This window comes from Girardinichthys multiradiatus, chromosome 19 (genome assembly GCF_021462225.1).
Source record: "Girardinichthys multiradiatus isolate DD_20200921_A chromosome 19, DD_fGirMul_XY1, whole genome shotgun sequence".
Lineage (NCBI taxonomy): Eukaryota > Metazoa > Chordata > Actinopteri > Cyprinodontiformes > Goodeidae > Girardinichthys > Girardinichthys multiradiatus.
In genome coordinates, this window is record NC_061811.1 from 1,190,476 (window position 1) to 1,426,929 (window position 236,454).

Sequence of the window (236,454 nt, forward strand, 5' to 3'; positions counted from 1 at the left end):
TAACTCAGCATCAGACAAGACATTGATCCTCTTACCTGTCTACCCCCCAGCAGATGAGCATTTCTATAAAAACACCAGAGATGTGTATCATGTATTGGTATTTGACAAATGCTGTTGTTTCATCAATTTATAAATCAGGGATATTCAGGAGACTTACCATCAACATGTGTCTCTTTGCACTGGGGACAAACAATGCAACAATTGTTAGATTAGGGGCAAAAGCTATACAACATTATAGAACCCGGGCATCACTGCCATTACTAAGGTAATGTGCCACACTTTAGTCTCTTAAATGAACATGACATGGTGGATATATTGTGTGTAATGCACCTCTGAACCTGGGCTTACCGTGAAAGAATCAAGTTCTGCACAATCTGTTTGAAAGAAAACACAAATTAGACACAACATCAATATGTATTTTAATCTAGCAGTGGTACTGGGCTTTTCTGAAGGAATTTGTCAGCAAAGCATTCTCCACACATACCTGGGAAGGTCTCCTGTAGTGATTCCAAGCTAGCTCTCACGTCCATTGAAATGCCCAGTGGCAGGAATTCCAGGCTTTCCATTAGACCAGTGACTCTGAAAAGAAAAACACAGTAATTATTGGGACTAGTATGGAACCATACTTTGATGTGGATCAAACCCAAAGACTCAGATTCCTGTCTTACATAGCTTCGTAGGATTCACAACTGATGTTACTGGGTATCACCCGCAGGCTGTCAGGATGGAGGCTTGCTATGACAGGAACCAAATAGACCTGGAACCACAGCTCATAGTCTTCTACTTCAAAGGAGACAAATTTAGGAGCGAGGCCGTTCAAAGTCAGGTTTAAGATGGTCTCTCGTACAGCCGCATTTAGGATGAAGGTTGTGTTTGTCTGCAAACAAAAGAATGCAAATTGTAGCTCAGGAGGAGTTTAAACATTGAAAAATCACAGTTGCCTGACATTGACCAAATAACTTGCTGTTTTTAACATTTAATCAACCTCTCCTGACCAAGAGCTATCAGTTTTTGTTGGTAAAAATCTTTCTTTTCTCTTTTAGTTTTTCCTTCTAAAATCAAATTTTTGTCATTGGTTAGATGAGAAACGTGAGGTCATATTGAAAGCTTTACCTGTTTTCCTAATTTTGAAAATTCCTGGAAAAATTGTGTGAGTTGCTCATTATCCCCTGACATTGTCACGTTGGTGATGACTGCTCTGACGAAGTCGACATCCTCCAAAGCACCACTTTCTGGATCCAGTATTAGCTCTGCTTTCTGTCGTGGTGAGAGCTTTTCCAACACGTCTGTCTGTGGCAACACCAATGTATGTTGAATTAGTTCACAAAACCATGAAGAATAACCTTTTACACTTTTCTGCTTGTGCCTCTCATTTCTTCTGTAAAAGATAAGTTCTGTTCAGGTGTAAAAGTTAACTTACTGCAGAAAAGTTGCTGTTAATGTGTTTAAGCTCCTCAAGTGTTGCAAATACCAAAAAACTCTGAAAGTTTTTCTCCACCCAGTCTTCATTTCCCTTCGCAGTGTGCGTGCATCCAGGTTCTATTTGAATGGAGATAATGAGGTCATTAAAAACCTCACCCCACACTGATAGATGCAATAGTAAACTGGTATTTTATCAGAATTTCTGTTGTAATCCTTTTCAACAGCATTGTACCATGCACAATTTTATTACTGTTTATGTTTTTTGAGCAAAATTAGGCTACTCTTCATCAGTTCTTCGTTAGTATATATAATTTTTCTTACCTGCTACGTTCTGCCTGGTCAGATACACCTGAATGAAGTGACTGTAGATTTGTTTCTTTTCCATTGTCTGAGAGGTGTCAAGTCCTTCACTTAGAGACTTCACCCTAAAACATTCATTTGTTATATAAATCATATATGTGTATATATTTCCATACAATATTCTTTCTCTTACATTCAGTGAAGTTATTTCATGGTTTTGTTTCATACTCAGGTTTATTTTCCTTTACAATTTAACACTATACTAATGCTAGTAAAGATCTAGGGAAACTTTAAGCCAAGCCATTTCTGCTTGATTTGAAACAGTCTTCTGGTTGCCCATATGGACAACCATGGACAAATCTTGTTTCCAAATGAAGTGAGGATGTTGTTTAAAACATAAATAACAACAGAACACAATAATCTTCAAATCCTGTTCAGCCATTCTGCAGCTGAATCCACCACAAAGACAAGATCTTTAATGTTCAAACTGATAAACTTTATTGTTTTTTTAAATTTTCACTCATTTTGAGTTTGATGTTTGCAGCACATTCCAACAAAGCTGGACATGATCCACAAAAGACTGGGAATGTTGAGGAATACTGTTTGGATCACTCCAGAGGTGAACAGGTTAACTGGAAACAGGTGAGAGTCATGAATGGGTATAAAAGCATCCCTGAAAGGTCCAGTGTCTTACGAGCAAGGATGGTATGAGGTTCATCACTTTGTGAATGACTGTGTGAGGAAATAGTCCAACAGTTTAAGAACAACATTCCTCAATATACAATAGCAAGGCATTTAAGGAATTCATCACCTACAGTCCATAGTATCATCCAAAGATTCAGAGAATCTGGAGAAATCTTTGCAGCAAGGAGGAAAACCAACATTAAATGGTGGTGACCTTTGACCCGCGTCAGAAGGCGCTGCATTAAAGACCGACATCACTCTGTACCGGACATCACCACGTGGGCTCAGGAACACTTCAGAACCATTGTCAGGTAACACAGTTCATCGCTACATCTACAAATTAAACTCTACCATGCAAAGACAAAGCCATGCATCAACAACACCCAGAACCGGCACCGGTTTCACTGGAACTGATCTCATCTGAGATGGACTGACCCAAAGTGGAAACGTTTGCTGTGGTCTGAGTCCACATTTCAGATTATTTCTGGACATCATGGTCGTCGTGTCCTCTGGACCAAAGAGGACATCATGGACGTCGTGTCCTCTGGACCAAAGAGGACATCATGGTCGTCGTGTCCTCTGGACCAAAGAGGACATCATGGACGTCGTGTCCTCTGGACCAAGGAGTAAAATGACTATCTGGATTATTATCGGCGCAAAGTTCTAAAGCTGGAATCTGTGAAGGTATGGGTTTGTGTTGATGCCTATGACATGAGTAACTGGCACATCTGTGAAGACACCATTAATGCTGAAAGGTACATACAAGGTTTTTGAGCAACAGCTGCTGCCATCCAAACAACGTCTTCTTCAGGGACATCCCTGCTTATTTCAGCCAGACGACACCAAGCTACGTTCTCCACGTTCCAACAGCGTGACTTAATAGTAAAAGAGTTCTGGTACCAGACTGGCTTGCCTGCAGTCCAGACCTGGCTCTCATTGAAAATGTGTGGAACATTATGAAGCGCAAACTATGACAACAGAGACCCCGGACTGTTGAGCAACTGAAGTTGTTCATCAAGCAAGAATGAGAAAGAATTCCACCTACAAAGCTTCAACAATTGGTGTTCAGAAAACAGCAAAGCCTCTATTTTGAAAAAGTAAGTTTCATGTGATGTTGACCAAACCATGCTGAAGATGTTTTGCACTGCTTGTACAGAGACTGCTCTCACATTTGGTACCATCTGCTGTGCAGGGCACAAACTGAAAAAATATTCACCACAGTCAGTGAGATGCTTGCTTTCTGTTGGATTACACAGAGCAAATCTTCGTAACTTTCATTCCTCCTTTAAACTGCTGGTATCACTCCCCAGCCCTTTCAGAAAGTGGGACCAAACAGCCCTTCATACCAAAAGCAATCCGACTCTCAGGCTAAATTTGTTTTAAATGTCCCATTATTTTCTGCTCAGCAGGTCTGAACGTTAAATGTATTCAGGCTTCTCTTACAGTGATGTTTTAATTAAATGTTGAAGTATTACTATATTATCAAATCTCTGAGTACATCCAACACAATACTGTTCACTGAATCTATCAGCCCTTGTTCTGGATGTCGAATCTATTTTCTGTTCTTTACAACAACAACAATATTTTTACACTTTCCTCCCTCATGTGTTGTTCCTGTTTATGTGGAAATGTTAATAATCAACAATAAACCCAAGAGGTTTAGCATGGCTTCGGTGAACATCTTCCCTGTGTACAGCCATTTGTTTCTGCCAGGGCCTGAAATAAATGTATCTTTTTCAAAAACTAGATCTTTGGGCCCGTGGTTTCTTTTTAGTGATGAAAAAAAAAACATAGATACAGATAATCTTCCAAAGTTTCGGCTAGATTTACAGGAGCAATTTACTACAGCCGTAGTTGTTGCACTTACAGTTCTTGAAAGGAGCTACAGCTGAAGTTCTTGTTGCCAAGCTGGATCAGGAAACTTTCAGTGACAAAAGGCAACAGGAAAGTCATCTTCAGGGAGAACCACAGCCTGATGAATGTTGGGTCATTGTAGTTTTCCACCTTTAGGCTGTCCAAGATTCCAATTTGTTCCAAAACATTGTAGCCAGATTCATTGGTGCCCTATTATAAAATAAAGGTGATATTTGATGCAGGCAAGAAATGTTTTTATTATGAAGAAAATGTCACAAACTCTTTGGGACACATTTCCACCAAATTACTTTGTTCAGGATTACACAGATATGTGTAACATTACATTAAGAAAGAATATATTAACTCATCACCAGGTCTGAAAGGACTTTTATAGACGACTCGACAATCCGTCTGATGTTTCGTTCCACTTCCATGAACGAGGCCTCTGATAGGTTTGTGTTTTCCCTTCTTTTACAGGATAGCTCCCCTACCAATGAGTCCACTGCTGCAAATATCTGCAAATGAGAAAGGGCAGAAGTATGGAAAGTGTTAATGTTACCAGGTGAACACAAGAGGGAGTCAGTTATCAACAGTTAGTGAGGTGGATGCCTACGCTGCGACTGGTGTCCTGTAAGTTTACTCCTTGGCATGATTCCTGGGAAACGGGGCTCGGAGTGGAACAAGTGCTTCAGGAACAAAACAACAACAGGTTCTACAGTTTAGTGATATAACTTAAATAAATTTCCTGGTTAATAGAAGCATTGAGGGGGACTGACCTGTTTTCAGGTGTCAGCAAACCTGGACCTGTAAATGCATTAAAACTGCATTAGTAGGATTGTTATATTCTATTTTTGTTTGCTGCTAAAAGAGTTTCACTTTAATTTTTAAAGATAATTTTGTTCGTACCTCGTGTTGTGTTGCCCTGTGAAAAGAATTACCATAACAGATATTAATTCAGCAAATTGTAATGTTTTTAGGTGGCAAAAAACATGGCAAAGACTTACGTTTGCAGAGGCCAGAGATGGGACAAATACTGCAGAAACCAAAAAATATTCATAAGCAATCTTCCTTTTTACAAACACAATTGATTATCTATATTGGTTAAATTATGGGCCACACTCACCAATCCCAATAGCTGAGAGGAGCAGAACTTGTGAGAAAGTTCTTGGCCCACCCATTGTGGGTTGATGAAGCTCCGCTTATCCTTGTTCTCCTTAGTTCACTTAACCGACATTTCAAAGTAAGATTAAAAGTCTGAAATCTTAAGATGGTAAAATACATTGTTTAGAATATGTGTTTTTAATTCTACTAACAATCTTTTATTTTACTCAAAAACAATAAAAGCTTCAATAAAAACAAATTCAGCTTATCAAACAGAATTTCTTTTTCTCTCATGATAAAGGAAAATATGCATTTTCCTTTTTTCTTTCAACTACATCTTTGTGCCTAAAAATCAGTGATGTTACTAATATTCATTAATGATATTCATTCATTTCTGCTGCCAGAATTATAGGAGCAACACAGTAAAATCTAAACATTTAAAAAGATCTCCAGATTCGCCTGTTTTCTAAAAACCTTGCAAAACAAATTAAATAAGAACATTTGAGTGCATGATGGTTGCACATGGCAGTGATTTTTATGTTAGTGTTTCGAGCAAATAAATAGATCAGCACTGTGAGCTCACCTGTCTATCTCCTTTGCTCCACTTGAAGAAATGAGGACCCAACCTGAAAGGTGCAGTAAGGCCTTCACTGAGTGGAGAAATCCAATTAACAGGCGGAACCAAGGCATGCACACTAAGCCCAACATGTTCTGTTGGATTCCATTTGGATGAAATCATTTCAGAGCCATAGCCTGTCAATCAGCCTTTGTTTTGTGTTTTTTGATCTGTCATTATTGACAGCTTGATTTTACAAAACTATTCTTTGATGTTTTTAGATCTGGACACATGCTGCTATGGCATAAAATACATGGTTGCCTCCAAATTAACACACTGAATCATGAAGAAGCTGCTATTTTCCTTCCCACAGTATAGACTTGCCATATTTAGTAGGTTTCTAAAGGCCACTGTTGGAAATGGATAGTTAACAGATAGGTTCATTTTTTAGGTTCATATTCTGTGAGGAATCACACTCATTGTGATGCAGTCTGGTGAAATTAGTCCCTTCATAAGTCAAATGAAGCAGGTTTGTCAAAGAGGAAAGGAGCATGAAAGAAACAAGAAGACTCTGGTTCTATCTCGGAGAAAGTCTTAATTTGTCAAGCAGACTTATATAACTTCATTCTTAATTAGCTTAAAAAACTCAAGATGATGACTTTCATGTTGTGCTTTCAAATCCTTCATGTTTAATGTTCATATATGCAAAACTAACTAACTTTGAGGCTGATAGACGTCATCCAAGGAGGTCCGATAAACATTTGGAGCTTTCATAAGTATTTTGTTCTCAAATGTTTTAGATCTATAAATAAACTGTTGTGAAAAGTTCAGTAACTGATGCACCGTGCTCTGTTTGCTGAAGGTATTTAATAATTACTCAGACTAAATGTAACCCTGCCTCCTCAGCAGCGCTGAGAAATTTGGCTCCAGGTAACATTTGATCAGGAATCTGTGCAGCAACTTGGTGCTAAGGTTCAGCATTTTACAGAAAGATCATTGCCAGCAACAAGTCATTTTACAGGCCAGCAGCAGCTAACATCATTAGAAAATAGCCAAGAGGTTCCTCAGAACCACAACACAAATAAATGAACAAGTAAAGCTTGTGTTTCTCTCTTCAATGAAAAATATGTAAAAACGTAATATTGTCTCCAAAAGTTTCAGCTCTGTGCCACCATTAATTTGCTAACATCTGGTTGTTATATGAAGTCAAAACTGTGACCCACATGAAAATGAAAAACAAAATTCACATAACCAGTGGCCAGTAACCTAACCTGCCAGTCAATAATGTGGAAACATTAGTCAGCCACACCTATTCTGGACCCGTGTGACTTTCTTTGACACACCCAGAACAATAAAGAACAAAAGGAATATTTCTAACAAACACAGAGGCCATAATGACAATAAAGACTTTTGAGATAAAAGCAAAATAATAGCAGAACCAATAAAATTCAACATAATGAAATTAAGACATGGACATTAAAACAGAAATAAAAAATAACATGAGATCCACATAAAACCAGCAACCCACTAAGTATCAAAAGCCACGGAGAAAAGATGTGTTTTTAAAGAGATTTAGAAATGGCTACGGAGGACACCTGCCCTATGCACAGAGTTTAGGACCAGCTACAGCCAAGGCCCGGTTCTCGGTCCTGAAAAGCTATGCATCACATACAGGTCCTTCTCAAAATATTAGCATATTGTGATAAAGTTCATTATTTTCCATAATGTCATGATGAAAATTTAACATTCATATATTTTAGATTCATTGCACACTAACTGAAATATTTCAGGTCTTTTATTGTCTTAATACGGATGATTTTGGCATACAGCTCATGAAAACCCAAAATTCCTATCTCACAAAATTAGCATATTTCATCCGACCAATAAAAGAAAAGTGTTTTTAATACAAAAAACGTCAACCTTCAAATAATCATGTACAGTTATGCACTCAATACTTGGTCGGGAATCCTTTTGCAGAAATGACTGCTTCAATGCGGCGTGGCATGGAGGCAATCAGCCTGTGGCACTGCTGAGGTCTTATGGAGGCCCAGGATGCTTCGATAGCGGCCTTTAGCTCATCCAGAGTGTTGGGTCTTGAGTCTCTCAACGTTCTCTTCACAATATCCCACAGATTCTCTATGGGGTTCAGGTCAGGAGAGTTGGCAGGCCAATTGAGCACAGTGATACCATGGTCAGTAAACCATTTACCAGTGGTTTTGGCACTGTGAGCAGGTGTCAGGTCGTGCTGAAAAATGAAATCTTCATCTCCATAAAGCTTTTCAGCAGATGGAAGCATGAAGTGCTCCAAAATCTCCTGATAGCTAGCTGCATTGACCCTGCCCTTGATAAAACACAGTGGACCAACACCAGCAGCTGACACGGCACCCCAGACCATCACTGACTGTGGGTACTTGACACTGGACTTCTGGCATTTTGGCATTTCTTTCTCCCCAGTCTTCCTCCAGACTCTGGCACCTTGATTTCCGAATGACATGCAGAATTTGCTTTCATCCGAAAAAAGTACTTTGGACCACTGAGCAACAGTCCTGAGAAGGACCTGTATACCTTTATAGGCCTTCATCTGGTTTAAGTTTTTTAAGGTTTTTTTCTGACTAAAAGCGCAGATTCACTTTCTGGCTGAAATTGTAAAATGCTTGGTTTGAGATAATCTGATTTAAAACTTAATATGTAACCTAATTACAACATATATTGCAACTATAAAATTCAAAACAAGCATGCTTTATTTTCTAAGAGCAACTTTGAACATTTAAGATATTAGACCTTTTTTATTTATTCACTGTTATATAATTTGTATTACATATAATGACTCCCTTACATGCTCTCTAAAGGAGCTACATAGAAGAACAACAAAAACAGTTTAGAAAAACAACATTAAAGACATGAATTACCTTAAAAGCTACATTTAAACTTTGCATAAAATGAAAGAAAAAGTAAAATGTAAACATTAACAAATTAAAAGCTAAGAAATAAAAGCAGTCTTTGATCTTAATGGGTAAGCTACAGTAATCTAATATTATCTATATTGATTTGCATCTTTGTCATTAAATACCACTACAGTCTTACTTAACACTGTGTTGAGGTTTTCAAATAGCAACTTGAATTTATTGTTACAATGACCAAAGTAGCATTGCCTGTGCTGATTTCCATCTTATGTTTAACATATAATACCTAAACGGGATTTTAGAAATTGTTGAAATGGTGAGAAAGGCTAAGTGTGTCTCCGTCTGGAGACTTACTGCCTACAGTGAACGCCATTTCGTTCCAGTCTAATTTAAGCAAGACCTCTGCAGTGCTGCTATCCATAGGACTGGACTTCGTTATTAACGAAAAAATGAAACATTCAAAATGCTGCAGGAGAATAGTCTCATAACAAAGCTGCATGCTTTATTATCTATTCATTCTATTCAGTTTATTTATACAGCACCAATTCACAACACATGTTGTCTCAAGACACTTTACAAAGTTAATTTAATAGAATCAAACAGATTTCAAGTCGGTTTCATAAATTCCATTTAATCCTATCAAACAATGCAGTCAGGTTCAGTTTATTCTTCAAATTGGTTAAAGAGTTTCTAGGTAAGGAAACCCAGCAGATTGCATCAAATCATTGACTTGCAGAAGAGTTCAGTGTTATTCAGCAGCTGTTACATTTCTAGTCCCAATGAGCCACAATAAATCAGAGACAGACACCAAAACCCTTTAGCAAGATCCTAGTGGTAGAGAAAAACAAATTACGTCAATGACAGGAATTAGTTTTAAATTTCTTATGTTTTCAGTATTTAAAACACTTTAAATTGTTGTGTAGTTGAAATGTGCTATTCAAATAAACTTGCCTTGCCAAATAGTTACCTATGCTGTGCAGAGAGGTTTTTATTTGATTTGATTTTAATGCACTACATCATTTCTAATAAAACATCTTAGAAGTGACTGAAAATTTGGTCAGATTTCATCATTTGACAACAACAAATCAACTATCTGAATACTACTTTCATGATACTTGATAATAAAAATATATAGCTTTTTTTACTCTGTTATTTCCAACTAGATAATCTATTGTTTGACCTGAAGGCACAATGGAGGTAAAACAGTCATAAAAAGCAACATTCACACTGGCGACTGATGGGCCAGACCCATTTTAATTATGTTCTGGGGTCCTTGACCTGAGGGGTCCATGTGGTTCAGCCCTGACGGGTAACAATACTCCCATTGATACGCAGGTGAAACAGCAGGTATCCTCATACAAAGAAACTACCTGCATATGAAGGGAGGAGCCACAGATGTTCTCATGCTCATTTCTGGAAAATGTTCTTCAGTACTTTTTCACAATTTATCTTTTCCCTTCCAAGAATTATCTGAATAAATTCAGATCTTTACTTCAAAGCAATCAGAAGTGATGCCCAAGAACTCCAGTGGTTGTAATTATCTTGGTATCATCAACAGGTCAGAACTATGAAGACCATAATATTTGTTTGTTATTTCATTATAAAGGCAGAAAACCAACCCAGCAATCAATCCTGGGGTGATAGACATGTTAAAGCCCAAAAAGGATTTTATCCAAACAAAGTTTAAGTACTGGTGCCAGTCAGATATCTGACCACACCTGTCCCAGAATAAACCAGGTGTGTCTCAGTATTTCACCTGTGCTGTTCAAACATAAAAGGGTCAATCAGATAACTCAACACATGTTGTGTTGTCAGCATATTGAGAAGATGTAGAATAAAGAAGCACAACTACAGTTACTAGGATACAGAAGAAAAAGAAGAGTGAAAAGCAAAAGCATGAGCGATAAAACTAACACCCAAACTACAAGATTATTTAAAGAAATGCAGCTGGAGAGTTCTTTTTAAAGACCTATTTAAAATGTATGGGATTACCCTTAATGTAATTACTTATCCATTAACCACGCAGCCTAAAAACAAGGCGACAAGTTTAATTTTAAATTAAAACAAGGCACAGACTAGAAAAAAAAGTAGAGAATAAATTAAGGTTTAAATATTTTCATAAATGTTAGTGGAAATAGATTATTATGGATTGTCCTGTAAGACCCTAAGTCAGCCGATTTACTCAATAGTTCTGGGTCCGTAATGGATGGATATGTATCAGTACTGAGGTGGTGTCGCACTGAAGCAACTCAAATCCATAACTGCTGAAGCATCTGTCTGCATAATGACACCGTGCAGAACTGCTGGTGTTCTGCTTGGGACTCAGCCTACAGCTGCGTCTGTGTCATAATTACTTGTTTATTTGCATTTGACATGATCACACAGGGCGGATTTTAATGCCATGTGTCGATGATTATTGTAAGCCTTGGCTGCTTACATCTGAATCAGCCATGACATGTACACACTGAGGTGTTAAAAGGGATTTATTGTCTTCCAGCCTTATCCATTCTAAAACCAGACTGAGCTGCTGTTTGTAGTAACAATGCTTTTTAAAAGGTGATGACAGAGCGATACACTCAACATACACTCACCAATCCTACCTCAGAGATATCCATGCAGTTATTAAGATAAAATAAGATGTTCTTATTAGATGCAGCTGCTCTGAAGCTGGAGACCTTATAAAGTAAAATAGAATAGGAATATCCCTTAATGTCCCACAGTGGGGAAATGTATCAGCAGCAGAGGGAAAATCAAAATGGAAGCATGCAGATTCACACCTAGGAAAAAAAAATAAGAAAAAAGAATACGAGACTGTACAGTAATGGAAAAAATACTGTAGAGTTACAGGGGTTGGACAATGAAACAGAAACACCTGTCATTTTAGTGTGGGAGGTTTCATGGCTAAATTGGACCAGCCTGGTAGCCAGTCTTCATTGATTGCACATTGCACCAGTAAGAGCAGAGAGTGAAGGTTCAATTAGCAGGGTAAGAGCACAGTTTTGCTCAAAATATTGAAATGCACACAACATTATGGGTGACATACCAGAGTTCAAAAGAGGACAAATTGTTGGTGCACGTCTTGCTGGCGCATCTGTGACCAAGACAGCAAGTCTTTGTGATGTATCAAGAGCCACGGTATCCAGGGTAATGTCAGCATACCACCAAGAAGGACAAACCACATCCAACAGGATTAACTGTGGACGCAAGAGGAAGCTGTCTGAAAGGGATGTTCGGGTGCTAACCCGGATTGTATCCAAAAAACATAAAACCACGGCTGACCAAATCACGGCAGAATTAAATGTGCACCTCAACTCTCCTGTTTCCACCAGAACTGTCCGTCAGGAGCTCCACAGGGTCAATATACACGGCCGGGCTGCTATAGCCAAACCTTTGGTCACTCATGCCAATGCCAACCGTCGGTTTCAATGGTGCAAGGAGCACAAATCTTGGGCTGTGGACAATGTGAAACATGTATTGTTCTCTGATGAGTCCACCTTTACTGTTTTCCCCACATCCAGGAGAGTTACGGTGTGGAGAAGCCCCAAAGAAGCGTACCACCCAGACTGTTGCATGCCCAGAGTGAAGCATGGGGGTGGATCAGTGATGGTTTGGGCTGCCATATCATGGCATTCCCTTGGCCCAATACTTGTGCTAGATGGGCGCGTCACTGCCAAGGACTACCGAACCATTCTTGAGGACCATGTGCATCCAATGGTTCAAACATTGTATCCTGAAGGCGGTGCCGTGTATCAGGATGACAATGCACCAATACACACAGCAAGACTGGTGAAAGATTGGTTTGATGAACATGAAAGTGAAGTTGAACATCTCCCATGGCCTGCACAGTCACCAGATCTAAATATTATTGAGCCACTTTGGGGTGTTTTGGAGGAGCGAGTCAGGAAACGTTTTCCTCCACCAGTATCACGTAGTGACCTGGCCACTATCCTGCAAAAAGAATGGCTTAAAATCCCTCTGACCACTGTGCAGGACTTGTATATGTCATTCCCAAGATGAATTGACGCTGTATTGGCTGCAAAAGGAGGCCCTACACCATACTAATAAATTATTGTGGTCTAAAACCAGGTGTTTCAGTTTCATTGTTCAATCCCTGTACTAATATACTCAGATTTAACTAAATGTAAACTGAGTAGGACGATTTACAAATCTTCAAGATGTACTTGTATAATTGTGGATAAAAATGTAGATATACAAAACAACAACAGCTCCTGCAGCGTAAAACAAAAAGAGCAGAATCTGAACGGTTGTTTGAACTCTGAAATATTTCATCTTTCATGTTTCCATGTTTATGAACCTATATCAATGAGAAGCTGTGTTTTGTAGCGCTGCGGACACAAGAGCCAGGCCAATTGTTACTGTTTTATGTCTTTTATAATAACGTTTTATTAGGGCGTCTCTTCTGACACACTCTGAGCCCATCCCTTAAGTTGCCTGGCCCATGTTCCTCAGAGCAGAATAATTCAAACTTTTTTATCACCGTGACTTAAACAGCAACCCTCTCTGCTTTGTGGGTTAGTTTTGATGTAATTAGTTTTGTTTAATAGGATTTTTATGTTCTAGATTTTAATTTAGTTTTTACAGTATTGCAAACATTATCTAGAATGCTGATTCATCTAAACTGATCATTATGTTGGGAAAAATGTTATGCTTCATCATTTACTGAATCAATTTAATCAAATCATTCCTTCAATAACTGGAACTGAATTCTGTACTTACTAATAGGTTCCCTGCACTCATGGGGAGTTGAACACTGGGATATTTATCAGAGATGTGCAGAATTTGTCTTCCAGGCTGAAATCTTGTCTGAGTAAAATGGCATCTGTGGGAAATATTTGCTTTTAAAGGTCTTGAATCAATTAAATTCAAAAATACTTAATCCTTAGAGCTGTAATAAAACCTGTACGTAGACAAAATTAGCCAAGAAAGATGATGCTGATTCTGGTTCTGATGTAGACAACGAGCTCATTTAGATTTTAGCTGAAACATTTAGGTGATTATCAGAAGAAAATTGAAAACAGCTCCTTCTTTCCTTCTCCAGTTTTACAGTCGACGCCCAGGCCTGAAACTGGCTCCACGACATTTTAACTTTTTGTTTTACTCCTTGGATTTCAGACATGTCATTTTATTTAGGACACTTAATCTTTGTCACACCTTGTAAGTAATGCACAATCAACATTTTTAGGTGTTGCTGTAGGAGCCGAAGTAGATTGGCAACCAGTGGTGTAACAAAACAAGTTTTAGTATTTTCAGGAGAAACAAGAAGCAACATGTTGACAACAGTGAGGAAACGGTGGATAAGGGGGGAACAAGCTAATTATGTGGCCTATTTCTGCAGCAGTAAACCAGGTATTTTGGTGAGTGTAACCTCCATCTCACTGACAATATTTTCTGGGCCGTGCTTTAATCTGCTTGTTTTCAATTTCTGTGCTCAAAATGTCGTTGCAATTCCCTATAAAGACCAAGTGGTACATTTAACTGTGCATTTTCATTCCTTTAAAAAGAAAAAAGCTAGTCCCTATTGCATATATTTGCCATAAAATCTTAGAAGGTACGCAGGGGACATGAAACTGAAGTGTTTGTGACAAATCCACCTGTTTGTTCTCTGTTTTTTCTTTCTGTCACTAATTTGTTAAGCATCCATCACATGCCTAGCAACATTCATGGAGTTGTAAAATTACTCATCATATTTTAGGCTACGCCCTAACCGCGGACTAGTATTTCAAAGTTTTCTGGGAAACCGTATTGTTTTCTGTGTATAAAGTTAAAGAGAGGACATCTTACTCAGTTATAAAACATGTAAAGTGGCATCAGGTGATCGGCCAACTAGCATATGATCAAACCTGTGCTCTGCAGGACACGGCTCAAGAATCATTTATTGGGTCTTTCTACCAAAATGGTTTAGTTACAAATGAAAGGGCCAAAGCTCAATTTTAACTGGTTCTATTAAATCACCACTTAGATCGAGTGTTTTTACTACAACCAGGCAGCCAGCTTGTTGTCACATCATCATGTATGTTTCAGTCGATCTTTGTTCCCCCTCTGTTGTACTTCAAGGTCCTGTAGAGGATCACAGTTATCTGCATAACACAATATCGAGGCAACTGTGGCTCAGTAGGAAGAGTAGTCGTCTTGCAATCGGAAGGTTGTGGGTTTGATTCCAGCTTCCTCCTGCTGTATGTCGGTGTGCCCCTGGGCAAGGCACTTAACCTCAAGTTGTCTACCGATCTGCGTATCGGTGTATGAATGTGTGAGCGTTAGTGAGTGTGATTGGGTGAATGTGGCTCTAGTGTAAAGTGCTTTGAGTGGTCTCTATGACTGGAAAGGCGCTATATAAAATTCAGTCCATTTACCATTTGCATAATGCCAGTTTCACTCTGCTTGAGTCTCCACTTCAATGTGACAAAGAAGGGACTGGTGCCGATCCAGTACAAGAGCCGGTGGAGCCCACCAAGGTCCATGGTTGGAGACAGTCCTGTTTAGCACCAATCTAAAACAGAGGCGCAATCACATGATTTAATGAAGGCCATTCCAGATAAGAAAGTGTTGGAAAAATGTATAAAAATTATCATGGCTTAGTTTAAACAAGGATTATGTTTTAAGTTCTACTCTAGTTAAGATGATTCCTGCGATTGGTTTTAGTGTGGGCAAAGGGTTTGTGGAAAGTTAAGGAATGTGGTCTGGAGTGGATCACTCTCTGGACATGATATGCTCATATCATGCATAAAAAATGCCCTCGAGGCAAATGCTTTACTTGAGATTCGTAACTGGGTCACAAAACATAATATTGATCTACCCACCTGCTCGGTTAGCAGTTGGCAGAACTGGGCAATGTATGCTGAAAAGGTGGTCAGTGGAAAGAAAAAACAACCCTCTACTGATACCTTCTATGCGGAAGAAGACATATTTTATGCAGGACCAGTCAGTAGGGAGAGGTGTAGAATGAGAGGAATTTACGGAGTAAATGGAGACCTTAGGGGGCGTGGACGGAGGCAAGTGAGAGGGAGAGATGATAGAAGAGATGATGTATGCTGGGTTTGTGGGCAGCATGGTCATCAAGAATGACTGGATAAAGGAGAACAGAATGTTGTTAAAGAAGGAAAAGGGGAAGTTGATGAGAACAAGGAGATGATAGACATTGCAGCAGCATACATGGATAATCTGAGATCCTCTCCAAATGCAACTGTATATGTCAGTCTACATGAAATAATAATTTCATCTACTGCAATGTTTAATGATCTGATTGAATATGTGAACACTTCTCCAGACTGGACGGACCCAAAAGACAACACCTTCAAGGTGGACCCCACAAACACCACCTTATTGTTCCTTTGTGGATAAAAAAGAATTGAAGCATTTAAAACAGACCCAGTGGAAACAAAAAGGGGTTATGAGAAAACAATGTGCATTTTAAAAATATAAAAATAAAATTATGTAAGGGAATTTTTGAAAATGAAATTGCTCTGATAGAGAAGTATAGGGTAAGAACGCTGTCAAAAACAATGTTTATGTAAAGACGGAAATATGTGCATATTAGTCAATAGTTGTGCATAAGTAAAATCCAAAAGAGGTATTGTATATTTTCTCTATAAGAATACAAAATAAAATGTTACAGCTTCAAGAAATTACAAACACAAAGTTCAAGTTTACAGTTGTGGTTTATTCTTTATGAATACAATATGCTATAACAGTTTGTGAATACGATTTCTTTTCTTTGAGGATACGAATCTACATCAGCGACTTGGCGTCACGTGATCTCAGGCTCAGGATATAGTGGGTGGAGTTATACAACAATGTACAGTAGGTGGCGCTATGCACCTCTGAATTTGTTGCGAACCGCCAGCAGAAGAAGAAGAAGAAGAAGCAGCAGCACTAGCGCCAAGATGACGGACCAATAAACTACGGTACAAAGCCAGGTAATGTTAAAAAGTTTATATATGTCTAAATGTCGTTAATATATGCTGTTGGTCCGTTATGTAAAGTTATGTAAAAATTAGGGTATATGTGCATGATAATAATTAAAGCCTATAAGACAGTACCATAATTATTAGGTCAATTTATATGGTGAAACAAATGTTTGGACTTTTTCCAGTCAGGTTCAGAATGATCAAATTAGATTTAAAATTTAACACAAGATGAAATGCACCTTAACAGAATTACTGGACAGAATTACTATTCCTGAAATTGAGAAAACTTGAGTTAATTGAAATAAATATAAAGTGGAATTAAAAAGGGAAGAGCTATAGATGACTGAAACTGTATAGGTGTGTTTATAAAACTGGGTAAGACAAACTAAGATTATAAGACATACAGGGGTTGGACAATGAAAGTGAAACACCTGGTTTTAGACCACAATAATTTATTAGTATGGTGTAGGACTTCCTTTTGCAGTCAATACAGCATCAATTTGTCTCGGGAATGACATATACAAGTCCTGCACAGTGGTCAGAGGGATTTTAAGCCATTCTTCTTGCAGGATAGTGGCCAGGTCACTACGTGATACTGGTGGAGGAAAACGTTTCCTGACTCGCTCCTCCAAAACACCCCAAAGTGGCTCAATAATATTTAGATCTGGTGACTGTGCAGGCCATGGGAGATGTTCAACTTCACTTTCATGTTCATCAGACCAATCTTTCACCAGTCTTGCTGTGTGTATTGGTGCATTGTCATCCTGATACACGGCACCGCCTTCAGGATACAATGTTTGAACCATTGGATGCACATGGTCCTCAAGAATGGTTCGGTAGTCCTTGGCAGTGACGCGCCCATCTAGCACAAGTATTGGGCCAAGGGAATGCCATGATATGGCAGCCCAAACCATCACTGATCCACCCCCATGCTTCACTCTGGGCATGCAACAGTCTGGGTGGTACGCTTCTTTGGGGCTTCTCCACACCGTAACTCTCCTGGATGTGGAGAAAACAGTAAAGGTGGACTCATCAGAGAACAATACATGTTTCACATTGTCCACAGCCCAAGATTTGCGCTCCTTGCACCATTGAAACCGACGTTTGGCATTGGCATGAGTGACCAAAGGTTTAGCTATAGCAGCCCGGCCGTGTATATTGACCCTGTGGAGCTTCCTCTTGCATCCACAGTTAATCCTGTTGGATGTGGTTGGTCCTTCTTGGTGGTATGCTGACATTACCCTGGATACCGTGGCTCTTGATACATCACAAAGACTTGCTGTCTTGGTCACAGATGCGCCAGCAAGACGTGCACCAACAATTTGTCCTCTTTTGAACTCTGGTATGTCACCCATAATGTTGTGTGCATTTCAATATTTTGAGTAAAACTGTGCTCTTACCCTGCTAATTGAACCTTCACTCTCTGCTCTTACTGGTGCAATGTGCAATCAATGAAGACTGGCTACCAGGCTGGTCCAATTTAGCCATGACACCTCCCACACTAAAATGACAGCTGTTTCCGTTTCATTGTCCAACCCCTGTAACTCTACAGTATTTTTTCCATTACTGTACAGTCTCGTATTCTTTTTTCTTATTTTTTTTTCCTAGGTGTGAATCTGCATGCTTCCATTTTGATTTTCCCTCTGCTGCTGATACATTTCCCCACTGTGGGACATTAAGGGATATTCCTATTCTATTTTACTTTATAAGGTCTCCAGCTTCAGAGCAGCTGCATCTAATAAGAACATCTTATTTTATCTTAATAACTGCATGGATATCTCTGAGGTAGGATTGGTGAGTGTATGTTGAGTGTATCGCTCTGTCATCACCTTTTAAAAAGCATTGTTACTACAAACAGCAGCTCAGTCTGGTTTTAGAATGGATAAGGCTGGAAGAAACATTTGCAGGAAAGATCCAATTAAATATTATTTAACCTTGTCTATCATGACACCATACAGGATTTATTAACATCTTGGACGGCACATATTATGTATGGAAAGAAATACAAATAAAGGTATAATTGGTGGCATAATGGAAAAATGCAGAGTTATTACTGAAATTATTAGATGCTGTGCTGTTACCAGCTAAATTAGCTGAGTGTAAATGTGAAGGGATTACTAGATGCCCTGAAGGAAAGCATATATTACCTAAATCAATGTTCCACTGAATTGTAAATATGAGCCATGTGCAGAGCCATGTCTCAACAGGAGGGCAGTGAACAACAATTTACTACATATGGATTTAAAACTCACTAAAAACTTACAAAAGTTTTTTTTGTGCATCTTGTTTGATATGGACCCCCAAGGAAATCTTTCCTTGCAAAGGACCAGATGCTATAACAGTGGCAAAAAGGACTATGTACATTTGGAATTCCAACAAGGATTTATAGTGATAATTGCACACATTTTGTTAACAAAGTCATACAAGAACTTGGTAAATGTTTCAAGATTGACCTGAAAACCCATTTTTAACATTCATGTAGACGCTGAAAGTGATAGCCTAAATATAGCGTTTAATGCTATCTTAGACTCAATTGGCTTTGCTCAAAACATTAACAAACCTACCCACCTTTGTCTTCATTCTCTGGACCTTGTGCTGACATATGGCATTGAGTGTAAAGACATAACAATATTCTCTCATAACCCTGTCCTGTCTGACGATTTCTTAATAACCTTTGAGTTTAATTTAACCGAGTACTTCACACCTGAAAGAAAATTTCATTATAGTAGATCATTATCAGGCGATGCTGTAACAACCTTTAAATAATCTGTTCCACTTTTAATTTCCTCATTATCACAGAAAAGCACAGTGGAGGGCAATAATTTTGTTTCTTCCCCTTCACAAATTGATTCTCTTGTTCATAGTGTTACTTCACTGCGTGATGCATTAGACAGTGCAGCCCCCTTTGAAAAAGAAGGTAATTATTCATAGGAGGCTAGCTCCCTGGTTTAATTTAGATCTGCGTACTTTAAAGCACAATGTTAGAAAATTGGAGAGAAAATGGCGCTCTACACACCTAGAGGATTCCTACTTAATCTGGAAAAATAGCCTACTGTTGTATAAAAAGACGCTTCGCCAAGCTAAAACAGCTTATTTCTCATCATTAATAGAAGAGAACAAGAATAATCCTAGGTTTCTCTTTAGTGCAGTTGCTAAAATTTAAAAATTACAGACCTATATCCAATCTTCCATTCTTATCTAAAATTATTGAGAAAATTGTTGCTAATAAAATGTGTGAACATTTACACAGCAATGACTTGTTTGAAGAGTTTCAGTCAGGTTTCAGAGCTCATCATAGCACTGAAACAGCTCTGCTGAAAGTCACTAATGATATTCTTATGGCCTCAGATAATGGACTTGTGTCTGTTCTGGTTCTGTTAGATCTCAGTGCTGCATTTGATCCAGTCGACCATAATATTCTCTTAGAAAGGCTGGCATATGCTGTAGGGATCAGGGGAACATCGCTAGGCTGGTTTAAATCTTATCTGTCTGACAGATTCCAGTTTGTTCATGTAAATGATAAATCATCTTTAAACTCCAGGGTTAATTGTGGAGTACCACAGGGTTCAGTACTTGGGCCAATTCTCTTTACTATATATATGCTTCCAATAGGTCAAATTATCAGGCAGCATAGGATACATTTTCACTGTTACGCTGATGATACTCAGCTTTACTTATCCATAAATCCTGATGAGCCCAACCAGTTAGATAGACTACAAGCATGTCTTGAAGACATAAAAACTTGGATGACTTTAAATTTTCTGCTTCTAAATTCAGACAAGACAGAAGTTGTCGTCTTTGGACCGGAGTCTTTAAAAAAGATACTGCTTAGTCAATCACTTAACCTGGATGGCATTAAATTGACCTCTGTTGAGGTAGGAAAACTTTACTGGCCGTCCGTTAACTCTTACATTCTTACATTACTCCTCACCTCTCCCCGACTCTTTTTATTTGGCACCCAAAGGACAATCCTCAGTCAGAGATCAGTTGTACGTTTCCACAAGTTTATTAAAACCAATCTGAATTCAGAGAGGAGACATCACACTTACACTGGTAAACGTCTGTGTTGTCTCACTGGGGGTGCGCCACATTACATTTTATACCCCACGCTGCTATGCAGTACACATACACAATCATTCTGTCTGTGGATGTCTCCCCAGCAACAGTGTCAAAGAAACAGAGATATATTTAATCATTTAATTAAAGAATTGTTTCCCACACGTCTTCAGGAATCTTCAGTGAGAGGAGTTACCATGCCTCCCTAATACACTGCCAGCTTCTCACGATACAGACAGAAAACACCTCCAAGCTTTAACCTTGAATAATAAACACTCATTGTGTAAAAACTGAGGCTACTGTTAAGGTTTTTTTTCTAACGATCAAAAGCATAACTAAAAACTCCTAATAATAATCAATCTATAAGCAGCAAATCCCAAATATATCTTAGCTTTAGCTACTAATGATAAGGCATTTATATTTCCACACCTCCAGTAATAAAGTAAAAAACCATGGTGTTAACTTTGACTAGGACATGTCATTTAAATCCCATATTAAACAGGTTTCTAGGATTTCCTTCTTTCATCTCCGGAACATTGCCAGAATTAGAAATATCCTATCCAGGAGTGACGCTGAAAAACTAGTCCATGCATTTGTTACTTCAAGGCTGGACTATTGTAATTCTTTACTATCAGGATGTCCACAAAATGCAGTTAAAAGCCTTCAGCTGATTCAAAATGCTGCAGCAAGAGTTCTGATGAAAATTAAAAAGAGAGATCATATTTCTCCTATTTTAGCTTAAAACCTTTTGAAATAATACCTTATTATATCCCTGATTTCCAAAAAGACCTAAAAGGTCCACAACAAGAGGCAACGTTAGCAGATTACATGATGAAGGCATTACAGTTTAGAGACATACAAAATGTTAATAATCTGCCAAATTATGTTTCTGAACCCTGCAGGTTCCTAGTGATGTGAAAGAAGGTGACTGGGTGCTGATTAAGACCTCTGAGAAGATAACGTGGTCTGATCCAAAGTGGGAGGGTCCATTCCAAGCGTCATTGACAACTCCTACCGCTGTGAAAATTCAAAGCACACAGGTGAGCCTGTCAGTCCTTTCACCCACAGAATAGGAAATGATTGAAGCCTGACAACAACGGGGTTGTCCCCATCTAGAGGAGGCTTCGTCTCAATGTCAGTTGAAGAAACCAACGATCTTTCCTAGCCTTAGGGGTGAGAGAAAGACTGATAGGTAAATCTAAAGGAACGATGTTGTTGAAACATTTAATTTTGTTTATCATGTGTGTCCTGATTATGTTAATAATATGGCAGACATTTCCACAATCTCATAATCTCCAGAAATTAAAGAGGTGGATAAATGAAGATTTTTCATGGAATGTTTATACAAGATATAAATTACTTGTTTGAGACTAACAGCTGGTACCAATATGAAAAAATTGTAACCAAGTCCAGAAACATTTCTGGTTGTTATGTATGTACTGAACTTCCTATCTCTTCCAACCAGCCCAGGTTAACAGCTAAACCAGTAACAGTGCCAAGAGATGAGTGTTTATCAAAAACAGCGTTTTTTTTAAGTCACACAAAAAAGAATTACTTTTGTTTGTCACAGAAACTCTTTAAGGAAGATCCCGGACGAGCCCCCACTTATGTTACGACCCGGCTCAGCCAGGGGTGAAGGAGGGGAAGTAACATAAAGAAAATGGAGATATGGGAAGTCTAATGAATGTTGTTTATTTGTAATGTTTAACGTAACAGACACATATGCAAAAGAATGCACCACTAACATGAGGCAACAAACCAAACAGCATGTAGCACAAAAGAAAAGAACCCAAAATAAATCACTCAAGGTTTTCTTGGTGATTTGGCAATTAGCTAACATGGAACCAAAACAGTCAAAACTCACACAAAGGAGATCAAACCCTAGGTTTGATACCTATTTAACAAGTCTAGCTAGTAACAAGCTAGCCAGCTCTAACCAAGTCGCCAGACAGGTTAAACAGTAACCAATAGCTTAACCACAACCAACAAATACCACCACTAGCAAAGCTTCACAAACACTTGAGGCGAGCTGCTCAGATTAAATCACAGCCGTGCTTTGGTGACAGGTGTAGAGAGTTTATATAGGCCGGACTCTGTGATGATTGGTGGCACATTTGTGGAAGCAGACGATAGACAGTCCACAGGATATCCCGGCGACGTCCAGCAGGAGGAATACTGAGCGTCCAGGAAGATCCGCCTCCACCAGCAACCAGCAAGAAGAACACAAAAGGGGGAATCCCACCGGGAGGTAGTCCTGCGCAGCCAAGCTGCTGGAAACGAAGGAGCAGGGTTTTCTCCTCTTCAGCGGAGCACATCAGCAGCCTGTACATAAGGTTATAACAACAAAAACACCCCTACGACCACTGGTCGTAACAGAGGTGTATGCATAAAGCTTTTTGGAAGTGTATACATGAATGTGATATTAAACTGATCAATAATAAACAGGAGGGAATTGTTGGAAAAATGTATAAAAATTATCATTGTTTAGTTTAAACAAGGTTTATGTTTTAAGTTCTACTCTAGTGAAGATGATTTATGTGATTGGTTTTAGTATGGGCAAAGGGTTTGTGGAAAGTTAAGGAATGTGGTCTGGAGTGGATCACTTACTGGACATGATATGCTTATACCATATATGGGAATGATCACTCTTCTAAGTTAAAATCTCTGTAAGAATTGGCTGAACCGATTCCCGCTTTTTGCTTGTAGGAATGTGAGTTGTAAATAAAAGGCTGGTGCAAGGATGTATTCCTTTGTGAGAAGAAAGTTGCTGTTCTGCAGTGGACTGTCTCTCCTTGCAAATCAAACTTACGTGGTTCACCTTGTGTCTTATTTTACACTGGTCTGTATTTATCAGCTTTCTAACTCTAACAGAAAGCAACCACAGCTATAAGACCTAAACATGAGGGAAACAACATGGTTGCAAGTTGTGCACCCCCTCTATCTAAAAATGTCAATTTTGGTTCAGTTCTGCCATTCAGTCTTTTGAGCTCAAATCTGTCACCATTTTGCTCATTTGGATTTTTAGCTACTGTCAGTTTGAAGATAGGTTGCAAAGGAATCAGTTGGGAGAAGAGGACAGGACTACAGCAATGTTACAAAAACTGAGGATTTGTAGCAGGAAACGGGTCAAAGTAGCAGCAAAGAAACCGAACAGCAACACTGGAGGAGCTGCAAGACCTTTCGCTAAGTATTGGTTGTGTTCTACATGGGACCAATAACTCCTGTACCCTCCATAAATCTGGACTGAGGACTAGGGTTACAAGACAAAATCATGTCTTTCTAAGGAAACATTCAGGTCTGGCTACGATCACTCAAAACCTTGTGGGTTAATACGTTCTGGTTGAGTTGAACCTAACCAGGACTTCACAGTTCCTAAAGCTGGCGTTGGCACAAAAACAACCCGGCTCATCACTAAAAGCCACAGTGTAAAACGGGTTTGTCAAAATCATAATCTGGAAGTTCTTGTCTTCAGATGAAACTGGGATTTATGTCAAAGTAGATGAGTTATGAATAAGTTATGAATAAATCCCAATATCAGCCAGTTCTGACCCAAAACCTCAAGTGTCTGCTAGAAAGCAAAAGATGAAGATAGATTTCAGTGTTCTGTATCACAGTTAGAAGAATGAATACAAAAGCATTCACCTGCAGAAATTTAAAGTTTCAGAACAACCGAGCCAGAGTCCAGAACTAAATCTGTGGGATAAACCTGAAAAGTGCAGCAGACAAAAGACATTCCTCCCAGTCTGATTGGCCAGATGTTACCAGTATCATACAGGATTTCTACCTAAAAAGACTGAAATTCCTTGACAGGTGCATCAACATCACTTGAGAATCATTTAAGTAATTTCCACTACCATTATATAATAATAATTCTATGAGTGATCAGCTGTCAGTTGTTGGTATGAAGCAAAATCATGTCAAATACTCGTACTCATATTCGTACTCATTGTCTTCCGCTTCATCCGGGACCGGGTCGAGGGGCCAGCAGACTCAGTAGAGACACTTATACGTGCCTCTCCCCCAGACACCTCCTCCAGCTCCTCCCAAGGCGTTCCCAGGCCAGCCGAGAGACATAGTCCCTCCAGCGAGTCCTGGGCCGTCCACTGGGCCTCCTCCTGGTGGGACGTACCTGGAACACCTCCAGAAGGAGCCGTCCAGGAGACATCCGGTATAGATGCCCGAGCCACCTCAACTGGCTCCTCTCGATGTGGAGGAGCAGCGGCTCTACTCAAAGCTCCTCCCGGGCACGGAGTAGACCCGCTAAAACATTAAGCAAATGTTTTAGGTCCTCTAATAGAAAGGTCAAGGTTGGGATTACAGTGTATATAAAGCACATTTCCAACAAATAAAGTAAAAATACAACTAAATATAGAAATATGTAGAAATATAGAAGGATACAGGGACAGAAAGTTACCAAAACAATATTAAACAGGTTACAGGACATATGACAAACAGATGAAGTTCTTTTGATATCTGAATGTCAGGTAATTTTAGCCCAGCTCAACTGTGAAAACAAATAAGGCGTTGATGTGAAAGTGTTCCTAAGGTGTCATGACTCATTTCTGGATCGGCCTCATTCTCAACAACCTGGACATTTTCCATTAAAAACCAGGGCTTTAACAGACTGATGGATGTTTTAGTTAGATTACAACCCATCTCATCAGACCCAACTTCAAAATATAATCATTTAATATTAATACATGCCTAAACAAGCAGGTTCATGCATTCTGCATGTACTGCAGAAAATCACCTGAATGAAAAAGAACAGTGGGATTCTCTTTCAATTAACCTTTACGTCTGGATCTAGTGCATTTATGCAGGATGATAACTGCTTAACTGAGCTGTATACCTACAGTATAGCAATTAACTCAAATGTTACGCTTCATTTTTAAAAATTCTGTCTAAATTCTGAACAGCAAGGTTTGTCAACCATTTCCATGCTAACAGTTCTTCACTTTCTCTGTAAACATGGTGTTTAAAATGTTCTCTTCCTTGCTCTTTGTCTTGTATCTGCTGTAAATCTGCTGAATCTTATCTGGAATCTAAAGGGATTTAAGGGATTAAGTTGTGCTTAAGAAAATAAGAGTCCATTCTTACTCATGCTTTTTAACGTCTGCCATTAATTTAATTTTTAATCTTTAATATTATAACGAGGGAAAAACAAACTTTTTTGACCACATTTACATGATTTATTCTCCTTGGTAGCTGTTGAATTTGATTTAACTGCCTAAACTTTCTGTTTAAAGATGACTTTGGTTCATTTATTTTGTTAAAATGTTTTTGTTTTTAATGAATTAAAGGTTTCAGGCGCTGAATGTGAAAGGGTTAAATGTTGTATTTCTTTCTTCATAAGCAGATGAAGCAGTACTGCATTTAATTTAAACATTTCTGTTTTCTGCTGACTGTGCTCCTAAATTGGCAATGAGATATAGAAATAGTGACACCCACTGGACAAAAGTGAAATTATTCTTTAAGTTGCAACTGCTTCACAGTTGAAATAATTTTGTTAAACTGCTCAATTTCTGCAGTTTATGAAATAATTTTTAAAATGAAAATATCTCAATACATGGATTCAAGTGAGAGAAATTAAACAGCTTATTTGAGGGATTTTTGATTGTGGTGAACATTTTTCTCAGCAACTCTCTTTGTTCTCAGAGTTGCATCATGTTTTTTCACTTTGACTGAATTTATCTGCAGGCAGTAAGGTTTTAATCCACTAGAAATTTAAAGAATATAAACTTTTCAACATTGCGGAGTTCTCCAGTGTTTACTGAACCCTCAAAGCAGCTTTAGAATAAAAAAAAAAAAAATAAATGTTACATGTTTTCTCTTGTTTCAAACATTTTCAGAGCTATTTTAAAGGTTTCTTTTTGTTGTTTTGGGGGAAATCTGCAGCAGATTTTGTAGACACAACAGAAATAGATTCAATAAAATAGTGATTTAAATGAAATAGATCGTCATAAAATCTTAATAAAACGAAATTTAGGATGTTTGGAAACTAATAAGTACCTAGGGAAAAAATACAGATGATAAAGAAAATGGGAAGGGTACATGAAAACACATTTTTGGTGTTGTGCCAGACCCCGAAAGGGTTCTGGGAAAATCCAGACATACTGTGTACTGGGTCATAGATGAAGGACATTCTGTTTAATTCACTTGCACTACCTTATCTTACTTACTGTGTGGAAGACTGTCCAACAAACCCACAATCGTCATACGTATTACAAAAAGAGCATTAAGGGTTGTACATAATGTGTGAAAGAGTCCAATGTTTTAGTAAGATTTTATAGTTTAATAAAATTAGTCACATTTACGTGTTTTTAGGCAAGACTGCAATGAAGTTTTAGAGCCTGTTTAATAGGAGTTAAACAGTTTATGAAAGGTCATTGAATGCAGCATTCCTATCTGTATGTGTAGCAACACAAAGCTCTGTAGAACCACAGGCAAGGATCACCAGTTCAAAACTGGGTGATAATTAAGGATTTAAGCTAACATGAGACAATAAGCACTGATATAAAACATAACCATCATCATATGAGCTCAAAATGTAAGCCTTTTACCATAATTTGTTTACAATTATTAGAAAACTAAGAGAAATGATTCTGCTATCATGAGATTAAAAGTTTTGTCATTTGTTCAAGAAAAAGAAAGAAATACAAGACAAACATATCATAAACATTTATAGCGAATAGTTTTGGCCACTCTCAACTTCCATAGTAATATATTTGTAATTTGGCATTACACTTCAAATTAAACCAGACAGTACAACAGAAATTTTTCTAGTGTTATTTCTGTCTAAAAAATAGTTTGCCTTCGCCCAAAGCAGCATTTATTATCCCAGATCCCATCCTATTAAACATATCTGTTATTAAGCAGCAGTTCAAAATTACATTTATAGTTTAACTACAAGGAAAATAGAAATAAAATTGGTCACATCAGAAATACAGATGGCCTACAGTAAAGATCTATGGCTGAAAACGTAAACCAGCAGGTGTTGAGGGATTAGTTTAGGCCCGTCGCTGCAGTATTTGTAGCACAGCTGTCAGCAGAGCAGCCAGAAATGCGGACGGCTTTGGAAACTCTGTCGCACCGCTTGTAGCTGAAAATCAAACACACATAAAAGTGAATTACACCAAATGCCACTGTGTTATTATTGACTTCATCCAGCAAAAGATGAACACAACTGTGAGGGTTCACAAATTTTTCCCTCCAATAAGTCAATCCATGACATTTTGTGATTTAGCTTAATCACTTTACCCTGTATTGGAGGTATAGTGGTCGGGTTGGTCCTGTTACTAATCAACCCAATCCCCAGAGTGTCCAGGTCAGACTGCAGCTGCAGATTCACCCAGGTCCGAACCACCATGTCATTCTCAAACAACTTCAGATCGCGGAGCTGGTCACCCATGAGACCTTGCACGTTTTTCACCGTCAAATTCTGTGAGTTCGCAGAAAAGAAAAACAAAGAATATTTCTGTTTCTAGAAGATTTCTTTCATTCAAGCCACAATAAAAGAAACACATACAATGGGTACCTTCTGGCACTTAACAGTATAAAACCTCTGTCATGTTTCAGAAAGTAATAACACCCCATCCACACTGGATGAAGACCCCACAATGACATCTAAAAGTCTGTTTAAATCTGGTGTTTTTTTAAATTCATCTTACTGTTTGTGGTTTAGTGGGTTTTGATGTACGTAGCAAAGTCATAGTGGTTTACTATTACTGCAGTGGCAGAGTGTCAGGGTCCAGGATGGAGTGTGGGGAAGGTGGTTGCAGTGTATCGGTTATATGGGGTCCGTAGGTGCTGGTGTTGCTTGGTTGTTGAGATGTTCATGAAGGAGAACACATGCTAGCTTTATGCGTAAGCTGTGATCCATGGCGCTGCATCAGTGCCAAATGCTTTGGGTCCTGTACCTCTCCTTATACAAGCAAAAGGATCTAAGTGTGCTCGCCATAGAGCTGCAACAACCAATCCATGTTCTTCTTGTACCGAAGAATAACCTCCTGTGCATCAGGGCCACCGCTGGAGGAAGGAAGTGGTGTGGATGTAGCTAAAGTTCTGCACAATGAAGCCTTCGCCTGCATCTTCATGTACTGTTAAAAATATTTGCTAATTACTGAAATGTCGCCCTCACTGGGAAACGTCCATGATTTCTCCTCAACAGGAAGGCTGGAAATGATAGCAGAGGGCCACAAACTGCCCAAATACAAAGGGAAGTTGGTATCAGTACATAGGTGGCACTGTCTGATTTGATAGCTTATAGCATGCTGGCAAAATCTGACAGAGTAGTGGCAGACATACTGTGGCCGCGGGAGGGGGGCCAGCGGCAATGTGCTGCTGACTATCAGAGCATGGTGAGGGTGAAGAGGAGAACATTGCAGGAAGAAACCTATTTTATACCATGTTTGACTTCATGCTGCAGGTGGATTCCAAACGTTGCAGCTGTCCAGACAAAGTCCTGCAGCAGGGTCTTTCTGGACTTGGGACAGGCTGAGGAGATGATTCAAAATTTGGTCGAGGTGTGTTGGAGCAGCAGCTGACATTTGTCATAGATAACGTTGGTCTTAGAGATTATAACACGACCTACGTCCATATTGACTAGGGCCTTACAATGGACAGTATTTGTTTTAAATAATAATGGGCTATCAAGGAGAAAGGACAGGAAGCTGCTAAGATTATCTAAAATATCAACAATCTTCTCCAGCAGTCAGCGTTCTCAGGCTCGGCCTATAGCCTAACACACAGATCAATTAGTTAATGTTAACATTGTCCCAGATTTTCAAATATTGACAAAAAAGAACAACCAAGCTTCCCTTACCTTGATCACATCAAGTTGCAGACTCCTGAACACATCTACATCCATGTTGATGTTCTGTACTGACAATATTACCACATCATGCAGGGGGGCTCCACCTATCAGAGGGTACAAAATCCAGAAATCTGGAAATCAGGAAAACGATCTTTGTTTGGCAAAGAAATAATTTAAAGGATGGTTAGTGTGAATTCCTACCCAGATAGGACTTCATCAAGTTGTAATAGTCAACGAAACTGGCCCGATATATAAGGAAGGCAGTAGAACTGATATTGTACAGCACCTTCTTCTGCTCAAGTGAACATGATGCCACATTTAGAAGTTGGGCGTTTCTGACAGCATAAGAGAGAGGAGTGGCAGAGGGTTATAAAGGCAGCAAGTCTTTCATTGTGCAGTTGGGTTTCAGCAGCCAGCTGCACTTACTGGATACTAATTGGACTTATGTTCTTCAGTGTGCTGGTATCTAACGAGCACAGGTTGGAGCCAATAATTGTTAGCTCAAATGGGCCCAGAGTTTTCTCCGAAGTCTTCAGATATTTTTCAATGATTTCTTTGCTCTAAAAACATTCAAAAAGACACGTGAACACATATATGTTATAGGATTACATCCAAACTTTGCAAATGATCAAAATCATTTTAATAGAACCTTTGCTTTCTCCCAGCTTCCATCTTCAGTTCTCAAAAGAGCTGACAGGGTGTCAACTTTGGAGATGCGCCACTTAAAGATGTCCTCCAGTGTTGCAACACGAGACACTGAACCAAGCACCTGGACGACCTGCTCAGGAACCTCTGATGGATATACCTGAAAGAACAGAGAAGGTGCACTAATGATTTGTCAAGATGGTGCCAGCATGTGCGGCAGGCCATCTGTTTTTAATTAGCTGGCATAATGCTCTTCTGGTGGTGTTCCGGTAAGTATTAGGACTCTCCTGAGGTCCTCTGAAGGAAACGTCTGATCTTGGAGGAGTTAATTTTCTTCTTTGTACTGGATCCAGCCTGTTGTTCCTGGAGCAGTGGTGGACCGGGCTCACCTGACGGTGGCAATTCCTCTGAACTCCTCCATCTGACAGTTTTCCCAGCTTGGAGGTTCAGCTTGTGGAGATAAAATGTGAATCTCCGCTGCTCTACGTCGTGATCTAACGGTCAGCCAAATATAATAGTGACTTTCTTCAGGACTTTGCCGATTTCTTGTCAGAGATTTCAGATTTTGATTGTTTGCCATCATAACATTCATGTGTGTTGTTCAGACCACGTCGCTAATGAAAAGACTTTTTGAACTTGATCAGCTCTTTTAATTTGAATCAATTAGTATGTGGTACAACACATGCAAAGGGACACACCCTGGACTTGCTTTTAACTTTTGGTTTCCATGGAGATGTGAAGGAAATTATTGATTCTGGTATTTCTGATGGAATTTGGGCTGTTTTAATTCTGCTGCCTTTGACTCAGTGGATTATGACATTTTATTATCATGTTTGGAGCAGTCTGTTGGTGTGAAGGACACAGCAATTAAATGGTTTGGGTCCTACCTGTCTAATAGGAGTTTTTCTGTCCAACTAGGACAGTTTTCTTTCACAGATGTCCCACTTATTTTCTCTGTATTCGGTTCCACTGGGGTCCATTTAAAAAAGTATATACTGGTCCTTCTCAAAATATTAGCATATTGTGATAAAGTTCATTATTTTCTATAATGTCATGATGAAAATTTAACATTCATATATTTTAGATTCATTGCACACTAACTGAAATATTTCAGGTCTTTTATTGTCTTAATACGGATGATTTTGGCATACAGCTCATGAAAACCCAAAATTCCTATCTCACAAAATTAGCATATCATTAAAAGGGTCTCTAAACGAGCTATGAACCTAATCATCTGAATCAACGAGTTAACTCTAAACACCTGCAAAAGATTCCTGAGGCCTTTAAAACTCCCAGCCTGGTTCATCACTCAAAACCCCAATCATGGGTAAGACTGCCAACCTGACTGCTGTCCAGAAGGCCACTATTGACACCCTCAAGCAAGAGGGTAAGACACAGAAAGACATTTCTGAATGAATAGGCTGTTCCCAGAGTGCTGTATCAAGGCACCTCAATGGGAAGTCTGTGGGAAGGAAAAAGTGTGGCAGAAAACGCTGCACAACGAGAAGAGGTGACCGGACCCTGAGGAAGATTGTGGAGAAGGGCCGATTCTAGACCTTGGGGGACCTGCGGAAGCAGTGGACTGAGTCTGGAGTAGAAACATCCAGAGCCACCGTACACAGGCGTGTGCAGGAAATGGGCTACAGGTGCCGCAATCCCCAGGTCAAGCCACTTTTGAACCAGAAACAGCGGCAGAAGCGCCTGACCTGGGCTACAGAGAAGCAGCACTGGACTGTTGCTCAGTGGTCCAAAGTACTTTTTTCGGATGAAAACAAATTCTGCATGTCATTCAGAAATCAAGGTGCCAGAGTCTGGAGGAAGACTGGGGAGAAGGAAATGCCAAAATGCCAGAAGTCCAGTGTCAAGTACCCACAGTCAGTGATGGTCTGGGGTGCCGTGTCAGCTGCTGGTGTTGGTCCACTGTGTTTTATCAAGGGCAGGGTCAATGCAGCTAGCTATCATTAGATTTTGGAGCACTTCATGCTTCCATCTGCTGAAAAGCTTTATGGAGATGAAGATTTCATTTTTCAGCACCACCTGGCACCTGCTCACAGTGCCAAAACCACTGGTAAATGGTTTACTGACCATGGTATCACTGTGCTCAATTGGCCTGCCAACTCTCCTGACCTGAACCCCATAGAGAATCTGTGGGATATTGTGAAGAGAACGTTGAGAGACTCAAGACCCAACACTCTGGATGAGCTAAAGGCCGCTATCGAAGCATCCTGGGCCTCCATAAGACCTCAGCAATGCCACAGGCTGATTGCCTCCATGCCACGCCGCATTGAAGCAGTCATTTCTGCCAAAGGATTCCCGACCAAGTATTGAGTGCATAACTGTACATGATTATTTGAAGGTTGACGTTTTTTGTATTAAAAACACTTTTCTTTTATTGGTCGGATGAAATATGCTAATTTTGTGAGATAGGAATTTTGGGTTTTCATGAGCTGTATGCCAAAATCATCCGTATTAAGACAATAAAAGACCTGAAATATTTCAGTTAGTGTGCAATGAATCTAAAATATATGAATGTTAAATTTTCATCATGACATTATGGAAAATAATGAACTTTATCACAATATGCTAATATTTTGAGAAGGACCTGTATAATGTGTCATGTCATTGTTATGCAGATGCCATCCTGATTTATTTACCTTTAAAGTCCGGTGTATAGGGAATTTGCAGGAGTTTTCACAGGATGTTAAAACATGGATGGAGCTGAACTTTCTCTGCTTAAATGAAAATAAAACAGAGGTCATTGGGTTTATGTAAACTGACCTGCTGACTGAATACAGCAGTGCTGTCAGCTCCTTGAACTCTTTGGACTGTCCTTTCATTAGGAATCTTGGGGTTATTTTTGATACTAACTGTAAATTTGACAGACAGGTCAGTGCAGTAGTCCAGTCTAGTTTTTATCATTTGAGGCTAATTAGCAAAGTAAAGCCGTATCTTCCTCGTGATGCCATTGAAAGGGTCATTCATTCTGTTATCTTTCCTGGACTGGACTACTGCAACTTCCTTTATGGTGGTGTAGACCAGTCTCTCCTCCACCATCTCTTGCTGGTCCAAAATTCAGCTGCCTGCCTGTTAGCGGGGATAACAATTTGCGCAACTTGTGACTGGGGGGACTGAGACTTTTTAGCTGCACCTCCACCTCTTTTTGTCAGCCCTGCCAGAAATCTTAATGAATTTAATTTTCTTTTAAAAACTCATATTTTACACTGGCCTTCAACACTAAAGAGTTACAGTTAGAAGATAGTCCTTGTACTGTCTTCTATTTTTTTTATTATTTCACTTTTAAGCTGTCAGTTAAAGATGCTGCCCTACATTTGTACTCCTCAGTTAAAAATCTGCACCTACCAGGCTGAGCTTCTTCAGAATGATCTTCTGGAATCCCTCATCGTCCACTTTCTCGCAGATAGCATTGAGGTTATCTTTCAGAACAGGACTGTCCAAGCAGAGGTCAAACTGTGTTTCATCGTAGCCAAAGGGGAAGGCAGGGTCACTGATTATCACCTGGGTGATGATGCCTTCAGTGCATCCTGAGGAAAGTTAGAGAGCTGGTGAAAGCGCTGCCAAAGGTCAGAATGTAAAGGTCATTTGTTTTCGTCTTAGATCAAATAATAATTTGCTTCGCATAAAAATAGCACACACATTTCTATAATTCACTTAAACTTTAAGGGTCCGCTAATAATTTGTTCCAATGCACGTTTCCACTTTTTGTCACTTGAAGCTGCTGTTTTTTAATAAACTGTCTCCAGTTTCATCAGCTGATTTTTTTTTACCTGCTGCTCTTTTAGCCGCCATGGGGATGATCTGTCTAAACAGGTTCTTGAGCTTAATCTTCTGTGTTTTTAATTTTCTCAAGTTGGGCATGAAGGTCTTGAGAAAGATTCTCTTGGATTTCTGCAAAATCAGGAAAAAAAGCACAAAGTAACTATTTATTCCAAGTTTAAATTCAACAAACATTTCCAAAAACTAAAGTGAAATAAAAATACAAACAGTTTGAAACTGGCCCCAGATGTTTCTGGTTAAGTGTAGAGGAAGCAACCCGAGGTTTTCCAGAGTTCGCTCATTCCAGGATGTGATGGGTCTGTAAACACAAGATTTTCTCTTTCTGCTGTTTCCATGAAGCAGTACTTGGTGGAACAGCAGGAAAAAGTAATACCCACAAAAATTATGTAAATAAAATTAAAAAACAAATAATTAATAAATAAATAAGACATGTTTGGGTTTTTCCGTTCTATATTGTGTACAGGACAACAATTTACAATAAGCTCCAAGTTGATCTCCCAGAGGAACTGGTTGTCTCTAACTTGTTGCTGAACTTGGCACCAACCCGATTTTGGAAGTGCGTGTGGTTGTCCAGCACAGTCAACCGAAATAATCAATATCTAACTAGTTGGTACCAGAATTCGAGTTATCTGGCTGGATCTGCCACTATATACAGGGGTTGGACAATGAAACTGAAACACCTGTTATTTTAGTGTGGGAGGTTTCATGGCTAAATTGGACCAGCCTGGTAGCCAGTCTTCATTGATTGCACATTGCACCAGTAAGAGCAGAGTGTGAAGGTTCAATTAGCAGGGTAAGAGCACAGTTTTGCTCAAAATATTGAAATGCACACAACATTATGTGTGACATACCGGAGTTCAAAAGAGGACAAATTGTTGGTGCACGTCTTGCTGGCGCATCTGTGACCAAGACAGCAAGTCTTTGTGATGTATCAAGAGCCACGGTATCCAGGGTAATGTCAGCATACCACCAAGAAGGACGAACCACATCCAACAGGATTAACTGTGGACGCAAGAGGAAGCTGTCTGAAAGGGATGTTCGGGTGCTAACCCGGATTGTATCCAAAAAACATAAAACCACGGCTGCCCAAATCACGGCAGAATTAAATGTGCACCTCAACTCTCCTGTTTCCACCAGAACTGTCCGTCAGGAGCTCCACAGGGTCAATATACACGGCCGGGCTGCTATAGCCAAACCTTTGGTCACTCATGCCAATGCCAAACGTCGGTTTCAATGGTGCAAGGAGGGCAAATCTTGGGCTGTGGACAATGTGAAACATGTATTGTTCTCTGATGAGTCCACCTTTACTGTTTTCCCCACATCCAGGAGAGTTACGGTGTGGAGAAGCCCCAAAGAAGCGTACCACCCAGACTGTTGCATGCCCAGAGTGAAGCATGGGGGTGGATCAGTGATGGTTTGGGCTGCCATATCATGGCATTCCCTTGGCCCAATACTTGTGCTAGATGGGCGCGTCACTGCCAAGGACTACCGAACCATTCTTGAGGACCATGTGCATCCAATGGTTCAAACATTGTATCCTGAAGGCGGTGCCGTGTATCAGGATGACAATGCACCAATACACCCAGCAAGACTGGTGAAAGATTGGTTTGATGAATATGAAAGTGAAGTTGAACATCTCCCATGGCCTGTACAGTCACCAGATCTAAATATTATTGAGCCACTTTGGGGTGTTTTGGAGGAGCGAGTCAGGAAACGTTTTCCTCCACCAGTATCACGTAGTGACCTGGCCACTATCCTGCAAGAAGAATGGCTTAAAATCCCTCTGACCACTGTGCAGGACTTGTATATGTCATTCCCAAGACGTATTGATGCTGTATTGGCCACAAAAGGAGGCCATACACCATACTAATAAATTATTGTGGTCTAAAACCCGGTGTTTCACTTTCATTGTCCAACACCTGTATGTGTACTCATCGTTCTGTACTCATCTGAATTTGCCACTGAATATTTTTAGTATTACAGGGACATCAGACACTCCATAATGTTCTTTCCTGGAAGGAAAATGTGATGTTATTTCTAATGTTCGTATTACTTTATTTTCATACCCGTATACTGTGTTCTCAGATAGCAGCAGCTTCTCGATAGCGACCACTTGGCTGTCAGAAAGGTCTTTGCAGGCTTTAAGTTTTTCCAGAATGTGAGGATCTGAGTTCTCTATGTATGATCTGTCCAGAGTACAGACCATGTTCCCCAAAACCTCCACAACATTTTTGCTCAGGCCTGAGCGGGTTACACCCTAAAAATATGAAATCAAAGAACAAAATGCAAGACTTCACCTGCTTTTCAAATTCTAATGAATCTTGTAAATACCTGGACATTGCTTTGCTGCATTACAGCAGTCACCTAAACTCATGCTTTATGTAAGTGTCACCTACCAGACAGGTTAGGGCTTCAGCGAACAGCAGTGGACCTTTGCTCAAAATGCTGGAGGCCACAGAAAAGTCTGCAGCTCCCAGGGCAGAAAAATATGACCTGCAATTCTCCTTCTGGATGTTTTGGGTGCTAAAATAAATGAGTAGAACAAACGTTTACATCACATCATAATGTGCAAAATGATTATAAAGTGACTCACTTAAAGAAGAGAAGCATGTCTGAAGGATAATCTACAAAGTTCTGAGTTAGGGAGTTGCGGACCAGGTTGTACATGCAGGTCAGCTGTGGGTAATAAGATCAGAAGGAGATTATTATACAGGATAAATGCTCATATCAATCGAAGAGACTGAAAACCATTTATATGTTTTACCTGTGATTCTTTCAGCAACACCTTAGAAAAGGCTAGTCCTGGCCTAACAGCACGGATCAACCGCGTTATCTTGTCTGGTGTCATTTTCTGCACCGATGTACATGTAAAGCCTTGCAGCACAAATGAAGAAAGCCTGTTCATAGAAAAGATTGCAATAGATCATTAGCAGTCTAATCAGTGATGTAAAAAGAAGAATGTTGCTGGACCTCTAGACTTACAGCTCAATTTCAAATGTTGATGCAGCCAAATTCTTAAAAATTAAGACAGCCTAAAGGAGCAAGAAATGAAAGCATTCAGTCCAAAACTCACACCTCTGACACAACTAAACTCAGATTAAAATTGAAATATATTGTTAGTTTTATCACCCTCTGCCAGCCATTCATCCTGACCTGATCTAGCGTCCATCTCTTTGCATTGATGACTTTCATGTCCACAAGCCCCTCGGGAAATGCCAGCAGGGAAGGTGGAATCTCAAAGGCAGCGAAATCAGGGACATTCAGGAGCAGCTTTGTTGGATCTTTGGTCACAGAAATTATCTGAAGGATTCAACACATTTCAATGTGACTGATATTGAAATGTATATTTATTTGCAAAGTAGGCTGGTGACAAACTGAAAAGGGTGTTAAACCACTACCGGGTAAACTCTGTTCACATCTCTTACAAACAACTCTGTTCTGTGGATGTTCTGATGTACAAGGGTCGGACAATGAAACTGAAACACCTGGTTTTAGACCACAATAATTTATTAGTATGGTGTAGGGCCTCCTTTTGCGGCCAATACAGCATCAGTTCATCTTGGGAATGACATATACAAGTCCTGCACAGTGGTCAGAGGGATTTTAAACCATTCTTCTTGCAGGATAGTGGCCAGGTCACTACGTGATACTGGTGGAGGAAAAAGTTTCCTGACTCGCTCCTCCAAAACACCCCAAAGTGGCTCAATAATATTTAGATCTGGTGACTGTGCAGGCCATGGGAGATGTTCAACTTCACTTTCATGTTCATCAAACCAATCTTTCACCAGTCTTGCTGTGTGTATTGGTGCATTGTCATCCTGATACACGGCACCGCCTTCAGGATACAATGTTTGAACCATTGGATGCACATGGTCCTCAAGAATGGTTCGGTAGTCCTTGGCAGTGACGCGTCCATCTAGCACAAGTATTGGGCCAAGGGAATGCCATGATATGGCAGCCCAAACCATCACTGATCCACCCCCATGCTTCACTCTGGGCATGTAACAGTCTGGGTGGTACGCTTCTTTGGGGCTTCTCCACACCGTAACTCTCCCGGATGTGGGGAAAACAGTAAAGGTGGACTCATCAGAGAACAATACATGTTTCACATTGTCCACAGCCCAAGATTTGTGCTCCTTGCACCATTGAAACCAACGTTTGGCATTGGCATGAGTGACCAAAGGTTTGGCTATAGCAGCCCGGCCGTGTATATTGACCCTGTGGAGCTCCTGACGGACAGTTCTGGTGGAAACAGGAGAGTTGAGGTGCACATTTAATTCTGCCGTAATTTGAGCAGCCGTGGTTTGATGTTTTTTGGATACAATCCGGGTTAGCACCCGAACATCCCTTTCAGACAGCTTCCTCTTGCGTCCACAGTTAATCCTGTTGGATGTGGTTCGTCCTTCTTGGTGGTATGCTGACATTACCCTGGATACCGTGGCTCTTGATACATCACAAAGACTTGCTGTCTTGGTCACAGATGCACCAGCAAGACGTGCACCAACAATTTGTCCTCTTTTGAACTCTGGTATGTCACCCATAATGTTGTGTGCATTTCAATATTTTGAGTAAAACTGTGCTCTTACCCTGCTAATTGAACCTTCACACTCTGCTCTTACTGGTGCAATGTGCAATCAATGAAGACTGGCTACCAGGCTGGTCCAATTTAGCCATGCAACCTCCCACACTAAAATAACAGGTGTTTCAGTTTCATTGTCCAACCCCTGTATTTACTGCATGATCACATGTTGCCTACATTGATATGAACCAGGTTTGATTTCTATCAACCTTACAGCTTATATAATATGTCTTTAAGGGAAGTTAGGGAACAATCCCATTCACATACTTTTCTACCCTATTCTATCCAGTAGCACAATTAAAATAGTGTCAAAGAATATTTTCATTTTGTTTCATCATCTTGTTCTCATGTTCTGACTTTGTTTTGGAAAGAATAAAATTAGACTGACAAAATGTAATCAGCAAAAGTTCCTGTTGAATAAACTGGATCATCTACAGCTAAATTTAAAGCAAAGCGAGCGTCCTTATTCCTGAAATGTGGTTTAAATTGCAACCTCACAGGTAGAGCAAATAGTCCTGAAAATCTTATAGTGAACTTTGTACCTTATTGATGAGGGTCAGCTGGATGATCTTGGGGGCTAACAGCATGTTGGTAATAAAATCAACGCTTGTGGAGAGGCTGAGCAGATCAAGACCTTCGATTTTATCGAGGAGCTCTGAAGCAAGTCCAGTAATAAGCGTACCGAGGGATTTCAGGTCAGCCGCAGTGCTGATCTGACAAATCAATAAAACACATATCAATAAACTTAAGGTTTCATTTAAACTGGAAATAAATGTCTGACAATATTCTTGCCCTAAAGTCTGAGGTGAGCAATCTTTCAATGATGGTGCGAGCCTGGTCCTGGGTCCAGTCAGTCACTGAGCTTAGGGTGGACAATGCAGAAAGCAACACTGATGAGGGCACCGAGATGATCTGACTGATAGACAGGCCTGAACAAGCATTCCCCAGCTTTGTAAATATCTCCAGGGTTACAGTCTTGATGTTTGATGCCAGAGTAGCAGCGATCTGGTGAAGGAGTTTAAAGTGTTTAGACAAAAAAAGATTTAAAAAATCAAACTGGAGACTAAATGGCTCAACAATCGAATATAAAGATTTAATTTAATGTGATTTAATGCATTTAATTAAATTTAATGAATTATTTTATTTTTATAGGGCTGCACGGTGACGCAGTTGGTAGCACTGTTGCCTTGCAGCAAGAAGGTCCTGAATTTGATTCCTAGCCAGGGGTCTTTCTGCATGGAGTTTGCATGTTCTCCCCGTGCATGCGTGGGTTCTCACCGGGTACTCCGGCTTCCTTCCACAGTCCAAAAACATGCCTGTTAGGTTAATTGGTCACTCTAAATTGCCCTTAGGTGTGTGAATGAGTGTGTGCATGGTTGTTTGTGTGTTGCCCTGCGATGAACTGGCGACCTGTCCAGGGTGTACCCCACCTCTCGCCCATAGACTGCTGGAGTTAGGCACCAGCTCCCCCATGACCCACTATGGAAGAAGCGGTAGAAAATGACTGACTGACTGACTTATTTTATTTTATTTTATTTTAGTTCAATTGAGAATAAGAAGGTTTGGAGGAAGGACAATTTTACTTATGGCTTCACCTTACAGACTTTTAATGACAAATGCAAATTTAAATAATAATGAAATATTAAATAGAATGAAAAACAAGGAATACAAGAACACATTTCCTCAACATTTTCTTGTCATCTCGACATTCTGGCTTTGAACAGGAAAACATTTCGATATCTTTGGATCTCTGCTGGGTTCAACAGGGCTTTTTGGCCTCCAGGACATTTGAGTTTTCTCTCTGCTAGATCTGGCCTCAGCTTTAAGCTTCCTGCATGCAGCCAACATATCTGCTTTCTGTCACCAATGACCAGTTTTACTGGTACCAGCCCAAGATCCAATGAAACTATCATTCTTAATTATTCAAACCACAACTATTTTCAGCATTGATTAAAATAGTGTGAAACAACAAATGTCTCAGTGAAAATTGTACATTGGTACCTCAGGGTTTTTTGTTCCGTTGCAGAAGAGGCCGAGCCGGTCCAAAATGATAACAGTATCATTTTCGTTCAGAGAAGAATATGACAGGCTTGGGACGTCCGAGAAGCATAGAAAAATGCCTGGCAACCTAAATGAGAAAGTGCAGAAAAAGACTTAGCTTCACTGTAAACATGCACGGCTGTGGTAGGTTGTGTTCTAACAGGTGAACTTCTCACCTGACAGGACTGAAGGTCGGGTTGAATGTAAAGATCTGCTCAATGTAGTAGCTAGTCACGTTAGCCGGGATGGCTATGTTGCTGAAAAGGTCCAGATTGAATTCATCCTCCAGGAAAACTTTAATCTTTAAGAAAAGAAACACAAGAGGAAGAAAATTGCATATTACAGATTTACAGCATTAAAATTTAAGAAAGTTACTTATTACTGTTGCTTGTTTATATTATGCATTCATTTATACATCAAACATTATAACTACATTTCAAATCTTCCAGAAATGGTTTCTGTGTTTGGTAATGCTTAAAGAACGGTGATATTCCAAAACCCGACATGAATACCTGGGAGGTGGAGACAAAGCTGGTGAGATCATCCAGAGTGATAAACATCACAAAGCTGCCGATGTAGTTGGAAAACCAGGAGGTAGAGTTCAGTTCTGGATCACTGGAATTGTAGCATTTGGCTCCAGAACCTCAGAACAAAGCAGACATTCAGATTTTACTCTCACTGTGAACACAGAGCATTCAGTCTTTGTTCTTTAAGATCTGAAAACACAAAGACTTTTTTAAACGCAACAGATTATTAGACATCCATGGTTGGGTGGACTATAAATCAAAAACCTCACCAGCTCTCAGGTAGCTCCTGATGGTGCTGTACACATCTTCCCGTCCAAACTCAGAACTGTTGTACGTGAAGTTTTTTCCCAGGAAAGACACCCTGTGGACCAGGAAGTAAATAGAGCTCTCTTGTACTTTCATGTGCTCCTCAGTTAATCTCATGACAAACTGACAAACAGACTTACAGTTTCTCGAAAGCTAGACATGAGGCGTTCTGCACTGCAGTGGAGCTGATGAGGTCCTTGGTGAGGAATTGAAAATAATTCCTTAATCGTCGGTCAAACCAGAAATTCATCTCCAATCTTCTGTTGCTGCTCAGAGCCAAAGGCCACACACAGGGGAGGATGATCCTCTTCACATCATCTGGGACGTCCTCCTGCAGGTGTCATATTCACGCATTCACACACTACTTACAAACACACGCTTCTCACTTTATTGCACGTGTAGGACGATGTTGAGAAGGAGAACTTACAGTTTCAAGGAAGGCAGCAGTGTTGTTGTAGATGCTGAAGATGTAACAGATATCTGAACCGTTACGGATTGCTCCAGGTTCACTGAGAAACTGACGCAGCTCTGAGGTGTTGAAGCTGTTTAGAAGCTGAAGAACAGAAACATGATGTTGCTGACAGCATAGAACTGCAAGTTCAGCTACAGATGTAGACATGAATTTTCTCTGCTCCAGTCTTTATCATCTGTTTCTGGGATGTTTTTATGAATTTCTTCACCTCTGACTTGCGTGTTGGTGGCAGAAGACTGATGAATGTAGACACATCTGGAAAGCCAAAGCTGAGGAAGCTGCTTCTCAGAAAGATGTAGAAGCTTCTACCATCAAAACACTTTAGCAGCGTTGGACCTGTTTTACAGATAAATGTGGTCAACATTAAATCAGAATACAATTTAAAAAATACAAATTCAGACCAATGTACAGAAAAATATACATTTTATTTTACGCAGATGTCACCGAAAAAAGAATGAAACCAAAATATAGGCCTTTTGTCTCATCAACCGCACTTCTCCGTGTGAGAATATCTCCTCTTGCCTGTTAAAAAATTCTAAATTTTATAATTTTGCAAAACAATACATAGAAATATCTCTAGTCAGTGGCAGCAGATGGTCGTTCCCACTGAGCCAGGTTCTGGTTCTGTTGCTACATGCTGCTCATCATTAGTTTTTAATGATAGGATCTAACCGTAACGTCATTCACTTGTGTTTCATTTTAATGTTTTTACGGAACACAAGAAATTTGTGTTAAAACTGCTAAATTACAGAACCAAAAAGTCTTCAGTGGTGTAGATCTCCATTTGTTGTACAGGAAATGTCATCATAAAAGCAGGCTCACAATTATTCATACCCTTGGCAGATTTGGAATCTTTTGAACTGATCAACAAGCTTTTTATAACTGGCAGAAATATTAATGTTTTGAGGAAGCCCAGCCAGTCGTGAATAGAATCTCATAGGCAATGTGTAATGGGAATCTAAAGATCAGGGTGATGGTAAGGAAGCCAACCAACCTCAAAGATGTGGACCTCAACACCAAAGATAAATCATCAGAAGACCAGAGGAAACATGTAAAAAGCTGCTCAGCAATTAGAAGAAGGGTTTGATTACTTTAATGCCAAAAGAGAAATGTCCTTTGGTCATTGAGAAGAAGATAAATAGTTTCTGAATTAAACAGATACGTTTTTTTTCACATTGTTTTATTATGTTTAGAGAGCTGCCTTTTTCATTTTCTATCAGAAACCTAACATATTCATGCCGAGGCATGAATATGTTTTTCAAACCTTGAAGGATGCGGATGATATTTTTATAGATCTCGATTTTTGTGTTGTTGCTGAAGGTCGTCTGTAGGGAGTCAAGCAGTTTGATCCTAAACAAAAAGACAAACATAAAAATGAAACTTTACAAAATAAAACTGTAGTCTTTTCATTCGAACCAAAAACTGTGCAGAAATTCTCACATCTCTTGGGTGATGTTACATCTTCTTTCTTCCCCTATTGAGGCCAATGAGGTCACGAAACTCGGAGAAAGGTCGATAAGTAGAGGCCTTAGTCGGACCTTCAGCCACAGCAGGAGCTCTTCATCGCTAACAGCTGTAAGACCTCCTCGGCCAAAAACTGCCTGCAGGAAGCCTGACTTTATCTCCTGCGTGTAGTTGGTGGACTGAGCCTTAGGAGAAATGTTACTTATTTTAAAGAACAGGTGGAAATTTAAAATGGCATTGGTATTGGTTATTTAGTACTGATTATATGAAAATAAAAGCAATCTGTGCAGAAGAATTCATTTCAATATATACAACTTGTTTTGCTTTATTGTCTCCATACATTTTTAAAACTTTAAACAGAGTATGATCATATTTAGTTTTGTCAAAAAGTCCCTGTGAGTGGCAGCATAGCTACTGATGCAGGATATGCCATGCAGAACTCCCCTCTGGTTATGATATACAAACAGAATAACATGAAATTGAGCAATTTTACTGTTTTTTGCATGAATTAAATCCTCCTGCAGGCTGTATTTCATATATCAGGGACTGTTAAAAACCCATTTATTCATGATTACTCCTTACTACGTATGCAGACATGATCGTATGTGCAGGTGTTACTAAGCATATCATGTGACCATGTAGTTACCATCATGTCCCTAAAATACATTTCTGCTGCTATCTGGTTCTGAAAGACTGGACAGTTGTCTACAGGCGGCCTGCTTTAAAACTCCCTGAAAACTCGTCAGCACATTGAACTTGTGCTGGGATGTAGAATTTAAATCTAGTTTTCTGACCGGTGGACAAAAGTTTAACTAAGGTGGCATCCAAACAATGGTGCTGGACACCTGAAATCTGATGGTACTAACCCTTATATCTGAAACATCTCTTAGAAGGACTATTGGGTTACGATTAGAATATATAGTTTATGGATATAAGTGTAAAAAATGTTGGTCTGTTGTGTTGTGGAGCTCTATATAAAAAGATGTGTTTGAACACGTTTGCCATCATGTAGACATATGCATATAGGAGTCTGATTTCCCATATGTTTATTGTAGGTATGTTTACCTTGATTTCTTCTACGAGCAAGTCAAAGAAATGACTGAAGTTAGAAGCATTGATGAATGTCATGATTTTGATCACATCTTGCGTCCCGTTCAGTTGTGAGGGGATTGCTGCAAGTTGCCTCAGCTGAGTGAAAAAAAGAAGATCTGCAACCTCCACCTACAAAAGACATGCACACGTAAAAAGTATTTTCTCCCTCACATTCTTACATGTTTCTGATCATCAAACAAATTATAATACCACACAAAGATACCCTGAATAAATACAAAAATCTGCCTTAAAAGAATGATTTTATTTATTTAGGGGAAAACGTCTGTCCCGACCAATTTGATTCTGTGTGAAAAAGTGCATCACCCACTTTCTTAATCCTGCATTAACCTTGTTTAACATGTTTTGGAAACCTGGGCTTAATTTCACTAGCCACACCTAGGCCTGTTTAGCACTAAAATAGAACATGTATGACGTGTATTTATCAAGACCAAAACCACTGCTGACCAAAAAGAACACAAGGGCCCGTCTCACATTTAGCAAAAATATCCCCAAAGACTATTTTCTGGATTAAGGAGACAGAAGTGGAACATTTTTGAAGGTGTTGGTCCCATTACATCTGGTGTAAAACTAACACAGCATTTCAAAACATCATGCCTACAGTCAAACATGCTGGAGGTAGTTTGATGGTCTGGGCTGCTTTGCTACCTCAGGACCGGGACAAGTTGCTGTGATCCATGGGATCGTGAATTCTGCTTTTTGGCAGAAAATCCTGAAGGAAAATGTCCGACCATCAGTTTGTGACCCTAAACTCAAGCTCACTTGGGTTCTCCTGCAGGACAATGATCCAAAGCACATCAGCGGGTTCATCTCTGATTGGCTTAAAAAGAAACTAAAATGAAGAATTTGGAGTGGCCTAGTCAAAGTTTTAAATCTGATGCTTAAATCTGATTGAAATACTGTGGCCTGATCTTGAACATGTCGTTCATGCTGGAAAACCCCCCAAGACTTAAATCAATTCATCAAAGCAGAGTGGGTCAGAATGCCTCCACAGTGATGTTAAAAACTCAGTACCAGTTATCACAAACACTGGATGGCAGCTGCTGCTGCCGCCAAGGGAGGAACAGCCAGTTATCAGGTTTAGGGGGTAATTACTTTTTCTCACTGGGTTGGGTTGGTTTGCAGAGATTGTTCACCTTAATTTAAAACAACTTTTTTGTATTTACTCAGGTTATCTTTGTGTGTTGGATGATCTGAAACTATAAAGTGGGACAGGACATGTGAAGGAATCTTTGTGGGGGGTAAATACTTTTTAACATCTCTGTAAATGTTAAATATTTCACATTGAAAGAGATGATATGTCAGAGATGACTGCTCATCCATGAGTTAAACACCTAATGTTTTATTCATGTTTGGTTGGACAGTTCATTTTTTTCTGTGGAATAACAAACAATGTATGCCTCATCTTGTACATACCCAATGTTAGCCTGCATCATTACCACAATCATTCCAAATCAAGTTTATTTAGGGACCAGGATACAAGACTCACTCCTTTAAAGTTGATGTTGAAGGCCAGAAAATCCTTGAACGAGGCTTGGAAGCGAAACTGTCTAAAATTGACTTCCAGCCAGCGTCTGTCATCAGTTACACTTCCAGACTCGACACATGAGAGGCCTAGAAATCAAATGATCCAAGGTTTAGATACAAAAACGAAACAAAAAGGGATTTGAGGAATTTCAGAGCCATTTACTGTGATGACGTTGAGGTTACCTGAGGAGAGCTGTCCTTTGAGATAGTCCAGAGCAAATTTAAAGACAAGCTGATTCTGTTCTCCTGAGAGCCGACTGATTATGTTGTCAAACCCTTTGACACTAACAAGGAAAAGTCTCTATCACTAAAGTGAGTATACATCTTTAACTTTCAGAAATTCACTTGCATTTCCAATGAAATTCATAGTGTCTATGGTTTTGGTACAACCTTTATGTTCTTCTGTTATCAGACACGCAAAGTAACAAACAACATGTTTGATGGCAGAACTTCAGTCTTTGTCAGAGGTGTCACTAGATGGTAAGTGACAAGTTCAAATCAGCTGCTGTTCACAGAGGAGGTATCAGCCTGTAAAGCCAATTCGATATATTGAAAGGCTGACACCGCCCCCTGCTGACAGCTTGTCACTGAAGAATCACTCCAGGTGTGGGAAAGCATGAAAGCCCCCTCGTCCCGGTGCTCTGTGAAATTCTGTTTCCCTAAAATAATCTGTTCCCCGTGTCACACCGCATGGTGGAAACGTCCTTTTATCTATATGTGGTATTTCAGAATTGAAAATAAGTGGATGTGGCAAAAAAATTAAGTAACTGGGAGGTGTCCTGCACCAAGGGTGTTGTACGTTTATTTAGAGATTTGTCTGCTGTCAACTGTTCATGTACTGTTGTAATGTGGCTTCAGCTGGGGTCCAGGGGAATAAATATAAAAACGTTGTGTAATATAAATATTTCATCTTTGCTGCAATTGCTGAAATTTAATGTTTTTGAGTTCTTTTACTAGTTGTTTAGATTTTTCACATTATTGGTCTGTTTAACCAAGGGGTTCAAAAATGTCTCCTAGGGGTTTAGAAAGATCCAATAATGTGTTCTTTGGATCGTAACGAGGCTCTGTGTTTGTGTATTTTGGGTGTGATGTAGATCTGGGGGTTGGTGCTGGTGGTTGGCATAAGATGGTTGTATGTCTGTTACATTATTTTATTATCATTCAGTAGCAATTTCAATAGCGTCTTGAGTTTTTTTCTTCTTTGCTTCTGTTGGATCCTTTGTCAGGACCTTGTATGTATTTTCATCCTGTAGCATGTCCTTTAATTGTTTTTCATACTTTTCTGTATCTGGTTCATCCTTTATATGCCGAGAGAATTATGATGTCAGTGTTTTCTTTTGTAGTGTATGAATTTCCTCTGCTTCTTTTTTGATTGTATTTTGGATTCGCAGTTTGGAAGTCGCGAGGATACCTGCTGTTTCGTTCGATAGTGCTGCTTTTTCTCCTTGATCCTGTATTTTTCACGTGCCAACTGCATGGGTAAAATTAAACCCTCCTGCGGGTTTTTTTAGTTTAGCCTGGGTGACAGCACAATGCATTCGGCTTTGATTTGACTATTTTTGCACAAATTGGAAATCTATTTTGTTATGTAATTTCGTTTTTGCATTTTGTTGTCCCTCTTGGCCATTTGATTTCTTAATTTTATGACTTGTCTCTTTTTATTTGTATGTAGTCACAGTCATAGATGTTGTTTAAGTGTTCTTGGAGTGTTTTCTCCATCTCCTTGTTTAAGTGGACCAATGCCTGAATTCCTCCAGTTAGTGTTGTAGTTGTGCAACCAGGCTATTAATTCTGTTTGCTGTGCATTGGATGCGTTCTTTGACCAGAGCCATTCCTACTCTTTTAATAATCCGCTTTTTGTTGTTGGTTCGGATCAGATTCTTTATGTTGAGGCTGGTTGGTGTAATTCCTTCATCCCAGCAGCAGAGTGCCCGTTTTAACATGTATCTCTAGCTGGTGAAGCTGTTTGATTGTAAATTCTCCAAAACTTTAGCATATTATTCCAATGAAATTCATACCATCTAGTGACACAATTGACGAAGACAGATTTTCAGCCGTCAAAACATGTCAGGTATGGTTTGTCAACTTTGGGTGTCTCATGAAAAAAAAAAACTAAAGGTTCACTTGCATTTTTTACTCACATCTCTTGATAAGAGCTACAGGTGATGTTTCTTGGAATGATCTCGAAGGTTTTTAAGTCGGCACTTGGGAGGAGGAGAGGAAGGTAAACCTGGAACCATAGCTTGAATCCTTCAGCATTCAGAAGGTAGAATTTGGGTACAAGTGAAGTTAGTGTCAAATTCAGGAGGATGTCACGCACATTGATGCGGAGAGCAGTCAGGTTTTGCTGCATTAAAAAGTAAACATCTGTCAAAAGAGGATTTAGAGAGTAAAGTAGGCAAAGATGATTAGAAGAAATACTAACCTTCGCAGCACCAGCCACAAATGAATTATAGAAAGAGTTGAGTTTTTCTAAAGATGACGACGCAGTTAGTGTTGTGAAGACAAGTACCACAAGAGTTTCATTAGACAAGTTGTTGGATTCAAGAAGGAATTCAGCTTTTTGTTCTGGAGAACAGGATTCTGATATGCACATCTGAAACTGATTTATCTGAAGAGAAAAACACCATAAATTTTAGTTTTAAACAACATCAATCTGCAGTTCAGGCTGTAATGGCAGGTTTAGTTCCACCTGTTGCTCTGAACCGCTGCCGTTTGTGCAGGATAACTCAGCCACCAGCGTGTCGACTGCTGCAGAAATCTGCAGAAAGGACAAGCAGCAGCAGGAGAGGTTAGTCCTGGCAGCTGAACACAAGGGTGCACCATTTATTAATAAGACTTAGCAGAGATTGGTGAAGACTTACAGCCTGGCTGGCATTTTGTAAATTTCCACCTTTGCAAGGTCCTTGGTGTGTTTTAAATAAACAAAGAGAAGAGTTTCATTTAGTTGTGTTTTTTTTTTTTTTTTTTGGAGCTGTTAGTTTGATTAAAGATGATTTTCCTACCGCTTGTTGTGTTGGTCTGCAAAAAGTTTGAATACACAAAATTTATAAAATTTACTTTTTTTTTTTGGCAGATATTTAATTAGTAAAGAAAAGAAGACTTACAACTGCTGAGGCCAGTGATGACATACATACTGAGGGAGGTTACAGAAAAATATGTGTTTTAGTTTAAAACAAATGATTCTCCTCCAGGGGAGGAATTAATGGCCCTCCCATACATTTTGGTGTCAACTTACCAGTCCCAACAGCAAAAAGAAGGAGAACTTCTACTGAAGTTCTGGAGCAGCCCATTTCTATAATCCAGCTCCTCTCACCTTCAGGCTCTTTGATTTGATTGGAGGTTTGCACCAATGAAAACAGTTATAGTTCAGACAGAGTGATGATACCAAGTCAAGTAAATAAATAAAAGCAGGGTTTTTTTCTCACCCTCTACACTCTCCTTTTTGTCATAAAGAAATCAAAGATTTAGCAACCAAGACTCATTTTGAACAAGATGTCCAAACCTGTTAGCACAACAAAATATGTATATTCTGTTTAAAACAAAAACTCTTAAAATGACTGAGTTTAACACACACAGTTGGAAATTCAAAAACTATCCAATTTTTCTGAACTTCAAATATTCTCTAACTAATGGAAAACATAATAAAACAAAGAGTAAAAGCACAGTAAGATGCACTCACCTGTCTGTTCTTCCTCTGAGGGAGGAGATGAGGAAAAGTAAAGTGAAAATAGCATTTAAAGGATGAAAGAGCTGGAATCTGAACAAACTGGTTGGAGAAAACAACACGATGCTTTCCTCAGAAATACCAATGAACCTATAAACATATAACAAGTTTAGCAAAATTCCCTGTTGATGTCAGTCTTATTTTTATGATTAGATCAATGCTACAGAGAACATAAAGCAGATTGGGGAGCTGTCATCGGTTCACCTGGTTGGATGCAGGCTTCTTCATTCTACATGTCAGTTTTCTTCAGCAGGACGCTGAAGCTGCTCTGATCTCAGTCATCAACTTAGAAAATCAGTTGTCGCTAAAAGTGCACAGAAACATCTTGCACATCTGACATTTACAAGTTCTTGATTCTATCGACATGGCTCCTGTTGAAGAACCTCTTTAAAGAGGCCTTCTGCACGTTCGTTTATTCATCGTAACCTGGAGGAATTCACAACACATTATAATAAATCACACGGAGACAGCTGTATGTAATTCAAAGTACCTGGACCAGGGGAAGCTCTCATGTGATCAGGACACACACCGAGACGACTTCGGAGCTTCTCACTGGGCACATTGCTTTTATTAAAACACACATTAAAATGGGCAGCGCCCTGTTTACAGTTTTTTCTCACATGTAGTCACGTACACACGTAGGAAGCCCTGAAAGTCAAGAGAAGGATCTCAACCACTGTTAGAGTGTAAATTGAATCCCAGGAGATGTAAATCTTATTCATGAAACCTTTAATTGTATTGAGAAGTAAAATCTAATTTTAAAGTGTTCCCTGACTGAGCCGGGCAGAAGCTCCGTAGCTCCAGGAATAAAAGTAAAAAGCCTGCTACACAAATAATTTCATACATACAGACATTGAAAAAAGGATTCATTTCAGACTTCTGTCTGGCATCAGTCTGTCTGCTATTGTTCTTTAGAGGCCTGCTGCGGCCGGCAGTGTTAAGTACATTTGTAACATGCACAAATGTTCCTTCTCTCCAGATCACTATAACCACATATTTATGATGTCACTTCATCAACTCAGGGTCTTTGAGACTAATGGAGCCACGTTTATGGTTTCATATTCATATTTCACTGCTGACACCAATTATTCCCTTCTCTGTGCACACACACCTGCAGGGAGAAGATGCTCTTTTGCTCACTGAGGTCCAAGTTTTGTTGAACATTTTAAAAAAGATGAGTCCACCTGTTTGCTGTTGATGTGAGTCAAACCGTTGGTTGTTGGTGATGTGTGTGCTCATTGGGAATTTTAATTAATGGTAAGTGAAGCTGGCAGCAGTAATAAGCATGTTTTGTGAGGTATATTATGCATTACTACATCTTTTCATCGTAGTTATTATATTCAATTTCTGTTACAATATGGACAAACTGTTCACTACTGTCAATATGACATTTAATGTTCTAAGTAAGGGTTGAACTGCCATTTGTGTTGAAATATTTTCTCTTGGTTATGTTATGTTTGGAAAGTAAGCATATTGTACTTTTGTTTTGGTTCTTTGGATCAGGCAAGTTGTCTTCATGGAAGACAGACCTGGGTTCACACTGAAGCTATGATAATCCTCTTTAACTCCATGTAAACATGTTAGAATTGTTTAGAAGTAGTCTGTAGTAATTGTAAGGGGATGTGTAGAAAACTGTGTTAATGTGACATGAGAGTGGACACAACCAGACTACCATTGAATAGTAATAAAGGTGTTTAATCAGGACACTTGAACTACAAGAAAATGGTTTAGCAAGATACTGGTCAGTATTTCTGTCTGTTCAGGGAAACATCTGGAAGCTGCCATCCCAGAGACACTGGCCGTTAAGGGACCCCTGTTTTCTTTGTGCGCTGGACTCAGAGACACGTAGAAATTGTGTGGAGACCCTGAACCAGAACAAATACGATGGCAGAACAGTAAATTTGCTAAGGACTGACCATGAAGACATGGAATTGTTTAAAGGACAGAGACTGAGTCATATTAAAACGCAGCAAGACTTAATTGATGTTTGCCATATTCCTGTTATAACTTCAGTTTTTGTCCTGGATGGATCTTTGGATGTTATTATCTGTAGGGATATTCTGAATCATTTAAATCTGTTTATGCACACTGATAGAATGGGAGCATCCATTTTTGTGATACTTGGCTCCAGAGTTTCAACATGATCAATGTTCTCTGTTGCATGTGTATTTTGGTAATAGGAATGATGGATCAGGACATGATTGGCATTAAAGGTCATTAAAATAGATTGTATTGGTACTTATTAGATTTAGTACAGGGATCTCGCTGTCAGATTGGCAGAGAATGGGATTTCTCTGAGGGCTCCAGTTTTTATGCCCCACCTTTTAAGAGGAGTGGGTTTTTTCGACTGGAAGGACCTAAGCTAACATAAGGGTCCCCTCCGACGGCTCATAGATTGTGGGTCAGAAGGACATGGACACTTGTCCAGGATGGGTGTTAACTAGCTGTGTGGCCAGAGAAGGCACTTTGGGAGAGCTGTAGAGTAGCTGAATTTGGTCTAATTAGTGAATAGGTTTAGTTTATCCTAGTCTAACACATTTAAAATAAGGCGTGCATAGGAACTATAAATAGGATCTTAATTAATTAGTTGAACCCTAAAATCAATAACCTATAACAGGAGCAATATTTCATTTACTCTGAGTACACCATATGCATTCAAATGTAGTCACCTGTTACATACAAATATTGTATACATATTTCAACCTCGAAAGACTCACAAAGAGAAGACAGGGATGCAATTAGAAAAGTTTATTAGTGAATGTTTATATCTTTGGCGCTCGGACCCCAGTGGAAGACGTGAAATCTGAGAATGACATGTGCTTGAATGAACATCTTAGGGTTAGATTTAAAGACATAGAATTAGTCTCAGATACTTGAGAAACCAGGAGGCGGTCATGGGAACTCCTTCAGGGGTGAGAAGAGAGGCAAGCTGGATGGGTTGAGTTTATGGCGTTTAAGAGCAAATTTAAACATGGCACAAAAGGGGCAGAATTGGCCATCTAAGCGTACAATGAAAATGTTGCAGGGACCTTTGCCTTCAGAATGTTTGAGATGAATTTTAAAGTGGTCAGAATAAAACTTAAGATCAGAAATTGATAGGTCTTTAGCAGGGTCGAAAGAATTAGAAAGGGTAGTGAATTCACCTAATCTGAGGAAGCCATAAAAAGCAAGAAGCCAGGCACTGGAAAGGAGAAATTTTAGGTAGGGAGAAATAGGGCCGGAGCGAAGGGTTGTGAGAAGAGTTTTTAAAATTGGTAGAGTGATGGGTCTTCGAGAATCAGGATGAGTAAGACTGTGTTTAGCAATGCCTTTAAGAAGAGGTTTTATAGAATGGTTTGCAAAAAGACTTGGAGTGGGATCAGTGAAGGAGTCTTTAGAGAAGAAATTAATACCAGCCAATAAACTCCTAATGTAGGGGAGTTTAAATTGGCGACATTCAAAGCAATAAGTTATGAAAGCTAAAATGGTAGGAATGCGGACAGGGGATAGAGGAGTACTATGGGCAAGGCAGAATTTTGAAAATGTTTGCCATGCAAAAGAATAAGACCTAAAGGTGGAGGGAGCTAAACCTGATTTGCGATAATGATTGGCTGATTGAAGAAGTGGGAGAAGAGAGGGGCTTAATCGAGCTTCAGATCTTCGAAGGGTGGAATTGGAGTTGGAGAAACATTGGCTGAAGGGCAGAGGCGGCGTAAAACCTGAAATTTGGAACAAGAAAGAGCATCGGCAAGTGTGTTAGAATGGCCTGGAACATGACGGGCAGAGATGATAAAATTATGAGAAACAGCTTGCCAGGTGATGCGGCGGAGGTAAGGCATGATGGATTTTGAGGAGGAGCGACCTTTATTAATTGCTTTGACCACTGCTACATTATCACAAAGAGCAGTGATATGTTTTCTTTTCCAAAGATGGCCCCACAGGCGGTAAGCGATGGTTATGGGGATAATTTCGTAGAAAGCTGAAGATTCAGCTTGGGGAAAAGAGGGCGGCCATACACCTGCAAACCATGCGCCCTGAAAAATCCCCCAAAACCCACAGATGGCACTGCGTCGGTGAAAAACTGAATAGAATCAGCTGAAAGACGACATCATCATAAAAGAAAGATATGCCATTCCAGTTTTGAAGAAGAGAGAACCAGAAAGCTAGATCGGAATGGCAGCCTTCATCTAAAGAAATCAGATCGAACAGAGAGGGGACGGAACTAGTTAAGTCCAGCAGACGTGAGATGAAAGAACGACCTTGGGGAATAATATGCAAAATTAAGGTGGCAAAATTGGCAAAATTAAGGTGACCTAAAAGGGACAACGGTTAACGTTTAGACACTACAGAGGAAGAAAGTAAGGACTGAGAGACCTCTCTAATGCGGGACAGCTTATCTTCAGGCAGGGAGGCAACCAAAGAATCAGAGTCAAGGGTAATGATGAAGAACTCAAGCTTTTTGGCTAGGCCCGCTGTCTTTTCCAAGGACAGGGGCACGCCAACTTGCTGAAACAGCTCCTGTAGTTTTTGAAGGGAGGGGCCAGGGGAGCGTTTGGGGGGGTCGATAAGGAGGAAGTCATTGAGGAGGTGGAGAACGGAAGGAAGCTTATAAACGTTAAGCAGAATCCAGCACAGAGCCTCAGACAACTTGTTGAACAGACAAGGGCTACTCCTGCAGCCGAAAGTGAGTCTGACAGCAAAATAGAAACAATGGTCCCATTTTACTCCGAGGAGGTGCCACTGGGAGGGGTGTACGGGCATGATTTTGAAAGCATCCTTAATATCAGCCTTAGAGAGCCAGTCGCCACGCCCCACAGTTTTTATAAGCAAGATGGCGTGATCAACTGTCGAATAAAACAGAGACAAAGGGGGCTTGGGGATAATCAAATTAATGCTGGGATGGGGACCGGAGTGTGGCGCAGAAAGATCAATAGTGAGTCGCTTCTTCCCGGAATACTTCCTGGTGGCGATTCCCAAGGGACTAATATGGAAAGGAGAAAAGGGGGGTGATTTAAACGGGTCCATCATGTAGCCTTTAGAAACTTCTTTTTTTAAGAGTTGAGCTACGACCTAAAGTTTGCAGAGAGCTGACTGCAGATTAGTGCAGACAAACGAGGACGTAGGGAGAAGAGGGACACCTATGAAAAAACCCTGAGAAAGACCAGTAATTAGAAAGTCAACAAAGGAACTATCCGGATGAGACTGAAGGAGGGCGGCTAATTCTGGGATAATGACTGGGGTGGAGAGGATGTTAGAGATCAGTGCCTGGATCCACGACGGGTCCTGTTGAAAGACGAGCGGCGGGGGAAAAAAGACTTGGGGTGAGCATTTTTGCAGAAGCTTCAGATGTGAAGGAAAGGACATCGGATAAAAGAACAAACGCCTTCGTTAAAATTGTTACAAATAGGAGCGTTATTATAGACATGAATTTGTCTCCCTCGGCGATCGAGAGAATGGGGAGCCGAAGAAGGAAGAGAATGGGTGGATGAACCGGAGGAGAAGGGGAGTGTAGGGCAGAAAGAACTCTGTTGGCCAACTGAGCCACAGGAAAAACATGGAGAAGCTTGGGTAAGCATGATTAAAATTTCTGTGTCAAGAATAGACCAATCGAGATGAACTCCAAACTGAGCGAGGATAGATGCCGCTTTAGCTGAAAAAGATTTATGATATTGATAGAACAGAGAACGGCCATATTTAAGGTAGATATCAGTAATGAGGACCAGATAAGTATCCAGCTCAGTTCTGCGGTCTGGATATAAAGAACAAATAACGTCTCTATAAATGCCGAATGCGGCCACGAACTCGGCAAAAGAGAGATCTTTGGACAGGCGGGGGTCAGCAGATTTAAGAACTGCTGTAAAATCTTCTGAGGAGGCGACATGGTGGTCAACTTCAGGGGACGGAAGAATCAGGGAAACCAAATTAATGTATTGACCCTGGAGGATTTTTGAGTGGAGCCTGGGCGACACATTAGAAAATATAGGGACGTAAGGCCTACCTAAATACACAGGGAGGGGTGGAGAGGAAAAAGAAGAAAAAATTTAAATAAAAATAAATTAAAGAAAGGAGTATGAATGAGCAACATGAGGGGAGAGAAGAGAAAAATGGAAAAAATACGTCTCACCTAAAGCAGAGCCCTGCTGGGCGTTTGCGAGGGTGAATGCCAGTGGGAGGGGCCGAGTAGCAGACTGAGTGTCGGGCTGAGCAGGGGGAAGGGGGAGCGCTGACGAGGCAGGTATTGCAGAAAAGTCTTTAAAGTGTTGGGTAAGGGACGTAATAGATCGTTGAAGTGAGTCCATGGATGCTATGAACGAATCTGGGATACCCGGCGTAGATGAGGAAGCTTGAGGTACTGGGGGCTCTAGAAGAGGAGCGACTGACATTGAAGACGGAGCGGGCAGAGAGGCAGCTGAAGCCACCGGGCGGCCTCTGCGGCGCTTTGCCAGAGGGTTGGCAGTTTTCCTGAGGCGTTTACCTGAGGAAGTGAACGGTGGAGGTGGTTCAGAAGGAGAACCGCAAGGTAGGAGCTCGACGAGCTGAGCAAGCTGAGATGTGTCCAAGTCGGAACCAGGAGAAATTCCGCTCGCCCTGAGTTGGGATGAAGGGGAAGGATCAACACGAGAAGAATCAAGGCGAGTGCTACTTCGTGGAGAAACAGGTGGAGGAGGGCAAGTGCCCGGCAAGAGGCCTTGCGGGGACTCGAAGTCATCGGACTCGAAGTCAGACATTGTTAGGGTTTTTAATACTTTTATATTGTTTATCACTTGTGTCTGCTCTAAGTGCTTTCGTCCCCCACATGCCATAGACAAAGAGATAAGAGAGAAGGGTGAGTTATGCTATTATCAGCAACATCTAGGGACTGGCACCAATCCTCACTCCTTTCTCTCTGTTTAAGATCAAGACACATGAACCCTAACCTTTCTGATCCCACACACACACACACACACCCTGAATGTTTGTTGAACTATGTGTGAACCAGCATGTATAAATAAAGAGGGGTGTTAATGCTTTGTAGATTTGCACTGCAAAGTGTGAGCTGCCCTTGCTGCAAGTACATCTGACTCTGTGTCGTTCCTTACCTCTGAGTTGACTAAATAATACCTAACAGACATGATACTGATTTTTAAAGTTCAGCTGAAGAACAGAGGGTTCCATGGACGAAGATCTTTTAAAGTGGAGTCTTGAAGGATGATTGGCCGGGGAGAAATGCGGACTTGACGCTGATTGGTGGAGCATGCCGCATGGAGGAGTAATCAGACGAAGCTGGAGGTAATGATGAGTTTCCATGTTGAATTTTCATTTAAAACTCCATAACATAAAATCTTTCTCAGACCATAATTAGTTTCACAGTTAATGAAACTAAAGGGGAGATGTGTAGAAGCTATTTATTTTGTTAAATTGTGTTCTTAGCCTGAGAGAGCATGCTCTTGCCAAAAGTCCCATGTTAAACTTTGTCTGGCCTAAAATGGAGAGACAGCCGTCCAAAAAGCTTGGACAAGGCGGGAGTGGAAATATTAATTTCATTTGTGTTGCAGATTTTAGTGATTCTGCAACTTGACCTTTGTCTTCCGTTTATACGGGACCAGGGCAGCAGTCTCAGCAGAGACACCAAGTTGGACTTGGAGATGTTGAGCAGCAAGTTGTTCAGTGTGCACCACGCTAGCAGGTGCTCTACCTTGTCCCTATAGGAGGACTTTTTCCCCCAGAGATGAGGTGAGCGGAGGTGCAGTCGTAGGTGTAGAGGACGTAGAGCAGGGGGTCAATACACAACACTGTGGAGAGCCGGTTCTGAGGCTGAGTCCTGAAGATGTATGTCGACACATTCAGACCTCTCCATAGTTGAACCATCCACAGTTTCAAAGATTCAAACTGGATTCAAACAGTCCGTCCATCCGTCCGTCCGCACAGTTCTGCTTCTCCAAGATGGGGTCATGGGGCACCCGGGGAGCATCCTGATCAGATGCTTAAATCACCCCAACTGATTCCTTTCCATGAAACTGAGCTCCCCCAGAGATTTCCAAACAAGACACCCCCCTCTTCACGACTATGCCTTCCATTAATAAGATCCTGTCCATTAACACCATAAGCAGGATCGGTGGCATAGGGGGTGTGTTTGTTTTGGACATTCTACCCCTTGCACAGAAGTCCAACAATTAAACACCACTTGGGTTCAGATCAGGGAGGCCATTCTTCACAATCACACCCTCCAGGTAACATCATTGTCACCCACATGGGCATTGAAGTCCCCCAGGAGCACCACTGAATACCCAGATTGCACACCTTCCAGGACACCATTGAGGGACTCTAAGAAGGCTGGGTAATCTGAACTGCTGCATAAGCAAAGACAACAGTCAGAGCCTTCCCTTAACCTTCCCTTATGCAACTTGAAGTCGCACAGAAGCGACGCTCTGGCTCATCGGGGAAAACTCCTAAAAAGAGGCACTCAGCCAGTGGCTTGTGAGTATCCCCACCCCCACCGAACACCTCTCTCTTGTTAAATCCAGAAAAGTTCACATTTTTACTAACTTTGATGGCAAACACTGTCTCATACCGACAAGGTTTGTCTGTAAGCAACAAGAGGGTTGCTTGTTATTTATAATAAATAGCCTCAGCTCTCTGGAACACAGAAACAGGTTTTTCTCAATAGGCCGTATCCTTCATTGTTTAGCTTTAGGCATGTTTTTCAGGTCTTCCCAATGACAATTAACCTCACAGGATGATAAAGATCTTTCCTTGCTTCACTGTGAGGGTGGCGTTCTGAAGTAATAGCTGCCAAACAGTTCCAGTCTTGTCTGAATTGAGCAGCCCCTTTGGGAGTTTCTAAACCATCCTGATGAACCTAAAGTGTGTAGACACTTCAATTTGGTTTGTAAAGCAGAATACTGTCAAAGTGAAGGTTTGGCAATTAAAAAATTCACATTTGTAAAAGATTACTAAACTGTTCCACACAAATATTGCCAATATTATTGTTTTGTTACAGAAAATACAGCTTTTGTTGATTAATATTAATATAAATTTGAATTAATTAAATATTCTTTATTTTTGAGAGCAAAGTGTACCGAGGTCAAATTGCTTGTTTCTCTGTACAAACTTGGCAATAAATTGATTCTGATCTTTTGACTCTGATTCTGATGAATGAGTGGAGAACAAAAGTCAAAACTACAAAATCTCTGAAAGAGGATCATATAAAAAAGCTCAGTTTAAATCAGAAAAATCACACAGACACAGAAAGCCCTTGTAGCAGTATGTTTTTATCCTTTTGGTTTTAATATGAAACATTTCTGGATCTGCAGCATTGTTAACAAATCAGGGGAGGTTATGTGAAAACAAACAAAGAACTGATTCATTTTGTGTTCCTCTGACATGTTAGAGAAACTACCTGTGGTTTTCTTCTCCACAGTGATGACATCCATGCTTCTAACTATTCTCTCTGAGCTCTGACCCAAACAAAAACGCTAAACATTTCCAAACATTAAAATGCAAACAAACAGATTCCTGTGTTTCATTAATAAACAATGATAAAGCTAAAATAGAAGTGTGAAAAATTAAGTACACTCCAAAAAATATAAAACCAAAGAATTTAAAGGTAGTACTTTCTTTTTAACATCATAGCTGATTGTTGCAGTTAAATATTTACATCAACTTGTCACTGATATAAGTGACATCTTAGTTTTGAGCTTTTAATTTTTCCAAGATTGAAAGATTTTACAACATAAAACTGTATGGATTTTTAAAAACATGAAGAGGGGGAAAAGGTTTGCATTTATTGTGGCTTTTTCTGGATCCCCAAGAGATGAAGCTCATCAACACAGCCTCAAATCTGTGCATACATTCAGGTAAATCTGTGCTTAAGGTTCTAGTATGTCCTAAGTTGACATGGCCAAAGTTAGGCATCTGAGTGCAGCTGGTAGGTTTCTAGCAAAAACAAAATGGTGCATTTGACAGCATTCATTAGATTCACTAATATTTAGAACAATCAGAAAGTCAAGGAAATTCTAAGAAGAGCCGTTTTTACTGTCATTTCTAAACAACTGTGGATCCAAGATACAGGTCATTGGGGTGTATCATCATTTTGCCAGGATCTGGAAAATTATCCAAGCTCCTCTCCTAAAACAAATGGAAATTAGTTAGGATCTTCAAGAATAATCTAGGAACCATCAAGGCTCTAGTCTCACATGAATGGGAACACCAGTGCCAGTGTTTAACATCACTAAGGACTGAGAAGACCAACTTTAAGCTAGACAGAAACCCACAGCTGCCCACATGGACAAGCCAAACGTCTTCTGGAGAAAGATTTGATGATCAGACAAGACAAAGACTGAGCTGCTTGGACACAATGGCAAGAAGAATGTTTGGAGGAGTCCAAAAAAACGTTCAACCCTAGAAACAAGGCATCAAGGTTCATGTATGGTGGTGGTCGCATCATGCTGTGGGGCTGTTTCACCTTGAATCAATACCTAGGTGGTTGGAACCTGGATACAAGATGTTCTATTTGGAAAAGTATCCTAAATTAACATCCAAGTTTGTTCGGAATGATGGGCATTACAGTTCTGAAAATACCTTACCAAAGCCCAAATATCAACCCTATTAACAATCTGTGGACCATGTTTAAAACATTACTTCTATCTGTGGAGAAACGTGGTCAAATATATAACTAGAATGATGCCAGAAGCTGCTAGATGTCAACAAAAAGCCTGTTAGCAAGGTATCACTTCCTATGGAACATTTCTACAAATATAATTTCTACAAATTATGTAGATGCATAGATACATATTATCTTATCACTGTTACTATCAAATACTTGGTAGTTTCTCTTCTACCTGTGCCCTAAAATTCATACAGATATGTTCCATTTGTTCATATTTATGATGCAGAATCAAATGTTTCCTATCATTTGTGATCAGACCATCTATTACCAGTTCAACAGGTTGAGTGTTTACTCAGTAAAAGTCTTTGTGATCTTTGCCAAAACATTTGAAGCATTTTTCTGTTGCAAAGCTACACAATTAATGACTTAATAATGAAATGAAACCACCCAAAATAAATCAGTCATTAAACATGACATCAATTAAACATCTTTATCTGTATTAAAAGAGTCGTTAAACTATAAATGAAAATCCGTGTTTATCATCTTCAGATACAAGTTGCTTAGTAACAGCTTGAAAATAAGCAAAGAAGAGTCTAACATGAACTTTTGTCTGCTGTAAATGCTGTTCAACTTTAAGGTTTCAAAAAGATTATTTTTCTTCAAATAACTCAATAGTTGGTGCCGTTAATCAATATCTCTCTGGGCTTTCTGAAATTCTTTTAAAGAAATTCTGTCTTTACTGGATCCCATTGCTTTATTGCACAGCTGATCATTTCACACTGAATTACAGATTGGAAAAGTGGGCCGGATTGTTGTGCTAAAGTAGTTTAGATCCTATCTGGCAGACCGAAACAGCTTTGTATCATTTGGTAATTAGAAATCTGATCAGTTTTATTGAACTTCTACATATCAGTACTTCCTCTAACTCAGAAAAGACTGAATTACTTGATTTTGGTCCCAAAAACACAAGGTTAGAAACCAGAATTTAACTAACCTCTAGGAGGCTAAACACTATGAAACAAACAGCAACCCTAGGTGTTATCACGGACTCAAACCTAAACTTTAACAACCAAATGAAATCTATCAATAAATCAGCCAACTAAGGCTTCAAACAGCTGCATCTAACCCTGAACACCAGAAAATAGATCACATTACATCAATGTTTGACTCACTGGACTGCCCATCTGTTTGTTAAAGGATAGAACTGAAACTCCAGTTGGTTTATATAGTACTGGATGGTCTTGGGTCTAATTATATTTTACAGTTGCTGGTCAGGTAGGAAGCTGCATAAATAGTAATGTTTTCACTCTGATGTAGGTCGTTAGTCTCCACACATCTCAGGTTTTCAGACTGTTTGTTCCAGAGCCAAGAAGCATAGAAACTAGATGCTGCCTCCACATGTTTGGTTCTGGTACTGGGGACACCGATGGCCTGCAGGGTCTAAATAGTTCCTTTGTCAGGACTCCTTTGGATGACCTGTATAGACACCACTACAATAACTAAACTTCCCCTGTGTTGTCTTGGGCTGCTTTTACATCATTTTCTGTCTGTTCTGTTTACCTGAACATTCTAGAACATTGTGCTTCAAAAACAACAAAGCTTTCAGGCAGGATCTGAGAGATACATCCTGTTTTAGTTAATTATCTACTGTCCTGTTTGATAACAGATCTTTGGGAATCAACTTGTTGAAGCCAGAATACTGCATCTTTGGGATTTTTCAGAAATCACCTGAAGAAATGGGAACAAACTGCATTCCTGTGACAGGCTGCTGTTAACAAAGATCCTAAAGATCGATTCTAAAATCTGTTCTTAGGGGTCTTTCTATGTGTGAATGATTTAAAGGTCAGAGTTAAGAGGCTTAACAAACAAACACTGTTCCCTAACATTAGATACAAAAATCTATGAGGCGATTCAGAAAGCCTGGAAAACTATTAATCAAAACCACTTTAACAAATTGCCTAGTCTGACCGCTTAGGAAGAAAATAGAAATAAATGAAGGATGACTCAAGACCTTTGCACAATACTATACATATCACTGAAAGCTGTTGCACTATTTAGAAGTACCTGTCTGTTTGGGTTATAATTAATCAACAGATTAGACTGAATTTCAGGTCTGAGCAAAATGACATTTTTTTCTTCTGACCAGCAGATGGCAGTAAGTCAACATTCAAAGTTACCAGCAGTACTGCATCTAGAGAGCATACATTACACACTGAGTGAGTAGAGCAAAGTCTGTGATGAATGAGATCTAAGGTGTTCATTTCAGTTCTTTATTCACTAATCGTAAAACATTCATCATCAGGAAGAAGAATCAGTCGCTTCTACCCTGACACCACTGAAGAGCCCGTCTACGTCATGACTATTAACTTACCTGTGCACTGAGGGGGTTCATGTTTCCACCGATTTCCTTCACAAACTATTTCAGCTGCGCCCTTTAATTTGAAACCATGGTAACAGGAGTACAGAGCAGTCAGTTTACCCGATTTGGAGGAAAATATAAAATCTCCATTCTTTATGCGTTTTGGAGAGCCACACAGTTGTAGGTCTGAAATGGGAAAGTAAAAGTTTTTTACTTAAGTATGTGTTCTGCCACTGAAGCTAGAAGTGATTCATTTCTTTAAGAATTTAAAAAATCACCGTGGCTTTTCTCCTCTCTCCAAGCATCCAGACTCATAGATGGTAGATCACTGCAGTGAACATAACCTGCAGGATACTGACCAAACCTGAGGGAATCTTTAGGGATTTCCTGTATGTCTGTGTTGTCACAAATGATCTGAGAGAGAGAAGATTTTAAAAGCTCCTCCTTCTGTTGTTTTGTAAAAACACCTTCGGCTTCCCACCAAAACCTAAAGAACAAAATCAGAAAATATTAAAATGTTTACCCGAGGCCTTCTTTTCAGTTAAGTACAAAAGCACAAAAGTTTTCATACCTATCACCATCACGGAGAAACTTCATTTGCTTTCCGATCAGACAAGCAAATAGCGGACCAGTTCTCGAACCAGGCAGGAAGTTCTCTACAAGTCCTCCGAGCCACACATCGATGTTGTTAGGATGTTTGTATAAATGAAGTATCTTCTCAGCAACCCTGCGATCTCTCACAACTTCTGCGAGATCATCCACTGTTGTAACACGTTCCAATCCACAGAATTCCCGCCACTTGTTGTATCCTGAAAAGTAATTTGAGCATCATGTCATCTGTTTGAATTTCATTTAAAAATCTGTTCAGTCTAAAATAGCTGTGTTTAACTTGGGCAGACACAGATAATTTTGTGTCATTTGGCAGTGAACAAACATCACATGTGAGGTTCCTCAGGGTTGTGTTCCTGCACCTGTGTGTCTAGTACCAGTAAGAGTTAGTAGAGCAGAGAGACCGTGTTGATGACTGAGATGTAAGAAGTTCTTTGAGCTAGGATGGAGAATTGCTTTGATGAGTAAGCAGACACCTTGTATTCAATCCGGAACAATACAGGGAACCAATGGAGTGACTGAAGGATTGGGGTTATGTGTTCATGTTTCCTTTGTTTCATTAGGATCCGGGCTGCAGTGTTCTGTATGTACTGAAGGTTTTAAATATATTTCATTGGTGCTCTATAGGGAAGTGCATTGTAGTAATCCATTCTTGAAGAGATGAAAGCATGGACTAGTTTCTCTGCATCGGGTAAAGACAGCAATGGACGAAGCTTAGAGATGTTTTTGAGATGGTAGAAGGTGGTCTTGCAGAGGTGTTTAATGTGTGCTTCAAATATAAGTTAGGGGTAAAATCTAACAGAGGTTTGTAACTGTAGATGTAAGGGGGGTGGTCTGGCCAGAGATGACTGAATCTGATGAGACGTAGCAACTAGCATAGCTTCTGTTTCGTAGGTATTTAGTTGGAAGAAACGTGGAGTTCATCCAGCCTTTTACCTCCTCAAGACAAGCTGTGAGAGTGGAGACTAATGATAGTGAAGTTGCAACTGTGTGTCGTCTACATAACAGTGAAATGAAATTCTGTGATAAGAGATGATAGGACCAAGGGGAAGTATGTAATGAGTGAAGAGATTGAGGCCCAGGACTGAGCCTTGGAGAACCCACACAGTCTCCTGTGTGAGTCCATGACCTCCCTTCCCCAATGGAGACATACTCTACTCGCTCAGCGAGATAGGAGATTAACAAGCACATCAATTATTTCAGAAAAAAAATATCAAATAAAAGACCTGGCTGGCTGGAGGACAAGGAGAAGAGGAGAGAGAGTTCCAGGAAGTGGTGGATCTTAAAACTCTTCTAGAGACACTGGCCAGCTGTCTCCACTTCCAATCAGCACCCTTTAGGAGGTCTGCAAAAGCAAACATGCTAGCAACCCAGAGGACAGGCCTTGGGCCGTAACCGATGTGACACCTAAATCCATCTCAGAGTTACTATGTAGGAGGGCAGCTTCGAAGAAAGCAACGTGTTTCAATAAAGAGAGTCGGATGAATGGTAAAGGTCAAATGCGGTTGTTCATGAAAGTTTAGAATTTGTTTGAAGAAATGAATACAAATCTAAATCCAACCGTTTTAAAAGCAAAATCATATTTTTTGTAAAAAAAAAAAAAAGAAATTAGAACCACCAATAATGGATGTTAAAATTCAGACATTTTACTTTGTGAAAATATTTTTTTATTTTCAAACTTATGCCAACAGAGTTTTTTAAGGAAGTTGGCACAGATTCCACAGAAGGCTAAAAAACTTGGACAACTAATTAGATTTGTTGAAAATTTACCCAATTAGGTTGGTGACAGCAAGCAGTTAGATATAAAGGGGGTACCAGAGAGTTAGGGGTTTCACCTGTAAAGAATGGCAAGAGCTCGTCACTATGTACTGACACTTATTGTTCTTAGATTACTATGCAGAGTAAATCAGATTACTTAAACAGTTTTAATGGCTGAAACTGTTTACCTGATTAGAAAAAATAATTTTGGTAAATTTTACTAGGGAAAAGTTAAATGATCAGCTCAGTTGACACCGTAGAGGTGTCCAGATGAAGTCCTCCATCATTCTAATCAGTGGACTGATTGCTATAGTTGGAATCCGTGTCTTCGTCTAGCAATGTTGAGTCCAAAGAAAAGCATACAGACATCCTGGCTTTGCATCAAAATGTCCTCACAAGGACCTGGATCAAGAAATATAAAATTGCTGCTTCTTTTAAAAATAACTGTCTGCATTCAAGCCTTTTATTTCTACTGGTTTAAAGCCCAGGTTTTTTATTTTCACTTCAGTGGTTTTCACACAGTTCTCCCTGGAGCTGTTAAAAGCTTTTCACATACATGACTTGTAAAACCATCAGGTTTCCCGTTTAACTACACGAAACTACTTCTAGTTATATGGCATCAATTTGACTGAATTCAGAGAGGCTTCCAAAGAGATGAAGAGAAGGAAAATTAACAAATTCAAGCTGCAATATTGAGAAGGGGTTACCTTCAATGTTGATATTTTTAAAGATGTAAAAACAATGATTCAAGCTCAGGGTTTTCTACTTAAGGTATTAAGAACACTTCTTCCATGTGGTAAATAAAAGTGGCATAACCTTTCTTGGATTTGTACACCGAGAAGGCTGTTCTGAATGGCCTGATGGCTCCCAATGCTTCAGAAAGCACAGGTAAATTGTATAGGCTCCGTTGACTCATTTATGAATAGAAAATATCTATATTTTAGCTTGTTAAATGAACCAGTGCAGGTTATCATTGCTCATAAAGAAGAAGAATGATTTCAAACACATCTTCTCATCTTTTACAGCAGTCAGTCCGATAATTGGAAATTATTAATCTGGAAAATCTAAAAGCTTTTTCCTTCCTTTCCTTACCACAGAGAACTTAATGAGCTAATTACATCTATTAGAAAGATTGGATTAGAACCAGCTCTTACCAGTATCATTTGATTTTTTTTTTCTGTGTTTGATTTTCTGTATCATTGTAATGTTTTTCCTCGTGTACAGCGCTTTGAGTGCCTTGTTGCTGAAAGCGCTACATAAATACACTTGATTTTTTGCATGTTAGATTTTCCAGATTCATTCATAATGCAGTCTTGTTTGTTATGATTTGGGGGTGTTTGGTTTTTGATTTTGGGATTTTTCTCTGATTCTGATTATGTTCTCCAAGTTGCTGTATTTTGGGTCTTGTGTCTGATTATTTTTTTCTATATGGTGCTTTAGTTCATTTCTTAGGTTTAATTTCTTATGATTCTTCTATTCCGTTTATAGTGAATTTCAGTTTATGTTCTGCTTTATCTGTAAGATGTTCCTTAGGTTTGACTGTCCTATTCCTGTTTAGCTCCAGCTATGTCTTGTTTCTACTCCCCTGTCACAGTCAGCTTGCAATAAGCTTCATTTGGTCCGCCTGCGCTTTGTCAATGAGTATCCTTACATCACCTGCATGATGCCCCCATATATACTCCTCATTTCTGTTTGGTCCTTGCTGGTTTATTCATCTCTGCTGCTCTGCTTTACACAACTGTCTTTGCCAAGCCAGTTTCATGTCTAAGCTTTTATGTCTCTGCTCCACGTTTTTCCCCCACCTCCTGCTTGCCAGTAAGGTTTTGTTTATTTATTAAACCTTTATATTTTCACCAATCTGCTCCTGCCTGTCTGCATTTGGGTCCACGCCAAGAGCCATTCATGACATAATTACAGGTTTACTGAACAGAAATAGGCCAACATCAATATAATCTGGTAAATGCATCCCTGTAAAACCGGTTTATTATTGAGTAGTCATTGACAGAATAAATTCTGAAGGAATAAAAAGTCAGATTTTGCTTTCTGTGGAAACATCCTGACCTGGGAGTCCATGGTCTCGTCCCCTCTGCAGGTTCAGTGAAGCCAGATCCATGTGCTGTTGGGAATCCAGAACAAGCAGTATCTCAGTTACCTCCTCCGCTAACAGGGTGTTTGGACCAGCAGCTGGTGCTGCTGTCCCAATCATACCCCTAATTGTTGGTTCAATGCCACCTGCACACAGAAACATGATCACAATCAGAATGAACTCTGCAGCATTTACTCCGTTCCTTGCTTCAAAACCAAAGAACATTCAAATTAATAAAAACAACATTGACAAATCAACCACTCTGTAGATTAGTGCATGTCACAGGGGGGTTTAGGGTTGGACCAAAGTGCAGACAAGAGCTTGGCAGAAGCATATTGAATAATCTTCAGCTTTATTCGAAGGTATCCAAAACGTAACATAAATCACTGCAGGAATTAACCAGAGTCAAAGTTCAAAAACTTACATCTGCAAGCTCTGCAGGAACATGGAACACATGGCAGTCAAGGGTAGAGACCCGAGTTGAGAAACGAAGAACCAGCAAAGAGCAATGAAAGAAAACCAACTAATATACTGAGGGAGAACAAAGGCAGGTAATCAAAGGAACTAAGAGCAGGTGAGACAAGGAGGCAGGAAGGCAGAGGGAGCAGGTGAACCCAATAAAACTAAAGCATGAGGAAAAGGACTAATGACAAGACAGTGAGCAGGCCTAAAAAGAAACTATAAACTAAGATAAAATAAAACATAGAATCAAGAATAAACATGAACTAAAGCGTACTGAGAAACTGGGGGTAACACAACTACCTAAGAACTAAGGACTTAGCAAAAAGAAACCATAAAGAAACCCTGACTACAAAAGTAAACAAACCTAAACCAATACTGATAGAACCAACTGAAAAAGAGGCAGAGGAAGCGAGGAGAAGAATAAATGTAAACAATAACAAAAGCTAACCTATAAAGGAGGGACTGGAGAATAAGGACAAACTAGAGAAAAAAAGCTAAGAGGGACAAAAAATGTAAAGGGGACTAAAACTGAGTAATAAATAACTAAAAGAGGAAAACTAATGACAAGGGGAGTAACAGAAAAGAAACTAATAAATAGGAGAGTACAAAGGAATCAATATAAAACAAACATGAACATAAAACGAGAGTAAAGCTAAGGAACCAGAGGACTATAATAATAATAATAATAATAATGAAACCAAACTAAGTACACAAATAGGAAAGAAACACCAAGGGAACTAGGGGCAAGAGGAGAACACACTGGGAGGCAAATGGAAACCAGAACAGTCAGAAAACAGAAAGCTATAAACATGAATACATAACCACAAACAAAGTCCATAATGTCACTTCCTGACAGTGCATCAACCAAATTAAAAAAGGAAAACAGCTTCTTCTCAGTAAGACCTGCTTTTACTGGATTGAGTGTTGATAATAAAAGCAGATTATGTTTTACAATTTGCCTTGTTGGTGTCAAAACTAATTTATTAAAGCAATACAATGAATGGACTGTGGGGGTTGAGGCCTGGTTTGTCATAAAACTAATAATAAATTGATGGTCTATCAGTGTTATGATTCTGGTACATCTGATCTACCCTGTCTCCCTGGCTGCAATCAGCAGATTAGATGCACCTGGTGGCTGCTGCAGTGTAGTGCAATCTGTGGAAAGCCAAGCACCCGTGTCTTCCCTGATATATACTGACTCTGACAAGCAGACGGTGCCAGATTTTTGAAAGCCATCGTGTGAGTAGATATCCAGCGTTCCTTCCTGTCTGATCTTGACCTTGCCTTGCTTTTTGGATTTTTGCCTCTGCCTGCTCCCTGTCAGACTGTTTGGATTTTGGTTTTGACCTTGTTTCCTGCATCTGGTTTATGCCTCTGCCTGCCCCTTGACTGACGTCTTTTGTTCCGATCATCGACCCTGTTTCTGTCCTCGAATTATTGAGCCAGCCTTGCCCTCGGATTATTCAGCCTGGAGTCACTTCTTACCTGAGCTGTGGAGATCACGGCCTGCCGCCTACTGAGGTTTCCCCTCTGGGTTTCAAGTTCCACTCAAGACAAAAGCAGGTTAGTGACTTTTCTGATCCCTGGAAAATCTGGAGAGACTACAAGTCACTAATCCCTCTTTCTGCCTCAGTGATTCCTGGAAGCTGTGTGGAGTTTTTCCTGAGTGACATTTTCCTGTGGCTGAATAAACCTTTTAAACTTTCAGTACTGTGTCTGGCTGAATCTTGGGTCTGCCTTTTTCTGATTCGTAATAGAAAAATCTGGCCAAAAATGGACCCATCGCCAGCACAACAGTGGCGTACCCACGTTGATGAGACCTTTTCCTGGTTGGGTTCCGGCTTGGAGGAAATAATTTCCACATTACGTTCTGGTAATCTTGTCTTCGAGCCGCCACCATCACAAAGGGAGCCGCGCCTATCTCCGCCTGAGATGTTCAGGGGAGATTCAGACCAGTGTTGAGCTTTTCTAACTCAGTGTGAAATTCATTTTGAGCTTCAGCCGTCATCCTTTCCCACTGAACGTTCCAAGATGGCGTTTGTTACATCTCTGCTGGCAGGAAAGGCGAAACAGTGGGGAACTGCTGAATGGCATAACAGGTCTGCATCTTGTGATCTTTATGAAACTTTTTCCAAGGAACTCATTCGAGTTTTTGACCCGGTCATTCCAAGTCGTGAGGCCGCAAGAGGCTTACTGTCCCTCAAACAGGGTGATCAGTCTGTCTCGTCCTATATAATTGACTTTCATTTGTTGGCTGCAGAGAGCCGTTGGAATGAGGCAGCACAAATGGATGCATTCATGAAAGGATTAAACGCAGACATCAAGGATGAGCTAGCGACCGTGACTATCCTTCTTCCCTGAAACAACTCGAGGATTTGGCTGCTCGCATTGATGTTCGGCTGGCAGAGAGAAGGAGGGAGAAGCGACATGAGAAGGGTCGCTCATCATTAACTCAGGTTTCTGTACACCGGTATGAGAGAAGGAGTCGGTCACCTCTCACTGAGGAAAATGATAATTGTGAGCCCATGCAATTGGGCAGAACCAAGATTACCCCTGAGGAGAAAGATCGTCGGAGAAGATTCAAGCTCTGTTTTTATTGTGGAGAGAAGGCACATTTAGCACTCAGGTGTCCACTAAAAGGACAGGCTCAGCAGAGGAAGGGAGGTCTCTACTGAGCCGAAGTCAACTATCTGCCTCCTCCTTCTTGTTTCCTGCCCATTTTCAAACCTCTTCTTTGTCTCTCCAGGGGGCCGTGTTTATTGATTCAGGAGCTGATACTGAATTCATGGACGAAACATTTGCAAATAAGAACGGCATAAAACTTATTCTGTCAGCTGACACAAGAAACGTGCTAGCTTTGGATGGTCACAGCATGAACAATTCACATCTCAGGATGGAGGAGATTACCTTAACAGTTGGAGGTAATCATCAAGAAAAAGTAACTTTCATGATCATTAATTCACCTGAACTTCCTGTAGTCCTAGGGGCCTCCTGGTTGCAGAAACACAACCCTCACATCGACTGGAAGAAAAAAGAAGTTCTGGGTTGGTCTGAGTCATGTTCAGCTGACTGCCTTTTGTCTGCTGCTACGGAGGTCAGTGTGGAGAATGAGGTTGAGGAAACCTATCCAGATTTATCCAAGGTACCGCAAGAATACCATGATTTATAGGAAGTATTTAATAAGATCAAGGCCACAGTTCTGCCACCCCATAGACCGTATGATTGTGCTATTGATTTGCTTCCTGGCACATCACCCCCTAAAGGCAGAATCTATTATTTGTCTGGTCCAGAGCACAGGGCCATGAAGAGTTATGTTGATGAGGCATTAAAGGCAGGGCACATTCAACCCTCTTCCTCTCCTGCAGGTGCTGGTTTCTTTTTTGTTGGGAAGAAGGATGGTTCGTTGAGACCATGCATTGATTATAGAGGCCTTAATGAGATAACAGTTAAAAATAGATATCTGATCATATCCCTGGATAGATATTTTCTAAGCTGGATCTAAGGAATGCATATCATCTGGTCTGAATCAGAGAAGGAGATGAGTGGAAAACGGCTTTCAACACACCTACGGGCCATTATGAATACAAGGTCATGCCATTTGGACTTACTAATGCTCCTGCAGTTTTTCAGTCATTGGTCAATGACGTTCTAAGAGACATGGTGGGTCAATTCGTATTTGTTTATCTTGATGACATACTGAAATATTCTCAAGATCTGGAAAACAACAGAAAACATGTCAGAGCTGTTCTCCTGCGTCTTCTCCAAAACCATTTGTTTGTCACGGCAGAGAAATGTGAGTTTCTCATAACTACCACTTCCTTTTTAGGCTTCATCATTTCCCCAGATCAAGTGCTTGTCGATCCCTCCAAGGTTAAGGCCGTATTGGAATGGCCTGTTCCAACTGATCGCAAGCAGCTTCAAAGATTTCTGGGCTTCGCAAACTTTTATAGGAGGTTTATCAGAAATTACAGCCTGGTTGCTACTCCCCTGAACGCTCTTACCTCTTCCAAGGTGAAATTTGTGTGGAATAAGGATGCAGAGAAGGCCTTCAATAGGTTAAAGGAACTCTTCACGTCAGCTCCAGTGTTACAGTCTCCTGACCCAGAGAGACAGTTTATTGTGGAGGTGGATGCCTCAAGCACTGGGGTCGGAGCCGTATTAAGCCAAAGAGGTGAGGATGATCGTGTTCACCCATGTGCCATCTTTTCAAGGACTCTGTCACAGGCTGAGCGGAATTACGACGTGGGAGACAGAGAGTTGCTGGCCGTCAAGTTGGCTTTGACAGTGTGGAGATATTGGTTGGAGGGGACTAAGGAGCCGTTTATGGTGTGGACTGACCATAAGAACTTGGAGTACCTGAAATCAGCAAAACGGCTAAACCACAGACAGGCTAGGTGGGCTTTGTTTTTTGGTTGTTTTAATTTCTCCCTATCTTACAGGCCAGGGAGTAAAAATAGCAAACCTGACGCCCTATCCCGAATTCAAGAGCCCGCAGAATCTCAGTCTGCAGGTGAAGAGGAGTTTATCCTTCCTGAACCTGTCAGGCTGTCTGTGTCCCGAGTTGAGGTGGAAAGGGAGGTCCAGGAGGCCATTAGGGATCTGCCTATCCCACCATCATGTCCACCGGAACGCTGTTTTGTTCCTGAACGCCTTGTGCCAAAGGTACTGGAGTCTTGTCATTGCTCTCGTCTCATTTGTCATCCTGGAATCAGCAGAACGATCCAGACAGTTCAAACTCAGTTTTGGTGGCCATCGCTGGTTAAGGATGTCAAAGACTTTGTTTCTACATGCACTCAATGTTGTCAAGCCAAGACTTCTCGTCGTCCTCCTGTGGGGTTGTTGCACCCATTGCCTATTCCCCCTCGCCCATGGTCACACATTGCGATGGATTTTGTGACAGGTTTACCGGTTTCAAATGGTCACTCTGTACTACTAACCATAATTGACAGATTTTCAAAAATGGTTAATCTGGTGCCCCTGGAGAAGCTTCCATCTGTTAAGGGGATGGGTGAGATATTGACCAGAGAAGTTTTTAGGCTCCATGGAATTCCAAATGACATTGTTTCCGATAGAGGACCCCAGTTTGTGTCACGTTTTTGGAAGGAGTTTTGTTCTTTGTTGGGAATTTCTGTTAGTCTCTCTTCAGGGTTTCATCCTCAGTCTGATGGCCAAACCGAGAGAGCCAACCAAGAAGTAGAAACCAAACTTCGTATTTTATGTGAGTCAGATACAACCAAGTGGTCACAAAATTTGCCCTGGATTGAATACGCCATGAACTCTCTGCAGTCAAATGCCACTGGTTTGTTCCCTTTTCATGTTGTGTTTGGTTTCCAGCCACCCACGTTTTCGGTTCAGGAGAGAGAGGCTATTGTTCTGTCCGTCCAAGCGGCTGCCCTAAGGTGCCAAAGAATATGGAGAAAGGCTAGGAGGTCGATGATCAGAATGTCACTCGTTCAGTCAAGAACGGCCAACCGGAAATGGACCCCTGCCCCTAAGTACCAGGTGTGGCAGAAATTTTGGCTCTCCGCCAAGGACCTCCCATAAAGGGTAGAATCCCGGAAATTGGCACCCCAATTTGTTGGACCTTTCCCAATCTCCAAGATCATCAACCCTGTCGCTGTACAGCTGAGATCACCCAACTCCATGAAGATTCACCCCACGTTCCACGTTTCTCAGGTCAAGCCCTTCATGGGGCCCCGACTTGGGCCACAAATCTGGTCTAAATGAAAGTGTCGCAAGAATAAAACTGTTGTTGAAAGAAAGCTGTACCCTGAACACACCATCCCCATATGGTGGTGGCAGCATCATCCTGTGGGAATATTTTATGCAGCAGGAACAGGGAAGCTGGTCAGAGTTGATAGGAGGATGGATGGAGCTAAATCCAGAACAATCCTGGAAGAAAACCTGTTAGAGGCTGGAAAAGACCTGAGACTGCGGTGGAGGTTCACCTTCCAAAAGGACAACACCCCTAAACATACAGCCAGGGATACAATGGATTGTAGAGCTCTAGCTGTGGAGCTCTAGCTAGAAAACCCCCCGCCCCCAGAGACCAAAGTGTACCGGAGTCAAATTCCTTGTTTGTATGTACAAACTTAACAAAGCTGATTCTGATTCTGACCTTTAGAGCTACAGTGGTTTAGATATGCAGATCATGATGATCCAAACTATGTCAGTGTGCATGGGTCCAACATCACAGATGTATAACCATAACCTCCACCTTAAACATCCATGCTCAAAAAACCCTGATACTCTGCCAGCATGATGTGATCCATGTTCAAAGCTGTCCAATGGCTTTTACACCCAATATATCCTCAACAATAAGACCTTTTAAAAAGACCACCCAATTTATGTATTCCAAATTATTCCAACTTATGAAATACAAACTCCTATACAGGATAAAAAATTAAAAAAATTATGGATGTTAGTCAAAATACATTATATTTTTTTCTCTTCATTAATGTGGTTTAAATATTTGTTATTATAATTTATTATTATATTTGTTTATATATTTATTTCTGTTTATCTGTATGTTTTGATTTTTTTATTATTTATTTTTACTATTTTTATTTATTTATGCTATTTGTACATGAGTTTACTTTCAGAACATCACCATTTAAAAACTTTTATCAAGCAGTGCTTCACCAATATTGTTTATTTCGGGGGTGGGAAGCTGCTGACCTCGACTGAGGACATTATCGGGCGGTGGAAGGAGTACTTTGAGGATCTCCTCAATCCTGCCATCACGCATTCCTTGGTGGAAACAGAGGCTGGGGACTTGGGGTTGGACTCTTTCATCACCCAGGCTGAAGTCACCGAGGTGGTTAAAAAGCTCCGCGGTGGCAAGGCTTCGGGGGTGGATGAGATCCGCCCTGAGTACCTCAAGTCTCTGGATGTTGTAGGGCTGTCATGGTTGACACGCCTCTTCAACACTGCGTGCCGGTCAGGGAAAATGCCTCTGGACTGGCAGACTGGGGTGGTGGTCCCCCTTCATAAGAAGGGGGTCCGGAGGGTGTGTTCCAACTACAGGGGGATCACACTCCTCAGCCTCCCTGGTAAGGCCTACGCCAGGGTATTGGAGAGGAGAATCCGGCCGATAGTCGAACCTCGGCTTCAGGAGGAGCAGTGTGGTTTTCGTCCTGGCCGTGGAACACTGGACCAGCTCTATACCCTCTACAGGGTACTTGGGGGTTCATGGGAGTTTTCCCAACTGGTTCACATGTGTTTTGTGGACCTGGAGAAAGCATTCGACTGGTTCCCTTGTGATGTCCTGTGGGGGGTGCTCCAGGAGTATGGAATCGGGGGCCCTTTACTAGGGGCCATCCGGTCTCTGTACAAGCGGAGCAGGAGTTTGGTTCGCATTGGCGGCACTAAGTCGGACCTGTTCCCGGTGCATGTTGGACTCCGGCAGGGCTGCCCTTTGTCACCGGTCCTGTTCATAACTTTTACGGACAGGATTTCTAGACACAGCCAAGGGTTGGAGGGGGTCCGGTTTGGGGACCAGTGGATTTTGTCTCTTCTTTTTGCAGATGACGTGGTCCTGCTGGCCCCCTCTAGCCAAGACCTACAGCATACGCTGGGGCAGTTCGCAGCCGAGTGTGAAGCGGCTGGGATGAAGATCAGCTCCTCCAAGTCAGAGGCCATGGTAATCGACCGGAAAAGGGCGGCTTGTCCTCTTCAGGTTGGAGGGGAGTTCCTGCCTCAAGTGGAAGAGTTCAAGTATCTCGGGGTCTTGTTCACGAGTGAGGTAGGAATGGAGTGGGAGATCGACAGACGAATCGGTGCGGCAGCCGCAGTAATGGGGGCACTATGCCGGTCCGTTGTGGTGAAGAGAGAGCTGAGCCGAAAAGCAAAGCTCTCAATTTACCGGTCGTTCTACGTTCCTACCCTCACCTATGGCCATGAACTTTGGGTCATGACCGAAAGAACAAGATCCCGGATACAAGCGGCTGAAATGAGCTTCCCCCGTAGGGTGGCCGGGCACTCCCTTAGAGATAGGGTGAGGAGCTCGGCCATCCGGGAGGAGCTCGGAGTAGAGCCGCTGCTCCTCCACACCGAGAGGAGCCAGTTGAGGTGGCTCGGGCATCTATACCGGATGCCTCCTGGACGCCTTCCTTGGGAGGAACAGCTGGACCTTCTGAGGATCACAGCCTGATCAACTGGACCTTCTGAGGATCAAAGCCTGAACAACCGGACCTTCTGAGAATCACAGCCTGATCGACAGGACCGTCTGAGGTTCAAAGGTTGAACAACCGGACCTTCTGAGGCACGTCCCACCGGGAGGAGGCCCAGGGGACGACCCAGGACACGCTGGAGGGACTATGTCTCTCGGCTGGCCTGGGAACTCCTTGGGCTCCCCCCGGAGGAGCTGGAGGAGGTGTCTGGGGACAGGGACGTTTGGGCGTCTCTGCTGAGTCTGCTGCCCCCACGACCCGGTCCCGGATAAGAACAAGACGACGAATGAGTATTTATTTCTGTTTATCTGTATGTTTAGATATTTATTATTATTTATTTTTATTATTTTTATTTATTTATGCTATTTGTACATGAGATTACTTTCAGAACATCACAATTTAAAAACTTTTATCAAATTCTTAACACCATCGAGTCAAAATGGACACCAGTTTCTTTTCTTTTGAATGACACCTATTTCAACCAAATCTGTCAACTTATTGTCTCTCCAGATACAACAAAATTCCTCTCATAAAATTAGAGTTGTAATTGTTCATTTACCATTATTGGCTGACTTTTTTAGGTAAAGAAGGGAGAACATCTTTTCAGAGAAGGAGCGAACTACACCGGACTTGTATTGTTTGCCGATTGAGAGGAGAATGACCAGAAGGACAGCATTTTAGATTCCCCATTTAGTGGAAACTTTTATGTACGGCTGTGCTTTGTTTATATGTTGTTTAGCTGGGAAATATCAGTTTAAAGTAAGGAAAATAATATGTGTTTGAGCACCCTAGACGGATTGAATAGATGTGAAGTATTACAAGAGTTTTAGTTTGCTGTTTGTATGTTGAAGGATTCAAAGCCTGAACAACCGGACCTTCTGAGAATCACAGCCTGATCAACTGGACCTTCTGAGGATCACAGCCTGATCAACTGGACCTTCTGAGGATCACAGCCTGAACAGCTGGACCTTCTGAGGATCACAGCCTGATCAACTGGACCTTCTGAGGATCAAAGCCTGAACAACCGGACCTTCTGAGAATCACAGCCTGATCAACAGGACCGTCTGAGGTTCAAAGGTTGAACAACCGGACCTTCTGAGAATCACAGCCTGATCAACTGGACCTTCTGAGAATCACAATCTGATCAACCAGACCTTCTGAGGATCACAGCCTGATCAACTAGAACTTCTGAGGATCAAAGCGTGAACAACTGGACCTTCTGAGGATCACATCCTGATCAACTGGACCATCTGAGGTTCAAAGGCTGAACAACTGGACCTTCTGAGGATCACAGCCTGATCAACTGGACCTTCTAAGGTTCAAAGGCTGAACAACCGGACGTTCTGAGGATCACAGCCTGATCAACTGGACCTTCTGAGGATCACAGCCTGATCAACTGGACCTTCTGAGAATCACAGCCTGATTAACTGGACCTACTAAGAATCACAGACTGAACAACTGGACCTTCTGAGGATCACACCATGATCAACTGGAACCTCTGACGTTCAAAGGTTGAACAACCGGACCTTCTGAGAATCACAGCCTGATCAACTGGACCTTTTGAGAATCACAGCCTGATCAACTGGAACCTATGAGGATCAAAACCTGAACAACTGGACCTACTGAGGATCACAGCTTGATCAACCGTACCTTCTGAGGATCACAGCCAGATCAACTGGACCTTCTAAGGATCACAGCCTGATCAACTGGACCTTCTAAGGATCACAGCCTGATCAACTAGAACTTCTAAGGATCAAAGCCTGAACAACTGAACCTTCTGAGGATCACAGCCTGATCAACTGGACCTTCTGAGGTTCAAATGCTGAACAACTGGACCTTCTGAGGATCACAGCCTGATCAACTGGACCTTCTGAGGTTCAAAGGCTGAACAACCGGACGTTCTGAGGATCACAGCCTGATCAACTGGACCTTCTGCGAATCACAGCCTGATTAACTGGACCTCCTAAGAATCACAGACTGAACAACTGGACCTTCTGAGGATCAAAGCCTGATCAACTGGACCTTCTGAGGATCAAAGCCTGAACAACCTGACCTTCTGAGAATCACAGCCTGATCAACTGGAACCTATGAGGATCAAAACCTGAACAACTGGACCTACTGAGGATCACAGCTTGATCAACCGGACCTTCTGAGGATCACAGCCAGATCAACTGGACCTTCTAAGGATCACAGCCTGATCAACTTGACCTTCTGAGGATCACAGCCTGATCAACTGGAACCTATGAGGATCAAAACCTGAACAACTGGACCTTCTGAGGATCACAGCCTGATCAACTGGACCTTCTGAGGTTCAAATGCTGAACAACTGGACCTTCTGAGGATCACAACCTGATCAACTGGACCTTCTAAGGATCACAGCCTGATCAACTGGACCTTCTGGGAATCACCGCCTGATTAACTGGACCTTCTTAGAATCACAGCCTGAACAGCTGGACCTTCTGAGGATAACATCCTGATCAACTGGACCTTCTGAGGTTCAAACGCTGAACCACCGGACCTTCTGAGGATCACAGCCTGATCAACTAGAACTTCTAAGGATCAAAGCCTGAACAACTGAACCTTCTGAGGATCACAGCCTGATCAACTGGACCTTCTGAGGTTCAAATGCCGAACAACTGGACCTTCTGAGGATCACAGCCTGATCAACTGGACCTTCTGAGGTTCAAAGGCTGAACAACCGGACATTCTTAGGATCACACCCTGATCAACTGGACCTTCTGCGAATCACAGCCTGATTAACTGGACCTCCTAAGAATCACAGACTGAACAACTGGACCTTCTGAGGATCAAAGCCTGATCAACTGGACCTTCTGAGGATCACAGCCTGATCAAATGGACCTTCTGAGAATCACAGCCTGATCAATCGGACCCTCTGAGGACCACAGCCTGATCAACTGGACCTTCTAAGGATCACAGCATGATCAACTGGACCTTCTGCGAATCACAGCCTGATTAACTGGACCTTCTGCGAATCACAGCCTGAATAACCGGACTTTCTGAGAATCACAGCCTGATCAACTGGACCTTCTGAGGTTCAAAGGCTGAACAACCGAACCTTCTGAGGATCACAGCCTGATCAACTGGACCTTCTAAGTATCACAGCCTGATCAACTGGACCTTCTGAGAATCACAGCCTGATCAACTGGACCTTCTGAGGTTCAAAGGCTGAACAACCGAACCTTCTGAGGATCACAGCCTGATCAACTGGACCTTCTGAGGATCAAAGCCTGAACAACCGGACCTTCTGAGGTTCAAAGGCGTAACAACTGGACCTTTTGAGAATCACAGCCTGGACCTTTGGCACAATTATCTGTTTTTATTTGACAAATGGCTAAAAATGTTTAATTTCTTATTTATTTCCGACCTACAGTTCTTCTTTCTTGTGTTGATTTTGTTCTGTTTTTATAATCACTTTGTTTTATGCTCAGTCTGAGGCTGGGATGCCTTTAATTAGACGTATTGTGGGATATTTAGGAAAAAAAGGGTCCCACCTTTTCTTCTTTGTTGGTTGTCAGCAACACGTGTTTGCAATTGGTTTGATAATCAGTTCACGCTACCCCGCTGGCTCGGAAAATTCAAACATGCTTGTTTGATTGCAACTGAGGCCAGATCGAGTCGGTTCCCCTCACACACTTGAAAAACACTGCTGAAAGTCCAGCGGATCTAAATACTACTATTTTCCCTTTCTTCTTGTGGTTTTCCAAAGTGTTTTCAGGGTTGCTTTCATAAGAACGCACTGACCTTCTTTAACTATCCTCCAAGGACTGAAGAAAGACTTGTGGAGTCTCAGGTGGGGAAAGTGCTCATGTTCCTGGAAGCTCTCGTTTAGCCTGCTGAGGATTGGAGATATGGTGCCGTGACCAAACCTGAACGCAGCAGTGGCAAACACATTGGAGGCTGAGGCATCCACAGTCGGATCATATCCCCCGTAGGGTCCAATGTAATCTTCAAACGACTGCAGACCAATTATTTTTGGGACATAATCTCTCATTGTTATTATCTGAAAGTCAAAAAAGGAAAACAAGGCATAAAAAAAACAGAACCTAAGTTATCAAAGTGATTAAAGTTTTAATTAAAAACTTAACATTTTGGTTAGTAGAACATATTCTAAAAAAATACCAACTGCTTCTCAACATGTGGAGAGTGTTGATGACATTAAAACAATTAAGATAACTACAGACAGACAGAACATGTATCTGCATCCAGTGTGAAGATTGCTAAAAATTATAAATCAGGTTTAATTCGGTCCAAATGATTAGAAGAGCTGACTCTTTAACACCCTGAGGGGTAAAAGGCCCCAGATCACTCGCTCTGACTGGGCTGAGCCTGGAGGACTGCTGAGAACTTTCATGGGTTAGGGTTCCATCTCTGACAACCAATAGTACCGCTTTTTAAGCTCCAGACAACGGACACATCTAGTCTTGATTATTGTTAGTCACTTCTGTTTGGTTTGTCTGAAAAGTCAATCAATAAATTGGTTCAAAGTCACCCGTCCAGATATCTTCCTGAACCTCCTCCTTCAGTCATATCACTTATTCTGCCGCAACCATATTAGTTCCTCCCCACCTTCAAAGCAACAAATATCCTCGGAATCTCCCCGAGCTCTTTCACACCTCCATACCCAGCAGTACTCTCAGGTCCTCCTCGATCCATCTCACCAACCTCCTGCTCACCTGTCCACCTGAGAGTTTTAGGATCTTCAAGTTGCTCCTGGAGCGAGATCACTGAATGATCATGTTCATTATGTTATTATGTTCTTTCCATCTTGACTGGATGATCGTGACTTTGATTGTCCTAAAACATTTCTGGCTAATATTAAGAATCAAAGTTTTACTAAAGTTTGTATTACAGCCAGAAAATTCCCATTATTGAGATGTTTTGAAATATCTTCCACCAACATCAGATGAAGTAAACATTTACGTAGATGCAGGAGACTCTCATTGCCCCCCTGTTCTAAAACCAAACCACAACCATATCGCCTCTGCACCTCAGTGAGAACAATGGCTTCCACATTGAGTCTCTTATTGAAACAGCTTCTGACCTTTCCATTTGTTTGTTCTTCTGTGCTGAGATGTTTTCAGGTGGCCGCCCACTGACAGGCTGCTGAAAATAAAGCTGTTCTACTTGCCTGTTCTCCCTGGGTTCTCTCACAGACCCTACTTAGAAGATGGAAAATTGGTGATAACTCAAGAAAAAAACATGCAGATGTTTCTTTAAAGACAAGGAAATGTAACCTTTCTGCTGTTCAAGAAGATATTTCCACATTTATTACAGTTATTTGTGTGTTTTCTCCTTATTAGAGACCAGTGTGAGATGATGTGGGCTGTTCTAGGACAACATTGTTGCCTCCTCTTCTTAAAACAGACAAATATAAATTTAGTTGCTTTTAGATGATGTGTGAGACATGGTGTAGGTGAGCTACAATCTGTGACCTGCATCCAACAAACATCCAGTTACCATGACGAGTTTCCATCCAAACATGGCAGGTTTAAAAACTTTTAATGATTTATTTGACTTTCAGGTTGAAACGATTAAACAACATAGAGCTGCAATATGTTTTAAAAACAGGCCCAATAGGTCCTATGAAACAACTGCCTGCTTAGTTGCAAAATCATTTATATGTCTGGCATAAATATACAGACAGCAAAAACCCTTGTTTCTGAGTTGCACTGTAGCAAATTGCATCATCAAACACTTTTTACAGTCATGTTTCATTTCCTGTCCACAATACTCCATGCTGTTTTTAGGTTTTAATTACTGCTTTTCTTATTGAACACATTAAAGTAGAGCTTTCACAGAAACTTGTCCAGAATAATTCAGAGTGAAACAGGATTCTTTCTAGCAGTCACCCTGTTAGAGCTTGTTTGTGTAAACAGATGCTGGAGCATTCAGAAGAACGTGTTTAGGTTCAACCATATGGAGTGAAAAGCCCAATAGAGCTGACAGCTGCTGTAAGCTGAAGAAGGGATAACTGGGTAACAGTTTACCGTACTGGATAAACAGACACTGCAGCACTGATATCCAGAAGTGGTGCATAAAAGCATGCAGAAAAAACATTAAAGTGATTTTATTTGTTCTAGAGTAAAAGGTTTCATCACTACATTGGATCTTCTTCTGACCCCCGAGTCGTTACAGTTTATAACAGCTCCCAGTAATCACTTGGGAAACGTGGAATAATTGGGATGTCAGTAACAGAGTTTTGGAGACCTGTGTGACAAATCAAATATCTGCAGAGAAACAGCTGAGGTGGATGGCTTGGCTGGTTTACTGGTACATCTGCAGGGGAAAGGATGATGCAAATAAATAAAATTGCTCAGTAACACAAGGAGCGGACCACAACGTGGACTTATTGGGGAAAAAGCAAGGAAGCAAAATCTGATTTTGTATAAATTAAGGTTGGTTGCACAAATATATATTAAAGTTCAAGAAGACACGTAGTCCTAACCTGGAGTCATTTCTCATAAACTGTAAACCATTTTATTCACAGAGGGAGTTCTCCTCGCCTGTACTGGTTGGTGCTTACATGCCACCTCAAGACTCAACTTCAAATGCTGAAAAACAACTGGATGAGCTGACAACAGATGTGGAGAAAAAATATCCAGACTCTCTCATCATTATTCTTGGAGATTTTAACAGTGCCAAACATCTCCAATGAACTTCCCAAATACAGACAGCACCTTAAGTGTCCCACCAGGATGTTGGAACCACAGCCATGGGGACAACATGAATGGCCAGTATGAGCTCTTCTGGAACTTTCAAAATAAATCGCATTAACCTACTTACAGCACAGCCAGGAAAAGGGGTAACAGCGGACTTCCCATGACGTTGCTGTCCGAATAAAACACCGCTTTTGCAGAGATCCTGTCTCTTCCATACGGGTCCCCAGAGGAAATGGATGGAGGGACACAGCGCGCTAATGTCTCTTTGCTGGCAAACAGACATAACTCTTCAAACTGGATCCAAGAGTGTCATACGATCACACAATCACATGCACTAAGTTAAGTAGGAATGAATTGTTGTTTGTGTATCTGGTATTCATTCATGAACGGGATAATTAAGGTACAAGCGTTGCTTGACTTTCTCTCTGAGGTCGACAAAAGCAAACTGTTCCAGAGAGTTCCCAGCAGAGACCCTGTTTCTACGACGCCGAGTGGAGCAGTTTTCCCGGTCTGAAGGAAGGACAACGGGACCACATCACCGTGCTTACAGCAGTAACGTACAGTTTGGCCGGCCAACAGAACGAGCCCCCCCACCCCACGGCTACGGAAGTTAGCTGCATCCAACCCTTTGTTCACTGTGGATGTTTTCTTCAAACTTCGTCTCCCGGACAACATTCCTCAGCACGGTTCATATAAGAGGTTAGGTAATTTAGAATTAAATAATCTAAAAATGTTTTCGTTTTATGAAGTTTGGTTTTGTTTGTGTTGAAACTCAGCTATCTTAGTGCTAGCAGATTATCTGTTCAGCACATATGCTCAGTTTGTGTTCTGTGTTTGTTTGTTTGTTTTTTTAAAGTTAGAACAAACTTTATTTAAAGGGTGATTTTAAACACAGAAGATCGACCACAACACGCTGTCTGCGCTTATGCATTTTAACCCTTTTATTAATGATATTTTAAAGGTATGTGTTTGATTCTGATGATAAGCTATAAGCTTCTTTTGTTAGCTTCAACCGCTAACAGCTAAGAACACATGCTTGACTGCTAAAGATCATTTACCCAAAAAGGTTGTTGGTTTTCAATACAGTAAAATATTACTTCCCTAAATATTATTTTAATATACTTGCTAACTAAGTAAACACCATTAAGCCCCATTTCTCCAAAAAGATTTGGTTTTTTTTCAAATAATATTTCTTTAAATATTATTTTAATAAATAAAGGCAGCTAATTAAACACTTTTGAGAATTGGTCATCCAGAAGGTTAGTTTTATTTAGCAGATCATTCTTTAAAATATTATTTTATTAATTCAATTCAATTCAGTTTATTTATATAGCGCCAATTCACAACACATGTCGTCTCAAGGTTCTTCACAACAGTCAGGTTCATACATTCCTATTAATCGTAACCATTGAACAGTTCAGTCAGATTCAGTTATTTATTCAAATTGGATAAAAAGTTTTTCTATTTAAGGAAACCCAGCAGATTGCATCCAGTCAGTGACTTGCAGCATTCACTCCTCCTGGATGAGCGCTGTCTGCGCTTATGCATTTTAACCCTTGTATTAATGGTATTTTAAAGGTATGTGTTTGATTCTGATGATAAGTGTTGGGACCCAGAGCCATGGATACAACATTAAACTCCGGTACGGACTTTTCTGGCACTTTCAAAATAAAGTGCATTAACCTTCTTCTGGCACAGCCAGGAAACAGGATAACTGCGGACTTCCTGTGACGCCACTACCCACATAAAAGCACAGCTGTTGCTACATCCGCCCTCTTCCACATGGCCTTCGACAGGGACCGGATAGGGGAGACAAGCGCGCTGATCTCTCTTTGCTGGCAAACAGACATAAACTCTTCAACTGGATCCAAGGATGTCATACGATCATCGATCATATGCAAAGATAAGTACGAATGAAATACTGTCTGTGTATCCGGTATTTTCATTCATGAACGGGGAAATTAAGGTGTAAGAGTTGCTGACTTTCTCTCTGAGGCCTGCAGAAGCAAACTGTCCCAGAGAAGTTCCCTACAGAGAAGCAGTCTCTATGAAGCCAAGAATCTGTGGAAAGAGCTGAAGACTGCTGTTCATGAACGCTCTCCATCCAACCTCACTGAGCTCCAGCTGTTTTTCAAGGAAGAATGGACAAGAATTTCAGTCTCTCGATGTGCAAAACTGATAGAGACATACCCCAAGCGACTTGCAGCTGTAATTGCAGCAAAGGGTGGCGCTACAAAGTATTAACACAAGGGGGCTGAATAATATCGCACACCCCACTTTTCAGTTTTTTATTTGTTAAAAAGGTTTGACACATCCAATAAATTTCATTCCACTTCACGATTGTGTCCCACTTGTTGTTGATTCTTCACAAAATTTTTTTATTTTATATCTTTATGTTTGAAGCCTGAAATGTGGCAAGAGGTTGAAAAGTTGAAGGGGGCCGAGTACTTTCACAAGGCACTGTAGGATCTCAGAGGAAGACGTAAACAATGCCTGAAAACAAGGAAGTTCTCAGGACCTGATAATGTCTCCCCATTATCCCTGAGAGTCTGCGTCGACCTACAGTCCCCATCTTTCACCGAGATCTTCAACAAGTCACAGGAGCTGTGAGGTTTCCTCCTGTTTCAAATGCTCCACCATCATCCCAGAACCCCAGAAACCCACTATTCTAGGATTAAATGACTACAGGCCTGTCGCCCTGATGTCTGTGGTCATGAAATCCTTTGAGCTTCTGGTGTTGAAGCACCTGAAAGACATCACAGGCCCCCTGCTGGACCCCCTGCAGTTTGCCCACCGGGCAAACAGGTCGGCAGATGATGCCGTCAACTTGGGACTACACTTCATCCTGCAACACCTTGACCACCCAGGAACATACGCCAGGATCCCGTTTACGGACTTCAGCTCAGCTTTCAACACTATCAACCCAGACATCCTCCACCTGAAGCTCATCCAGCTCAAAGTGCCAGCCTCCACCTGTCAGTGGAGCAACAGCTTCCTGAAAGACTGGCAGCAGCAGGTGAGACTGGGGAGTATCTTCTCCTGCAGAAGAACCATCAGCACCGGCACCCCCCAGGCATGTGTTCTCTCTCTACTTCTCCCTCTACACAAATGACTGCACCTCAGCAGACTCGTTTGTGAAACTCTCGAACTTTACAGATGACACAACCGTTATTGGACTGATCGAGGACAGTGATGATTCTGCATACAGACAGGAGGTGGATCGGCTGGTACGCTGGTGTGGTCAGAACCAACCTGGAACTATCTAGATGATGGTGGACTTTCACAGAACACCACCCCCTCATCCCCCTTCACCATCCTCAACAACACTGTATCTACTGTGGACCACTTCCGGTTCCTGGGAACCACTATTTCTTGAGACCTGAGATGGTCTTCACACATAGACAAGAAGAAGTCCCACCAGAGACTGAACTTCCTGAGGCAACTCAGGATACAAACCTTCCAGGAAATACAACCTTCCACAGGAGCTGCTGGTCATCTTCTCCACTGCCATCATTCAGTCTGTCCTGTCTTCATCCATCTCAGTGTGGTTTGGTTCATCCACAAAACAGGACAGGTCCAGACTGCAATGAATAATCAGGTCTGCATAGAGAATTATCAGGGCTGACCTTCCCTCTATCCAGGACTTATACAGGTCTAGGATCAGGAAAAGGGCTGCTAAAATGTCTGCCAACTTCAAACATTCTGCACATAAACTGTTTAGGCTTTTACCTTCAGGTGGCGCTACAGAGCACCGTCTGCTAAAACCAGCCGCTACAGTTTCTTCCCCCAGGCTGTTTCTCTGATGAACACTTGACAGTCAGAGCTCCAGAACAACACCATGCATACTTGGACTGATCTCACGTTATATTCTACTGTAAAGTAACTGTGTATAAATGTACATTAAAAAATATATTTTCTATTTATTATACTGGAGTTCCTTGTTTGTCTGTACAAACCTGGCAATGTAGCTGATTCTGATTCTGATGAAGCGTGCAGTCCTGTCTCCATCTAGCAACATTATAAACACCAAAAACACTGAACTGAGCTGCATTTTTATTATTTCTGGCCCCTTTTTCTTTGAAACACTTGATAAGACTCCGCCTCCTCACAGCCTGGTCTGACCAGATAGTCCCTCACTTCAACATATCTTCCAGATTTTTGCTAAAGTGCGTTAATCCTCTACCTGTCTTTTATGCTTCATCCCTAAAAATAATACAGAGAACTCCCACACATTAGCTCCCCTCTTTATGAAATCTCTCTCCATCATTCTGCTGGTATCTCATGAAGAAAAGAAGCTGCTGATTCTCTGCTGTGCCCACATGTCCCAAAGGTTAAATACTATTGAATAATTTTTCCCTTTCCCATATATCATTTTGCATCCTTGCAGTGAAATCACTCATCATCTTTACTGGATTAAATTAACCATTTGCATGAAATGAAATATTTTGTCATATTTGCCATGCATTTAAGCACACAACATTTTTACTCCATCAGTATAACCCAGTCTGCAGCTGTAAGGAGTCTGCAGGCACTGAGTTTAATCAAAAACCTCTGACAGACACCTACCTCCAGATTATTTTGGTTCATTTTAAATTTCATGCAAGCAACATAATTTAAAAATAGTCCATGATACATATTCATTAAAGACTGATTAGTTTTAGACAAGCTTGTTCCTGAACACTTTCACTCTCACAACATCGCAGAAAAACATCAGCCTGGTTTTAGATCTATCCACAATACAGAAACGGCAATACTGGCGATTTCTAACAAGATAGGTGCAAAAGAAGCGCAGCTTGATCTAAATTAAGTTTAACAAATTGCATAAGAAATAATTTTTACTGAGTTCTTCATCAGATGCTTTCATGAATTAAAACTTTATATGTAACTATTTCAATAACTTGAAAATGAATGTTCTGTAAGTCAGACCAATTTTCAAATCTTTGCTACCATTTAAGAACATCAAAATCTCTATGAGGTTTAGATCTGACACTTAGACTTTATCTTCATCTTGAATTACTAAGAAAAAAGTCAGTTCATTTAACCTGCTGCAGAAAGAGTCAAAGGACTTGACATGGTTCATTGTTTGACCTTTGCGGCTGCTTTATGATGCTCTTTTCATGGTTAATTGAAAGCAGCAGCTTCGTCTCAGCTAATACAGAATGTCAGGTTGCAAGGTTTTCTGTTCAATGATTCATTTATCTTTTGTTACAGCAGTGCCTAATTTAGGTCATCTCAAGCGAATAACACTGAAACATTAAACAGAATGGAGCTACATCATCAGAAGTCAAGTCAGACAGAGTCTGAAAAACCCAAACAACATCTGTACAGTGCCTGCAGATATAAACTGACAACAAAGATGGAGTGGTGAAAACAATGTTGAATGTGGTTATATGACTCTACTGTAATAATTACAGCATCAGATCAGAGTTCCACTAGTGCGGACTTGGCTCGACTCTACCTGGTTTGTAGGTACTCTATTAGGTACTGGGGTTTCAAGCCAGCCAAGTCAAACTGAAAATGGCAAATGGACTGAACTTCTATAGCGCTTTTCCAGTCAAACAAGACCGCTCAAAGCACTTTACACTAGAGCCACATTCACCCAATCATACTCACTAACGCTCACACATTCATACACCGATACACAGATCAGTAGGCAACTTGAGGTTAAGTGCCTTGCCCATTGACATATGGCAGGAGGAAGCTGGAATCGAACCCACAACCTTCTGATTGCAAGACGACTACTCCTCCTACTGAGCCACAGTCGCCTTTGTGACATCAGAAGACTGCTGGTCACTGGTTGGCGACAAGGGTGGCATCACTGGTTGACTCATGGGAACATCTCTATTACAACGATCAACATACAGCTACTGAGCGTATTCTGAGCTCACTGAAATCAGACCTTCAGAAAATAGTTTTTCTACAAAGTCAAATCTGTCATTCCACTTAGGTTAAATGCACTTATTTTATCTCTTAAACTGATTGGTTATAATACGTTTGTTTTTGGGTTTTTTGACGTAGAACGTAAGTTACTATGTTTTCCAATGGTGTGTACATGAACTGTAAAAGATCAAAGCGTGGTGTTGGACACTAGCTTCAGCTGTCACATACCTGGTGCAGGGCTCCAATGATCTTGCGAGTTTCTTGGTAGACAACCATGGGGCTCCAGTGGTCATTTATGAACTTCAGAATCTCCCCAATTCGATTGTGCTCCCTCAGCCACAGTGTATGCAAAGCAATCAGAGTGAGATCCTCATTGACCCGACTGTCTCCAGCCCGGAAACACTCCACTCTCTCTCCCTGGGGATCTGTGCGGCAGGCTGATGGTGTTTTAGCTACGAAGGGAAGATAAGGTCTTCCGTGTGGGTCCTTGAATTGGTCGTTGATGGCAAGTTTTCCATTGAGGCCAGAGAGGTCACGAAGGGTGCTCTGGAGTTGTGGAGTGTGGCCGTAGACGAGAGAAGCATCAATGTATGATGTGATGGCATTCAGCTGTTGTCGCTGCAGAGCTTGCTGTATGTCAGACCCAGACCTGATGTAGCAGTCCGGTGAGGAGCGGTGAAAAGGCATGCAGTGTGAATCCTCAGTCTGTGAGCAAGACAGAAATCACAATTAAAACAGATTAGTCAGCCTATCAACATGATTTGTTGTTTTACATTAATCTACAAATGTTTTATTGTTCTGGCCTTAATATTAAGGAGCCACATTTACAATATAGTTATAAAACAGTCAGAATAGATGAGTTCAGAAGCAAAAGAAAAACTTTGTCCAGACCTTCTAAATTGCACACAAAAATGGCAGGTAGGTTAGCATGAATGAATGCTTCCAGGTGTGAGGAAGGTGCTGTTGATCTACCTGCTATACACTGGATGAAGACCAGATGTTAGAATATAATGAAGAACATGGATACTTTTCACAGGATCAGGAGCACATTGGGAATGCAGTGATAAGCCATATTTGGTCTGCTCCAGAACCAGACCACAGTTCTTCCACGCTACATAGTCTGTGCCTCCATTGAGTCCAACTGAGCACTGATATCTAACCGTACATTTTTGAACCAAAAACAATTATTTCTGTCCTTTGCATTAAGCTGGAGAAAATTTTGACCAATCATTGATATTATGGACCCACTCAGTGACTTTAGTGGAATGTGGTCATGTAGTGACACCGTAATGTAAGCTTGGGTGTCATCAGGGTACTTGTAGTAAGAGACATTGCAGAACTCCTTTCTCTGAGCTAAGGGTAGCCTTGAGGAACCCCACGTGATCTGTGTTTCTCAGATGTAGAAATGACACAAATATTTCTATGACAAAAGACCACATCTGTTGGGGGGGGGGGGGGTTGTAGTGTTCAGGATCCTATAGTGTAGACATGGAGAGGAGGGTGTCTGGTTTGGAAACTTTTGCTTGTTGCAGATCATGTGGTTCTGTTGTTGTCTACAGGCCGTGACTTTCAGCAGGCATTGGAGCGGTTCACCATTTAGTGTAAAGCGGCAGGGATAGCAGTCTGTTTGAGTTCTGTCGGTGTCGGTTCTTTCTGCACTGCCATGCTCTTAAGTTGCTATTATTTCTGTTCATTTCAGGTTGATTAGATGAATTATTCATTCTTGTTTTTAGACTCTTAGATTCCTGTGTTAGATGTTTTAGTTTCCTTGTGGATCTGTTCCTCCCTGTTTATGTTCTTTAGTTAGTTTATTTGCTCACTTGGATATTTTGTTGTTCCCCTGAAGGCCTTGTTCATCTGTGTTAATCAACATACCTCCATCAGTTCCCTTGCATTCCTGGTCACCAGCTGCCTCATATTCCCTGCGATTAGTTCCCTAGGTTTATTGTTCAATTCTCCTCCTTACCTCTATATTTATTCTCTCTGGTTTTCTGTTTTCACTACAGTAAAGTAGAGCTGCTGCTCCTCTGATATGAAATGATTCAATGAAGGAGGTTAACAGTTGATTAGGATGTCACCTGGGTGCTACCTTTGGTGGATATCCAGTTTTGTCTCACTGGAAAAGGTTCGTAGTGCAGACCCAAAATATACTGGAGGGATTTTATATCCTTTCTGGCATGAGACTCCTATGGGACCCCCCAGAATGAGCTGAAGAGGGTCGCTAGGAAGGGGTATGTATGGGTTACCATCCTGGATCTGTCACCACGACTCCAAACAGAAGACAACAGAGGAATGGAAATGATGCAAAGTAGTTCTTCCAAGTAGGATTTGAACATATTAGGCATAGCACCAGACTTTTCCATTCTACGAATCACCATGTTAAAATCAACTGTGTTCAACAAGTTTTAGATGCATCGCTGTTAAGATGTAAAAGATTTAAAACCTTTACTAATGTAGTTTCTGTGATTTGGATAAAAATCCTGGAAATAAATAAACAGATTTCTTTACTAAAATAAGAGTAAAGTTGTTAATTATCTGCCTTTTCACTGATAATTTGCAGAACAGGTTAGATATGGGCTTAGAATATAATTTTATTTAGGAATCAAGAATGGGCTTCTTTGACAGAGGTTTGATCTTGACAGTCTTTGGATACTTCAGGAGCAACAAAGGTCAGACATTGTTTAATAAACTTGTAGGCACTTTTGGGAAGCTGCATGCTAGCATGTGCTAGGAGAGTCATTTCACAGGCAAATAACAGGATTTGATGAGCACTTTCATTGTAACAGGGCTATGATTGTCCGATGAGACAATTATAGATGAGAGCCATGTCCTTAAGGTCAGCGGAGAGCATAGTGGGGTCTTCATTCAGTGAGAAGGTTTGACATGGTGAAGTGGACATCTGGGAGGCTTTGGTCCAAGTGTGGGCACAATGCCAAATATCTTATGGTAAGCACCTTCTTTCACTTTCAAAGCATATTATATGACATGTTCAAGCTGATGTCTCCTTGGTATTAGTTCAGAATACATGCTTCTATCACAAACCTTTAATAGGACAGCTTTAAAGCTATAAATTGATTGGATCATGTGGAGACTGATAGAAAGTGAGCTTCATCACTGCCAGCCCAGAGACAGGGACCATTGCCTCCCCTGGGATTCAAAAAGCACTAAAACAGATTCAGCAGCATAATCTTACTGAAAAATGCATGATTTGAGTACATTTATCTAGTGGGGGAAATTGTTCATTATTGGCACCTCTAAGGTCTGTGCAAGGCATTTAACTTCAAGTTGCCTACTGATCTGCATATCATGTATGAATGTGCGTGTTTGTGATTGGGTGAATGTGGCTCTAGTGTAAAGTGCTTTGAGTGGTCAGTATGACTGGAAAAGTCCTAAATAGGTTCAGTCCATTTATTGTAATGATTCTTAACAAATCTTCACCAAGGCAGCCAAGAGGTGTGGAGGGTTGATTGATGCATTGATGCAATAATTCCATCCAATAAGAAAGTGAATTAAAATGTTTTGGATTTTTTTCTGTGCTCTGGTACCTGAATGGGGAAGCAAGGAAGCACGTTTTCACACGACTTCTGGCAGTCCACATCCGTCCAGAAAGCAGCGCTGCTGATGCTTTGGGGTGTGAAGGTTACATCATGATCAATGTACTGTCCCCAGTCCACCAGCAGCTGAGAGTAGTCATCATCTGTCCATTTACAGGAGCTCCTTATTATTTCCCTGCTGACGCTCCGAGGCTGTGGACAGAATTTCCATGTTTGTTATGAAGGACAGGAAGTCTGGACTTATGTGTATTAAATGAACACTGAAAGAAAATCCGGAACGAGTTTTTCTTTCATCCTTCAACTAAAGCTAAAAATAGATAAACAGCTAAAGCTCCACAGAGGGGTTGTGCTTGTTCTAATTTCTGCAACAAAATTAATTGGCTGCTGATTACCCTGAGTTCAACTACTTACTCCACCTCAGTCAATAAAAAGCGGAACAGAGCAGATCAAAGGTGACTGACTGTCTGAAACACTAATATGGCCCCTATATGTGGAGGTTAACTGTAGGCTGGATACAACTGATTTATATTTCATAAGTTACTACCTCTCTCTGTAATGAACTCAGAAATCAGGACTGAAATTCCATGTGAGGATAAGAACAGGTCCAAATACTGTTTGGAAGAAATGAATGTTTATCCAAATAAGTGGAAAGCAACTTGTCTTAAGATGAGCAAATAATGTTCTGCATGCTGAAGCACAAACTGATGTACATGAATGTAGCATCCATCTGTGGACCTTATCTGCCTTAAAGCAGGTTGGAAAATTAAATGAAAAGCTCTGTGCTGACTTGCAGGGTCAGCTCACTTTATTCCTACTGTAATTTCTACTGGCCGGGTTCAGATTACCGGGGGAAGTTGGAATCCATTATGGAGCCATTCTCGGTTCCAGCCCTTGGGTTCCCCCTCTCCATCTTCATATTCAGCTGGAAGCCATCTGACCAAGGCGGTGTTGGCTGATCCCCAGCCAGGATTTTGTCTAAAAAGAAAGAAATCATGAAGTGAATATATATAAATCTCTGCTGAGCTTTAAATCGCCATATAGTTATCATAAAATATTCAAAACTTTATTTATGTTCAATGAAAATTTTACTTAATGTCTATGTTAATTCCGACATCTTCATCTGAATTCACTGCTGACTTCATCTGTACTGATCGCTGATCTGTCATTGGAAACCTTCTACACTGGGTGACTCACAGCTGACAGTTAATATAGTCCACGGGTCATAGCAATTCTGTGGATTTCTCTACTTCCACACGGAAACCTGCTGCAGATGCATTACAACTGCAGCAGGTTTCCACATGGAAGTAGAGAAATCCACGGGTCAAGATCTCTGCAAGTCTGCTCCCTTGGAGGAAAAGGAATCCCACAGTTGGATTAGATCAGGATGCTTCATTGTTGACATCACACAGGACTCCAAGAAGCACTCAGCCTTTCTTCTCTAGATGTTTCTAAAGAGCTGCAGGAAGATTCATTAGAGAAAATAATTTTTCTCAAGTTGCTGTTGTCCATCTTGTTCTTCCTACAGACGTTCTCTCTGTCCTTGATGTCCTCAAGGTGCTTACAGATTCACTCGCACCCACCTGCTGACAGTGCTGAATGAGGTCTGCACTGGTGGCATCATGCTCATGATGAGACAGCTCTGGATCTAGCTGGACCATCTAGGACATCCTGAAAGGCTTTGTCTCTGCAGCTGTCCCTTTCAGCTCCGGGTTCTTGATGGTCGAGACAAATGTTCTTTCAGCTACAATACTTTCAGCAGCAGTTATGTTCACATGAGGCCGTTTTGAGTCTGAATTATGATGTTGTAGTTTGCTTTGAAGGCAAGCATCACTAGAACATGTAGACAATGATTTCAAGCATCTCTGCTCTCCAGAACACACAGTTCTAGCCCTTGGGTTCAGGACAGAAGGACAATAACAGTGTGTGTGTGTGACACATTTAAATCAGCATGTAGATTTCTACATGCTCTTCATTTTAAAAACAGTTCTACATATTTAGATTTCACAATTGTATTTTTCTTTGTTGTTCATGTTTTAACATGAAGTTTTATTTTCTTTAAATGTATATTTTTTAAAACTATATTTCACTATAATTTCAATAATATCTAAAAAAATGTTTCTTCTGATACTGAAAGAGACGTAAATCATCAAATTAATGTTTGCTTCTTCATCAAAATATTTACGCAAGACAACCTGAACTTTTTGGCTTGCATGTAAAACAGTAACACTGTGCAACACAATGAACACAGCACCCCCACAGTGAAACATGGTGGAGGAAGCATCATGTTGTGGAGAATGTTTCTCTTCAGAAGGAACAGGGAAGCTGGTCAGAATTGAGCTGAATCCAGGAAGAAAACTTATTTGCTATTATTTCAGCTTTTAGCGTTATGTTTTTTTCTCTGTTTTTTCTCCATCTAGAAGCTACACCTGGCCTGACTCTGTGTTTAGCTGTGGTACCTTCCTGGAGGGGGGCATCGGCTGAGCTGCTGCTGCCAACAACTTAATGCTCACCCTCTACCAATGACCCACATAGCCCTGTCTTTCAGTGTTCAACCCTTTCTCTCTCCTAGACATAGTTACTGGCTGAGCTTCTACTGTAACTAACTCTATGTTCTCTCTTTCATCCTCTAGACTTGAAAACTGGTTTAGAGTTAATCTGCTTACCTGTCTTTCTCTCCTAGATGAAGCCTCTAAAGGAGCTACTACCATTAATGTGTTACTTTTCCTTCCCATAGAAATACTCTTGGATCAGTGCTTCTTTGTTCTCTTTGTGTCTCTGCTCTGTTCTCTCAAACCCCCAGTCGGTCGTGGCAGATGGCCGCTCACACTGAGCCTGGTTCTGGTTCTGCTGGAGGTTTCTTCCTGTTAAAAGGGAGTTTTTCCTCTCCACTGTCGCTACATGCATGCTCAGTATGAGGGATTGCTGCAAAGTCAACGCCAGTGACTGTCCACTGTCTCTACATGCTCATCCAGGAGGAGTGAATGCTGCAAGTCACTGACTGGATGCAATCTGCTGGGTTTCCTTAGATAGAAAAACATTTTAACCAATTTGAATAAATAACTGAATCTGACTGAACTGTTCAATGGTTACGATTAATTGGAATGTATGAACCTGACTGGGAATCTGTTAGCTTGTTGAATTGACTGTAAAGTATCTTGAGACGACGTGTTGTGAATAGGCGCTATATAAATAAAGCTGAATAGAGGCTGCAGAGGACTTGAGACTGAGGTGGAAATTCACCTTCTAGCAGGACAACCATCGTAAATGTACTGACTTGTACTGACTTGTAATGACTCGTTCTGCACTTCAACACATATTCTGAAGGATAGATCTTGTGTCACTGCTTTAGGTCCTCTGTTAACATAAAAAGTGAAGCTGGGAAATTATTTCAAAAGCACACATGAGAGCTCACTTTTACTGAGTTTCAGTTTATATTTTGACTCAATAATTATTATTTTTCTTTAATTTAAGAAAAGAAATTCTCCTATTCTGGAACATGAACATATCTTATGTAGAAAGTATTTTCCATGATACCCTGCAGTGTGGCAGTTTACCTGTTGTTGCAAACTCCTGATATTGTGCGATATTTGCTGTGATGACTCCCTTCACAGACGGCTGGATTTGTTTCACTTGGACACTGAGACAGCTCTGCAAGCAGCTCCACGTTTTCCCATGACAACAACTCTGATGCAAGCATAGAATCAAATCAACACAAGACCAAACCAATGCATCTTAATGGTGGCATAAGACCTTTACATTGTTTCTAAATGAATTTTATGGCATAAATTAGATGCTTATATTATAAAGATGCAGATTAGAAATGTGTCTGCAGCTGCACCCAATAAACAAAAACAGACCTACCTGATGCTGTGAAATTCCTTTTATATTTCTGCTTTGCTCTGTTTTTCAGGACTTGCAGGGCAGTGTGAAAAACCTCCCCTGCTCGGGAAATCTCCTGAGACCCAGACTCTGTTTGAAAATGAAACCTGAAGCCATGCCTGGAGTGTGGTGGTGTTCTCCATCTATGCACAGAAATTGGTGGATTTAATCCGTTGTTTTGTTTTTTCTGTATTGGAGAGGCTGTATTTTACCTAACAGATCAAAAGGTTTATCTCTAGTTTATCTCAGAGTAAAGTACCTTTGTTTAGAGTGATGTAAGGTGTTGTCGACCATTTGAAGGCTTTCTTGAAGAGATGAGATAAGCAATTCTTTGAAGGATGACGCTAAAAAAAGTGACAAAACACAACCATTGTTTTATCAGAACTTCAGATGGACCGGAGAGCAAACGTTTTTAATTCCTTTAAGTGATATGAACCAATTGGTTAGTCATTAAATCATTAACTATAATCCATGTTTTACACCCAGAAACACTGCACTCATGGACCTTCATAGTAATCAGTGACTCAAACACAATGACTGATAACAGAATGAATCTATGGCCAAACAAACTGATTAGGCACAAAAAGCTAGCAAAGAAACTGATTCGGTGCCTTGCAAACGCATTCATTCACTCACATTTGACCTGAGGGCAGCCTTGAACACCATCTGTCACTCCATCCTTCTCAATAGGCTATCAACCATTGGCATATCTCACACTCCATTAGACTGGCTCACATCTTACCTCTCTGACCGTACTCAGTTCATCCAACTCAACTCCTTTAAAATCCACCCCTTCCCCTTCAGGTATGCCACAGGGCTCTGTCGTGGTCCCCTCCTCTTCCTTATCTACCCCATATTTTCCCTTGGAAATATTCTCTGCAAATTTACCTTTTTCACTCACCATTAAACATTCGTCCACTCTTCCACTTATCTCCCTCACTGATTGAATTTCTGAAAGAAAAACCTGGTTCACCCTAAACGTCCTTCAATTAAACCGTAGCTAAACTGAGGCTCTCCTCATTGGCACCATAACCACCTTAACCAAAGCCAGCACCTTTTCTCTGATTATTGATAACTCCACTGTCTCACCCTCCACCCACATTATTAACATCACCAGGTCAGCCTGCTATGAAACATCAAACACCTCCGCCCCTCCTTTACCCCTCACCCTGCTGCCATCCTTGTCCACAGTCTCATCACTTCCAGTCCTGATTATTGTAGTTCTCTCCTCTTAAGTCTTCCTCATAAATCTCTCTATTAGCTTCAACTCGTCCAGAATTCAGCTGCCTGCATCATAACTCGAATCTCCTCGTTCCACGACATCACTCGTGTCCTTCAGCAGCTTTACTGGCTCGTATCCAATTCAAAATCCTCCTGTTAAGATTTAAGGCCATTCATAACTTCCATATTTTTTTGTTTTATTTGTTCATTATTTTTAAATTAGGACAGTGCACATATTAGATTTAAGCAGCAATGTAAATACAGTGCCCAGCGAAAAAAATTGGCCCCCTTTAACTGGTCAACCTCTTGCCACATTTCAGGCTTCAAACATAAAAATATAAAATTCTAATTTTTTGTGAAGAATCAACAACAAGTTGGACACAATCATGAAGTGGAATGAAATTTATTGGATGTGTCAAACATTTTTTTTGTCTCTATCAGTTTTCACATCGAGAGACTGAAATTCTTCCCATTCTTCCTTGAAAAACAGCTCGAGGTCAGTGAGGTTGGATGGAGAGCGTTCATGAACATCAGTCTTCAGCTCTTTCCACAGATTCTCGAATGGATTCAGGTCTGGACTTTGACTTGGCCATTCCAACACCTGGATACGTTTTTTTGTGAACCATTCGATTGTAGATTTGGGTTTATGTTTTGGATCATTGTCTTGTTGGAAGATAAATCTCCGTCCCAGTCTCAAGTCTCTTGCAGACTCCAACAGGTTTTCTTCCAGAATGGTCCTGTATTTGGTTCCATCCATCTTCCCATCAATTTTGACCATCTTCCCTGTCCCTGCTGATGAAAAGCAGGCCCAAACCATGATGCTGCCACCACCATGTTTGACAGCGGGGATGGTGTGTTCAGGGTGATGAGCTGTGTTGCTTTTACACCAAACATATGGTTTTGCATTGTGGCCAAACAGTTTGATTTTGGTTTCATCTGACCAGAGCACCTTCTTCCACATGTTTGGTGTGTCTCCCAGGTGGCTTGTGGCAAACTTTAAACAAGACTTTTTCTGGATATCTTTGAGAAATGGCTTTCTTCTTGCCACTCTTCCATAAAGGCCAGATTTGTGCAGTGTACGACTGATTGTTGTCCTATGGACAGACTCTCCCACCTCAGCTGTAGATCTCTGCAGTTCATCCAGAGTGATCATGGGCCTCTTGGCTGCATCTCTGATCAGTCTTCTCCTTGTTTGAGATGAAAGTTTAGAGGGACGGCCGGGTCTTGGTAGATTTGCAGTGGTCTGATACTCCTTCCATTTCAATATGATTGCTTGCACAGTTCTCCTTGGGATGTTTAAAGCTTGGGAAATCTTTTTGTATCCAAATCCAGCTTTAAACTTCTCCACAACAGTATCTCGGACCTGCCTGGTGTGTTCCTTGGTCTTCATGATGCTCTCTGCGCTTTGAACAGAACCCTGAGACTATTACAGAGCAGGTGCATTTACAGGTTCTTCTCAAAATATTAGCATATTGTGATAAAGTTAATTATTTTCCATAATGTCATGATGAAAATTTAACATTCATATATTTTAGATTCATTGCACACTAACTGAAATATTTCAGGTCTTTTATTGTCTTAATACGGATGATTGTGGCATACAGCTCATGAAAACCCAAAATTCCTATCTCACAAAATTAGCATATTTCATCCGACCAATAAAAGAAAAGTGTTTTTAATACAAAAAACGTCAACCTTCAAATAATCATATACAGTTATGCACTCAATACTTGGTCGGGAATCCTTTTGCAGAAATGACTGCTTCAATGCGGCGTGGCATGGAGGCAATCAGCCTGTGGCACTGCTGAGGTCTTATGGAAGCCCAGGATGCTTCGATAGCGGCCTTTAGCTCATCCAGAGTGTTGGGTCTTGAGTCTCTCAACGTTCTCTTCACAATATCCCACAGATTCTCTATGGGGTTCAGGTCAGGAGAGTTGGCAGGCCAATTGAGCACAGTGATACCATGGTCAGTAAACCATTTACCAGTGGTTTTGGCACTGTGAGCAGGTGCCAGGTCGTGCTGAAACATGAAATCTTCATCTCCATAAAGCTTTTCAGCAGATGGAAGCATGAAGTGCTCCAAAATCTCCTGATAGCTAGCTGCATTGACCCTGCCCTTGATAAAACACAGTGGACCAACACCAGCAGCTGACACGGCACCCCAGACCATCACTGACTGTGGGTACTTGACACTGGACTTCTGGCATTTTGGCATTTCCTTCTCCCCAGTCTTCCTCCAGACTCTGGCACCTTGATTTCCGAATGACATGCAGAATTTGCTTTCATCCGAAAAAAGTACTTTGGACCACTGAGCAACAGTCCAGTGCTGCTTCTCTGTAGCCCAGGTCAGGTGCTTCTGCCGCTGTTTCTGGTTCAAACGTGGCTTGACCTGGGGAATGCGGCACCTGTAGCCCATTTCCCCCAAGGTCTGGAATCGGCCCTTCTCCACAATCTTCCTCAGGGTCCGGTCACCTCTTCTCGTTGTGCAGCGTTTTCTGACACACTTTTTCCTTCCCACAGACTTCCCACTGAGGTGCCTTGATACAGCACTCTGGGAACAGCCTATTCGTTCAGAAATGTCTTTCTGTGTCTTACCCTCTTGCTTGAGGGTGTCAATAGTGGCCTTCTGGACAGCAGTCAGGTCGGCAGTCTTACCCATGATTGGGGTTTTGAGTGATGAACCAGGCTGGGAGTTTTAAAGGCCTCAGGAATCTTTTGCAGGTGTTTAGAGTTAACTCGTTGATTCAGATGATTAGGTTCATAGCTCGTTTAGAGACCCTTTTAATGATATGCTAATTGTGTGAGATAGGAATTTTGGGTTTTCATGAGCTGTATGCCAAAATCATCCGTATTAAGACAATAAAAGACCTGAAATATTTCAGTTAGTGTGCAATGAATCTAAAATATATGAATGTTAAATTTTCATCATGACATTATGGTAAATAATGAACTTTATCACAATATGCTAATTTTTTGAGAAGGACCTGTATACGGAGACTTGATTACACACAGGTGGATTCTATTTATCATCATCAGTCATTTGGGACAACATTGGATCATTCAGAGATCCTCACTGAACTTCTGGAGTGAGTTTGCTGCACTGAAAGTAAAGGAGCTGAATAATATTGCACGCCACACTTTTCAGTTTTTTATTTGTTAAAAACGTTTGACACATCCAATAAATTTCATTCCACTTCACGATTGTGTCCCACTTGTTGATTCTTCACAAAAAATTAGAATTTTATATCTTTATATTTGAAGCCTGAAATGTGGCAAAAGGTTAAAAAGATCAAGGGGCTCGAATACTTTCATAAGGCCCTGTATGTACCGCTAATGTACGCCACCATCTGGCCAAATTTAGTCCTGCGCCGTTGCATGTTGCAGTCTTCTCTGGTCAGCGCTCTAGCGTTTATTCTACCATTTGTTTTTTAATTTATAAAATCTATTAAATGAGCAGGAGAAAGTACATTTAATATGTTGAAAACAAGGCAGGCATGCATGAATATCTGATGACTATCAAAGTCCAAGATGTTTACTAGATGTATTTACTAGAAATGTTGCAATAGTGTTACTGTAAAGGTTTTTTGTCAAGAATGTTCATTGTTTTCTTGAAGAGAGACATTAAGGGTTTCAGGGTGACTTTTGAAGTGTGAGACCATGTAATATGGCAATAACTGATATGGCTGAATATGATAGCATGCATATAAACCTGTGCTGCTTCTGAAGTCAGAGACGGTCTTATATATTTGAAGTCTGACAAAATTAACTTAATTATATGTGAAATTCTTTTGACATGCTGCTTGAAATTGAAATTGGAATCAAAAACTATTTGATATTTGATATTTAAACTGTTCAACCACATCTAATCTCTCTCCATTAACTAACACAGACGATTGCTCGCCCTCCACTCACTGCCAAGAGAAAAACACACAGACTGTTTTTTTTTATGTTAAGAAATAGGCAAGAGTCATGGAGCCAGTGAGACACAGGTACCATGGCAATAGAAAGAACTGCGGCAGCTTCACTTTTTGTTTTGCATGAACATACAACGCTGTGTCATCAGCCTATAATTGTATTTTACAGTTTTACAGACATTGGGTAAATCATCAACATAATGGCTGAATAAAATTGGTCCCAGTATTGAGCCTTGTAGGACTCCAGCTTAGCATGTAAGAAATAATCATTTTCTATTTAACCTGCATGTTTTCTGTAAGACAGGTATGATTTCATCCAGGAGAGGGCACTATTAGAGAAATTAAAATGGGTTAATTTAGCTAGCAGAACTTTATGATTGATGGTATCAAAAGCACGTTTCAGGTCAAGGAATATGGCGTGAACAAAGCTGCCCTGATCTAGCTGGTGTTTTAGATTTTCTAGAAGGTAACAAGTGGCAGAATCTGTGGAATGATGTTTCCTCAAACCAAACTGCATAGGATTGAGGAAACCTGGACAATTATTTAGATGTTCTGTTAGTTGTGCAAAAGTCCATTTCTCTGCCATTTTTAAGATAATTGTCAAAATACATATAGGACAATAGTTTTCTGGTTTTGTTTTGTCTCCTGTCTTTAATTCTGGGGTAACTCTGGCTATCCTATTTTGCAGTCGTGGGGGCCCATGTGGTAGACTGGATAGTAGCAGTGTTGGCCCAGAGAGTTGTTGAATCCAGATTAGCTGTGGCCTATCCAGGTAATTAGAGTCTAGGGAAAGCCCAGAATTTACTTCGATATTACCCGCCAAAAGCAGCAAGGCTAAAAGCTCCTAGAAAGAAAATCTTAAAGTGCTAGATTGTTCATTTTTACCTGGGGGCAGCCTAGCATGGCCATAATCCAACAGTCTTGTGAATAAAAGATGTTGACTCTGTTTGGCTGAATAGAGGACTAGATTATCCCTTGTTGTGGGCTTGTCAAACTCAGAATAAGGTAGAAAGATTCAAAATCAATAAACAAACTAGAATCCGAGGTCTTTTTTTGGAGTACTTTTGTGGCAAACACAAGATTTGTCAAGCAGTGTGTCTGCACCTCGGCAGCCATCTTATTGAACATCATTAAAGCAGCTTTTAGTCTAGTTCTCGACTTCTTGACATTAACCACCATCAGTGGTTAACATTTTAGAAAGTGTCTGACCTTCTTCATGTTTCCATTTCCTCTCGCTCCCTTAGATCCTACTGTCTGTGCCCTCTGCCCATCTCACCCCATTCATCAGCATTCAGGCGCTCTGCTCGCCATATCTGGAATTCATCAAACTCTCAACTCAGAAACATCGATTCATTCCCCCATTTCAAATCACAACTCGAAACACATCTGTTTATGACTGCCTATTCCACATGATGGCTATTGTTCTGTCTACTTTAGTGATTTTGTTTATTTTCATTGTTGCTTCTTTTTAATGATTTTGTATTATGTTTCAGTGTCCTTGAGTGCCATGAAAGATGCTTTCGAATAAAACGTATTATTATTATTATTATACAACAGACTCCTTCTGGGTTCCAAACTGTTTTTGTCAGTGAGAGGCAGAGGGATAATGAGGCTAGAGCTTGCTTTACCACAAGGTAAACACAGCATTAGAGAGTAGAAGTAGGACCTCACAGACATGCTCTGCTGTCTGCTTTATATTGTGGTGGAAGGGTTCTGGGGCAGAAAGTTGAATCTGAACCTTCCTAAAGTTGCTGACTGTCATGGACCTTTGCTCAGTTCAGCTCAACCCAGGTTCACAGAACATTAAAGCAGCTCTAAAAAGCTCTCAGGAGCTTTGATAGATCGTGCTGGATCTCAGTCTTCCAACAAACCATGCAGCTTCAGTGTTTGGGTTGGATTCAATCTCTTGAATTGTTGAAATGACAATAAACAAGATTAAATGTTTAACATTTGAAATTTTAAAGCATTAACTAAGTTTTTTTACAGGGACTCAAACAATTGAATCCTACCTTTTAATACAAAAAAGATACATTTTAAATGAATCCTACTCTGAAGCAATAATGTTTTTTTTGTTTTCTTGCTTCATTGTCTTGGTCCTTCTAATCAATAATTCAGCTTTGTTTTACTTTAACAAGATGTTTTAACAACAAAATATATTTACTCACAGTTAAAAGTTGAGTTGTCCGCAGAAGGAAACCCCGGTGGAACATTGCAGACCAACATTACAAGGAAAAATAAATGCAAAGATTTCATTTTTATGACCACTCTGCAGACTGTGTAACCCAGACTGTCAGGTAAGAGTGCTGCACTGTGGAGTGGCTCTTTATATACGAGACATTAAGCAAGGAGCCCAGTGGGAAGGTGAAGTGAAGTACATCACAGCAGGTTGACCTAAGAGGTTCTCCATCTCAGATGACTGATTTGACTTTTTTTGGTTTTTACATCTGGTTTAAACTTTCAGAGGAGACATTTTATGAGACCTTACCTTTAGGTGTAGTATAATTAGGATCAATTGGAACATATGTACTTGAAATCTCTATGGTTCAACTGAATTGACTTTGTACGTGTTGTGAATTGGCGCTATATAAATAAACCTATGATCCATCTTCACAAGAAGGGGGACCACAGTGTGAATTCCAACTAAAGGGAGATCCCACTCCTAAGCCTCCCTGGGAAGGTCTACAGGTCCTTCTCAAAATATTAGCATATTGTGATAAAGTTCATTATTTTCCATAATGTCATGATGAAAATTTAACATTCATATATTTTAGATTCATTGCACACTAACTGAAATAGTTCAAGTCTTTTATTGTCTTAATACGGATGATTTTGGCATACAGCTCATGAAAACCCAAAATTCCTATCTCACAAAATTAGCATATCATTAAAAGGGTCTCTAAACGAGCTATGAACCTAATCATCTGAATCAACGAGTTAACTCTAAACACCTGCAAAAGATTCCTGAGGCCTTTAAAACTCCCAGCCTGGTTCATCACTCAAAACCCCAATCATGGGTAAGACTGCCGACCTGACTGCTGTCCAGAAGGCCACTATTGACACCCTCAAGCAAGAGGGTAAGACACAGAAATAAATTTCTGAACGAATAGGCTGTTCCCAGAGTGCTGTATCAAGGCACCTCAGTGGGAAGTCTGTGGGAAGGAAAAAGTGTGGCAGAAAACGCTGCACAACGAGAAGAGGTGACCGGACCCTGAGGAAGATTGTGGAGAAGGGCCGATTCCAGACCTTGGGGGACCTGCGGAAGCAGTGGACTGAGTCTGGAGTAGAAACATCCAGAGCCACCGTGCACAGGCATGTGCAGGAAATGAGCTACAGGTGCCGCATTCCCCAGGTCAAGCCACTTTTGAACCAGAAACAGCGGCAGAAGCGCCTGACCTGGGCTACAGAGAAGCAGCACTGGACTGTTGCTCAGTGGTCCAAAGTACTTTTTTCGGATGAAAGCAAATTCTGCATGTCATTCGGAAATCAAGGTGCCAGAGTCTGGAGGAAGACTGGGGAGAAGGAAATGCCAAAATGCCAGAAGTCCAGTGTCAAGTACCCACAGTCAGTGATGGTCTGGGGTGCCGTGTCAGCTGCTGGTGTTGGTCCACTGTGTTTTATCAAGGGCAGGGTCAATGCAGCTAGCTATCAGGAGATTTTGGAGCACTTCATGCTTCCATCTGCTGAAAAGCTTTATGGAGATGAAGATTTCATGTTTCAGCATGACCTGGCACCTGCTCACAGTGCCAAAACCACTGGTAAATGGTTTACTGACCATGGTATCACTGTGCTCAATTGGCCTGCCAACTCTCCTGACCTGAACCCCATAGAGAATCTGTGGGATATTGTGAAGAGAACGTTGAGAGACTCAAGACCCAACACTCTGGATGAGCTAAAGGCCGCTATCGAAGCATCCTGGGCCTCCATAAGACCTCAGCAGTGCCACAGGCTGATTGCCTCCATGCCACGCCGCATTGAAGCAGTCATTTCTGCAAAAGGATTCCCGACCAAGTATTGAGTGCATAACTGTACATGATTATTTGAAGGTTGACGTTTTTTGTATTAAAAACACTTTTCTTTTATTGGTCGGATGAAATATGCTAATTTTGTGAGATAGGAATTTTGGGTTTTCATGAGCTGTATGCCAAAATCATCCGTATTAAGACAATAAAAGACCTGAAATATTTCAGTTAGTGTGCAATGAATCTAAAATATATGAATGTTAAATTTTCATCATGACATTATGGAAAATAATTAACTTTATCACAATATGCTAATTTTTTGAGAAGAACCTGTATGCCAGGATGTTGAAGAGGAGAGTTTTGCCTATAGTCAAACCTCGGCTTCAGGAGGAGCAGTGTGGCTTGGAATACTGGACCAGCTCTACACCCTCTACAGGGTGGTTGAGAGTTCATGAGAGTTTGCCCAACCGGTATACATGTGCTTTGTGGAGCAGAAGAAGGAATTCAACCATGTCCCTCATGGTGCCCTGTGGGGAGCACTCCAGGAGTACGGAGTCAGGGGTCCTTTATTATGGGCCATCTGAACTCTGTACAAGCAGAGAAAGAGTTTGGTTTGCATCGCCAGTGTTAAGTAGGACACAGTTTAGCCTATTCTTTTGGGTTGGGTAACTAACCAAACCAACAACCCAATTTGATTCGGTAAAATGTGACCAAGCACTTAACTTCTAACCAAGGTTATTTTTACCCCGGCAGTTTTTAGTGTGTGTTAAAAGAGAGTTGATGTAATCCAACTGGGGGGTTATAAAAGCATGGATTACATGCCTAGAAAGAAGAAGTTCAATCTTAGAGCACCATCTAAGATGAAAAAATGCTGATTTTCCCACAGCATTAACGTGGTCATTAAACCTAAGAGAAGTTCTATTTTAACAACTAGGTTAGTCATGGGGATGAGGGTGGAGAGATCAGCACAGGGGGAACTGGTGGAACAAGTGGACCGAATACAAGTCAAGAAGGTGCAGAAGTGAGTTTCAGACTTGATGAAGAAATAGATTTGACAGTGGTCAGCATAAAAATAGAACAAAATCCCTTATTTACCTGAATCACGCAGGATATCTGATCTAGAAAGACCTGAAACACCTGATCTCATGCATGCATGATCTTAGGTAGGGATACAAGTCAGCAGAATGTAACCTGAAGACCAGGGAGCAGCCCGATGATTCTTCTAAGAACATGAAATCATTGGAAGTCTCTCCTTTGTGTGTAAACCATCTCGTGTTATCAATATCTGCTCCATCTACATCAGAGACACCAGTTGTCCTTGTGATTATTTTGTTGCAGGGTTGTGATGTACTCATACATGTAGAAATAAGAGCTGCAACAGTCAGGCTTAAAACCCTGTTAAGAGCTTCGACTGCTGCTCCTCAGAAAATACCTGGAGTTCCTGAACATTCATTGGTTCCACTTCTTTCAAAATTCACTTGAAGGTCAAAACTGATGTGCTGAAAACAGTACAGAGTGTTATAGAAGTTATTTAATGGGTTTGTGGATTTGTATAATCCTCTAATGGAGGAAAGGGACACTGTGTCGGTTACCTTGGAGACATCTCATCACAGATACTTGAGTTCGCTCCAAATTTCCACCCTCTGAAAGTCATGGCTCATGGCTGGTTGAGCAGAGGACTTGAAATTCATGCTTGGCATGATGTTGATTCAATCTCATGATGCTTTGTGACTTCAGCAGCAAGCCTAAGATCCTCTCCAGCTTTCCTGTCACGGTGGCTGCTTTATCTTTAAACACAAAACAGTTTTGAGTCCAAACGCCTCGGCGAATATTTCTCAGGCTGGTGCTGGAGCAACAAGCGCTGTTTCTGTGGATTTTAGTGATGTGAAACTCGTCCAATTCAGGAGATACTAACTAAATGTGAGGATCTCTTCAAATATAGTCTGCAAAGGTTACATGAAGACGCAACCAAATACCATCCACTCAGCATTTAATCTTCCCAGTGACCTGCCTCTTTCACCATTCATTTCTCTACAGAGCTGCAGTTTTATGATGTCTTCTGCAAAAAAATGAATGTTAAAATGGGGGTTTTACAGAATTTCCTTTCTTTTTCGACACCTAATATTATTTGTCCATATATACCAATAATCTGCCAGTACAACTGAAGCTCAGCAATGACAACTATGATGAAAGTGTTTGACAGATATTCGACCATTATTGTAAGGAACTTCTAGTTCTGTAAGATTCATGGACCTACCTGGAAAACAAACGTCTGTAAAGGTCAGGAAGGAATTTTAATTAACAGATGGTGGACTGTCAGGAAACGTATACACCCTGAGGTAGTCAGAACCATGGATGGGTTCTCTGTGGGTACTCCAGCTTCCTCCCACAGTCCAAAACATGACTAAAGTCAGTTGGTCTCTAAAATTGCCCTTAGGTGCGTGCACGCATGGTTGTCTGCCCTGTGTGCTTCCATGTAGTACTGTAATGGACAGAACACAATTTCCAGGGTGTACTGCAACTCCTGCCCGATGACTGCTGAAGATAGGCACCAGCCCTCCGGCAACCCTGCAAGGATAAGCTGGTTTAGATAAGAGTAGCAAACACATGTCAAACAGAGGACAGACTGGATCTTTAACTCCAACAGCCCTTTTAATGTGATTGTGCCAACTTTAACTTTACCTGCAACCCTGAACACATCATCATGGTCAACTGGGCTCAGAGTTTGCTTGGTTAGTTCAATAGTTCAGGCAGTAGTGTTTTTATTTCTAAAGGCAAACTACAGTTTTAATCCAGATATCTTACATAAACCCCAACATCAGGAGTTTTCTGAGAGCTCTGCAAACTAACTGCAACCACAGCGGTCAGAGTAAAGCCGTGATTCCAGTACTGAAACATAAGTCTAGAACTGATCCTAACTGGCAGTCAGGATATCATGACGGTTCACAAATCAACTGGTTTTTCTGCTTCAGTTTGGATTAAAACCAACCAGTCAGAACAAAAGTGGACTTTCAATCCCCAAAACTGCTAAAGATGAACCTGGATCATTTCTCCAAACTGATAAACTCAAACTGACGTCAAACAATTGATCCTTTTTAAAATGTTCTACTTTTTCTGTGATCTTTGTTCTTTTACAGTCATTTTTAATGTTAAACTGAAAATATTTACTGCAGCGGTTAGGCTTTATCAGGATGTTGCAATAATAAAAAAATAGACTCATTAAAAATGATGGGTAGCAGAAATAACACTGAAAAAAGAAAAAGACAATTTTTTTTCAGTGATGTAAATTACAGGCTTGAAGTCTTCTTCAGTGCAACATGATGTTGTATCCGTTTGCTTCCTACTGGGAGAACGTGTGTCGGACAAGTTCTCTACAGAATATTAAAGCTGTGATCTATGAAAAGTAATAATAAGATTAAAGTTTTAAAGACAACAACATCTGGTAAAGACCCAACACAAAACACTGATGGTTAAAATGTTCTACTTCATATTCAGGATGAACTAAAACATTAACTTACAAACACACAGTAGGGTCATCATCATGTAAAAGCACATTTTAAGCAATTTATTTATTTTAGAAACTTACATTGTTATTCTTAGGATAAAATCCAGACATGCTGTTTTTTTTCCATACTTATCTAGACCTGGAAAACATCATACATTTTATACAATTCATGAAACCAGCATTTAACAATAGTTAAAGTGTCTAAACGTAGATAATTATTAGTTTGCAGTTTGACAAAGAAAACCCATGATAGAAAAACACTGAAAAATAACAGAGGAGACAGACATTTGTTTGGAAGCATGAGAGTGGTACAATCATGATTTGGGATATAAGCAATACAATTATACTGGAAAAAAAGAAAATGTAGCATAAAGTTGTTTGAGATGGAATTGCCTCAAGAAGAGTTTTTAAAGCAAAAATAAAGTGAAAGTTGTGGAGTGGCAAACCAAAGAGCTTCATTATGTTTTCAGCCACAAATAAAATATTAATGTCAGTAATAAGCAAAACAGCAACAAGTTAAAGCTGTAATACTGTTTGTATAATTGGTTTTGCGAGCATTTTCTTTACTGAAACAGCAGAAAATATGATTTTTTAGTGAACCCATAATTGTTAATTATGCAATCAAAACATCCACTGAATGAGAAAACTTTTCAAAAATAGCTTGATATTCTGTACTGAAATGTCTCTGCTAGATGGAACAAAGTGAAAAGTTTAAGTCTGCTTTGCAAAGAGAAATGAGAACAAAGCTAAACAATGAATCCGACTAAGTGAAGAAGACCAGACACAAAGATGAGGAGAGAAACTGTCACTCAGCTCAACTAATTAGACTGCAGCTCGGTGAGATGTGTTCCATATTTTCAGTTTTACTAAACATAAAACAGAAAGCACAGGAAGCGATGAAAGAGACGGATTTTCCTTTTCTGTAACAGGCAGATGTGAATATGAAGAAATGAAAATGTAGACATTTTGGCACAAATGTGGCCTCCCATGTGGTTCTGATGCATCATCTGAGTGTTCTGTTGTTGAAATGGGTCCATCTGGTGCAGATTAGCAGGATCTCTACACAAATTCTTCATTTCCAGAATTTTAGACAGCAACATAAATGTGTTTTGACTGTGTTTGTAATTTGTTAGATTGTATTACATGTCTGCTGTAAGCTGAGGAAGAATTAAACACATTTAAAAAGTTTGGAGAAACCCAATAGTATTGCTCTTGTTGTCGCTCTGAGCTGCTGGATATCAACTTGTGGACCAGATCCTGTATGATGCTGAGCTTTTCTGGTCTTCTCAGAGTTTAGAGTCGAACCCAGTTCGTTGCTTTCTGGTTCTGTGTGGTTCAGATCTGAGGAGTTTCCTGATAATATTATACAATCTATGCAGCAGTATAATTAATGACCTAATTAGCACATAATATCTCTACATTTTGAAATGAATGCATTAAATTTACTTCATGTTTGTACTGGGAATTCAGTTCAGAACAGAACTTTGAACATAAATAAACTCAGCTTACAACTAGTTAGGTTGTTACTTGAAAACAGAACCAACAGAGCTTGTGAGCTTTTCCTCCGTCAGGCTGGAAAATCCACAGATTATCTCCAAACGGTTCCTGGATTGTGGGAATAAGCCTGATCCCTTTATGGGTGCTCTCAGGTTTTCTTCACCAGATTCCATCAGACTGACGACTCAACACTGAACATAATTTGTACCAGTTTCCTGGTCTCCATCTTCTTGCAGAATTTCAGTCTGTCTTTGAGCTTTTGTCTTGGATTGAAGTTGCTTCTTTGCTTCTCTTTTTGTCATAACGAGCAGATGCCCCCACACCCACCTGCTGCCAATTTCAAACAAGCTCTACACTGGTGGCAACATGATTTTGTTAAGCTCCTCTAATGACGAGACAGCCCTGATTCTTGTTGGACACTCTTGGACGCAGTAATACGATTGTTGGTCATAAAATAAACTTTTTTGAGCTAATAAAGTGCAATGAAGTATTCTGTATCTAAATGCCCTACAAAACAATTTTAAAACCTAAATCTAAATCATCACTTTTAAAAGTGTAAAATCTTGTTGACTCTGCAGGCTGTGATATTTGGAGTCATGTTGTGAAACGAATGGCAGCGAAGCACCATATGTTACGCTAGCTCTCCTGTCCTGTCAAATCCGGCAGGCGTTTCCTGTTACAGCTCTGTATGGGAGTTTTAGTTTTGTAACATAACTAAAATCATTTTTTAATATTAAGTAATTATTACAATGTAACTATTTAACAGTAATAACCTGCAAGCAGATGTTAAAAAACGGAGTAAATTGTTAATAAAAATATAAACATTAGGTAACAACTGGTAACTAAGGCTGTGGAATAGTCTCCCTCTACAGCTTCATTTACTTGACTCTGTGGACTCATTAAAAAGCAATTAGAAACTTTCCTGTTTAAACAGGCTTTCTGTTCAGTGTTTACTTTATTATATGCTCTATTGTGCCTTATTGTATCCGATTTATGGCACTTAATTGTTATTTTTTTGGTTTTCTGTACAGTATTTTGTGATGGTTTTATCTGAGAAAGTGACTTAACAAATAAACTTTACTTAATTACTAACTATGAAAAATATTACAGTGTAATTACCAAGCAAGAAACTGGGGACTGCTTTACATTTAGGTAATCTTGTATAATACTTAACTAGAAATAATGCAGAAAAGTGCTGAAATAGCTGTTTCAGAACTATAAATACTTACCTTCATGTTCAAAATTGGATAAAAACCATCTATTTGTGCGGAATCTACCTTTACAGTCTTTTACCAAGATTTGTTTTACAGACGTTTATAGAAAAATAGCCACGACAACACAAGCATATCTGGAGGTCAATTACAGATTCAAGAGACTTTCTAAGTGTTCATATAATGTCCAGGGAAGCTTTGACTGCACATAAAGTGAGGGTCCATGGAGGCTACCTTGGCAGCAATGAAAGAGTGAATACAGTGGAGGACTGCTGTCAGATTTGCAAACTCCAGTTCCTGAGAGAAAAGCAAAGAAGAAGAAAAAGCATCAGTTAATAAATATTGTTCAGGATCCAACAGTTAAAAGAAAAATCTGCTTATGTTGCAATTTTTTATTTTTTTACTTCAACAAACCTGTTAATTGATACAAAAAAAAACATTTTAGTATTTCCAACTATTATCATCTAATTTCATGAGAGGTTCCTGAATCATTTACACTATTGGTTAGAATTGATGTCAAAGCAGTAATTAGTCTAAAACGTGTTTGAAAGCATCTTTATTACTGATTGGGGGACAGAAAACACATATTCTTACCTTCGTCTCTATTTGATTGCTCTCAGCATTCTTAAACAGAAGTTTTACCCTGGTTTTCCCATCATCAGAGGAGCCTTTCAGTTGAGAGAACTTGTATCTCCACAGAACAGTCTGGAAAGGTTGAGAAGGATTTTAAAACAAAAGGACTCAGATTTCAATAATGATCACATTTAAAAAGAAGATTTTACCACTGAGGAAACAAGATGAGAAGAACTGGGAAAATCCGGACTCAGTGTTGTGGCATCCTTACAGCGACGCCACAACACCATACCAGAACCAGTGTGTGAAACGTGCACCAAAAGAGCAACGTCGGCTCGGACAAAAGGACAAGAATTGTATAATGTAATAGTTACCTTTGAAGCAACGTCTGAGCAGGTGAACCCTGATCCAAAATCCACGGTGAAGCTCAGCACACTGCCTTGGCTGCTGCACATGTAGCGTTTAGACTGAGAAGAAGACAATTGATCTCCATTAACAAGTTTCTCTAACAGCTATGATGATCAAAAAGCACTCTGCTTGTTTCTCTGAAGCACATTTTAGGGAGCTCCACACACTGACCGATCAACCTGTTGCAGCAAAGCTAAAGATCAACTCCAAGTAGAAAAAGGAAAATGTTTTATCAGAAAATGGAACACAGTAGGACCTAATTTAACCTAGCATTCAACTACAAGAACTTTTCTCCACGTTAATTCAAACGGTCCATGTAGAACCACACACCTAGTCAGAACAAACTCTTATTCCTGCAGGGGGCAACCTGGGATCTCCAGAAACAACTGATCTAAGTGGTTTTGTCTGAATCCCTGCCAATAAAGTTAAGGGTCGTCTAATATGAAACATTTCTGTAGAAATAAAAAATTAAAAATTATGAACTTTTAACTTTAAATCTTGATTAAAAACACGAGAAACTTTGAATGTGAAGGTGTCTTTTTATTCACTGGTATGGTTACTGGTTTGCCTGTAAAATGAGACCATAGCTCTTGTTCACTTTTGACTGGTTGATCAGTCCCCCACGATGACTCCTCCCCTGGAAGCACAGACTCTTAGTGAACTGAGTCCAGAGACACAGAAAACGCCTCAAGCTGCATCCAGGAGGTTTTGCCTGACTGGGTCAGACTACACCTTTTGAGATCCAGTTATGTTCATTGTGTTAGGTCCGTTAATTTTTGTACAGGGGCTCAGCACCACCTATTCTTTTTTTATGCATCTCTTCTTTAGTATCTAACAAGGTTATGTAGGTGATCCCAAGTGGGAAACTTCCAGTAATCTGAAGCCAAGTGCCAGAACAGACCAGTACCGGCAGTCAGTCTCAGTGTGACCTTGGCAGGCAGTACTGCGTTGGAGCAGAAACCCAACCATCAGTTGATCCAGCTAAGAGAGAGGTGGAGGAACCAATACAAGCAGGTTCCATGAAAGTTCAACAGCCCATATCCGATGCAGTAATGCTCTCTGTTGTGGCAGTTCTGGTGCTGAAAGCCTGTTTTAGTTTTCCCTCTTCAGACTGAACTCAGAACTCAGAATTAGGCCATAAAACTATTCTCTTTAGGCTTTAGAGAGACGAATAACCCCTTCCTAAAATATTTACTTTCAAATAAGTTTAGATAATATTTTTAACATTTATTCTTGAATCATATAGCCTCTCCGTTTCGTCAGACATACTGCAGTTCCTCTTTTTCTCAGCCTCTTTCAATTTAAATTAGTTTTTTTTTCGTCAACTATGAGTCTAGAAAATCACATTGTGTTATTTTTAAGTAATTAATTTGCATTTATTGCATAAGTATATGATCCCCTAACAACCAGTAAGAATCCCAGCTCTCTCAGGCCTGTTAGTTCTTCTTTAAGAAGCCCTCCTGTTCTCCACTCATTACCTGGATTAACTGCACCTGTTTGAACTCATTATCTGTATAAAAGACGCCTGTCCAAACACACTCCAACCTCTTCACCATGACCAAGACCAGAGAGCTGTGGAAGAACATCAGGGATAAAATAGTAGACCTGCACAAGGCTGGGAAGGGCTACAGGAAAATAGCAAAGCAGCTTAGTGAGAAGGTAACAACCATTGATGCAATTAAAGAAAATGGAAGAAGTTCAAGATGATGGTGAATTTCCCTCGGTCTGGGGCTCCATGCAAGATCTCACCTCGTGGGGCATCAATGATCATGAAGAAGGTGAGGGATCAGCCCAGAACTACACGGCAGGACCTGGTCAATGACCTGAAGAGAGCTGGGACCACAGTCTCAAAGAAAACCATCAGTAACACACTACGCCGTCATGGATTAAAATCCTGCAGCGCTGCAAGGTCTCCCTGCTCAAGCCGGCACATGTCCAGGCCTGTCTGAAGTTTGCCAAGGATCATCTGGATGATCCAGAGGAGGAATGGGAGAAGGTCATGTGGTCTGATGAGACAAAAATAGTGCTTTTTGGAGGAAGAAGGATGAGTGCAACCCCAAGAACACCATCCCTACCATGAAACATGGAGGTGGAAACATCATTCTTTGAGGATGCTTTTCTGCCAAGGGGACAGGACGACTGCACCGTATTGAGGTGAGGGTGGCTGGGGCCATGTATCCAGAGATCTTCGCCAACACCCTCCTTCCCTCTGTAAGGGCATTGAAGATGGGTCATGGCTGGGTCTTCCAGCAAGGCAACGACCCGAAGCACACAGTCAGGACAACTATGGAGTCGCTCTGTAAGAAGCATCTCAAGGTCCTGAAATGGCCTAACTGGTCTCCAGACCTCAACGCAATCAAAAACCAGAAGGCTCTGGAGATCTGTATGGAGGACTTGACCAAAATCCCTGCTGCAGTGAGTGCAAACCTCGTTAAGAACTACTGGAAACGTCTGATATCTGGAATTGCAAACAAAGGTTTCTGTACCAAATATTCTGTTTTGTTTTTCTTATGTATCAAATACTGATGTCATGCAATAAAATGCTAATTAATGACTTAAAAATCACACAATGGGATTTTCTGGATTTTTGTTTTAGATTCTGTCACTCAGATGAAGAGTACCTATATTAAAAATTAAGGCTTCTACATGCTTTGGAGGTGGAAAAACCTCCAAAATCAGCAGTGTATCAAATATTTGTTCTCCTCACTGATGATTCATTAATAGCCGATATAAAATTACCTGCAGAAATACCTTCAGACACCACAAAACTCCAGAAGAAAATAAGTAAATATTGACTACAACAGGTTGAAAGAACAGTCTCTCTGGCCTTCTGCTTATTTCATTTTTAATTGTTTGTTTGATGGGCTGCACTGACCCAGAGGTATCAGAGTTTGAGAAAGTGTTGTTCCACTTAGAGTGGATAAACTAAAGGAGCTGCCTTAGTGGCTGTTATATTAAAGCTGCAGACTCTCACAGTCTGAAGGCCAATCCACACTACTTCTTTTACTCAAGGCTGGAAGAAGGCAAGGACATTTCTTCACAAAAACTAAACGAGCAGGAAGTCTTCACAGGTCTCTCCCACTGCAGCACACCCACTTTCACTCCATATTTCTCACTTGCCACACAAGAAAAAAGTTCTGCCTAGAATATGCCTACAGAAAAAGATACAAGAAATCCCAAACCAGAGCTGGAAGGACAGAAAGATGTAATTTTACTCTTGCAGCTGTGGGAACACATTTCTCTGTTCTTGCAGAATGTGTATTTCCCTTGACTCTCACAGCAGAACTTACACAGCAGCTTCTGCAACTGTTCGTTCTGCAGGGCTGAGGTTTTCAGACACAGACAGTATCAACACACTGAACACATGCGCTGGTTAGGCACCTTCTCTGTTTTCATCACTTTGATATTCACTAAAATATTCTTTAGCTCATTTTAGATTAAGGTAGCTCTTGTGGAGTATAGAGCAAGGTGAAGTCCTGTTGCTAAAATGGTTCTGCATGGGTCAGATCATCACCGAAATGGTTCACGGCTGGTTTCAACATGGAATGTCTTTCAGGTTAGATAAGTACAGCTGAATGACATCCAGAAGAGTTAAAGTGATCATGCTTGAAGTGGCTGAACTACCAGAGGGCAGCATGGCAGAGGGTCAAGATGCCTACAAGCAAAACAGTAAGTGTGGTGAGGCTGCAAGGTAGTCAGCCATAACCAGGTTTTCATGACCTGCCTTACAGCATAAAGTAGGTCATGAAAAGCCTGGTGTGGCAGTCTGAGGGCGGAGATCTACCTCTGCTTCGGAGCACATATCTATACAGGAACTTACAGACATACACAAGTTGTTCACACAGACACAGAACTACATGCAAACATGAAATTCAGTTACAACAGCTTCTTTTATATATTTTTTTATATATCTATCTAATGTATAGAGGATTTCACCTAAGATCACCACCCTGGGACTGGATGGAGGGTGAGAAGACGATGCAATCCAGAATGAAACAGCAGGGATCATGGAGTTCATCAGGAAGATGGCTTGACCTGTACAGGTCCTGGATGTAGGGAAGGTCAGCCCTGATTATCCTCTTTACTGACCTACAGTACTTGTTGGTGTAGTCTGGACCTGTCCTGTTTTGTAGATGAGCCAAACCACACAGAGATGGATAAACACAGGACAGACTGAGTGATGGCAGTGTAGAAGATGACCAGCAGCTCCTGTGAAAGGTTGTACATGTTCAGATGCGGCAGCAAATACAGTCTCTTCTGGGTCTTCTTCTGAACACTGTCTATGTGTGAGGACCAGGTCAGGTCCTGAGAAAGGGTGGTTTCTGAGAACCAGAGGTGGTCCATGGCAGATACAATGTTGTTGAGGATGGTTAGGGGAGGAAGTGTGGGGGTTGTTCGCTGGAAGTCCATAAGCTCCAAATGGTTCTGAGTGCACCAGTGTAGCAGCCGATCCACCTCCTGTCTGTATGCAGACTCATCGCTGTCCCTGTGTTGATGGTTCTTGTGTGGGAGAAGATCCTCCCCAGCCTCACCTGCTGCTACCGGTCCTTCAGGAAGCTGTTGATCCACTGACAGGTGGAGGCTGGCACTTTCAGCTGGATGAGTTTCAGGTGGAGGATGTTTGGGTTGCTGGTGTTGAAAGCTGAGCTAAAGTCCACAAACAGGATCCTGGCGTACATCCCTGGGTGGTCGAGGTGTTGCAGGATGAAGAGTAGTCCCAAGTTGACTGCATCATCTGCAGACCTGTTTAGGTAGGGGGTTTGTAGAGCAGATGGTGGTTGGTGCATGGGGAGTTTAAGTGTCAGAGTGAGATGTGGACTGGTTCGTAACTGTTAAGGTCATCTGCCAGGCAAGGATTCTGCTCTTGGTGGGGGGATGGGCTCCTGTAGACAGTGATGTTTTTCAGACCACTCCAAACTTATGTCAGGTCATCTGATGAGAAGCTGTTTTTAACTTCTTGTTGTAATGGTAAACAACGACTGAGACAGACAGAACAGGGGTTCAAACCTGCAACCTTCGAACCTCCCACCGCTGTCACCACCGTCGCTGCCCTGATCTCCTGGGTCAGTTTGTTCCTGGCCTGTTGATACAGGGCCCAGTCCTCACTGCCTCTTCCTTGTTCCTACAAAGCTTCCTGAGATGTGAAGTGAACCATGGCTTATTGTTGTTGTATGTGTGAAAGGTCTCTATCTGCACACACGTCCTCAAACAAAGGTCAAAAGTCAGTTTTAGCAGGTTCATTCAGTTTAGTGGCTGAAGCGTCAAAAACAGTCAAATCTGTGCAGTCAAAGCAAGCCTATAACATCTGTTTTAACTCTTCAGCCCGCTTCCTAACAGTCCAAACTATGGGCTTAGAAGTTTTGCATTTCTGCGTATTGTTAGGATGAGATGAAGACAGTGATCCGAAAGTCCCAAAGCAGCCCTGGGGCCAGTCCAAAATGCATCTTCTAAAGCTGTGCAACAGTGGTCCAGTGTGTTTTTGTCCCTGTTGGGTCACTTAATATGCTGCCTGTAGTTTGGAAGTTTATAAGAGAGGTTTGTTTTGTTAAAATCCCCAAGAGCAATGATGAGAGAGTCCAGGTGTCTTTTCTCCACGTATCATCAGCTCAGTGAGTTGATTTTTGGCCCCTAATATGCAGACTTGTGGTGGGATGCAAACAGCGTCCAGAAAGAAAAACTCCCTCAGTAGATAAAAGGATTTACAGTTTAAAAAAAATAACGTGCTGTGGTATATTTGAAACAGCTGGAAGCCCGGCATCTGTAGTCTGCTTGTCTGGAGTGTGCTCACCGGGCCAAGTTCCGTTAAAACAGAGGGCAGCAGATCCACAGAAGTCTTAGTTTTTAGAGTTGAGAAGCAGCAGTTCATCCATTGTGTTAGCCAAGTAGTGGACATTAGCCAGGTAGATTCAGGGGAAAGGTGTGTGAAGTCCCCACTGCCGAAGCCACACTAGTGCATCTGCTCGTTTATCTCATCTGCGTCTCTGGGAAATCACCGCCGCCAAACAAGATCTCAGTGAAGTTGGTGTCAATGAAAAATAGAGATAACAAACTTAGAGAGGACTGCCTGATGTTTAGGAGGTCCTCTGTAGTGAATCTGACCACAGAATGGTGGCAGAGAGCCAAAAAACACAACGACATGCAAAGTACCAAAGCTGCCATCCAGGATACCATCTAAGAATGTAAAGCATACTTGGAAAATAATAACCAAGTGACTGGAATAAATTATAGGAGTGTCTTAGCCACGTGTGGCATCCTCACCAAAATATAAATATCACTTCTGTCAGTTAAAATGCTCAAACTGATCTAAAAGTATCAAGCTAACAAGCCAACCTTCTAACAGTAGTGAGATGAGCTAATGAGCTTCCTCAGACTTGGAAACTTTGCCACATGCTTTTCTTCCCCCTTTCCTACAATGCATTCCTGCTAATATGAAGCATAACAAGAAGATGTTTAGAGAGCAAAGACAAAGGTGGAAATGCAGAGATGTTTTGACCGACCGTCTCAAACACATTCTTGTCTAGTTAGCATTTTTGTAGTGGGAGAGAAATTCTTGAGCTTGCGTTGTACTTTTTCAGAATTAGAATGAACTTTTTTCGAAGGGTAATAAAAATAGACTTTTTTGTAAATCTGTATTCATATAGCATGAAGTGTTTTTCCAAAAGAGAAAAGTGGTTAAATTGTGCAAATATTCATGGTATCAACCTGAGCAGTCTGACTCTCAAGTGTTCATCAGAGAAACAGCCTGGGGGAGAAACTGTCTCTGTGGCGGCTGGTTTTAGCAGACAGCGCTCTGTAGCGCCACCTGAAGGTAGAAGCCTAAACAGTTTGTCTGCAGGGTGTGTGGGGTCTGCAGAGATTTTAGCTGCCCTTTTTCTGACCCTTGACCTGTATATGTCTTGGATGGAGGGAAGGTCAGCCCTGATGATCCTCTCTGCAGTCCTGATTATTCGTTGCAGTCTGGACCGGTCCTGTTTGGTGGATGATCCAAACCACACTGAGATGGATGAAGACAGGACAGACTGAATGATGGCAGTGTAGAAGATGACCAGTAACTCTTGTAGAAGGTTGAACTTGTTGACTTGCTACAGTCTGTTCTTGGTCTTCTTCTGAACATTGTCTATGTGTGAGGACCAGCTCAGGTCCAGAGAAAGGGTGGTTCCTAGGAAACGGAAGAGGTCCACAGCAGGCAGAGTTGTCAAGGACGGTTAGGGGAGTGAGTGAGGGGGTCTTCTCTGGAGGTCCACCATCTCCAATGTCTTGAGCGGGTTAAGCTCCATGTGGTTCTGACAGCACCAGTGGACCAGCGGATTTACCTTCTGTTTGTATGCAGACCAAGAGTGGCATCATCTGCAAACTTCAGGAATTTCACAGATGGGTCCCTTGAGATTCAGTCATTTGGTAAAGGCAGAAGAGGAGTGGGGAGAGAACACACCCCTGGGACGCTGGTGCTGATGGTTCTTTGTGCTGCTAAACACATGATCCATTTTTATTCATGGCTGTTTAACATATATAGCACATGTTTTTTCTGGCCTAGATATTGATCTAATTACATCCTAAGTCTTTTCCAGCTGCTAGAGTTGTATGTATTAAACATCAATGCAGTATGAAGCTACATACCCTGAATTATACACTACATGTAAAGCTGTTTTACACTCAACACAGTCCTTTGTTCATAAATGCACCAATAGTCTGAAGGTCTGTTATTTGTCCCAAAGCAAATCTTTTTGAGCTGTTTTATGCATCAGTCTGATGACAACAGGCTCACATGAGAAGAATTATTCTCCTCTATATACATTTAAAACATTTATTTTACCGCTGCAATACAAACAAAGTTGGCTCTCCATTTTTTCCACAGGTCTTTTGACTGTGAGCTTCCTTCCAGCCTTTGTGGGTCTTCATGCCTCTGAAGGCTTTTCTTGCATCATGACTTCATTTCATGACTGTGTCATCCTCTCAGTTGGAATACAGAGAAGACAATTCAGATTTTTCTGTATGTTCTCTATTTCTTGCACACACACACTGTGGGGGCCTGGTGATTTTAATTATGGAGTGCAGTGTGCAGTGAATGTGGCATGGGACTGTACAGAAAGCGTTTTCTGCTAACAGAACTCAACCCTGCCATCCTCAGCTGTGTAGGAATTCAGCTGTGACGGGCACAAAATATAAATAAATATAAAACAGCAGCAAGCCAACTGCTAAGTTCTTACTGTCGACAAAAATAAGACGCTGTTGTGAGATGCTGAGCTGTGACTTCACTTCACTAATTGGAAGGGATTTTTCTCTGGGAATTAGCATCATGGATTTTTTTTCCCCTTTAAGAAAATCAGCTTGGCACATTTTGACAGAAGAGCATGTGTGTTAGTAGAAATCCAGCCATGAAACGAGGAGTAGGTGTAACAAATATGTGCACAGTTGGTTTTAGTTCTGAAATCTGGTTACCAAGAAGAAAACCATAATTATATTTAAACTAGAGTCTTGATGAAGGTTTACTACTTGTGTTTTGTATCAAAGCAGATCCACAATCAATAGGTTTTGCCTGCAGCCATTTTTACATTGATATCAGAGCTCAGTGACCATATATAAAAGGCATAAAGGCATTGAAAATGCTTGCATTGGCTTTGCATCATACAAACATCTGATTGATTAAGTATGAACTGAGAAAAATCAGAATAAAGATATATGGTCAGTCTCATTAAGTCTAGAAATACAAACCCAGTTCAGATCAAAGCAGAACCAAAGATTCAGGTTGTTAGAAAATCTTGTGATGGTTATATTTCTTGTACATATTGCAATGATGATTATGCAACCTTACCAGGCACACAACCAACTAACGGACCAATTTATCTTCTCATTACATCCCAAACAGCTTACAAGTGAAGTTACTTTAAGATGACCTGTCATGTTTTAATGATTTGCATCTCAGAGTATTTCTAAGTACATGCAGCTTTCAGGGACCAGCAGCAGAAGACACCTGGCAAACAGCTAAAAACCAGGGTGGACATTGATTAATAGACTTGTGAACTTTTTTAATGTCCATGTGTTTACTGTATGGACACAATAAAATTGTCATATCCCCCCGCTGCCTTTCAAATGTGTCTGATCATTGCTATTGCACTCTCTGCTTCCATAATACCCCATATAACACATTGGACCTCCAAAAGGTAAAACAAAAACTAGCTTCTAGTCATTTAATATTTAGCAGATTAGTGACTTCCTGTCCTTGGAAAAAGAAAACCCTGAATGAAGGATGATCTCACACTGAGACATTTAGACAAATCCTAAGATTTCATTTGAGTTTATTTATTTACTGGGTGGATAATCCAGTGTGAAGTAATCATTAATAAAATAAACTGCACCAACTGTTGGTAGCCCTGCTCTTAATCCTCCCTTTGGGCTAGTAGGAGCAGGGCTCTTAATAGCCTCATAGCATCCAGATGGAGGGACCTTTGACCTTTTCTCTCTAGAGGGTCCAGAGTCCAGGGGCCTCATGTACAAACCTTGTCTCACACTACTCTCCAATTTTGCATTATTTGCTGTTATTTCAGCTTTTAACCTTGTTCTCTCTTTTCTCTTCCTAGAAGCTACACCTGGCCTGGCTCTGTGTCTACCTGTGACACCTTTCTGGAGAGGAGACATTGGCTGAGCTTCTGCTGCCAACAACTTAATGCTCACCTTCTACAGATGATCCACATAGTCCTGTCTTTCAGTGTTTAACCCTTTCTCTCTCCTAGACATGGCTACTGACTGAGCTTCTACTGTAACTAACTCTATGTTCTCTCTTTCAGACTCTAACCTTGAAAACTGGATCAGAGTTTATCTGTTCTTTCTTTCTAGATGAAACGACTAAAGGAGCTACATCCATTAACATTTACTTTTCCTTCCCATAGAAAGTACTCCTGGATCAGTGCTTCTTTGTTCTCTTTGTGTCTCTGCTCTGTTCTCTCAAACCCCCAGTCGGTCGTGGCAGATGGCCGCTCACACTGAGCCAGGTTCTGCTGGAGGTTTATTCCTAACTGTGAAACGATGGCAGCTTTAGTTCAGCTGGAGGAAATCGCTGATGGAAGAAGTTAGAGGGAGCGTTTTTTTCAGAGATCCTACTGACCTGCTGGTACATGATGATGCATGGCTTATTAGCCGCTTGGAGCTCTGCACAGAGCTGGCCCCAGTGTTACAGAAAGAAACCAGGAGGAACTGTGCGTCTGCGGTACCAGTTCCAGTTTTTACTACCCTGTAGTCCTTTTAACCGGAGCTTCTCACAGGGTGCTGACTGACAGTTCGGGTATTTAACAGTCATCCCTGAGCCGGGCCATGCCAGCCATATGAGTCAGCCTCATCCAGATGTTGCTCAGATATAGGAAGTTCCCCTAAGCTGTGGTTAAAATGGTTAAAATTATATTGCAATTTGCAGCAATTTGCCGGTTTCTAAATGTAATCAGAGCTGTGGACTGCTTTAAGGATACCATCTTCTTTTGTGAATAGAAAATATGTGCGACCTATTTGTGATGCACAAATGTCTCCCACGACACATTGGCCTCCTCAACTGATGATTCTGTCATACAAAGATAATAATTCTAATTAATCGTACTCGTCGTCTTCCGCTTTATCCGGGACCAGATCGCGGGGGCAGCAGACTCAGCAGAGACGCCCAGACGTCCCTCTTCCCATTCACATCCTCCAGCTCCTCCGGGGGGAGCCCAAGGCGTTCCCAGGCCAGCCGAGAGACATAGTCCCTCCAGCGTGTCCTGGGCCGTCCCCTGGGCCTCCTCCTGGTGGGACGTGCCTGGAACACCTCCCGAGGAAGGCGTCCAGGAGGCATCCGGTATAGATGCCCAAGCCACCTCAACTGGCTCCTCTCGATGTGGAGGAGAAGCGGCTCTATTCCGAGCTCCTCCAGGATGACCAAGCTCCTCACCCTATCTCTAAGGGAGTGCCCGGCCACCCTACAGAGGAAGCTCATTTCAGCCGCTTGTATCCGGGATCTCGTTCTTTCGGTCATGACCCAAAGTTCATGGCCATAGGTGAGGGTAGGAACGTAGACCGACCGATAAATCGAGAGCTTCACTTTTCGGCTCAGCTCTCTCTTCACCACAACGGACCGGCATAGTGCCCCCATTACTGTGGCAGCCGCACCGATCCGTCTGTCGATCTCCCGCTCCATTCTTCCCCCACTCGGGAACAAGACCCCGACATACTTGAACTCTTCCACTTGAGGCAGGAACTCCCCTCCAACCTGAAGAGGACAAGCCACCCTTTTCCGGTCGAGAACCATGGCCTCGGACTTGGAGGAGCAGATCCTCATCCCAGCCACTTGACACTCAGCTGCGAACCGCCCCAGCGCCTGCTGTAGGTCTTGGCTAGAGGGGGCCAGCAGGACCACGTCATCTGCAAAAAGAAGAGACGAAATTCACTGGTCCCCAAACCAGACCCCCTCCGGCCCTTGGCTGCGTCTAGAAATCCTGTCCATAAAAGTTATGAACAGGACCGGTGACAAAGGGCAGCCCTGCCGGAGTCCAACATGCACCGGGAACAGGTCCGACTTAGTGCCGCCAATGCGAACCAAACTCCTGCTCCGCTTGTACAGAGACCGGATGGCCCCTAGTAAAGGGCCCCCGATTCCATACTCCTGGAGCACCCCCCACAGGACATCACGAGGGAACCAGTCGAATGCTTTCTCCAGGTCCACAAAACACATGTGAACCAGTTGGGAACTCCCATGAACCCCCAAGTACCCTGTAGAGGGTATAGAGCTGGTCCAGTGTTCCACAGCAGGGACGAAAACATAACTGCTCCTCCTGAAGCCGAGGTTCGACTATCGGCCGGACCCTCCTCTCCAATACCCTGGCATAGGCCTTACCAGGGAGGCTGAGGAGTTTGATCACCCTGTAGTTGGAACACACCCTCCGGTCACCCTTCTTATGTAGGGGAACCACCACCCCAGCGCCTTATTATCAATCTTTCAGCTCCTCACTCCGGTCCCCATTTCAGCATTAATTCCATTATTCCCAAGCCCCCATTTTCCTTGTATTATGCTACGGTAGATCACGCCATATCACTTATAAAAACTGCAGGGCGTGGAGCCTGGCATTCTAAAGCAGACATTACCGACGCGTTTAAAATCATGCCAGTGCACCCTTCTCAATGGCACATCCTCGGCGTCAAATGGGATCACCGTTTCTTTTTTGCAGTCAGGCACACTTTCGGCTGCCGAAGTAGCCCCTGCCTCTTCAACAAGCCGTCTGAGGCTCTCTGCTGGATTCTCCTTAATGTTTGCAAACTCCCTTTCGTTCTTCATCGGCTAGATGACTTTTTTCTAATCGATCCCCCCTCCCCTCACCCCAGCCCCTCTCTTCCTAAGCTGATCCAGTTATTTCAGCAAGTCGGTGTTCCCCTGTCTGAAGAGAAAACTGGAGCTCCAGCCAACAAGCTTGAGTTCCTAGGCATCTCCCTAGATTTAGTCGCCATGATAGCGTCTCTGCCTGAAGATAAGCTGTCCCGCATTCGCAAAGTTTCTCAGTCCTTTTTCTCCTCCCCAGTCATCTCCAAGCGTCAACTTCTGTCCCTCCTGGGTCATCCGAATTTCGCAATGCGCATAATTCCCCAAGGTTGCTCCTTTATTTCTCGCCTTTTGGATGTGGCTAATTCCGTCCCCTCTCTGCTAGACTCGGTTTCTTTAGATGAAGGTTGCCACTCTGACCTGTCTTACTGGTCCTCTATCCTGCAGAATTGGAACGGTATATCTTTTTTCTATGATGACGTCGTCACGTCAGCAGATTCCATTCAGTCTTTCACGGACGCAGTTCCGTCCGAGGGTTTTGGGGGATTTCTTCAGGGTGCATGGTTCGCTGGCATCTGGCCACCTTCTTTTCCCCAATCCGAAACATCAGCCTTTTATAAGATAATCCCCATCACTATCGCATGCTGCATCTGGGGCAATCAATGGAGAAGAGAACGCATAACTGTTTTATGCGACAATGCCGCCGTAGTAGAAGTAATAAATAAAGGCCGCTCCTCTTCTAAGTCAATCAAGTCCTTCATGTGCCGCATCACCTGGCAAGCTGCAACTCTCAATTTTATCATTACTGCCCGCCATATTCCCGGTCATCGTAACTCACTTACTGATGCTCTCTCGTTCTAAATTCCGGGTCTTCCGTCGTCTTTGCCCTTCAGCCAATGTTCATCCAACACAGATACCACCTCTCAAAGACCTGAAACTCAACTAAACTCATCCCTCATTCCTTTACTCCAATCAGATAATTATTATTGTAATTCAGGCTTGGCTCCCTCCACTCTCTTATTCCTTTGCTTGGCAAACGTTTTCAAAATTCTGCATTGCTCATAATACTCCTCGTTACCCGTTTGCATTCTTACCATCTTAGCATTTATTACTTATTGCTTCGATGTCCGGCATTTCGAACTCCCTTACATTAAGAGTTTATTAGCCGGCATACATTTCTTTTCAAAAGGCCATCTCTTCGAACCCTTTCCAAGCCTTTTCTAAAATCCTTCCATCAAACTTTTACTCAAAGGTCTTAAAAATCATAGCATTCCTGAGCCAGATTCCAGGAGACATATCACTCTTTCCATCTTAAAAGATCTCCTAGTGCTCCGTTCAGGCCCTTCTTCATCCCACCTAAAATCTTTTCTCTCCAGCACCTGGCTTTTAGCTTTTTATGGCTTCCTCAGAATAGGGGAATTTACTACACCATCAAGCTCATTCGATCCTGCTAGAGACCTAACTATTTCTGACCTAAAGTTCTATCCCAATCATTTTAAAATTCATCTTAAACATTCCAAAGGAAAAGGTCCTTGCTTCATCTTCATTGCTCGTTTAAACGATCCATTCTGCCCCTTTCATGCCATGTTTAAATTCGTCATCAAATGCCACAAACCCTTTCCAAACTCCTTGCCCCTCTTCCTTACCCCAGAAGGAGTTCCCATGACTGCTACTTGGTTTCTCAACCATCTGAGACTAATTTTAGTTCAATGCAATCTTCCCCCAAGTCAATTCTCAGGTCACTCATTTCGAATCGTGGCGGCCGCTACAGCCGCCTCACTAGGAGTTTCGACTGCTTCGCTTCAACAACTTGGCCACTGGTCCTCTTCAACGTTCTCTTTGTATGTCCATCCTGACCTCCTATCTGTCTTATCCACTCAACGATTTATCAGTTCAGCTGTATTTGCCACCCTTTGCTGCAAATACAGCTGCAAGTCTCTTAGGGTTTGTTTCTATCAGTTTTGCACATCGAGAGACTGAAATTCTTGCCCATTCTTCCTTGCAAAACAGCTGGAGCTCAGTGAGGTTGGATGGAGAGCGTTCGTGAACAGCAGTCTTCAGCTCTTTCCACAGATTCTCGATTGGATTCAGGTCTGGACTTTGACTTGGCCATTCCAACACCTGGATACGTTTATTTGTGAACCATTCCATTGTAGATTTGGCTTTATGTTTTGGATCATTGTCTTGTTGGAAGATAAATCTCCGTCCCAGTCTCAAGTCTCTTGCAGACTCCAACAGGTTTTCTTCCAGAATGGTCCTGTATTTGGCCCCATCCATCTTCCCATCAATTTTGACCATCTTCCCTGTCCCTGCTGATGAAAAGCAGGCTCAAACCATGATGCTGCCACCACCATGTTTGACAGCGGGGATGGTGTGTTCAGGGTGATGAGCTGTGTTGCTTTTACTCCAAACATATCGTTTTGCATTGTGACCAAACAGTTTGATTTTGGTTTCATCTGACCAGAGCACCTTCTTCCACAGGTGGCTTGTGGCAAACTTTAAACGAGACTTTTTATGGATATCTTTGAGAAATGGCTTTCTTCTTGCCACTCTTCCATAAAGGCCAGATTTGTACAGTGTACGACTGATTGTTGTCCTATGGACAGACTCTCCCACCTCAGCTGTAGATCTCTGCAGTTCATCCAGAGTGATCATGGGCCTCTTGGCTGCATCTCTGATCAGTCTTCTCCTTGTTCGAGATGAAAGTTTAGAGGGACGGCCGGGTCTTGGTAGATTTGCAGTGGTCTGATACTCCTTCCATTTCAATATAATTGCTTGCACAGAGCTCCTTGGGATGTTTAAAGCTTGGGAAATATTTTTGTATCCAAATCCAGCTTTAAACTTCTCCTCAACAGTGTCTCAGACCTGCCTGTTGTGTTCCTTGGTCTTCATGATGCTCTCTGTACTTTGAACAGAACCCTGAGCAGGTGCATTTATACGGAGACTTGATTACACACAGGTGGATTCTATTTATCATCATCAGTCATTTGGGACAGCATTGGATCATTCAGAGATCCTCACTGAACTTCTGGAGTGAGTTTGCTGCACTGAAAGTAAAGGGGCCGAATAATATTGCACGCCCCACTTTTAAGTTTTTTATTTGTTAAAAACGTTTGACACATCCAATAAATTTCATTCCACTTCACGATTGTATCCCACTTGTTGTTGATTCTTCACAAAAAATTTTTATTTTATATTTTTATGTTTGAACCCTGAAATGTGGCAAGAGGTTGAAAAGTTCAAGGGGGCCGAGTACTTTCGCAAGGCACTGTATCTACGCCATTGGCAGGCGATTCATTCAGCCGTCGGGCTCTCACAAGCCATTGGCAGATGTTTCCAAACATGCCTTGTCAGGCATTCATCTAGCCACCTTGACCCCTTTCAGGTGCAGCCCATCTTCACCCAACCTGGCATCGGCCATCCACACATCTTCAGTCATAACTCAGATAAGCCCATTCGAGCCTAATCCATTAAAAGTTTTTGGTCTGAGTTTTTACTCCCCGCTCATCTCAGATCATCCATAACTAATCTTTTTCCTTCAGTTCAGCCTAAGCCTGGCCTAGGCCCTTTTGGGGGACGACGTACCTAATCATAATCCTAAGATGTTTATTCAAACCCACTTCATCCTCAGCTTTACGTCTTCCTCAGTGGTCCGAGCGGCAAAGAAATAATCTTTCATTAATAAATTATTTAACCGTCTTCTTGTTGTTTCTCCATTATGTGAGTCTTTCCAGGTTAAAATGGAGTTCAAACAAAAATTCAACATGGAAGACTCACCACCCTGTCTCGTCCAATCACTCCTCACTAGCTGCTCCAATCAATGGCAGGTCCGCACTCCTCCTCGGCCAATCATCTCCCATGGTATCACTTTTAAAGACCCTATGCATGGAACACCGCTCTTCTGCTGAGCTTTGACCCTCCTCCACCCCCTCTCCACTATAGGCTCCCAACTCCTTCCTTACAAATGCCTACACCACCACCAGGATCGGATCCCAGGGGTGGAATACGTACCTAATCATAATCATAAAATGTTTATTCAAACTCATTTCATCCTCAGCGTTCACATCTTCCTCAGGGGTCCGAGCTCCAAAGAAATAATCTTTCATTAATAAACTATTTAACCGTCTTCCTGTTGTTTCTCCATTATGTGAGTCTTTCCAGGTTGAAATACCATTATTCTGGTCCAAAAACCTTCACCTAACTAACAAGCACTATTCTACATAAAGGGGATAAAAATGACTACCTAACAATAATAATAAAAGAAAAATATATGCGCATTTAGTGTCTATGAAGATCAAACCATCAGTTTTATGGACAAAATGTGTAATTTGGGTTAAATGGAAAGAAATCCTTCTGGTGTGCCGATGTCTCGATTGCTGATTGCCCCAAATCTCGAACAAAGAGTCATAAAACTCGGGAACTCAGTGGAAAATCTCCAGTAATAAAACTGGAACAAAGGAGTGGCCAGTTGAGGCCCAGACTGCAGTTGCTTTGAATGAAAAACTTTTAAAAGTCCAACTTCTAACTCCTGGCTGATTTGGGATCAGCCAGACAAAACATGAACCACGCACGATTCAGCAACAAATCAAAACACAGTTCAGCATAAAATACTTCCATCAGTATTGCAACAAGTTAATACCTGAGATTAACTACAGGTCCTTAACTACATCACCTTAACTGCCTCATCCTGACCAGACCTCTAAATGCACCTATCTGGTTTAATATAAAAAGAACGAAATTACTTTGACGTTGATTTCTTCTCTCCACCGGTTGAGGATGGATCAGGTCTGATGAAAATGAGGAAAGGGGGAGATCACGCGTCCATGATCACCTAAAGAAAAAAAAAAACGGTAAACTTCTCATCCGTCCACGAGGGAAAAATATGAAGAACCGTTTGGTCAACTGAATCAACAAGGAGGAAAGTCATCTCCTTGGAAATTAAACCTCTGTAGGATTTTTACCTGCGCCAGGTGTCGGCATGGTCTTTGATTGGTATATGAATCTTCTGACCTTCTTGCATCGGACAGATTTCCAGCTTTCAAGCTCTTCTGGGAATGGCCGTGTGGAGCAAAAGTTCGCCTGCGAGCTTTTGTCTCTCCAGAAATGTGCCTCTGTTGCGTCGTCCCGTGAGACAAGCTGGAAATGGCAACGAAACTTTATATTCGGTGGATTTATAATCCCGGTGACATCAGAACTGCAATGTCTGTTGAGCTGCGCATGTCAAAATGTGCGACCAAAATGGATGACTCCAACAACTGTCTCTCCCTGGCCGGCCAAGGATAAATTTGACTCACTAGTGTCTTAATTTTATACCTTCTCTGAGTTTATCAGTGTGTCTAACTCTGACAGAGCTAAACGAGTCTATCAGCGCCATGTTGCATACATCAGCCCCCCATACAGGGTAAATATGAGAGGAAATACAGGCTAGAAAAGTTTTTGAGTAATAGCCCCAACATCTAACTAATCAGCAATGTTTGTGTAATACTCAGGTCCAGTCATTTTGAAAGTTTCTCTGCAGAGTGCATCTCAGTAGCCACAGGAGGTCAGTTTAATTGGCTGGAGAGCAAACTGAAATACTTCATCGGTTTCAGGAGCTTACCAAAGGACGACATCCAACATTTGGATCATTAAAGACCAGAAAATGCTGCATTATCAGGTTTAATCTTAACACAAGATAAAAAAGAAAGGTTTGTGTAAGAGATCAGGCTGTTAAAAAATTTAAGGGAACCGTAGCAACTCTTCACCTAAAGCTTAATTTTATTCCACCCTGGATTTATCCATCCATGTTTGTCCCTCATATGTACAGGTCCTTAAAATATTAGTATATTGTGATAAAGTTCATTATTTTCCATAATGTCATGATGAAAATTTAACATTCATATGTTTTAGATTCATTGCACACTAACTGAAATATTTCAGGTCTTTTATTGTCTTAATACGGATGATTTTGGCATACAGCTCATGAAAACCCAAAATTCCTATCTCACAAAATTAGCATATTTCATCCGACCAATAAAAGAAAAGTGTTTTTAATACAAAAAACGTCAACCTTCAAATAATCATGTACAGTTATGCACTCAATACTTGGTCGGGAATCCTTTGGCAGAAATGACTGCTTCAATGCGGCGTGGCATGGAGGCAATCAGCCTGTGGCACTGCTGAGGTCTTATGGAGGACCAGGATGCTTCGATAGCGGCCTTTAGCTCATCCAGAGTGTTGGGTCTTGAGTCTCTCAACGTTCTCTTCACAATATCTCACAGATTCTCTATGGGGTTCAGGTCAGGAGAGTTGGCAGGCCAATTGAGCACAGTGATACCATGGTCAGTAAACCATTTACCAGTGGTTTTGGCACTGTGAGCAGGTGCCAGGTCGTGCTGAAAAATTAAATCTTCATCTCCATAAAGCTTTTCAGCAGATGGAAGCATGAAGTGCTCCATAATCTCCTGATAGCTAGCTGCATTGACCCTGCCCTTGATAAAACACAGTGGACCAACACCAGCAGCTGACACGGCACCCAGACCATCATTGACTGTGGGTACTTGACACTGGACTTCTGGCATTTTGGCATTTCCTTCTCCCCAGTCTTCCTCCAGACTCTGGCACCTTGATTTCTGAATGACATGCAGAATTTGCTTTCATCCGAAAAAAGTACTTTGGACCACTGAGCAACAGTCCAGTGCTGCTTCTCTGTAGCCCAGGTCAGGCGCTTCTGCCACTGTTTCTTGTTCAAAAGTGGCTTGACCTGGGGAATGCGGCATCTGTAGCCCATTTCCTGCACACGCCTGTGCACGGTGGCTCTGGATGTTTCTACTCCAGACTCAGTCCACTGCTTCCGCAGGTCCCCCAAGGTCTGGAATCGGCCCTTCTCCACAATCTTCCTCAGGGTCCGGTCACCTCTTCTCGTTGTGCAGCGTTTTCTGCCACACTTTTTCCTTCCCACAGACTTCCCACTGAGGTGCCTTGATACAGCACTCTGGGAACAGCCTATTCGTTCAGAAATGTCTTTCTGTGTCTTACCCTCTTGCTTGAGGGTGTCAATAGTGGCCTTCTGGACAGCAGTCAGGTCGGCAGTCTTACCCATGATTGGGGTTTTGAGTGATGAACCAGGCTGGGAGTTTTAAAGGCCTCAGGAATCTTTTGCAGGTGTTTAGAGTTAACTCGTTGATTCAGATGATTAGGTTCATAGCTCGTTTAGAGACCCTTTTAATGATATGCTAATTTTGTGAGATAGGAATTTTGGGTTTTCATGAGCTGTTTGCCAAAATCATCCGTATTAAGACAATAAAAGACCTGAAATATTTCAGTTAGTGTGCAATGAATCTAAAATATATGAATGTTAAATTTTCATCATGACATTATGGAAAATAATGATCTTTATCACAAAATGCTAATATTTTGAGAAGGACCTGTACTGTAAGTGGAAAAAGTGGAACTTCTGAATCCTCCAGGAGCCTTTTAATGTTTTTAAGAAGAGCCTGCTGTGCCTGAGTAAAAGCAACCAGGAGGAACTTACTTAACAGCAAACACAGCAGCAAGAAGAGGAGATTTTATCTCTCCATTCAGGTAACCAGGTTATCATTTATTACTAACTATCATTTGAAAGCAAATACTGACCATTTTACATACAATAACCCAATAAGGATGTCCAATAATGTTGTATGATAATTTAAGATTTGAAGTGCAAATTCACCCTGTATTTCCATCTCCTGTTTCAAAAACGAAAGATAAATCAAACTGAGTCCATAAATGCTGCTGCCCTGAGTTTGAGCCTTGCTGTTATCTGCAACCAACACCTCAGTACATGAATAAATCAAGCTCACTTGAGATTTTAGCAGGATTCGTTCAGCCACATTTGCTCCACTATCAGGCCCGGTTCAGCAAACATCCATTATGCTGCACAAACTGCTCAGACAACATCTGGAAAACAGTGATCCATCTTCAGCTTCCTAAGGATCCAAGTCAAAGAGAACAAATTCATCCTAAATAGATGACTAAACACGACACCTTCCACCAACAAGTCATCCTACAATCAAACTCTGACTGGTTTATCATTTCCCTGATTATTCAGATATGTTACTGAGATCACTTAGTAAGCAGAGCCATGCATCCTTAGAAAATAAGCTGAAAATATTCTAGAACCATTTTATATTTTTATTCTTTTTTCTTAAGTCAAGTGCAAAAGGAGCCTCAAGTCTTTCATCTAAAGTCCAAGTCAAGTTTGAAGCGTTTGAAGGGAAATTCAAGGGAAGGCAGACGCTTTTTAAAAAGGTAGTTTCTTGTCGCAAGACAACTTGTTTAAGTCTGAGGGACAAGTTGAAGACTTAAGTCTTTGAAGGGCAAATCCAAATCAAGTCTCAAGTCTATTGGGGGCAAGTCATTTCATCCCAAGCCCAACTCCCAAGATTGTCTTCCTTACTCCAAGTTGTCTCGAGTCTTTGAGGTGCAAATCCTGGTTATATCTCTAGTCTCTTTTCTCATGTCAGGTCTCTCAGGTCAGGTCCAAGTCAAATATGTTGTTCCAAGTCCAAGCTAAGTCTCCAGCTTGTTTGTCCCAAGTACAACTTGTAAGTTAAGTTTCTAATGACTGAAAGTAACACCATCTCACTAGATGCTATGCAGGTTAGGAACATTTATCATTTTCACTTCTAACATCTAATTTAAAACACAGACATTTAACAACCTTCTATTTATCAGAAAATCTGAGTTTTACATATAAAAACATGAAAGGAACTGATGTGAAAACTGAAAATGTGGAACTGTGTCCCATCAGACATGCATTTTTGTGCTGGATGAATTCTGTCGTTACTTATATCACCAATTAGAAGGTGAGACAACCGTGGCCACAGTGGTAGAGTTTCGTTCTGTAACCGGTGGGTTGCTGTTATTATGCCTTTACACTCTCAGTGAGGTTTATATGTGGATCTGAAAAACCTGCAGAATGAAACCTTTTTTCACTGATGTTGCTTGCTTGGTGTAAAACCCACATGCCACATGCCATTACACAAGTGAAGCAGTCATGTAATTATTTCTGGTTCCCATCCTGACCCAGAAAGGATGTGCATGTGATTAAAACATTTTCAGACAGGTCCTCCACTTTGTAATATTTATAAATGTCTCGGCTTAAGTTTTCTGAGCACCATGGCCTTCTTGCTTTGCAGCATTTTTAGCCTTCATCTTTGCTTGGCCGTGTCAGAGGCCTGGGAGGTTGGGAATGGAGAGAATTACAAAAGACACCGCTGGCCATTTTGTGAAAAGTCTAACCTGACATGTGGCATTCTCCCCTAATTCCTGAGTACAATGTGTGATCATGGCTGGCCAGGAGCTTTTAAAGCTCACTGAGAAACCGGTGACACAGCACATATGAATGATTAAAGCTGGGCTTCCAGCTTCAAACCCACCATGTGTTCTTCTAGGCCAGGAAAATTTGCTCTTTCTTTCATTGTATATGACCTGGATGAAAGAAACAGGGATCTCTCAAGACATTTCTTCTCAGATCAGAATCAGAATCAGAATCAGAATCAGAATCAGAAAAGCTTTATTGCCAAGTACGTTTTTGGACATACAAGGAATTTGTTTTGGCGTAGTCGGTGCAATACAGTACAAATTAAACAGTACAAACATATCTACAATATAATATAAATATAAGTGCACAGTTTTAAGTGAGTGAGAGTAAATATAGAGCAGTATAAGATGCAAGAGCAATACAACAGTGCAGGTGATCATTGTGCAAGTAAAGCAGGAGTCCAAGCTGAGCGTTAATGTAACTCATAGAGTTACAGGTTACAGGTGTCCTGTCAGCAAAAAAAGGGGGGGTGTGGGGGAAAGGGGGAATGTCAGGGTGGTTTCCGGGCTTTGTTAACCAGGCTGGTGGCAGATGGGAAAAAACTGTTCTTGTGGCGTGAGGTTTTGGTCCGGATGGACCGCAGCCTCCTGCCAGAGGGGAGAGTCTCAAAGAGTCTGTGACCGGGGTGGGAGGGATCAGCCAGAATCTTCCCTGCCCGCTTCAGGGTCCTGGAGGTGTACAGTTCCTGGAGCGACAGTAGACTGCAGCCAATCACCTTCTCAGCAGACCGAATGACACGCTGCAGCCTGCCCTTATCCTTGGCTGTAGCAGCGGCGTACCAGATGGTGATGGAGGAGGTGAGGATGGACTCAATGATGGCTGTGTAGAAGTGCACCATCATAGTCTTTGGCAGGTTGAATTTCTTCAGCTGCCGCAGGAAGAACATCCTCTGCTGGGCTTTCTTGATGAGGGAGCTGATGTTTGGCTCCCACTTGAGATCCTGGGAGATGATGGTTCCCAGGAAGCGGAAAGATTCCACAGTGTCAATTGTGGAGTCACAGAGGGTGATGGGGGCAGGTGGGGCTGGGTTCTGCCTGAAGTTCACAACCATCTCCACTGTCTTTAGAGCGTTGAGCTCAAGGCTGTTCTGGCTGCACCAGTCCAACAGATGGTCCACTTCCCATCTGTACGCGGACTCGTCACCATCAGAGATGAGTCCGATCAGGGTGGTGTCGTCCGCAAACTTCAGAAGCTTGACAGACTGGTGACTGGAGGTGCAGCTGGTGGTGTACAGGGAGAAGAGCAGAGGAGAGAGAACACAGCCTTGGGGGGAACCGGTGCTGATGGTCAGGGAGTCAGAGACGTGCTTCCCCAGCCTCACGCGCTGCTTCCTGTCAGACAGGAAGTCAGTGATCCACCTGCAGGTGGAGTCGGGCACACTCAGCTGGGAGAGCTTCTCCTGTAGCAGAACTGGGACGATGGTGTTGAAGGCAGAGCTGAAATCCACAAACAGGATCCTGGCGTAGGTTCCTGTGGAGTCCAGGTGCCGGAGGATGAAGTGAAGGGCTAGGTTGACTGCATCATCTACAGACCTGTTGGCTCTGTAGGCAAACTGCAGGGGGTCCAGGAGGGGGTCGGTGATGTCTTTTAGGTGTGAGATGGAAAAATACATAGAAAAGCGTCACACTGAGCTGAAGAAAAGATGTCTTTCAGAATTGGAATTTGTACAAAATACTTCGTCCTTCAGTCATATTTTATAAATTTTCTTTATTCTTTTACGCCAAAGAATTTTAGGTTTTGTAAGAGGAAATATAAGAGATACAACATTGTAACATTCTGTGTGTTACGTTCACAGCATTTCTTATTTTTGGTTGGCCTGGTCTGCACATTTCAGCTGTTTGTATCTGTAGCTTTGTACAGTGACATTTAGGAGAACATGGGCCCCTCAGCTAAGGGCAGTATGGTCCCCAAACCATACAGATTATAGCAGATTAGTAGTTAAATTATATTCATCAAGCTTTAGTTAATTTATTGTAGATTTTCTCTAAACAGAGTCAGAATCACTCAAACCTGCTAATGAGTGGTACTGAAGGTATTTTACCTTGAGAAGCCCTGTTCCCTTCTGGTCAGTGATCAGGACTCAGTGCAGATGACCATTTCTCTTTTTGCTGCAGGCTCTGATTAGTTTAACTGCTCTCTTTGACAGAACAATGCCCAGAAATAGCTCCATTTCTGAACAACTGCAGATCCCAGGATCATCCCGTCAGACAACGCTGCATCAGTGAATGTGAATGCCGTTTGGACCCAATGGCGAGAAGGATGCTTTGACAAGTAAACATGTTTCTTTCAAACTTTAGAGCACGGTCAAACATGGTGGTAGCAGCATCATGCTGTGGGACTAATTTGCTTATAGCACTTGAAATAACAAAAGGACTCCATTCAGTTCTTTAACTTCACCTCAAATCTGCAGTTGTACATTTAGAGCTAACAAAGCTGGGTGATCAAACAGAACAATGTTAACATTACAATAACTCCTCATAATCTACAGGTTTGACTGGTGGCTCATAAGTTTTAGGAAAGTGTTTAACAGATAAGACGGACGCGTTATGTGACTGTAAAGGCCTGAAGCTGCTGCACACAACCAGCTTGTACCCTTGAGAAGTATTTCCTGGTTCCTTGCTGCGCTGCAGAGCTGGCCCGGGCTCATTTCCAAACACAACTGGGTTAATGCAGGGCTGCTCGATTAAGAAAAAAATATAATCATAAATATTTTTGGAAAATATTGAAAGATGATCTGAAACAGTGATTTTTTTTTTTTTGCATTTAATGAGCACTGATGCTTTGAACATGAAATGTCCATCTTGTCAAATTTCCCCTTAAAAATAAAGTCAGTCAGTCATTTTCTACCGCTTCTTCCATAGTGGGTCACAGGGAAGCTGGTGCCTATCTCCAGCAGTCTATGGGTGAGAGGTGGGGTACACCCTGGACAGGTCGCCAGTCCATCGCAGGGCAACACACAAACAACCATGCACACACCCATTCATACACCTAAGGGCAATTTAGAGTTACCAATTAACCTAACAGGCATGTTTTTGGACTGTGGGAGGAAGCCGGAGTACCCGGTGAGAACCCACGCATGCACAGGGAGAACATGCAAACTCCATGCAGAAAGACCCCAGGCCGGGAATCGAACCCAGGACCTTCTTGCTGCAAGGCAACAGTGCTACCAACTGCACCACCGTGCAGCCCTAAAAATAAAGTATTTATTCAAATGAATTATTTATAAAAATAAACACAAATGAAATCAGCATTATAGCCTTAACAGGAAAATAAAACCCTGAACTAAAAATACACTGGAAAATATAATAAATTACCAAAAAAAAAACTACTGGAAAATAAGTAACAGTCACCAAAATGATAAATAAATACATATTTTGACCAAACATTTTGATCCAAGTTTAGTGCAGCTTCAGAAAGATCTTTCACATTTCTTTAAATTTAGGCAGAAATAAACTAAAAACCCATTTCAGTCACTTTCTGCATGATTTGCTTTTTTTTTTTTTTCAGATTTGTTGTGCTGCTGAGTGGTGCAAACACCACCAAGCAACAAATCTTCATCATCTGTTAAGTCCATGTCCCTGCTGCCTCTTTTGCAGGTGTTTTCCCAGATTTTCCCTTCATTTCATTTTTTTGCAGTTATGGTCGATTCTCTACAGCAGGATGCTTGGTCCCGTTCATGCATCAACTCATACCCGGCAGGGGGACGTTTCACCACTCTTCTCCTCTTTCTGCCATCTTTACTTGCACTATGTTTTCACACCAGGTTCAGGCTTGGAAATGGAGGAGGCATGGAGGACTTTACATCATTAGAGCATCCTTTCAGAGCAGAATATGCCAAAATAATAAAAAATATTTATTTTATTTAGAGATTATGTTGTGGTTGTGATTGTTTGGAGCTTAAATCCAAACTAACTGATAAGTGTGACTAATTTCTTTAGTTTAGTGTTGTGGAGAGCAGCAGTCGGTTCACGTCAGTCAGAAAGCTTTCTTATGTTCTAACACTGATCAGGATATTGATTTGAACTTATTCTCATGCACTTCTAATTGGCTGGTATATGTAATATTAAGCCAGTTTCCTGCATCAGACCAGTTCTATGTCAATAAAGTTGGACATTTACTGTCCTTTAAACTTTTCAGCAAGTTGAAGCATTTTGATGGACCTTCCCACCAAGAACTGCTTGGGAAAGTGATCTCACAGGAGCTTTCTATTTTAAAGATGTTTGCTAAACAGGCAATTTAATGGTTTATTGATGTGAGCACTACTTCTTCATGTTCCTCATCCTAAAAACAACATTATTGGAACCCTAAACTCTGAAAAACCTACTTTCTAAATGCAATTAAAGTACCCAGTTAGAAACACCACAGAATCAATTATGGGTCAGCATGTATGCAAATGACTCGTCACTGAAGCATTAAATTGGTAGAAAGTGTCTGAATTAAAATAATCTAAAATAACTCTGAACCTGATGTAGTTACCAGACCTCCATCTGTTGTCTTCATGGTGTGAAGATGGAAAAAATCATTTTAATCAAACCTATATACAGTTATGCTAAAATAAAAGTACACCCTCTGTAAATAATTGGGTTTTACATATAGTGACATATTCCAACTGATCTGATCTCTACCAGGTTCTAAAATTATTTAACATTAATTAACTAACGACAAAGCCAAACTGGAAACCAATTACACCCCTGCTATTTCCCTGGGATTTAAGCTGATCAGATGCTCTGGTTAACTGATCATCCTCTAAGTGGGCACCTCTGTAAATGCAGCAGTTTTGCTGCATATATATGTTTGTTAACACAATGCCAAGACAGAAAGCCATCAGGAATAAACTCGAAGAAGCAACTGCTGCTGTCCGTCAACTTGGGAAGGGTCATAAGTTCATCTTCACACAACCTAGAGTCCATCATCTTCCCAGGAGTGGATGTCCTAGCAGATTCAGCCCAAGGTCAGAGCGTGAAGCTCATAGAAATGACCAAAAAGCCAAGAGCTCCATCTCAGACTGTATAGTACCCAGTTAGCAGGTTAAAGATTAAAAGTCATGACAGGACAGTTAGAAAAACACTGAACCAGTATGGCTACTTGGAAGGGTTGAAGGAGAAAGCCTCCTCTCTCAAGGAAAAGGAGGGCAGCAGGACTTAGGTTAGCAAAGCTGCATCTGAATGAAGGACATGACTTCTGGGACAATGTCCTCTGGACAGATGAGACCAATGTGAGGATGTTTGACCCTAATGGAAAGAAACCATGTTGGAAGAATACCAAACACAGAAGATCAGCACAAACACCTAATACCAACTGCCATGCATGGGGGTGGAGGGGTTAAGGTGTGGCAGCCATAGGATCATCACACCTTGCTGTCTTTTAATTAAATCAGCAACTCTACTGTACATAAGCAAATAAATATAGAAAACAATATGTAATGATAATAAATATCATTTTGTCCAGAGGACAATGATGAAGTAATCTTCTTATAGGAGATGAAACAGCTCTAAGTGTCAGGATCTGTGCTTTGTCTGTTTGTTTGGTGCCTTTACTGTGCTTAGCCCCTAGATGACGTGGAACCTGGAGGACAGGTGACAGGTGTTCATCATTCCCTTGATTACCTGCTGAGGAGTTTATAAGGAGGAGGCTGCCAGCAACTCACTGCCAGTGTTGTCTCTTAGTGGTACAGCTCAAGCCACATTACCTTGTCTTGTTCTTGCCTTGAACTTTTAGTAATTTGAATTCTGTTACCTTGCAGGATTACCTGAACCTGACCTTGCCTTGTCGTGTGGAACTCTGCCTGGATTAACAACTTCTGGAAAGAAGCTATCCAGCTCCATGAGCAAAGACTCTAACCACTCGTTACTTCATTGGACCTCACCGGTTGGCAGCCTCCTGATTTCTTCGCTCCTTGGATTACCACTCAAGAACCCTGTCCACCCTCCTCCTTCCACTGCGCCAACTTCTAAAAACCCTGGACTGTCTTATCATTCTGGCACACCATTATCCACCATCATCTACCTCACGGGTAAACAACTATTTGGTCTCTCTGCTCCTCCACCCTCTGGCGGATCATTCCATCATCCCAGTAAGGCTGAATTATTATTCTTTAGTTTTTGACCCTGAGTTTTCCCTGCTTACCATTCTGTTTATTTTACAGTTGGTTTCCCGGTTCCAGTTTCCCTGCCCACGGCACTACACTGTAAATAAACTCTTCACCGAAAAACTTTGTCTCCTGAATTGCTTTCTGCATGTGGGTCAAATCCGTTAAAACCAATATGACACTAAGGTCCCTGCCCAACTACTCGGTGAGACTCCTGGGCCAGGAGTGGTCACTTCTCCGGCCTGTAGTCAGTCTCCATGGTAACCAGCTGTAGCATCCAATAGTTAGCAGTTGTCTCCACTACCTCCATTACTGCTTTGGATCCAGAATTAATCCACAGAGATCTAAGAAAACAACAGTCAGACAGAACCACTGCTGCTACATGCTGCCAGATCATGGGATGGACTACAGGTTTATTATTTTGGTTTCTTCAAGTTTCATAAATGATGTTTTATTTAGTCCTAATTCGTAAGATTTTAGAGTGAAAGCTGGTGTACTCTATGACTGAGTTTTACCGTTAACGAGAAATGTTTGTGTCTATTTCAAAAAGTTAGCTAGGAGCTGAGGCCAAACTTTGACCAAGAGTTTCCCTTCTATGTGTTGAATGAGACGTAGGGGTCAGCATGAGCAGCAGGAACATGGTGGGAAAGAACATGTGAAGAACCACAACTTGGAACGTTATGAGGGAAAAAGATGAAGGTTGAGCTTTAGAGAGAAACAATAAGCTCTCATGACTTCAGAAATGGCTGGGATAGATTTCAAGTTCAACTCAATTATGATTAGATTCAAAATTGTGACGAATCTTTACTTTTATACTTAGTTGTGACATTTGCTACAGATGGTTGTTTTACACAACGAAGCCAGTTGTAGAAATATAGTGCCAGCGGTATTTATCGGCACCCCTCTGTTCAGATGAACCCCGCATATATTGCAGCAACAGAATCTCAATGTCAAAATGTAGAAAATTCTACTTTATTTTGAGAACATTTTGCTTGAGGGAGGGAAATCCTACTTTCAGAAATAATATCAAAGAAATAATTAAAATCACTGGTGGCATATTTATTGGTTCCTCTAATCATTTTTTTTTTAAATAAGCTTAATTGGAACATATTTTAAAATTAATACTTATTTTTTAAGTTGGTCAAGTATCTATGTGAAAAAGAGTCAAATGTCAAAACTGGAAAGACAAGAGTACATTTCCAGACAATGTCTTCTTCAACAAGTCAACGATCTGCTAAAAGAAAACAATCTACCAAAGGTGGCCATATCTAAACCAGCTGGACAAACGAGGCTGTAGGAGAACACCAGTTTATCCTGCTTCTCGTTCAGGGAGGACGACTGTTATGGAGGTAAAATAACTGCAGCATAGGGTGGCATCTCTGGGCCACAGACTCTGTCCTACCATCACAAACATAAACATGTGGTTTTGCTAAACTCTACTGAGACTTTAACTGGAACTGGGAGCTTTGGTTGGATGAGACTCAGATTGAGCTTTTCAGCAACAGAAGCTTCAGGTAGATCTGCTGTGACACAAAAGATAAATATTTTAAAAAGCACCTGATATCCACTGTGCAGTACAGTGGAGGATGCTCTCTGTTTCCTGGTACAGAGCCTGCTTACAATGAGCCCCTGCTAGAAGACTGGACCTGGGAAATGAAAGAAGTCCCTTTCAAATTAATAGCTGTTTCTTTTCCAAAATGAAAGCATTTGGACTTGTGCACAGAATTAAAAGTTAATGCCTGTTTGATTCCCAGTTTTCCTGCAGGCCAGTCATCTGAAGGGCTCTAAAATGCATAACTTCACTACATTCAGTTCATTCTGTGGTGGCACTGTACAGCCAAACAGCACACACCTATGACCGCCTCCAAGAGGCTCACCGTCATTGATACAGCATTTCAAACACACACGTTACACCAAAGTGTTGCACAGGAGAAACAATTTTCAAACATAAACAGGACGTATTTTTGCAATCAATATGAGGTTTTCAGATGTCATCAGAAATTAGACAGTATTTGATAATATATATACAGGTCCTTCTCAAAATATTAGCATATTGTGATAAAGTTCATTATTTTCCATAATGTCATGATGAAAATTTAACATTCATATATTTTAGATTCATTGCACACTAACTGAAATATTTCAGGTCTTTTATTGTCTTAATACGGATGATTTTGGCATACAGCTCATGAAAACCCAAAATTCCTATCTCACAAAATTAGCATATCATTAAAAGGGTCTCTAAACGAGCTATGAACCTAATCATCTGAATCAACGAGTTAACTCTAAACACCTGCAAAAGATTCCTGAGGCCTTTAAAACTCCCAGCCTGGTTCATCACTCAAAACCCCAATCATGGGTAAGACTGCCGACCTGACTGCTGTCCAGAAGGCCACTATTGACACCCTCAAGCAAGAGGGTAAGACACAGAAAGACATTTCTGAACGAATAGGCTGTTCCCAGAGTGCTGTATCAAGGCACCTCAGTGGGAAGTCTGTGGGAAGGAAAAAGTGTGGCAGAAAACGCTGCACAACGAGAAGAGGTGACCGGACCCTGAGGAAGATTGTGGAGAAGGGCCGATTCCAGACCTTGGGGGACCTGCGGAAGCAGTGGACTGAGTCTGGAGTAGAAACATCCAGAGCCACCGTGCACAGGCGTGTGCAGGAAATGGGCTACAGGTGCCGCATTCCCCAGGTCAAGCCACTTTTGAACCAGAAACAGCAGCAGAAGCGCCTGACCTGGGCTACAGAGAAGCAGCACTGGACTGTTGCTCAGTGGTCCAAAGTACTTTTTTCGGATGAAAGCAAATTCTGCATGTCATTCGGAAATCAAGGTGCCAGAGTCTGGAGGAAGACTGGGGAGAAGGAAATGCCAAAATGCCAGAAGTCCAGTGTCAAGTACCCACAGTCAGTGATGGTCTGGGGTGCCGTGTCAGCTGCTGGTGTTGGTCCACTGTGTTTTATCAAGGGCAGGGTCAATGCAGCTAGCTATCAAGAGATTTTGGAGCACTTCATGCTTCCATCTGCTGAAAAGCTTTATGGAGATGAAGATTTCATTTTTCAGCACGACCTGGTACCTGCTCACAGTGCCAAAACCACTGGTAAATGGTTTACTGACCATGGTATCACTGTGCTCAATTGGCCTGCCAACTCTCCTGACCTGAACCACATAGAGAATCTGTGGGATATTGTGAAGAGAACGTTGAGAGACTCAAGACCCAACACTCTGGATGAGCTAAAGGCCGCTATCGAAGCATCACGGGCCTCCATAAGACCTCAGCAGTGCCACAGGCTGATTGCCTCCATGCCACGCCGCATTGAAGCAGTCATTTCTGCAAAAGGATTCCTGACCAAGTATTGAGTGCATAACTGTACATGATTATTTGAAGGTTGACGTTTTTGTATTAAAAACACTTTTCTTTTATTGGTCGGATGAAATATGCTAATTTTGTGAGATATGAATTTTGGGTTTTCATGAGCTGTATGCCAAAATCATCCGTATTAAGACAATAAAAGACCTGAAATATTTCAGTTAGTGTGCAATGAATCTAAAATATATGAATGTTAAATTTTCATCATTACATTATGGAAAATAATGAACTTTATCACAATATGCTAATATTTTGAGAAGGACCTGTATATATATATATGTTTGGGGGAATCAGAGGCTCCACAAACTCAACCCCTCTTCAGCAGCTTCCAGAAAGACTGGATTGATGGATGAACTGAGTTATCAAGGGAAAGTTAAATGTCTGCTGTGAAAAATGTTTCTCATCTCTCTGTTTCCCGATTCCTGATGCCTTTAGAGAGAGATTCAAACCTGGCATTTAGGGATTTCAGTCTATTTTTCTATCATTAATCTACATAAACTAAACTATTTTAGCCTGAAAATCACCTAACCAATCCTGAAATGTTTGGAACCATGTTTCAGACACACATTAACAATGAAACTGTGAGGAGCTGATAAATGAGGATTTCCAAGTTTGTTTTGTTGGAGGGTATTTATCAGAACCATCTGTCTTCTGGATTTTCATCCCAGAAGGTATAATGTTGCTGAATGGTCCTGATGTTCACAGCCACTCTCTGGCATGTGAAGACAGAATAAATCCAACAGCCTCCCCAGTCACCAGAGCCAAACAGACTAAACCATGCAGTGTCATACATGGGAATACTTACTCGTACTCGCTGTACTTCCAAGAAAACGGCTCTTTGGAAGGACTTCTCCCAAATAGCCAGGTCGGTGGCCAGCTCCACCCGGAAGGTGTGACTCTGACCATGGCCGACCAGAATGCTGAAGCAAAGCGACTCTCTGTCCTGCTGCTCAGGAGAATGCTCCAAGCCCAGGTAGAGCCTCGCCTGGAGCCAGCAGTCCTCTGTCATCCACAGCTGCAGCAAAAACATCATTTCATCAAGCTCAGGCCATCTTTTCTTCTTGTCAAGTTATAATCAGAGCATGAAATCTGGTTTTAATTTCTGTCACACTGTAAATCTTGATTTATGGATCCAACCATGTTCAGTGAAACATTACTCAGTCTGCTGAGAAAACACAGAGAAGGGGAAAATGACACTGATCCCACTTTTAACAACACTAACACAACAGCAATCTGCAACATACCTTATGAACCTTGAAAAGAACCTCATAGAGGTTATACGTTGTTTCAGCTTGTTCCCAGTCAGTGGCACCAATCTAAGAACATCAAAAAGAGTTTGATGAGAAGGCTGTGCATTAAACAAGCTTTCCTGCACTCATTCGAAGCTCCGTCTAATCCAAAAACAAAATGCAAATGAAAATTAGGCAGGAATGACTGATGCTTTCAGGAATCTGTGTGGATCCATCCTGTTCGCACCCTGCATGGGGAGAAAGTTAATCACATTACCCACAAAAGCTGCAGAAAGGGGACAGGATATTACAGTAAACACAAAGAGTTAACTCAGATTATGAACCACATAAAATATGTTTTAATTCATGGAAAATTTAGATCTGACACAGTAGGAAAGCATGAGCCACCGGCCTGATTTGATCTAATATCTGACCAACAGTGACATCACTTGTGGATCAGACATCAGGCTAAGACATCTGATCCATTCATGGATCCAGAATCCTTGGTCCTCAGCTGCTGGAGGTAAGGTTGACTCATCTTACTCTGTATGAATGGACAGCTTATTTTATAGCTATGTAAGGTGGGCCGCTCCATTTTTAGCTCACAGGTTCTCCCCAAATTTAGCCTCACCAACAAAGTTAAAAGTCAGGCTTGGTTTGCTCATGTCATCAACTAACCACCATTATTTGCTGACACCACCAGCTCAAAAACAGCTAAATGTTCAAGTAGTAGGATCAGAACATCTGCAAACATCATTAAAACCTTTGGGTCAATGCTATTTACTCCTCATGGGTCTAAAGCTCCCTTATTTTGGGTTTTATATGGTTTATTTGACCTGTTTTCCCAGTGTGGAATAATGACAAAACTGTGATGATTTTGCCTTTCACTTTTTTAAGGTGAAAGGCATGTTCAAACATGAATCAAGTGGTTGTCCATGTAAGGATTATGATTATTGATTAATTAAATCATAATTTGAAAAATTTTTATTTCTTAACCAAAAATCATTACTTACAAATAGAAATCAGAGATGTCCTCTGGTGTGGTGATTGTGGTCTCAAAGCTCTTTAATAATTATTAATTATTAACCAAACCACCAACTGTCACTGTTTATTCAACCACTTCACTGAAGGTGGAGGAACTTTGACGTTGTTTTGACAGATAAATCATTCTTCTATTAATTATATATATGAAGATTTATTGAATCCAAATAATTCTGATATACCATTATTCTGGTCCAAAAACCTTCACCTAACTAACAAACACTATTCTACACAAAGGGAATAACAATGACTACCTAACAATAATAATAAAAGAAAAATATATATATGCATTTAGTGTCTATGAAGATCAAACCAGTAGTTTTATGGACAAAATGTGTAATTTGGGTTAAATGGAAAGAAATCCTCCTGTCGTGTTGATGTCTCGATCGCAGCGATCAGCTGATAAACTATGAGGCCACGCCCCTTTAGCCACAACCAGTTGATCGCCCCAAATCTTGATAAAGGGTCATAAACTCTGAGGCGGGAACCCAGTGGAAAATCTCCAGTAATAAAACTGGAACAAAGAGAGGTCGGACGAGGCCCAGACCGCAGTTGCTGGGAATGAAAAACTTTTTAAAGTCCAACTTCTAACTTCTGGCTGATTCGAGATCAGCCGGACAAACATGAACCACGCAGCAGCAAATCAAAACACAGCTCAGCATAAAATTCTTCCATCAGTATTGCAACAAGTTAATACCTGAGATGAACTACAGGTGATCCTACATCACCTTAACTGCCTCATCCTGACCAGACCTCTAAATGCACCTATCCGGTTTAATATGAAAAGAACCAAATTACTTGGAGCTTGATTTCGTCTCTCCACCGGTTGAGGATGGATCAGGTCTGATGAAAAGGAGGGGAGGGGGGGATGACGCGTCCGTGATCAAATTATGAAAACAAAACGGTAATTTCTCATCCATCCAGGAGGGGAAAAGATGAAGAACCGGGTGTCGGCGTGGTCTTCGATCGGTAAATAAATCCTCTGATCTTCTCGTATCAGACAGATTTCCAGCTTTCAAGCTCTTCCAGGAAAGGCCTTGTGGAGCAAAGGTTCACCTGCGAGCTTTTGTCTCTCCAGATATGCGCCTCCGATGCGCTGTCCTGTGAGACAGGCGGGAAATGGCAACGAAACTCTGCATCTCAGCCGGGTTATGCTCCCAGTGACGTCAGAGCTGCAACGTCTGTTGAGCTGCGTGTGTCAAAATGTGCGACCAATATGGATGACCCCAACATCCCTCCTAGGTTCGAAGGGTGTGATTAATCGCAGTCTCTGAAGCTACTGGGTCCATCCATCATAGGAGCTGAGTCTCAATGATCCATGATCCGTGAAGAAGCAAAAGAAGTAAAAAATCAAAAATACAGGTCCTTCTCAAAATATTGGCATTTATTGTGATAAAGTTCATTATTTTCCATAATGTAATGATGAAAATTTAACATTCATATATTTTAGATTCATTGCACACTAACTGAAATATTTCAGGTCTTTTATTGTCTTAATACGGATGATTTTGGCATACAGCTCATGAAAACCCAAAATTCCTATCTCACAAAATTAGCATATTTCATCCGACCAATAAAAGAAAAGTGTTTTTAATACAAAAAACGTCAACCTTCAAATAATCATGTACAGTTATGCACTCAATACTTGGTCGGGAATCCTTTTGCAGAAACGACTGCTTCAATGCGGCGTGGCATGGAGGCAATCAGCCTGCGGCACTGCTGAGGTCTTATGGAGGCCCAGGATGCTTCGATAGCGGCCTTTAGCTCATCCAGAGTGTTGGGTCTTGAGTCTCTCAATGTTCTCTTCACAATATCCCACAGATTCTCTATGGGTTTCAGGTCAGGAGAGTTGGCAGGCCAATTGAGCACAGTGATACCATGGTCAGTAAACCATTTACCAATGGTTTTGGCACTGTGAGCAGGTGCCAGGTCGTGCTGAAAAATGAAATCTTCATCTCCATAAAGCTTTTCAGCAGATGGAAGCATGAAGTGCTCCAAAATCTCCTGATAGCTAGCTGCATTGACCCTGCCCTTGATAAAACACAGTGGACCAACACCAGCAGCTGACACGGCACCCCAGACCATCACTGACTGTGGATACTTGACACTGGACTTCTGGCATTTTGGCATTTCCTTCTCCCCAGTCTTCCTCCAGACTCTGGCACCTTGATTTCCGAATGACATGCAGAATTTGCTTTCATCCGAAAAAAGTACTTTGGACCACTGAGCAACAGTCCAGTGCTGCTTCTCTGTAGCCCAGGTCAGGCACTTCTGCCACTGTTTCTGGTTCAAAAGTGGCTTGACCTGGGGAATGCGGCACCTGTAGCCCATTTCCTGCACACGCCTGTGCACGGTGGCTCTGGATGTTTCTACTCCAGACTCAGTCTACTGCTTCCGCAGGTCCCCCAAGGTCTGGAATCGGCCCTTCTCCACAATCTTTCTCAGGGTCCGGTCACCTCTTCTCGTTGTGCAGCGTTTTCTGCCACACTTTTTCCTTCCCACAGACTTCCCACTGAGGTGCCTTGATACAGCACTCTGGGAACAGCCTATTCGTTCAGAAATGTCTTTCTGTGTCTTACCCTCTTGCTTGAGGGTGTCTATAGTGGCCTTCTGGACAGCAGTCAGGTCGGCAGTCTTACCCATGATTGGGGTTTTGAGTGATGAACCAGGCTGGGAGTTTTAAAGGCCTCAGGAATCTTTTGCAGGTGTTTAGAGTTAACTCGTTGATTCAGATGATTAGGTTCATAGCTCGTTTAGAGACCCTTTTAATGATATGCTAATTTTGTGAGATAGGAATTTTGGGTTTTCATGAGCTGTATGCCAAAATCATCCGTATTAAGACAATAAAAGACCTGAAATATTTCAGTTAGTGTGCAATGAATCTAAAATATATGAATGTTAAATTTTCATCATGACATTATGGAAAATAATGAACTTTATCACAATATGCTAATATTTTGAGAAGGACCTGTACTGTTCCTGTGTTCCTCTTGGCAGGAACGGGAGTTCACAGTTCAGTTTGTTTCTCAAAGGCCTATGACTGAGCAGGACTAAACTCTGACTAACTCATACCTGTCTATCAATGAGAAAAATACAAAAACAATACATTCACATCATCATCACATTCTTTTGGTCTTCAGCTCTGGTAACCCTGAGACAAAGTGAAACAAATATAAAAAGAAAGAAAAAAAAACAACAAGATAACCAAATAATGGGGTCATAGCTTAGTCGTCCAATTCCAGTCAGGGTCGGGAATCAGCCCGTGGCATTGGCAAAGGTAGCGCTATGAACCATGGGAAAATAAATGTGAAGGAGTCAATCCTGGTTTGTAACCAACTATGCAGTGTGTTATCTTAAAATCAACGTTTAACATGAGTTTAGGTTTAAACAAATTAGTTCTTTCAAATGATGATGGGATTTAACATAACTCCTGTTTCTGGTACGTTTTAGATCGGAAAAAGGAGAGGAAAGAAATGTGATATAATAATAATGGAACTGCTCTACTACAGCCTGGTGTTTTTGTGGAGGTTGGAAGGTGTCTGCTGTGGTGGACTTTCTCTACTAGAGGATTTTCTCTACTAAACCCAGCAGAACTTGGCAAGTAAGTATCCATGCCTCGGTGAGACCGCCTACAGATGAACCAACCTCTCTTAATAAGACTTTGAATGAAATCTCTGGCAGCAGGTTAAGCATCCTTGGATGTAGACCTGAGTGTCGTGAGACGTTGGAGGCCAGTACGCCATTTGTTGGAGGGTGTGGAGTGTGGCTTTGCAGCTCCTATGGCCCCCTACATGAGAGTAATGGGTGTAGGCTAATGTGACGCCCCTTTGGTCGGTTGGAACAATGTCCACAGCATGGGAGAGCTGTTTTATGCCAATCTGCACACTGGAGGTGCACACTCTGGCTGTTTTAAGGAGAGGGCGGAGCCTGTCTGCTAAGAGGAGTGTGTGGCTGTGTTGTGCCTCAGTTAAAAGAGGATCTTCTTGGCAAACACAGTCATACAGCTCTCTACCAGTTGATAATTTCTCTAGCCAGAAAGCTAGAAGCACTTCTGGTATGAACATGCTTTCCAGGTGTACACCTTCCACCACTTTGGAGTTGTAAGTGTTCACACCTGGGTTCCTTAAAGAGCAAAGAAATGATGCATGACTGCATCTTGGAGGAGTTTTCTGGGTGGCTGGATGCAGCTGTGTCTCAGAGGTGTCCATGTCTGGCACCGACGAGGGCCTGAGAGGTTCTTTGGGCTCCTCTAAGCTGGCAACCTGGTTTGTCACCAAGGATGATTTGCTGCTTGCACCCAGTGGTGTTTGCACCTCCGCCTGGACCCAGAGTTGGTCCTGGTGGCAGTCAATGAGTGGGGCCAGCCTGTCCAGCAGGTCCTGCCCACCAAGGAAAAGCTCTGTGTTCAACGTGCACATATAGATGGGGTGCACCAGGGTCATGTCTTTGAGTGTGATGTCCATCTCCACCCAGCTGGTGATGCTTACATCACAAGCTTCAGCCTGAAATGGTTTACTAAGGGAGAGCATGGCTCTACTCACCTCCTCGAACAAGACTGAGCCCATCTGGTTGATATCTGATCCTGTTTTAAAATGGAAACCCATTTTCACATGTCCTCCTATACTGGTCAGATAGTATAGGTAACCTGTATGCTCATTTTGGTTCAGTTTACTTAAGAACCGTGGAAAAGTGGTTTGTTGTGTTTCTCCTGGAGGGGTTCCAAGGGGTTCTTGGAGATTCCCAGGATGGTCTCCCATCCGTGCAGGTAGACTCCGATGGCTGTGGAGACTGGGTCCACGCCTAGCCGTGCTGGTGGAGGTTTTGGATCCGGTTCCACCGGATGGTCAGCTGCCTCTAATGATGGTGGAGGTTGGGTGCATGCCTGACGCACTGCTTCTGTCAGAATCTTGCGGAAGGCATCCTCCATCTCTCTCCTCAGGTTCCATCCTGCATGTTGACTCCAACCTTTACCATCAGGCTTACCTTTGGGCCTCATGTGATGGTCAGGTTTTCTGGTCGACCGGAAGTGGTCTGGCAACTTTGACTGTGGCTGGTACTCAGTACCAGCCCCCTGGTCCAGCTGACCAAACCTACGTTGTTCCGTTAACCTGTTCTTAACATGGGTTCTGTTTGAAGACATTTCTCGGCCTTCTAACTGTTAGATTTATGATTATTGATTAATTAATCTTTATCAATAATTATAATTAAAAATCATAATTTGACTAAATTAATTTCTTAACCAAAATCCTCATTTATGAATTGAAACCAGAGATGTTTCTGGTGTTGTAATTGTGGCTCAACGCCTTTGATAATTACAACCGTTAAATACTCCGTAATAATTAATAACTATTACCAGAGATGTCGCTGTTTAATCGACCCGTTTCTGCCGAAACGTGTGGAACTTTTAACCTTATCTTGACTGAAGAATCACTCTTGCCCAAAATAAACACAGAACGCCTTCTGTTACCATCTATGTGAATATTTATTAAATCACAGCCTGATACAATCCGCTCTTCTGATTTAATAATCTTCACCAACTCAAACATGCAAAGTTCTACACAAAAGGGGTAAAATATCTAACTAAACAACAATAAAGCAAAACAGCAGTGGGTGTGTATGGAATCAAACCAGCAGTTATGGCAAAAATGATAATATGACAAAGGGATGTAGTGGTGAGTGGAGGAGGGTCGCAGCTCCAACTGTAACTCAGTTATACTCAGTCATAAAACATCCCCCAACGCTGGGCGGGGTGAGCAGACAAAGTGTTATAAAACTTTTGATGGCAAGCTAGCAAGCAGTAAGGTTGGAAAAAATCATTAAACACTGTTGCTAGCTGAGCAGGATCAGTTATGATTTTTCCTGCTACCGCAAGTTCATATTTGTGCTTAGTGCATGCATTGGGATTCAGCAAACTGTTTAATTGTTTCCAAATCATCTTACCATTCCCTCCTGCTTCTAACAAAACATTTATGCAATATTTAGCTTTAGATTTGAACATTTCTTTAACTACTCTGTTCCTCACACTTTTAAAAAGCAGCTAATGTGTGGTACTTTTGCTTTTAAGAAAAGATTTTAGGGCATAGTCTCTCTTTTTCATTAACTTCCGAATGCCATCCGATACCCAAGGTAGCTGTATTTTTCTTCGTCCCTTCATTTGAGTTTTAAGAAACTTATTCATAGTATTACAAACTTTGAGAATATATGTATTACAGCAATCATTTATCTGATTCTTGTTTGAGACGTCATCCCAATTAACTCTTGCTAATTCGGCCTCAAATTTGGGTACGTCCTTTCTTGGAATTTGTATTATGTACTTATGAGCGAAAGCTCAAGAAACCTTCTAAGAAGAAGGAAAAGGTCTGGAAATTCAACCTTTTTCGCTTTAGCTGAAAAATCGTAATCAGACTTTCAGCTAAGAAATGCTACAACAGACAGCTGGGATGAGAGGAAGCTGCTCGTGTTCTGCTGCTTTCCAGATCCGACCGCTAAAATGGCTAAAACCTTGTTGGAGATTGAAATTACTGTTGGCATCATCATGCTTTCACATGCAGTGTAGCAAAATGACAGGAAAAACACCATTAATACTGATGCATATAATTGCTACTCTTACATGTTGAACATTGAGGGCAAGGACTTGAAAAATTAAGGATATCATAAAAAACACTATGGCACATAGTGCTGCCAGATGCAACATGGGTTGTCAGGATGAAGACCACCACTGGTTACTACCTGTAAGTACTAACCAGTCCCTTGCTCCAAGTGGAGGAGTAATTTACTTAACTAAACTTGCACTATTAGCAGCCTTGGGAGGAGCTTGCTGTCTGCAGGAGCTCTGAGTGGAGTCTCTGCTTCTCCTCATCGAAGGAGCGATTAGAGGTCATTTGAACATGTAGAAAGCATGCCTTCTGGATTCTGTTTTGTGGGAATCTCACACTGAATGGAGGCCTTAGAGCAGACCCAGAAGTTGACACTATAACTCACTCCAAAATGCCAATGAGTCTTCTCAAAGCTCTGCTGAATCTATCATCTCTACAGCCCAGTCTGAGGCAGGTTGGAGGACATTAAAAGGTAATGGGCTCTTTCCTAACAATTTAGACTTTTGTTTAATGTGTGTGCATGTGTGTGTGTTACTTTTAATAACTGAATCCTGTCCAAGAAGCTAATTAGCTATTAGCTTACGCAACAGTTTCTTTTGTCGTGTGGGCATAGGTTCTGTCTCTGAAAAATTAAACATGGATGGACGGAAATCTGAGAGGGTTTACATGAAGGATTGTTGTCCAAAGGCACAAATAAAGCAGTTTTCAAATATTCAGTAGAGCTTCGCAATTTTAGATTCTGCTGACCTGCAGGATGCTGTTGCATGGAAGTTTATGTAATATTAATATCACGATCAAAACAGTGGTTATGTTCAGGTTGGCAAACTCATCTATTATTTTAAGCATACTGTAAATAAAACAACGACTGCCAGAGCAAATGTTAACATCATGTCCAGCAATCTGAACAACACTGAGGTAACATCAGTGCAACGTGTGAAGAGCACACATGGAAGTCCATGAGGGAGGTCTAATAAGACCAGCCATCAGGGTGATGAAGAAAAGCTAAAGGAGAGAACCTGACATCCCACCTGGGCTCTCACACCCTGTTATTTTGTTCATTTTATTTCATTTATTGATTTATATAGAGAGCTTTAAAACAACCGGCCAAGGTGACCAAACAACTTCACAGTAAAATCACAAAAACACAGTGAGAATCAAAAAAACATTCAACCATAAAAATCAGACAACAAGAAAATAAGGATCACAGATAAAATGTCACCATACGACCTGATATTAAAAGCCTGCCAGAACAAGACTGAAGCTTAAATTTAAAGATGCCTGGGTCAGTGGTGGGTCGAAGGTCTAAAGGAAGTTGGTTCCAGTCGGGGTTCTGCCAGTGAAATTGCCCGGAAACATTAAATACATGCATAGAACAGAAAACGAAGGTGAAACATTCCTTGAATACAAGGTCTGAGAGTGTATCAGGAAACACTTCAGGTCCTTCAAGGCCTTAGAAATCTGCAGGGAGAACATGGCTGAAATGATGTGAAAAGATGGAAGGCAGAACATACCCACACACCTCAGCCATGCAGTCTGTAACAGAGAAGCAGATGTGGTTGTCAAAGTAAGTTAAAAGGAGACAAAAGGGAAGGCTGACCAACAGAGGGCGGAGCACCCACAGTGACTGTTTAAGCACTTCCTGTTTTACAGCAGCTTTAATGAAGAACAAAATGTTTCACATGTTGCACAAAACGCTCCATCCTTCATTCTCTACGTCTGACAGTGACACCACACATAAGCTGCTAATTATCCGATAAAAAAATAGTTGTATTAATTAAGTTTATTTTCACTTAAACTCACAGTTTACTCTGTAAACTCCACACAGAACGGTCCTCTATAACTCCAAGCTTGTTACTGAGGAAACTTCATCCATCTTTTCAACAACATTTCAATATAAAATTAATTCATTTTCTGAGAAAAGAAAGTTAACAAACTACAGAATTATTATCAACCCTGGTCCAGAAGCAGATCTTGACTGATAGTGGCCCATTCCTGCCTTTCTGATCCCATTCTGTTGGCTTCTGTTTTTCCACCATACTTCTCATGTGTTTTGATCTTTGAGCTACTTGTATAACAGTGGTCCATCCTGGTGGAATATCCCCAGATCATCACCAAACAGTTCCTGGATTGCTCTTGGAGGACCTTCTGATCCCACTCTTTGACCATAAAAGTGTTGTTGGGCAGAGCTGGAAAGAAATCCATTCCCTTGGTGGAGAAGCAGACCTTTACACGAATTGGATCAGGTTGCTTCACTGTGGGCACCACACAGATCTAATGACATAAAATGTTGGTCTGTTCTTGATGTTTTCTTTGTACTAAAGAGACCCTCTTTGAAGCTTCTTCCCTGCAGCTGAACTCAGCTAAAAGTTCTTGATGATCCAGAAAACTGTTCTTTCTTCTATTGTTTTCTTTCTTTTGGGAATGACCATGATGCAGAAATGTGTAAACACAACTCGTGTTTCATTATCATCATCACAGAGGAAAATGAAGGCATTTAAATCAACTTTCACAGATTTGGATGAAAGATTTTTAAACTACTTTTAAATGTATTGGCATGGAGATTCAACTGGCAGATTCCTGCTTGCAACTCAAGACTAAAATAGGCACAGCACCAGGACCCGTGCACGCTGACAAGTCCATTAACCCTTGGCAGACATAAAAATACTCACAATGCAGTCAGCGATACAACTGCTTTCCATGTGGCTACATAGTCAGTCCCAATTACAACAAGGAAAAAATAATAAGCAGACGCTGCATGCATGCCCTCCATTATTTAATTAGCTCCGAATCATGTGGTGTTGGACCACATGCTGCCAACAAGTTTCTCACATAGGCAGCACAGGCAAGTACAATCACAGGCCAACGGGCTGCTGCACAACTTCACCACATAACCACGTACAAAGACAAATTCACACTGAACTGACACAATTATATTACTTTCAGTGTATTCTGACATGTTTAACAGCACATCCTAATAACTAGATAAAATGAAAGTGAAGAGGGAGCGTACCGGGGGACATTTGAAGATATTAAAATGTGGTCCTCTCAGCGCCAGGAACTTGAAGACTGAACTCCGACAAGTGGTGCTGCCTTCAGGAGTTTCACACGCCCAGCCCATGTGAACAATCTGCAGAAAATATAATCTTATTCTATCAAAAACACACATGCAACATATATAAAATGTTAAAATTAACCCAGCAGGAGTTAAAAATCAGACACAAAGTACTAGTGATGCAGCTTTGAGGTGATTTAGAAAGGCACTGTACTGCAGTGGAGTCACTTTTCACAGGCTGGTTTCGACTGGGTGATGTTTCTGGGATCAGTTCTGCTTCATTAGGATACAATGTGCTATCTTCTATTTTCCAAATGACTGAAAACATTTTAAATTCAATCAGAGGGCAGCTGCTAAAGTTGCAATTTATGCAGATGATGCGGTTCTGCTTGGGCCCAGCATTTATTCCAGCAAACAACAGACTCCAAACAGGGAGGAAAAACAGATGTTATCAAAACTTGATAGACTTCCTGGTAATTAGAAAGAAAATGAAAGTAAAGAATAACTGGTTGTTTTTAAAGCAAATAAAGCAATTTCTGCTGTGGGATAAAAGGAAATTTGGAACGTGCCTCTGTACCTTCATCTCAGGAACAACCAAACCGCCCCAGCCAGAAGCTTAACACAGACATGAATGTTAGAGGAAAAAGCATCTCTATGAACTTAAAATCTACACAGAAACTCCATGAGATCAGATTTCAAGTGAGTAGCCACACAAAGAAAACAACTGGATGCATGATTCCACGTTTAAAGGAGTTTTCAAAGTCAAGGAAGAAAACAATTTCTGCAACTGTACCCATAAGAGGGGTCATTAAGGGGGTTCATTATAACTCTGTTCTCAGGACTGGTGCGAAACAGTCCATCTTACAACCACAATTACTCTCCTCACAGGTATGATGGCCATTCACTAGCTGCTATCCAAGATGGCATTAGATGAGTTGATTTCCCTAACCTGAGCATCTTACACCCAGCTCTGAACAGCTCCAGTGCATGCTAAAGGTATTGGCCTTAGATGCCACAGAACCAGTGACCCTGATATTTAGTGTCTCTGGGCCTTATTTCCTGATAGCAGGATGGAGCAGGAGGCAGATACATAAGTTGGGCCTTTATTTGCAGTTATGTGGACATTCCTCCACTCTGTCGTGGTGCAGAAAGAGCTGAGCAAAAAAGTGATGATCTCAGTTTAGCAGTCCACTTATGTTCCAATCTTCACCTGTGGTCAGGAGAGATGGATCAGGAAGGAAGTCAGCTTTCTTTGTAGGGCAGCAAGATTCAGCCCTAAACATAGCATGATGAGTTTTCTTCATCCAGGGGAAGTTTGGAGTAGACTTACTGCACCTCTACATCAAAATGAGTCATCTGAGTTACTTCATTTGATCAGGATTCCACCTGGGCTCCTCCCTTTGGGGGCATTCCAAGCATGTCCCACTGGGATGAGACTCCGGGGCTTATCCACAACTTACCAAAGATCTACCCTCTGGTCTTGTAACACATTGGGACCTCCAAGAATGAGCTGGAGAGTGGGACACCCTCCTGGGCCTATTTGGCTGAGATCAGGTTGTGGCAGTAACAGATGTTTTTGATCTACCTTTGTCTTTCTTGTATCTCCACTGTTGGTGTTGCAACGCCTGGCTTAATGTAAACAGCATTTATTTGAATGAAATCTGTAGACATGACCCATCACTTTGACCAGGGTTGGTACTTGCTCTCAGTTTAAGCTCTGCCTCCCTCTCTCCTTTTCTGTGATTGGTCTAAGGCCCAGAGTCCTTTGTTCCAGGATCCATCCATTTTAAGGAAGCCTGGTTTAGGCATGTTGCTCTGTGTTTCTCCCTGCCTGCATGCTGCTGGTGTCCTGATGTGTTTGCTTGCTCATAGTTTAATGTTCTGGTCGTTTCTTGCAGCTTTCAGTATTGATGTCTTGTTGTGCTACCAGGAAACTGGGCCAGACTTCTCATTCAAACAAGCATTTTCTCCAAAACAATCCAGGAGCAGGTGTGCTGTTGTGATTTTTAATTTTTGTTTAGGTGGAAGAAGTCGATTTTATGCTTTTTCTCCTTTTTATTGTTGACAATAATATGATCTGTTGCTTTCATGATGGTACTGTCAGTCCTGCTGACAGGGACTTCTTTTGTAGTTTAATAATGTTTGCTCCTTCTTATTTCAACATTAAATCAGTATGTTTTGCTTAATCTAAATATTGTTATTACCATCTTCTCAGCTTCTAAGATCACACCATTTAACGTATCAGGACTGATCTGATTGGATAGTGCAGTCAGTAACAACAAGCTACGCCAGCATTGCTTACCTGATTGTCTGAAGAACTGGATTTGTTCAATATTTTTATCTATAACAGAAATACAAAGAGACATGTCCAGTTATGAAAGTGCCACATAAATATATTTTATGTCATGAAGATGCTCTTCTTGGTCATTAACCACAATACTTCTAAAATGGTACGCACAAACTAATGAGGTACAATTAATGAAAACACTCAGTGACCTGAATAGAGTTCAGGTTACCAGATCAGGTAACTGTGAAGGTTTCTTCCAAGGCTTGTTAGGAGGTGATCTTTGACTGGATCTTAGAAACACCGCCTCAAACAGAAAACAGATTCACAATTTTTCACTCTTCAATCAAAAAAGGAAATAAATGAGGATGATCTAAAAAAAAAAGCCCAATGTAAAGATCAACCTGACTATTACTGATATCTGCTTTCTGACTGTAGGGGGAAGAGTTCAGCTGTTTTAAAGGTGCTGTAAATTAAGTTTACACACCTAGTTGTATTTTAGCCCAGCTCTGTGATTTTTTCTCAGAAGTCCAGTCAGTGACAGTCAGTGGTAGCAAAGTAGCTTTGGCTAGAAACATGTATGCAGAACATCTCCTTGGAGCGATATGAAGCAATGTTCACAGCTTTTGTCCCTTTAAAAAAACAAATATCCTAAAATTTCTTGTCTGTTAGAGGCACTAATTGTCTTTCAGATCAGAACATTTCATCTGGTTGTCTAACAGTGTTAATCCCCTCACGGTTTAACATCCAGGAGGAAGCAGAGTGAAAATGACACTCAGCAGGGAGACAGATGTACAAATACACACAGAGCATTTCCTATTGACCAAATAAATGTAGAATTGGTGATAATATGCTCACACTATATGCGTTCTTTGATGCTTTTGTACTGAATGAGTGAAGAGGAGTTAAATAAATTGAAAGGCAACAGAAATAAAAGAGAAACTTCATTAAACAGTAAGATACCCAACAATGTGCTCCTTATTAAGATACTGATTGTGTTTTTCTTTATTTTATTGTAGGGTAAACTCACTTGCAGATAGCTTTTAACACGTGAGACAGATTTAAAGCAAATATTCTGTCTACTTTGAAGACCAGGCTTTTAGACTGGCTGAGGTGATCCTGAACTATCTCTGTAGTGATGCTGCTATAGGCTTAGTCTGCTGGAGGACATCATGACCACTTTCACTACTATGTTCTACTACTTGGCTTTATTCCTAGAACATTTGGAAGTACTGCTACCATTTACGTTAGCCTCCCTCTTTCTTATTTTCCTCATAACATATGATCCCAGTCCAGTGATCCTGTGCTTAGCTCTACCTCTTTCATGGGTGGAGAAAGTACTGCTGTTTGCCCTCTGCCCCAGTCAGCTGCGGTTGCCACTAAGCGGGGCTTTGCTGGAGGTTTCGTCCTGTTAAAGGAGAGTCATTTTGTCCCACTGTCTCCACAAGTTTGGTCAGGTGAGGGGATTGATGCAATGTCAATGACTTCCCTAGGTAAGCTTTTACTAGTCTGCATTTTATAATCACAAGAATCTGACTGATTGGACTGATATAAACTGGATTCATTTAGACTGAACTTGTTTCTGTATAACTGAATTGGACCTGTTTCTCATGTTAAGTGCTCTGAGAGACATTTACAGTGAAATGGAGCTGGGCAAAATAAACTGAATAGAAAGTGACTCCATTAGATTATTGCTGACTTGTTCTCCACTGAACTGAGGGTCATTTTCTTCTCTTCATTTCATTTACCTGAACATTTTTTTAAACCTACATAGCAGATTTCATATATCACAAATTAATTTTCCCTTTTACATGAGATGAGCTCTGCTTTTATAATACTTATTAAAGTTGCCCACACCCCCAGCAGTACTTTCCATTTCTATTAGAAAGTGTCAACAATCATTTATGATGATGATAGGAGGAGAAATCCATCAAGTTTTAGAAAGACATGTTTACCTGTGAAATTGGACATCCTTTTATGCAACTGGACTGTACTGTTTCACTCTGCATGGTGCTGGGTCAGCTTGCTCCATTTCAACTAAGACAGCAACAAAGTGCCCAATTTTTTCTTCCGGTCTCTCTAAGAGAGCATGAAATACTCCTCCTCCATGTCAGACTACAAGGAGCCTCATGAAAGAAAGCAAGTCACCACCCAAAGAGTCTATGTAAAGGTTGCAGGTCATTAAGACAAGAGTTCTAGTCTCTCCCAAAGCAGCAGCACAATCAGATCCTGATTGGTCATTTAGCAATCACACTCATCGTGTCGGTAATTAAGCAATGAAGCCATGGATTAATTGGTTTTTTTTAAATAAGGCAGCTGTGCACAGAAATACAGTACAACTGCATCCTCACCAAAAACACTTTGCATCATCAGCGCCATAATTAAAGTGAAAAAGAAGGAAATGAGAGAGAAGAGCACATGTCGATGACTACTTAGTAGTCATTAATTAGGAATGAGAGGGAGCTTGTTTCTATCAGGAGAGGGGGAGAGGTGCCACCGAGAGTCAATGAGTTCTTGTCCCCAACAGATCCATCAAAGGCTTGTTAATGTGGAAGCAAATACACATAATAGCAGAAAAGAATCACTTTTAGAAACCATTTCATATTTCATCCTGTTCTCAACTTGGGATATTTGATTCTGTTATTGTTTTAGTTAAACAATAAAGTCTGCATCATGAACAGAATTCAGTTAAAAATGCCTCAGACCGGACAAGCTCATATCAGAGGTTTACTTTATTAGATTTGGACTTACGTTCTCCTGCGTTAAGCTGTTGATGTTTGTAGATATTGCTTGGAGCCAGTCTGTGCTTTCTGCTGCTGTGCAAAACTGAAGAATACTGGTTCTGGCTCCATCCAAGGCAAACACTTCAAAGCAGTTGGACCTGGAGGGCACAAAGGTCAGAATCAGTCAAAAAAAGAGGCATAAGATCAGCATGTAAAGGCAGCTGACATCTGACATTCTCATGAGCTCGGACCTAATTTTTGGGCGTAATTTATGTGAACTTTTTTGGGGGTTTGAATGAAAATACAACAATCAGCTGCAATTAAAGAGTTTTAGATTTTCTTTGATTCACGTACTGTATAAATACATTCAGGTTGTTGTGAAGCTTGTAAAGAATATAACAGATATTAACAACCAGATATCCCACTGCACATCTTATCTTTCCATAGCTTAAAGATTTTCCCCCAGTTGATTCATTCAGTCATCATCTACTTATTGGAGATTTGATCACAGAGCTAACAGAAACCCACACATTCTTCTCCTCAGCAACACTCTACAGCTCTTCCTGGTCAGATCCAAAATGTGTTTCCAGTCCAGAAGTGATGTAGTCTGCTCCAGGATTTCCTTCCACCCGGGGCAAGATGGGAAACCTCCTAAAAGGAGGCATTGAGGAGGCATGCTGATCAGAAACTGAAGCTCCTCAGGTGACAGTGCTCCTTCTGGATGACTTATCTTCTCAGCTCACCCCTAAGGCAGAGCACTACCCTACAGAGGAATGTGAATGCAGCAGTAAATCAGGAGCTCCACCAGGACAAACCAGAACATTGCCCTTATTACAGCAGATGAAGCCATGGTTTGAGAACTCCATCTTTTCCTAGTTGAGAACCATGAAGTAGCTCCGGTTCTGGAATTGTTTCTTTTCTGAAAGTGATCTAGTGACATCAACAGCCAGTGGTTCTGAAAGGGCAGCTCTAACAGCAGATCTTTGCAGCACGTTGACCTGCTGAAACTTTGTAAGCTGTCATATCTGAATAAAAGAATGAAGATAAGCCAACGAGCTGATTTTGTTCTCTGCTGATCCACCTTTTTAAGGTTGAAGCTCTGCAGTTTTATGAATTCTTTGTTTTATATTAGATTAATGTAAAACTCAATCATGACTTTAAAGATAACATTGGACCACGTTCCTCCAGTGCAGCTGAGGAAGAACTAGAACCAGTTTGGAGCGGGAGCTGACTCTCATCCGAGCTGTGAACCACTCGAGTACAGCTGCTTGAAGACCAGACCCATATTCCCAGCGACCCTCAGAGTCTCCCAGAGAGCTCCTAACTTAGCCTAAACATTCCTGATAAGGAGTCTCAGCTTCAGAGCGATTCAGGTCACTGCTGACAGCGACTCTGAGGAGGAGACGACAGAAACTCCTATCTTAGTGAGGTGTGGATGACCCTGTTGCTAGGGGTGACAGTGAGGTCTAAGAGCTGTGGTTGGTTGTTGCAAAAAAATATACAAAAACAAAAAACAAATGTGCTCCTAGTATTATGTGGAGAGATATTAGACTGGATTAAGAAAGGTGTAAATCATGATGATAAAACTAACTGTCACACAGCATCAAAATGTTTGAACCTTATTTAAATGCTCATCATTATTCTGATTTGTCTATGATTATGTTTATTCGCCATGCTGGTCATTTTTCTACTTTAACAAAAGGAAAACATAAGGTGGAGAAACCCAAACTGAACAGAGGAGCAGAGCCTGCTGGTGGAGGAGAAGAGAGGAGTGTTAAAGGTAGATTTGGTTCTGGGATCACGGTGGGAACCAACAGACATTCCCAGTAGATCAATGCGTCGTTCCCTCTGCTTTCAGCACCAGCCTGGAATGTGAGCAGCTCTGGTTCCTGCTGCATTCAGAAGCTAGAGAGGAGATAGCAGCACCAGAGAACTTCTCCACAAATGTTGGAGATGATCATTTAGGCTGCTGACATCATCATGAACAATACAGCAGATACTGATTCACCTCATTTACTTCTTCCTGCTCTGGATATAGAGCTCAGATTATTGGACTGTTGGAGACACTTTCTATTTATGTATAAATATTGATATATTTCTTCGAGTTTTTCCAAATTTATTTATGAAAGCATTTAACAGTTTATAAATATTTTTATTATTCTGTACTATTTTGTTTTTAATTTTGTTCACTTTTTATTCATGGTTATTTATTATTTATTTATCCTTCCTAATATCACCTTACTAGAGGTTGACCTTTAACCTGTCCTGCTGCTGAAACTATTTAATTTCCTCCTAGGAGGATGATAAAGTTAATCTTATCTCTATATTAATAATTATATGAATGTTCTAGAAGTTTCTGTTCTCATTGACTCGACTGTTTAGGAGGTGGATCTCTGCACCATGGAGCTGGTAGCATTTTATTCATTCACTGTTGTTCATTGGAGGAGAAGATCTCTCCTTTCTCTCTGTCTTTCCTCCATCTTCTCTGCTTCAGACACTCTTAGGTTCACTAAAGGTCCTCCTCACTGCTCTGAACATCTCCTCAAGTTAGGAGCTCTCTGAAGGCTTCAAATGATTAATGAAGAACTTTTATCTTAGAAGAATCTCAGAAGTTCTAACTTTTTTCTTAGAATTACTACTTCCGCCTACTTCTGCCTGCTCAGACGCTTTTCTCCTGAGCTCCCTGCTTGCTTGCATTCTTTTACTTCTAACTTTTTATCTCTTAGCCAAAATTACGAAAATATTGGACTAAAACAACTTCTTACCAGCGACTCCCAAGGATTATTATTTTTTTTTTTTTTTTAAAGGATTTTGATGTTTTTATAATCGAACTCAAAAGAAGGACAAGTTGATGCCAGCTAATTAGCACAAAATGCCTCCCTTCACCACAGAGGACTTTAACAAACTTTTACAGAAATTGGCTGTATTGGAGATGAAAATCCATGGACTAGAAGTTAATGTGGAGGTGAATATGGGGTACAGCGATGATTCAACTCTGCCTGTGATCCCAAACAGTGACAGCCAGCTCAACAACTCAGCGGGCAATCAGAACACTGAGAATAAACCTACCAGCAGAAGACCCCCTGGCATGTTTTAGGGGCATGCCCAAAAAAAATCAAGGTGGACGACTCACTGGAAAATCTCAGCAATTTAAGAAATTAGAATGGCCAGAATTACAGAGAAATGTCCCCGTTTCTCCTGGGAAAAGGAGACTTCGACAGCGAGCTGCTGTCACAACAACTGATAGAAGTGAGACAGCTGGAAATAATGGAGTTCTCCTCCAGAACAGATTTGCTCCACTACAGAATGAAAACCAGGAAAATGATCCATCTTCTGAGAACAATAAAAGGTTTGAGAACAACCTTCATTCTAAACAGTCTTCTCCTAAACTGCTGGACCAAGAACCCTAATAGTGGGCAACACAGCTGTGGATGGGATTAAAAACTTCTGCAACAAGAAAAACACAGAAGTTCTGATTGGTACCAGTAACGTGGTCTCTGATATCTCAGAGAATATTCTTGCAATCACAGAAAAGCGTCCGTCTCTAGAAAACCTTATTATACACTGTGGAGCCATGGATGACGTGGCTAAGAAAAAATCAGAAGGATTGAAGGAGGATTTCACTCTTCTTCTGAATATTGTTGGAGGTCTCAATATCAAGGTGTTTCTCAGCGGACCCTTTGCACCGATTTTCTGTGGAGATGAGATTTATTCCAGACTTCTGATGATTAATAAGTGGTTGAAAAAAACATGTGCTACCACACCTGTGAACTTCATCGACAACTTTAATATTTTTTTGGGAAAAAAGACAACTCTCCAAGCAAGATGGTTTCTGTTTGAACAAGCTGGGAGCCAGACGTCTCACATCTAATCTCTTCTATTCAGTAAATAATCCGCCAGCAGCTTCGACCTTCAGCAGAGAACATGGAGTATCAACAACAATGATAACGCTGCCTCCAACAGCTCCAGCAGAAACAATCAGCCAGTGGGCTGAGAAAGAGAGGTCATCACAAAAGGTCTCCCCGTCGAAATCCACAGGAGAAGTGGACCCCCCCCCCCATTATACCCCCAGACCCAGACCGACCCCCCGGTGAACACCCCTCACCCCAGACCCCGACCCAGAACTCTGCCATCTCTGCACTGATCCCGCTTTTTGCTTTACTGGATTCTGATAACATGAAAGGAGCTCTTAAAATCGGGACCCAAATGGTTCTGACATCTTCTCCATTCAACACCCCCCGTGGCCGAGGTCCTGCTACAAAACCAACATCTTCCAAATGCCGCAGACCTACATCACCTCCTAATCTATCTCCTCCTAATCAGAACCTTCAAATCACTTCTCTGTGATACAGTCTGGGCCCCAGTGGTAACTCTATCAGAAATGATCATGTCCAGGAAAAACTTGGGCCCCTAATAGGAGATAGTTGTAAAATCTCTGTGCTTATATGTGACAGAAAGAAGAAAGCTAAAAGGATAAGAGACAGTAATAAACAATCAATGAAAGCCATAAACTGTCAGGTACAACCAGACACAGAGTTAATATCAGCAACTAAGTCATATAAACTGACTTTATTGAACATTAGATCTCCGTCAGGAAAATCATTTTTAATCAATGACTTCATTACTGACCACGATCTTGATGTTATGTTTTTAACAGAAACATGGTTACATGAATTTAATGAAGCTCCCATTCTGATAGAGGCGACGCCTCCAAACTACTATTTTCTTTGTGAGAGCAGACAGCAAAGAAAAGGTGGAGGGGCCACTTTGTTTAAAGATTTATTAGAGTGTAAAAAAGTATTTCTGGGCAAATTTGACTCTTTTGAATATTTGGCTCTCCAGGTAAAGAGCCCGGTCCGAACCATGTTCTTGAATATTTCCAGGCCTCCTAAGTCCAAAACAAACTTTATCAGTGATTTTAATGAACTTTTATCTGTGATATGTGTTGATTATGACTGTTTAATTATTGTGGGAGACTTCAACATTCACATGGACAATCCTGAAGACAGAAGTCCAATAGATCTATGTGACACTCTTAGAAATGTTGGTTTGACTCAACATGTTAAACAGCAAACACACAAACAGGGACATATTTTAGACTTGATCATCACTAAGGGTCTAAACATTTCCAAGGTGACACCGTTGCAGTAATCAATTCTACTAAAGATGAATGCATGAATTTGTTTTTCAAAGTCCTGTTAAGACATTAGTCCTTTAATCCTGGAGATGTTCTTTAGGTGATAGAAGGCCGATCTTGTTACTGTCTTTATGTTCCTCTGAAGGTTCAGGTCTGAGTCCATCACTACACCCAGGTTTCCAGCCTGACTGGTGGTTTCTAGGTGTATTAAATGAAGCTGTGTGCTAACTTTTAACTGCTCTTCCTTTGGTCCAAAGATTATTACTTTAGTTTTGTTTTGATTCAGCTGAAGAAAATTTAGGCCCATCCATGCATTGATTTCTTCTAAGCATTTACCCAGCGCTTTAATGGGTTCATGGTCACCTGGTGACATCGTAACGTATAGCTGTGTGTCGTCTACATAGTTATGATAACTTACGTTGTTGTTTATTAAAATCTGAGTTAGGGGGAGCATGTAGATATTGAATAGGAGGGGCCCTAAGATGGACCCTTGGGGAACACCACATGTGATTTTTGTGTCTCTGATGTAAAGTTACCTACTGACACAAAAAAGTCCCAGTCCTTCAAGTAGGATTTAAACCAGTTGAGTGCTGATCCAGAAAGGCCGACCCAGTTTTTCAGGCGCTCTAATAAAATGGAGTGATCAACAGTGTCGAATGCTGCACTAAGGTCCAATAATACCAGCACTGTGGTTCTTCCACAGTCTGCATTTATACGGATGTCATTGAACACCTTGACAAGAGCACTCTGTACTGTGGTGAACAGGAAGCCTGACTGGAAGACATCGAAGCGGTTGGTCATTGTTAGGAAGTTGTTTAACTGTTGAAACACAGATTTTTCAATAATCTTACTGATGAAGAGGAGGTTTGATATAGGCCTGTAGTTCTGTAGTAGCAGCTTGTCCAAGTTGTTTTTTTTCAATAGAGGTTTGATAATTGCTGTTTTCAGGGCCTGGAGGAAAACACCTGACAAAAGGGACGTGTTTATTATTTGTGTTAAATCAGATGTTATTACAGGCAAAGCTTTCTGAAGGAAAGCTGTGGGTAAAAGATCGAGACAGCAGGAAGAAGAGCTTAGTTGCTGTACGATTTCTTCTAAGATTTTGCAGTTTATTTGGTGAAATTGGGAAATTTTGTCAAAATCAGTTCTAGTTGGAGACAACATTGGTACTGGAGTTGATGTGGATGTTCTGACTGCCCCTCTGATCTTTTGGGTTTTTTCAGAGAAGAAGTTAACAAATTCATTGCAGGTCCTGGTAGAGTGGAGTTCAGATGCTACAGTTACAGGAGGGTTTGTTAACCTGTCGACCGTGGCAAATAATGCACCAGCATTGTTAATGTTTTTACTGATGATTTCAGAAAAGAAAGATTCCCTTGCATTTTTCAGTTGTAGGTTATATCTGTATAGTCTCTCTTTATAGATAATATCAGAATCAGAATCAGCTTTATTGCCAGGTTCATACATACAAACAAGGAATTTGACTCCGGTACACTTTGCTCTTTGGTTTTGTTTTTGTATTACAGAATATACATATTTACAATATACAAATATATACACATATATAACAAAAAGGTGCATTTGCAACATCTGTATGCTGTTGTTTTGTACTCTATTAAATATTCATCAGAGAAACAGCCTGGGGGAAGAAACTGTCTCTGTGGCGACTGGTTTTAGTAAACAGTGCTCTGTAGCGCCACCTGAAGGTAAAACTCTAAACAGTTTATGTGCAGGGTGTGTGGGGTCTGCAGAGATTTTAGCAGCTCTTTTCTTGACCCTAGACCTGTATAAGTCCTGGATGGAGGGAAGGTCAGCCCTGATTATTCTCTCTGCATTCCTGATTATTCGTTGCAGTCTGGACCTGTCCTGTTTTGTGGATGATCCAAACCACACTGAGATGGATGAAGACAGGACAGACTGAATGATGGCAGTGGAGAAGATGACCATAATATAGTGAACCTGGAGTCCAGTCTTTCTCCACCTGCGTTCAGCTTTTCGACACTCTTTTTTTTCACTTCTGACTGGTGGAGCACTTCTCCATGGAGACATTTTCTTTCCAGAAACGACTTTCACTTTAATTGGAGCAATTGAATCAATGATGTCCGAGATTTTAGAATGAAAGTTATCTACCAGCTCATCTACAGTGTTATAGGGCAAAGTGGAGGTAGAAGAGTAAATCTGGTTAAGGGTTTCAGCAGCACCGTCCTTAAAGATCCGTTCCAGTTTTGTTGCTACTGGAGCATGGTATGCTTCACTGTCTCTGCAGACTTTGCTGTATTTTGCAGAACATGAGCAGAAATGATAAAACCCACCTATTTCTGAAATCAAATACAAGCTTCTTTCTTCATTCTCCCATCAATAAACACGAGTAACTTGGTGCCATTTGAAGCCATGCATGACCATCCCATCACTCTGCCTGCACATGCTCTGAAGATGATGTATGTTTGCATATCAAAAGCTCTCCAACATGGTTTTGTACCTTTTTTTTCTTGCTGGAACCAGTTGGTTTTAAAAGCACCATGTGACAAATTCTCTGTATTTCCTGGGATAATGTTCTGATGGCTCTCCCTTTCTGAACAGCTTGCTGTAAAAGTCTTAACTTTAATGTGGAGAGGAATCTGTCCTACTCATATTTCCAGACCTTCTCATTGGGTTCCTTCATATTTTCTCATCCCTGTCAATTATTCTCATCAAGCCCAGAAAACATATTTCTGAAGTAAAACACTTCGTATGTTGGGGTCATCCATTTTGGTTGGGCAGACCGACATGCACATGTCAACAGGCGTCGCAGCTCTGACGTCACCCAAGACTATAAAACCCGCAGAAACCAAACTTTTGTTGCCATTTCCTATGTGTCCCATGGGACAACGCATCGGAGGCAGATATCTGGAGAGACAATAGCTCGCAGGCGAACTTTTCCTCTACACGGCCATTCCCAGAAGAGCTTGAAAGCTGGAAATCTGTCTGATACAAGAGGGTCAAAAGATTCATAACGATCGCAGACCCCGCATGAAAAACCCACAGAGGTTTTATTTTCATGGAGACCCCTTGTTGATTAAGTCGACTGCAACAGTTCTTCATATTTTCCCCGTTTTGGACGGATGAGAAGTTTCCCGTTTTTGAGTTGATCACGGATGCGTGATACTGTGGTCCCGTCCTGTTTCTTCAGACCGGACCCATCCTCAAACTGGTGAAGAGAAGAAATTGAGGTCAAAGTAATTTCGTTCTTTTTTTTTTATATTAAATTAGATAGGTGCATTTAGAGGTGTGGGCAGGATGAGGCATAGTTAAGATGATTTAGAATCACCAGTAGTTAATCCACAGTATCAACTTGTTGCATGCAATACTGATTGAAGTGATTGTTTACTGATTGTTTTATGCTGAGCCATTTTGATTTTCTGTGTTGCTGAGTCGCGCAGCGGGATGCGATCAGCGAGGTGCATGTGTTTTTGTCCGGCTGATCCCAAATCAGCCAGGAGTTAGAAGCTGGACTTTTAAAAGTTTTCCGTTTAAAGCAGATGCGGTCTGGGCCTCGTGGCCTGACCACTCCTTGTCCCGGTTTTATTATTGGAGTTTTTCCACCGAGTTCCCGCCTCAGAGTTTAATGACACTTTGATCGAGATTAGGGGCAATCAGCTGCTAGTGGCTAAGGGCGCGGCCCCACCCATTCTACCAGCTGATCGCCTCACCAAGAAGGCGGCCCTGTAAAGTGCTTCTGCTCCACTTTCCAAGTTAACGCAAATTCCACATTTTGTCCATTAAATTGCTGGTTTGATCTTCACAGACACTCAATGCACATATATTTCCTTTATTATTTTTAGATAGTCATTTTACTCCCTTCTGTAGAATAGTGTTTGTTTGTTAGGTGAAGATTTTTGGACCAAAACGGTAATTATATCAGGACTAAATGGTCAATAAATGTTCACGAATATAAAGAGAAGAATTTGTGTTTATTTTGTACAAGAGTGATTTATCTTTCAAAATAAGGTCAAAGTTCCCCCACCGATCGATGAAGCAGCTGACATTTAGCATGGTTTTGTTTAATAGTTATCAATTATTAATGATAATTAACTAATTGCAATTATTACGTGGTTTGAGCCCATAATCACAACACCAGAGGACATCTCTGATCTCTTTTCGTAAGTAATGATTTTTTGTTAAGAAAACTATTTTCCCAAATTATTATTTTTAATTATAATTTTTGATAAATATTTATTAATCAATAATCATAATCGTTACAAGTTTTTACTGTTTTAAAAAACAGGACCAGGTGATAAAAGATGATGCACCGGCTTCTCAAAGGACTTTCTATGAAGGTTCCATTAGCAGTGATAGATGGAGGAAAGGATGGGTGTAAGAGTGGAGGAAATAGAGAAATTAAACCTTCACGTTCCAGTTCTTAGTATTTAAAGAGAGCAAAGTGAAGCAAAGAGGAAGCCCTGAATGCTCATATCTAATCAACATCAATACAAACATCTCCCAGCTGAAGTTGACAAGGCTTGCCATGAAAATGAAATAAGGGATAAGGAGAAATTAGACTGTTGCTATCATTTAGCTGTGGCACATCAGGCTTTATTTAGTCATTTAAATATTTCCTAAAATGTCTCTCTCAGCACCATGAGGTTAGGAACACAGATTTACTTTCACAATTACATTTCTCTGTTGATGGGGTGTTGATGAGGTCATCTGAGGAGGATCACACTCATTTGCAGAATGTGAAACTTTGTGACATTTAATTTTGGTGCTTTTGCACGCTGCTGACATTTTTGGCCTCTCAGAAGATGTCCAAGGAAAATTTTACTAATGCAGAAGCAGTTTTAAGTGACGGTTAGGCGGTTTGTGGCCCTGCAGAGGAATAATCTGAAGGATGCAATACGTGTGGAGAAGGCTTATCAACAGAAACACTGACATGCTCAGGTTGAGGAGGTAAATAGTTCATCCTGACAGACACAGCAGCTACTTGAAGTTTCATGGTAAAAACTCAGCATTTTTAACAAATCCTCTGGTGGGCATGACTTCCACATTGCATCTACAGTCAGCTTGTTAAAATCTCATGTTCCACCGCCTGTGTACTGACCCAGTGACTCTCAGGGGCTGATTTGCACTGAACTTGAAGGTCCTGATTTTGGATGTAACTAGAGAGCAACATTACTCAAAGAGTCAGAAAGCCTGAAGGAAATGTACATTGTGTTCAAGAGATAACTGATCACAAACAGAATTTGTTTCTCCTAATTAAAAACCTCTGATGCTGTGCAGTGATGAAGCAGGGAAGAAAAAGCATGAAAGTGCAAAGAATGAAGAGCTCTGAACACTGAGGTTAATCAGACAGCCAGCAGATCTACGTCAGAGCACAACACTGACAGGACAAACTGCTGAAGCCTTCCCAACCTTCAATGAGCAGCAGAGAAGTCCTCGCTGAGAGATGGGAACGGTGGAAAGGGACAGTCTTTCACACAACGGCGCCAGTCCCGACGGCACAAATTAATGGTGCCTTGTCTGCTGACTAGTCAGGAACAAGTCCAGAGAGACAGAGAAGGGATGAATCATCCAGTCAACATGGAGGCTGAAATAAGGATTTATGGAAGGAATCTAACTGTTAGTTCCACCTTAATGCGATGAGTGTGACACAGCTGCTGATCAGGGAAGATATGAGCTACATAATGAATGACAGAAACGTCTCCATCTCTTACCAGTAAATTTAACTTTGATTCATCAACACATAAAAACAAATACCAAGATTTTGACATTCACATCAAATAAAAATCTGTTTTTTGATCTGTTGATGCTTAATAATTACATTAGCTTGTTTTCTTTTTTCATTCCTGGAGGAGAAGCATGAATCCTAACTTCTCAAACTGTGGCTTCACCTTCTGCTCCAGCTGAATTTAACTAAATGATGGCTGGACAATTTGCACCCAGTGTGTGTTTCATTCACTAGGTAGCCTCATTGATTCTAGCAGGAGCTGAACATCAACCATGCACAACATTACGACCACCAGACTAATGCCATGGTCCATATTTTGCTGCCAAAAGAGCCTGAGGCTGCACAATATACGCCCAGTTTCAGTGTGAGCAATATTATTATCTCAAAGAATTATTTGGAGCGCAATTATCATTAGTTCGTTTATAGCGAATGTTATGAACTCTTCCATGCTATGGATCAATTTATTTGTCCAGCACATCCCACAGATGCTTGTCTGGCTCAAGATCAAGGGTAATTTTGGAGGCCAAGTCAACATCTCAGGATGGTTCTTAAAAATTCCTGAACCGCTTTTGCTTTGTGGCACAAAAAGATAAACCAGATGAAAATACAACCAGTGTTATTCACTTCATGTGTCATAATGACTGATTGTAAAATAGCAGCATGTGAGATGGTTGTGAAGTAGCATCCATGTCTATTTAAAGGCGACCCTACCATAAAAAGATCGATGCTGTAAAAACAGTTCGCCTGATATGTGAAGATCTAAAGTCTGGATTTGTATTTGAGTGGTTCATGAGCTGAGAAACCCTCAGCTTAGTTTCGATCAGGAGTTCTGGTGCTGGGTGGGATCATTGGTTGGGACAAAAAGGTTGCTCCCAGAACTGGAATCGCTTTGAGAACACAGTAAGAGTGTAAAATGTTGGTAAACAGAATAAAACAAACCCGTTTCATCCACTATTAACAGGTTTCCGCTGATTAAATGACCAAGTGACCGAACTGTTCCAAACATGTTTACTACATGTGTGGTAAATGCAACACCAGTCTGGGTTGTTGTGGCCTGAAGAAGCACATTCTTGAAAGATTTGTCTTTTAGCAGATCAGATCTGATATTAGGGTGAAGCATTAGTTAGATTATATTAGCATGTTTTTAAAGAAAATTCTGAAATCACTTTCAACAAACTGCTGCTTTTTTGCAAAACAACACTTTGAAAGGTGCTGAAATATTATTTATGCATGAACGCTGTCATCTTTTAGTGCATATTTTATTTTCTTGTATCCAATCAACCAGAAACAGTAAAATGTTGGTGGCTAAAGATTAGAAGCAGCCAGCTGTACACCCTGTTGCAGACAAAACCCTGTAAAATTGCCATATTTCTCCCTCCTTCACATATATCCACCTTGACAGCTGAAATAAAAGGCAGAGAATAGCTTCCTGTCAGACTGCAGAACAGCTCTGTCACTTCAGTCTCACTGGAAAAAAAGGTTCAGGAATGTAACAAAGCATGTTGTCTGCTTTTTTGCAGACAGGTATCAATGTAACCTGGCTGTCTTCTGTTTGAGGATTCCTTCAGGAAGCTTTTGGAGTCCCAAATTAACATCCACCAATTAAAACATGAAACACCACCTTGCAAGACAGTCTAATATTGAAAATAAATATGTTGAAAAAAACTATTTTATTTTCACTCTTTGCTCTACTGGACCTTCAGGTTCTGCTGCTGCCTTTGAGCCATGACGGTCAGTGTGCACTGGAGCGGTGTGCAGCAGGGTGGAAAACGTTGAATGCTCCCTTTGGATTTAGCGTGAATCTGAATATCTTGTTTCAAAGAGATGGCAAGATGAAGCAGGAGACAGACAGAATGAGGGATTTATCTGCTGTAAAGAGGGAGTTTCTCCAGTCTACAGTGGTGAAGAAGAAACTGAGCTGAATAGGGAAGCTCTCAAACTCCATATATTTCAAAGGCTTAATAATTGTCAGGTAATATGGATCATAACTGAAAGAAGAAAAATCTCTGCTTTGGAGATCAGGTAAGAAGCTCAGTCCCCCAGGGAAAGCTTGCTCTGCATCAAAAGATGCCAGTTGAGGGGATTTAGACATCTAATCAGAATGCATTTGGAGATTTCTGGGCACGTCCCACTGGCAGGAGGCTACAGTAGAACTATATATCTTTCTAGGCCTGGAAATACCAATGAAACCAGGACTGATCAGGATAGACAGCATCCATCCCAGTTTGCTCTTATTTATAGGAATCTGATCAAATGTATTAGTTCTCCAAATCTCTGACAACCCAGGGTTCAGACCAGGAAGCAGGGTCGTAGTTTAACACTCCTCTCTGCAGCTTCTGTTGTTACCTTCCCATTACCCCACTGAGACTGTGTCTCGCCCATGGTTAAAATCAAATATTAAATATCTCATATATCTATTATATATCTATATATCGTGATATATCTTAGATTGAATTGACTTTGCTCCAAACATCCACAAACCTACCAAACTTTGTCTTCTTTCTCTCAACCTTGTGCTGACATATGGCATTGAGTGTGAAGAAATAATATTTCCTCATAACCCTGTCCTGTCTGACCATTTTTTAATAACATTTGAGTTTAATTTAGCAAAGTACTCGACACCTGAAATAAAATGTCATTATAGTAGATCATTATCAGATAATGCTGTACCAACGTTTGAAAATCTGTTCCATTTTTAAATTCATTATCACAGAAAAACACAGATGAAGGCAGTAATTTTGTTTCTTCCCCTTCACAAATTGATTCTCTTGTTCATAGTGTTACTTCCTCGTTCCTGCTGCGTTTGATCCAGTCGATCATAATATTCTCTTAGAAAGGCTGGAATATGCTGTAGGGATCAGGGGAACAGCGCTAGGCTGGTTTAAATCTTATCTGTCTGACAGATTCCAGTTTGTTCATGTAAATGATAAATCATCTTTAAACTCCAGGGTTAATTGTGGAGTACCACAAGGTTCAGTACTTTAGGCTTAATATTATCCTTTTTATAAAGCTCATAGTTAGAGTGGCTTAGGTTATCCTGAGTTATCTCTGTTATGCTGCTATAGGCTTAGGCTGCTGGAGGACATAATGACCACTTTCACTCTCTCTGGTAAATTCTCATACTACTCTCCAATTTTGTGTTATTTGCTGTTATTTCAGCTTCTAACTTTATGTTTTCTCTCAATTTTTTCTCTTCCTAGAAGCTACACCTGGCCTGGCTCTGTCTTTAGCTGTAGCACCTTCCTGGAGGGGGGTATCAGCTGAGCTGCTGCTGCTGTGATGATCCACATGGCCCTGTCTTTTAGTGTTTAACCCTTTCTCTCTCCTAGACATGGCTACTGACTGAGCTTCTACTGTAACTAACTCTATGTTCTCTCTTTCAGACTCTAACCTTGAAAACTGGCTCAGAGTTTATCTGTTCTTTCTTTCTAGATGAAACGACTAAAGGAGCTACATCCATTAACATTTACTTTTCCTTCCCATAGAAAGTACTCCTGGATCAGTGCTTCTTTGTTCTCTTTGTGTCTCTGCTCTGTTCTCTCAAACCTTCAGTCGGTCGTGGCAGATGGCCGCTCACACTGAGCCTGGTTCTGGTTCTGCTGGAGGTTTCTTCCTGTTAAAAGGGAGTTTTTCCTCTCCACTGTCGCTACATGCATGCTCAGTATGAGGGATTGCTGCAAAGTCAACACCAGTGACTGTCCACTGTCTCTACATGCTCATCCAGGAGGAGTGAATGCTGCAAGTCACTGACTGGATGCAATCTGCTGGGTTTCCTTAGATAGAAAAACTTTTTATACAATTTGAAGAAATAACTGAATCTGACTGAACTGTTCAATGATTAGGATTAATTTGAACGTATGAACCTGACTTAAAATCTTTATGATTCGATTCAATTGACTTTGTAAAGAGACGTGTTGTGAATTGGTGCTATATAAATAAACTGAATTGAAAGAAATCCCCAGGAGGAACTGGAGAGTGCCGAAAGAACACTTTCTGGATTTGCTTCCACATCTTGAGAGCAAATATTTGTGTTTCTCTTTCCATAAGACCGATTCCAGGGGTCTGAGTAAGATGATAAGTCTGGGTTTAGCTCCATGATGGCTAGCATGATACAATCTGTAAATATTACCATAAAATATGAATCTACAGATTAGGTGCTAAGCTGGCCTGACTGTAGACTAAAAATCAGCAAACCAAAGAATATTTTGAAAGGAATGAAACCAAAACTAGAAGAACTGAGGCTCCAAAATACAAAGACGCTAAAATGTTGTATTGAGCAAAAAGAGGAAATTTATTATTTGGAACATCTGACAGCAAAAATGACATGAATGAGATATCCTGCTGTGAGATGTTGTTTGAAGGTAGGTGTAAAATGTTTCCTAATCAGCTTCGGACCTTCTGTTCATCCCTTCTTCACAGTGAAGCTTGGACAGCTCCAACTGTGGGTTCAGGTCAAATAAATCAGAACCAGGAACTGGAGCACAGAACTTCCTGATACTTTTTATGCAAATAAAACTAAAAATAATTCCAGGCCTGAATGTTGATTTTTGATAAGCAAATCCACCCCTGGTTGCCTGTTTTTCTGGTTTGTTTAAATAATATTTTACTCCTTTATAACTATCAGAACCACGATGCTAAATGTTAAATGATTTAAACTACAATCCAATATTTACTGAATCAGTTATGAGCTTCACTTCTCTTTGTTGTGTAACAAATAAATAACTTGAAGCTTTTTACCAAACCATGGGCAGCAACATTCTCAGTTCACATCAGGTAAAGTCTAAAATATACATCAGATTCTAATAAACTGTCTAACCAAGCAGCACCAAACTCTGCTGACAGATAGATATGATCTGTGTTTGTGCATCCTAATGAACTGTGTTTTGTAGAGTAAAATCATATATTGACGTGCTCTCTGCATCTGGGGCCCTTTATTGACTGAACTCTGCTTTGTCTGATTCAGTGCAGAGTTGTTCAGGTTTTACTGAGACTGAGTTCCAAAGCTCCTCTGTAACCTTTGTTCAATCCTTTGCAGCTGCAGAGCACCTTTAAACATTTGATTGGACAAAACATTTGTGAGAAGTATTATTGCTGAATGAGTGATTCTTGGGTTGCACAGAGAAACTTTACAAAATGGATGTACACAGTCAGAGATGATCTGTTGGTTACTGGATGTTTAAATCTCTGAAATGACCTGCTGAACACCTGGAGGTGGTTGACACCAGAGGGGACTGTCTTCTGCCTCTTCTACCTCAACCAGTTCTGTCCAGTGTTCTGGTTTTGGGTCAGAGTCACGGGGTTCAAACATACTGTTCATTTATAATTCCATATATTTACAGATTACAAGGTTTTTCAGCAGTTTTTATAACATTTGGCAGTGGTTGAAAATGTGGTAAACGGTACTTCCCAGAGTGTTACTGCAACTGCAACACAGCCGAAAAGAGGGTCCTGCTGACCATAGTGAGGGCAGCAGAGAAAGTCAATGCTTATCCCCACCATCAGTCCAGGATATGCTTCAGAGCCACTTCAGGGTCAGAAATCTGAACATCAGCTGAAGCTCAAGATGTTTTCAGAACAGCCCCGAATTTCATGAAAGGCATTTAGGAGTTCATGTCTGTTCAAAAGATGCATTAAGCCCCAAACTGACGGACTTCACATATTTATTTAAAAACAATCAGATTAGTTTCTGTTGTGTTCCATATAATCGCTGCCCGCTCCACCTAACCTGACAATGAGTCTACAGGGAAAGAAGGCAAGAAGTGGTTATTTGTGCACACGCTGCACGGCGACTGCGCAACTACATGCACAGGTTCAGGCGGAAGCAGAGCGGCTTAACCCAGACTGAAGTTAGTGGTAATGCTGGCTCAGAATGGGCTAATTGTAAGCTAGTGCTAATCACTGATTCAGTCATGAGGTGGAGGTGAACCTCCACCTCATGACTGAATCATCACGGTCATGATGAGGGACTTTCACCTGACCTACAGGTAAAGTTAAAAGACCTGGCCGTGACAGAAAACAGTAGGAAAACTTCTCTGTGAGCATTTAGCTGGATCTGCATCATGATGAGAAAAATGTCTGATCCTTTAGTTCAATCACAATCAAAGCATTCAGTCCTAAAGTTACTAAACACATTGAAAGGTCCTTCAGATCGCCACATTGCATCTAATGGCTGCAGCCGGTCCTTTAGTCCAGTTCTACATGTAGGCAGAAACAGTTGTTGCTCAATAAACCAGGAAAATATCTCCTGGTGCCAGAAAGACACAGTAGAAAGAGCTAGAGTAATCCTCCATCTTCTCTTTCATATCTTCTGATCATAAACATACAGCTCTGGGTTGTTTAAAGGTACAGAATTAATGAGAAATAAATCAAAGCATTAATCACAGGTGGACCATTAATTAGTTCACAGTTTTTTTTGTTCTGAATATTACATGCAATATGTTATATACAGGTCCTTCTCAAAATATTAGCATATTGTGATAAAGTTCATTATTTTCCATAATGTCATGATGAAAATTTAACATTCATATATTTTAGATTCATTGCACACTAACTGAAATATTTCAGGTCTTTTATTGTCTTAATACGGATGATTTTGGCATACAGCTCATGAAAACCCAAAATTCATATCTCACAAAATTAGCATATTTCATCTGACCAATAAAAGAAAAGTGTTTTTAATACAAAAAACGTCAACCTTCAAATAATCATGTACAGTTATGCACTCAATACTTGGTCGGGAATCCTTTTGCAGAAATGACTGCTTCAATGCGGCGTGGCATGGAGGCAATCAGCCTGTGGCACTGCTGAGGTCTTATGGAGGCCCAGGATGCTTCGATAGCGGCCTTTAGCTCATCCAGAGTGTTGGGTCTTGAGTCTTTCAACGTTCTCTTCACAATATCCCACAGATTCTCTATGGGGTTCAGGTCAGGAGAGTTGGCAGGCCAATTGAGCACAGTGATACCATGGTCAGTAAACCATTTACCAGTGGTTTTGGCACTGTGAGCAGGTGCCAGGTCGTGCTGAAAAATGAAATCTTCATCTCCATAAAGCTTTTCAGCAGATGGAAGCATGAAGTGCTCCAAAATCTCCTGATAGCTAGCTGCATTGACCCTGCCCTTGATAAAACACAGTGGACCAACACCAGCAGCTGACACGGCACCCCAGACCATCACTGACTGTGGGTACTTGACACTGGACTTCTGGCATTTTGGCATTTCCTTCTCCCCAGTCTTCCTCCAGACTCTGGCACCTTGATTTCTGAATGACATGCAGAATTTGCTTTCATCTGAAAAAAGTACTTTGGACCACTGAGCAACAGTCCAGTGCTGCTTCTCTGTAGCCCAGGTCAGGCGCTTCTGCTGCTGTTTCTGGTTCAAAAGTGGCTTGACCTGGGGAATGTGGCACCTGTAGCCCATTTCCTGCACACGCCTGTGCACGGTGGTTCTGGATGTTTCTACTCCAGACTCAGTCCACTGCTTCCGCAGGTCCCCCAAGGTCTGGAATCGGCCCTTCTCCACAATCTTCCTCAGGGTCCGGTCACCTCTTCTCGTTGTGCAGCGTTTTCTGCCACACTTTTTCCTTCCCACAGACTTCCCACTGAGGTGCCTTGATACAGCACTCTGGGAACAGCCTATTCGTTCAGAAATGTCTTTCTGTGTCTTACCCTCTTGCTTGAGGGTGTCAATAGTGGCCTTCTGGACAGCAGTCAGGTCGGCAGTCTTACCCATGATTGGGGTTTTGAGTGATGAACCAGGCTGGGAGTTTTAAAGGCCCCAGGAATCTTTTGCAGGTGTTTAGAGTTAACTCGTTGATTCAGATGATTAGGTTCATAGCTCGTTTAGAGACCCTTTTAATGATATGCTAATTTTGTGAGATAGGAATTTTGGGTTTTCATGACCTGTATGCCAAAATCATCCGTATTAAGACAATAAAAGACCTGAAATATTTCAGTTAGTGTGCAATGAATCTAAAATATATGAATGTTAAATTTTCATCATGACATTATGGAAAATAATGAACTTTATCACAATATGCTAATATTTTGAGAAGGACCTGTATATAAAATTAAATTAAACAAGGATCCAGTTTTACTCAAGGTAATACATACATACCACTTGTATACATTGATTAATAACTAATATTAGTACTGATAACAGGACAAAAGGTGAGAGTCCAAGAAAGGTCCAGGATGAGGATCCATATTCTATTTTAAACACCTTTTTCTCTACAGAAAGTGTTTAATGGTAAAGGCTGAACTAATGGCTCACCTGGTCAGAAGAGAACAACAGACTAAGTGGAATGAATGGCTGGAAAGATGGCAGTAAATCAACAGGTTCATGGAAGAAGGAACATATTTTAATGAAATTATTTGGAAAGTCTACAGCATAATTAAAATAAATAAATGTGGTTTTAGGATCTTACCATCCAACTAAAATGTAAGAAAATCCATTTTATACCAGTTTTCTTTTTAGAAATGTAAGAAATTGTAACAATGGAGCCTCAGGGGAGGGAGAGAGATTGAGAGAGTAAAATTTAAAAAAAGTCATTTACATAAATGAGAAGAGAAGCACATTTATTTGAGCCACAGTAAACACATTTTCTCCGAGTTGAAGAACAATTTTAGTCAAGCCAAATGTTTTTTTTTGTATCAGTTGTAAACTGTTTCTCTTTATCCTTCACTTCAACTACTAACAAAAAATTAAAACCAAGCCAAATTATTGTGAAGCTTTTTTGTTTGATTCACAATAACTTGCCAGTCTAAATAAACTGGGTCGCCGTCTGATGAAAAGTAAACTATTTAGTGCCTGAGCTAAAGACCCCAATGGTTCAGACCTTAAAAACGCCCCTGGTGGTGCCTCTGCTTTATAAGTGATTTTGTTCCATGATGGAGCTCTTAACTGGAATCATTGAAATAAATTAAATCACAATTAATCCATTCCAGACCCCCAAAGCACCACGAGGCAGCATTCATGAATATGAAGGTGCTCTAAAAATGTTAAATATTTGGTTCTGTGTCAGAAATGTTTTTAGCAAAAGTAAGCCTTTTATTAAATGCTGAACTGATGTGGAACAGAAAAACTGCAGAGTAAATACAAAGAAAACAGGAAAGTTAAGTAAATCACAGTAAAAGCAGTTGATTGAATGTCTGAAACAGGAACGCCAAATTAGCCTGACTCCTTTTACAAAATAATAATATATAATTAATAATAAAATAATAATAAATAATTCAATAAATAAATAACTAGGCAGAGAGCTTACCCCCCAAATCAAATTTCATAAATCATGAAATAACCCAAGATGTACCATCAGAGGCTGGAGGAACAGAAGTTCCATATCCTCTTGTATAACCTTTTCTGGAGCAAAAACAGATGGCATTTTTATTAGGAGGTGAAGAACGTTTTTACATAAGCTGTGCGCTAATGGCTGACATGCAACTCAGAAACGTCAAGAACAGAAGTAAAAGCGACTATCGTCTGCATAGCGGTCAAGAAATATCTGAAAAATGTAAAAAATGTGCAAAAGGACGATCGATCTATTGGAGCCTAGATAGATGGATAGATAATGTCCCAAACTATTAATTAGTGCCAATTTTATATTATTAGCAGGGGAGCATTTCACAAAGTCACAACAAAGCTCAGTTTATCTACTGAGCACAAAAGGAAACATCTTCATCATTGTAATGCAGGAAAGCTCTGCGTCTGAAAATCATTGCTCCCACATTTCTGAGGACTTACATTACCACATATATAACACGATGTTTATGGGCCCATTTCTTATCACTGGATAACACTAACATGTTTCATGCATTAATTAAGTGTGCAGAAAAGAACAAATCATTAACTCTATACGGTAACTGTAGATCGTTTCTTTATGGAAACTGTTATGTTTTGTGTGATTTGTTCAGATTTTCGAAAACAGTTCTTGTTTTCATTTAACCAATAATGCTGGTAGTTGTCTGTGATGGACTGGTGTACCCCACCTAATATATTTCCACCTTCTAGTGGAGCATAGAGTGTCTGGTTTTTGAAGTGCTAAATAAAAAAGCAGAAATCCTAAAATAAATCATGCAGAAAGGTCGGGACACTTTGGGGCAAAGTGAATTTGATTTGGCTTATTTTTAGCATGCTACTTGGAAACTGGGAGTCCTGACAAAAATGTTAAACAATGTCAAACAAAACAGCTCTAAGGGTTCTTTTGTTCCACAGATTGGACATGATGGAAAACAGATTGAAAAGCTTCTGTGTAATTACTACACACAGGAAAATCAATAAGAAAGGACAGGCATCATAATCAAAAAGATTTTGCAACTTGGACCAACGCTCTCACCTTGCAAGCCGCAGCCTGGCAGCTTCTGTGACCTTTTAAGCCGTTTATGTCTCTGCATAGATATTGGCATTAACACCCTTACGCCTGAATGAAAAGTGCTTGGTAAGCCAACAGCTGCGCTCGCCGAACTGTGCACCTTAGAGGTGAATCATATCATGCTGGATTAGCCTCACCTTAATTTATCGGTGCCAGCTTTGTATCTGGAGACTCTGGCCATCAACAAGGGCATGCAGACAGCATCCAGCCAGCGCTTCTCATACTTTGGTTCATTAGCAGAGGGCGAGGGGGGCGATGCAGCCTGTGTGGAAAACAGAAACAATGCAATGAGCTCCAGCTCCCAGCCAGTCCATCTGATCCCTGGTCTGCTGGAACCATATGGCACATACTGTACAGTACAACACAATCACTATTTGTCTTCATAATTATTAGAGTTAACATGTGTAGTATGAATCAGAAGCCTTATTTAACTAGTTCAGTACCCAGAACATGGACCAATACAATTTGGTCCATGTGCAGAACAGTGATTGAGATGTAAATGATTTGATTTGCAAAAGGCCTAAAGTTGGTTCAATTTATTTATGATAAATAAGATAGAGAAACAGAAAAGATATAAATTCACATAAAGGCTCAGACAGAAATGATTTCACATATTACAATAAAACCTGAGCCCAATGCACAGTCTGTCAGTCATACAAGTCCAGCACTGCAGCCTTGCAGGATGAATGTTCAAATCCCGACATAGTCCTCTCCAGCAAACCAACATGGAAAAGCTCGTTCATCAGCTCCTCACTGATTTACTGCTAATGTTTGTCTGAAACATGGTTCCAAACATTTCATGATTGTTAAAGTGATTATCAGGCTAAAGTTGTAGTTAATGTAGTTTCATGCTAGAAAATGAGCTGAAATCTCTAAATCCCAGGTTTGAATCTGCTGCAGGATAAAGACATTCAGGTTATGTTTTGGGGATTTCTGTAAAAGGACTAAGACTGGAACTGTGACCCTAACTGACCTAAAAGGCTCAGTGGTAGGATTTAGCTTTGTTTCATGGAAGCCGTCAGACTGGGCTGAACCAAACACGCCAGGCAGGAAAGACACCTTGAGGTCTGAGGGCTTGCTGCTTTTCTGCTTCTGTAGATAGTAGAAATTGGATTCCTCAGTAGTGTTGGACAGCTGAAAACCCTGAGCTCCGGTTAGTGTGATAAGCAGAGGATCCTAAAAGAGGTCCTTAAAGAGATGTTCTGGGGAATGCAGCATTACAGAAAACTAACCAGCACCAATTCATTTGCCTTAGCCAATCAGAAGCAGACTTTTGGACCATGCGGGAACTGTTGCCTTATTTCATTTGAAAACAACCTCAGATAGAATATAAAGTCTAGTACAATAATCTAAAACAAGTAGCTGTGTCATATTATACAGAGAGTCTGAAGTTCTTCATGTCTGTTTCACAGATGTGTTTTTATCCATAATTTTTCATCCCAACTAAAACAAACTGCTGGTTTCTGTTCTATACATTCACTGTTTTAAACATAAAACCTTCCTAGAGGATGAAAATGACCTTTCCCTATCAGGATGTACAGATAATCATCATTCAGTGAAGAACATTATGATAACTTCTAAGCTATATTGATAAGCCTAGAAAGCCACAAAAACACATTGAATTGGTAAAAAAGCCTTATTTTGACACTAAAATCATAAAAGTGGGCAGCAAAGGATCTCCAGAGCTTCTCTAAGCAACTAAGAACCCGACGTTATGAATTCATGCTGATGGTGGCAGCAGAAAAATCACACCTGAATCTGGTTTCAGAACAGTTTATTATCACCATTTTATTTCTTTCTTTGTATTATTTATGGTTCATTCACTGTATCAGTGACCAGGTTTAAAGCAAAAATTTAAAAGACAATGATGAAAATGTTTCCATAAATTTCTTTTGTTCAGGTTTATACCTTCATTATTTGTGTGTCACGATTAATCCAGGTGATTTGAGGCAATCCTTCGAGCATTCAGCAACCTTTCACTGCCGCATCTTATAACCAAGGTCGTATTAAACTGGACTTCGGGTGCCGGTAAGTAGTTGGAACCACTGTTAGAAGACGCAGGTTTAAAGGCTTCAAGCAAATCTTAGAAGCCCATGAAAAGCTACAATTTGTTTGGCTTGAAATGAACCTTTCATACAAGCGTAATATCTGAACATTTGAAAACGGAATCCATGTTGCAGGAGGGGTTTTTTTTATTATTATTTTTAACCAGGCTTTGAAATAAAAGACAATTTATAAACTGAAATGATTCACTTTGTACAATTTTGCTAAATTGTTTCTGAAACTCTGTTAATGTTTAGCCAAACTTCAAAATTGAATTTAAAAGCATGAACAACACTAATCAGGGTAGGGTAAAGTGCACCCCGGCAAACATATAGATAGTTTATGACAGAACCCGCCTTATAACAGGCCTGTTTTTGACAATTTAGATGTATCATTTAGTCATATAGCAACTTCCAGTGATTTCCAGGACAGCCAATAGCTACTGTCCTTCCTGGGGAGTAGCCAGCAGTGGTTTGGAGATGTTCCTGCGAAGCTTGAACATCTCCACAAGAGTGTGACAATCAAACACAGAAAAAGAACGTTTTGCTAAACTTCAAACCAGTTTCTGTAAAAATACAGCTCACTGCATATGATAAACAACCACAACAAAGCACTTTACAACAGCTGCTGCTGCCTTATTGGAAGTTGCTAACATAATCCACCCTGCAGCTGATAGAAGAATCCATGGAGAGAATCTGATCTGGAGTCGGGATCGAAACTCATCAAGGGGAACGTTACAAGGTTCATGGTCTAGGAGTCTGGACACAAAGGTGAGATATAATCAGTCTGATTGCAAAGATAAACAGAAGATTGACGTGGTGTCCCTTAAAGACAAGACTAAGTGTAGCAGAAAAGAGGAATGGTGTTGAAACATCTTTGTGACTAATATTTCACATGGCCAGAAACTGCAGGCAAAAATACTTTCTACAATATATATATTTACAGCACTGACAAAACAATACAAGTCTCCGAGAAGGCAGAAAGTACTGCTTATTTACCACAGTTGGTCCAAAAGTTAGTATTCAGACTGTAAAACATTTCATATCCTGATTAAATTCAAATTTAGGGCTTGATAACACCTCATGCAAGATTGGTGCAGTGCATTAAAACAACTATCCAAAGGTCCGGAGGCACAAGACGCTGACAAAGGTTCTGCTAACTGGAGATTTCCCCAAATCCAAATGCAAATCACACCTCTCTCCTAATGAAGAACAGATGTGTTACACATTATCTAACGAGTTACGGATCAAATGAGTGAACATCAAACATCAAATCACTCCTTGAGAAAAAGATAATCTTTCAGCATAAATCCCCAAACCGCTCTAAATTATCTGCTGTTGTCTTACTATCATTACAGGCACACTACAGGTAGAGATATATGTATTCATAACTGAAAAACAAAAGCTGCTGAACTCAGAGCGGCTGAACGTCTCACTGGAGCAGTAAACTGTCTTCTGGCTGGACTGTTGCTGGGTGTAAAGAGGGGAGGGAAACTGCATACCTCTGCAAAGTGAATCCAACATCTCTACTCCTGTATGCCAGAACCATGTCAGCTCCACAAAGCTGCATTTCTGAAGAAATTATCATCTTTTGCCCTAATTATGTCAAGCGAGAACAAAATGTTTGAGTTAACTCAAGTGGAGGCCTTCAGAAAGTGGTAGGTGTAGCAGGAAATGGAACGCTATCAGGTTGTCAAAGTGGATTTCAATGACAGAGCACCTGCCTCTGTGGAGCTGCAAAACACAAACTTAAGCCACAGCGCTGCTCTTGACATGCTGGATGCTGCTGCTTCAGTGGTGATGTGAACCGAGAATAATTATCTGAAAGACGACGAAAGACAGAGCTCTGTGAATGCTAATTCTCTGCCCAGGAGGAGGCTTTCATAGTGAGGTCTGCACCAATCCTGGTACTGAAATCCACCTGAGCAGAACGCCTGTTCTGAGTTTACCACAAAGTAAACAAGTTTAGTTTGAAGCATTTGGGTTTGAACAATGTTTCAGGGACTGATCCAAGAACTAAGACTGAATGACCCAAACAGGGTTTTGATCATTTCATCTTTTACAGAGTAAAAGTCGTGTTTTCTGCAAATTCTCGATTTTTACTGGCTTCTTTCCATTTATCCATCATTGTCTATTTATCCAAGATCAGGTCCTGAAGATACCAGCTCCAGGAATGAAACACAGACATCCGATGTTTGAAACACTCTACACTGGAGCTTTTCTAAAATTGAACACTATGAGTCTAATTATGATGAGTTTAACTTTTTGATGAGGACATCATTTTTTGGAAATGCATCCATGCAATCACTGACAAAAAAAATAAATATCAAACCCACCCAGGAGAAATGGTTTAATTCAAACCTAATGTGGAACGTTTGTAGACCAATGATGAGATGGAAATGATCTAATTTCCAAGAAGTTGAAACATCCAGAACCAGCACTGTAGGACATAATTAGTGTTGTCAACAGTTACCAGAGCACCCAACAGTGAAACAGCGAGTGAAGGTCAGCAGATACAGATTAGACAGCAGAACTTGAGTTTTATTGGAGTTCTAATTCAGGTCTCTGCATGTACCATCACTTCTTTCGTTAAACCACATGCAGGTTAACAAACATCTAACAATGCTGCCAGTGATGACCTCTATTTTTAATTGGACTGACTTAAAAAAAACTGCAGTGGAAATCCATCCAATCATACAGATTTCAAGGTTCATACATTCCAATTAATCCTAACTTTCAAACAATCAGATTTAGTTATTTATTCAAATTGGATAAAAAGTTTTTCTATCTAAGGAAACCCAGCAGATTGCATCCAGTCAGTGACTTGCAGCATTCACTCCTCCTGGATGAGCATGTAGAGACAGTGGACAGTCGCTGGTGTTGACTTTGCAGCAATCCCTCATACTGAGCATGCATGTAGCGACAGTGGAGAGGAAAAACTCCCTTTTAACAGGAAGAAACCTCCAGCAGAACCAGAACCAGGCTCAGTGTGTGTTTGTTAGTGGAATATAACAGAAAACTGTAGAATGTCACTAATGCCAAGTAATTAATTCTGTCATGAATTAGTTCAAATATTTGTATGAATATCATGACAGTATACACTCACCAGCCACTTTATTAGGTACACCTTGCTAGTACCGGGTTGGATCCCCTTTTGCCTTCAGAACTGCCTTAATCCTTGGTGGCATAGATTCAACAAGGTTCTGGAAACATTCCTCAGAGATTTTGGTCCATATTGACATGATAGCATCACACAGATGCTGCAGATTTGTCAGCTGCATCCATGATGAGAATCTCCTGTTCCACCACATCCTAAAGGTGATCTATTGGATTGAGATCTGGTGGCTGTGGAGGTCCATGCTTTCATGATGTTGACGCCAAATTCTGACCCTAACATCCGAATGTCGCAGCAGAAATCGAGACTCATCAGACCAGGCAACATTTTTCCAATCTTCTATTGTCCAATTTTGGCGAGTCTGTGTGAATTGTAGCCTCAGTTTCCTGTTCTTAGCTGACAGGAGTGGCACCAGGTGTGGTCTTCTGCTGCTGTAGCCCATCTGCCTCAAGGTTCGACGTGTTGTGTGTTCAGAGATGCTCTTCTGCATGCCTTGGTTGTAACGAGAGGTTATTTGAGTTACTGTTGCCTTTCTATCAGCTGGAACCAGTCTGGACATTATCCTCTGACCTCAAAGTCATTTAAATCACCTTTCTTCCTCATTCTGATGCTCGGTTTGAACGTCAGCAGATCGTCTTGACCACGTCTACATGCCTAAATGCATTGAGCCATGTGATTAGCTGATTAGAAATTTATGTTAACGGGCCTTCTGAGTTCTGCTGCCTGCTAACAGAAGTGAACAGGTTCTGCTGCAGTTCAACCCACTGCTAATGGGAACAGTGGGTGTAAACCAGCCCATCAGATAGGTGGAGACATTCTGACCCACCCTACAAGGTCTGATGATCATTGTCTCTGGGTTTATTTCTCTACTGACTCACAATTGTTCATCTTTTGTTTATCAGTTTCCGGTATTCCTATTTTAATCACATACATATGTAAACACAGTCCTAATCAATTAGTTACCATGCCAACCACTGACTAACATCCAGTTTTATGAACATTCTCACGAGAATTTCACATCTCGTCTTTTTCCTTCCTTGTGGGATAAACTGGTCTCGCATTACTGGCCTTCAACCCTCCGTCTCAAGGCTTCCTAGAAATAAACTCAGACCATTAAAAGACTTGCATCTAATACTTCCCTCAAAATAAAAGCAAACAAGCTGTTAGGCCAAGAACAAAAGGAACTGTCTAATATAACACCGCTTCTTAGTGAGATGAGAAAAATCTCATTTGAGAAACTGTTCAGATGCCTGTTTTTTTAAAGAAATAAATTATATTTAAAAGCTAAGAACAGTCTGAGTCGGCTGAAGTTTTCTATCTATCTGCACCTCAGAGACATAATGAACAAACTGGGAACACAGAACTTCAGAGCATGAGGGATGTTCTATGGGCCCGGTGTATAAATGGAAACACTTTAAATGTGGCTCAGCAGTGAGAGCTGGAAGTGGTCATCTGCTATCTTTCCTTGAAAAATACATATTTAATGTATTAATTATTTAATATGATCAAGTGCAAAAATAGCTCTTTGGATTGTAAAGGTTGCTGATCCCTGGACTAGGCCGTTGTAACACATGAATCAGCTTTCAGTATCTCTGGCTGTATGTTCAGGATGATTGTCCTGCTGGAAGGTGAACCTCCACCCCAGTCTCAGGTCTTCTGCAGCCTCCAACAGGTTTTCCTTCAGGATTGCCCTGGATTTAACTCCATCCATCTTCCTATCAACTCTGACCAGGTTCCCTCTGCTGAAGAAAATCAGTCCCATATCATGATACTGCCCCTAACATGTTTCAGCATGGGTGTCTTTTTGTCGATGTGGACTTTTAGTTTACCTCCATACACGCTCTGCATGTAGGTACGAATTTAATTCTGGTCTCATCTGATCAAAACAACACCTACTAAATAACTGGTGTCCAGAATCAGGCCTGTGTCCTGGATGTTTTTGTTGTTGCCCTGATTGAACAGACTTGAATCATTCATTGGTTCTTTTACAGGCTGCTGCAGAGCTAGGTGACACGCTAAGAAAGTAATTCAGCCATCTGAATCATCTGTGTTGGAAAGAACACATAAAACCAGCAGTCTGGGCCTTGGGATCAGGAGCTGGACACACCTGTTCTGCATAGTAGCTGCGCCCCCTACATGGCTAAGTGCAGCAGTGCAGGAACTGTGCTGAATGTTTAATAAGCTGCAGCTGTTATTACAGCTGAGGGGCTGGCGGACTCCCACTGTGCTCTGGGAAAAAGAAACATTGTCTCGTCAAATGATCTGCTTCCACAGTGAAACCACCAATCATCTGTGCTCCAGACACTAATCACAGCCATCACCTCTCCAACATCAGGGAAGTAAAGAAGCCAATAAAAGAACAAAACAAGATTTTATCTTCTGCCTCTCTCAGCTGAAGCGCTGTACGGTTTATGAAGAAGCATCTTTCAAACCTTCAGCACAAACATAAATCTATAAAACTCACGCCATATGTCTAAGAAGCAAGTTTTGAGCAACGCAACGACAAATCAATCAGTTTTCCCCATCACAGACGGTGAGAGAGAGAGATCAAGTGGTTAAGGTTGCTGGTGTGTTTTTAACCTCTCATCTTCAGCAGCATTTCTTTGTTGCATGAAAATCGCCTTAGATTGAATGCCTGATATTAACCCATCTGGAGTAAAATGGAGTAAAATCTAAAAACTGTTTTAAAGTTTATTGGAGGAGGCGTGAACGTTGCAAAAAACAGTTTAGCTCAGGAATTGTAATTTTCCTCCCTCTTCCAAGATACTGTCTGCAGAGCTGGTTCCCCCCAGTGTTGGGAGGTACATTCCAGGCGGCTAAACGCCCTCCTGGCATATATGCATGTAGGACATTATGAATTACTTTCCATTTAATAACATGTCAAAGTCAAAGTGGATTTGTCCGAGAGTGGGTCCACACAGAGAGGCAGAGCCTGGGGCTGTGGCTGATAGCGCTGCCTTTTGCTTGCCTGGTGGTCAGCGCTGCTGAGCTGGCTGCTGGTTTAAATACAGACACTCTCTGTGGAGAACAATCAGCTGAGCTTCAAAGCAAAGCACAGAGAGCTGCACTGCAAACCTCTGGTTCACATTTCATTCTCATGGTCACATGAAGCAAAGACACTAAGGGCCACCTGATCCAGGGCTGAAGTAATAGCAAACATCATCCGGTTTCAGGAAATAAAGCTATTTAAACAATTCTGATTATGTTTCACATGCAAACAGTTCCTTTTATTAAAGATTTTGGTTTACATTGAGATCACAGCTGGCAGCTGTGATTAAATTTTGTCTGAATGACATTTCTGCAGAGCCAGCGAGGAACATCTGCATCTCTGCATTACAACAACCAGCTGTGTCATACATTACATCATACCTAACAGTTCAATTCAAATTATTTTTAGCCAATATATTCATTAATATCCAGTAGTAGTAGCAGTAGTACAGGAAGTAGTAGTAGTAGTAGAAGCAGTAGTAGTAGTTGTACTAGTATTTATATTTAATTGGATATTTCTTTCCAACACAGCAGTTGTATGACTGTTAAAAACACAACCACAAGGTGGCAGTAGTGCACCAAATTGCTGCCAACTGCCATAAAAGTTGAACCCAACACCTGAAACCCAAGAAGGCCGTCCTTGTTTTCTTTGGGAAGATCATGAATTGGAAACTAGGGCTGATGGTGAACTACACCAGTGCATTTACTGACAAAAGGAAAATGAACCATTTCGGAGTTCAGAGTTGAGGAATTTTTACTCACTTGATAAAAACTCAGGTGAGAGGACCATGACCTTGGACGTTATGCCCATCTTACAGCTGCTGATAAGAATGAAAACGCTGATTGCATAAATGCGCTCAGTTCTTCATCCTGTGATCCGAGAGAACACAACTGGGAGAATGATCCACTGACTCTGGGGGCAGCCATGAAAGAACCAGAGACTAACTGGTCGCTATGGTGATTCCCTCTTTCATCACAAGAATTTAGGCCTCAGGCAAATGGTCCCTGTTTGTGAAAACTATGAGAAATACCAGAAAATTCTTGAATCATGAGTCAGAATCTTCTGGGGTCAAAACATGGTCCTTTTCAAGTGTCTACACTTCCTGCAGGAGATCTGATAGCTTAAACAGAACCTACGGGTCTGGTTTCTACAGAACCATTCAGAGGTGAAATCTAGTGGGAATGAACAAGTGTGTGGGCGTGTCTCCTTGCACTCTGGGCTCTGATTGGACAGAAAACCATCCTACAGCAGTGGGAAATACCCTATCTGGAAGGAGACAAACACCTGCGTTTGGATGAAGAACTTGGACATGTGGACATGAAGCTGTGGCCCTGAAAGCAGATTAAATCCAAAAGGTCTGAATATTTTACAGATTCAGAATTAGGATATTTTAATATTTTATTTGAAATCTAAAAGATCCTCAAACATAAAGTGTTATAGTTGGAAAAACTTGAAAAGGAACTAGGGCAGGTAGAGTCCAACTTTCTGTGACCCATTTAAAGTTTGAAAGATGGTTCTGAAGGAAAGGATGGCTAACTCAGAACTGGGTTTATCACTGCTAGTTGTTGTCTACAGTCTATGTTTTTATATTCATCATTATAGCATCATTATCAAAAATGAGGAACACGTTCTGATACTTTCTTCAACATCATGGGTTGAGAACCAGAAATCAAGACAAACTGAAGAACAGCGAGCAAAACGTTCTGCATCATTTAGCCAAGACAGCCCATTTGTTTTATAAGCCAACAGTGGGGTACCGTCCCAAACTCTGGAAGGTCCTGCTTCAGTAGCAACGTGCATCAACAATTAGATGTCTCTTACTGTGTTGTTTCCGTTTCCATTTAAATGTAAACTGCTATCGAAGAGCGGAGAAGATCCCCGACTACGGTCCAGCCCAGGAGAACCTGAGGGGAAAACAAAAACACTGGCAATTATTTGACAGTAATATAATTTACATAACAATAAAGATTTAATCATAATTTAACTCATTTTTATCACTTATCTTCCTTTAGAAACAAAAGAAAGAACCAGTTTTATTATCCTGACAAAGGAACATGTGATAATCGGACCTTGTTCTCCTCAGATGAAGCTCTTTAGGAGAACTTCTTGAACCTCTGCCCTTCACTTTCCCATAAAGAAAGCAACAAACAGAAACCCAGAGTACCAACTCACCAACGAGTTTACCTGTCCTTCTGACCTGCAGCTAATCGCTGAGCAGCGATCAGAAGCATCTCCGATTTATCTCAGAAGGAAACTGCTAAAACTAGTTCATGTGACAACCCAGTATGCACGGGGAGAACATGGGAACTCCATGCAGAAAGACCACCGGCTAGGAATTGAACCCAGGACCTTCTTGCTGCAAGGCAACAGTGCTACCAACTGCGTCACCGTCCAGCCCGTTTTTATTGGTCTGAGGTAAGATTGTAATTTCCTGAGAACCTCGGATTTCGATGGTCTTGAAGCCTTCAAAGTAGCTTATCGTTGACTTTTTTTATTTTTATATCCTCATTTGGAAGTCGCTTTGGATAAAAACTTTCACTAAATAAATCAACCGAAACAAAGTTAGGATGTCAACTCCATCACTGTGTTGAAGGAATCTGTAGAATTGTATTTTTTATTTCCATCATTCACTTTTTAGAGATATTCTGATTTATTGAGATGCACATTTTTACTACATGAGAACTTGTTGGGCTCTCCCAGTTCCACCTTTATGAGGTACATCCAGAAAAACCATCACCATACCAGTCATTAAAAGCCTTTGCTCAACAGAAGAAACATAAGAATAAAATTCCCTCATCAATTTGTCCCAAAAATATATGGTTTTCAAAGTGTGGTGAGATTTTATCTAATTTCTGATCAGTTATTATAGGAAACTTCACACTGCTGATTCTTTTCCTCAACTACCACATTTCATCTGCTCCACTCAAATGTCATAAAACTCAAACTATGGCTTTCGGCAGATTATACCCCTAAACTCAAAGACATAGGAGGAGGAGGAGGAGGAGGAGGAGGAGGAGGAGGAGGAGGAGGAGGAGGAGGAGGGCTCTGCCTTAAACAGGCTTTGTTTCACAAGAAGCACTCAGCTGGGTGAATGAACGACATAACGGGCCGAGGTCGCTCACCTAGAGGCAGTTTTAGGAATGATGGGACTTCTCGCAGGTAACGGACGGTGATGGTGACCTCATCACCTGCAGTACGCAGGAGGTGAACCTGACGGCAGAGACACACAGAGAGACAGTGAGGGATAAATGAAGCGAGTAGCATTCATGTCCAGCTGTACTCTGCCTCAGACGGTGACATGTAGCAGTTTCACTTAAACCATTTAAGGTTTATTCATGGCTGCCATTAAATCTCTGTCCTACAGTTAAACAGAGAAAAGCAAACAGGCTGTGAATGTTACTACAGCACATGCACGTGCTCTTGTTGCTTGAGCATCTGTCAGAGCTGCCTGTGAGACAGGCTGCCATTAACATGTCTAGATTGTGTTCTGAAGAGAAACGTTCATTATGTGTTTTGACACTCGGGAGGTGAACGTAGTGAGAGCAGCTGTTCAGGGCTCCACGAGGAGTGTGGGTGGTAGCGTGAGGGACCGATGGCTGATGATGAGAAAGATAGTTGACAAAGGAACGAGCATAATGGAGCAGATAAAAGAAAACAGCTGGAGTCCATGCAGAAGCTCCAACATCAGCAGCCAGAACTTTTAACATGAGCTTCCACCAAGAACAACAGGAGCATGACAGCCATAGACTGCTGATGTTCACTCTGGTTTTCACCAACAGATTTTAATGTCAGTCATGGGCCTGAACGTTTGAAGAATGTATGTGTTCTGTTGTTAACCCAGGTGCACAAGTCTGAATTGATTGTGGATTTCAGGTTCTAAATGATCCAGAGCCACAGCTAGCCAGCAACAAGCTTCCTGGGTCACCCTGGCTTGATATGTGACCTTTCTTCTTGGTCTGCTTGGTCGAGTTCATTCAAACTGGACGGTTTTCAGCCACAGATCCAGTTTTTAAGCTTAACAGAGCTGAAGTCAGAGCTTTGGGAAACTGAGTCCAGAACCTTAATGTTGGTCAGATTTATCCATTCCAGAACCAGTTTGGGATGATCTGCTGTTTCATCTACCAAGCTGTTGATTTATGGTGAAGAACTTAGAGGTAGTCCTCCTGTATTGCAAAAGTACCATTGGTACTGCAACAAACCCATAGGATAATGCTGCCACCACCATGCTTGACAGTTGGTACAGTGTTCGCAGGTTTGAAAACCTCTAAGCAAACGTGTCATTGTGTCCAAACAGCTCAATGTTGTCTTTGTCTTGACCATCAGACTTTTCTCCAGAACACATTTAAATGTCCATGTGAGCAGATGAAGTTGCGGTCCAGCCTGAAGGAGTGGACTTTGGAGCAAAAGCTTCCTCCTTGGCCAGCAACCTCCCGTCCCCAGTGGTGTTAAACTGGCGTCACTGTGGACAGTAACACCGATGTTCCAACACTTTCCAGTTCACAGAAGACTTCCAAGGTTGTTCCTCAACATGCCAACCCATTCCCTTTCTTCTGAGGAGGACAGTTGGGTTGTTCTTCCAGATCTTGGCAAAGTAAGGACACCTCTGAATAACTTCTATAACAAGCAATCTTTGAATTTGCAGATGATTCGATTACTTTCCAAAGTTTATGGCTCCTATCAGATCTACACTAAGTTCCTTGAACGGTTCATTGTTCTGAGTGGTGGTCCGTCCAATGAGTGAAGTTAAAGAAATCATTTTTAAGAATCAGCAAACCTTCAACCTTTCAGCAACATCTATCAAACAATGATGTAAATATGTGTTTCTATGTTTGTTTGCATGTGTAGATTAGTTTGATTGATCATTCTGGTGAAGAATAGACTTCTTACCGAAACATAATTAATCTTTATAGTCACCGTAAAATTTTAAACATACTTACAACTTCCTCATGCGTGCAGTGCTCCACCTTAATGCCATTGACCTAAAGGAGAAAACAGATTACAAAGCAGTGACTTATCTGATGGAGTCATATTATACTTAGGTTGTTTTGTCTAACAGTTAATATGATGAAATATTTCTGCGTAAGAATCAGATCTGTTTGTTATGTAAACTGCATAGAAACGACATTTGTTGTGACTCAGAAACCGAATGAAATTTATGGATGAAGAAGGTACAAAGCTACAGCTGGAATGATGAGCAGCTTGAACTTCAGTCATCATCACACAGACAACTACATTTGGGTGAACAAATCCATCCACAAAACAACAGTTAAAAGAAAAGACTTTTCAAACGTCATTCTGGTGATGGAATAACCACAGATGAACAGGAAATAACATTTCCCTCCAAAAAACACAACCAAACCACATCTAAAGCAACCTGAACAAAATGACTCCACAGACATGCGGAAACGTGCAAAAAACCAACTGGAAAGAAAACCAGGACACAACAATCAAGGACATAATAGACTGCAATAAACATAAGTGGACTAATAAAGTCCAGACTGTGCATCATAACCAAACATCTGTTGTGGTCTCATCAATCTGGTCATCATTCCAGAAGACTTGTGCTTCATTCAGATGTAGCTTTGCTGCCATATTATATTATATTATATTATATTATATTATAGAGAGAAGAAGCTTCTTCAGCCCCCAATAGCCTCAGTTTACATGTTTTATCCAACATCTAAACCTAAATATTTAACATGACTGATGTATTCATCTAAAACCCAAGAACTTGGATGTTCGATAACCCGGGTTGTAATATTTCAGTCAGACCTTACAGTGATGTGGAACTAGGCTCACACTTCTAATGATCCTCTGGAGGCTGGTGACGAGGAACCAAACCTGATCTAAAAACTCTTAATGATAAATATATCTACTAACCGGCCACTTTATTAGGTACACCTGGAATCAGCCAATCACATGGCAGCATTTTACATTCAGAGATGCATTAGTTTCTTACTTCTTACTAAGAGTACCTAATAAAGTGGCCAGTGAGTGTATCTAGAGCAATCCTCAGGAAGCTCTAGTCATATGTTAATCTTTTGAAATCTTCAGAAAGGTCTAATTTCTTCATGTTTTTAGGCAAACTGTTGATGAGAGCAATTCTATCACATTTTCATATTAGAAATGATTTAATCAGTTTAATTCTGATTTCTCTGTTCAGTCGGTCCCTCTGCTTAGAAGCTGCCGAACCGAACCCCTCCTAATCTGCAAGGCTTGTACGCCGAGGGTTGCAATATTCTGATGTGTGACAATTCACATACTGCGCAAATACATTTTTAATATAGCAGACCCAAAGCCACAGGCTGTAGCAGCTCCATTCATATTATAATTCACAATAACTTCCAGCATGAATATTAATATTGCTTTGCTGAATATATTTGATCTTCTAGATAAACAGCCTCAATCAAATAAAAAAGCTGCATATGAACTTAAATGAACATACAAACATTATACACTCACCGGCCACTTTATTAGGTACACCTGTCCAACTGCTTGTTAACGCAAATTTCTAATCAGCCAATCACATGGCAGCAACTAAATGCATTTAGGTATGTAGACATGGTCAAGATTTGCTGCAGTTCAAACCGAGCATCAGAACGGGGAAGAAAGGTGATTTAAGTGACTTTGAACGTAGCATGGTTGTTGGTGCCAGACGGGCTGGTCTGAGTATTTCAGAAACTGCTGATCTACTGGGATTTTCACCCACTACCATCTCTAGGGTTTACAGAGAATGGTTCAAAAAAGAGAAAATATCCAGTGAGCGGCAGTTCTGTGGGTGCAAATGCTGACCATGTCCACCCCTTTATGACCACAGTGGACCCATCTTCTGATGGTTACTTCCAGCAGGATAACGCGCCATGTCATAAATCACGAATCATCTCAGACTGGTTTCTGGAACATGACAATGAGTTCACTGGACTCAAATGACCTCCCCAGTTGCCAGATCTCAATCCAATAGAGCACAAATTTGCAGCATCTGTGTGATGCTATCATGTCAATATGGACCAACCTCTCTGAGGAATGTTTCCAGTACCTTGTTGAATCAATGCCACCAAGGATTAAGGCAGTTCTGAAGGCAAAAGGAGGACCAACCCGGTACTAGCAAGGTGTACCTAATAAAGAGGCCAGTGAGTGTATTACCAATAATTCGTGAAGAGTTCAGTTCGTTTCTACTGACTGAAAAATGAGATGTTTGGTATGATAAATAATTACAGCAGTTAAATAGAAATATATTCAATCAAAACATGGAGATGAAAAACATGCTGGCATTAAAGAGTTCATTTATTTCTCATTATTCTGCTCAAACTTTACAATATTCCACCCTCTTCTCCTCAATCCAATTACACAGTCCACATAAAACACTACTGAAATTAACAAGCATAAGTCTTCCCTCTATTTCAACGACCAGAACACGGCTCTGATCCAATGAGTCAGGAAGTGATGTACCGACCTGCAGCACGGCGTCCCCGACGAACAGCTTTCCCGTCTGATCGGCTGTGGGCATCAATTGTCAGGGGTTAATGAAAACGTTACTAAGTAATTGCACATTTTATAAATGGTAATGTGGTGTCTCCGTCTGACTAATCTCAGACAACATCCTGAAGCTGGGAGACAGAACATCGGGGAGCATGAAATCTGAAACTAATCAGGATATAAACTCATTTGCAGCAGAGCAGGAAGGAACAATGGGAAGCTCTGATCTGTCAAGTTCTGTGAAAAGATCTCGCAGTCTTGTGGACAAGAAGACGTTTCAGAGACATGACTCACTGACATATGACAGGAGGACACTGAAAGGTCATCTGGTCTTATAATATAACTGATACTTATGGGAGTCATCCTCTCTCCAGCCATCAGGAATATTAGTGTTTATCTGCTGTGGATAAAATTCACAGCATTTTACGCTCCGTGATCATAAAACGATATTAAACATTAGAAAACATTATTATTCTGGACATCCTGTTAACATTAAATATTTTAGAAGATTAGATATGCTAATATCTGAGTTTATGTCAAACAGATAACCATAAATAGTTAAAAATGCATCAATAATTTTAAAAGAAATCCTAAAACCAGAAGAAAAGTTACAAATGTTCCTCATTTCACACTGCTGGACTGTAACCAGGTTAACACGCTTCTGTACAACCTGGAGCTCCATTGTTCCTCCTCCACAGTGTTGTGTCTGCAGTAGAATCTCGTTGTTTTGCCAATACCATCAGGACCTCTTAGATTGAATTCTTTCTCATGAGAAAATAAAATGTTCTTTCATTTTTCCAGTGTTTGGTGCTCCCTGCAAGGTCCAGAGGGGCAGCCTGTGGTGTGTGAGCAGACGTGGTCTCTAAGAGGAATGCTTTGTTCTTTAAGTCCTACCAGGCTACAGTCAGCATTATTACAGACCTTAATATGACTACAGCTGATTCTCAACCAACATTAGGGAAGGTCAAATAGTTGTAGGTCCACCACTTTTTATTTCAGTAACCCTCAGAACCTTACTATGTCCAACCTCTGCAGAGATGGCGTTGTGAGAGGTCTTGCTCATGCAGCTCAACATTTCAGGCACGCTCAAAGATAGAAAGCGTTTTTGTTTTTACCATCAGGAGGCAGACTGTGTGAATCCCTGACGGAAAACACCACATGGGCCAGATTTATTAGCGGATTTTAATGTTTTAAGGCTAATTGTTGTAAACTTTAGATCAACTGATGAACAGCCTGCTTGAGTTTAAGTGCAGTTTTCAATAATTTGCAACTCCAGCTGCAAAAAATGTAAATACTCAGGTCAGGTACTGGTACCCACGGTAGCAATGTTTAATAATTAACAGTTTTAAATCCACAAAACTTTTTTGTCATGCTGTTCCTACAGGAGCACAGTGACAGCACTGACCCTCCCCCACCTGTTGCTGCCCACTGCAGCTGCTGGGAAATATTTCTGGTTGTGAAAATCTCTGCCAGTTACGCATCATCATTGTTAAGGTAACAGCATGTCTGTTAAAGAGCTGACTGCCAGTTCTGCCTGAGCAGACAGCGTACTAATCATCAACCTGATATCAGCAAATTGGTCATTTTAGAAATATTGAAATAAATACTTTATAACATACATCTGAAAGATAGCATAAAAAAAAAAAAAAAAAGAGTACTTTTATTTTCTTAAAATGTCACGTGAGGCTTATACAAACCACATCATCATCACATGAGAAAAATCTCCCTGTATAAAAGAGACCCTGAGTACCAAGACCACCTGCTAGAGAACTGGACATCCAGTTTAAAGGAAAAACTTTGTCCCCAGGTTAGACGGGGAATGCACCAAGCATATAAATATAACATCTTCATATCTAAAGAAAAAAGCCAAAACGGCAGAAGCAACAGGGAAAAACAACTAAGTACACCCTCTCTGCTTTTAATTATGGAGTATTGATGAGCCAGGAGCTGCTAATCAAATAGATGAATTGATTATCAGCAAAAAACACTTAACCAGACTGCCTGTTTGGAAGGCTAGAAGGAGAAAGTCTCTTCTCTCTAAAAACAAGATGACAGGAGGACTTAGGTTGCAAAGCTGCATCTGAATGAAGGAGAAGACTTCTGGGAAAATGTCATCTGGACAGATGGACCAATATGACCAGTATGACCATAATCAACAGAACCATGTTTGGAGGAGACCAGACACAGATCAGTTCAATCACCTCATATAAACTGTCAACCACAGGGGTGGCAGATCAAAGGAACAAATCTACAACAGAATGACAGAAAGGTTTTGGATTGGCCCAGTCAAAGTCCAGAGCTGCATCTAATTGACATGCTGTGGAAAGGTCTTAAACCTAGATCCTTTCAAGCAGTGCTTTAAGCTGTTACATCTTGAGGACTGTAAATGTTTCTCGCTGTGCTTCTCCATTTTGGCTGAATCTTTTTACCAAGGGCTCGGGTTAAGTTGTAGTTATTTCACTGGATGCATCAACAGGTCATTCTTTCAGTACAAAAAAAACATTCTTCTTACCGACTTGATCTTTAAAAATCTTTGAAATAACCACCGGAACGCTGTGTTCTGCACCGCCCTGGAAATATAAAAGGAAAAGAATGAAGAGTTTTGAGTTTTAGCATCAAGGTTTGCTTAAACAAACAGCCATCTGTGCCACCAAAGCCTTCTCATTTTCACTGCAGTCTCTCCATAATGAAATCATCCCAGCTTACTTTGATGCTTAAGCCCAGCCCGCCGGTCGCCTGTCTTCGCAGTACAACAGTTCTGTGCTTTAGAAAGGGGGAGTTTTTTATTGGCAAAAGGGACTTTGTTAACACTGAAACAGCATTCTGGAGTCATCTAGTATGAATTTCAGTGCACATCTGGAGCACTCGGGTGCACTTACGTTTACTTGGGATTCACTTCCATTAGTGCAGACCACATCCAGCTTCTGTATAGTTAATGCATCTTTGGTCAGTTTCAGGCACACATCGTAGGTGTTGTTGGTCTTATCATTGTACAGCAAAGCAATTCCAGATTTCGTCTGTTGGAATTAAAAACAGCATTGAAATTTAGCCAAGCATGATTTGACTGTTCCTTTGTCAGTTTGTCATTTGTTTTATGTTTTATTCTGCAGAGGTTTTGGGTTTACTGGTTCTGCTTGACCCAGCATAACCTGTGTGTTAAAAGGGTTAAAAAAAAAAACATGGGTTAGAGCATCTTTACAGATCAGGGTGGAAGAGAGTCCAGAGGTGCACAGAAGAACCTTGAAATTCTTCGATTAATAAAAGTTATTTTTTTCTGATCTTTCAGGCTCAAATCATCATCTCCAAACAGCACATTAAGTTATTGTAGTTATTTCTTATTTCAGTGGAATAAATTGTTTGGCCCTCAGTCAGTTTGATGGCAGCTTGTATCAACATGGGCACAAATACTTGGTTGTGTTTTCATTGTTTTCAGGTGAAAATCTGAAACTTTTCCTGCCAAAGGAACCAAAAGTTGGTTTAGTGACGGTGGTGTTACACCTCCATCCACACACACACACATAAGAGGAATGGTATTCCACTGTAACAATTAACGTGGTAAGTACTCAATATACTGAACACATGAAGCTGTCGCTGAATGAATCCAACATTTATTTTGGGCTGCAGTTTTCCACGTTTAGTTTTGAAGGCAGCATCTAGTTTTCTACAAACCAGCAGGTGACTCACCTTTTCATTGATGTGCTATCGAGGGATGAGGGGTATTTGAAAAAGGTCAGCGTGAGTACATGAGCGAGGTCAAGTTATTCTCTTTTAAGACTCTTGGGAATGAAGGTCATGCTCTGCTCCCACTGAAGAAGGGAGGAGAAAAAATTAGAGCTCAGCTGAAATGTTGTTGTTCAGGCGACACCAACATGCCAAACGTTTTGATGACACTCCAAGCACAGCAAGTCACTTTTTCTGTTTAAAATGGAAAAAGAGGAAGCAAATTGCTTTTCTGATGCAGGTCCTGACCTCTGAGACACCATCTATTTTGTCCCTTAAACAAGAAGAAGATGCAGAATTTGAAAACTGGAAGAAAGCTTAAAACCAACCTTGGTCTAGGAAACAATTCATTATAGTAATAATAATAAGAATGTTTTAATGTTGTGTTCTTTGCGTTGCGTTGAGGAGGGAAGCAGAACAATGAACCACTCCAACTTCTTGGTGTAAATAAAGCAAAATGTTTTAGAGCGTATAATCATCATGATTGGAGAAAAGGTCTTTACAGTTCTGGCAGAGTTCAGCAGACAGACCACATTAAACCAACCAATAAAAGTCACAGCTCAACTTTAAGTAATTCTGTTCTAATGTGGTCTAATCAGTCATGTAATGAAAGAAAAATGCATGCGGACATGAGAGAATCACATCACTTTAAATACCAGGGAGGTCTCAAACTGTGTACTCAGCTACAGCACAAGTTCATGTTTATGTATCATACTGATATCCTGTCACAGAATATATGGTGCAGAAAGTAATCAGATTTGTTCCTTTAACAGCATCAATAATGAGGGAGTAAAGCAGACAATCTAATGTAATCTGACACAACAGCCACTCTACTAATCCTGCTTTGCTGGAGAATAATTTTGTTGTGGAGGCAGCGATGTCTAGTGCTTATGCTAATCTTTCTGACCACTCACAAAAATGAATAACATCTTGTTAAATCTAATCAGTTTTTGAGGTGTAAAAATGAGACGAGAGACCAAAGGTTTCAAATCAAAGCGCTGTGATGAAGTGACCTTGGATGAATAACCCTGAAAGGTGGGAAATTAAACTTGTGAAAATACAATCAGTTCAGCTTCCCAACTGAAAATTAAAGTGTCAGAATGGCATTGCATTATGTCTGTTTGCTAGAAACAAGACCCACCTTTACATCAGAAATGTAGGAGGGTTCATTGCTCGACCCGGCCTCTTCTTCCTCTTAGGGAAATTATCACACAGCATGGGATACATTTCTATTGTCATGCTGATGATACTCATCTATATTTATCCACAAATCCTGATAATTCCAATGACTTAAGACAGAATCCAAACTAAATTAGGACAAAAAGTTTTTTTTTATTTCTAAGCTGAGTGTTTAACAGAAACACAATTTACTAAACCTTTTCCCCATTGATTGCATTAGGGTGTCTATGATCAGTACAGGTTCCTTAACTCCCAAACAATTTTCCAAAACCACTTTTGTTCTATCGTGTAAATCCTGAAATTAGTACTCTGTGCCCCAGTAAAGCAGAAAACTTGGCCAAAACATTTGTTACTTAAAGGCCGGACTACTGTTTTTCCTTATTATCACACAATTTCCTAAGAAACATTGAGCTTACCCTAAATCCTGTAAGAGGTCTGATGAAAATTATACTCTTCATTGACATTCTGTTAAATGCTGAGCAGAATTTCTAACTATTCATTTAGATTAATCCTGATTGACCAACCTCCCTCTTCTATTTAAAAAGTTATCCTCTCCACTGTTGCCATGTATTAGGGATGCAACGATGTAAAGAGGGCAATTCAAATAAAAATTACAAAACGAGTAAAAAACTGATTATTTACAAGAAATGGAAATAGAAAATCTATGCAAAAACAGCAGGGATGTGAACACATTAATTTGTTGGGAATAGTGATGGTCTAACACCTGCTGGGAGGAAGGGCCTGTGATAACGCTACTTTGAGCAACTAGGATGCACCAGTCTGTCACTGAAGAAGCTCTTTAGTTCTGAAACAGCTTTATGCATGAGCATTAACTCAAGCAATGCGGAGGTGTGTCTCCACACTGGACAGGTGAGTTTCACTGGATTAAAACAGTGGCCAAATCTTACACCAGCTCTTACGATTAACATATCCTGGGAATGAAACATGGCTAACCTAAACTTCTCCAGCAGTCTACGGGCAAGAGGCAGGGTACACCCTGGACAGGTCGCCAGTCCTTCGCAGGGCAACACATAGACATACAGGGGTTGGACAATGAAACTGAAACACCTGTCATTTTAGTGTGGGAGGTTTCATGGCTAAATTGGACCAGCCTGGTAGCCAGTCTTCATTGATTGCACATTGCACCAGTAAGAGCAGAGTGTGAAGGTTCAATTAGCAGGGTAAGAGCACAGTTTTGCTCAAAATATTGAAATGCACACAACATTATGGGTGACATACCAGAGTTCAAAAGAGGACAAATTGTTGGTGCACATCTTGCTGGCACATCTGTGACCAAGACAGCAAGTCTTTGTGATGTATCAAGAGCCACGGTATCCAGGGTAATGTCAGCATACCACCAAGAAGGATGAACCACATCCAACAGGATTAACTGTGGACGCAAGAGGAAGCTGTCTGAAAGGGATGTTCGGGTGGTAACCCGGATTGTATCCAAAAAACATAAAACCACGGCTGCCCAAATCACGGCAGAATTAAATGTGCACCTCAACTCTCCTGTTTCCACCAGAACTGTCCATCAGGAGCTCCACAGGGTCAATATTCACGGCTGGGCTGCTATAGCCAAACCTTTGGTCACTCATGCCAATGTCAAACGTCGGTTTCAATGGTGCAAGGAGCGCAAATCTTGGACTGTGGACAATGTGAAACATGTATTGTTCTCTGATGAGTCCACCTTTACTGTTTTCCCCACATCCAGGAGAGTTACGGTGTGGAGAAGCCACAAAGAAGCATACCACCCAGACTGTTGCATGCCCAGAGTGAAGCATGGGGGTGGATCAGTGATGGTTTGGGCTGCCATATCATGGCATTCCCTTGGCCCAATACTTGTGCTAGATGGGCGCGTCACTGCCAAGGACTACCGAACCATTCTTGAGGACCATGTGCATCCAATGGTTCAAACATTGTATCCTGAAGGTGGTGCCGTGTATCAGGATGACAATGCACCAATACACACAGCAAGACTGGTGAAAGATTGGTTTGATGAACATGAAAGTGAAGTTGAACATCTCCCATGGCCTGCACTGTCACCAGATCTAAATATTATTGAGCCACTTTGGGGTGTTTTGGAGGAGCGAGTCAGGAAACGTTTTCCTCCACCAGTATCACGTAGTGACCTGGCCACTATCCTGCAAGAAGAATGGCTTAAAATCTCTCTGACCACTGTGCAGGACTTGTATATGTCATTCCCAAGATGAATTGATGCTGTATTGGCCGCAAAAGGAGGCCCTACACCATACTAATAAATTATTGTGGTCTAAAACCAGGTGTTTCAGTTTCATTGTCCAATCCCTGTATATACATATATATATACACACACACACACATAAGTACTTATGAGCGACAGCTCAAGAAACCTTCTAAGAAGAAGGAAAAGGTCTGGAAATTCAACCTTTTTCGCTTTAGCTGAAAAATCGTAATCAGACTTTCAGCTAAGAAATGCTACAACAGACAGCTGGGATGAGAGGAAGCTGCTCGTGTTCTGCTGCTTTCCAGATCCGACCGCTAAAATGGCTAAAACCTTGTTGGAGATTGAAATTACTGTTGGCATCATCATGCTTTCACATGCAGTGTAGCAAAATGACAGGAAAAACACCATTAATACTGATGCATATAATTGCTACTCTTACATGTTGAACATTGAGGGCAAGGACTTGAAAAATTAAGGATATCATAAAAAACACTATGGTACATAGTGCTGCCAGATGCAACATGGGTTGTCAGGATGAAGACCACCACTGGTTACTACCTGTAAGTACTAACCAGTCCCTTGCTCCAAGTGGAGGAGTAATTTACTTAACTAAACTTGCACTATTAGCAGCCTTGGGAGGAGCTTGCTGTCTGCAGGAGCTCTGAGTGGAGTCTCTGCTTCTCCTCATCGAAGGAGCGATTAGAGGTCATTTGAACATGTAGAAAGCATGCCTTCTGGATTCTGTTTTGTGGGAATCTCACACTGAATGGAGGCCTTAGAGCAGACCCAGAAGTTGACACTGTAACTCACTCCAAAATGCCAATGAGTCTTCTCAAAGCTCTGCTGAATCTATCATCTCTACAGCCCAGTCTGAGGCAGGTTGGAGGACATTAAAAGGTAATGGGCTCTTTCCTAACAATTTAGACTTTTGTTTAATGTGTGTGCATGTGTGCAGAAATTTCCCCATCAGGGAGTCGAACCTTGATGCAAGGCAACAGTGCTACCAACTGCGCCACTGTGCAGCCTCATTTTTTCATTCACTCAAATTTATTTGGTCAGGGTCAGCACACTGTCAGTGTTGCAAAGTAAGGACTGTCCTGTACATCGGTCTGGTGTCTAGCCTTGTGGCAGAGCTTGGTGACGGGTGGCGGACCTGCTGCATTCCTTCTTCTGCTTCACAATCAGGCCGTTTTTCTTTAAAGGAATCCATTTTCAAGTAATCAAACTTGTTTTGGTTGTGAGCACGAGAAAAGTGGGGTAGCCTTACTTCAGCCAGCTGACACAGCAACGGGTGGGGGAGGGGGAGCACTCTGTTACTCTTTGCTCCAACTAGCCAGAGATAACTCTTTTCCCTCCAGCACTTTCGCCAGTATGATATGAAAAGGACTTGAAACTGTAGGAACAGTATGACAGCAGTTTTAATGTAACTTTTTAAAACATTGGTACACAGTTTACAGCAGCCTGCCCACACCAAGTCAGAACAGTGGGTCAAGTTCACCAAGTGGCAGAAGATGCAGGTTGCCTGCATACAGAGCATGAATGAACAGCACTTTAAATGTAATACCCAGTCAACGACTGCATCCAAGCTGTCCTTTCAAATCATTACTGTACTGAATTTAATTTTGTATACTGCATTTATAAGAAGAGTTTTATAAAGACAGACAAGAGATGAGCTGTAATCCACAAACTATTTCCTAAACAGTAATATACACAAAATTAATTGTAATAGTTTAAACCAGCTGGATTAACAACCAGTGTATTCAACATGCTGAATACACTGTTTTTCACATGGTTTCTTGAGTGATGACATAACGATTCAGGTTGTTTTCAGACGTCTGTTTGGGTTTCATCCATATTTTGACTCATGAGATACTTAGTTTTGCAAAAGTTTACAGAGTCGTCTTCACTGCAAGGTGGATTCAGGATATTAGCAGGAGAGAAGACCTTCGATGTATTTGATGTATAAGGTCACCTTATACAAGAAAATCAAAGCTGCTCTTTCATAAAGTTGACTATATGCACCATAGAAGAGTGCTGGAGGGGAAAATGCATTTAAACGGGAGGCATCTTCACACACACACACACACACACACACACACACAGACAGACAGCAGGGAAGCAAACTCAAACAGAGATCACATACAAACATAGCATGAAGTTTCATTTTATATCTACAGTTCACTCCATGACCTTATAAGTTATAAAAAATATTTCAAAACATCTAAACTTCATTAAATGTTAAAGGAAAAAAATTGCAATTAGCAGCTCCAATGTCCAGAAGGCAAAACAAAAGTGTGAGAAAGAAAGCTTTTAAATGATCTGTCAGGAGTTTAGTTTTTATGAGTATGACAAAGACTAACGATATCAGCAGGAGGCGCTGACTGAGTTAAAGAACAAACAAGACCCAATGCCCACCCACTGTGGACATTTCTGAACCCACAAAGACAAGAGAAGGTCAAGGCTGAGCGGTTTTTGTCACTGGATAACACTGAAGCTTAAAGAAAAAATGGGGAGCAGTTCGATCTGACAGCTGATGGTCACAGAACTGGACCAGAGCCTGAGAACAAATAAACCAGTTGAGAAAATTCATGTTTTTAGTCACATCAGACACGCAGAGGCTGAGATCCTTCATGTGGTGCAGAAACATACCATCATCTGAAGATTAGACAAGCAGGCTCAGCTACAAACTAGGGATGCACAGATATGAACATTTACGCTGATGTCCGATATTAATATTGCCGTTATGATCAATAACTGATATTTCCCCATATATAATATATATAACCTTATAAGGCTGAGCCCTTCAACGTTTTTTCTTTTGGCCTCCGCGGACGTATGCGCGGAGGCCCCACGGGTGGGAAAAAGTCTCCACATCAAACTGTTTTGTAGGCGACACACTGAGCAGCCTCAGCCAGATGGTGAACACGTAAATACTAATGCGAGTTCGTCGTGTTTCAGGCCTTTGCTGGCTCTATACATCAGCGTACATCCTGTGATTTACCTCTTTTATCCGGTTTAAAACCAAAATAATCCCAAATAGGCAACTTGCTATTTTTTTTTTTTGACAACGTTGGTTATGAACTGTAACCCCAGATTCTATGAGTATAGGCGCAGCCCTTTAAGGCTATCGCTAGTGGGTTAAAGGCGAAGCAGGATGTAGTCTATGCCTCACTGGGTCCATCCAGACCACAACTGAACATCTGCTCGCCTAATGACACCAAAAATCAGCGTTCTGTAAGCGTAATTACGCACTCCAAGCGTCTTGCGCATCACAATGAACAGAGAGAATATCTGGTCAGGGAAAGGCTGAGATAACAGACCTGCTGCTGTAATAGGAAAACGAAGGTTACGAACTGTAACAGTGTAACGATGAGCAGAGCAGGTCAAAAATCTCCATGAGGGAAAGTGGAGACAGATCAGCAGCTGGATCATGCGTAATGATGCAGCATAACAACCTTGTGTGCCACAGACAACACAACAGAGGAGAAAAACCTCTGTTCACACAGAGGCTTAATGAAATACAGCCGCAGTGACAATAACATCATAAGTCACGAACAGTGGCTGATAATAATATTACGGCGTCTGCATGCAGGAAGGGTGACTCAATAATAAATGTAACGAAATAACAGTCATTCTGTCAGAACCCTGAGAACAGAATGAGTCATGGAGAAACCTGACACATCTCGCAGGTAGAAACGAATAAATGAGCATGGAGATGACCATGAGGCTGCTGTGCAGATGTCCTCCACTGTCATTCCTCCATGCAGAGCCGTGGAGGATTAAATCCCCCTGATTGGATGAGCTCTAAGATTCTCTGGAGGATCCAATCCAGAGGAAATATAAGCCTGTGAAATAGCCTCACACAGCCAATGTTAGAGGCGCTGGACAGATGGACAGAGGACCTCCTGCAGAGTTTTCTCTGTAATGGATGAACAGACGCTGGGAGCAGCGCAGTGGCCTCCTCTTCAGAGTTATGAGGAGGAGGATAAAAACCATCCAGAGTTATCACTCTCGATCTGAACGAACTCGTGATTCTTTTAGGTGTAAAAGCAGGGTTAGGATGCAGCACAGCTGAGCTGCCGTCGGCTCGTATTCTGAGACATGAAGGAGCGACAGAGAGCGCAGATAAATCGCTCAGTCTCTTTGCAGATATCAGAGCTAACAGCAGGGCTGTATTAAAAGACAGAAATTTAAGTGGAGCCTGATCTAAGGGCTCATATGGGGCTTTAACCAGTGCGCGCAGGACGAGCGCTAAATCCCACTGAGGGACTAGAGGGCGTCACACGGGTCTGTGTCTATGTACACCCCGCAGAAAACGCTTCATCAGCGGATGGTTAAAGACCGTTCTGTCACCAAAACCCTCATGACAGGAGGAAATAGCTGCAGCATAAGTTTTAATGGTGCTGAAAGCTAAATTTCTGTTCATCAGCTGCTGTAGGAATGACAGCACGCAGCCTAATGGACATGAAAAAGGCTCCACGCCTTTCTCTGCGCACCAGCGCTGAAAAGCTGCCCACTTTGATGCGTATGATGCTGTGGTAGAGGCGGCTCGTGCGCCCTGAATCGTGCAGGAGACCCAGCCTCTCTAAGCGCTCCCGTTCAGCGGCCAGACCCAGAGATGCTGACCTAACTCTGGGACGCTCCTGATCGCCCCTCCCACCTGGAGGAGTGCATTCTCTCTCCACGGCAGCTGCCACGGGCGACCTGACACCAGCTACTGCAGGCTCGGAAACCATAGTGTTTTTCGGGATGATGGGGATGTGAAAATAAGCATCCTTCAGATCTATGGAGGTGAACCAGTCGTTCTGGTAAACGTTCTCCATCACCTGTCTGACTCCGCGCCCTCCGTCCGGAGGAAGGGAGTGGAGATATCAGTCGCGGTCTCTGGGGCAGAATCGTCCGATTCCCACCCAACACCAAAGATGTCCAATGCCTCATTGAGGGATCATTGGTCCGCTACGGGGAATTCCCCTTCTAGCGGGGAGAAAATGGTTACCCGCCGTTGCTTCTCTTCCAGAGGCAGACGCCTGCAGGAAGGGCAGGTGGACTGCGGGGTCAAGGCCAGGCTTGCTTGATCAGGACCGAGGCAGACCTCGCAGATGGCATGCAGGTTGTAGCTCATGATGTAGCCTGTGTTACAAGCCGGGCAAAGGCGGATAGTGCCAACGCTAGCCATGGATCTTCTTGTAAAAGTGCTGTTAAGCTGTCTCTGAAGAAAAAATGGGAGCCGTTGTCCGGTCTCCCCGTAATTTATACGGACCGGGGTGGGGCCCACACAGCAGGTGGGCGTGGACTAAAGTTTTCAGTGCTGTGTGCGAAGGGATAAACCCACTTGTGATAGCCTTAAAGGGCGAAGCCTATACGAAATAGAACTAGTTCCTCCAATTCTGAACATTTCTGTTCTACAGTGTGCAAATCAGTCCGTTGCTGTTTGCATCGCCCCGCCCACAAAAAGGTCCAAATGCCACCTGTGCGGATATATTACCCATCGTCGTTTGTTGGATTGAGGAATATCGGCTGGAAAATTATTCCCTAACCTTTCAACACAGTGAAAAAACGACCAGACCGCTGACATTACTTCTCTGCTTCAGCTAAAAACCCCACAATCCTGTGCTGTCACGTCACATGACCAAACAAATACCACATGGCCATTTACATCCTGTAAAAGACTTCATTCATGCTCTGAGGACTCCAGATAACTTTATCACCTATTCACACCTACAGTGCCGCTAATAATGGGAACACCACAGTCAGGAGACAGGATGGCACTTCCAGTGATCTGTGTCAATCATTCCCTTATCAGCTACTTAACACCAGAGGACACCATTCAGTTCGTCGTTCACGTCTCATCATCTCTGGCTCTGATGCTCAGCGTTTCTAACTGGAGTTCTCAAAACAGGGATGAAAGGGAAATGGATTTTTCTTTTTCATTGTGAACTGCAGATGGGCCAGAGGAGCAACAGCATCAACAGCACCTCTGCAGCCAGGAGAGCAGGGAGATGATGCTCGAGGCAAAGCATATGCATCATTTCTATGAACAGTAACAATATGTGTGACAAGCTGCAAACTGTCTGAACCACTATAACATCTGCTTATTGAGCTGGTATCCTGGTATTTCTATAGTGGCTCCAGTCAGAGCGAGCTAAGGTTTTATTTATTTTATAAGATGTGAAAAATACAAGTTACATGTCTTTAACTTATAAACCTCAGCAGAGACAGTCTGATTACCAGCACTCAGCTTTACTTATCCATGAATCCTGATGAGCCCAACCAGTTAGATAGACTACAAGCATGTCTTGAAGACATAAAAGCTTGGATGACTTTAAATTTTCAGCTTCTAAATTCAGACCCAACAGAAGTTGTCGTCTTTGAACTGCAGGTTTACTGGTGGTTCCTAGAGTCTCTAGAAGTAGAATGGGAGGCAGATCCTTTAGTTATCAGGTTCCTCTCCTGTGGAACCAGATCCCAGTTTTAGTCCGTGAGGCAGACACCCTGTCTACTTTTAAGGCTAGGCTTAAAACATTCCTTTATGATAAAGCTTATAGTTAGAGTGGCTTAGGTTATCCTGAGCTATCTCTGTAGTTATGCTGCTATAGACTTAGGCTGTTGAAGGACATAATGACCACCTTCACCCTCTTCGCTACATTCTCATACTATTCTCCAATTTTGCATTATTTGCTGTTATTTCAGCTTTTAACTTTATGTTCTCTCTTTTCTCTTCCTAGAAGCTACACCTGGCCTGACTCTGTGTCTACCTGTGACACCTTTCTGGAAAGGGGCATCGTCCGAGCATCTGCTGGCAAAAACGAAATGCTCACCTTCTACAGATGATCCACATGGTCCTGTCTTTTAGTGTTTAACCCTTTCTCTCTCCTAGACATGGCTACTGACTGAGCTTCTACTGTAACTAACTCTATGTGCTCTCTTTCAGACTCTAACCTTGAAAACTGGCTCAGAGTTTATCTGTTCTTTCTTTCTAGATGAAACGACTGAAGGAGCTACATCCATTAACATTTACTTTTCCTTCCCATAGAAAGTACTCTTGGATCAGTGCTTCTTTGTTCTCTTTGTGTCTCTGCTCTGTTCTCTCAAACCCCCAGTCGGTCGTGGCAGATGGCCGCTCACACTGAGCCTGGTTCTGGTTCTGCTGGAGGTTTCTTCCTGTTAAAAGGGAGTTTTTCCTCTCCACTGTCGCTACATGCATGCTCAGTATGAGGGATTGCTGCAAAGTCAACGCCAGTGACTGTCCACTGTCTCTACATGCTCATCCAGGAGGAGTGAATGCTGCAAGTCACTGACTGGATGCAATCTGCTGGGTTTCCTTAGATAGAAAAACTTTTTATACAATTTGAATAAATAACTGAATCTGACGGAACTGTTCAATGATTAGGATTAATTGGAATGTATGAACCTGACTGTTGTGAAGAACCTTGAGACAACGTGTGTTGTGAATTGGCGCTATATAAATAAACTGAATTGAACTGAATTATAATCAGCAAACAATGAAAAGCCATGCTATGCTTTTGGAAAATGAACCTCAAAAGGACCATTTTCAAGGAGAAGCAAGATGGAGCCCTGAGGAACCCTGCTGTTGAAAGTGCTCATCATAGAGAAGTAGTTCCTGAATCTGAAGTAGAATCTGACTGAACTGTTTGAAAGTTAGGATTAATTGGAATGTATGAACCTGACTTGAAATCTATATAATTCGATTTTATTGACTAAGCCTATTTTAAAGTTACCCACCCTTCACACAATGCAAAAGGAAACAACACTCTCCAATTATTTTTACCTCCGTCTTCCTCCCTCCCTGTTGGATGGAGTAAGAGGGAGTCAAGTTTAGCCTAAACCGGCTCAGTTATGGCTGAGGTACAAACACACCCTCCATTTCTGCTACCTGTATGACCCCTTCTCTTTTCCAATGGTAATAATCAGTCTGACAGAGAGAGAGATACCCCCAATCCTTGTGGTTTTTAGTTTAACAATGGCCACCTGTGGGCTCTACAGGGGTTGGACAATGAAACTGAAACAGCTGTCATTTTAGTGTGGGAGGTTTCATGGCTAAATTGGACCAGCCTGGTAGCCAGTATTCATTGATTGCACATTGCACCAGTAAGAGCAGAGTGTGAAGGTTCAATTAGCAGGGTAAGAGCAAAGTTTTGCTCAAAATATTGAAATGCACACAACATTATGGGTGACATACCAGAGTTCAAAAGAGGACAAATTGTTGGTGCACGTCTTGCTGGCGCATCTGTGACCAAGACAGCAAGTCTTTGTGATGTATCAAGAGTCACGGTATCCAGGGTAATGTCAGCATACCACCAAGAAGGACGAACCACATCCAACAGGATTAACTGTGGACGCAAGAGGAAGCTGTCTGAAAGGGATGTTCGGGTGCTAACCTGGATTGTATCCAAAAAACATAAAACCACGGCTGCCCAAATCACGGCAGAATTAAATGTGCACCTCAACTCTCCTGTTTCCACCAGAACTGTCCGTCAGGAGCTCCACAGGGTCAATATACACGGCCGAGCTGCTATAGCCAAACCTTTGGTCACTCGTGCCAATGCCAAACGTTGGTTTCAATGGTGCAAGGAGCGCAAATCTTGGGCTGTGGACAATGTGAAACATGTATTGTTCTCTGATGAGTCCACCTTTACTGTTTTCCCCACATCCAGGAGAGTTACGGTGTGGAGAAGCCCCAAAGAAGCGTACCATCCAGACTGTTGCATGCCCAGAGTGAAGCATGGGGGTGGATCAGTGATGGTTTGGGCTGCCATATCATGGTATTCCCTTGGCCCAATACTTGTGCTAGATGGGCACGTCACTGCCAAGGACTACCAAACCATTCTTGAGGACCATGTGTATCCAATGGTTCAAACATTGTATCCTGAAGGCGGTGCCGTGTATCAGGATGACAATGCACCAATACACACAGCAAGACTGGTGAAAGATTGGTTTGATGAACATGAAAGTGAAGTTGAACATCTCCCATGGCCTGCACAGTCACCAGATCTAAATATTATTGAGCCACTTTGGGGTGTTTTGGAGGAGCGAGTCAGGAAACGTTTTCCTCCACCAGTATCACGTAGTGACCTGGCCACTATCCTGCAAGAAGAATGGCTTAAAATCCCTCTGACCACTGTGCAGGACTTGTATATGTCATTCCCAAGATGAATTGATGCTGTATTGGCCGCAAAAGGAGGCCCTACACGATACTAATAAATTATTGTGGTCTAAAACCAGGCGTTTCAGTTTCATTGTCCAACCCCTGTAGATGGACAAACTTTATCAGTTTATTATTTTACTTATTACCCCTACACATAGCCCATTCTAAAATGTCCAAACTCTAACACTCAGTAGTTTATTCTAACCTCCCCAACAACCCGCACCATTCCTAACCCTTTGTGAAGAGCCAGTTTTCAGTTGGTTCTCTGGGCCTGTTACCTGTCCCTGGTCTTTTGCCCGGTAGATGTGCCTATGCCTCCCTCCTTTGTTGGGACTCGGCAAACGGGGGTGCCTATTGGGGTCAGCCAGGGAGCTGGCTCCCTGGGAGAGCGTTTTGCCCCCCAGTCCTTCCCTCCCCATCCCTGGACACCTCCCTCCACCAGCTCCATCACATTACCACTCATGGAGGGCCTTGGGGTGTGGGTGCGCCATTGGAGTGCCGCAGGGGTTTTCCTTCTCTGCGGTCCCATAGCAGCCTGTGCCCCAATTTTATTGTACAACTTAGACACTCTCACTTATAACATTTTCATGACATTCACATGTAGGACCTTGGGGGTGGGTGCACTCAATGGCATCAAGAGGGAGGATATCCTAGTAGCCTAACCTCTGGTGCCTGTGCTCACCTCTAAGGGTTTAATTGCCGGGCTCCGGTAGGGGGGAATTAGCCAGCATTGATTGGGATGTGGCCCCGCTTCAGTGGTGGGGCTGGCCGGCTGGACTGCTTGGTGGGCCGTGGTGCGCCATGCGGGGGTATGGGTGGCTGGCGGGCTGGGGCGCCCCCGGGGTTTAGGGGTGGGATTGGCGGGGTGCCTGGTAACTGGTGCTGCCGTGGCCTTCTTCCACTGCTTCCTTCAGTGGTTCTGGCCCATGGTCGGGAGCCGGGCTGCAGCTGGCGGTCGGGTAGGTGGAGTGGCGGAGCACATCTTGTGACTGCACTGGGGCGGCTGGTGGGTTGTGCTTGGCCTGGAGCAGTTGGCCTGCATGTCCCAGGTACCCGGCTGTTGCATGTATCCCTCTCATGGACTGGTGGGCTGGGGGTGCTGACGCTGTCGGGGGGGGGGGGGGGTTGGGCTGGGAGGTGGAGGGGTTGTATCCACTTCTGGGATGTGGGGTCGCCAGCGTTTGGATCAGCTGGGCGGCGATGGTGGAGCTGAGCTGGATAGTGTTTCTCCCTGGGCGGTCGTTGCAGTGGCAGGGATGTAGTGGTTTTTTTGGGGGGTTTTTTGTGGCCGACGGGGGCATTGTGGGAGCATGGTGGGGGACACTGGCCCCAGGTACCGGGTGGATGAGTTTGTCCTGTCATGCTGCGGGGTCGGGGGTCCTGTTGTGGGTGCAGGCTTATCTCCACCACTCACCCGCTGTCACCTTGACAGAGGAGATGCTCCAAAGAGAAGTACACCCAGGAAACGGCTTTTAAGAGTTTTTAATGATTTGCCATTAGCTGTTGATTCTGGCAGTCCAGCTAACTTGGTTCTATTGAATCTTTCTGCAGCTTTTGATACAGTAGACAATAGCATTTTGATTTTTTTTTTGTTTGAGCTTCTGTGCAGGTATCAAACATCCCGTTTCTAAATAATTCCTATCATAGCTGTTGGATAAGAGTTTTTCATTTCACCTAAGGAACTACTTCTCTATGATGAGCACTTTCAACAGCAGGGTTCCTCAGGGCTCCATCTTGCTTCTCCTTGAAAATGGTCCTTTTGAGGTTCATTTTCCAAAAGCATAGCATGGCTTTTCATTGTTTGCTGATTATAATTCAGTTCAATTCAGTTTATTTATATAGCGCCAATTCACAACACACGTTGTCTCAAGGTTCTTCACAACAGTCAGGTTCATACATTCCAATTAATCCTAATCATTGAACAGTTCCGTCAGATTCAGTTATTTATTCAAATTGGATAAAAAGTTTTTCTATCTAAGGAAACCCAGCAGATTGCATCCAGTCAGTGACTTGCAGCATTCACTCCTCCTGGATGAGCATGTAGAGACAGTGGACAGTCACTGGTGTTGACTTTGCAGCAATCCCTCATACTGAGCATGCATGTAGCGACAGTGGAGAGGAAAAACTCCCTTTTAACAGGAAGAAACCTCCAGCAGAACCAGAACCAGGCTCAGTGTGAGCGGCCATCTGCCACGACCGACTGGGGGTTTGAGAGAACAGAGCAGAGACACAAAGAGAACAAAGAAGCACTGATCCAGGAGTACTTTCTATGGGAAGGAAAAGTAAATGTTAATGGATGTAGCTCCTTTAGTCGTTTCATCTAGAAAGAAAGAACAGATAAACTCTGAGCCAGTTTTCAAGGTTAGAGTCTGAAAGAGAGAACATAGAGTTAGTTACAGTAGAAGCTCAGTCAGTAGCTATGTCTAGGAGAGAGAAAGGGTTAAACACTAAAAGACAGGACTATGTGGATCATCTGTAGAAGGTGAGCATTAAGTTGTTGCCAACAGAAGCTTGGACGATGCCCCTCTCCAGAAAGGTGTCACAGGTAGACACAGAGTCAGGCCAGGTGTAGCTTCTAGGAAGAGAAAAGAGGGAACAGCCAACAGAGCTGTCTTCGAGTTCTTAAGAGACTGATGGAGATAAACAAAAACCACCCTGAAATCATCTTACTTGGACAACCTAACCTCTTATGGATGTAAGTATGTCACTGGTCCGATTGTCACCCATCTGCCAGGAACATTTGGATTATTTTAGACAGCACTTTTAAATGTGACAAGCCATGCTCAATGTTTTAAAAACACAATTTTTTCAGCTTCGTCATTGAAACCAAGGCCTACACCCTCCTGACCTGTTTCATGCATTCATTGGATAACTGCAAGTCCTTGTATCTTAGTGTTGATCAGGGGCTGCTAATGCATCTGCAGGCTGCAGAGGCTCATCTCCAGACCAGAAGAAATCACACCAGCCCTGTATTGCTAACCTTGCACTGGCTTCCTGTTTACTGCAGACTTCAGCTGAAATTTTACTGCCAAGTTTAAAAGTCGCGATAGCCTGGTAACACACTACTTATGTGATCTTCACTCTTCCAAACCAGCCATGGCCCCTAAGTTCTGGATCAGCCCGTCTTTGAAAATCAGAACTGTTAAAAAAGTTGATCAATTCAAATCTGTTAAAAATACATTTAGTATAATCATTTTTAAATTCTAGTTAAGTGGGACATTAGTGTGTTTCAGTGGTTATTTTCCTTGTTTTCTATGACTTGATGTTTTACAGTGTAAAGCAGTCTGGTCAACTGTGGTAGTTTTTAGATGTGCCATATAAAGAAACTTCATCCAGATGCAGCTTTGCTGAGTCTTGCTGCCATCTTGTTTTTAAGAGAGCAGAGGCTTTCTTGTTCAACTCTTCCAAACAGCCAAACTTGTTCATTGTAGTGACCTTTAACCAGCTAACTGAAGCCAATGTTGAATAATGTTTCTCTCTGCAGGATGACACTGATGACCAGTTCGTTGTTGCCTCTGTAAGCATTACAAAGCACTAAGTGTGTGCTTAATTTTCCAATAAAGCTCTAAAAGATGACCGTATGGGACCTGGTGTGTGTTTTTATGGCATTCAGGTAAGATTTTAATTATTTTAGAACCTGGTAAAGACCAAATCAGTTTTATAACATCCTCGTCGTCGTCTTTCGCTTTATCCGGGACCGGGTCGCGGGGACAGCAGACTCAGCAGAGACGCCCAGACGTCCCTCTCTCCAGACACCTCCTCCAGCTCCTCCGGGGGGAGCCCAAGGCGTTCCCAGGCCAGCCGAGGGACATAGTCCCTCCAGCGTGTCCTGGGCCGTCCCCTGGGCCTCCTTCCGGTGGGACGTGCCTGGAACACCTCCTGAGGAAGGCGTCCAGGAGGCATCTGATATAGATGCCCGAGCCACCTCAACTGGCTCCTCTCGATGTGGAGGATCAGCGGCTCTACTCCGAGCCCCTCCCAGATGGCCGAGCTCCTCACCCTATCTCTAAGGGAGTGCCGGTAAATGGAGAGCTTCGCTTTTTGGCTCAGCTCTCTCTTCACCACCGGACTTGGAGGAGCTGATCTTTATAACATCCTGATACATAAAACTCTAGAATTAAGAGGGTGTAGTTTCTTTTATCCAGGACTTTACAATGCATGTGACAAATACCTGAAATAAAAAGATTTTAAGGATGAGGCTGTCCTCGTATGCATAGACCTCACAAAAAATGTTTCTGCCATCATCCTGCGCCCAGCGTGCCTCCATGGGGAACCAGAGGCACAATTCCTCGCTGTTGCATACTCTGTTTGGACAGTCTCATCTCGCAGAGCATGACTCCTCCAACAGCATCAGAACCAACTGGGTGTCAGTCACACAGACAGAGCATGTGGGATTATTGCTTGGATGTTTCTTAAGACACCAAGATTTACATCTGGGAAATTACAACGTGTCGTCATATTTTCTACAAAAATCATCTCAGTTTTGTTTCTAGGAAATCTGTCTCATTTTTACTCTTTAAACCAGTAGAAGAGTCTGGACTGAGCAGAGGACATTAAAATACGAGGACATAAGGCATAAAGGACAAATTTTAGATTTCAAACTGCTATTTTAGACCTTTTTTAGGAGCAGTTTTCTTGAGAAACCCATTTTCAGACCAGGGTAGAGTTCTTCATATCCCTCTTGGAAATAGGAAGGAACATTAAAATGCAGACACTTCCTGCCTTGAATCTAAAAAACAAAATGCTAATGAAATAATTTCAATATTGTTCAGGATGAGATTTCTTCTATTTGGACACATTTTTAGAGAAACAGCAACTGCGACAACTTGTTTTCTCAGGTTCACAGATCTGAAATTCTCTGAACACAAATTAATCCATCTTATTAAGACTTTAATTACTGCCTGGCTTTGTTGTAGCTTTAATAATAGAGTACAGGCTCTGGATATAGTGCATTATATGTATATGCATCTTTAGACTTTCTACAGGGACTAATTATGAGTCCTAAAAAGAATCCTAATTTGCAATGCCACCATGAAGTCTGCCCTTTGGCCTATTTTCCAGTTCTCCTGGGATTGGAGTGTTCATGTCATTAGCTCATATGCCTTTGGGAAACTTTGGAGCCATCTGACAGGAAACAGCATCTATATATAATCATTTCATACAAAATTACTAAACATTTAATACAGCATGAGGAGGAACTGCTCAAAGGAGTCGAGTGACACGTGCCATCATGTTTGCGTTCCTAATCCCGTTTAATGAAATTACAGCATTCATTTTGAAGAGCCCCACTGACACATCTGAACACACTTCAGGAAAAAAAAACTAAACACATCTCAATTTTATGATATTAAGTCTGATTGTGTTTTAGCTTTGGCCAATAATTTTGGTTAAAAAAAATGAAAAGTCAGAGAAACTCATTCTCCAACAGGAATGATTTGGTTAAAATAGGATTGACTTGCAGCACAAAAGCATCGACTTTCACACTCCGCTGGGGTATAATTATGCTTCTGTAGCTCCTGCCAAGAGAAACCAAGGCGAGAGCCCATAGGGGGTTGGGGGTTATGGCCTTCAAAAAAAATAAAAATAAAATCAGAAATCATTTGGGAATTTTAAACCAGTTTGCACCAATCTCGTTCTTGGGACGCCTAATACTTTCTAAAGGTTATGCTGAACAGCAATCAGTGACTATAACAACAATCCTGTAACGGTGTGTGTGAACAATAATTTAGTCATTTTAGAACTTTGCAGAGTCAATATTCCGCAGCAGGTGAGTTTGTTTTGTGGAAAAATGGAGACATTCTCAGAAAATAACAGCACCTGGTTCTTTTATACTGCACATATAAAATTACGATAACCTGGCTGGGTCCACTTGTGATGGTTCTATATAATGAAGGTCTGGGGTGCCAGTCAGGTTTCTCTCCTGACATAAGACACAAACCTTACAAATGCAAACATGACTTAGTCCAAACGATTCCGGGAAAACTGGAATGCCAGCCACAGCAACAATCGACACTCGAGACCCGACACCCAACTCCAGCCCACCCCCTGACCAGAGGGCCCGCTCCTCCTCCCGGCCTCCAACCCCAGATGGCTAACAGAGTTAACTGATTTTGCAGTATTATTCCAAGTATACATGGTGCTGTATGACTGCAGATAGTGGACCATAGCCATAACCTGTGTTCAAACAAAAACACCTCATTTCCTGCTGAATGAGGTTTTATTCTTGCTGCGTCCTTTTGAGATGAAAATGTGTTTATGCAACAGACAAATTTCAGGCACTGAGTGAGGATTCAGAAGATAATGGAGCATAATGCAGCAAGCGTTCAGGCTCTGTGCTGCTCCCAATTATTTACTTTCCTGCATATCAACTTCTCAAATATATTATTATCCCTGCTGACTCAACACACATATTGGCATTATTAACTCTGCTTATGTGCATGGAGAAATACATCCTAATAAATGTAAATTTGGTCAATATTAGTCAGTTTAGAAAGATCAGATGAAAACTAGTATGATTTCTGCACATTTAAGGCACCTCTCATGGAATTTCAGGATTCTTCTACATCTTTATTTATTCAAAGCCAACAACTAACCAAAGAAGAAGACAACCTTTTATTCAGAACTAATCAAAACCCTTAATTCACTCTCTGTTGAACACAGTGAACGCCTCACAGTGTAGTCAGCTGCTCTGCTGGAAACCAACGATGTTTGGACTGATGTTTGGTAGACGATGTGAGCGAAGGAAACCAAAGTCAAATTCCTTGTTTGTACTCAAACTCGGCCAATAAAATGAATTCTGATTAGGGAAGAAATTACAGGTAATCACATTTTATAGTGGAGGATCATAATCATTTCAACTCAAACAGGCTCTTCATTAGCCGATCAAAGGTTTCAGACATTTAGCCTTAAAAAGTCTAAACCTGTGCAAAAATCACATGCAATCATCTGTCAGGTATTCACACCTTCATGACCCTGATGGCAAAGACAGGAAGACTTGCTGTCTTTGAACGCAGCAGGATTGTTGATCTGCATAAGCAATGATCTCACAACACTCCATCACTGCAGAGGCTGGCCACATTAAAACAGTCACTTTACATCTTTTAAAAGCTCATGAGGGGTTAAGGACAAAAAAAGTCAAGTAGTAAACCCAAAAGAAATAAAATAATAATTCATCTGCACTGAGCAGGGGATCCAGCAGGCTCTCCATGAGGACCGAGGCAGAACCTAGGGGCTACAGCCACAGGTAACATGTTTTAAAGCTGCGCGCAACACCTGATGGCTTCCAACATCCCTGACAGGACATCCCCCCAAAGAGGTTTCTGCACACCACAGAGGAGGAATCTGCATCATAGTTCCTTTAATAAAACAATGGAGTTTCGGTTTAAAAAGGAGCACCAAACCATGGCTATGTTGAAATATTCACTCCAGACTGGGAATTCTACCAGGGAATAATGTCAACTTCTTACAGTTTCTTCAAGAGTGCCAATGAACAGGCCAAAAGATTATTATACGGAGCTGAGCTGATGAAGACCAGAAAGACAGAAGATCTTATCAAACCAATCATCAATGAGTTTGGACTCCAACATTCCACAGATGGAGCACAATTTTACATTGTTTACTAGCCTTGTTCTTCCTCAAAGTCCTTTTAACATCAGTCTCTTCCAGTAAGTGTTTCACCCTCCCTTCCAATTCCAGTACAGGAACACAGAGCAGGATGACAGTTTGTTGGCATTTATTACCGTTATGTTCCTGGCATTCAGCTAGTGGCTAGTTAACAACATATAACAAGATTTTCCATGACCAAAACTCATTTTAAAGTGATGGCTTGTTGGTTCATCAGCATCAGTCAGTGTCTAGTGTCAGAGAAATACAACAGTGAATGGCACTTTAGTTCATAAAGCCTGAGGCTGCAGGTTCTCACTTCATATACTTTTTGAACATTTAATGTCTTGGCTGCCGGGAATAAAAGGTTTTGTTTCAAAGAAACTGGGACTAGCTTTGTTCAGATAAAAAGAAAGAAAACAGGACACTCCAGCACGTCGTCCGGGTTCCTCTTTCATAACTTGAGGCCAAGTGTAAAGGTTTTATTTCCCATTTGCTGCCTGTGAGCCAAGATGGATTTTTCCCACCCATTTATGAAACAATAAACTATTATTAAAATGGATCCTAAAGGAAGATGCCTCAGAAAACTGTAAACACAAAGTGTCACAGAAAAGAGGCACTGCAGCAAACCCCATTCAGTACTTTTAAGAGTTCTAGCAGAGTTTCAAGGAAATCTGGCTTTGTTTGGACTGAGAAAAGTCTGTATTCATTTTAAATGAAGCAAAAAAGGTTTGTATAACAATGACATACCAGGGCAGCCTTCCTAAAGCTGACGTTAGAGCCCGGTTCAAAGCGGCATCCTAAGTTCTCCCATTGGTTCCATGGCTTCTAAAAAAAGAGCTCTCCAAGGTACCAGTATCTATAATTGGCCATTGTGGTTCAGGTAAATGTGATGGCAGGGTATAATTAGCCAGCTTTTTTATTTTTTAAGCTTTGTTTTGGAGCACTAGTGGCCTTTCTTTTGCAACTTTTCTTTGAAAGTAGGCAGACAGGAAATGGGGTGAAGAGAGGGGAAGACATGCAGCGCAGGTCACCGTGGCTCCAACCAGGGGACAGCCGCGTTGAGGGCCAAAGCCCCTCCATACATGGACCGCTGCACCAGGCATCTTAAATTTCTCAGTGAACCATACACTCACAGGCCACTTTATTAGGTACACTTGTTCAATTGGCTGCAACAGTGAATCAGCCAATCATGTGGCGGTAAACTCCATACATGCTGCATCTGCTATCAGATTAGAGTAAGGCTCTACCAGCCAAGGATGTCTGCAATCTAAGTCACACTCCTTAGCAGGAGGCTTTCACTGGGTCAATCAGACAAAAAGTAGGTTCTGTTTAGTCCATGTTGGTGAACATTTATTTGTATCCATCTCCAGCAACCATTGGTCCAGAGGCAGGGGACACCCTGGAAAACATGCAGAAAGACCCCAGGATGGGATTCAAACCCAGGATCTTCTTGCTGCAAAGTAACAGCCCTACCAACTGCTCCCCTTTGCATTAAGGTCTTCTGAGCTAAAAGTACAGTTTTTCACACATCGCTTCCTATCCTAAGCATGCCCTAAGAAGCAGAACCAAGCTGGTGGACCCAATGCACCCAGTTTAACCTGCATCATCCCACAGCCAGATGAGGGGGTGACATAAGCTTGCTAAGATGGTATCCAGGACTATGGCGATCCTGGAGAACAAACCAGTGAGGTCTATGAGTTATTGCTGGTAACAATAAAGTTGGTAAGAAACATTCAACATAATACAAATCACATCAATTTTCTGATTTTCTGTGTGAGAGTCTTGTGATAAAACAAAGCCAAGAACCAATCAGTGATTAGCCCTAAGAGTTATCCAGAACAGTCAGAGCCTAGCATAGCCATGGACTTGACTATGAGATGTTTGGTTTAACACTGTTTCACCTCCTACTTGCTACAAACTCAGTGTACTTAGACATCTAGATATAAACACTTTGCTAAAGTTCAATCTGTCACCAGATTGACATCATGTTGCACGTCCTGCAGAATCATCTGAGGACGTGCAACATGCAAAACCTTTAGTCAGATGTTCTACAGCAGTAGAAGACCTCACCTGGCACCACTACTGCCAGCTAAGAACAGGAAACTGAGGCTAAAATTCACCCAGACTCACCAGAACTGGACCAGAATAGATTGGAGAAATGTGTCCTGGTCCGATCAGGCTGGATAGTAACAATATGAAATATTGTTACTATCTGCTGTTACGATTAATACACATTTGAAATAAAATGAATTGATGCCATCTAGATGAAGCAGATATTTTTGCCCTTTTCAAACATACCAGACATTTAAATGTTGACAATCTTTATTTTCTACCCCAGTATCTGAGGTCTGTCACAGCTAAAACATCGATTTTCTTCTGTAAAACAAGTCTCTTTCAGACACAACTTGTCTGAACAAACAAATTTCTTGCTTCAGCTACATCAGAGCTGGACTCTTTCCCAGCTTGCAGAGACAGGAAAAGAAACAACTACATCACTGTTGCTGTCCATCACAGCATTAATAGACCCTGATGTAGAACTCAAACAGAACTCAACACATTCTGTAGGCAGAGAGCTGGAACATCCCTGTCTGCTGCAGACTGTTCAACAACACTTCTTCTGATCACTGCACTGACATTTAATCATTAGCAACCATTTAAGAAATCCACCCAGTTCACCAACAAAGTCATTGCATCCAGTTTATCTGCAGGTGTGAATCCCTCAGGTGGATCCGAAGGAGCTGGCTGAAGAACAGGACGGTTCTGACTTTAAATGGTTTGGCTCATTCGAAGGATAATTTGGTTCGTCTTAAGGTATTAAATGTGTCATTATCTCATACTGGTACATCTTGACATGACCTGATCTTAACTGTTCAAACTGAGCATCAGAATGAGGAAGAAGGGCAATGTATGGGACACTGAACATAGCATGGTTGTTGGCACCAAACAGGCTGGTGCGAGTATTCCAGAACCTGCTGATCTGCTGGGATTTCATACACAACCAATTCTGTGATATACAGAGAATGATCACAGCTGGCAGAATATTCTCCAGATGATGAAAGGAACAGTAGTTCCAATGACCACTGGTTCCAACCAAGGTCTGCAGAACACCATCTCAGGACGTTAAACATGTGAAGCCTCAGGTCAGATGTTCTACAGTACCACCTGAGCACCATTTAACCAACACAGCCTACCTGAATATTGCTGCTTACCATCTCCATCACTTTGTGACCACACTGAACCCATCTTCTGATGGTTCCTTCCAGTAGGAATCCATCAGCTCCATGTATCAAAGCTGAGATGATCTCAGATTAGTTTCTTGATCCCGAGGTTCAGTCGCTGACCTCCAATCACCAAAATGTCTCTGGCACATAAGGATGTTCTGAGGGTAAAGCTTGCACCAACCAGGTACCAGCAATCAGTACCTAATAAAGTGGTTCTGAGTGTAAATGGGCCAGTAAACTGACAATCTTCATCACTGCAGACAAAGTACTGATCCATCCTGCCATCTCTCAGACATTAAGACACTTGAACTGGTTCACTTCAAACAGGTCCCAGAGCAGGATCCAGATCTCCTGACTAGATGGAGGACGCTCTGGTTGGTAGACCTCCATAACACCCCTCTAATGCTCAGGCCAGCAGCCACCCTACTGATGAAGCTTGTCTGTTGCTGGGATCCAAGGCTGGCACAGTTTGAAGACCCAGGACCTAAAAGGGAAGGATTCCAGGGGAGCAATGAATCTAAAGGCAGGGTGAGCTAAAAGAGGCTTTGATTTACAGTGAAATGACTAAATTTTACATCAAACCTGCAGCCTGAGGGGTACAGAGAGGTCTCCATGGAAACCTGTGAGCAGTACATATGACAAATATGTTCAGATGAAAACGAGGCATGGAAAATTTGGTTTCCCTTGTTCCAGAAGAGACTGTGCTGGATTCTGAGTTAACAAATGGCACATCAGCAGTTTGTGTTGGATTTTCCCCTGAAGGAATCAGTAAAGTGAGAGAGGGAGAATTTTAAAAAGCTTGGATTATTTGTTTTCTTCTTCAGAAAAAGGAAATGCATTAGTGAACAAATGTGTGAAACCAATGAACCATCAACACCAAACAGTATGCCAGAAACACCAACCCTGAAATACAAAAAGTTCTATTAGATGTTTTTATTTGGGGCTTTAAATAGTTCATGTGACCTCTTCATTAACCAGGGTGTACTGACTGATTTTTTAAATCAGGAGTTGGGGGCATGTGTTTAAATTTCCTGTGGATTTTCTGATTCCCACCTGCTCAAACATATTCATACAAATCAACTAAATCTTTTAATAAGTGGTCCTGGGGGTTCTATGGGCCTGCTACCTTCTGATCAGTGACCATGAATGAGTGCAGCTGGTAGCTTCATGTCAGAGCACTCAATGGATGGTCCAATTATCAGAAAAATAGGAAAAAACAAGAATGGTCCAGGGACGACCAAAACGGTCTGGACGATCCAGAACAATCCAGGAACCACCAAGGCCCAGGTCCGCCATCAACTGGAAGCTGCTGCAACACCAGTGTCGCCGTCCACAGTTAAGCTGGTTTAACATCACGTGGACTGAGAGCATCCTCGCCAATAAAGAGGCCTTGCTACAAATATGACACCTTCAAGCTGGACTGAAACCTGCAGCTTTCCACACGGACAAGCCTGTCTTCTGGAAAGTTTGATGGTCAGATGAGACGAGGACTGAGCTGTTTGGACCAACTGTCAAGCATGGTGTTGGCATCATCATGGTGTGGGGCAGTTTTATTGATTTGCACAGAGTAGAAGGAATAATGACGGAGGACTACCTCGACATTCTTCAACTTGTTAAAAACTGGGTGCTCCAGCTGGACAACGGACCCAAACACAGCAGCAGGCTGACATTAAGCTTCTACAACGACCTTCAAAAACCTGTGGAAAATCTGTGGATGATGCATACAACCCAGGTCCATTTAGGGAACCATCCCAACACAGAACCCGCCTAGTCGGGGATAAATACCAGAGACTCACTGAGGGTCCCAGCCGGGTGAACTTAGCCAGGTGGACCCAACACTGATGTTTAACCAGATATTAGTTGAGTGCATGTATAATTCTGAGCCCGTGTGTATCACAGAAAACACACAATAAATGCCAACTTATGCAGACACTTCTTGGTCCAAAAGGTTGTTCCTGAACTCTGGACCAGGAAGGGTTCCATGAATAAAACATTCATATCATTGATCAGAAGAAGGAAACTTCTCCCTCAGCAGGTCGGAGAAGCAAAGATCTCTCAACATGTTGGTGATCCTTTCAGAGCCTTTAGATAGAAAGTTGGGGGGTGGGGAGGGCACTGGAACTTTCAATGAGAGCCGAATTGTTCTGATGGTTAAACAGGTTCGGAAGCGGCTCGGCTGTTTAAGCTTGGTGTCAGTTACGGTGGTTCAGATACAAAGAACCCAAAAACTGGCTTCTTCAAAGGGTGGTCTGGAGATCCCTCAGTGCACCAAACACTTCAGAGAAGTCTTCCCTGGTTTCTACTTAAAGAAAAAAACACCAGAACCAGAACCACGGCCGCGATCCCCGTGGAAGTTTCTCCACGAACCGAGGACTGAGAAGGTTTTTCTTACCGAAGTTGGAACCGGGAGGCTGGCGGGTCGCTCGATCAGCTCGGGTTGCTGTTTCCCGGTCACATCCATACAGCCGCTGTCGCTGTCCGCTCACTTCCACGGGAGTTTCTCAAGTCATTCATCCACAGACCGACCGCGGCGGCTGTTCCCCGGCGTCCCGTTTAGCGGCGCAGGCAGGCGGACGCAGCATGCCCGGAGGCTCGGTGAGGGTTCCTGCCAGCGGAGAGCAATAGATGATCAGATGTTTCAGCTCCAGGAGGAGAGAAGATGTTTCAGCTCCGGCAGTCAGCGGCTCCTCTGCTGCTGCTCATCAGACCGCAGGACTCCCACCTGCGACCCGCAGCCTCCTGTTGACCATCCCTGCGTCAAAGCGCATTAACCCGTTCATTGGCTCCACGCTCCAGGAGGTCCAATCACATTCGGTCCAATTAAATCTGACGTGGAGCGAGTCTTTACTCCCCTCAGGGTTGGATTTATATCAATCAACCAATCAATCAATCAATCAATCAAGATTGAATCAATCACAGATGATTGGTTATTATTTGCTGATTTGTGAGTAAACAAAAAAAAAATCATTAAATTCATAGCATCATATTGTAACCATGGTAACACAACAATCAAACGATTATTATTTGTTCTTGTAAATGAGCCAATTCTTTTAAATCGTACATTGTAAACATTTTTTTTTATGTTTTTTAATGTTTATATTCCAAAGTCAGTCTGAAGGTCCCTGGAAGGACGCAGTCCTGAACTTCTCCAGAACGGAAAGATTCTCAGTCCACCCGGGTCATTCCTTATGGAGGACCGATCCTGACAAAATTAAAAATAAAAGCATAAATATATATATTTTGTTTTTCCTTTTCCTTAAACATGCCTTTGTTCTATTGACATTTCCTCGTCTCTCTTTTTTCTTTACCGTATGCATTTCTCCTTCATTATGCAAATGAGGAGGGCTGCCTTCTTCTCCTATTGACCACCTATGATGAAAATTTCAGACCCCTCCATGATTTCTAAGTGGGACAATTTGCAAAGTTGCAGGGTGTTCAAATACTTATTTTCCTCTCTCCCTCTCTCTCTCTCTATATATATATATATATTTATATACTGCTCAAAAAAATGAAGGGAACCCTCAAATAACACATCCTAGATCTGAATGAATGAAATATTCTCATTAAATACTTTGTTCTGTATAAAGTTAAATATGCTGACAACAAAATCACACAAAAATCATCAATGGAAATCAAAGTTATTAACCAATGGAGGCCTGGATTTGGAGTCACAGACAAAGTTAAAGTGGAAAAACACACTAGAGGCTGATCCAACTTTGATGTAATGTCCTTAAAACAAGTCAAAATGAGGCTCAGTATTGTGTGTGACCTCCACGTATCTTTATGACCTCCCTACAACGCCTGGGCATGCTCCTGATGAGACGGTGGATGGTCTCCTGAGGGATCTCCTCCCAGACCTGAACTAAAGCATCCGTCAACTCCTGGACAGTCTGTGGTGCAACGTGACGTTGGTGGATGGAGCGAGACATGATGTCCCAGATGTGCTCAATCAGATTCAGGTCTGGGGAACAGGCGGGCCAGTCCATAGCTTCAATGTCTTCATCTTGCAGGAACTGCTGACACACTCCAGCCACATGAGGTCTAGCATTGTCCTGCATTAGGAGGAACCCAGGGCCAACCGCACCAGCATATGGTCTCACAAGGGGTCTGAGGATCTCATCTTGGTACCTAATGGCAGTCAGGCTACCTCTGGCGAGCACATTGTGTGCCATGCGGCCCTCCAAAGAAATGCCACCCCACACCATTACTGACCCACTACCAAACCAGTCATGCTGAAGGATGTTGCAGGCAGCAGATCTCTCTCCACGGTGTCTCCAGACTCTGTCACGTCTGTCACATGTGCTCAGTGTGAACCTGCTTTCATCTGTGAAGACCACAGGGCGCCAGTGGTGAATTTGCCAATCCTGGTGTTCTCTGGCAAATGCCAAGCGTCCTGCACGGTGTTGGGCTGTGACCACAACCTCCATTTGTGGACATCAGGCCCTCATACCATCCTCATGGAGTCGGTTTCTAACCGTTTGTGCAGACACATGCACATTTGTGGCCTGCTGGAGGTCATTTTGCAGGGCTCTGGCAGTGCTCCTCCTGTTCCTCCTTGCATAAAGGTGGAGGTAGCGGTCCTGCTGCTGGGTTGTTGTCCTCCTACGGCCTCCTCCACGTCTCCTGGTGTACTGGCCTGTCTCCTGGTAGCACCTCCAGGTTCTGGACACTACGCTGATAGACACAGCAAACCTTCTTGCCACAGCTTCCATTGATGTGCCATCCTGGATGAGCTGCACCACCTGAGCCACTTGTGTGGGTTGTAGAGTCCGTCTCATGCTACCACGAGTGTGAAAGCACCACCAACATTCAAAAGTGACCAAAACATCAGCCAGAAATCATCGGTACTGAGAAGTGGTCTGTGGTCCCCACCTGCAGAACCACTCCTTTATTGAGTGTCTTGATAATCACCAAAGATTTCCTCCTGTTGTCTTTTTCATTTGAACAACAAGATGTGAAATTAATTGTCAATCAGTGTTGCTTCCTAAGTGGACAGTTTGATTTCACAGAAGTTTGATTTACTTGGATTTATATTGTGTTGTTTAAGAGTTCCCTTTATTTTTTTTCAGCAGTGTGTATATATATATATATATACACACCACCAGAACATGACTACTGTGTGCAGCCAAGTATAATATCATAGATGTGATTAATGTTTGAGGGTTATAACTAATTGTCATATTTTGTGAGCACCATCTTCTAATTCTGCATATTCCTGATTACATCTTAGTGATGTGGTCCAGCCAGCCCTTTACACTTGATGGACGATGACGTGGACAGCGGAGAGAGGCATCACAAATATCTACAGACCACCTGTGTGATGCTTCACTCACCATCCAGAAAGACAAACCAAAGGTCTCAGTTGCAGCATCCAATCCAAGTCTCTGACCTTGTGAAAGATTTAGCCACACCACCAGAGACTTTCTGTTCAGAAAGACATTTGCCTCTTTGTTCTGTTGAAGAGGTTTTTCCAGGAACCGGTCACTCAGGTTGATCCTGCTGTCTCCATTGTAAATACTTGTACATAGTTTTATTTTATACCTTTTGTCTTATAATCTTGATCTGTTTGAATGTTTTCTTCCCCCATTCTGTTTAAAATGTTATTTGTAATTTTTCAAAATAAACTGTGTTTAGAAATTTAAATGAAGTTGATGTATTGTTAGATCAAATGGAAATAAAATACATTGATGACAAAAACAATTTAGAAATTTATTAGAACACCTTAAAACTTTAAGAAACAATCTGAACAAAACTTAATATTATTTCTTATATAGCACCTTATTTCAGTACCATTTTTTCTAAGATGGAAAACAGTCTGTCCATTCTCTGTAGCCTCATGTCCTCCCTGATCAACTCCATCATCTCTGTTCCTCTTTCTTTTCTGACCTCTTCCTGCTGGCTCACTGTCTTCCTTCTCCATCTGGTTGACCACCGCTCCGCTTGGCCCTGGAGTGTCCTCAGGGATGGAGGCAATTAGGACAGGAGGTGTTGTGGAAGACCTCTGTCCCAACATCTCATCCATAAGGACAAACCAGGTCCAAGTAGCAGCAGTGGGCTTTTCACTGACTCCTGACCCTGACCCTGGATACTTACAATCCTAAAGTTAGATGGAAGAAAAGAAGAGTTGACTAAACAGAGAAACCAACAAGACTTTTAGAAATATTTTTTTATTTGTGTGACATGAGAACTTCTGAACAAACTTTATATTTCTTTTTCATATTGTCCCACTTTTGTTTGGCCTACAAGGGGCTGACCTTCACCTGTTGGTCCATCTTCTCCAGAATTGTCCTAAACAAGCAAAAAGGAAAGAGGGAAAACCAAAAGAAGTATGTTAATCACTGGATGGATATTTATGAAAGTTAGAAAGATAGAAGTTATTGAAACTGGACAGAAACTGACTGTAAAGAATGTTGTTATTGTACCTCCAAGCCACGATGGCTGAGTTTTTAGCTCCAGTAAAAAGGTGGTGGTTCTCACCCCTGAGCTTCATTAACTGGGCCGTCTGCTGCTTTGTCCCTAAACAACAAGAAAAACCATCTTGCTTAATATCAGTGTAAAAAAAGTCTTTTTTTTTATTTTACATTTGTCTTAATTTGCAGAACATATTAAAATATTTCTATGCAAATGCCTAAAACAAGCTCTTTCAAACTTTTCACTTCTTTACTGAGATTTGTTTGCATTTGAAAGTGTATTTCTCTTCAGCTGTACCTGAAATCACGAATTATAATTCTAGCTGAATTATAAATACACTTTTAAAACACATGTAGCACATTTCTTCATCAAAAATGAATATTTAAAAGCTTATTTATTCTCAATCACACTCTCCAACGATACGGTAAGATTACATAAAATCGTCCATTTATTCAGGTTAATATTAATATCACAGGAATATTAAATCGACTTACATGAACAAATGACACAATACATTAAAATAATACTAACATAAACTGTTAGAAATCATTTGTGTTAAACGTTCACTGTGATGACTGGCAGCAGGAGCTCAGTACCGATAGTTCAGTCAGATCTCTACCGGGTCTAGCTCGCCCCACCGCCGGTAGGGCTGGCGAGGCAAACCGGTTACTACGGTGGGAGCGGAAAACTTCGAACACGTCGGAGCACGTTTGAAATTAAGCGATGTTTTGTTAAATCAAGGAGATATTTAACGTCTACATAGTTATATTCCCGCACTAAAAACATTGTAAAAGTTCATTTGTGTCACAGAAAGTGTAATTTTTCACAGTTTACTCACAGCTTTTGCCAGTGTGGTCCGCCATGGCTGCCCCTGTTTGACCAAATCACTTCGACCCGCAATGAATCATGGGAAATGATGGACCACGAAGGATACTCACAACTCATCCTTCAAATCGGGCAAAATAAGGACACATTTGTCGGCAGCATCTGACAGACCTTACGTGCCGCGCTGTGATGTAATCAGCCCACAAGTACGGACTTGGAAGGATCCAGCCCCTGAATTGGGACACACCCTCGGCCTGCACATGGATCCTCCTCCTTCCTGTTTATTGACCAATAGGAGAGGAGCTGGAGAGAAGAAGGCAGCCCTCCTCATTTGCATAATGAAGCAGAAATGCATACGGTAAAGGAAAAAGAGAGACGAGGAAATGTCAAAAGAACAAAGGCATGTTTAAGGAAAAGGGAAAACAATATATATATATATTTCTGCTTTTATTTTTAATTTTGTCAGTATCGGTCCTCCATAATTCCTTACCTCCTCGCTCTTTAAGGAAATTGTGAATTTAATGATTTATTTAGTTTTAAATAGTTTGTTGCTTCGCTCTAAAGTTAAGTAGTAAAGAAAACGTCCATAAACGTCAAATTTAATTTCCCTTTTGTAATTAAACAAACCCATGACAGCTTCAATGAAAATGAGTTTACCTGATTATTATGATAGTAACATTTAAAAAAAGTAAATGGTTAACGGACTGAACTTATAAATAAGGTAAAAGTAAAATGAGCTAAAACTTACAAATAAGTGTGTTAATCAGTTATTGTTAATGAATCATGCAGCTGTAAAGCAACAACTCTGGCCTGATGCAGATTGGTAAAGAATTAAATGTAAAATAATGATTTCAATTTTTCCTGCTTTTGGATCCAGAGCAACTTAAGAAATAATGGAAGGAATTAATTAACTGCTCATCATCTTTTATTTATAAGTTGAAACAAAAACCAATTTATTAGCTAAGAGCCTTTTAAACGGAGCAAAGGAGCAATGGCATCTGCTGGACTGAAGGTGTTTTGCAGTCTTCTTTACAACTTCCCTAGACGTCATTAGGCTGATTTAAATAAATGGTCCGTGGCCTTGCTGAGTAATGGAAACAGATTGTATACTATTCCCTGGGATTTATTTTACCCAGGTAAAATAAATCCTGAGGCCTTCGGTGGAAAAGGGGCCATTGATGCAGCTCTCTCATTACACATTATGCAGAGGTATCATGAGGAGGAGAGACTGACTTCAGCTTCATCCCTCAGTGGTGATCCCAGGAAAAATATGAGGTGATGTTCAAGTTCTGTCCAATTTAAATGCATAAAAAAGGAAAGATGTAGAACTTGGCTGGTTAGCAGAGCAGAGCTGCACAGAAACATACAACAGAAGATCTCACTCTGGGATGTTTGAAGGAGCTCACACGTATTCAAAGAAAGTCAGTAAAGAGCTAAATGAAGTTCTGCTCTTAGAGATTTTGCCCTTTTAGTCGGGACAGTTGGGATGCATATAAATCTGTGTTCCAAAGGAAACAAACTAACCATCATTCTGGGATAATCAGTAACACGAATAATGGCAGAGGTTCAGAACCAGGGGCTTTTCCAGTTTTATCTGTTAGATGGGTCCAGTCTGAGTGGTTTCAGAGTCCTCCACCCTCATATGCTCCTCTGGGCTAAAAACAATCTCATTTAGCTGCGGAATATCACACTGCAACATGTTCAGGGCTGTGAAAAGTATGTACCCCCTCACAGACTGAGATTACTTCATGTTATGGGTTTCTCTACCAGCACCGGCACCGTGTTTATGAAACCTTTGACAGGAAAAGGTTCTCATCTCTGATAACAGTTTAAACTTTGAATGTTTTTAAATGTTGCTGCAAGTTTCATGATGCTGAGAAATCTGGCCTTCAGCTGATGTAATAAAACCTCCCGAATCATGAAGGGAAATCATGTTTTTGCTCTGATGTGGTCTCGGTGTCTCTGGACCTAAATGGATCCAACAACCAGTTCTCTAATCTCTGTTGACCCACCCCTCAGTATCTCTCTGGATCTGAATCCTGCATCTTCTAGAAAACATGGATCGAACAGCTTTAAAGGACCTGCCTTTCTACAGACTCACTCCTCAAAAGGTTTACAGAACAGGTCCCAATTCAAGCTTCTGTCTGTGATTCATGTAGGTTGGACCCCATCTCCTGGGCCCATGAACTGTTTCTGGTGACCTGCAGCCAAGCTGTTTGCCAGTGTTTTTGTATTTTTTGAACCACATGCATCATTTGGTGCCAAACTCAGAAGGTATTTGTGTGTTTTTCTCTATTCCATAATGGAGATCCATCTAGCTCTACCCATTTTGTTTTGGTCATACTAATACTCTGACCCGGTTTGTCCCAGAAGGCCTGAACCACCTGGCTTCATGGCACCATAATGGGATTTTTATTGGCATAGATTGATATAGATTGATATAACTCAGTGCTACATGTATGAGGGTTTATGAACGTCTTCAAAATAATGTTGTGTATAATGTTTGGCAGATGTGCTGCAAGGTTCCCAGTGAGAAGAATTTTGACCAACATGAGAACCAGCAGCTGCTCTGATTAAAGAAGCCACTGAGCTACAGTGAGTGAATTTAGGTGGAGCAGCTGTTTAAATCCCTCCACATCAGCCTTTGTGTGACTAAATTCTTCACTTAAGCTTTAAGGGGTCTCCTCCAAATTGGTTCAGCGTCTACCTTTCTTATTCAAAAGCTCATCAGACAATAATCCTCTACAGACAATAGCAGAGTTCCTCGAGGTAAACAATCTAAACTTTAGGCTTTAGTCAAACATTCAAATCTTCTGCTGCACATTCTGCCATAAAGTAGAACATTTGGATCTGACACGATGAGATAAAGCCCGTCATTCTTCAGGCTCTTTTTCCTGAAAGATTCACAGTTTCCTGCAGCTGACGCAGCGTCTGCAGTCTGACATTTTTCTTCAGTGTCTGAGCTGTGAATCCAGTGCTTTTCTAACTACTTAAATGCATTTTACTCATGCTTAAATGATCCATGGCTCAACATGGCAGAGATGCAAAGCTGTGACTTTGAAACAGTTTAGGAGTTTCTGGGTTGTAGGAAATCTTCAGAAACAGCTTCAGGTTCGGCAGTGATGTGGTTTGAGAATCTGCCACATTCACTCCTCTAAAACATGGAGCCAGAAATATGAACCTTCATGACTGCAGAGACGCCTGGACACTGCCCTGATGGGCGTCAATGTCCTTTAAAGATCTGGTGGATGACATCAGCAGACAAGTGATGGAACTGAAACGCCGCCATCTCTGCAGCACCATGTTATTGACAAGATGCTGCAACTAACATCCTTCTCTGCAGCATTTTGGGACATGCACAGCACTAAATGCTTCATGATGCATGCCATAAGTTGCATGGAGTTCATTTTACATCTACACGCTAATCAGACATTATATTATGACCGCTGATATTTGACCATGGAAGCCAAGGAAAGCATAATGTTAATGCTGCGAAACGTTGGGTCCTGCCACCCATGTGGATGTTACTTTGACACCAGCAACCATGTTGGCGTTGGTATTATTGCATCGCATGTCATGGAACCGGTACCCCCTGATGTCTGTGGCCTCAGTTGGTTAATGTTCCCTGTTGCATGGTTCATAATGTTTGAGCAATACAAGGCTTTGACCTTGCCTCCTAATTCCCCAGATTTCGATCTAATTCAGATTTTGGGAAAGAGATGGATGAGCTGGATAAGTCCCATTCCTGGAGACTCCACCTTGAAACTTCCAGAACTTACAGGGAGAACTTACAGTTAGCATCTAGCTCCCAGATACCACAAATTTATCGTCAACAAGAACTGGTTCTAAACTCTGTTCAGCGAGGTTAAAATGAATTGAATCATGTTCATAGTTCCTCAGAAACATTCTGAACTACGTTCATTGCTCCAATAAGATCTAAGATCTCATATTTCTGTCTGAAATAAAGTTTAATAATATATATATATATATATATATATGCCGGGTCATGACTGCCTTTAGGAATAAACATCGGACAGCATTTCTAACCTTCCTCATCTGTTTAATTCTCCCTTTTTGTCTTTACTCAAATGAAATGTGTTTAATTACGGCCACGCTCCCCAACCAGCTGCTCTCATTCACATGTTGCACTGCTTTGACTGCCAGGATAAGTCTGAAGGCTTGACTGAAAGGTGCTCCTTCCAGACTGTAAATATCTAGATACTGTTTAAGGATACAAGCAGACAGATCTTCATTCATGCACATTAAGATTTGTGCTGTTATTTCAGCTATACACACCTGTAGAATGATCTGAGAGAGCAAAAGGTGACAGGATGCATGAAGCTGCACCTTCTCTGCATTCCTTTGCTGCATCTCCTGCACAAAACAATCAAATTGGGATGCAAATAAAGATGTATACAGGATGAGCCTTCAGTATACAGGGGTTGGACAATGAAACTGAAACACGTGTCATTTTAGTGTGGGAGGTTTCATGGCTAAATTGGACCAGCCTGGTAGCCAGTCTTCATTGATTGCACATTGCACCAGTAAGAGCAGAGTGTGAAGGTTCAATTAGCAGGGTAAGAGCACAGTTTTGCTCAAAATATTGAAATGCACACAACATTATGGGTGACATACCAGAGTTCAAAAGAGAACAAATTGTTGGTGCATGTCTTGCTGGCGCATCTGTGACCAAGACAGCAAGTCTTTGTGATGTATCAAGAGCCACGGTATCCAGGGTAATGTCAGCATACCACCAAGAAGGACGAACCACATCCAACAGGATTAACTGTGGACGCAAGAGGAAGCTGTCTGAAAGGGATGTTCGGGTGGTAACCCGGATTGTATCCAAAAAACATAAAACCACGGCTGCCCAAATCACGACAGAATTAAATGTGCACCTCAACTCTCCTGTTTCCACCAGAACTGTCCATCAGGAGCTCCACAGGGTCAATATACACGGCCGGGCTGCTATAGCCAAACCTTTGGTCACTCATGCCAATGCCAAACGTCGGTTTCAATGATGCAAGGAGCGCAAATCTTGGGCTGTAGACAATGTGAAACATGTATTGTTCTCTGATGAGTCCACCTTTACTGTTTTCCCCACATCCAGGAGAGTTACGGTGTGGAGAAGCCCCAAAGAAGCGTACCATCCAGACTGTTGCATGCCAAGAGTGAAGCATGGGGGTGGATCAGTGATGGTT

At 41.4% G+C, this 236,454-nt stretch overlaps 5 protein-coding genes, 3 long non-coding RNA genes and 1 pseudogene across 8 annotated transcripts in view; 1 reads left to right on the plus strand and 8 right to left on the minus strand.

Moving 5' to 3' along the window:
* Positions 1-5,438, minus strand: part of LOC124855569 — a 12,794-nt gene extending 7,356 nt beyond the window's left edge. Inside the window, exons 1-12 of the mRNA XM_047345534.1 lie at positions 5,384-5,438; positions 5,265-5,293; positions 5,167-5,182; positions 5,037-5,064; positions 4,874-4,946; positions 4,632-4,775; positions 1,114-1,290; positions 669-877; positions 485-579; positions 349-374; positions 158-179; positions 36-63 (exon numbers count right to left, since the gene is read on the minus strand). Coding sequence (XP_047201490.1) covers positions 36-63; positions 158-179; positions 349-374; positions 485-579; positions 669-877; positions 1,114-1,290; positions 4,632-4,775; positions 4,874-4,946; positions 5,037-5,064; positions 5,167-5,182; positions 5,265-5,293; positions 5,384-5,438 — 902 coding nt within the window. The remainder of the gene's footprint in view (positions 1-35; positions 64-157; positions 180-348; positions 375-484; positions 580-668; positions 878-1,113; positions 1,291-4,631; positions 4,776-4,873; positions 4,947-5,036; positions 5,065-5,166; positions 5,183-5,264; positions 5,294-5,383) is intronic.
* An 11,256-nt stretch (positions 5,439-16,694) lies between these two features.
* Positions 16,695-23,341, plus strand: LOC124855946. Its single transcript, XR_007035194.1, has 3 exons — positions 16,695-16,754; positions 21,704-21,841; positions 22,372-23,341. It is a non-coding gene; the product is annotated as an uncharacterized LOC124855946 (long non-coding RNA).
* A 3,796-nt stretch (positions 23,342-27,137) lies between these two features.
* LOC124855692 (mesothelin-like protein) lies at positions 27,138-39,359 on the minus strand. Its single transcript, XM_047345693.1, has 16 exons — positions 39,175-39,359; positions 37,207-37,353; positions 37,036-37,085; positions 36,818-36,950; positions 36,647-36,729; positions 36,450-36,576; positions 36,120-36,310; positions 34,261-34,351; positions 34,044-34,164; positions 33,619-33,800; positions 30,263-30,418; positions 30,040-30,173; positions 29,815-29,948; positions 29,623-29,717; positions 28,059-28,239; positions 27,138-27,900 (listed from the first exon to the last, which is right to left on the minus strand). Exons 1-16 carry the CDS (start codon positions 39,217-39,219, stop codon positions 27,809-27,811), a joined length of 1,962 nt encoding a protein of 653 aa, XP_047201649.1. The 5' UTR covers positions 39,220-39,359; the 3' UTR covers positions 27,138-27,808.
* A 20-nt stretch (positions 39,360-39,379) lies between these two features.
* On the minus strand, positions 39,380-48,829 carry LOC124855691. The gene is made up of 16 exons (XM_047345692.1): positions 48,771-48,829; positions 48,504-48,689; positions 48,220-48,425; positions 46,262-46,362; positions 46,041-46,165; positions 44,507-44,662; positions 43,418-43,626; positions 43,242-43,327; positions 42,186-42,313; positions 41,933-42,058; positions 41,646-41,836; positions 41,469-41,560; positions 41,185-41,315; positions 40,849-40,973; positions 40,634-40,760; positions 39,380-39,637 (listed from the first exon to the last, which is right to left on the minus strand). Exons 2-16 carry the CDS (start codon positions 48,672-48,674, stop codon positions 39,386-39,388), a joined length of 2,226 nt encoding a protein of 741 aa, XP_047201648.1. The 5' UTR covers positions 48,675-48,689; positions 48,771-48,829; the 3' UTR covers positions 39,380-39,385.
* A 117-nt stretch (positions 48,830-48,946) lies between these two features.
* On the minus strand, positions 48,947-49,583 carry LOC124855172. The gene is made up of 5 exons (XR_007035020.1): positions 49,507-49,583; positions 49,317-49,403; positions 49,186-49,214; positions 49,084-49,099; positions 48,947-48,983 (listed from the first exon to the last, which is right to left on the minus strand). It is a non-coding gene; the product is annotated as an uncharacterized LOC124855172 (long non-coding RNA).
* A 3,842-nt stretch (positions 49,584-53,425) lies between these two features.
* Positions 53,426-56,512, minus strand: LOC124855570 (annotated as a pseudogene).
* A 2,503-nt stretch (positions 56,513-59,015) lies between these two features.
* On the minus strand, positions 59,016-103,219 carry tpo (thyroid peroxidase). Its single transcript, XM_047392976.1, has 13 exons — positions 103,111-103,219; positions 96,070-96,154; positions 95,793-95,953; positions 95,486-95,615; positions 92,777-92,906; positions 91,923-92,123; positions 88,606-89,082; positions 79,580-79,838; positions 67,160-67,330; positions 63,303-63,540; positions 63,010-63,218; positions 62,744-62,917; positions 59,016-59,891 (listed from the first exon to the last, which is right to left on the minus strand). The coding sequence occupies exons 1-13, from the start codon at positions 103,196-103,198 to the stop codon at positions 59,875-59,877; spliced, it is 2,340 nt and encodes a 779-aa protein (XP_047248932.1). The 5' UTR covers positions 103,199-103,219; the 3' UTR covers positions 59,016-59,874.
* Positions 103,220-108,454: 5,235 nt separating this feature from the next.
* sntg2 (syntrophin, gamma 2) lies at positions 108,455-208,848 on the minus strand. Its single transcript, XM_047345535.1, has 17 exons — positions 208,522-208,848; positions 199,800-199,937; positions 199,627-199,683; positions 199,433-199,490; positions 196,898-196,941; positions 194,382-194,423; positions 192,567-192,654; positions 191,266-191,348; positions 181,436-181,560; positions 160,127-160,256; positions 157,394-157,432; positions 155,050-155,166; positions 144,418-144,489; positions 143,979-144,188; positions 112,065-112,157; positions 111,712-111,822; positions 108,455-111,414 (listed from the first exon to the last, which is right to left on the minus strand). Exons 1-17 carry the CDS (start codon positions 208,846-208,848, stop codon positions 111,286-111,288), a joined length of 1,863 nt encoding a protein of 620 aa, XP_047201491.1. The 3' UTR covers positions 108,455-111,285.
* Positions 208,849-223,100: 14,252 nt separating this feature from the next.
* On the minus strand, positions 223,101-226,848 carry LOC124855119. Its single transcript, XR_007035014.1, has 3 exons — positions 226,410-226,848; positions 224,600-224,773; positions 223,101-224,501 (listed from the first exon to the last, which is right to left on the minus strand). It is a non-coding gene; the product is annotated as an uncharacterized LOC124855119 (long non-coding RNA).
* Positions 226,849-236,454: the final 9,606 nt, after the last annotated feature.

Bases quoted from the DNA above. Each gene is read 5' to 3' on its own strand.
- LOC124855692 (XM_047345693.1), bottom strand. From the start codon at position 39,219: ATGCTGTTAGCCCCCAAGATCATCCAGCTGACCCTCATCAATAAG. The intron at 37,086-37,206 runs GTCAGGATGAAT...TTGCTCCTTTAG, and splicing joins AGAGATGGACGCTAGATCAG to GCTGTCTTAATTTTTAAGAA. The intron at 36,311-36,449 runs GTAGGTGACACT...TCATATTTTTAG, and splicing joins CTGAAGCCCTAACCTGTCTG to GGTGTAACCCGCTCAGGCCT.
- LOC124855691 (XM_047345692.1), bottom strand. From the start codon at position 48,674: ATGTGCATATCAGAATCCTGTTCTCCAGAACAAAAAGCTGAATTCCTT. The intron at 41,561-41,645 runs GTAAGTCTGTTT...CCTGGTCCACAG, and splicing joins TGTCTAGCTTTCGAGAAACT to GGTGTCTTTCCTGGGAAAAA. The intron at 41,316-41,468 runs GTGAGGTTTTTG...CTTTGTTCTGAG, and splicing joins CAGGAGCTACCTGAGAGCTG to GTTCTGGAGCCAAATGCTAC.
- tpo (XM_047392976.1), bottom strand. From the start codon at position 103,198: ATGAAATCTTTGCATTTATTTTTCCTTGTAATGTTGGTCTGCAATGTT. The intron at 95,616-95,792 runs GTAGGTCTGTTT...TGCTTGCATCAG, and splicing joins AAGGAATTTCACAGCATCAG to AGTTGTTGTCATGGGAAAAC. The intron at 89,083-91,922 runs GTACCAGAGCAC...TCTTGCTCACAG, and splicing joins TTCCTTGCTTCCCCATTCAG to ACTGAGGATTCACACTGCAT.
- sntg2 (XM_047345535.1), bottom strand. From the start codon at position 208,848: ATGGAGAACGTTTACCAGAACGACTGGTTCACCTCCATAGATCTGAAG. The intron at 191,349-192,566 runs GTGAGCGACCTC...TTTTCCCCTCAG, and splicing joins ATTCCTAAAACTGCCTCTAG to GTTCTCCTGGGCTGGACCGT. The intron at 111,415-111,711 runs GTAAGAATATGT...CTTTTCTCTCAG, and splicing joins GCAATCAAATAGAGACGAAG to GAACTGGAGTTTGCAAATCT.